The sequence below is a fragment of the Apus apus genome, chromosome 16 (assembly GCF_020740795.1).
Source record: "Apus apus isolate bApuApu2 chromosome 16, bApuApu2.pri.cur, whole genome shotgun sequence".
Taxonomy (NCBI): Eukaryota; Metazoa; Chordata; class Aves; order Apodiformes; family Apodidae; genus Apus; species Apus apus.
This window is the reverse complement of record NC_067297.1, coordinates 5301425-5580724: the sequence shown is the minus strand read 5'-3', so window position 1 is coordinate 5580724 and position 279300 is coordinate 5301425. Positions and strand designations below refer to the sequence as shown.

The following is a 279300-nucleotide window of genomic DNA, read 5'->3' as shown; positions in this document are numbered from 1 at the left end:
TCCCAGGCTGGAGGAGGCTGCAGTGCCAGCCCAGCAGCCCTGCAGGTGCTCACGGGCTGGGCTGGGCTCCATGTGTGTCCCTTGGTTTCCTGAGAGCCACCTCAGGGTGTACACCAGGCAGATCCCAACCTGGGCAGGCTCTGCTCCCCTGGGTTCAACACAGAATTAAGGTCAACAAAGGGTTGTTTGGTTTGTTGGGGTTTTTTAAGGCAAAGCAAAATAAAAGCAAAATAAGTGGTAGTGGATCAAGCAAGGCTTTCTGGAAATTCATAGTGGGACTGTTACTTTGGCCTAGTTAAGCTGAAGTCTGGATAAAATTAAAAATATTTTCCTTTGGTGTGTTCAAGGTGGGCTGTTTGGATCCAGGAATAGTCTGCACAAATCCAGGCATTTTCATTTAAAAGATCTTTAATAGCTAAAAAGGGCTTTGAAACAAAGCATTTTGCTGACTAACAGACATTTTACTTTACATGTTATTTTACCTTTCCAGTTGTGAGTCCAGGCCAAGTTTGCTCTAACTCCATGTTCTCCTCCCAGTGCCCAGGCTTTGGGCTGCCAGCTGAGGAGAAGAACCAAGTAATTCAAGGCCTGTTCAAGAAATACTCCTGATCTCTGGTGTTTTCAAGGGCAGTTCACTGTGCATGACCCCCCAGCCTTGTTTGCACCTACCACCAACTGTACAAACACGCACTTTAAGTGGCCAGGAGAAAACAAGATGCCAGGACCAAAAGAAAAGGGGAATCCCAGAAGTGAGAGGTGAGAACAGAGACTTCCCTGATGTGGATGCATCCCCATTTGTCGCCCACTGAGCAGTGATGCTGGAGGCTCCAATTCATGAGGAATCTACAGAGAGGACAGGAAAGACATTAGAGAAATCAAAGGGTTTTCTCAGACCTGGGGATTTGGTTCCTGGACCCTCCTCCAGCTGCCCAGGGAAATGCCCAGGAGGTGTAAAGCTCCATGCTGACTTTGCAGAGAGCCTAAAATAGGTCTCCATCCCCACAGAATGCAGCTGTGAAAGTCACACCAGGGAGGTGGCAGGAAACAAAGGACTTTGGACAGACAGGCTTAATCCATTTAAATTCAGTTTCTCTCTCTCACTTCCCCCCCTTTCCCCCTTAGCTCTCATCAGAGAACTCTTCCTCCACCTCCTCTCAGTCCAAAGTGTCTTGCAGCAGTTTCACACCCAAGTGGAAAGAGTTATTCCACCTCCTTGCTGCCACAGCAGAGCAGAGTTGGACCTGCTGTTCCCTCCTCCCTTTTGCACAGCCTATTTCCACCAAACACTCTCTGGGAAGGGGGCTACTGAGAGGTCAGTCCTGGTTGGTGGTTCCTGTCAAGACAATGTCATTTCTCTTGCCCAAAGGTTCACAAGGTCCCTCCTTGCTGGAAAGCCTTAGGGGACGGGAAAAAGAACTAATGCTTGTGGCCAGAAGGATTTGGAAAACCTTTCACAGCTCTGCCGCTCAATAGCACTGGAAGGCTTTGAGGCAGGTGCCAAGACAGAAGTGCCATGCGTGGGGATGATCCATCAGCAACATCAGTGACTGGAGGGACTTTCTGACCACAAAGGCTTCCACCAAGCTCGTGCAGCCATCACAAGGTCCTTGAACCCCAAACTTGGCTCCAGTCTGGCAGGAAAACAACCAGACAGTGCCTGCACTGAGAGGTGTCAGGCTGTTGGCTCTCTGGGGCTGGGGTGGGAGCCCTGTGCTCGTCTGCCTCTGTACATCCAGCAAGCTGCAAACTGAGGTGGGGATGAGGGCTGCATGGACAGACAGTGGCTGAGAGAGCTCCAGGCACAGGAATACCAGCATCAATCACTTCTGCAGGCTGTGCTTAGGGCCCTCTGCAGAAGGCAAGCACACAAGCCCCCAAAATGCCCAATGGGCCATTTTCTCACAGCTAAACACCTCCTTGCTGGCTGGGAAATAGCTGTAATCCCAAACACACTATGCACTGCCTTTTGTGTTAAATGCCTTGGCAGGAGCCAGCAGCTCTCACATGCAGTCCCATCTCTGCAAGGACCGTGCTTCCCAGAACACTCCCTTCAAAAATCTCCCTTTATTATTAAGAAGAGCCAAACTGCCTGTCGCTGCCTCACAGGCTGCTCCCACGCCTCTCCCCGCTTCCCCAAGGCACCAACAGGCTCCACAGCCATGGGCTGGAAGGCACCAGGCTCCCAGAGACACCACCATTCAAAGAAAAGACACTAAAGAAATGAGAGACAAAGGCAGGAAAGCTTTTCTCGCTGGGACCCGGCTGTCTGGCTCAGAGCAAGGCAAGAAGGCAGGATCTGCTCTGCATTCCCGGAGCACAGCCAGAAGAGCAGGAGAAGGGTAAATTCTCCAGTGTGAAGTCTGAACCCTGTGAACACCAGCTCCTCACTTCTCTTCCCTTTTGCTTCTTCCCTCCTTCCCTCTTGTCTCTCACGAGGAAAGCCTCGGGGACACAGCAAACACGCTGCTCTGGTGCAGGGACATCCAGCCACTAGCTGAGCACAGCAGCACCTTCCAAGCATGGCCATGACCAGGCTCTTTCTTCTCACATCTGCTCACCGTACCCAGTATTTACATCCTCAATATGGTTCCCATAAAATAAAACATGAACAACTGATCACAGACAAATAAAACAGTAATACAGCCCAGGATGTCAGGAAGCCTGACCCACTCCCTGCACACTAGCCCAGGCAGCTGGAGATCAAAGTTTTCTTATTTGCATACATTTCTTGAAACAATTTGCAGCTGAACTCAGTCTACTGAGGGGATGCTGACACAGTCCAGGTCTTCTTGCATAGAAACAGGAACCAAGAAAGCAGTTCTGTGCATTGCTGCCTTCATCTCCAGGTGACTGGGTGGCTGGAGGCTTTGCCACCTCCAAAATGAGGGGTGTTCCCTTCCTTCTCCCTCCTGAGCATCGCATACAGGGAAAGCCTTCTTGCAAATGATAAGTGCAGGGTCAGGCACACAGCAGAGCACTGCAGGGGCCAAGCAGGGGTGCAGACACATTTAAATCCAGAGAGCAGATATTTCCCCACACTACAAGAAAGACATCGAGGTGTTGGAGCAAGTCCAGAGAAGGGGAACAAAGTTGGTCTGGAGAACAAGGCTTACAAGGAGCATCTGAGGAAACTCGGGTGTTTAGCCTGGAAACAAAGAGGCTGAGAGGAGACCTTATCGATCTCTACAGCTGCCTGAAAGGAGGCTGGAGAGAGGGGCTGGTCGGTCTCTTCTCCCTAGTAACAAGTGATAGGAGGAGAGAAAATGGTCTCAAGTTGCACCAGGGGAGGTTTAGATTGGATATTAGGAAAAATTTCTTCACTGAAAGGGTTGTCAAGCACTGGAAGAGTCTGCCCAGGGAGATGGTTGAGTCACCATCTCTGGAAGTGCTTAAAAACTGTGTAGATGTGGTGCTGAGGGACGTGGTTCAGGAGTGGATTCAGTAGAGTTGGGTTAGTGGCTGGACTCGATGATCTGAAAGGTCTTTTCCAATCACAATGATTCTGTGACTGCACAGTCCTGGTGGGCACTGGGGGTCTAAGAGAATTGCTTTTATTCCTTGGTACCCCCAAGGCAGGAGAGGTGGACGCCACCCGTGACAAGCCATCCCAACCCAGACAGAAACCAGTCGCAGGACTGGAAGGACGGACGTCGGGTTTCGGTGACTCCAGCAGCTGCAAAAGCAGGAGCAGTGTCCGGCTCCAGGGACCTCCACAGAGGCCAGGGGACAGGGACAAGCAGGCGAGGGAGAGGGATCCCGCCCGCACCGCCCCGCTCCGCCCAGCCGCTCCCGGGGCGGAGCGGGGCGGTGCGGGCGGGACCCCCCTCCCGTGATGCCGCCGGGCCCCCGTGTCCCCCCCCGGCCCGTACAGCCGCCACTCGGGGAGAACAAAAGGCAGGAGCGGGAGGAGGCGCGGGGAGGAGGGCAGGCGGCCCCGGGGGGGGGATAAAAGGCTCAGCGGGGACCCCCCCCCCTCCCTCCTCCCTCCTTCGCCCCATGTCCGAGCCCGCTCCGCCGCCCGGCATGGCCCGTCCGCCGCTGCCCGCCGCCGCCTTGTTGGCCGCCGCTTTGCTGCACATCGCCCCGGCCGCCCCCGCCCGCCGACATAAACCGGTGAGTCGGGACCACCCCGCTGCCTCTGTCTGTGTGTGTGTCCTTCTCCCCCGCTCCCCAAACCCGGGCGCCCCTCGCCCCGCGGCTCTCCGGTGCAGCATCCCCCCCAGCCCGCTGCAGCCCCCGGGATGCTGGCACGGGATGCTGGCGCGGGGCCGGGAGTCACCGGCTGCCCCAGCCGTGTCCGCCCCCCTCAGCACCCCTGCTCCGGGGGCACCTCCTGGCGTGTTTGGGGAGTTTTCACAGGAGCGGAAAGGAAACAGGGGCTCTCAGGGCAGGCAGCGGGACAAGGAGGATTCAGGAGAGGACACGGGATCCCCCTGCCTTCAAAAGCAGCGGAGCGGTCCCTGCCTCCGATACCGCCCTGCATGCGCTGGCCATTCCGCCAAGAGTTACGGGGAGACGAGACAGAAGGGGTGAATCCAACGCGCAGGCAGGAGGGGAGCAGCAAAGCTCGTTCTTCCTGCACATGCCTGCCAGATCCCAGCACCTGGGATGGAGCTGGGAGCAGCAGGGAATGCCGCTGCCGGGGAAGAGCGGCGGCGTGCGAGGGATTCGGGGGACGGGAGAGGACAGAGAGCTCCTTGTGCTGGGAATGTGCATGTGTAATTGGGTTATTATACACACGCGCTGTGCCAGTGTGCCATCAAATAATGACAGAGCAAATGCCCGGTAGCAGCCCAAGGGGATTAGTTCAGGTTCTGTCGATGGTTTTATTATCAGCTCTGTCATCTGAGTACTTTCTAACTTGGCTGCTAAATATGCTGTGGGCTGGGACTTGGCACGGAGCAGCCTTGGCCCCCAAAGTGCTCGTATTATTCCAAACAAAATGTCACAGCACTTGGCTCCGCTCTGCCCCTGAGGAAGGTGAGGCCAAGCACCTGGCTGGTGACACCCTGCACCCCCATTATGCCCCTGCCCCGAGGAGTTCATCCCCTTCTGAACAGGGCCAGGGGTGGGATGAGAGGGACCTGCCCAAAGCTGGAGTCTGCTGGTTCCTGCAGGGACACTGGCTGGGCTGGGGTGCCCCACGTGCTGCTGTTTGCCAGCTGAGGAGCTGTCACCCCTGGAGGGACCTGCACAGCCTCTGGTCTTGCTGCTGGCCAGGACTTGTGCAGGCTCCCTGTGGAAGGGAGATTTCACACCATCTGAACCTGGGTCCAGTCCCACTGCCATGTGCATTGTTCCTACTCTTCTGCCAGTGCTCACAGCTGCTGAGTCCAGAGGCTGCTGGGGCTCAGCTGCCTTGATCAGTACCCCTTGGACAGGGGAAACACACCAAACTGCAGGACAAGCACAGAGTTAATGCAGGGGTCCAGGTCTGCTCAGGCTTCTGGCCCATCTGATCCACCACCAAATTCCTGAAGAAGGTCCCCCCAAGCAGTAGTCTGCTGCCCAGAGATGGGTTCTCCTCATCCCAGGCTAATGCTCTGCATCGTGAGTGCTAATCCTTTCCTCATGGCTGGAGTAACTCCAGATTATGCTTCTACAGGTACATCTGGTGCTGGTGTGTTTGACCAGCCATGTAGAGCTCTGGATTTCAAACCACTGTATTTTCCTCAGTCTTTGCAGAGGTGGTGGCTGCATTGGTTTGGGGTTGGAATTGGGCAGATTCAGCATCCTTTCACATAGCAGCTCCCCCATCCCAAATAGCTGTCCTTTTGGGTTCCTTATCTGGTGTCAAGGCTTCTGAAGGTCATTCTAGAGCCTCTGAGGTAAAGACAGCATCACTAGAGAGAGAGCACTGCCACGCCATGGCATGTTCACTTCTCCAGCTACTTCCAGTCTCTCCACACAAAGAGATGTTTCCCTGTGTCTAATAGCAGCTAATTTCCTGTCTGGGCACTTTTTGCTGTTGGGTGATGAATGAGAAAGGAGCCAAGGGGCTGAGCTGGGAAAAGAGACTCACACTCCTACAAGACAGATGATGGTGACTTCCTCCAGTTGTGCTGGTAGATGGGGTGGCCAAGGACCACACGAAGCATCACCTGGTGTTATTTGGTGCCCCAGTAACAACCCACAACAGCAACGCTGAGGTCGGGGCAGGGGGGGGGAGTCAACAGCTGAGGTTCATTTTAAAGCCAGGCTACACAGAGCCAGTTGCAGAAGGAGCTGTGTTCTTTGTAGCAAATCCTGTAGATCTCCTTCGCTTTTGCATTAGCACCTAAAGAAAGGAAGAGAAAACTGAGAGCAGAACACAGGCCGTGTCTGGTGTCCCCTGTAAAACTTGAGAACAAAAGCTCTGCAGTCCTCGGGGCAGTGCACACGCAGAGCCTGAATTCCTGCATTGCTCTCGGCTCCCCTGGGAAATCAAAGTCAGCCCATTTGCTGGGAAACTGTCTCTCATGGAGAAGTGCTGGGCACCCTCCCAGCTGCCAGCGTAATCCCTCGAGAGGCATATCCTGCAGCTCTTGCCCTGAACCCAGCAGGTTCCCCCCAGGAAGCACGGTGCTGCCTTCTCCACCGCCTGGGAGCGGCCGCCGGCCTCGCTCAGGGCTCCCGCAGGAAGGGTTTGATTTGCACTCTTTGGGTTGGCTATTTAAATAAGGCAGTGAGTGCTGGGGTAATTTTAGACATGTTTATCCTCTGCTCTGGGAGAGACTGAAGACACATGTAAGCAGTTATTCTCCAGTGGGTTTGTTGTGTTTGTGCTTTCACATGCAACGCACACCCTGTGGTGTGGCAAGGCTCGGGGTGTGCAGCTGGCACACTCTGCCCTGGCACCATAACTCGGGGTGCACTGTGTGGGTCTTGTTTAAAAAAGGATCTTCTGTGGGAAAATCATCACTTTTCACACCAGAGAGACTGTCGGCTCTTTCCTACTGATCCCAAATACACTGGCAGGTGAACAAAGGGTTCCTGGATATTCTTACACCAGGGACTGCTCAGCTTGTAACGTGAGTGGAAACCCTGCTGAGTCTGCACATACCTGTCCAGCAAAATGAAAAGTTGGAGCACTTTAGAGGTTTACTGAGGGCCACAGATATGTTTTTAGAGGTTCACTGAGATTCTGGTGCAGATGAGACCCACAGGAGGACACGGGTGACCAGACCTCCTCCTCCTAGTGGGATCTGTGCAGGAGAGAGGCATCACTACCTCACAAAAGTGGCTCTGTGAAAATTAGCAGAAGGGGAAACCCCATCCATACACTTCCAAGACACTGGGCAGGTGGGCAGTGGTCGTCTTGTGGGTTTGGAGATCCCAGCCTGCGCATCTGAGCATCATATGCTCCCTGAAGGTAGAGCATTCCCCCATAGCTGTGAAGAGGGCTGCACTGTGCCAGGTGACTGTACCCAGTGGGACATGTCCCAGCTGCTGTCCTTGGGCTGGGCACCAATAGCTCACTGCTCACCTTAACCTGGATGTAGTTGCACAATGAACAAAACATCTCTACACCCTTCCTCCTCTGGCTGGAATGTGCTGCATCCTAGAGCAGTTTCTTGGTTTCAAGGGGATTTCTAGGTCATCAGATTAAGGGCTCTTGAAACCTTTTGCTCTCCTGGCATCCTGGGGCTTGTTTGCTTTGTGAGTACTCCTCTTTCTGACAAACTGTTCCTTGGGTGACACCAGCAGCTTGGTTGTGGTGTTGTTGATGGACTAGACTCACAAACTGTCATGTAATTAAAGTGCCTGATAGTAAAAATAGTCCTGCAGTGTTTATTCATTTGCTTTCTCTTGTTACATCAGAGCCTGGGTCTTCTCATTCTGTCTGTGGGCATAAACATTTGCAGTCCATAATGTTTCATGTCCCACGTTGCTTAGGAAAAATAAACATTTTCCTTTTTTCGTTGCCAACAACAACTACCACCAAATAATCCGGAAATAAACTGTCAGGCCCCAGGAGTTAGTGTTGATGGTGCCACAGAGTATGGGGAGGAACCTCCAACTGCGTATGCATGGCCAGCCACTGTGGCACCTCCAGTTTGGCCTCATTTGGCCAAAGTTTAGCCTCAACCTTTGCATTCCCTTTGGCTCTGTCCACAGTGGGATGGGGCTGCAGCCCAGCACGAAGGAGCCAGTCCTGTAGCAGAAGTATCTTCTGTAAAAAGCACAGTTAGAGGAGTTGGGAGACTCTCCCTTGTTACAGGGGAGGCAGGATCAATATATGTGGTGGCTTTGCCAGGACACTGTTGCCACCAAGTTTCCATTGTTTCCACTAAGAGTGCCTCAGCCAGGAGCACAGCTCAGCTCAGGGTCTGACCAGACCACAATGTTTCTGCCATGAAATGTCAGCTGCAGTGTTAGCACCTTCCAAGGCCAGTCTGCTTTTGGGACACAATCTGACCAGATGGCTCCAGTTTTACCATTAACCATCAGCTATAGCTGCACTTTCAAACCCGACCCCTGCAAACCTATGCTGGGTTGAGAGGCAGGCTGTCCAAAAAAACAGCCGTGGTGCTCTGTGCATCAGGACAACAGGCAGGAACATTGCTGCAGCCTGTTAAGGGGGTGCAGAGCCCCTTGGGGGAACAGCCACCCACCAGTGGACAGAAATGGGGTGAGAGATCTGTCTTATATGGGAACTGTAGGAGAAAGCATCTCTGCTTTCCTTCCCCATGCATTGAAGTGAGGAGCAGGAGTGCTCTGAGGTGCAGGCTCATACTTGAGAGGAAGATAATGCCACTAGCCAAAGAGACAGCAAACAGCAGGGCCTCACCAAACACTGAGTAACAGAAGGAGAAAGGAGAAAGAGATGGAAAAGCAGCAGGAGAAGGCACAGGGAAGTGGGAAGAAAACCCATGAGCCTATCCACTAGCAGAAAAGGAAACAGCCCCCAGTGACAGGGGAAGTATCCGAGACTGATGGGATTCATGTTGTAACTTGTCCAGTCACTCCTGTCTGACAGGGGGGTGGTCTCCTTTCATGTCCCTGCTGCAGAAGCAGGCAGGAGCCCAAGTAATTAGATACATGACAGAGGAGACAAGTTTAAGTTCAGGGCAGGGAGCAGAGGATGGACCCAGGCAGAGCAGAGAACAGGGCTTGTCAGTGCCAGGGACTGGCCTCACTCTTGAAGTTTTTATACCCAGTGTTGCTGATACTCCACTGGAGCTGTGCTGCTTCAACTGTATGTCCTCCCAGGAGGCTCTGGAAGGCAAGTGCTGCCCAACACAATGAGGTTAAAGATGCTCCCAGCTCGCTGGGATGGCTGGGACACTTCCTGGGAAGCTTGGCTGGTGTTCATCTGGCCCCAGCAGACCCAGAAGTGATGGCTGTTGTATCACAGCCCTAGAGGGCTGATAAAGCTGCGAGGAACCAAGTGGGCAGTCTGTATCTTGGCTGTGGTTTTGGCACTCCCGTGGCATCTGTCCATCCTCTCCTGTCCCCCACCTCAGGCTTTTGGCCACAAGGCTGCAAGGAAGAGGCACTTTCTTTGCAAGGGGCTGTGGCCAGCCTGCAGCACAGCCCTCTCCATGTATAACTGTGTTCCTCTGATGTCCTTACTGCCCTCGACCCTTGGTTTCAGGCCTGGCATCCCCTCTGTGCTTGTGTTGTGCAGACATTTTGCTGCTCAGTCTCTACTGCAAAGCCCTTTTCCCTTGGCTGAAAGCTGTTCCCACGCACAGTGGAGGGTCACACTGTGCTGGGCAGTGCAAGTGGCTGCACACAGCTGTAGCCAGAGATGCAGGTCTGTTCTCTCTTAAAGCCTGCCCTTGGTTACAGGGACTCTCCTTTACTTTTGGTCTTATCCTTTCCCCCCTGGCTGTGGGATGGTAGGAGTGGGGATGCTTTGCTAGTTACCTAGCAGCCAGTGCCCTCCTCATCCTCTCTTCACAGCCCTAAGCAAAGCCCTAAGCTACAGTTGGGGCACTATATCACTGCCCAGGAGAACAAAGCAGGGTCTCCCGAAGAGAGGGTGGCTTCAGCACCGGGTGGGAAGGATGCAACCTTAAGCAAGAGGACGTATTATCTAAGCCTTGGGAAGTGCCTGCAGTGAGGTGTGTCCAGCCAAGGAGACCAAAATCTCCAGCCTGACGCGTCTCCTGAGCATTGTTTGGCAAGAGGTTTTTGCCCGTCACATTTCCCCTGGCTGGCTGTGCCTGCAGTGGCATTTTCCAGCCCTTTCCTGCCATGGTGCTAATGTCGGTGCAGTGACGACAGGGAGAGACTCACTGTTTGTCCCGGGGCACAGGGCAGTTCTGCCTCCTGCCGCCACCCAGAGCCCTTTTGCAGGGCCTGTGTCCCCTCCCAGGGCCGGGTCACAGCAGAGGGCAGGCGGGAGCAGGGAGGGTCCTGCCTAAGGCAAAGGTGGGGTTTGGATGGCTGGAAGCTGGGATTCGTGCCAGCGGCCTTGAGCTAACCAAACAAAACCTACTTCTGGTCTGCCTCAGAGCTTGGGATCCCTTGGGGCATGAGGGAAACAGGCAGATCCTCCCCTCTCTGCTCCTGCTTGGAGAAGCGCGATCATCTTCGGTTTATGTCAGTGCCCCAGCTAGGAAGGAAATTATCCCCTTCCTGGGAGACCAGGGGGATGTGCTTAGCATAGCCAAGAAAAAAAGCTCATCTGTGTCAGCCTCAGCCTGCTCACTTATCTGGAAAACTTCTGAGAGTTTCCCAGTGCTCTCAGTTCCACAGTGAGGGCTCTCCCCATGTGCCTCAAGCAGCACCTGCACCACCTCCTGGTCCTGGGAAACCAGACATATTCATCACCCCATGTCCTCAGCAGCAGGACTTGTCTCCTGTGGCCATAGGTGCTCTTGAGCACACCAAGGAGCAAGGAGCTGAGTGACCCTCCAGGCTGGGCTTTGGTGACCCAGCTGCCATTGTGTGCTTGGCAGAGTGTCTCATTGGGGCTGGGAGAAAGACATTGGCCAGGACATGAACATTATCAGCTCCTCCTGCCATCTGTCCTTCACAGGCACCAGCTGCCAGCCCAGGCAGGGTGCCAGGCAGCTCTTAGAAAGCTCCTCTTAGAGACACAGGTACCTCTGACCTGGCAGGGCCCCAGCATTCAGCAGGAGCAGCTGGGTGCAGACTCCCCTGGGACAGGCCAGCCCATACACCCTCCTTCCACTAAAGCACTAGAAGGATTCCCAGTGCCACAGGTGGTTGGTTGGGTAGGCTTTGCTTTTTGGGATGTAAAATGGCTTTCTCTCTTTGTTTGTGTTAATGGTGAGGTTCCCATGGTGTGTGACAGTGCCCTGGGACACCAGGGCTGGGTTGATGGTTTCTAAGGCAAAGGCTGGCAGGTGCCAAGCCACCAAGGGTGTCTGGCTGGGGACAAGCCAGCAAACTGGAGTGGTGACAGACACACCAAGAGCTGGACACTTCAGGTGCACCTTGTGTGACCTCCTCATGTCCTGTGCCCATCCCTGCATGGCTCAGAGGCACAGGGCCACGAGGGAGCTGGGAATTAAAGCCAAGAGCTTCACACTTCATTCCAGCCGCGTGAATGGGCTCATTGTAGGGAGGGGAGCGGCGGCAGCACGCGGGTTATGGGCAGCATGGCAGCCCTGGCATCCTGCCCACCTGACCTTGGTGTCCCCAGCAGGGCAGCCAGGAGAGCTCTGTGCAGGGGAAGGAAGGGGACCTCCAAAACCCAGGTCTCCACTCTGGAGCCCTGTGGGACAGAGCTTGCCTGGCTGGGTGGAGAAGTGTCATCCCTGCACCTCAGCTTCTCCTGCTGCTCGCACACCTTTACATTTGCCTGCACAGAGCCAGGCAAAAATTTCTGTGTTTGGACCTCTGGTTTGTGCAGCACAGTGACTTCTCACCCCACATGCCTCACAGTAGGCTGGGGATTACTCTTGGGTCATGTTTCATGGTGACCCCAAAGTCCTGCTGTCAGGTGGAAGACTGATGGAAGTCAGCTAATTAGCACTAGTTAATGTTGCCAAGAGGAACTGTGCTTTTCCAACCAAGTGTGGGAGAGCCCAAGTGATCTTACACCCAAGCAGAGTCACAGTGAGTCACTCCGAGTGAGTCACAGCCCAGTGAGGCAAGGGGTATAGTCCTGTCTTCTGTAGGATCAATGGCCTCAGGCAGGGATAGGGGCTGCAGGGGTGGTCACTGCTGCTCTCTGCCCCATGGGCTGGGCTCTAAGTCACCCCCCCCAGATCCGTGTGTCCTGCTCTCCAGGTTGCACTGACCCTCAGCCATGCTGAGAGCCTGCCCGCCAGAGCAGGACAGCAAGAGAGCATGGGAGCAACAGCTGGGAGCACAGTGTGTGCTGGGGACTAGAGGCTTCCTCCCATTGATATCACCTCTACCCAGGGCCAAGAGGGAATAAAGGATGTGGGGCAAATGGGGAGAATTTACTCCCTAGTGATTTGCTTCATTCTTGGGTCTGGTTCTCATCCACAGTTTGCAAAAGCATTTCCTGCCTGCCAGCTGCCAAGAGAAAAGGGGCCAGAAATAGCTGAGTGCTTAGGAGGTGCCACAGCAGGGCAGAGTGCCTCCCAGGTGTGACCCAGCCTGGCAGCAGCAGAGCCCAGGAATGGGGGGAGTTTGTGGGGAGCAGTTTGTGCCCTAGCAACAGGGGAACAGCCCCAGGCAGAGGTGGAACTGCTGCTGTGGGGAGTCATCCCCCCCCACTCTGCATCAAGACCTCTGTTCCCAGCCCCTGAAGTCACAGCTTTGCTTTTCCCTTTTAGGACGTGCCTCGAAAGCATCACTCCTGGAAGGAGCAGAGCCCTTGGCTGTCTTCCCTGGGGAGTGCGGCGGGGACTGGCGTGCCCGCCAAGGGCTCCCCGGTGGGTGAGCGGGGGTCCCGCTGGAGCCCCCCCCGCTGCGGTGTGCCCGACCTGCCGGCGCTGCCCGACGGGCAGAACGGGCGGAACCGGCAGAAACGGTTCGTCCTCTCGGGTGGACGCTGGGACAAGACTGATCTCACCTACAAGTAAGAGAGGCCTGAAACCGGAGTCAGGCTGGTTTGTTTCTCCCTCCCCAGGCCCCTCAGCCTGATGCTCCCTGGAGCGCAGCTGTGACTGCTGGGGGGAAGCCCTAAAACGGGGAGGGGAACCACGTGCTGACCCACCAGTGGGGTCTCACCCAGCACCTCCCCATCCCCTCATGCACAGGCTGCCATAAGCACAGCTGCCCACCCCTCGCTCAGCCCCACATCAACACCCCCTTGTCCATAACTTCACTTCCCTGCATCAAACCCCAGACACATGCCAAGCTGAGCCTCTACCCCTGGCCTTCTCCTGCTGTGCCTTTGCTTCCCCTGGCCACCCTGCTGTGGGCTCACTTCACAGTTTATTTTAAAAAGACCTTTTAATTCAGCTGTTATTGATGTTCCCATAAACACGACTTCAGTGTCAAGTTTTGCCCCAGTCACCCCACACGTTCTCAACTGCAAATCTCCTCAACAGGTTTGTGGGAGGGTTGTGCTGCCTCCCCAGTTGCCCAGAGGGGCATGAGTGGAGAGGTGAGCACACTCGTATGGACTTTGACAGCATGTAAATCATCTTTGTTTAATTAAGTGTGGGAGACAGTTCCTCATAGTGTTAGGAGGTGATAACAGAAAGGCTTCTTCCTTTTTTTTTCCTCCCTCTGAAGCAGACCCTACAGTCTGCTGATGTTATAGGAGGGCAGAAGAGGCAGCAGCTACTCTGAGTGAGCCCAGGTTTCCAGGGACAAAAAGTGCAGAGACTGAGGAAGAGAAACCACATCACACCACTCCCAGACACCTTTGTGGGGCTGGACTCAAAGGGGGCCAACCTGGGAAATACTGCATCACTCCAGAAAAACACGCATCCACAAAGCTCTTCAGAGAGCTCACCTCTGGGCCCACCAGCTGCAGGGTTTCAACACTGATGGGATCTATCTGCTGCACATGTTGCTTGGAAGAGGTTGCTGGAGCAGTGCTTGTATGGATTGGAGATGTTCTGGTGCTGAGAGAGAGTGGCAGCCCTAGTGACACTGACCCCACAGCTAGTGTCATCATGACAGCAGCGGCCGTGGGACAAGAGGTGATGCTCTCCTCATCCAGTGTCTGTTGCTTTTCAGAATTATTGGGTTCCCGTGGCAACTTGTAAAAGCTAAAGTGAGAAGGACCATCGAGGAAGCTTTGAAAGTCTGGAGCGACGTGACCCCGCTGACCTTCACCGAGGTGCGGGAGGGCCGGGCTGACATTGTCATTGATTTTACCAGGTGAGCACAGTGGGCAGCAGACAGGGCAGCAGCCTTGCAGCCAAGACCTCTCTAACCAAAGCTGTGAGCTGCCAGCACACAACTTATGCCCTTCAGTGGAGTTTCATATTTCTGCTTTCAGACACTGGGATTTTTTTGTTTTGTTTTTTCTTTGTCAGTCGTGGGCTGCTTGGTGTAAGTGCAGCTGTTCCACGCTGGCTCTGCACAGCACTATTACTGATCATTCATTAATTTTCCTGGTACATTTACATTTCTCTGCCCACAGGCTGTTTTCCTAAGCATTTGTTTTGACTTTTCATCTTCAGGTCCTCCATCCTGTCCCTTGACTGAACGACGTAACTGTCTGCCCAAAGACAAATATAGTTTCTTGGTTAAATGAATCTTGGCTGCCGGCCTGAAATTCACTTTTGGCAAAATACACACAGGGGCAAAGACTTCGCTCTGCACATGTTTGCACAAAGCTATTACAGGCAGTGGAGATCGTCCAAGCAGTGATGTGATTTGCATGCTGTGTACTTGCCTGTGCCTCCCCCAGCTCTCTAAAGTGGCCGCATCTCTCAGGGGTTTCCTTCACTAGTCAACAGCACGCTTGGCTTGAGGGAGGACCTGAGGGCTTGGCTGGGTTTGCTGCCACTGCCCCTCTGCACCCCCCATGGCTCAGCTATGTCAACTTAATCTTGGCTCAAGCAGCCACCTCCTGAATTCCTTAGGCTCCATGGTCAGCTTGGGGCTGGAAGCTGAACAAGGGGAGGAGAGAAACATCCCTGAGAAAACATGAACTCCCCAGGGCTTGGTGTGACTGAGCTCTGCTTCCTCAGTGCCCTGATGCATAACTGAGTTTGTGGCAATTCAAAGGGCTCACAACAAGTCAATCCAGACTGGTGGGATGAACCTGGGGTGGGAGCGAGAGCTGCTGTCTCCTGGCAGTGGCTCCCCACCTTTGGCCAGATGCTGCTGCTCACGGGAGGTACATGGCCGTGTGTCTGAGGTGCAGTCTGTCTTCCCTCCAGGTACTGGCATGGAGATAACTTGCCTTTTGATGGCCCTGGAGGGATCCTGGCACACGCGTTCTTCCCCAAGACACACCGGGAGGGCGACGTCCATTTTGACTATGACGAGACCTGGACGATTGGGAACAACCTGGGTATGGTGTTCTTTCAGGGCAGGGATGCCTATCAGGGCACTTGGAAATGATTCAGTTGTGGTGTGAACAGGAATCCTGTACAGCTGAGAGGCAGCAAGAATTTTTGTGGTGTGCATTGTTGTCTGCCTACTGCTTACAACCCTACTAGTAGTATTCAGGTCTTTTCTGGTCACCCTTCAGCCACAGCAAAGCCTGTGTCCAGCATCAGGACCCTGGTTTCCCAGTGGGCTCCCCCTGTGCAGAGGAACCAAGAAGGACACAGCTGAGATGGCTCCCCTGCTTCTTGGGAATTGCACCCAGCACTGGCTGGAGCTGTTAGAAATAAAGCAGGGAAGGTATGAAGGAAAACTGAGGCTCAAGCACCAGCTGACAGAGTTGTCTTCCAAAGGACAGCCCTGGCCTCAGCCTCTGCACACACTGTTCACCGCCTGCTTGGAAAGTATTTTCTCATTGAACAAGTCCATAAAGGGAAACCACCCAGGATCCAGATCTGCCCCCGTGGCCTGGGAATGCTCTGACCACAAAACGCCACATCAAGTCAAGACTCATTCTCTTTATTTTCCTTTTGCTAATAATAGATCCAAGCTGGTAGCTCTCTGCTTGGGCACTCAGGGCCTGGTGTCACAGTATCTCATGAGATACTGCAGTACTGCCTGGGACCATCTGAATCAGTGCCCAGAGTATCAGTTTCTGCAAGACCTGCCAAAATTAACCCAGGTCTGCCCCTCCTCCTCCTTCCCAGTTTATCTATGGGGACAAAGACACAACTGCAAAGCCCAAGTTAAACCCCTGCCTCTCTGGAGTTTCCCCAGACATTTTGCCCATGACAATGTTCAGTGCTCAGATGAGCTCCTCCAAAGTCCACTTTACTGCCAGCTGTACATCAACTTGAGCCTCTGTGTGGGGCACAGGCCTGCTACATCTCCAACCTTGTTCATGCTGACTCAAAACAAGAATGACAGAGCACCAGATCTTTCTGCAGAGCATTTCTGCTCTTTAGGCAAGGGTGGTCTCTGCCATTTTTCACCCTCTGTTGGGGCTGCTTGTGTTGTTGAACAATTTCCTACATTCTCTCACAAAGACAGTGTTGGAGGCAAACCAGGAACTTAAAAAGGGGGGCAGTTCCCATCAGAATCCAGACCTGTTCCATGGCCTTTTTTCCCTCCATGTCTTCCATAAATAAATGTTGTAAAAGCTCTTTGCAGCTAATTGCCATTTAATATGCTGAAAAGAGCCATATGATATAAACATGGATAAATCCTTGTTCCAGCTCTCAGCAAGACCAGGAAATCCTCGGCCCCATTTTACAGGTGGGAAAGCAGAAGTATGAAGAGAGCTGAGGTGCCCAGGGGTCACCCCAGAGCTGTGCAGAAAGCAGGACTCCCCGTGGAGGACCTTGTGAGGGACCCAGCCATGGTCCCCAGCACAGCTCCTTCAGATGTGCTGTTGTTCACCTCCCCAAGAGAACCGGACAATAGCACAGCCCATCTGCCAACACTGGAAAGCATCGAGTGAGGAGCCTGCCAAACTAAACAGAAGAGTCTGAAAGTTTGTAATAAATCACTGACTTAGAAATCCCACTTTCTCAGCTGACCTAGATGTGTCCGTTTAATTGGGTCAGTGCTGTGCAAATTCATTGCTTCCACCTAAAGCTGACCAGCAGAGGAAGACAGGAGGACCTTCCCCTTCAGCCTTCTGAGGTGTTCCTCCCAGCTGCACCCCCCTGTACTGCCCCATCCCAGTGCTGAGCAGTGACCTGCTTCCCTGGAGCCAGCAGGAAATCCTGCTTGGAGCAGCGAGGCTGCCTGACTCACATCCCTGCCTTTCTCATCACTAGGGCTGCAGCTCAGAGGATTTCTGGCTGAAGGCAAGCGAATGAATATGCTGGGACTTGTCAACAAACAGCCTCACTCACAAGTTTCTCTGATTAATGGGCCTCTTTTCCAGCCTTCCCTGAAATGTACCAACTTCAAAAAGGATCCATTGGAAGCCAAACACCTGCCAAGTGACATATTTTTGCATACTGAAACCCATATCCCCCCCTCCTTTCCTAGACACTCCAAGCTCATGAATTCTTTAACATGATCTCCCATAAATCTGTTTGAATCTGGTGAAGGCTTGACACTAGACCATTTTTAATTGATTTATTTATAAATATCCTCTTCTTGCTACAATCCACACACAAGCAATAAATGAGCTCCCTCTGCCTGTGGGACAATGGCCATTAGCAAGTTTTAATCCTCACTGATGCAGGTACCTTCCACAGCGGATGTGGACCCAATATGCTACAGCTGTAGCCAACAACTGCTGCAAGGCCAGGTAGACAAAGCCCAACCTTACTACCCCAGCAACTCCTTCTATGGGCAAGACTTCTTTCTCCATGTAGACTTCTTCTGTCCAAAAGCAAACAGAAAACCCTTTTCTTCCTGATAGCTAATGGGGTACAGAAGCTGATGACGGGTAGGGAGCCTAGGAGGCAAACAACCCCCACACAAGCAGGCAGAAGCATCTCCCATCTTTTCCCTTTGCAGGCACTGACCTTCTCCAGGTGGCTGCTCATGAGTTTGGCCACGTCCTGGGCCTGCAGCACACAGCTGTCTCCAAGTCACTGATGTCTCCTTTCTACATCTTCCGCTACCCACTGAGCCTGAGTGAGGATGACAAGAAAGGTATCCAGTACCTCTATGGGAAACCCAAACTGGACCCTGACCCAACCCCAACTCAGCCAGCAGAGCTGCCCCAGCCAGACCTTGAAACAAATGAGATCACCAATGTGGAGGTGAGTGAACAGCTTGGCTGTGTCCTCCCCTAACACCACAGCTTGTTCCCAGCTGCTGGGACTGTCCTCGCTGTGGGGCCAGCAGCAGCCTCACCCCTGCTTTGGTGTCTGTGCCTTCCACCCATGCTGCTGAGCCCTGGTCCAGACCCCACAGCTGGCACTGCCAGCCCGGGACATGCAGGGAGGGGATCTTTGGGCAGCACGTGCCCAACTGAAACTGGCTGAAAGCAGGACAGCTCCCTGGACACAGGGATGTCCCCTCAGTGGAGCCCAGCCTGGGCAAGGGGCCCTCCTGGCAGGCCAAGCAGTGACCACCCTGCTCTGGCAGTCTGTGCAGCCCCACGCCTGCGACACGGCTTTCGACGCTGCCTCCACCATTCGAGGGGAGTTGTTCTTCTTCAAGTCCCGCTACGTGTGGCGGCTCCGGGCTGGAAAGCTGCAGGATGGCTACCCAGCTCTGGCCTCCCGCCACTGGCAGGGGATCCCCAGCTCTGTCGATGCCACCTTCGAGGACCCTATGGGCAATATCTGGTTTTTCCGAGGTAAGAACTGGACTGGGATCAGAGAGCTTGGAAACATCTCTTTTTTTACTCAGGTGCATTCAGGACCCAACAAGTTTCTGGCAGTATAGACCTTCTGGGCTTCCTCAGCGAGCCAGTGATCCTTGCTGTTTGTTTCCTTCTCCATTTATTTTAAACTTTTTAGCTGATATTGAGGGGGCAAGAGAGAAGGAGGGGTCACTTTTATTTTAGACACAGTCAATATATCCTACTCTCCTCCTCTGGAACATAAATGTTTGTTTTGAGGCTCTGCCCTGGCAATCCTGCATGAAAAGGAGAGGGAAGGAAACACTTGCTCCATTCCCCAGCTATCCAGGTAAGCACTGTGCCAGGAGAGAGATCAAGACACATTCATAGGCTGTGAAACTCCTGAGCCTGTGCCCCCGAGGCCCTGCTCAGGGGATGGACAGCATCTTCTCCACTCCTCAGAGACCTGGATGCAGAGCTTCTGTAGCACCCCCAGACTGAATGAGCCTCCAGGCAGCCTGCATGCAGAGCCAGGCAATCTGCCACCACAGGGATTAAAAACCAACCACCCACAGCAGGGCCAAACCTCCTCCTGCCCATCTCTGGAATTCAAAACCAGCAACAACCCCTGTTTCAGCTCCACTCTTTTCTTCAACGCTCTTTCCATGTGTGAATTTATTAGTGGGGATGCAGAATGACACTGGCACCCAGCTGCCCTGGGTGTGCATGGCCTGAGTGTGCTCCATGAGGCTGAGAACCAGAAAGCTCAGCGCTGCAGGCTGTGTTCCTGCATAAACAGATTACTGAGCACCTGACCTGCACACAGGGACTTACAGTGCTAAAATTGGCAGGCTTCTACCATGAGTTAAAATGAGATAAGGGGAAAGTATTACATGCCATAGGCTAATTACAGAGATTCCCATTTTAATCTAATCTGCAACTATCCTTCCAGTCTCTATTTCAGTTTGGCAACTTCTTTGCTGGTTTCTGCTGCTTGCTCCCTTACATCCACATGCCCCCTTTATGCCTGTGCATGCCCACAAATGTTCTCCCTGAAGAGCTGATTCTGCAGGGTAGAGACTGGTCCCTCCAGCCAAGTCCTTTAGTATAATTTCCACAAATAGTGAAAAGTCAGTTGCTGAAACAGTCCTCCTCATCCCACCACTGACACCCTCTGGGTTGGACTGAGGTGGGAAGTAAACTCCTGGAGCTGCCAGCACTTTGGGCGCCTGCCAGTGACAGTGTCCATGACACTGGTGGGGTTTCTGCCACTCAGGCACAGCTTTCCCTGGGAGCTCTGCCAAGGCACCAGCTCCAGTTGTGCAGCTCACTGCCAAATTATCAGACACCAAAGAGCTTATGAACCCTTGTCTCTCTTCCCTGTCCCCTCACCAGACTCTCAGTACTGGGTTTATGATGGCGAGAGACGGGTATCTGGTCCCACCCCAATTGTGGAGCTGGGCCTCCCTGCCACTCCTGTGCAGGCAGCTCTGGTGTGGGGGGCTGAGAAGAACAAGATCTACATCTTCAGTGGAGGCAACTACTGGCGCTTCAACCCTCGCACCCGCCAGGTGGACAACATCTACCCCCGGACCATGGGCGACTGGCGCGGCGTCCCTCCGGAGATCGACGCGGCTTTTCAGGATGAGCTGGGTGGGTGCAGCAGGGACATGGCCCGCCCTGGGGTGGGTGCTCATCAGGCTGATGCAACTGTCCAGCTGGAAGAACTGGGCAGATTTAGACATTTGGTAGCAGTGGGCACTTCCCAGCGATAGCACATGCCATACAGTGTGGAGAGAGAGGGGCAGCTCCCTCCGATGGGTAGCGAACTGAGGGTTCTTCCATAAAAGTGAGAAGTTTTATCATTAATAATTGCAACAATCAATAGTTAGGTGTCTGATAGAGAGAAGTGGTCACAGAGTCCTACCCAGCTGTTACTGCTCCTAACAAAGTGATGAGAAGACAGCAGAAATGCTGCCCACACTTCATCATAGGCCCCTGCCCTGACTGAACAGCCTGCTTTTGTTACTGCCTAGTCCTCCCAGGGGTGCTCCAAGCTGAAGACAGCATGGCAGTGCCACAGAAACACTGGGGACAGCCAGGGTGCTTGAGATGACAGGTGAGGTGACTGTTTCTTTCCTCCCAAAGGATGAGATGGAATGGCTCCCTGCTGCTTCCACAGCCTCAATCTCCGGGCAGCTTCCCTGCAGTGACAGTTGCTCTGCAGCAGGTCTGCACAAGTTCCCTGTCAGAGGCCCTGTTCAGGTCCTAGACGTCCTCTGCCCTCTCAGGGCAGAGTCCCTACATAGGTACAACATACCTAAAACCACCAGGAATATAAAATAATATCCATCCTGTTTATCCTCCCATGAACAATAAATCAGTGTGAAACAACAGTGTGAGCCACAAACCTGGGTTCAAGTGAAATGAATCCAGCAGCATCTCCAGTCTCTACCAGGCTCTCTACTGGTATTGCACATGCTGCAGTGAGTTAGCTAGACCATGTAGCAGGAAAGAGCTCAGAGCTGTGCAAACTGTCTCTCCTAACCCTTCCTCTCTCACCCACAGGATTTGCCTATTTCCTGAGAGGCCGAGATTACTGGAAGTTTGATCCAGTCCAGGTGAAAGTGCTGGAAGGCTACCCTCGCCAGATCAGCCAGGACTTCTTCAGCTGTACACCCTCCTCCAACTCCTTCAGATGAGGGGGGTGCTTGTGTCCTCCATGCTCCCCTTCCACCACCCTGACCTCCAGCAGCCACACAAAGGGTTCCCTCTGCCATTCCTGGCTTCCTTTCAGGCTCAGCATCTGACACAACAGGTGTCTGTCACAACAAGTGACAAAGTTTGCTCCTCTACAGTTCCAGCAGCCCCAGCTTCAGTTGCTATCAATATAAAAGCATCTGCCATGTTCTTTGCAGGGAAGAGCAGCCACTAAACCCTTAATGTGGCCACACTCTTCCCGCAATAGCATCCCAAAAGCCATCAAGCCAGCTTGGAACGAGACCACACTCTCCTCATTAACCTGGACCCCATCCCGTAGAACTGATCCCATGGCGTTTCCTATGTTTACATAGCTCACAGCAGCGGCCCTCTGCTGCTCCAGACGCTGGCCTGGGAGAAGAAGGGCTTCCAGAGAGACACCTCCCCAGCCTCAGCCGGGCCTCGGAAGGACACTGCGGGCCGGGGAGCGCAGACGTGCGGCTGCTCCGGGGTCCCCTCCCGCAGGACCCTGCCACAGCCCGACTCCCGGTTTTACGTCGTGTCACTAGTCCGCGTTAGGGTTTTATACTGATTTGTACATAGACAAGGGGCCCCTCGCTCCCGCGGTGCTGGGTGCCAGTGCTGGACACTGCCCCTCGCTCCCTGTGCTCGCACCGAGCCCGGTCCCCGGCTCCGCGCCCGGGCTGCTCGTCACTGCCCTGACCGGCCCCGTCCCTCCGCTCCCAGCCCGCCCGGACACCGGCCCGGGGGCTGACACCCCGCGGCCCCGCTCCAGCTCTTTGCACACCCCTGCACGCTCAAAGCCTTACGCCAAAAACCACACCAAACCAAACCAAACCAAACCCAACCCCCGGCGCTGCCCTGGGCTGCCTCCCCGCTCCCCCGGCGGGACACGTCGCAGCGGGGGGGGGCCGGCCTCTCCTCATCGGCGTGTCCGCAGCACCTCACAGCCCCTACACCTGCCCGTGGGCGCTGTGTATTTATGTACCGCCCCGCCACAATAAACCGCCTCTTTTCTACCCCCTGCCCGTCCGTCCGTCCGTCCGTCCCTCCCCCGCGGGGCGGGCCGCGCCTGCGCAGCGCGGCGGGCGCACTAGGCCGCGGCGCTGCCCGTTGTCGCCCCGCTCGCTCCCCGGGACCCCCGCACGGCCCCGGGCGCCGCCGCCGCCGCCGCCCCCGCTGCCGCGATGATGATGATGGCGCTGAGCAAAACCTTCGGGCAGAAGCCCGTCAAGTTCCAGCTGGAGGAGGACGGCGAGTTCTATATGATCGGCTCCGAGGTGCGGCCCAGCGCGCAACGGCCCGGGCGGGAGCCGGGCCCGGGGGAGATGCCGAGGGGCTGGGGAGGGGTGGGGAGGGGGCTGCGGAGCCTCGGCAGGAGGGGCAGCGGCCTCCCAGCCCCTGCGGGTCCCGTCTGCCCTCGGCTAGGAGCGGCGGGCCGGGCTGTGCTCGGGGGCGGTGGGCTCTGCTGGGCTGTGCCCGGGGCGGTGGGCTCTGCTGGGCTCTGCTGGGCTGTGCCCGAGGGCGGTGGGCTCTGCTGTGCCCTGCCCTGCCCGGGGCGGTGGGCTCTGCTGGGCTCTGCTGGGCTGTGCCCGAGGGCGGTGGGCTCTGCTGTGCCGTGCCCGGGGGCGGTGGGCTCTGCTGGGCTCTGCCCTGCCCGGGGCGGTGGGCTCTGCTGGGACCGGCGCTCCCGGTACCCGCGGCTCTTGGAGACCCGCGCGAGTTCCTGGACGAGGAGAGGAGCGGATCCGCGTTGATCTCAGCCTCAGCCCCCCCCGATTCGAGGCCTCGCTCCCTGATAACTGTTCATCCATTTTTGTAGCGCGCGTATTCAGAAGTTTTGATTGTTTTGCGCGCTGTGAGGTGGTTAAGTCCGCACCCAGGCCTTTGTGCTTAGTAGCACGGCCAGAATCAGCCAGCAAAGCTCCTTTAGCCTTGTACAAAGCAGCCTTGCCAGCCAGCACGGGGTGCAGCGTTTCAGCAGCGTTTCAGCACCCTGGTGTCTGTGCTCTCAGGCTGAGAGAGGCTCTTCTGCCTCGAAGCAAGAGTCACTGGTGCTTCAGCACCAGTGAAATGGTCACAGTTGGAAACAGGAAAACAACGTTTTAGCCCCCTCACTGATGCAAAAAGGAGATGTTGGAAAAGTTACATTGCCCGCTGTATGGGTTAAAGCAGGGACAAAAGGCCTCTTGATTGCTCATGTGAAGTGAGCTTGAAGGAAGAACTGTAACTGCAGTCAACTAATCTGTGAGATTGCTGTGCCAGACACAGGGAGGGGGAAGAAGGGCTGTCTTTTTTATCAACCATTGATTTCTGCCCCTTCATCAGCACAGTGGAGCAACAGATCCGATTAAAATTTACCTGAAAGTAGATGTTAAGATCAAAATGAATCTTGTCAAAGAAGGAATAAAAACTTTATTGTGTGGTGTTCTGCCAGTCTAAAAATGTGATTTTAGAGTTTAGAAATAGTTATCTTGTTCAGCAAGTCCTGCTGAACAGGTGAGGATCTTGTGGCAGGAAGAACAGAACTGCTTTACAGATGGTAAGTACATTTGGAAGAGGATTGTTGGCAGCAATCACATTTTACATGTTCAAAGGATTTAAAACAGAGTACAAGTCTGTGAACATTTGTTGAGTTGGAGCAAGGACTAGATGGCACAGTAAAAGTGATCACTGTTGGAGAGCTGGGTACCTGGTTTGATTTCATTCCTACTGAGCATTGTGCATTGAAACAGAAATTGAAGTAAAGAAAGGTTAGGTTGTTCAAAAATACATGAAAACAAATTGAGTCCGTTCCTATCACATGGATTATTGTCAACAGAGGGGAGTTTTTTCCATATTGGACCAGTGAAATAAGTGCTAATAAAATGTACTTCTCCGTATTGCTGCAAAAATTGCAGTGCTATGGGATGTTGAGCCTAGTGCAGTCTGTCATGGAAAACAACAACAAAAAAATCCCCTCAGGAGGTCCCTCCTGTTACAGAGAGCTGAATTTGTTTCCGCTCCTTCTAACAATCATTTTAAATGGAATACCAGACCATACTGGAACACCAGGCCATGTGTCCACTTTTCTTCTTGCAGGTGGGGAACTACTTGCGTATGTTCCGGGGTTCCCTGTACAAGAGGTATCCCTCACTCTGGAGGAGACTAGCCACAGTGGAAGAGAGGAAGAAGATAGTGGCCTCTTCACATGGTGAGAAGATGAGCAGACATTCCCAGTAACATTTTGTCTGAAATTTAGCCTTTAAAATCTGTCTCCGGCCATTCAGAAGCTTGTGTACCTCTCGGGCTGGGCGAGTCACGTCAGGTTGCTGGAGGGCTCTGCAGTGGTGGCACTGGGAGCTAGCAACAAACAGCAACTGATCGAAAATGTTCTGAAGTTGAAACGTCCATCATGGCTTTCCTGGCATTGGCTGCATTCATCACAAAACAAAAGCCACATCTCAAAATCAATACCATATCCCAGAGGAGACTTTTACAGACAGAGAGGCATTTTTGTCTCTTTTGTCAAATAGGCAGGAATGTAGTAAGGACAGCCCAATGAAAATGTGCATCTTTGCTTAACTTTGCTTCTTGCAGGGCCGGGATATTTATGCCTCCCAGAATTTCTTGTGTGTTGCTACTGATGTAAATGCCACAATGAGAATGTAGCTGCCTTGCTCTTATTTTTGGTGGGAGACTAATAACAAACAGTTAAATTTCTTAGCAGTATGACTTGTTGTACATGCTTTGGACTAAAGTGTAATGAAAATAAATGCTTCATTCTGGACTTAATGTCTCCATCCTCCAAGTATCCTGCTGACCTATTGCTTTCTTTTCTTTCTTATTCCAACAGAAAACCAACGGTCTCACAGTCCCAGAAGATGTAAGTTTTATCTGCCTGTTATTCTGAGTTGTGCTAGAGGAAGAATCTCCACTCTGACCTTTGGTGCTATTACAATGTTTATTAATGTCTAATCCTGTTCCTCTGATCTATTGCTGTGGTTGCTCTAATTGCACATCCTGATCACATGCTTAGCTCCTCTTTCTCAGAATCCCAGTGGGACTCTCAAATGCAGAGGGTCTCTGTAATTCAGCAAGAGCTGTCCTGAGGTTTCTTCTTCTTCCCCAAGTCTTACTAGGTTTTCTATTGACCGTTGCCTCTCTATTTCCAAGCTTTAAGTCCACTGAGGATTTACTGTTTTCTGGGCTTTTCCTCTCAGAAGGCTGTGGAAGAGATTTTATATCATTTTGGCAGATATAGGTATGCAGAGCTAAACCCTGTGATTCCAAAGGGCAACTCAGGGTAGGAAAGAATTGTTTTTCTCTTCCTCTCTTTAAGTAAAAGCACATTAGATTTAAAAATTTATATAATAATTATGAGGATTAAGGACTTTTTTGTGAAAATTTGTTTTTGTAGCCTTCACTTTCATCTTAGGTAAATTTTGTAACAGAAATGAGCAGAGTCTATTAATAAGTTGCACCCTGGAAGAACGAGATTCATCCAGTGGTAGCACCTGAGGGAAGCTCATGTAATTCTGACTCTCCCTGTGTCTTGATTCTTAGTCCAAATGAAAGATGTTTTTCATAGAGTATGAACAGGGTAACTATACAAGGTAGAAACATATTGATGCCTTTTGCAAATCTTGGCTCTTATCACTAGGCACCCATTCTAAGGTGTCATCCTGCCTTTGTCTTTAGAATTACTTCTCTGGGCTTTGTGGTGGGGATTGCCATGTATTAACTGAGACATTCCACCCCTGCTCCCAAGAAAGTCCCGTTTATTCCTGCTGTTCAGATGGATGTCAAAACCTAATTGTATTTCTGTAGTGCCAGGCACTGTGGCTGGGCTTCTGATCACTCCAATGCAAGTAATCAACCCCAGCAGCAGAGCATCCTGGTGTGTGAGGGAGAGTGGAGGCTTCTGGCAACTCAGAAATGACAGTGGAAATCTTTGTCATCTCCATTCATCCCTTGTGTACAAAATGCCATGTCAAAACCTTTCTAACATTAAATGTCTATGAGCAGGTAAATGAAGGCCCAGAGACTTTGGGGGGACACACTTGTACCACTGGGTAACCTATTCTGGTCCTTCCTGTAGGCTCAGGGGGGGCTTTTCACTGTGCAGCCTGTTAATGCTCCATTACTAAATAGGACCTGTCTATATTAATTAGTGGCATCTTTCCCATTACTAGATCATGGCTATACAACATTAGCCACTAGTGTGACACTGTTAAAGGCCTCTGAAGTGGAAGAGATCTTGGATGGAAACGATGAGAAGTATAAGGCAGTGTCCATCAGCACAGAACCTCCCACCTACCTCAGGTAACAGCAGCTTTGAGGGCCAGGATCAGAAGGGAGCTGCTTGGAAGATGTCAGATGGGGCAAGAAGCAGAAGAAACGGGATAAACCCAGGGCATTGTGCAGAGGGTGCTTGTCAGTCTGTGCTAACAGCTGTTTGCAATGTTGGGCAAATGAAGGTCTCCAGAGTGTAAGGATTGGGTTGCTGCCCACATACAACAGGAAGAAAACCAGAAGTGTTTGATGATGCAGCTCTTTTTGCAGTTACTGCATTCCAGCTGTAACAGATGTTTTGCAGAACATACTCTGCACATACTGCCTTCTGGAGACAGTGCATTTATCAGCAGTCCCTTTATAGACAGAAAATCCAAATATGTATTTAGTATTTATAATGGTGCACCTGGATTCATAACTGTGAGCTGGAGAATGGGCTTCCCATGTGGAACAGTATTGTTGAGGGTTCCAGAATAAAACAGCAGGATCTTATAATAGAACCTAACATTTAAAATTCAGCCATTGCCTAGAAGCATTAGTGGTGCTCAGGCCTGCAGCTTAACGTACAGTCTCCTTCTTCAGAGAGCAGAAGGCAAAGAGGAACAACCAGTGGGTGCCCACCCTGCCCAACAGTTCTCATCACCTGGATGCTGTGCCCTGCTCAACAACCATTAACAGAAACCGCATGGGCAGGGATAAGAAGAGGACGTTCCCTCTGTGGTAAGACAGCTTCCTGCTTCCAAAAAAGGGAAAGGAATTGTTACCAGCATGATGTACTGCCAGGGCAGTGCAGACACCTCCATGTAATGTGATTCACCTCTGGCAAAATATCTACAGGTCACTGATTTGAGGTTCTTAAACTGTATGTCTTTGAGGCTGTTCCTTACAGGGGTCAGCCACGGCTCAGAGAGGAGGCTTTCCTTTTGTCAGGAATATGGTTCATTCTTTTCCTGATGAGTTCCTTTTACTTTATGATTTGCTGAGTGGTTGTCATTTGAGGAGCCTGCAAACTTTCTCTGTGAAGGACAGTCTGCCTCTCACTGACATTCCACTAACTTTGGTCTAATTTATTCAATGGAAAATGCTGCTGTGGGTCGTGACTAACTTTTCCATTATACATTTGCAGGAATGTATAATGAGAGATGGAAGTGAAAGGTGATAAAGTGATATTGGTTGCCATAGCCCTGTGAGCTTGTATTGAGTAGTCTTGTCTAAAGACTGACTGGGGAGTTGGAGTGTGGGGATTACCTTTGGCAAACATTGCTTTCTCTGTAGATGCCAGATGTGTCATGTGTTAGTTGCTTATACTGTGTTGTTGCTCTTTGTGTTAGCTTTGATGACCATGACCCAGCAGTGATCCATGAAAATGCATCCCAGCCAGAGGTTCTGGTTCCAATCAGGCTTGATATGGAGATTGATGGGCAGAAACTCAGAGATGCGTTTACGTGGAACATGAATGGTATGTTGGAAGGAGAGTTTCCTGAGGCTGGAGAAAGACAGTTGTATCCATTACCAAATACAAAAAGAGAACAAGCATGAGTGTGCATGTCCCTGCCCCATCTAGACAGAGCTTTGCAGCTCTCAAGTGTCTTAGTGAATGCTCTGCCACTTCCAGGGGTTGCAGTCATTCCTGGACATGTGTACTCTGAAGAGTTTAAGTGGCCTATTCTCCTGATTCAGTTCATCAGCTCAGCAGTCTGAGGCTGGTCCGTTAGCTGAGGTACCTTAAATACAAAACAGTTCCTGTGTGTGGCTCCTTTATGTGTGTGTATTATCAGACCATAGCTACATGTTCTCCATGGAGCAAGAAGAGAAGGCTTGAGGTCCCTGTGTCATTGTGCATGTCCTTATAAGCCTGACACAGAACACCCTTTTAAAAGCAAAAGATGATGCCTTTGGGGTTCCCTCTGACACACTGGGATTAATTGCGTGTATTCTGTACGTGGCAGAGATTGACTTCTAAGAAAGTTAACAGTGTCTCTTCATTCTTGTTCTGTATCAGAAAAGCTAATGACCCCAGAAATGTTCTCTGAGATTCTTTGTGATGACCTGGATTTGAATCCTCTCACCTTTGTCCCTGCCATTGCCTCTGCCATCCGACAGCAGATCGAGTCGTACCCAACTGACAGTATCCTAGAAGATCAGTCAGACCAACGAGTTATTATTAAGGTAATACAGGAAGGCAGTAGGGTAAGAGTGGAACTGTTTGGGTTTCTCTGGTTATGTTATGGGGGAGGAGTACAAAGGCTTCCTCAGAGTGAAGGAGCTCTTAATTCTAGTCCTGTATCCACACTGCATTTTGTCCTTTGTATTAAGAACACAACCACAGTGGCAGATTACTAAATGTTCATGTGCCAGCCCCTGAAATAATAAAATAGTGAGAGCACTGTCAAGTCCTTTTGAAAGAACTGAACCTCAATGAGCAAAGTGGAGTTGTCTTCATGGTACTGGAATTAAGAATTGAGCCAAGTAGCTCTGCAGGTGCAATGAACAGCTCTGCTTCTCCAGCCTCTGCCTCCTCAGTTGAATTACCTTTGACAAGCTATTGCGAGAATGGAAACAAATGACCCGTTTCTTCCCTTGTCTCCAGCTCAACATCCATGTAGGGAACATCTCCCTTGTAGACCAGTTTGAATGGGACATGTCAGAGAAGGAGAATTCACCAGAGAAGTTTGCTTTGAAGCTGTGCTCAGAACTTGGCCTAGGTGGGGAGTTTGTCACTACTATTGCCTACAGCATCCGGGGACAGCTGAGTTGGCATCAGAAGACATACGCCTTCAGGTACAGAATTGTCATCCTCCCAGTAGGGCTGTGGGTGCACATTGATGCTTCATGGGTGTTGGCATCAATGAATCTAAGAGCAGCTGACCTGATGCAGAAAGATTCATTTGGAATTGGTCCTTACAGCTTGCACCCATTCTGTCCTTACAATTTTTTGTGCTTGTGCTCAAGTATCTTTTCCGGTTGGGTGTCATACATTCCAAGACCAAATACTAATGAAGTGTCAGCTTTTGCTGCAGAATGAAAGGCTGTTGTAATTAACAGTGACTGAATACCTTGTGTCTCTCTCTTCTGATCTATGCTAATGATGAGCCCCAGATACGTTTCTGGTGTGTTGGCTTTGCCTGACTTGGGCCATTCACTGTCTCAAGCTTTGGTGTTTTGAACTAAGACTGATTGAAACTGTCGTGCTTTGCTCTGGCTGATGTTACAGTTGGCTTGATCATAGGCCCTTCTCACAGCTGGAATGCAGCAGTGTCAGGTTTGATTAGTCAGCTTTGTAACTTGTCTCCTAATAATAATCATTTCCAGTTGTGCTGTGCAGCATTCTGTGGTGGGTTACTGTGCTGATGTTATCCTCAGCAGGCTGCTGAGTCTGCAGGCTGCAAGATTCCCTTAATGTGTGCTGGGAGGTTTTTTGACCTCAGGTCATGGTGACAGTAGAGGAAGTTTAAGAGTTCAGCAAATGATGTATTTGATGTGTTTGCAGAGATGAGGGAATGGTGCTGTTGATACCAGTTTTGTAGAGGTCAGTTGAGGGAAGCAGGATGACCAGCCTGGGCACCAAAGGGAAACATGCCCAACCGCGTCCTGCCTCAGGGAGAGGGCAGGGAGTAGTTGGTGTGGGGCTAAGTGAGGGGGAACTGGGGCAGTTGCTGCTGCCATGAGCTCTCCTTCCTCTTGCTCTGTCCATAGGTTCTCTGTCTAGTCAGCTTTTGTGGAAAATGGGCACTGATCTGCTCTGGACCAGCTGCTTTTCCACTAGTCTCACTGTGCTTCCTCTGGAGGTTATTTTTATCCTGAAAATCTTCCACAGCAACTACTTGGTTCTAAAGTGATCCCCAGAGTGGTTCATAGTAGAGAATGGAAACGGGACTCTTTACCACATGGGAATGAAACTCTTCTACCAAAACTGTTAGCTTGTGTGTGCATTATTCTTAAGTTCCTTTTCCTTGTTGCTTGAGCATCCCCAGGACTTTGAGCTTTCTTTCTGAAGTAGAGAGGTGGCCCTGCTCACACCATGCTGGCCAGGAAGCCCTCACTTCTCCTTACAATTTACCTCCCTGGTTAATGTAATTTTGGTAACTCCTTAGCATACTGCCTTCCAGCCTGCAGGACATTTGTTCCTAACTCTTGTCACTTGGTGGGTCAGAGGCAGGCTTTCAATGTGGACCTAAATGTTCTCTCTCTTTCTGATGCTTCTCCATGTATTGCAGATACCAGAGTTAAGATCATCTCTGTGTACAGTAATACTTGCAAGGGGGTTCATTTCTCCCTTAGCTTCCTATCAGCCTTTGTAACCCACAGCAAATAAGGTTTTAGTCTTAGATTAATGCCAGTTTCAGGCTGTTCTCTAAAAATGTATATCTGACCCTGGTTACTACAGAGTGCTTCCATGTAGGGGTAGTTCAAACAGGCAGATTTCTGGCCTCCTTTAGGCTTGCAATATTGCAGGGGGCAGACTGAAAAACTAGGAGGGGAACCCCAACAGAACAAAGTATGTAGACATGAGCTGTTCAGGAAGGAAAAAAACATCTAATTTAAACCTTGTTTTGTGTCATAGTACAAACATGCCCTCCTGTTCCCTTTTTCCTTCCAGCAAAGGAGTACTTTTGAAACCTTACAGTGATTAATGATATTTGGGTTCTGTGGTTGGTTAGTTCCTGAATTCCCAAACCACAGGAGTGGTGGTTGCTCCAGAGTAATTCCACTGATGTAAGGAAAGGGTCTGCTTTAGATGTATCAAAAGAACTTTAATATCTCGAGGGACTGGGGGTTTAAGAAGTCATAAGCCTCTTAATCATCCGAGGGAGAGGTGAAACTGTCTTTTTAGTTGATGAAAGCCAGGGTAGTTCTTTCAGCTGGCCTGCTCTGTGCAAAACAAGGAGAGCCTGAAAGCCCCATGGAAGGGGCAGGACTGGAAGCAGAGAGGTAACTGATATTTGTCCTCTTGATCAAAAAATAACAGGGGAGGGGGAGCTGTCTTAGTTGGAGGCTGGGAGATCAGAGAGGATTTTTTCAGTTTATCTCTGATCCTGCCCTACAGAAGTGTGATATCTGAGTTGGCTTGCAATGAAATTATGTGCATGAGGTTGGCTTTCCAACCCCCATTTAATTCTACTGGATCCTCAGTGTTAAGCATAGTAAATGAGGGAGAGACCACACTATCAAATCAAAAAAGCCAGTTAAGATCTATCATTTAGCCTGGAATGTGTAGCAGTCAGGCTGAGATGAAATTCCTGGTTTTGAGTGTTGCTTAGTGGACAATCAGTGGATTTGACTGAAGCTTCCTCCCAAGATCAGATACCAAAGGATTAATTTTTCATTGTAGCATAACTTTGAAGAGTTGTTATTCTAGATGAATAGCTTTGATGGAGACATTATGTGTTCCCATGACAATTACATTTGACTTCCTTCCTGGGGGAACAAGAGGGCTGCCTATGAGGGCTGGATTCCTGTGCAGGGAGGCATGTCCCGGGGGAGGGGGCCGGATGTGTGCACACACCTGCCAGAGGGCTCCTCTCACACACACACTTTGTGCAGCCCAGGCTGAGCCACTTCCTAGAATTCAAAGCAAACATTTACATTCTGAGGCTCCTCTGTATTTATGCTGGGCTTCCGGCTGCACTGTCAATATTTGGGAAGCTGCTCCTGGTCAGTTCCTGTTGACTTTTACTGAAAAGTGGCTTGTGAAGCAGTAAATATTTTTGTGCATGTGATAATACAGCTGGTCAGGGCAGAGAGATCTCTGAGGAACAGATTTGGTGATCTGGGACAGAGCCTGGTGTCTCATTGCTTGTGCAAGGAGTAGCCACAGCCTCTGGTTGCAACAGCAGGTCCTAAAAGACTGCCCTTTCATGGCAACTTCTTCCACTGTCAGGCTCCCATCCCACCAGGCTCCCAGAAAGCCAGGCTTTTGCCAGGAAAGAGCTGTCAGAGGTGTGCTAGGCAGACTGCAGCCAGGAAGGCAGAGTTCAGAATGGCAAAGCTGGGCAAAGATCCCTGTGAACAGTCCCTGCTGCTGCTCTGGGAGGGGTGCTCTCAGCACTAATAAACTGGTATGAATTCTGCCTGTGGTTATTGGGTTTGAACACTGTCAGCCAGCTCCATAATGGGCTGTGTGGGAGGGAACTGTGTCAGTTGCTTTGACAAGCCTCTCTCCTGTGATGACAGGAGATGGTTGTAGTTGGTCTCCCACTTAAGGTTCCCAAGATGGTAACCACCAGCTGTGGGTGTTCTTCTGGGAACCTGACTGTACTAAGCAGGGCTAACAATGAATACTTAAGCCTGAAACACTGTAAATGATGCTCTGTTGTCTTTATGTCTTGTATCTGGGCTGGTAACCCAGAGGAGTGCTCTGGGACCACTGATGGACCTTGCTTTGTTGCCTTCTGCCCTGCCATGCAGCGAGAACCCTTTGCCGACTGTGGAAATCGCTATTCGCAATACGGGGGATGCTGACCAGTGGTGCCCTCTTCTGGAAACCCTCACAGATGCCGAGATGGAGAAGAAGATCAGAGACCAGGACAGAAATACAAGGTGCTGCCATTCGTTCAGACAGTTCTCCTTCTGGCCTGTCCCTAAGACAGAAGTTAAAAGCTTTGCTGTTTTTCTTTCTCTTCTGAGAGCCAACTGGCAGGATTTCAAACTCACACACCAAAACAGGAACTCCTATCCCTTTAGCTTCAGGATATTAAACTCTTATCACCTTGCTCCACACCTTTTTTTATCCTTGTTTCCCTTTTCCCTGGGCTCTCTGCTTGTGCAGGGGGGTTTGTTTCCATAGGAAGGCATTAATAAAAAGTATTGGAGTTTCACACACTCTCACACTACCTAGAGTCCTGCCACAAGGCTTCCTTTTATGTAGGGTAAAGTGCTGTTTGCTGTAGGAATGGGCAAGCTCCCAGTTCCAGCCTGACTGATGCCAACCTGTTTGCCAGCATGGGAGCAGTGTTGTGATTCCAGCAGGAGCTCTGCTCGCCAGAGAGACCCACTGAGCAGTGTTTGACAAGCAGTTGAGAGCACTCACTCCTACTTAGTGAAATTGCTCCTGACATATGAATGAACTGCTTAAATCTCTCCAAAAGATACATTGTGGAAACAGTAAATATGCTGGGTCAGCTTCTTCCAGGATTTTACTGCTGGTTAACATTGTTTCATAATTATTTTGCTTTTCAGCTATGGCTGGCTGAAGTTTTTGATAGTGATCAGTTTAATCCAAGTTAATGAGTAAAAATGCTCTAAAAGCTGTTACTGAAAATAGTGTCTTAGCCTTATCAACAGGGGCACTCTCAGGTGACAAGGGAAGTCAATAAACCTGTCTCTTGAGGTCACAAAGCTGTAGCAGCCCCCCCAGAAGTGTTTGTTTTAGTAAGACTTCACATGACTGTAGCACAGGCCTCACTGTACCTCTTTCTTTCTCTCCTAGGCGCATGAGACGTTTGGCCAACACTGCTCCAGCCTGGTAATCTCTTCCTGTTGTGACACTGGTGCTCTTCCTACAGACTTTATCCCTACTGCTCTCCCCAAATGGATCTAGGATTGGCAGGGGTCTTTCTGTCCCTGAAAGGGACACACATTCCACTTGCCAAGAGTTCCCAGTACTGCTGACTTCTGCCCCCACCCCCTCCACCTGAATGCCATGTAGCAAGAGCGCTGCGTTAGCTCGTGGTCTAGCTGAGACCTGTGGCAGCTGTTGGAGCCCTTACATACCTGTGTGTGGACAGTGGAAAGGTTCTTTTGTATAGGTGCAACATGCACTATTAGTACAACTTTTTAAATAAAAGGAATGCATACTACTTGAGTTGAGTCCAGTAAGTTTGAGTGAACAGTGAATCTCGTCTTGTTCTGTGCTGTTCTGGTGGCTGAGCAATCCCAGCACCTAATACTAATGCTTTTGGGTGCAGTGCTCAACACTCATGTACATTCAGTTTTCCTTCAACAGATTAAACAGCTAAAACCTTTTGCTGCAAGAGAAAGTGAGACTGAGGCTTAAAACTAGAAGAAGCCAACAACTCAAGGGTTGGTCTGTTAGACACTTGGTGTAGTCTCGAACTGGCTGAGCTGTTAAGCTGGCTTACTTGACAAGGGTAGACAGGTTTAACTGAAGTCACAAACTTAATGTTTATTTCTGTCAGATGTCAACCTGGTGTGTGGTGAACCCTTTTTTTGTGAATACTGCATCTGGAAAACAACGAAGTCCCTGAGCTGGTACAAAAGCTGAAGCCTGCTGTCGCTCAGACTGCAGCTTCTCTTCAGCTGCTGGCTTTGCTGTGGTCATTGTCAGCACACACAGCTGCCAATTATAGTGCACCCAAAGCAAAGTGGGTGTCTTCAGCACCCTTAGCACTGCAGTGTCAGGAGTTTGCAACCCTAGAAACAACCTGTCTTTTTTTTGGGACTTAAAAAACCCAAAATCCATTAAAGTGAGATTAAAAAAAATTCAAGCTTGCTTATAAAACTAATTAGAGTCAACCTTGCTGTTGAGGTGCATCAGCTCTTGGATAGTGTTCCTAGCAGGCAGTGCCAGAACTGATGGGTGCTACAAGCAGGGCAGGTTTTGCTGGCAGCCTGATAGTTACATTCAGGCCTTCATGATAAAGCCAGTCAGTTTTATGATCCTTGCTGATCCACCCACACTGCTAGCACAGTCAAAAAATACTTTCTGGCCTTAATTTATCATGTTTAGACTTGAGTAATAGCAGAGGCAGTTCTGATTCCTGGGTGGGAGGGAACTTTTTCCAGATGTTAGTCTGCAGGAATGACAAACTTGCAATTTAGCAATAACACGACTGCAGTCTTAACCTCAGCTCCTGTGCCAGAGTGGGACTCTGATTCCTTGGTAGAGAGGTTGGGAGGTTATTTTAGCATGGAAGACAAAATCTGCCAAGGTTTAGGCTGCATGTTCACCTCCCATGCAGAAAACATTGTGCCTCATGGACATAAAAACTCTTGACTTTCTGAGAATCCTTCATCCTCTCTTTGTTATGATCAGGTACTTCTGCAAGCATCCCCTTCGAGACACTTGACCAAAACAAGCATGAAAGTACTGTAGCCTTAAACCAGCATTTGAGGTGCAATTTTTGAATTGCAGTGAAGCTTGTGGTTACCTAATCCTAAAGTTCACAACAAGGTACAGACACACAGGGACTGCAGCTTCTGTGGAGGGTTTACAAGTACCTCCCTCTGCTGCTGAAGCTCCAGACAGGCTGTGGGAATTATCCCTCCAAGCAGACAGAGCAGTCCAGGGGACCAAGTCCCAGAAAGAAGAGAGCTTCAACCACTTTTCTTCATGTATTAGCACTACTAGCCAGAAGCAACTCTCCTGCCCTATAATCACAACTCCTTAATTTAATCTAGTACCCTAGCTAAAAGTGTAGCCTAGCTTTTGCATTTTGAAGTCCCATCTCAGAAGCAATTTAAAGCAGAACATCTGCAGACTTAAACTCTTTCCAGGGACTGAAACACCAGCTCTGAGTTACTAGGTCATGAGCAAAGCACACAGCAATACTGTCACATCTGAGGCTGCTCAGCCCTAAGTGCTGCTGTCTCCCAGAGCAAGATCACTGCCTATACAGGATTTCCATCCTCATCCTAGGAAGTGCAACAAAATAGCTTGTTCAAATGAAGTCTAATACACTGACTTCATGATAGTCAGAAGGTGTTTTCATGGGAAGCACACTGAGGAGGTGAGAGTGGAGGGCCTGTGTTTCAATCTTCCTTTGTCACAAGGTTTCTACATCATCCTTAACTAAATGCTGGTTACTCAAGTTTCTCTGGCAGTTTCAGTGGTGGTTCACAAGCTCAGCCAGCTGAGCAGACACTACCAAATGAGCTATTGCAAGATACAGTGTTTACAGACTTACTCCAAAGGCTTTGAGCTGTGTACTGCATTAGCAAGAATGATAAAATCCATTTAATCCAGCTGCTCATGGCAGGGACTAGGCTTGTTTAGTTTTCCCCTAAAACTCAGATGCTTAAGTTTCAGGACTAAAAAATTCAGCAACAGTGGAATTACACTGCATGTGCAGGCAGCCTTTATTAACTAGTGTCAAGTGCTACTTGATCCAGTCACTGCCTGGATCAAGTGTCCAGCTATGATCCCTGTCCGTTCCCAGGCATCCCCTTCTCCAACCAGACACCCCAACCCTACCTCATGCTCAGCCATCCTGCTGACAGAAGAGGGGAAAGACATCTTCAGGTAGCCTCAACTTTGCTTTGCCCACCAAAAAAAAGAAAAACCCAAGCAAGCAGCCTGGCAGTTCTGAACAAAGTCCTGATGAGTACTGGTAAATTGCTGCCTCTGCCCCAGGCAGAAATGGACACACAATTGAAAAATAAAGACTTTAATGTAAAGACTCTTTGGAAACCACAACACACAAAAAAAAGTGGGGGTGAGGGACTTAAAGGAAGGGAAGAGGCTGAGCTGCATTCTACCATGGTAGAGTTGGTAGTACTACTTCATTGAAAGCCCATAAAGAGGCCTCACAGCAGTGAGAGCCAAGAGCACTGGTCTTTGTAGAGGCCAAGAGTGACCTGGCACATAGCAAGTCACTAACAGCAAGAGAAGGACCTGGTTTAACACCCCTTTTGATACTTGTTCCCCCACTGGGTAACTGAGGAGCCATCACAGCTTCCAGTTCCAGTCCCTGCAACACCTCCATAATCATTCAGCAGTTCTTCTGTGCAAAGCTCTGTGGAACCTCTTGGTACAGGGGAAGATGGGTTACCCATACAAACAGTGAAACATTATACATTGGAATGGCAACTGGTGTTATTCCAGTAGGATCTCTGAGCCACAGCATAAGTCCAACTGAAGAGAGCAATCTGGCCACATGAAGAAGTCTCCTGTGTTACTGTGGATGCTGCTGGTTCTCGTCTTGGTCTCTAAGTTGATTTTCTGCACGATCCTCAGGGAGAGGGTTATAGTTGGGATCCTCTTCAGGTGTGTCAAATACCATTTTCCTGGTAAGGGACATGCCCATCCCACCAAGCAGGCAGGTTAGGAAAGTGAGCTGAAGACAAATAAAACCCCCAGGCCTTCACAGGGCTTGGCAGGGTGCCACAGCCACCCACCTACTGCACCAGCACTAACTGCTCTTTTGCTCAGCTCTGTAACAATGACAGTACCTGCTTCCTTGATCTCTGGGTCAGCTTTGATCCTCTGCATGAAACAGAACACATTCTGCTTTCTTAAACTACAGAAACGTATCAGAAAAAAATCCTACCTGCATTTAGCACTCCCACAAGCAGTGAGAACAATCCAATTACACAAGCAAACCTTAAGGTACGAGCAACTGCTTTATGGACCCTGTGTACATGTGTATACAACATGCAAAGTGCCAGTGCTTTCTGCAGCAGAGGCATAAACTGTTGAGCTGAGGTGCTACCAGCATGCAACTGTGTCCCATGGACACCCCAGGCTACCACAGACCAGTTTGCTATGGAAGTGACCCAGGCTGGGAAGCAACACAGCAAAGTCCAGAGAGACTTGGCTTTACTTACAGGAAGCCAGGGGTTAACAGCAGCTTCTTTCCTCCAGGCTGGTTGGGGAAAACATCTTCCAAGAAATAATAGATGTGACCCACTGCAATCCCTGGGGAAAGATGTCACCAAGGTAGGGCCAGCTAGGACTCCTTTGCCAGCTAAACCACAGCTGCCAGAAGCTTAAGCGGGATGAATTTCCAAGAATCCCTCAGCTATGTACCCATGCCCAGCTCCTGCTGTGCTGGAGGGCCAGGCAGTTTGCTGTGCCCAGCTTCTGCCCCTGGGGAAGACGTGGCAAAATGTGGGTCACAAGCAGGAGCCCAGGCACGAGGCTGGCCCCACAGCTGTCCCAGCCAGCTCTCTGAGGAAACCCACCATCTTAGGTAAGATGAAACCAAGAGACCATGCCAGCGCCCCAGCAGCATCTCTGAGATTTGAGAGCACCAAAGTGCCTGGTTCCGAGCACCTGTCAGCTTTGGCTTACCCAGCAAGTCGATGATGATGGAGTTGCCCAGGAGCAGAGAGAATCCCATCAAGACCCAGGGCAAGAAGGGGGCCTGGAAGTTAAGAAGCCCAAAGAAGTTCATGCGGATATAAGGGTTCCTGCGGCTCCACACGTAAACCAGCATGATGGTGAAAGCCTGTCCCAGGAAAAACAGGCTGGCAAAGAGTCCAAATAGCTGGGAACTACCGAGTCAAGGAAAAAGACACCCACCCTGTGCCCACCAGGCAGTACAGGGTACCTTATGAATAGGAAACCCAGAGTTGCAGGTAGCTGATCGCAGTAAGACATTGTCCATGCCACCAAAAAATTCCTGGGCTGGATGAGATGTACTGACCCCCCTGACACACACACATGCCCCATTTCCCTCCCTGCCACTCCAGAACAAGACACTCTGGAGAGGCACGTACAGATTGCTCACTCCTTAAGCTGCTGCCTTCAACCACCAGAGACCAGGGAGCTCATATAGTCACCCCTGCAAAAATGACTCAAGGGTGACCTTCAGAGAAGGGCCTTCACACGCTTACAGCCCTTGAGACACAAGGCACGTGTATTAACAACTAGTTCACATCCAGTACCTGCCTTCTACAGAAGGTGAACTTCAGTGGTGAGATGGCTCTTGCAATTCACAGCCCTCTTCTCCAGAGCACAAGGAGACAGTCAGAGGCAGAAAAAAAAAAAAAAAAAGGCCCTGCCCTTGTAGTTGGACTCCAAATGCACCTGCAGCCAAGCATATTCAGCAGAGCTCTCCCAAGCCTCAAGGCACAGGCCTGGGGCACAACATGGCTCCGTCCCATGGCATCAAGGACATTCACAAGCCACCTGTCCTGGGCAGCAAACAGGTACCTGCTACAGACCACACAACACAGCTATGCAAGGCATCTCAGAAGACAAAGAGCCTCAACCAACTCAAAAGGATACTGTCATGAGAAACCCTCCAAAGAGGAACATGAAGACAAAGTCAGCCGTCCTTCCACGGAAGGAGCCTTCTTCTAGCATGCGGCAGTACCTGTACCTGAGAGCAGGAGAGAAGGGAGGAGTTGCAGTATAGGAAATTAACCACTGGCCACCCTGTGTCCAAACAGCACAACTTCACGGGAAATACACCAGCTGTGAGCTATTTCATCACCAAAAGCTGCCATCCAGGTGTCCAAGCCCCAGAGCAGAGAAGTGCAAACTTCACCTCATACCACTGACCCCAGGGAAAGAGGCATCTGCTGTGCTCCAGCCAGAGCTCACCCCAGGAATGGGCACTGCTCCCCAGCATGAGCCACAGTGGCACTGCCAGCTCCTTCAGCCTTTTGGCAGGGGCTGCCCTGCAGCAAGCAGAGATGGAGGTGTAGGAGGTGGCCACAGTTGCTTGGGGATGGCTTCATACTGAAAGAGCCAAGGGAAGAATCCACAGCCCTAGACTGCTGCCAAGTTCAGTCAGCGTGGAGAGGAAGATGGATGGGGCAATCATGTCTAAGCCAAAAAAAGAGCAGAAAGCTTCATTGAGACCAAAGGATACAGAAATATCATGTTGAAAAAGAAACTGAATCCCAGGGGCCCAAAAAAGAGGAAGTTGGTGATCAGCCTCCATATCTGAAAGAGAAGAGAGGAGAGAGAAAAGGAAGTGGACAGACAGGTCTCTCCCCAACACCCCATTCCCTGGGGATGCCCAGTCATGCACATGTCCACTCAGAACTACCCCAGGACACCAGACAGATGCTCCATCCTCACATGGGTCCTCTCTCCATTGCCCACATCAGAGTCTTGTCCTTCCAAGTGTGGGAAAGATTCCTCTACTTTCTCAGAAGGGACAAACAGCCACGATTCAGCACCCAGAGACAAAATAAACCCGTTCATGCCTCTGCAGTAAAGCCTTCCACACCCAGCCTGACACCGGCTGGCCAAACACCTCAGTGTCACAGAAAAGGAAGAGCAGGTTTGGAGTGAAGGAAAAAAGGAAATGCCAAGATGGTGTATGGCAGGGAAAGGCTAGAAGCCACCTCTATCCAGGCATCCGTGGCAAGAGACACGATGTTGCCAACCCAGCTCCCGCCAGTCAGAGAAGGCTGGAGCAGTTGGACGAAGCCCCTGGGGATCACGCAGCCCTCCCTGACCCCCTGGAGAGAGGGGACACCCGGGGCCCCGCCTGTCGCAGCCCCCTCGTCGGGAAGAGGCAAGAGGGGCCGCGGGCGAGGCCTCACCTGGAACTTCCTGAAGATGAGGTCGGGGTTGAAGTACAGCTGGAAGGGGGTGATGAACTCCAGCTGCTGAGAGATGAGACAGGCAGAGCAGCTACCACCCGCGCCGGCACCCGCCGCCGCCCCCAGGCAGCGCCAGCCGCCGCCGCCACCACCACCCCCCTCCCGGATCCCGCGGCCCCTCCCCGCCGCCCCCGGCCCTCACCACGGCGGCGGTGGTGAGCACGCAGGCGGTGGTGTAGGCGCGGGTGACGGCCGGCATGCCCAGGTACTCCTGGGCCAACCCCTGGTAGGCCATGGCGCGCCCTGCCCGCGCGCCGCCGCGCCGCCGCCCCTTTAACGCCCCCCCCGCGCCACCCCCGGCGCGCGCCGCCGCCGCCACGCCCCCGCGGGCCGCGCCCAGCCAATCGCGACGCGACAGGAGGTGCCAGCCGACCAATGGCAGCGCGCCTCATGGCCTCGGCCTCCAGCCGCCGCCAACCCGGGCCGGACCCGCCGCGGCAGGTGACGGGCCGGGCCGGGGGGGGGGAGCGCCCGGGGTCCCGCCCCCCTGGGGGCGGGGCCAGCCCCGCAGCCAATGGTGAACGGGCAGGCCTGGGGCTGAGGGGAACGGCGGGTCACGTGCCTCGCGGGAGGCGGCCAATCAGCGGGAGAGGCTGGGCGCCGGGGCGTGGCTCCCGGGGCGCGCGCTGCACGTGGGGCAGTGTCAGGCCTCAGCCCCGCCGCCCCGCACGCAGCGCTGTGCGCCCCGGGACCCCTGTGCCGCGGGGCTCCGGTGCCGCGGGGCTCCGGTGCCGCGGGACCCCCGTGCCGCGGGGCTCCGGTGCCGCGAGGCTCTGGTGCCGCGGGGCGGGGACCTGGCCGGCAGTGGAAGCCTCCACCCGGTTCCTGCGGCGGCCGAGGGAACTGCGACCCCGCGGCCGGCCCCATGGCGCTGCGGGGGCCGCCAGCCGGTGATTCCCGCGGCCTGAGAGCTCCCGGCTGCTTGGAGGGAAAGGGACGGGCTGCTGAGAGCTGGGCCGAGGGAAGGGGCAGCGGAGTGCGTGCCTTCGCCGCCGGGCCAGGTGCTTTACCGGACAAAGGGTCTCACTTCCGCTAATTCACAGCGAGCTTTGGGTTTTCGATAATTCGTGCTAAAACCTCCACGTCCCCCTGGGGGGAGCAATGAGGCGCTGCCCCGAGCTGTGCGAGATCGCACCGGGCAGCGCCAGATCGCCGGAAGAGGCAGAGACGGGTGGTTCCGCCCGGCGCGGTGGGTCAGGCACCCAGGGACACCCTGGGGGATGGTGACAGCGTTTGCGTTCGGCTCCGAGGGGACAGCGGGGTTGTAGCAGGACAGGGTAAGGCAGGGACAGGGGTGTCTCTGCTCTCCACGTAACTATCAAGGATCCTACAGAACACCCCGTGAAAGGAGGAGCTGGTCAAGGTCTGCATAAATCTGGAAGCCCCTCATACTGGTTGTGCTTTCCAGAGCTGTCTGCAGCGCTCAGGGCTGAACCTGCCACTTGGACTTTAGAGGGAGGAAGGGCCTGGGTGTTGGATTCCTGCAGGAGAAGGTTGAGCTGTCACTGGACCCTTAATGAGCCCTGAGATTTCTCTAAACCCTCAGTTAACGGCAAATGAAATCATCATCAGGGAGGGAGTCTGTGTTTTCATATCAAGGGAGAAGACAAGAGAGAGATGGGCACCTCTGAGACCAGGGGGCAGGTTCCTGAGCACCTGCAGGGCTGCGATGCAAGGAGCTGTCTCTGAGCTGGCTGCTCTGGGGTGAAGGAGAAACCCGGGCCAGAGCTGCATTAGGGATCCTGGGAATGGAATCAAGGGGGTAGCTCAGACCTCAAACTGCAGCAGTGTCAAAAAGCTTGGCTGTGTTGTCATAGGCTTTTGGTGCAAGTTGGGATGGATGTGAGAGCTCTGGGAGGTGAGAAGCATTGGGGAGCTCACCATCTCACACTGGAAGGGGCCAAACAACTCTCAGTGACACCCCAAGGTCCCAAGCTGCTTTCTGCCCATGATCCCACTCCCTCGGGAGCTCAGCCAAGCCCAAAGGCAGCCTCAGTCTTTATTACAATCCTTGTCACATTTTATGGGTCTGGGAGCTACGTCCTTCCGCAAGTTCACATCAGCCCAGCTGCAGGGTTTGCATTGTACACCTTTGTAGTGATGCCAACATGCTGCCTCCTATAAAACCATAGAATCTAACTAAAAGCCCAAAAAAAGCAAACCCAAACTCTTTGTCCCAGCTGCAAGAAGGTACGAGTGACTGCCAAAACAGAAACACAGCTCAGGAGTCTGTTTGCTGAATTCCTCCTGCCTTGTCCTATTGTCTCCCCTGTGCCCAGGGACCCAGAGCAGATGTAAGCACAGGGCTGAGCAGCAAAGATGTACTGTTGGTACTTGCCATCTTCTGGGTTCCCCTTCCCCTTGGAAGCAGTTGAATTCATGGCAATGTGCAGCTTCAAAACCCAAGATATCAGATCAGATGAGTTTCCATTAAAAATGCCTGATGCCCAGACTTTGGTCCATTTTGGGTGAGCTTTGAGAAAGGTTTCTGTCTGGGGGCTCTTGGAGCTGCCCAAGGAACTGGTTAGAAGACCTCCTACCTGTAACCTTTGCTCAAGTCAGTCACAGGAAGAAATGAAGCACAATGGCACCCAAGGCAACTCTCTTTCCCAGACATTATTTACCCATTTTGCATCTGCAGGCTTAGAGATAGGAACCTGTTGCACAGTAAACCTTTACAATCCACAAACCAGCTCACAAGAAGATAATCCTTGAAAAGAAGTAGTGTCTGTTGCAGACTCTCTGCTGTGGATTCTTTTGGCCTTTGATTTAAAAATATATCTATTTCTTGAAGGGGAATGGCTTTGCATATACACAGTGACAGACCACTACTGGACCCTCCTGTAACCTCTGGTTTTAATTTCCCCATTTCTGGGGTGATTTTAAGGAACACGGAGGCATTTGCCTGGGGCTAGAGGTAACCTGAACACTGCAACAGAAACTCAACAGCTTCCTGTCTCAGTTTCACCAAACCAAAATAGCAAGGAGTTAGAAAACAAAGAAAAAAGCCATTAACTCTCTCCACCAGTTAACCAGCACATAAAACTCAAGAAGGCACATGAGCAAAGATAAATGGGCTGTTGCAGTGCTCATCTCTTTTGTTTTGTAGTAAATGATTGTGTGTAATTCATGTTTCCTGCCCATAAATGCCAGAGGAACTCGAAGACATGGAATCCATTCTAATTTAGTAAAGACAAAAACAACTCCTTTTGAGCCCATCTGGAACTTGTTTGTATCGTAATTGTTTTGGGCTCAGTAACGAGTTCAAGATCTAACTGCCCTCACTAATTGTTTCAAGAATAAACAGATGCTTTGTTTAAAGGCAGCAGCTCCCATGCTGCCCAGCACAGCCCTCTCCGGGCCGCAGGATGAAAGGAGCCGTGTGCCATGTCAGCACGGGCTGTAACGAGCACTGGCGCCCCGGCCGGGGGGCTCACCCCGTCAGCAGCCGGGGGGGGGGGCAGGAAACCAGCCCCCACCCCGCACTTGACGAGCCTCCAGCCGGTGACATGTGCTCCCTGCTCTTTCAGAGCATTGGCATTTTGTTTGTAAACTCATCTGATGACCTATTGAGACGTGTCCTGCTGAGACAAGTCATACCTGGTCTGATGGCACACAGGCTCCTCCAGCTGGGCCACAGGGCACACAGCAGAGAGAGTTCACTCCCTGGCCACCTAACCCCCCGTGTCCCTAGGTCGGAGTAATGCTCCATCCCCTGCAATAGAGCCCTGAGTCTTTTCTTCGTTTGAAAACAAATAAACGCCCCCACTGCCCACTCTGAGGGACTCCCCCACCAGCGTGTGAGACTGCAAGGTCTGTACAAGGCCTCACCCACCCCTGGGCACGCCACACCTGAGATCCCCGTTAGCCCCAGGGTGGAAGAGGTGGCTGCAGGACTGATGCATGAGCACTAGGAACAGATTCAGAAAGAGCAGCACTGAGCTCCCCTACACATGAGCCACAACAGCCAGAGGGACCTTACAGGAAGGTATTTCAGCTTCAGTCCCTGGTGTCTCAGACAACAGGTGCCAAGAGCTCCAGACCCACTGCAGAATCACTTAAGAGTTTCTGTTCCAGTTTTGGAAACAAGGCTCCATGAACTTGCTGGGCACAGATAAGCTGTGTAATCACACAAGGCACCTGAAGTGTTTACTTTTCAATGTTTAATGACCAAATATAAATTCTTTCTCCTTCATTGAAGGATTTCCTGAACCAAATCAGCTAACCCTGCAGTGTGATGGCTAAAGTCAGGAGCAAGTGAATCATGCAGAATTTGATTTAAAAAAAAAAAAAAAAAAAAAAAGTTTGTTTGTTAGAAAGAAACTAAAGATAGCACTTGGAACTCAGCCCTCCAAAGACATGTGGCTTGCACAGGGTATGCTGTAAATCAGAGTTTATGTTATTTTCATTTCCTATGTTTTTCAGTTCAAATATACAGCTTTACATCTGACATGTCACAAGAAAGATCTCACCTAAGTCTCCTTGTGCAGAATCTGATCACATATCCAAACAAATCACCTCATCCCATACAGATTCTGATCATGAGTTGAAGACATAAATCAAGAAAACGTCTGTCATTTTGCACAGTGATTTCTTCCCCAGTGATTAATAATTCTTGTTACATTCTTCTGCCTTGTGATCTGTCCTCTACACCATAGGTCACCTCCCACAGCTGTCAGTGAGGAATATCCTTCAAGGGCCTTTATTTTGTAATATCCATTTCATAAGCACTGTGGCCTGATCAACAAGAGAACTGAAAAACAAAGCTTGTTTCTTATAAAAAGAGGTCTATGTTCAGCTCACAATAGCAGCACATGCAGCTGAGTGTGCTGTCAGCTGCTGAAGATCCCTATAAGGAGTCAGAAATGGTGTTTGTGCTTTGGTTTCCACTAGAGGCAGGACCATGTGTCCTAGTCCAGGTGCCTCTCATAAGGCAGGGGGCAGCTCTAATAAAAAGCTCTGTCTGAAGTGAGTTAAGTAAGAAATCAGGATGAGTCTGACACTCCAACACTGCTGTACATATTTTCCTCTCCTCTGATGGGAACTTTCAGCCACATTTACTGCCATTCAGCAGAGTCTAAATGTTCTTCCCTTGCACACAGGAACAGAGATTTTGTTCAGCCAAGCAGTGTGTTCTCTCTGGCCTTCAGCTCACCCAGCTTCAACTAACTGCCTGCATCAGTGTCTGATAAAAGAAGGAAAGAAAAAGAATGTTTCAGCCACAGCATGACCTACAGCTCACAATGGACTGAGAAAAGGGTATTTCAATTATTTGTAGTATTTTGGGCTTTCTCAGTTTTCCCAGAGAAGCTCCACTGCTTATCAGGAGGGTGAAAACTCAGACTACTGATCCAATGCACAGAACATAAAGGCATTCTTCTGACATCCAGACATCCCAGCTGCCAAGGAAAAGCAGCTACTTCCCTTGGCTGTATTAGCCCCTGTGTCCTCAGAGGACTCATCTCCCATGGATCTCTTCTGGTCTGGAAAGCATCCCAGTGATTCTGTGTGGTAGCAGAAGCTCTGTCAGCATTTGGTCCCTGCCCTGAGAATCTTCTGCAATGAAGCCTATTTCCTGAAGTTCTCATAGAGTGTCTTGAACTTAGATAAATTGTGGTTTTTTTCTCAGGAACATCAGTGAACTGCTGGAACTGAGAATAATGGTGTCACAGCAGGGCACTCATTTCCTACAAAGAAAATCCATTTTAACAGCTAATTTCCATAAACATTGTTTTCACCATAAAAACAGGAGACCTGCTGAATGTTTCTTGAGAGAGCTGCTTATTCGTAGATGATGTTATTTGTCTTCTGTATTCCAAGTGAGTCCTGCAAGGGTAAGGACAAGCAGACAGAGGTATTCCATACTTTGCTGTGACGATCCTTACAGGAAAGAGAGAAGGGTTTACAGAAATAGCCAGGCTAGAGCCTGGGGGACAGCCAACAACCAGCCAGGGAGCAGCCCCAAATCTCTTCTGCTATTTACAGTGTAGTATTTTAGGGAGAATTCATCCTGTAGATCCAAGCCTCACCGATGGCAACAGGGCCCCTTTTCTCCTTTTGCCGTGTACTTGCAGGACAGTCCTGGAGTAAAAACACCCTGAAACGTTGGAGCCTCTCAATGCACGGCAGATCAAAGAACGTGTGTTGATGGTCTTTCCTAATGGCAGGATTGCTACTTATTCCTGCAGTCAGATAATTACAGGCAGAGACTGCCATCACATTCTCCAAATAACTACTCTCCTATGCTCATGGCATCAGATTTCACCTTGATTATGACAGGTTTGAGTTCAGTGAAAAAGTATTTGAGGGAAGAGGGTGGTCGGTCCCCGCAGTGGTGCTGGAAACTTGCTGGGGTTATGTGAAGGCTTCCAAAGCCAGGAGTTTGAATAACTGCACTTCAGTGGTTATACCCTGGTGACAGACCCTGAGACCAGAGATTTCTCATCTACAGTAACTGTGACTCTGAAATTGTGAGAACTTTGCCCAACAACTGAACACTGGGGATGCTGGGGTTTTTTAAAGTGCAGCAGGAAGCCAGTTAGAAACACAACCAATGTGAACACCTGTCAGCACCAAAGAGTGAGTCAGATAATAGTTATGTAGGAGAAAAAAAATCTATCCATCCAGTCCTCATCAACATGGCTGTTACTAGAAAAGAAAGAGGACAACCTCCAGGAACTCCCACTGCCAGCTAGCTACGGGCACATACTGATCTAGCCACAGCAACAGCCCACAGAGAGGCTGGTGAACAGCCTGTGCACACCCGCAGGACTTCACTCATTTCTTGGAGCTGTCATAAGCTCACCTGCTCTTTCCCTTCTCTGACCTGAGACTGTCACAGGCAGTTGCTTGACTTCACTGCACAGTGTGCAAGCTCTCTGGTGCAACCCCGACATAATAGCCCTGGGAATGAGTACTGAAGAAGGTGGCTCTGCACAGTTCAGGGAAGGCAGAGGTGAAATAAGGAGCAGCTTGAGGAAAGCCTGTTGGGAGGCCCAGCAAAAGATGCACCTGCCCTTGGGCATTGGTGACCAGTGCCCCCAGGATTTTCTTTGGTCTGTGATGAATACTGCCTTCATCTTCTGTTGAATAGAATGTGCACTTATTTGTCTTGAAAAAGTAAAATAATGCAGTGGTCTAAGCAGGCAGTCCTTGATCAGGTCATTGCAGAAAGATACATTTCTATATCTGACTGCAACAGAAATGAGGGATGGATCAGAGTCATGGTACACAGGCTCAGGGAATGGATGGAGAGCAGACTGCCTGGGTGAGCTGCATTCCTTCTCCTCTTATCCAACTGGACGTGCTTTGACATGCTGGCCTCTGTCTAAGGAGCTAGAAATGGTATCCCCATCTACCTCAAAGGCTGCCATGACACATCTCAGTGATAGAACAGCCAGGGACATTCCACCTGGTATCTGCAGGCTACTCCTGCACACTGTCACTTCAGGGCACAAAGACCTGCACTAGGTAGTCCTTGTTTGTAAGATGCTAGGAAAAAGGAGAAAGCTCTTGTCTAATAGAGAATATGTTTTTCTTTCCGGAAGAGATCGACCCAAACCTGGCCTCTTTCAGAATAGCAGGCACGATGGATTTTGTACTTCTCCTGCCACTTAGTGGCTGCAATTGATGCAGCACCACATCCTTAATTCCACGTTCCTAGGAGAACACTTCTGGGATGTGGAACAGGTTTATTTCTTCATTCAGGTGCAGTAAAACCAAACAAAAGGCATTTTAAAACAAGGTTTCACTTATTTTGAATACTTTTAAATCTGTCAAACTCCTTACAAATTGCAGTCTGCAGGTTGAAAGGATATTAAAATGCCATGATTATTCCTAAAGGCCAGATATTATGTGAAAGCGCAGCTTTGCTATTATTGCTGGCAATGCAATATGCCTCCATCTCCACTGGACCTCATCTCTAGGATTTCTGAGGATACACCATTTCTTACTGCCAGGGATTTTCAATTTTACAGAAAGATGCATGCCTGTCATTGCTGTTACTGCTGCCTTGCTGTCTTCTGCAGCTTACATGGAAAAGAGAACCTTTTCTGGAACTGCTATATGAGTCAAACCCATCACACAAAGCCTGTCAGCTACTCTGTCCTGGTAAAATGATGGGTAGTTAACAAGGGGAGAGTACAAAAATCACACACCAGTGAAAGATAAGCCAAAAGACAGAGATGAAATGTCACTGAAGAAGCCACTCTTACAGTAGGATGAAAAAAATTTCAACTCACTAGAATTTAGCTGGAGCCTCTTGGGGGTAGAGAAGGGATGTCTAGTGCAGAGAGTTATTTAATTTTTAACCAAGATACTGAAAAAATAAGTGGGTTTCAATTTTGTACTCCCAGGGTGTGACATAAATCGAAGGCTCCTCTGCCACACCTCTGTGAACAACTATAGTGAAGCTGTTGATTCCTTGATCAGTATCTCCCAAGCACAAACCCAGTATAACCAACCCCTGTTCCTTCAGAAGGACTCTGCTCTGCCCTCCAAGGCTGAAGGGAGAACAAGGCTTAAAGAGCAGCAGGAAAATCCTGCATGAGAAGGTGTGACAACTCAAAACGAGCTGAGAACAATTTGATCAAATACTCATTCTTTCCCAGCAGCCTGTGCCCACCTCAGCACAAGTTTTACCTGCAATGCTACGTATGAGGTATGTTGCATATTATGTAATATGGGCTTTAATATAATATATCATGGGATATTGAAAGGATTTTAAAGGCGTGGGGTTCTTTCATTCCTGTCACTGACGGGACCAAGGAAAACAGTCTGGTTTGTCCCTCAATCCTAGCCTGGGTTTCAGGACAAATACAGTCAGGAAAAAAGCTGTAGTTTACTACTGCTTTGATCACACTTAATCAGACAAGCACGACTGGGTAACTGTGCCAGATGCTTTGAGAGGGAATTTATACTATAAACCATACTAGCCTTCCAGAGGATTTAGACATCCCTGAATCTTGCAGAATCCTTTTGCCAAACTGTTATGTGCTTGCAACAAAAATAATTGAACTGTCTTGCTAATGAACATGCAGCCCCATTTTGAGAATGTAAATCAGCTTGCAAAACACCTGCCAAGTCAAGTGTCTTATCCTAATGTAATGGGTGACTAAATACACATTCCTATGCTGGAGATTTAAATAATCCTTTAGAGCACTGCTGAGAGTACCAGTGGCTTTGGCAGACAGAGAAAAACCTACCAAAGAGGATGGACAAGCTGCAGAGACTGGTAAAAAACATCTCTTTTACTATTATTGTTGACAGATTATTATTTTTTTTTAGTTTGAATTTTTATAAGACTGTGTAAGAACTATCAGATCCTTGTAGAATTATTTATCCCACTCATCACAGTCCTCAGGATACAGCTGCCAGGCTAATGGCTCTCCTGCCAGCTGCACAGCACCACTGTGGCTGAGACAACTGTGCAGAAGCCGACTGCTAAGGAAGGTTTGGGAAGGTCAACCTGTAAATACAGCTCAGCTCTGAGCACAGAACTGTCTGGTGGTTCCTGGTGGCTGGAAGGGAGAAGGAAGCAAACCACTTTCCTTCAGCTCATGGCCACAAAAGAGCTCTGTGACACAGGACCTGGCAGGGGAAGTACTCTATAATGAAGGCAGGGAAATTAGCAGGAAGAGTTACATTTCTAGACTTTGCAATTAGGACAGAAATGTGCTACTGCAGGGAGAGGAAATCTCTCTCACTTGGAGAACTAGAATAATTGAGAGGAGAAGAGGTATCAGGTGCACAATCCAGAGCTCAGTCTCAGTAACAAGTGTGTAGCCAAGGAAAGTGCAAGTAAAACGTACCCACTTGTAACTGGGACAGGAGAGAGCTTGGGCTCTTCTTGCTGCAGGGTTGGAACAGTTTGACTTCATTTCTGTCCTGGGAGAACACCCTGTCTCAGGCTGCTATGGAAGTTATTTACAAGAAAAGACTTTGAGGAAAGGAAAAATCTAAGATTATTTGAATTTGGGATTTTAGAGCTATTGTGAGACCAGTCACAACTTTTCTTTGATAGATGCCTCTGTAAGAAGAAAATGAGCAAGTAGAGCATAAAGAGCTCCCCAGCTTTGAGTTATTTAAGTTCTCCTCAGGGTCAATGGGATCATATTCATGTTGCAAAACACAATTAGCCTGAGATGCCCTGCATTCACTGGTGAACAGCCAAGCCTGGACATGGTTTTTTCTTCGTGTCACCACAAAGCTGTCCCACTGGGAAGGGTTTGCAGGCAGGGGGTTGGCAAAGGCCATCCTGGCCCTGAGCCACACAGAACTTTGTGCACGAGGTGTCAGGCTAAGGGCCAGGGGCCCCCAGCGAGCTCAGAGTGGTCTTGAAACACAGACAATGCTCTCAGACCATCAGGGCACAGCTTGCCAGTCACAGGATCTCCCTTAGAGATGGGGAAACAAAGGCACAGGTGCAAAGTAGGAGTGAACTGACAAGGCTGGGGGGGTGGCACAGAGACAGACCAACCAACAGGGTGCTCTGGCTGCAATGAGGAGGGGTTGTTCACTGATGGTGAGGTGTGCTGTGCAATCAGCTGTGCTCCTCTACAGAAGCTGTAGGTCAATTTGAAGACAGAGTCACACAGAAAAGCATCCAGGCAATAGTGGCAAGAATGACCTGAAGCTTACAAACGTGATAGAGAAGAAAAGACAACAAAACTGTTTAGAAAGTTTCTATATGGTGTCTTCAGCTCTCCAAAGTTAGCCTTAGTGTTGTTCTGATGTAGAACACTCATTTATACCATAATCATAGAGTCATAGAATCATAGAATCATTAAGGTTGCAAGAGACCTTCAAGATCTGCAATTATAGGCAGCTAAACACAAGAACATGTAGGAACTGTGTAATGAGAAAGTTCAGCAGAGAGTAATTGTCTGCCCTGTACAACACATGAAGCAGCACAGGAGAGCCACTCTATTTTAAACTAAAATACATGTCATTACGATGAAAAGGTAGAAAAAATTGCATGTTAATGGATCAGAAATGCACTGGAAAGAAATGGCCATGAGGAAATTCCCCATTCCATAGAGAAGCTCTCTCCAATAGAGCTTAGCTAGAAATGAAGCAAGAGTCATTAGACTTTGGTAATGCCTCTTCAATAATTAATCATTTGAGTACAGGTTTTTGTAATTAAGTTAATTAATTGAAGCTACAACACCAGTTTCCACCAGTATTTACTGGTTTTGCACTGACTTTTTGTAAGCATACATGTTAAATATTAAACCAAAAGACATTTGCAGGCCTTGGCCCCAAAGCAGTCCCGAATTCTTTGTGAACAGCAATGAATTACTAATACTATTCTGCAGTAGAGGGAGAGAGTTTAAAAATCTGATGAGTTTTTTAATGTCTTTGGCACCTCCCATTTTACAAAAACATTCATAGCCTATTCTAATCTTTACTCCACTCAAAGTGTGACCAGACCAGGTATCTGTTGAGCCACTTTATCCTGTGCAAGGAAGCCATCAATTTTCTATCCATCTTCTTCAGCTTCAGAGCAAAATCCTGATCCTGACAATATGTGCTGCTGGGATTGGAGGCACTTTCCAATATGGTTACAACATCTCCATCATCAATGCTCCAACCTCAGTAAGTATTGCCAGCCTGAGAGTCTCCTCCTGAGCCAGACACTTCCTTAGTGTCCTCAGTCTGGCTGTAAACATCAGCCTGTCACTGAAAAAATGCAGTCTGCTACTACCAACAGTCAGAAGGGAATGATGTGTTGTTCTCTCTTGTGTAATTCACATCTGAGGTACAGGACTTTGTTGTCAAGAGCCACGCTTGAGCAGGACTTAGAGCCACAAGAATTTATTCGAAAGCCTTATTTCAACTGCTTTAGCAAATCTAATTAAAAAAATTTCCAACCTGCATCCTTTGAAATTTACTTTTGCCCTTATATTCAAAGTTGGACCCATTAAATGTGTTTTAAAATTACCCAAGATAGCTACATACAGCTACAAACCTAGTACAACTTTTCAACAGCTACAGTTTTACACTCTCAGACCTCTGGTAAGTACACATCTAAGGCCATTTTCAACCAAAGGTTTGGAGGCATGAGCACAGAATAAACAGATGTTTTAGTTAGGAAGCCTTTAAATTTCTCAGTGTCCTTCTCTATGGATGGGTGATGCAGCACTGTCCTTCCCTCTCAGTACATCCAGATGTTCATGAACAAAACCTGGCTGGAGCGCACAGGAGTCCCTCTTGAGAGCAGGGTGGTCCTGCTGCTGTGGTCTGTCACTGTCTCTGCCTACCCTCTGGGAGGACTCACAGGGGCTGTTGTTGCTGGTCCCATGGCCATCATGTTGGGAAGGTAAGAGAGAGGCTATCTGAGTGAGGACCTCAGGGTGCCTTCAATGTGTCTAAAGCCAGCACTGCAGGGATACCTTGTGGTGGTGCTGGTAGTTGGAGATGATCCTAACTGTATCAGCCCTGCAGTGCTGATAACTGCTTTCATAACAAGACACCAAAACTGCTCATCTGCCATCTGCACACGGATGCCTCATGTAGGGCTCTGGGTAACCAGGATGTCCTGTGGTGGAGCTGAGTAGCCCATCTTGAGCTGCCAGGCATGGCAGGTTGGATCTGCCATGTGAAATATTTTAATTGCTAACTAAACCTGAGTCTCGTGTGGTAGCAAATGCATCTTTTCTCTCTCAAGGAAGATGTCCCTGCTGCTGAACAACATCTTTGTGATCATTGCTGCAGCCTTGTCAGGATCCAGCCGAATGGCAAAGTCCTTTGAACTGATCATGCTCAGCAGATTCTTTACTGGTGTGAATGCAGGTATGGCAATGTGAGGAACATGACAGGACAACCACGATACAAGTGTGAATTAGAAGATATTTAAACAGAAATGATCCAAGACATTAAAGCAATTAGTCCTCTCGTCTGACAACCCACATGTACAGGAATGCAGAAGTAGTATAGACAGATTTTATATACAGGCAGGTTTCTGTGAGTGTGTGTGTAACACACATGTGAGTATTGGTGTGCACTCTGCATGCAGGGAGGGGAGCCCTGAGAGAAACTGAGGTGAAAATCAATCCCCATCAGCTTGTAAGAATGTTATCAGTTATCCACCAGCATGAGCACCAACATTAAAGGTTTACAGAGGTTCATCCAAGGAAATAATGATTGATACAAGTGACGTAAAATATGATCTTCCACCTAAAATGAGGGGCTAGAGGAAAACATCACTTACAGCCTTGGATTTGGTGCTGAAAAGACTGTAGGACTGAGGTCCTGGTAGGTTTCAGTTTCATTATCCACTACTACTGATGAGTATGGAAATGCATGTTTAGTAGCTTATACAAAGAATAAGAGTAAAGTTGAAGGTTTGGGTAAATAATAAGCAGTGATAGATCAGTTGTCACATGGCCCGAACCAAAGAGTCCAGCTGGGAACCTTAAGAGGTGGCTGACTGCGTTTGTCCTCCTCTCCTCTGCCTACAAGCTGAGGTCAGCATTTGTCTGCCTTGCCCAGGTGTGAGCATGAACATTCAGCCCATGTATCTGGCAGAAAGTGCCCCAAAGGATCTCAGAGGAGCTGTGGCCTTGACCTCTGCATCATTCACAGCCCTAGGGCTGGTGCTGGGGCAGGTTGTTGGACTCAGGTAATATAAAGCAAAACCCCAAGTTTATACTTATTAAATCTTTCTTCTTCTTCTTCTTCTTTTTTTTTTTTTCTTTACTATCCCTCTTCCTTCTTTTCCAGTGCCCAAAAGCAGCAGAGGATGCTGGGCTTTTGACAGGTTGTAAAATGTACTGTGCAAATGATGGTTCTGTGTTTGTTTTGTTTGTTTTGTTTTGTTTTTCCTCTAGGGAGCTACTAGGAGGGGAGGAGAGCTGGCCAATCCTTTTAGCTAGCAATGTGGTGCCTGCACTGATCCAGCTCCTGGCTCTGCCTTGGGTGCCTGAAAGTCCCAGATACCTCTTGATTGACCGTGGGGATAAAGAATCCTGCATCTCTGGTGAGTTTAGGGTGTCTTTAATCTCACTGAGCATATGAGATCTATTGACTGGGCAGATAAACAGTGCAAAAGTTCATTGTCTATTCTTAACATAAATTCCAGCATATTCAGTCTAATGTATTCTTGTTTGTAGATTGAAATGTAGACTTCTTCACAGCACAAATATTCTGTTTGGTGACTCTGCCAACCTCCTTAGATGAACATTAAAGCTTTAAGCCCAATACCATGACTGTGTCACTAGTTCCATAGATAATGCTTTTCTAAACCAGAGGACCATATTTAATCTGTACAAAATATGAGGTGCCATCAATGTTTTAAATTGCATTAGCTGTTGCACCCTTAAGCAGTGCCCAGGTGTGGTTGGGTATGTGTTTGTGTGGACAACCACAGTCATTCTGAACATAGATTAATATACACTTTTTTTGCATCCTGCTTTTGTGCACAGACTTGGGCCTCAGTGTTCTGAGAATGGTGCCACAACATTTACATGTAGCAAGTGTCATATCAGGTTCCAAATAAGAATAAGATCTCTTCCTTCTTCCAGACTAAAGGTCATCCTATAATTTAACATATTTCTTGATTTATTGAGGTAATTGAAAGGCATCTTCCCACAACAGACTTTTTTGGTACAATGGTAGGGTCAAAACGTGGGACTTGTGTTCACAGAGGCAAATTTGTTTGGTAACTATGAAGTGAAATAAATGCTGGTTGAAGAGCTCATGACCAAATCTGAAGCCAATTCACATTAAGGGATTTGCTTAGATTTGTAGCATACAAATCCCTGTATACAGAGTGGCTGGAATTAGTTTCTGAGAAATATGTGCTGTGTACTAAGAACATCTTAATTGCCTGCATTTCCCAGGGAGGTCACTTGAGACCTGAGTCAGAAGCATGGCTGCTGAAATGGCAGTGGTTGGAAATACTCTCTTGTCAAAAAATGGTGAAGGATTTGCACTCCCTTTTCCCCAAATCCTTCAAATGGCTGCATCAGAACTGGCCATCTCTGTGAAGGTAACACCATGATCACAGACTCTCTCCTACAGCTTTCTGTAGCCATCACTTGCTGCTTCACCCTGCAGAGCAGGCAAACTGAAGGTAAGGTTGAGGGGGTAAGAGGTTCCCTTGTCCTTGCAGCACTGCAGCAGCTCAGAGGCACCCACGACCTTAGTGCAGAGATGGAAGAGATGCTGGCTGAACAGGCTGCTGTTAAAGGTCAGAAACCGAAGAACCCTTGGGAGCTCTTCCAAAATCCATCTTTGAGGTGGCAGCTGACGAGTCTGGTTGTGCTGAGCAGCGCCATGCAGCTCTGCGGGAACGACTCGGTAAGCAGCCTGGCAGCTGCAGCCAGCTCGCCAGGCAGAGATGCCTGCTCTTGACCTTAACATTCCTGCTGCAGGAGAAGAGAGAATGGTGGTCTGCTCTGCCTCTGGAGATCTCCAGACCTCAGGTGCTTGGTCCCCAAAGTACACCTGTGCATTGTGGCAAGACGCAGAGGGATGCTGTCAAAATAGTCCGTGTGACAGCACATTGGCCATTCTCTGTGTGGTCTTTCAGGAAAAACACTGGCATTTCATTTCAGACATTTTCCCTTACTGCTTTCTCCTCTCTTCTCTCCCCAGATGTATTTTTATGCAGCTTATGTGTTCCAAGAGGCTGGAATTCCTCAGGACAAAATCCCGTATGTTGTAATTGGCACAGGGAGCTGTGAACTGATCGCGTCTGTCACTTGTGTGAGGCTCTTAATGCACTCTGCTGACACATGGACTCTGTTGACAGCGAGGAGGCTGTTAGTTACACATTTTGGATTTATACTCTTTTCATGCCCAGGAAACCCTTTATGCACAGCAGCCGGGCAGTCTCCCAGCACTCATGTCCAGACAAGTTAATGCAGAAGGATTTTGTCAGACACTGCATCGTCATCACTGTCTGAAATCTCTAAAAAGTGTAACTCTGGCTTTGTGTCAATGTGGATAGTGGCAGAGTTTAGGCTGCAGCTGGGACATTCTCACCTCCCCTGGCCACCTTTATTGCCTGACTCCTGCCAGCAGATTCTTTCCTTTGACTTTTTTTTGCTAAGCAGTGGACAACATCCTTAAAGTAGATGTAGCTTGAAGGAGACATAGAGTATTGAAATGGAAAGAGGGAGCAGGAGGGAAATATGACCATAAGTTAAATCTCTGGCTTTATTTAACTGTGTTACTTTCTGCAGAACATTATTATTGACTATGCTGGTCGGAGGCCACTGCTCCTGGGGGGATATATCTTCATGGCAGGATGGGCCATTGTCTTCATGGTTGCTCTGAGCCAGCAGGTAACAACCTTTACTTAATCATTTAGGTGAAATGGGGTTGATCTTTACATTTTATATGACTGGGGTGTTCAGTGGTGGCAAATGAGAGGAAGTGCCCTCACTGGTTTTCTGTTGGTCTCTGTAGACACAGATTAGCTGGATGCCTTATCTCAGCATGGTCTGCATTTTCGCCTATATCCTGAGCTTTGGAATTGGACCAGGTCAGTTCCCTCAGTGATTTCACTGAAACTTTTGGGTACTGCAGGGGCTTGAAAATGTGTGCAAGGAACTTATGGGAAGTCTCAGACCCTCTTCAGCCACAGCACACCCAAAGGAATGAGGCAATATCTGCCAGCAGTTTTCAGCTGTTTCACAGAGGCTTGCATGCCCCCGCTAAGACAGTGCTGTGCAGGGCCAGTCTGTGCTGTTCTCTGTGTCATTTCTCCTTACAGCCATCTTGTGATGGCACTTGGACGTGATCCCTGTCTTAAATGGACAAAAAGGTTTTGCTGCCCAACCCATTAGGGCTGTAGACTAGCATTTCTAATGCTTCACTGTAGCCTTAGAAACTGACAGCTACATCATTTGGTTATTTTCTTGCAGACACCTGGAAGCACAATTTCCATGTCTGTTTGTTAGCCTACTAATGTGCATTTCCTTGGCAGAATCCATTAGTTTCTGTGGCTGTGGGGGCAGTGCACAGGCTGTGCTGACGTTTGTGTAGTGTGTGAGCAGACCTGAGGCTCTGTTCACTTACATGAGTTTGAAGGAAAGCAGGTAAGACAAGAACCAAGGGGGCAGTGCCACATGCCACATGACTTGGCAGTAATTTCTTGTCTCGGTTCCTACAATTCCATAGGGTTGAATTAATTATAAGCCACTCTCACAGTTTGGTCTTGGTGAGAATAATGTGGATTACAAGACCTTTTGAGGCAGTTCATTCTAACATGAGAGTGTTTGAATAATTAGCCAGTCCTTAATATTTAACCTAAAACTTCTCCAGTGCAGTTACTCTCTATTGCCACTTGTTCTGGCATTGTTGTCTACTGAGAATAGTTCACTGCATAATAATTTATTGTTCTCTTACACTTCATGTTGAGTTTGCTTATTAGTATGTGTCCTTTTGCTTTTAATATAATGTCAACATTATTATTAACTCTCTTGCAACTTCTTTTCCCAGCTGGTGTTACAGGAGTTCTGCCCACAGAGGTTTTTGATCAAATGTCCCGGCCAGCTGCTTACATGATCTGTGGCTCTCTGCTGTGGTTCAACCTATTTCTGGTGGGAACAGCCTTTCCATTCATTGTGGTGGGTTCCCAAGGCAAAGCAAACACATGCAGCTTCTTAGTGTTTTGTACAAGAAAGATGCTCTGATAGTGACCAAGAAAAGAGACAGGGTCTGGAGTATCCCGAGCTGGAGACACAGAGCAGGACAGCACTGCCATGAAAAACATCTTTATGAGGAAAGTGAGAACTCCTCCGAACCAAACTTCCTCCATGTTCCCTATAGGGATTTATGATGTGAGGCTGGAAGCAGATTAATTTGGGGCATGGATGCCTGATAATCCTCCTCTGTTCTCAGCTGAGAACAGCTGGGACTAGAGATGTGATGTAATTCCCCTTGGCCAGACGCTGGCACCATTCCCTAAAGTGATTCCTGAAGTGAAAGGGAGCAGAACTCCACATAATTCAATCCTGTTTTATTTCCTACTATGGGCGTGTATTCTATACAATTACATATAGAGAGAAAGACAGAAAAAGACATTTTAAGTTACTCTTCTTGCTATGTCAAATATGAAAAACTGTGCTTGGGAGCTGTTGCATGCACGCCCTCACCATGGTGCACTGAAATACTCCTTGATTATCCCTTCAGGAACAGGGATTAGTGGCCTGTTTGTCCTTGTACAGAATGTCACCAACACTGTCTTGTTTTTTTCCTTCTCCTCAGAAAAGTCTAGCACATTTCTGCTATGTTCCATTCCTTGTGGTCTGTGTCTGCACCGCACTCTACGTTGGGTTTTTCCTTCCTGAGACAAAGGGAAAGTCCTTCCTGGAAATCTCAGAGGAGTTCAAGAAAAAGAACTTCAAAGCTCAGAGCCATGCAGCTTTTTATAAAGGCCCTGAAGAGATCAAATCCACCATATTGTAGTAGAAGAAAGGAGGATGGTAAATGGGGGAAGTTCAATGGCTATGTTCTCTTGCAGGGACACAAGGAGAGAAATAGGTAGGGACAACATATTAGTCTTCGGTGCTTAGGTTCATCTGGAAAATATATACTTGTACTGATAAATCCCAACAACAGTATAATAATCTGTTTTCACTTTCTACTGCTAAATAACACTTGCATATTTTAGAATCCATATTAAAGAGTGAGAGAATGATGCCATATTCTCTTATCATCAAACAACACCATGCAATGCTTCAGCAAATTTATTCAATTTCTTCTATATTTCTCCTCCACTCAAACACTGACTCCCATCTCAGAAGCCTTTCCTTCCTTGCCCCTGAATCCAGGCTCTCTTAACACAGAAATTAACACAATTAAGTTCTGTTTTCAGACACCAGATTAAATTCTCAGTACCTTGTTTTGGTGCTCCCACTGTTTCTGTTATTAAGTGATTTCAAATAGGCCCCTACTTGTTGAGCAATAAGGAGCAGTTAATGATTTTCAGTTATAAAAACATGTGACAGATGGATTAGGAAGAAAGCTTCTAGGCCTTGCTAAGTGGCTTATTGTCCAGCTGACTTTTGGGCATTCTTTTGCAGACTGTGTATTCTGGACTGGTTTTCTTCATGACTTGTTTGTTGTCTTCCAGCCTTAGGTTTTAAAGCACAGGTTTTAAAGGTTGGTGCTGCTCTCACAGTCACTGCTGGTGCATCTTGTAGCTTTCACACTTGCACTCTGCTAAGGTTAGAGTGTGGTGAGGAGCTCTTCTGGCAGCAGCTTATTTTGGATATGGAGATTTAGATCAGAGCAGAACATTCTCTGCAGCATGTTCTTGTCTCCATAGAGCATATTGGAGAAGACCCAGATGTGGTACTGATTCTTTTTAGCTAACCTGGTACAGAACAGGACAGCACTCCTCATTTAATAGTGCCTTTCACAAGCATTGGGTTAACTGGTGAAGTTTCTTTCAGTTTCTTCTCAAAACCATAATCAAGCCACCTCTTTTGTTTTGACTTTGTTTGTATAAACTCACAGCACTGCCGAGGGTTGCAGCAAAGAGGAATATATTTTCAAAATATGTAGTAAAAATTTTCTTTCAGACTGTTTTTTAACTACATTTTAAAACAAACAAACAAAACACAGCATGATTGAATGACAAGACTGTAAACATTTCTGGAGTGCATGACTGTCCTGCTGGGCATGAGTGGAGCAGCAGGTCTATTACTCAGATGAGGAGGCTGTGCAAGAACTCTCTTTCACTACCTAAGGTTTATAACAAAGCAAAATAAAACTAATTTTTTGTTCATTTGTCATTGCTGCTATTTTAAAAGTCATTCATATACATGCAGGGACAAGAGCAGGTATCTCTGCCCTTGAACAGCACTGAGATTTTGAAATATGCAAGATTTTGAAACAAGCCAATCAAGAGCAGGACTCCATGGAGCTGGGAACTGAAGATACATTTCTATAGTTTGGAGAGAGCAGAAAGGGGCAGATGGAAAGAATGAAACACACAGTCAAAGCAAAAAGTACTGGTGCCATCATAATAGTGTGAAAATATTCTGTCATTCCTTTGGTGAGGATCAAAGAAAGGACAGTAGACAGAAGAGAAGCAAAGAAGTGAAGACAGTAGAGAAGATTCAGGCTAGGAAGCAGGGGATGGACTGAAGAGCCTGCCTGGGCAGAGGAGAGGCCTGGCACACACTGCTGGGACATACAGGTCAGAGAAGAGTTGGTTGAACTGGGCAAAGTCCTCCAATGTCCAGAGGTCCTCGCCTTGGCCCCCTCTGTGGCCAGTATTGTTGTGCCATTGTCTGCCATGAGTCAATATGGCTGTACCTTTTCCCAGAAGGATGGGGACCACCTGGATCTGACAGTATGAAACATGCCTGTTCAGAAATTATTCACATTTACTTGACTTCCTGGGTTTCAGAACCAGTCCTGCAAGTTACCTGTGTCAGAAAACACTAATTCCAACTTCCAGTATTTTTTCTGACTATGGGCTGAAAGTGTCTGGAGACTGATTTAGCAAAGACAAACAGTGGTTATATTTTAATTTGTCTAATTGATTACATTTTAATTGAAACATTTAACAGGGTGGTTAATTGTTACTGAATTAAAACACCTTCAACTGAAAAAAATATATGACACTTGTTCAGGTCAATTTTCTTATCACATGAAGTGTTTGGCAAAAATACACCTTGAAAGGTGATCCTGAGAGACTCATAATTCATATCATTGCTTACAAATCAAATCACCGTGCACTATTGGATTGATCAATAACCATCAACACAGAGAAAAACAGTTACTGCTCCTGTTCTCAAACAGTGCTCCTCTGCACAAGCCACCTCTCACTTGCAGCACAGCTGGAGTTGAGATTCATCCAGACACTGAAGACACGCAGCATCCCAGCCTGGGGAGCCACCAAGTGCAGCCACTCACCAGGAGAAGGAATTTCCCCCAAAGTTGTTTGAATCACTTTTCAAAGCTTTTTAACAAAACCATCTTGAAGACTAATGGGTAAAGAAGCTGTCTGAGAACTATGGATAATAGTAAAGACATAACTTATTTCTTTTACAGTCAGGATTTAAAATCACATTCAACTTTCCTAACATCTACCATACATCATAGGGTCACACACTTGAACTTTCAGGCAATGACTATTACTCTTCAGGTGTCAACTGATCCCATAATTCAAGAGTTGAATCCAAAGGCTTAGCCAGGCTTAGTCAAGTCCAGGCTTCATAAGGCTTTGCTGTCCTGAGCCTGAAAAGTAGCAGTCAGGACCTTTTCCTTTAAGTGTAATAACTGATTACACAACCAATGACTTGGGGAATCCAAGCCAGTCTACTCTAGTTTTTGCTGGTTCCTGAATTCCATCAGTGCCTTTTTTTATGGTCCTTTACTCATCTCCTGCAGCTCTGACTCTCAGGCAGCTGCTGCTGGAGCTTCTCTTCCCTAGTGACCTGGCACGAACACACAGCTGCCAAAATTATCCACAGTTTCATCAGTAACCAACACAATAATGACAAACCAAATATCAAGAACATCATAACAAACCAAAAGGAGTGTAAACACTGAGAAAGGATGAAATGACATGTTGAAATATTATCTCAGGCTCCTCCTTCTCTATATATAGAGTGACTTTGTCCTGAGCAACCAAAGAAAGCATCAGGAAAGACCTAGTCTGCAAGTGGAGATGACTACCTTTGCATGCAAGTTGGTATATGTTTATCTTTTTTTATCCCCAAATAGAATTTTTGCAGTACATATTTATTTTTCCTTTCTGCTATTCTAAAAGACCTGTTGCATCAATTAAGTACAGAAAACAATTTTTGGATGAGTAGTAAGTTAACAAACTTCCTGAATTTAAAATCTCTTTGACTGGAAAACTCATCCAAGAGTATACAACAGAAAAATCAGTTAGTAGTGTTATTGTACTGAATAGGGATGAGACCAGGAAATTTGCTGCAAGCACAATATAAAATTTGCACTTGGAATAGGGCTTACTGATTTTCTTACTGACGTGCAGTTTCCTGCTGATGTGTGGCATGTTTTTGTAGCACAAAGGATAGTAGGGATGTCTAGTAGCAGAAGCTGTAAATGTCATGTCTTCCTAGTGCTTTGACAAACAGGCAATTGTTGTCAAGTAATATATGAATGTGCCAAATACCAAATTTATTCAGAGCTGACTCGTTTGAAGCCAACAATGTTGCAACATGGATAAATTTGATGCCTGTTCAAGCAATGCATTCCTCTGACTAGAGATCAGCTTGTAAATGTTTGTAATCATGGTTCAGCATTGCCTTTGAATATGATCTGTTCTGGAGACAGAAATGCAGCCTCATGCCATCATTGCTGGACACAATGTCACCAAGACAGTGACAGAGAGCAGGGGGAGTGGGAGGGATGGGGTATACATGTCTCGCCGTGATATATGGCAGTTATTCCTAAGCCTCCTGTCAGATATAGTTCTAATAAAGAATGAATAAATTGTGAAACCAGGAATTCCCTTCAATCCCCAAATGTTTATCTAGTCTTAGCTAAGTCACTGAACAAAATATTCATTTAGGTGAGATAACAAGTGGGAAAGGAGGAGGAGGAAGAAGGACAAATAGATGGAAACTGTGCACATAATGCTTGCACATTGCACCATGCTCCTGCAACTAGTTACCCTGTGATAGAGCAGGTTAAGATGGCCAAAGCTGAAGACAGAAGCACTGAAGTGTGTAACTGGATTCTGGGAGACAGCTATGAGCTTTGTCTCTCCTCAAATTTCTCACTGTCCTGTGCTTTAGTAGCTATGGTCTTCTCTTGCACTCTGCACTGTCTGCTTGGTCTGGGAGGAGGCAGGTGCCTGGCACTGCTTAAGCTGTTTTGAGTTCCTGGAGGTAAAATGGGCAGCTGGGGCCATGTCTGAATAGCTGTACCAGCTTTGTTTGCTGTTTTTATTTCCTTCCAGAAAATGAGCTACAACCTCTTCCTCCTGGCTTTCGTCCTGGGCATTGGTGGAGCTTTCCAGTATGGGTTGCAGGTTTCCATTATCAATTCTCCTGCTGAGGTAAGGAGGGACATCTCAAAAAACTGAGCTACCAGCATGGATTTCAATGTTCCACTGCCTTTCTGCCTCTATATGCATTCACTAAGTTTTTCAGTTTTGCTCTCCAAACTACACTCACTGTGGCTTCTTGGTTCTAAGAGTAGCTGCTATTGCTCTTGTGTTTCATGGGGTATTAACCTCTGTCTGGTGTGACAGAACTGGGCAGGAGGAGGAGGAGTGATACCTCGAAAGTCAACCATTTCCCCCTTACTGAGTTGGATTGCTCACAGGACACTTTTCTCTTTCCAGTGCTCAGGAAGTCTTTTGTACCATCTGCTTGGCCACATATGCTAGGTCTAGGCATGCCTGCAGGGTGAAATAGGACAGGGAAGGACAGTAGCTCTAGAGCTGAGGTCAGCACTGATAACTGCAGCTGGAAAAGGAAAATTAGGGGAGGTGTTTGTCATCCTGAACGGTGCAAAGGACATTTAGATCATACTAATAACACATTGGAAACCCTCATCAAGAATGAAGGTGCCATGGAGGTTATGAACAGCAGGTCAGAGAGACCCCACAATAAGCCAGGGACAAATCCTGATCTCATTGAAGTTACTGGAAGTCAAACCTGGATTTCACCCAAGGCATCAGACAGGATACAGCAGGTGGGTAAGTGGGAATGGTAAGGAAGATCAGGTAGCAAAACAATCAGTGTTTCGCACATAAACACTCTCTTAATGGCATTCACACTCAGTGTTTAATATTGTTGTATTAATTAATTTATTTTTTCATTGCACCTTGTTGCTAAACCATTAACTCCAGGAATGTTAGTGTCAAAATTCCCTTTGATTTCACTGGGGCTAAGATTTCAACCAAGGTCGTGACAGAATTGTATCAAAAAGACCAGTAAGTAGGTAAGACAAGTAAAAAAGAAGTGCAATTATGCACAAACATGTTGCCCGAGTCCATTGATTTCTGTTTTTCTTTTGAAGCACATCAAAAGTTTCATCCGTGAGACCTGGCTGAAGAGATATGGCTCTTCTCCCAGTGAAGACATGATTACTTTGATGTGGTCCTTCATTGTGTCCATTTACAGCATCGGTGGGCTTCTGGGGTCCTTGTCTGCTGGGTATTTGTCTGTTAGATTTGGAAGGTAGGAATGATTATTACATTAGTCTTTCTGTTTACACCCACAAACTACAAAAACAGGTGGCTGTGTCTCGGGAGAAACATCACATGTGAAGTGGCACTGTGAGCAGCCCAGAGCTGATTCAGATGAAAGATCAGTTCAGTGGAAAAACAGCATGGCAAAATCTGCCAGTGATCACAAAGAAAATCATAACCTGTCCCTTATAAATTCCAAAGTGAATCCAGCCCAGAGAAATCATGGGAGTGCATGCACAAAGCTTGTTTGTCAGTCTAGGTACTGGCTCCACTAGAGGCATCAAAAGCTTCAACTAGTTTACCAGTCCATGACAAAGTTTTCCCATTCCCATTTCTTATTCACTTCACTGTAGCTGCTCTCAGAAGCCAGCACAGACTCTTTAACCATGGTACAATTCATGCCACTTCTGCCAGGCTGTGAATGACACATGGACCATATTTATGCTCACAGTAATTTAAATGAATTTCAGGAAGAAGGCCATGCTGCTTGCCAATATCCCTGCTCTGCTGAGCGCAGCTCTGATGGGACTCAGCCGGCTGTGTGGATCCTTTGAGATGATCATTGCTGGAAGAGTGTTCTCTGGAGTGTGTGGAGGTAAATCAGCAGCCTATGGTATTAAATAGCTGGCAGAGCTGTGACTGGAAGTCACAAGGATTTACCAGACCGAATATACTGATCACAGATTACACTAAACTCTGCAGAGGGCCTGATTGCTGAACTCATTTTTTTACTAAATAAGAAAACACAAATATAATTAAATTAATCATGTGTGACATCTCAATTTCTCCTTCTTTTATATTTACATCCAATCCATACAAAAAGTACTGCCAATTTGTGAAAAACCCAAAACATGCAATGTTTCAGGGGAGCATGCTCACTCCATAGAAAGCTGACCTCTGTGGGTTCTATTGCTGCTCCTTCTGGCTGATACTGCCTTCCATATTACAGAGAAAGGAATGGTTTTTCAGGCTGGGCAATCCTAATTTCCATATGCCTCAGAAGGCATTCTGTCAGTCCTTCTGATCCATCAGCAGTTTGATAAAAATAATATAACCAAAACCACCAACAACAAAAATATTAAAAAGTGGAATAGATATTAATTAATTCACTGAGAAAATGGAATATATAGCATTTGTTAACTTGGTTTCAAGCATGATATGAGGCACATAAGCAGCCTGAGTAGATGCTGAATATATAACCTGAGATTAAAGGGAGCAACAGCAATCCTGTACTGCGAACATGCTTCATGTCAGGCAGACACATACTCAGCGCAGTTAAAAACGTATCTCAGCCCCTAACCCTTTATGCTTTGCATGTAATGGTCCCCTCCAAAGCATCAGGCCTATGGGAGTCTGAATTGCCCTGACAGTCCTTTGTCACTGCAGGTTTAGCTCTGAATATCAATCTCATGTATGCTGGGGAATGTGCCCCACGGAAGCTCCGCGGGCTCGTTGCCATAACAGCTTCTACTGCCATTGCTGTGGGAAAGTTCATAGGATTTGCTTTAGGTCTCAGGTAAGGGGGTATGAGACCTATTTAATTTATTCTGCCACACACATGCAGCAGGGCTGAGGGACAACCCCGTGTCTGCATGTGCTCACCTGGTCTGCACACAGAGCTGCTCAGCTCCTCTTGCTCTGCTGGTTTTGTTTCAGAGAAGTTCTTGGAGTAGATGCTCTCTGGCCTGTTCTCATGGCAGCCAATGCGCTCCCTGCCCTCGTTCAGCTTCTCACCCTCCCCTTCTTCCCAGACTCTCCCCGCTACCTACTCATTGACAAAAAGGACAAGGAGGGGTGCATCAAGGGTAAGGAAATGGGCCACAAAGCATTCATTTTAGCAAAAAGTGGAAAATACAGTAAAGCCCCACAGGAACATGGAAGGGAGGTACAGTTGGGAAAAAGACTCTTGGACTTCTGGCTCTGAAACCACCTTCAGCTTTAATGAAAGTCTTGTCTGTTTTGACATTAGTATGTATTCCCTTACCCCCTGCCAGAATTTTCTGAGGGATGTGATCACACATAGCTTGTATTTTCATCAACACAGACTGTACCCTGAACAGTCAGGGTGTGGATATGGTACCTTCTCTAAAGGAGGGACACTGTTCTTTGCCATCCCATATTCATAAGCATTCCAGTTCTTCAATAAACCTGGCAGAAACTTCTGACATAAGCAGAGGAACAGCCTTTGTGGGTTTTTAACTATCGGAAGAGAGAAATCTTTGGATGTAGACTTATTTTTTAACGTAGGGGTTATTTCTCCTTGTATGTGTTTTGGTGCATGCACTAGAACTACACCTTTAGCAGGAGGATATTTGGGGAAGAATTGGTGAGAATTTAGGTGTGATTTATGTTGAAACACTGTAGACAGCTACTGGCCAAAGGTGAGGTCATGATTAAGATGTATGGGTAAAAACAGATTGCAATGAATTGGATCTGTGTCTACTCTGATGCCAGATCTCAAGGAAATTCATACAAGCAAGGAGCCCAAAGCTCAAATAAGGCACTTTGCAAGGCAGGAAGTAATCTTCTGAATGAATGCCTGTGCTGCTGAGCTGGGATCAGGAGTCATCTTCTCTCTCCCTCTTCTTCCAGCTGTGAAACAGCTCTGGGGAGATGGTGACCATATGGCTGAAATAGATGACATGATGGCAGAGCAGGAAGCCATCTGTGGGGAGAAGTCCAAGAGTGTGTGTGATCTCTTTCATGACCAAGCTGTTCGTTGGCAGCTCATCACTCTCTTCCTTGTCTCCTCATGCACGCAGCTAATTGGTGCCAATGTGGTAGGTGTCCTGCTTCCCTCTGCTTCTGGAATGCCTACACTTTCTAGTAAATTCTGCAACAGGTAGTAAGATGCTGACTGAAACAGTGGTTATAAGGAGGGGACATGAGTACATGAGACACTAAAATATGTGAAAAATGTCAGATAGAATTATAACCTGTAACATAAGACAAAGGCAGTGATAAAAGCAAGGAAAAAGAGAAGAAAAATGCTATATTTGTTACTGACTTCAAGACACAGCAGTTAGTAAAGCTGTTCTGCACAAATAAGCCTTGAGAAATCACTGAGGATTAGTTACTGAAATCCAGAAGATGATTTTCTCTTTTGCTACAGTCTGATCAGTTATTTTCTGTCAAACAGGACAGAAGCCAATGTAAACATGACCGCATGGGTAGACCCTTCACATATTTCTACTCTTTCCAGGTTTACTTTTATGCATACAACGTCTTTATAAAGGCTGGAATTCCCCCTGCTCAAACCCACTATGTCTCCCTGGGAGTTGGGATCACCGAGATCCTCTCCACAGTTCTGTGTGTAAGTGACTCTTCAGCTGAACTTCATCCTGCTGTAATGCATGGTTCCTTTCAATCCTTAGAATTACTCTAATGGAGCTTCAGGAATCAAACTTCTGCAGCAAATATTAGCACTGATCACACAAAATTATCTCCACACACTCTACAAGCATGAGCATTTATATTCAATTTATGGGAGGATAGAGGAGTCATTCTCTCAAAATCACAGCCCAGCCTGAGCCAGCCTTGGGAGTTCCAGTTCCCCTCTGTAAGTAGGGCAGGTGACAGGCCCTGTGTCCTCTTGTCAGCGGGACTCCTGGCTGTAGGATTCATGGCAATTAACAGCGCAAGAGTTTCCATTTTGCTGCCCTCCCTGACTCTCCTTTGCCTGCAGAATGCATCCTCAGAGCCCTGATGCCCTGGCAGTGCTCCCTGCAGCCCTGTACCTCCTTGCCTTCCCTGCTCCCTGCAGCTCCTGGTCCTGCTCAGCCTCCCCAGATGCCTTTACTCACCAGAGGAGGTCCCACATCCCAGTCCCCAGCTCTTCAAAGAGCCTGGCCAGTGAAGGCAGCTACCAGAGCCACTCACCAGCGCCTGCCTTTAAGTTTAGTCCTTTGGAGCTGACAGCGTGTCCTCCTGGTTGCAGGGTTTCCTGATTGAGCATGCAGGGAGGAAGGCACTGCTGTGGAAAAGCTACACTGTTATGGCCTTGGCTTTGGGGCTCCTCACAGTCACACTTTCACTACAGGTAAGACCCCACTTACGCATTAGAGCTGTGCCGCTTCTACATGTTTTATTGTATGGCAGATGCCATTACTATTTCCTGACCCCAAAATCACTTACTAGAAGGAGCAGAAGTATTTTTGAGGCTAACCATCCTACTAACAGAGGTCTGTTCCCAGCCATGTACATGCAGATTGAAGCCAATAGTTTTATATAACCATGATGACTGCCAAGACTATCTCCTTGTGAAGTTTCTGGAAGCAGAGGAAACAGATGTGTGTTTAAACATACATACATAGCAGTGATGAATGTTTCTAATGGAGCTGGTTAAATAAAATTTTAATTCCTGATTTTATTTGCTTTTCATTTCCTTACATAGGATTCCTTTTCCTGGGTACCATACTGCTCTGTTGCACTCATCTTTATTTTCATCATGAGCTTTGGTGCTGGACCAGGTTGGTATTTTCTACTGGAATGGTTTCATAAACTTATTCCTTCCTCACTGCAGCCTTTAGGAAAGGTTCCAGGCATAGCTGTTCCACAGCTAGTATGAATCCCTTCTCCCAGTTCAGCACAGGGGTAGATGTTCCCCTCCATACTCTGGTAGGAGGTAGAACTTCATTTCATATTGCACCCCTTGATGCCTTCCTCTTGACACTTCCAGGTCAGTTAAAACCATTAACTATGTGGCAATAGGAAGTGTGAGTTACAGAAGCATCTTGCAAAACTGCTAAACTTCCTTTTTTCTCCAACATTTTTTCAGCTGCAGTATTATGCCCCTTGCCCACAGAAATATTTATTCAGTCATACAGACCAGCTGCTTATGTTTTTAATGGAATTACAAACTGGATCCAACTCTTCCTCCTTGGACTTTTGTTCCCCTTCATTGTGGTAAGCAAAGCAGGGTGTTTTGTCTCAGTTCAGAGGAGGTTAGACCCTTCTTCAACCCAGAGCATACTTCTCTTTTTCAGCACTTCACACAAAGGACAGAGCCCAAACCAATGGCAGTTCTGGTGGCTCCTTTCTTTTTACCCAGATACCAAGTCAAAGCGTAGAAAACCCACAAAATGCTGCTCACTGCACACACAGTAAGTGTGACACTGGCAGACACACAAGTGGTGACAGAGGCACCAACACTGTCAGATGTCATTTGAATGTCATGAGGGGCTCCCTTCTTTCCCCCTCCTGTCCTGGATGTGCATCCCCTTGGGAGTTAATGTGGAAAATGGGCAGTCCTGAAGATCTCACCCAGCACTAGGAAGTAGGAAGAAACTAAAGCCTTTGCAGTTTTGGACTGAGCAAGGAAGGACAGAGCTTACACACTATGTGCCTTCCCCAGTCTAGCACTGACTGAGAGGGACAAAGCAGAAAGGAAGAGCTCAGCACTTCTCTGAATTGCCAAGCAATGACATTCAATGTCTGCTGAGCAAACAACTTTTTTTCCTTAAAACAGGAAAGGAGAATTAGCTCATCTGATCACTTGGTGTCATTCCCCAGGTGGCAGCAAGGAGGATTTACATCAACTGAGTCCCTGGCCAAGTTTTTTAGTAAACACAAAACCATAAAGAAGAACCATAAGAAAAAGAAATCAAGATGAGTTTATATGAACACATTTTGTCTCTTTCTTTTCCTATAGGAAGCTCTTGGTAGTTTCTGTTTCATAATTTTCCTGACATACTGCCTGTCCATGGCTATCTTTGTCTTCTTCGTGGTGCCAGAGACCAAAGGAAAGACCATGCTGCAGGTCATGGAGGAGTTCAACCGCCTCAACTATCGTGGAAAGAAGGGACAGACAGCCCTACAGCAGAGTTACTGCTCAGTAATGACTGTTACTAGACTTTAATGACAAAATCTCCACTCAGTATGTTGCTCTTTTATAACTGCAGTGCCCAGAAGCCTCACTAAACAAGAGAGAATCCATTGCTCCACGAACAGCAGAAATATGTATTTTAAAAATAATCACCTGCAGTGTTGGGTGCAGGATGGATTTGGTGGTTCTCTACAACTGCTGAAATATGAGCTGAATTAAATCCTCTGCAGAAAAAAAAAATACAGAAATAAGACCTGCAGATTAGCAGCTACATAAATTGAAAAAACAGGATCTACTATTCTTCTTACCGAAACCAGGAGTCTACAGTTATTGGAGAAAGGGAGTGTGAAAGGTTCAGATGTACAACATGCTTGTGAAACTAAGATAAAAAGAAGACAGCTTTAATGTTGAAATTATCTGCTCCAATTAACAAGTTCAGTGCTGCTGAGCCTTCCCAGAGAAGGAGCTTCAGTGCAGATGAATTAAGTGTTTAGCTCTTTAGTCCAGTGGAAGAAGAGTACCTTGCTTATCAGTAGACAGAACTGATATGCAGTGTTTCCCCCTCTTACAATTAGACTTGAGAGCAAGTCTAATTGTGTAAAGGGCAATAGGACTTTCCTGAGAAGCTTATGACCACGCTTCTGTGACCTGCAGCACTGAAGGAAAGCATGAGTGATGAAAGCAGAGCTGCAGCTCCTTCATTAGCTCTGACTATGCAGCATGTCTTGAGCCTAGAGTTCTCTGTCAGAGAGAAGGAACGTTGGGGTTCAATGGGATTGAGTTCCCAGGAGTATCTTCTGGAAGTGTGTTGTTGGGATCAAGGAATACTGTGTCTGTCTTATTCTGGAAATGAGATTTTCACTGCTGACTGCTGCAGGTGCTGCACAGTAGAATTTGCAAAAGCACCTGAATAATAAGTTTCAGTTTCTTTCACAGCCCTAAGGTTCCTGCTGTTTTATCTTCACCCTGTCCTCTAACAGTATTTGTAGCAGAGCCAAGGGCTAATACCAAGAACAGCGGACTTCCCCAACACAGCCATCCTTCCTGTGGCAATCCTCATATTACCAAAAAAAGCCAGACAAAGTTTGGAATTTCAAGGCCAAAGGTGATGGATTGCACAATACCACAGTAAGAACCAACTTACATTCCTTCTCCTGGTCAAATCAAGAATACAGAAAGAAAAAAAGAAAAAAAACCAAGAACATTTAAAGTATTTTGAAAATAAATTATTAGGTAAGACATTGATTAGTTTAAAAGTCTTTATCTGGTCTGGTCTTTCTCAACCTTACTGGTTCCCAGTGAGGAAGTTTTTAGTATCTTACAAGACACTAAAAGCTCATTTCCTTACATGTCTACAGCATGATCTTGTCCAGCATGCCTGACTTCTTCCCTTCTTCCCTTCTACTAGTAAATACTGTCTGCAAGAGGGAAAGCATGGTAAATCATTAATGCTGCCATAAACTAGCATGGATTGGGAATAAAGGTTAAAAAGTACTGGTGAATCTGCTGTGCACGTATTTGATTTCCAGGATCACACAAGTGCAATGAGACACCCAGGCAGAGGGTTTGAAGAGACATCCAGCAGGAGAAAGGTCAAGGTGTGACTCAGCAAACTCACCCTGTGCTGCAGGGCACAGGGCCTAAGAGAGCATGGGGCTGCTGGCAGTCCCTGTAACATGAGAAGCGAACGGTAGGAGGAACGTCAGTGCTTCCACCCTGCTCCTGAGCAAAGTTTCTGGTGCTTTCAGAACCATAACCCAAATTTCCCACCTCCCCTTCCAGCACTCACCATAGGCAATTAAATCTTTGCAGTACAGAGTGATTTTTGTTGTGTTCAGTGTAGTACAGAATGTTACATGTAATATGTAGAAGCCTGAAAGAAGCAAGAACTGACTTACACTCTTTGTAAATAGTCTTTAGCTGATTTCAAGGTGAAAAGTACTTCTTAAAATCAATTCTCAAGGCAGAGCAGAATGAGCATCCCACTCTAGCACACAGTAGGACAACTGCACTGTTATAGGGAGGCAAGAGTGAGGCTTCTGAGCGGTTCTGGAAACAGCCTGACCCTCTATAAAGAACTGGGTGTTAGCAAAGACCCAGTGTGCCAATATTCAGACACTTCATGTCCTGCAACTGGGAAATTGTTCAAATCACTCCAAACAATAGAAAATACAACATGCTAGAAGAGGCACTGCAGCTTAGCTACAACACTAGGTGTCTTATCTCTGCAGTAGAGGGGAGAGGAAGAAAACACACTCTGCCTAAGCTGCTGGTCAGAGAGGTGAGGAGGGACCCTGCTGCCCTGGTGGGAAGCTGGTAGCACTGTCTGCCTCCTCACACAACAGGAACATGCAGCTGTTCTAGCAGTGCGAATAATGGGGAGCGCTCCCACTACAAGAAGGGTAAACATTTACCAATGTTGTAATCAACTTCTCCTATCTGGGTCTTAGAATAATTAAACCAGCAAGAAGAGGCCCTGGCCACTGTTAGAGGAGGACACGATTTACCAAAAGCCACATAGTTAGAATTTAACTTCTGTGCAATGATCCCAAATTCTTGTAATCTAAGTGTAAAAAACATCTCTCATCTGACAGACTTGACAAGGGATTTCAGAGCAGGCAGGTTGTTAAGAGGAAATGGCTGGTTTCCTCTCAGACCTGGTGAGTATCCAACTTCTTGTCTTCTAGCCCTAGTTGCTAACAGCAGCATGATCTTTAAAGATTACAGCAAAAGGAATCAATCTTTCATGTAACAAACTGAGCAACAGAGCACATACTTGAGATAACACTGCTTCAGCAGTAAGACTGACTACATAGCATCTTCAGACAATATATTAGAAGTACAAAAGACTGAGAGGTTTAAAAGAGGACCTGGGAAACCAGGAGAGAATAGGCATTTTGAGGAAGATAGAGAAAATACCAGCAATGAAAAAGTCAAAACAGAAAAAACCCTCCTGCTTTACTTGAGAGCCCTGCGCTCTCAAGGATACTTGAGGATACTCATCTGACCTGACTAAATGCCTGAAAACATATGTGCTTGTGAAGAGTGCTCTGAAGTCCAGTGTACATCATGGAAACACAGCATTTTGTAGGATCGTAGAATCACAGAATATGCTGAGTTGGAAGGGACCCAAACAGGAGTCATTCAAGTAGGGACTCTAAAAATGTAGTTTCCTATGGGGATAATAAAAGTGAAAGAAAGAAAAAAGTTTTAAGAGGACTCAAGAGCTAATAGAATTCAAGGCTGAATCATGTCAGGCTGCTAATAACCAGGAGAGGAATATAAAAGAATGTGCAGGTTTGCATCTTAACAATTTCCCAGCGATTTTGCTTGATTATTGACAAATTTGAAATGGATTTTGTATTTAAAAGCTTCTTAATCATAGAAATGTGGAAATATAAAAGCTCATAAATTGCCTCTGGTATCAGGAACTTAAGATGTGTTTCATCATCTTTGGCAGGTTCAATACCGGAAGGTATTGCTGATGATAATGGTGCTGGGAATTGGTGGAACCCACCTATCTGGTTTTCAAATGTCTGTGATCAATTATACTTCTCCGGTAAGAAAATCCTTCATAAAGTCACATTTGTAACTGCTCTTCATGGGACTAGGCCTTACACTTTGAAGGTGCTCTCAAAAGCCTGTTAGGTGTTGCCATGTGAGTTCATTCCCAGCTCTTTCCAATGCTATACTGTCCATTGTCAAAGGACAAAATGAGTTTGCATGATTGCTAAGAGCTGTGCTCCAAGGACAACTTCCCACAGAACAGTGTGGAAACAACATACTGAAAATACTGAAACACCCTCCTTAAAGACCATGCCCTAGAGAAAAAAGATCAAAAAGAAGCTGATTGAGTTTCAGCCTTCCGTTTAGCCCTTTCTCTTTGTATCTGCTACCTGCAACAAGAACACTTGCACTTCACTAGATTTTTTAAAAGTCCCAATATTTTGGTGTAGGAGAAACAGGATCCAACAGACTAAAGAGTACAATTAATTTTTGAAAGATTCTCTTCCACTGTGAGGCTGTTTGAGTGGAAATATCAGTCAAAATTTGCCAACAAGTGTCCCATAGTCATGATTTTAGTAATTACTATTAATCTAATTTTTTTTTCAAGTTGTAAACATTATGAAGAACTATTGTGATTAGTGCCTCAGTGAAATGAAAATCTCTTTTTCTGTCCCAGTACATTCAGAAGTTTATCAATGAAACTTGGCTGGAGAGATACGGTTCTGTGCTGCATCAGGAGACACTCACATTGTTGTGGTCCTTCATTGTGTCTATGTACTGTGTGGGTGGAATGATAGGGTGTCTGTGTAGTGGGTACCTGGCTGCAAAATATGGAAAGTAAGTATATTTCCCATCAGCTCACTAATCAAGGAGAGCAGCTGACTACTACTCACGTAACACTATGGATGTCAGAATTCTCACTGCCCCCTTCTGGAGCAGAATTAACCCAGCATGTATAACTAACTACACCTGGGTACGTTAGAGAGATAAGAATATACAACTATTTTGGATTCCCTTGTCACAGTTTTTTGTGCCATAAATACTTCCTCTACACATAAGACTTTCTGTATTTTTGCTGAAATTGCAGGAAAGAAATAAGTCTCTGAAATGTCTTTATTGGCAATAATACCCTAGGGAGCCAAACAACACTGCAGTGAGGCACAGGGGGATTGATATTCTGTAGGCAGAACTTTTTTTGCTTGCTCTTTTTTTTAATGAATCACAGCCTGTAAAAAAAAAAAGTGAAGGTTCTGTAACAATAATCAGAGTTTCAGCAAAGATGAGTAGAAGTCCCCTCTGGCCACATTCAGAAACTTTTCTTCCAGGGTGGCCACAAAGGACAAAACCAGAACTCTCTTGCTTGAGGTGGGCAACGAAGGAAGTTCTCAGTGAAGCTGGATTTGCCTTGTTCTGGGGATACATGCAGTGTTTGAGATGGGAGCCTTGCCCATAGGAAAGAAGTGAGAAGATTGCTCCTTATCAGTATTTATCCTGCAGGATTCTTCAGCCTCATGGTGGGCTCACATAGTGTTAGCATGGAAAGAAGGAACCTAGCTTCCCTCTTTCTGCAAAGATATCATGCCTTTTCATGATCTGATATGGTTGTCTTATAAGCAACGGTTTTAAACATGGCCATGGCTTGGTCTGTAAATCCAGAGAACAGGCAATTGTTAGTCAAAGATGAAAAAGTAAAAAATGGATTGTGCCCATATGTCATTTGCTACTGCAGGAAGAAAAGTCTGCTGTTCAACGACGTGGTCCTAATAATAGCCACGCTGCATACTGGCTTCAGCAGGAGAGCCAAGTCTTTTGAGATGATCCTGATTGGGCGCTTCCTCGAAGGCATCGGTGCTGGTAGGACTCCACACTACTCCATGTTAGTGTGACTTCTTTGGGGTGGATACAGAAATCTTCCTGCTGGAAGTACCTGGGCATGCACAGTAACTCCAGTGGAACAAGGAACAGATTGGGAAAAGGTAAGATGAGCTGTCCTTTGCCTTCAAGAGGTCTTTTTGAGAGAGAGATCTGATGGATTAGCTAAACATCTTGCTTAAAGTAAAAGGTACATTTTCAGCCTATCATTGTGAAGGATCTATAGCAAACAGTTCAGAAGAGGGAGGAAAGAGCTACCTTTAGCTGAAGGTAAAATGAAATCTCCTGCTTTCTGCAGCTTTAGCTCTCTCATGTCCCCTTCACTTTAGGAATCCATATGGGTGCCCATGTTCAGTATGCTGGAGAGATCTCACCTAAGAAGTTGCGTGGGTTTGTAAATGTGACCTGCTCTGTGTTTCTTGCACTAGGAAAAGCTGTAGCAAGGATTCTTGGATTAAGGTATTTGTGCTACTCCTTTTCATCCTGTTTGCTATTTATTTGTCTTCTGCATGGCAGGGATGTGTTGTTCTCCCAGTCCTAGAAACAGACATACACTCAGGGTTTTACTTTGCTTAACCACAGTTGTCAAAAAGGATGCACCTACCCCATACCAGTCACTGAGGTTTCCATATCCTACAATGGGGAGAGAAGGGCCTTCTCTTGGGAAAGGATTAATCTACCTCTGGAGGTGCAGTCTCTCTGCTGAAGTTAATGTGAAAATATTGCATGTAAACACTCCTAGTAAACTTTTGAGATCTGAAACCTCTGCTAATTTCTTTATTACCTCCTGCAGAATTGCAGTATTGGTTCAGAGAGCTGTTGTGGGAATATTCAGACTTCACTGATGTTTAGAAAATACTCAAATTACAAGAAAAATCTCAGTCTTGCAGTAGAAATGAAGTATTAGTTTATTTTTCCTTCCCTAACCTAAACATCTCCATTCCAATATATCTTTCCAATGTCTGAATATATATTGTGTCTCTTTAGCTTGCCTAGGATCTAGAAAATACCTAACTAATTATAGATTGTAATTGCAGTGGACTAGAAATACACTCTTGTGTGCTTTCATAGAGATCTTTTAGGAACTGAAGACATGTGGAATGTGCTATTGTCCTTCTCTGGGTTGGTGGCATTGATTCAACTGCTCTTTTTGCCATTCTTTCCTGAGTCCCCTCCCTATCTCTTGCTGCAAAAAGGAGACAAGGCTGGCTGCTTGAAAGGTAAAATAAAATTTGAGGTTTTTATTAAAGAATAACTCTTTCAAAAGTGAAGCTAATAGAGGGAATCAGCTTTTCTTTTAGCCAGCTACAGATTTCTTGATAATTACATAATGGAAGTCCTCCAGAATAAGTGGAGTAATCAGAAATATTTAAGATCTACCCCTAAATGCTACAGCAAATTAGAAGCTGTTTTCCAGGGAAGTTTCAGTCTGTTCCAATAAGTGATGTTCAAGTCCCTTGCTCATTGACATGAATCAAAGCATGGACTGAACTGCAAATGTTTAATATAATTAAAAGTTGAAAACCACAGAACTCTGAGTGAGTCAGATGCTGGGGGATTATACTTCATTCTGTCTCTTCCATAGCCATGAAGCAACTCTGGGGAGAAGGGAATTATCAATCTGAATTTGATGACCTGATGAAGGAAAAGGCTGTAACAAAAGGCACCAAAATCCTGAATGTCCTAGAGGTGCTGAAAGAACCATCCGTGTACCCGCAGCTGAGTACCATGCTCCTCCTTTTACTGAGCCTGCAGCTCTGTGGCCTGAGTGCAGTTGAGTATACGCCAGTTCCATGCTTATATCTACTGTTAGGTAACCAAAGCACCACAATTCCAGCTTGTCACTTTCCTCTGGATCTACATTATTCCTCCTCACGCAGAGCCCATTACTGGTCAACATCAGTGGTATCATCCCTAGTAATCTTCATACCTTTAAGGGATCTGCTCAGGTGGAGATGCAAGAGATCCAACTCAGCATAAGTTCCTGGAAGGAACAGGTGATGCTGAATAAACTCATAGCACATGTATTGGCTATGCTTAATTTTGAAAATGTTTCTTATTTCCCAGATCACCTTTTACACCTCAGAAATTTTTCAGACAGCCAACCTGCAGGAAAGCATAATCCCATATGTATCTCTAGGAGTTGCGGTCTCTGAGCTCACCTCTATCATCCTCTGTGTAAGTCAGACCTTTCTGGGGCTTTAAGACTTAAAGTCCATGTGAGTTGAGTCTATTCTTCCTTAAAGAAAATTAATCTTCTTATGAACTGAAGAATTTTTCTGTGGTACTGCATACATTTGTAAAATGGTTGTTACAATCTGCTCCAAACTTTGTCCCACCTTTTAGATCTTTCTTCTCATCTTCATTCTCCACAATTTCTTATAAAAATCCCTCTCTTGTTCATATAGATATAAATGAAATGTCATTAAAACATAAATATCTATACTTATTTCCACATATTTGTGAATATCTATCCATTCAAATCGAGCCATACCATGCTTGCATTATTACAGCGCTTATGAAGAAGTAGCTGCAATGCTGGGCAGCCATGGTAATTCAGAGCATAGGAAGCTAGAAAAAAATTCAATACAATAACAAAGCTGGTACCAAACAGATTTGTGTTCTCTAAAGTAAACAGATCTCAAAAAAATGCTTGATTTGTTGGACAGCTGGCAGCTGGATGTTGCCATGCTTCCAGTGAGATGCAGTTTTTTTCTACTCTTCAGAGCTCCATTATTGATCGTTTTGGACGTCGGATACTCTTGTGGGGTGGTTATTTGCTGATGGCTCTGATACTGGTGTTGCTGGAAACAAGCCTGCTATTGAGCGTAAGCAAACGTCTCTCTGGGAGTGGACCTGCATCAGAATTCTTTGTGCAGGACAGCAGATAGTCCTACCTTAGCTTTCATGTCCAAAAGAGCAGGTCAGAATATCTTCTTAATACAAACTCATAGCCTCTTTGCAAGGCTTTTTCTTTTTATTTTTGTCCTGCATTGTAGTTCACCTTTTTAAATAAGGCTTTTTCATTGCTTCTCCTGTATGTTTCTATCAGCTGTGATACAGCTATAAAACAATTTTTCATTCTCTTCCCTCCTTTTGCCTTTGTCTAGGATCGTTTCCCCTGGATGCGTTACTGCAGTGTTGTACTCATCTTTTTATTCATCATTGCCTATGGGATTGGACCTGGTGAGTGCAACAATAAAAGCAACAACAGGACACCTTGAACCACATGGATAAGCACAGGCCATGAATGTATGGAAAGAGAACTTCACTGTGTGAATATATCTTTGAAAATCAACAGCTTAGTTTGGACTGAAGCTGTGGAAGCCCCAATTATTTGATTAATTAATGACCCGAGAAACAATTAGTTTAACAAATTACTTGAAATTATTCAGATTTTGATGAATCAGGATCCTGTTTCCCCTCACTGGATTACAGGTTCAAGCAAAAAAAAAATACTTGTTAATCAATTCACTAAGACTTGTTTTGGAGGGTGTGAATGCTCTTCAGTGCCTACAGATCTGCCCCATCTCTGTCTTTGCTTAAGGGCAGAGGCAGCCTCTTCTAGAACATTAGTTTTCTCAACTCACCTGTAACACCCTACTCTATTACAGAATGATACCTGATAGTACACATAGTCTGTCTCTTAGCACAGTTCTGTCCTTTCTCATCCTCTCTTAACGTCACCCTGAATCACCTACATCAATAACACTAGAACCAAACCAACAGCTCTGCATTAGGACCTCACTTGCCTAAGTTCAACTTTAACTCTGAAAGTTTCCTAGCCAAACACCACTTTCAGTTATTACAGTCTCCAAATTGGAGTGGCAGCCTTTATTATTGTGAGAGCTATAGATGAGGACCATGAATGTCTTGAAATGTAACAGAATTCTCACAGTAGCAGAAGCCAGGTGTCTCCTATGCACAGTGGAGATAAAAAGGCCATTGGGACATTCAGGAGTGTCCATCTCTCTCCATGGACCATAAAATAAGTCTGTAAGGGAATTCAGACAGAGATGGCTGTGCTGCTCAAATTTAGATGATCTCACAGTACCCTGATTTACTGGGGCTGTTTGACTTCTGACAACTGTTCACTCACCATTAAGAACATGGTTAACTACAACAATGTTTTTATTGCTTTTTTATGTTTTTTCCTCAGCTGGAGCAGTCACATCTGTCATGAATGAAATCTTCACCCTCTCAACAAGGGCCTCTGCTTTTGTAATTGGCGGAATCGTCATTTGGCTGGGCCTCACTTTCACTGGAATGATTTTCCCCTTTGCTGTCGTATGTAATTTCATTCAAATCTTCTCTTTGACTCTATCAATTTAAACTAGTTTCCTAGGCTGGTCTGGACAGGGAATAGGATGAAATGTATTGTAGATGATCAAACCTGTGAATCCTCTGTTGCTACTGGCATATGAAGGCCATTTACGTAAAATACTTCCCTGGACTTCAGACATCATCTGCTGCCTTAAGAACATATTGAAGATATAAATAAATACTCCTTCTGTAAAATCAACTTGTACTGCATTTCACAAGGATAAATCAATACTTTTCAAGAATCTACAGAGGAAAGTGTTGCCAGGGAAATCACTCATCTTATTCTATTTTTATCTCCAGATGCTTCTTGGGCCTTTTTGTTTCCTCATCTTTATTGCTGTTCTGGTTACTTCAGCAATTCTCATCTACCTGTTCCTCCCGGAAACAAAAGGGAAGTCAACCTCTGAAATCACAGAAGAATTCAAAACACACCAATTTAAGAAGAAACGTCTCCAGAGTGTGGAGAAGAATGCTAATGAAGAAAAGACATTCTGCACCAAGCTCTGATAGGCCACCATAAGCAACTTCCACTGACAAAATGCCCTGTCTCAAAATGGAACTGAAAGCTAAACTTCGACATGGACTGTTCTCAATAAAAGTAATCCAGAAAGTAACCGACAGAGATCTCGTCATTACTCCAAGTAGTCCTGTTTTATATTTGTCTTTGCTTTCCATGGTGACAGACAATGGCTTCTTCCTAGAACAGTTCTGTAGCAGAAAGACATTAGTAACTACAGATCTTTCCCGGAACTGGCACACGGAAAAAAATTTCAGGCATAATACATGTATTTTTTTTCAAGTCTTTCTCCTTTGCTACCATCATAAAGAAGCAGGATATGTCCCTATGTTTGGTACTTTGTAAGAAAGCTCTGCTGAGGATTAAGAGCATGATGAAAAGAAGATTAAACATAAACATAGTTCTTGCTAACAACTTTCTTCTAGTCTCTTTATGATATCACACTGTAAAGGACCTAGTATTGTTCATTTATACTGCACATGAACAAATACCAGATAGAATAAAAAAGATAATTCAATTTTCTTCTGTTTTACTGAGCTGACATCAAGTAAGTGCATGGCCTGATTGTTTCTACAATGACTGTCAATGGCACAAGGTTAACAAACACACAGGCAGTGCTGAGAGCTAAAGGACAAGAGCCCTGGCATGAGACAGGAACAGTGACACTTTGAGAGAGTGCAGAGAGAGCAGACACTTCAGCCCATTTTATGAATAATTAACTGCTAAAAAAATAAAAAAGCACAGAATCTGTGCTAGCCAACTAGCCAATGTCTGCCAGCTGTGTACTGGGCAAGGACACACTGCACTTCAAAAGTGCACATCTGCAGACAATACTACACTTTACCACTGCTGTGCTCCACAGCAGCCATACCCTGCTGCTACAAGAGTTGTCGATCCTATTGACCACTGCAGTGTTTACTCAGTTGTCTCCCCAAACTCTCCTGCCTTCATACAGCATGATCAGTTATGTTTCCATCTTCTGACACAGTTTCAAGTGGTATACCATGCCTCCTGTTTAGTAGGACCGTAAGTCCTATCTTTCTGCAGTTTAACCACTCATGCTGATTTATCAATGCTGAGTTTTTGGGAGTTTTCTATTCAACAGTTTCAAATAATGTATTTGCTACTTCTCAAGGAATAGCCACAAAAGAAGCTCTGATATTAAATATCAAGTGTGTATTCTAGCAACTGAAATCTGGGTTAGATTTTATATTTGATCTGATTTCACGTGCTGTATCAAAACAGGGAGCACTTATGCCACAACATGTTCTCATTCAGAAAGACCTGTCCTGTTGAATTGTTGAAATACTTAATCCATGCATTCTAAGTGCTGCCCAACTGCTGCAAAAACCATCAACAGAAATCACACAAAGTAAACATTAACCTCAGCCTCAGGGTCAGATGGTTACTTAAGCAGAAGGTGCAGAAACAGCATGAGAGAAAACACTTCCTCAGTCTGTCAGAGTCCTGTCTACCTGGGATTAGCCACCCTTGCAATACACGATGGACAAGCTCCTTCCAGATGTGGTGAGTACTGCAGCTGGCAGTACCAGCTGTTCATACTAATCTCTCAGAAGAACTGAGAGGTTGTTGCAATTACTGTTCCTACAAAAACACAGTACATACGTACTAAACTATTTTCAAAATAATAGGGTGGACAGTGAACAATGCTTCTAATTTTGTTGCTGTAAAAATTAGAGCTAACATTAAAATAAAAATTCAAAAAAAACAGAATTGATTTTCTGGACTAAACCATCATGGAAACTTTGAAGTTCCAGCTGGGTAGAGAAATTTATTTTTTTAAAGAAATTTTAATGTCGTCAAGTACTTAAATGGTGAGACATTTCTGTACTGTTTTCACCTGCTCCCACACTTCCCAGGTACAACTGTGATACTCTTCTGCTTTCCTAGCTAGTAACCTGACAGCGATCTGATATTGTTTATTTGAAAATAAAAGGTTTGTGGAATGGTTAATTAATTAATGTGAAGAAGAGCAGCAAAACTGATAAATATAACATTTATCTGGCTGATCTTTGCATTGATGCTTTGCACTTTCTGCTATGATTAGTTAAGCACCATCAAAGAAGGTATCTTAGAAATGCCGGGACTATGATATCACCCATTTCTTTTGTGATGAGCTTGTACAATTCCTTGCAGGTTCAGTACCAGGGGTTGTTTGTAATACTCTTTGTGTTGGGAATTGGTGTATCACTCGCAATTGGCTTTCAAATCTCTATTGATAATTACTCAGGCATGGCAAAAAAGGCTTTAAGCAGATATAACATCTTCAGGAATCATGTAAAGAATGTAAAGAATGTAAATGAATGTAAAATGCAATTTACAAAATGTAAAGAATGCCTCACAAAACAAATTGCAAATTGTTTCCATTGACATTCCATTTCCAGCTCCTTCCACCTGCCCTTTCTCTGCAGAGGAAAAGAATAAGAGCTAGACTATAGCTGCCTTTCCGTGGGGATGCCCAGGTAACAAACACATCAGTCTCTCCACTTAACAAACTTTAACACTGCAGTCAAATTTTTCAAAAGATACCATGTAAGGTAATTTTGAGTGAGTCAATTTGGGTACCACAGCCACCTTGCTGAAATTGCAGACAGCCTAGTGGGAGCTATCTCATCTGGTCAGCAAACTGCATAAATTACCTCATCGATTTACTATGAATTCTTTCCAACAAATCTGCCAGCATGTCTTTGTAATTCTACATGAAAACACACACGCATACAAACACACAGCCCTTTAATGAATCAATATGCTACATCATCAGTGCAAAGAGCTGCCAATGATTGTGACCATAGTTTCTCTGTTCGGGTCCAAGGAAGGCACTTCCAAGGTGCTCTAACAAGAGCCATGTGATCAGACAAGGCAAGAGAGATCAGACACTATATTGATGTGTGTCTGACACCTTAGAGGAATAACTGTTGAATAATTTAAATAAATCTGCATGTACAAATATGCATGTAGTAGTACAGTTGTATCAAGCTATCCTCTTTGTTCTGCACAGCTACGAAGAAACTGTGGGGTGAGGGAGAGCACCAGGCAGAAGTGGACAGTCTGCAAAAACAAAAGGCAGCGATGGAAAACTTCAGCCCCCTGAGTGTGCTGGGAGCACTGGAAGACCAAACTCTGCACAGGTAGCTGTGCATTTTGGTTGTTGTGATCAGAACTCTGCAATTCTCTGGCATGAATGTAATTGGGTATCTCCCCTCTTTATGCACTAAAACAACTCCTAGGTGTCCATACAAAAATTCTGCAGCTGAAGCTATAAAAGAAGCTATATCTTGGTGGGAGTCCAGCAGTCACGAGATTAACTCCTGGCCATCAACTGGCTGCTGATCTGGCTTTGGATGTTTTTGTCTATCCATCTAACACTCTTCATTTGGAAAACTGGTATTTGCTATCTGTCTACCTCACAGAAAAAAAAGAGAGCTGAAATAAGCTAGCAAAGAGGTGTAGAAAGGCACTGTGTTATTTAAGAAGAGAAGTTTTGAATTATGGATCATTTCTTCTGCTGTAACTCTAGGGGCAGACTGTCTTGTGTACATACTCCCAGGATGAAATCTTATGCTGCTTTTTGCCACCACTCTGGCAGTGCTTCTATACAGCTTGCAGCTTCCCTAACAATGTCATAAAGGGGAATTTCTAATGCCTGAGTCACCTGTTTGTAAATAAGAAAAGGATGAGACCAAACAGAACACAAATATGAGGCTTTTCTTCCATGCTGTTCCTTTCCCAGTTGGCACAGATGTGCAAATGTGGTGCAGTTGCAAGTACTAGTACTTCTGAACTGCACTGAACAGACATTAAAGCCATGGAGTAGCTAAATACACACACTTTCATTGGTTGGTTCCTTCTCTCTGATTTTACTCTCCTCTTTCTCTTTTTCATATCTTCTTTTCAGGCATCCCAACATTTCTGCACATAGAGGAGAGAATTCTACAATTCTACAATTGTAATCTTGGTCAGGGTCCATTTGTCTTTGCTGGTCCTTTTAAAATAACTAGTCTCAGCAAAAGCACAGCTGGAACATTGCAGAGGGACTGTTCACCCTTGTCACACAGCACCATGTCAGGTTTAAAAGCATGAGCCTTGGATCCCTCTGTCCCTCTCTTGTGAAGCACCCTCACTACTTCATGGATTAAGGAACCTTCCCATCTAAAGCATTCATCCTCCCAGGATGCACAGATCCAATGTGCTAAAGCTCAGGAGGGCTGTTCTCCCACATGGTTACTATTGCTGCATCTCCTGCAGTTACTGATAAACTAAGCAGTATATGATTAACCCACCAATATTAATGTTTGCGTGTTGTTTTAACCTCATGCCAAGGCCTCTGTTTCTCATACTTCTGCAAGAAACATCTCAAATTATTTTTACTATTCACCTTGCCTATCTTTTACTAAAAAGGAGAGATAAAACAAGTAAGCTGGGATTTTTTCTTTTAGCTCTCTCTGTCCTACTTCATCAGTGTCATTGTTGTGACTGACATCTCAGAGAAGAAGCTGGAAATATAGGTGCCATCCAGCCATCAGGGACAAAATCAGTGTTGTGAGGCTGCAGCTGGATCCAACAGAACTGAATACAAGCAGCAGCATCTCTGTCAGTGTGTCAGGGTTATGCTTGCATCTGTTCAAAGGAGGTTATGTTCTGTAAACATTATGGCTTCAGCAGCTGTTGTAGTTGTTGTCAGGAGAGCTAACAAAGCTGCTTAGAAGGCAGAGCACAGTCTCCTCAAGCTACTGACTGCTGGAGTCTTCTCATCTCATTTTTTTGTCTTTTCTTGGGCCTGCCAGCATGTAGTGGGGCTAGAATAGCTGTACCAATAGTGAAAAGAGAAAGGAAGAAGCTTCATGTGAATTCCCTCATCTTCTTCAGGAAATTCATCCATCATTAACACCTCTCTTGTCATTTCTGTAGGTAGAACATTAAATTATGATGATAGGCGTATCTCTTGTTTTTCTGGATCACAGCTGACTTCCATCAGTGATGACCAGGACTGAAACTAAATTTATAGCAGTTTCTTTGTGTTAAAAGCATGTGATAAGCTTTTCAAATGACACTTTCTATTTCTAAACCACTCTTGAAAAGAAGTATTTTCTCAACAATTGGCAAAAAGGACAGGTTACTGGTGGAAATGTACCTCATTTTCCTGCTTACCAGCCCAAACATTAAACGTGATCACTCATGCAATCCCTTGTTCCCAATGGAAGGTCTTCCTTCCGTTGTGTTTTCTTAGTTTGTTTCTGCACTTTTGAGGTGCTGTGCACAGCTGGGGTTGAGGAAGGCCTTACTCCATATGTATCACTATGCTGGTTGCTGTGTGCTCCTTCCCACTCTGCTGAGTGTAAGGTGCCCTGTATCAGAGTGTTTACTCAGGCTTTAGCTACAAAGGGAAACTTTGCAATCCCTGTCATCATAGTCTAAGTGCTGTAGAAGGAGAAGAAAAAATTATAAAATTCTCTTTCTCTGGTTTTATATCCAGGAAAACTCTGTGTCTTTCTGCTTCCTTATCTTTACTGGGATACTCATCAGCTCGGGCATCTTCATCTACCTATTCTTTCCAGAAACAAGGGGGAATTTGATTATGGAAATAACTGAAGAAATGGTGCTTTACATTTTAGGAAGAGACGTCATTCCCTTACAGGAAATACTTCTCTTGAGGAACATGTCATCTACACCAGCTTCTACCTGGTCAGCAAAAGGACCATATATTAAGTAAGGTCATAAAAGACATTGATGATCGCAGACTGCAAAACAAAACAAAGGCAGAATATTTGTTTTCCATTGTTGGAAAAGATATTAATATTCCTTCATATACACAAGTGGAATCTTCATTAATGATATTTTCTCTCCTATCATCTTAAAAGCCTGAGAGCAGTCAATAATCAATAAGTCATCATAATATAGAATATGTGCTATTCTAAGATTTCACCTGGGAAACGTTCTATGCCTAAATGTGTTCTTTAGTTCCAGTCTCCATGATTTTGCTATTCAGAATTTAATTGTGAGTTTTGGATAACAAAACCAAAATTTAAAATTGAACCTAGAAGAAACCACTGAGTTCCTCTCAGTGTGAAATTAAACTGCAGGTGGCTTCAGTCATCCACAGTGTGCAATATTGTGCAGATCAAGCTGGCTCAGAACCAAGCCCAAGCTTTGATCTCTTTAGACAAATTTATGACACACCTCATGAAAGTGAGTTTCATGTGTTTGTCCATTTCACAGCAAGCGTTTCTTACAGTTCTGTATACAAAAAATTGAAAGATCTCCTTAACTCTGTAACAATTCCTTAAACATGAAACCATGCACAACTTTCATAGTGAAACAGCTTTTTCTAGAATATAGGTGAAATTTTTAACAGAAAGGGTCAATCCCATTAACTTGACAAAAGACAGGTGGTAAACTCTTAGGCTAAAAACCTCCTAGAATTGCTGATAAAGTGAAACATACCATGCTATATAGTCATGGTAGCTCAGAATTACCAGAAATCCTCCAAATTATGAGAGATATTTTTACTGTGAGCTGGTGGAATTTACTGCTTTTTGAAATTCACAGTAATTATTTTAGAGGAGTGTAGGAAACCTTATGACGTAACCCTCTCCCATACTTTGATACAGTTTGAGAAAAAGAATGTAATTAAAAGGAAACATTAAAATTTAAAAGCCATAAATACTCAAAAGCTATGCAACTTGAATTTTGGTACAATCAAAATGTTACAAAAGAAAATACTAACAAAAATGCCAAATCATTCTAAATGCAGTTGCTAGCCAGAATAAACATCATTTGCTTGGCAGTTACATAGGCAATAGTTGGAATTACACAAGTAACCAAGGTTTTATTATTAACATGCATTTTTTCTCATTTCTTTAGACTCACAGTATTTGCAGTAAACTTCTCTGTAAATAATTGCATCCTGTGTGTCATGAAATGACAGTACGAGTCCCGAGGGTGAGCTTGGGCATTTACTGAGGGTTTCAGTACAACCCCACTGCCCCATCGGCTCTGGGGGTGGGGGAAAGGCCCCTGGCATGAGCAAGAGCAAGAGAAACCCTTTGAAAGCAGGAAGACATGAGAGCCCCAGGGAAACCTTGAGTGCTGTCTCTAGCAGAGGCAACTTAGGGGTACTCTTAGGGCTTTACTTCACAAGAGAGGAGCCTCTGGAAACCAAATGTGACTTTTCAAAGGCTGCTACACTGATTTTGGACTTCCGTGTCTGTAACTGTCAAAACTGAGACCTGAGAGATTAAGATCCCAGTTGTCCCACCTGAACTCGTTAGGGAATATTTACCCACTTTAGTTACTCTCATGAGTGAGCCTTCCAGTTACTGGCTGTTTCAAGTGGAGCCTCCACGACCAGATGTTCTCTTCCCAAAGCCTCTGCTGTGGCCCATCTCTTACTGCCTTTTCACCACTCCTGGCCAGCAAACATCCCCATTAACACCAGACAAGAAGTACCCCTCCTCAGAGCAGTCTAACTGACACACAAAGCAGGAACAGCAAAAATAGGCTTTGAAATTTGCTACCTCTACTTCAAGCCCAGTGAAGGGCCATATGCTTCAGAATTTGCCGATTTTTCACCTAATGAACAATATTTATTATACCAAGGAATCTGAAACAGAACACCATATGCTTTACTTACTAATAAATAATAGTGCCTAAACATTGTACCAGCTGCTTTTTGCTTTGTGCAGATTACAGCAGAGATACCCCTCAGTCCATATCATAGGAATGTCTTGCTCTTCCTGGAAAACTGTTTAGATTTTGTCTAAACTATTCTCCTTTCCCTTTCCAAAGCTCTCCCTTACCCTCCAGGTGCAAAAAATTTCTGATTTGAAACTTTCCCCTGCAATTATTTCCTGAAATATTTAATCCAGCAGTGTTAACTTTGGCCAGTTGAAGTAAATATAAGTGAGTGAAGACAAAATAGTAAAAATTTAACTCTGGTGCCTGAAGCCCAATGCCCACTGCCATACCAGCAGGCAGGAGACAGAGACACAGCAACCTGTGATGACAAAGACACATCACACACTGAACAAACAGCCCCCAGCCAGAGATGACCAGCTTCCTATCAGACCTGGTGAGTACTTGGTGGGGTATTTACATCTGTGCCATTTTTGTACACTGCTAGTGTTTCAAAGAAAAGAAAATCAGTATCTCAGTACAAACAACCATGTTGAGATATTACAGATGTTTGTTTCATGTGCTCTGCCATCCTTCTTTGTCCAATTTTTATCAATATATTAATGTTTCTTAAGTGTTTTCATTTACTGGAAAATATCTTCTTACCCTCAAACATAATTTGCTTTGATTATCTGCTGGGGGGGGAAAAAAAAAAAAGTTATATTAAATATATCCCAAATTATTTAGTGTAAGAGATGGCAGGCAGATGTTTTGAAAGGCACTGTGCAAAAGGGAAATTCCTTGCTGTTCCCTCATCTCCATCTAGGTTAAAAAACATGGATTTCCATGGGCTGCCACACTGACAGAAACCTGAGTGAAAAAACATGCTAGAAGCACCATCAGTCTATTTTTTCTTGCTCATTTCAGAGTTCTTTGTTTTTACTTTTTAGCTGCTGTGGGCAATTTCAGGAGGCTTTGACACAAAACTTGAATTGAGTTATCAGTGCCCACTAGCCAAGGGTCTGAAGGGTAGCTAGCTCAGCAGCTCTCTCTCAGGTAAGATAGATCTGGGCACAGAGGGCCTGGTCACTACTGTGGGCACAGGTCTGGGTTGCAGATAGTCTGGCCACTGTCCAGACAGCAGAGAGGCAAATAAGACCTTCCTCCTTGAAACCACTCTCCTGTGCATTAGCCCTGGCGTGGGAATGAGTTTGTTATTCGGTTGACTAATTATCAAGGAGGGGAAGGAATTATATTGGTTTCCATAGATAAAGGCTGCATTTCCTTGAGTTGGATGTAGGGAAATCACAGGAGGAATTACACTTAACACTGGGACAAGTAGAGGGAATATGCCTATCTCCAAATCTCTCAAATATATTAGATGTTTCTGGAGAATGAAAGACACATTCCAAGAACAGCCTGCAGAAGCTACAAGCTTAAGAAGATTTTGTTCTACCTCTGCAGGTCCAGTACCGGGGGCTCTTTCAGATGGTCACAATCCTGGGGATTGGTGGAACATTCCAAATTGGCTTTCAACTTTCTACCATCACCTACATGTCTCAGGTATGTAGAGACACACAAGACACACTGGTTAGTGGTGGCACTGAGTCTACATTCCTGCTTTCTGGCAATCTGCAAGGGTTTAATCACAGTATTCTCCTCTCACAATTCTTTCCCATTACTATGCTATCATGTAAAGCAGAACGTGCCAAAGTGTTGAAAACATAAGAAAACAGAGGGGCCTGCAAACTGTTGTTTGTATAAGTGCTTCTCATAAAACACAGATTGACTGGGTTGGCATTTGTCTCCCCTATAAACCTACAGCACGTGCCTACTTCAGTGGTCTCATTTGACACCATTCTTTACTACAAGCCATGCCTCTGTTCCTCAGATTTCAAAGACAAAAAAACAAGGAATGGCAAAATGAACACAACATATGCTATTACACTGTCTATTAGCTCATTATATGAAATAGTGACTTCAGCTGAAGCAACAAAATTATTATCTAAATATAATAAAATAAATGCACTGGAGTCACAGTTTTTGTTTTTTGTTGTGGTTTTTTTTTCCTGTCTCAGCATGTTAAGGCCTTCATTAATGAAACTTGGCTGGAGCGATATGGCTACCCCATCCATCAGGATAACCTCTTGTTCCTATGGTCTATCACTGTGTCCATCTATGGTATAGGAGGTCTTTTGGGTTCTTCAGCAAGTAGATACCTGACTGTCAAGTATGGCAAGTATGTATGTTTGAAGACAACCTGTCAATTCATCTTAGCTTAAGGAAATGACAGCTGAGGTTTTAAACATGAGACAGACTTTCAGGCTTAGCCATGGCTGTCCCACAGCCAGTTTATCAGTGGTGTCAACAGATGTGGCTGATTTTTGACCTTGTCCTGAGGCACAAGCTAATCAACTGTGCTGCCAGCCAGTCACACCAGAGGCAGTTACTCAAGTTGGGTTAGTCTCAGCCAGGAGGGAAAGCAGCCTTTCCTGTTTGAAGACAGAATGTGTTTCTTGGAGGTGCTACTCAAACTATAGCAGCATTGAGATGCTGCTAAATGCTACATCAATGTGTTTCATTATGGTTTTTCAAATGTGGAAAAACCTTTAAGACTTTTCTCCTCTGCAAAACCCAGAAGTGTTCCCAAACTCCCAGGGCACACTCTGAGTCCAGAGTACTCAGTGCCAACAGTGTGGAAGGGCTTATTTTGTCATGGACCACCTATGTAGAATTTCACAAAACTAGCAAGATAATTTCACCCAGGACATCCTACATGCCAGGATCTTAAATGCCATTTCTGTTCTGATTTAAAAAAAAAAAAAAAAAAAATTATTATTATTTTTACTTTCTTGTGCTTACAGAAAGAAATGTCTCCTGTTCAACAATCTGCTCATGATAGTGGGAGCATCGGTCATGGGCTGCTGTAAAACAGCCCAGTCTTTTGAGATGATTCTAGTTGGACGCTTCATGTGTGGAATAAGCGCAGGTAAGTGATTTCTCCCACAGGTCTGAAGGCTCTCCCAAAATTTTACGTCTTTATTCAATATAAATAATCACCCTCCACTAAGAAAATAAAAGATTAAAGTCAGTGATCCCTTGCCAGATCTTCTACAACACCCAGTAATAAAGAAAACAGTTGCTACTAATTTCACTGATATGAAACGAAATTCAACTTTCCCAAGGGCACAAATACTTAAAGCTGTCAGGAATGTTTTGATACAGTATGAAACAAGTTTGGTTTTTTTCTGGTGGAAAAATATGTATAATGTTATCTTAATTTTGGTTAACAGTACTGGAAATTATCTGATAAATGGTTTAAAGCTAGTCTTCTCATAAGGCTCCAGAGAACTAGGCTGTTGAAGGCCATGGCCATTTAATCTTGACTGAACATATTTCAGGGGTGTTCTAGAAGAATATTCAAACTGTTTGAAAGCAGGAACTCCTTGAGGTTCGTAACAGAGCTGGGCATAACCAAGCAAAATTACTCCTGGCAGGTAGACCATGTGCAGCGGAAACATCCTGCGCTGGTATCAGAGTGCCTTGCATTTTTCTTCTCCACAAAAAGTTGCTTTCCATTCAGTTTGGAAATTCACAGGGATACCTATTTTTACTTATCTCATTAGAAATTAATATTTATTTTTCAAATAACCATATTTTGTACATTGCTTCTTTGACATACACTTGTATTGAAGAACAAGTGGTATTTTGAGAACTACCCACACACTTACCCTGCTCTGATCTAGACCCTGTATCATGTCTCATGCAAAGATCTAGTTTCTGTCAAAGAGATTGCACATTTCCATCGCTTTTCCATCATGTAAAGACAGAAGAAGAAGATGTTGCTTTCAAAACAAATAAAGGGGGCTGTGACTAACATATCAGGAAAAAGCTCGTTTCCAGGCTAGTTTTCAGAATATCTGAGATATTAAGTACTTCATAATAGCTGGAAAACATGAGCTCTGCCTGAAATTATCAAAATTATTGCTGGAAATTAAATACTTGTGTCTCCCTCCAAGTCATGTACAAACCAACATTGAATACAATACTCTATGGTTTAATCTGCTATGGATCTACCATGCAACTCTTCAGTAGCATCAGGTCAGAAAAGGCTGAGATTATGTGGGTTAACTGCAAGCAATTTAAATATTACTACAGGGTGTTCAGTTATTCAGCACTTGCATACTCTGTGCCCTTTAAGGTACATTAAGGCTCACAAGAGACAGTCTGATGAGGTTACACCTACACCCCAAGGAGAAAACTGTACTTTACTGAAGATCATGAAACTGTACAGTGCAAAAAGGACAGGAACCAAATACTTTTGTAGAAAAGCTTAGAAAATCCAATCCTGAAAAATCGCATAAGTGGATTGAGGTATAAGAAATGATTTGGTGCATGAGGTAACCATATTCCATAATGGCTGATTATTTACAGGTAATTAATGAATTAATTCCTTCTTCTCTCCCGTATTTCTCTCCTCACCTCAAGGTCTTTGTGTTCCTCTGCACCACCAATACGTTGGGGAAATTTCCCCTAAGAAGCTACGTGGATTTGCAAATTCCACTTCCGCTTTCTTTTGGTCACTGGGAAAAGCCGTAGGGCAAATTTCAGGACAAAGGTATCACACAATTGATTTCCCACCCAATTCATTTCTGGATCCCCTCTACCTTTTGCTTTTTCCTCTGCTTTTCCATCCGTTCCTTTCTCTCCTCAAAATCAATGCAATGAACATTCTACACACACATTTTATCCCCTCCAGGGAGCTGCTGGGCAGCCAGTCCCTATGGCCCATGCTAATGGCCTCGTGTGGATTTCCAGCACTGGTCCAGCTGGTCACTCTGCCATTCTTCCCTGAGTCCCCCCCATATCTCCTCATGCGTAAAGGAGACCCAGAAGGCTGCAAAAAAGGTAACCTGTTCCTCGCTTGGCTTTCAGTTGGTTTGTGATGTTTGCTCTCCCCATTTGGAAAAAATTTCTCCTTGCTCATTTCTAAGATGTCTCTGTGAATACCTACTAAGTATATTTTCGTTGCATTCCTCAGAACATGAAACTACTCGCTACAGCTCTGTACTACAAAATCTTATACATTCAGCTAACACCACCTGAGCAGCCAGTCTAGTAATAAATGCTAAATGATAAATGCTAAATGATAGATGATAAATGGCTGTTTGCACTGCAGGGCTCCATAGGGCACCCCTCAGCTCTGGTTGTTGTCTGTGTACCCTGAGAGAAAGCAGGAGAAAAGTGGCCCCCTGGGCAGGGAGGGAGTCATTGTTCACCTCACTAGGCCTTTCTGTAAGAACAGGTCCCTCTGTGCCGAAGGATACCAGGGCTCTGGAGCACACTGTAGGATATCTCTGCCTCACACCACAGCCACAGCCCATGCAACCTATGCTGGCAGACACTAGTATTATCTATTCAATAAATTCCTTAGGCAACAAGTAGCAGAGACAAATTAACATGGCAGGTCTCGCTTTCCTTCTCCACAGCCGTAAGGCAGCTTTGGGGTGAAGGCCATCACCAAGCAGAGATTGATGACATCATGAAAGAGAAAGCAACAATGAAAAACACCAAGATCCTGAGTGTCCTGGAGCTAATCAAAGAACCAGCTTTCCGTTGGCAGCTGTATACGATAATTGTTCTGACCTCCACAGTTCAGCTATGTGGCATCAATGCAGTTGAGTGCACTTCCCCCTTAAAGTCTCAAAGACTTATTGACAATGTTAAAGGAGACATCATGGCTCCCAGGAGCTCCCTCCGTTTTTCTCAGGCTTCTCAGCCCACAACTTGTTGCCTGCCAATTTCCCTTACAGGAGCAGCAGCAGCAATCTGCAAGTCTTGGCCAGGCTCTTCATATGACACCCCTTTGCCCAGCTCTTGGTCCTTGCTGGAGTTACCTTCCTTGGTAGTAAGGCTTATTTAACAGCCACCTTTGGAAGCTGCTCCAAGGCCCCAGAACACACACTTACAAATGAGCAAAATCCATCATTAAGTTTTGTGTTACTGTTCCCTGCAACTGTTGCTATTTGGCCCCCTTTCCACCCTCAGGCTGGCAGGGTGCTCACTCAACATTAAAAGCCGACCAACGAGTGTACTCACTGCTCTGGCAGGTTCTGCAGTTCTCTACCTCTTCCTCAAGCAGCGCTCTTCTAGGATCGTTTCGAAGCCACAGCGTTGCAATTGCCTGCATGATTTTTCGACCTCTAACATCACGATGCATCATCTGTAAAGGAAATGCACAGCTGAGTCTAACACAGCTTCAACTGAAATCTTTATCATCCCAGCATATCTCCAAATGGTAGCAGAGATATTTGGGGGGGGGGAAAAAAAAAAAAAAGGTGCTTGTTTTAACTCCCAAGACTCCATAACCCATGTTCTTTCTTGAGAAAGAAGAGTATATCCTATAATGACGTTTTTGGATGGACTCCAGAAGGAATGATATATCTGCCTGTTTCTGAAAGCACTTAAATCAGGACTCTGCAAACCTAACTATATTGCAGCAGCTGGAGATTCTCTGATCACAGCATTTTATCTTTTATCCAATTAATTACTTAATTACATTTTTTTATGGTTTTGCCTACCAATAAAGTGAACACTACCAAAAAGAGTGCAGAATGCTAGCTCGCTCCAAAGCTGAGCTGCATGCTCCTTAGCTAGCAGGTCCTGTCCAGGGCAGTGTCACACAGGTATGGGTAAGAAATCAGTTATTTTCTTCTCTTACTGTTTTATGTGGGTTTTTTTCAGGTTTATTTTTATACTTTTGAAGTCCTGAAGGCAGCTGGTTTTGATGAAAAAATGATCTCCTATATGACACTCTCTCTTGGACTCTCTGAACTTGTAGCTGCTGTAGTCTGTGTAAGTCACATTGCTATGGGAATGGGTCACAATTTGCCCTTCTGGCCCTGGCACCAGTGTGATTTCTGTCCTTCAGAGCTCCATCATCGAGCGACTGGGCAGGAAAGTGCTCCTAAGAGGAGGCTACTGGATCATGGGTTCACTGCTAGCTGGTATCACCGTGACTCTCTCCCTACAGGTAAGGAAACTCTTCTCACTGCAGATTTCTCCGTCTGTTCTGTTGACAACCTCTGCTCACAGGCAGAAGTATGCTGCTGAGAAAGGAAAGTCAGGCTTAAAAGGGCCAAAATAACTTCTGTGTTCACAGTTTATCCTCTGGGAGGTGAACAGCCTAAAGATCAAGCTTGTCTATACACAGGATAGTACTCTCTCTCAGGAACCACTCTTCTACTCCTGTCTTCCTTTCAACACAGTCCCCTGAGCTTAGCCAGGAGCACATAAAACATTGGGAGACCAGGCCTGACTCCTGATTTCATCAGACTGCAAGCACCAAACACTGGCCAGCAGAAACCAAAATAAACTCCTAACAGAATGTCCTTTTCTATTCATGCAGTTTTTAACAAGTAGCAACAAAACCCCAGATTCTCTGCATCATAACTTTGCTGCAGAAGATACCAGGAATGCACATATTTATAGAGGCTGGAGACCAGTTCACCTCTATAATAGTGTGTCATTGCTGTAGCTTCTTCACCAGCAAATCTCTTGGTTTATCAGTATTCATCAAGAGCTGTTCTGTAGACACACTGTATAATTAGCCTTGAAGCCAGGTGGTGGCAGCACACTTCCAGTTTTGTTTCATACATGAAGGATCTCAAACATAGGAGGAAGAAATGTTTTTCCCTAAAGAACTGAGTCTTATACATGACTTCTAAGATGTAGGAAAGTTCCTTTTCAGTATTAGTTATTGAACCTGTCACATAATAAAAGTGAAGAAAGATATGATTTGGCCTTCCCATATCTCTAAGGGTTCCCATATCTCTAAGGGTTGAGGGAAGCACTATGGGGTCAAGAAGAAAAGAGAACAGGATGGAAAAGTACTATGCAGACTTCTTTAATTGAAGGCTTCCAAGCTTGACAGCTGCTCTGCACCAGCAAACCTGCTTCTCTGCTCACCTAACAAAAACCTCACTGCTTCTTCCATGGGAAAAAGCACTCAGAGTTCTCTGCCACTTCCCCTCCACACTTTGTATTTTTTCTTAAGATGACAGTGTTGGAAAATGGGCAGCATTTCTCACCTACAGTTATCAACAGACTTCACCTGGAAGTTCTTAATGTTTCTCTGTGTTTGGGTTGTTGTTTGTTGTTGTTTTTTTTTTCCCAGGACTGGTATTTCTGGATGCCATACTGCAGCCTTTGTCTGATTATCTTGTTTGTAGTGGTCTTTGCAGTTGGGCCAGGTGAGTACTTCATTCAAAAGAAATAAAATACTCAAGTCATGTGAGTTTATTAATATGGCTAGGAAAACACTTCATAATATTGGATTACATTTAGCACAAGTAAATTTGTTTAACCTAATCTTGTAGTCATTTAAACATTGTGGGTCCAATCATTGCCAGAAACTTCAATGCCATCAGGTTTGGATTTTGCTAACAAGAGGAAAGGAAGGGAGCAAGAAGTACTCACTGGAAAAACAAAGCACAAATGGAGCAAAAGCAGATGGGTAAAAGATTTTTTTAAACACTAAGAAAAAATAAAGAAAAAGAAAAGCAAGACTTCTTTTAAATTCAGTGTTGTATAATGTTACATCTTATCCCACATAGACAGCAGTGCAGAAGACCTATTTTGGAATAATTATTTTCCTAGCATATACTATCTGCTTCTCTTTAAATATTTTTTTAAAGCCTATTCATTTTCAAAATATTTGCCTTCGTATATGTCAGGGGTGAATTATTTTCTTCAAGTTGTTGAAGTCCTGTGAGTTTGAAACATAACTGAAATGCCCAGGAAGTGAACTCAGGAAGACCACTCATGGCTAGTCTAGCAGTATCACGCTAGGAATTCTTGTTAGTAATAATATTTGTTATTCCATCCTTACACAGCTTCTTTCATAAGATATCACACTTTATCAAGTGTTAACAACTTAATTCTTGAATGTCCCAGATAAATGTATTTGAATAATTTACCATTTTAAGAAGCTGATGTGTAGCAGTTTATAAGATGCTGTAAACATTTATTTTCTAAAAAGCAGTGATAAACTCAACTATTTTGAATGCCAGTCTCTAACAGTGACATCTGTTTGCTGACTGTGTAATGGTAGTGTTCACTACAAATGTTCAAACCAAGTACATCAACTAGTAATGATTCTCATTCTCCTTTCCTTTCAGCTGGTTCCACAGTTTCTGTTAGGGTTGAAATCTTCACGCTCTCCTGCAGACCACCTGCCTTCGCCATCACTGCTGTTCTCAACTGGGTGGGCATATTTGTGATTGGAATCACCTTCCCCTTCTTTGTGGTGAGTGACTTTCCCTGGGACACTCCCCAGGGGCACGAAGCTCAAGTGGGAGCAGGAAGAAGAACAGAAAGTGATGACACTGCTGTGTCAATCTAGACATGGCATGTCAGTCAGCCTTGCCACCTGCTCTCCCCAGTCCACTTTTGCAACTGAAGGGCCCTGATTTGCCAAAGATACTTATTCAGACTGAAATATTTGTCAAAGCTCAAAATGCAAATAACTTCTTAACAAATTCAAAGTACTTTGGGACCCAAAGACAAGAACTGTGCCAAGAAAGTGGCAAAAGAAAAGATATGCTCATTTTGATCTTTTTACTTTGCTCTTCCCTGCAGGAAAGACTCAAGCACTTCTGCTTCCTCATCTCTATGGGGGTACTTTTCACTTCAGGGACAATTATCCACCTGATCCTTCCAGAAACAAAAGGAAAATCAATTGTGGAAATCACAGAAGAGTTCAATAAGCTAAACTTTAAAAAGAAACGTTTTCCAGCTCCTTCAAACCATGTCACAGAGGATTACACTTTCTGCACCAGGCTTTGACCAGCCATAAAGGAGAGTGAGACTCTCTTAACTGGAAGGAAAAAAATACACTTGTTGTCTTCTGACTGGCAAAGCTGGTCCAAACGGACTGCCAGCTTTTGTATCTGTCACTTAGAAGGTTCCCATTTTGCCAGACTAGCACCTTTCTCAAGCACTCCTCTCTGGGCAGCTTAGAAAAGGGATGATGGCTGATATTAACAGGGTAGACTCATGTGAATCATGAGCATTTTGGCTTAACTTGCCGATGTGTAAATCTAATACACACTGAAACTACATGTCAAATTTATAAACACTCTGCTGACCACAGAGAAATGGAAGACCTGTGATGCCCTCTCTCTCTATGATTTCTGAGTGTGTTTTTACAAACCTGAAATGGGAACAGTGAAGTTCTTGGCTTGCTATGTCTGGCTAGGGTTCAATCCATAACAGATTAAAGAAAAAATTTAGTGGAATGGGAGAGTAATTCTTTGTTTCTCTAGACTCAGCTGAATAATCAAGCCTTGCCAGGTTCCCATGCATAACGTCATGTCGTCCTTGTGTTGTATTTAGTTTGACAGACTTCAACCCTTTTGGATTGAAGTTTTCCATGTCAGCAGGCATCCTTGCTTTGACTTTAATTTTTGCTAACAAATTCAGCCTTTTGATTCTAAGCTCAGGCTTGTTCATTAAAAAGTATGTGGGAAAAGCTCCTATGCAATTCTTCTCAAGGAATAGTATCTTTCAGTGGCAGTGCAGCTAAAGGACAGGACTCATGGGTGGAATTCAGTTGTCATAAGCTACAAGCACATAGAGTCATTTGAGATAATCTGTGCTATCTTGCTCATCACCATCACCATCTCAAGTTGGGAGCTTCTCTTCCAGGATCAGAGTTCCCACAGGTATCTCACAGGCTGTGAATTTGGCTGCTACTTTGCCTTGTGTGACTTTTGGCTACATGGACCAAATTTACCACAGAAGCACAGCCCCAGAGTGGCACTCCTGGCTGTAATAGAGTACTTGTTGCCTTACGGTTTCTCCTAAAGACATATGTCCAGGACCTTGCTGTGTGTACAGCAGACTGCCAGCAAAAGCTCAATCACCTCCTCCAGCTGTTATACGTGCAGGGCTCCTGCCCAGGGTGTATTTCCCTATCATGACTAAGAAGTGATCACATTTTCTCATATTTCAGTGATGTGCAATCAATACAGGCTCTTCAGTTATTGTTCACTGCAAGAGTAGATGCTGATTGACAGCTGTAGGGATGACTAAATACTTTATGCCTTGAGTATTTTGTCAGACTCATAGAGCTACATAAGATTTACAGTAAAAGTAAGAAATAGGATTCTAACCTAGGGAACTTTCAAGGCATTCATTTAAGCATTTCTAACAACAATTTATGGTTTAATTTACAGTCTTTCATAGGAGTTTTGCCAGTTTTTACAAGCATGTGGTGTGCACAGAGACAAGGAAACAAAGTGAGCGAATGTGTTCAAACATCATACGCAAGTTTCCTGTCTTCCAGATTGAATGTGATAAACCATTCCCAGAGATCTCTGTTGTAGGAATGGATGCAACATAATTTTCTACACATCTATAATCAACATCTGTGCTTGAGTTCACTTACTGCAGGCTTTCAAATTGTTAATGATCTTCAAGGCAATCTGAAACTGAGTTCCTAATTCCTGTTCCTGCTGTACACAGTTAGAGGTAAAAAGAGTGTCTGAGCCTTACAGGACAGAGTGATCCTGTAAAGTACCACAGGGATTCATTTCACCAGAAACTTTTTTTGAAATATGCAAAATTATGGAACTTTTCTTTAGAAAGTGCCTAATGTTCTGCACCTTTCCCTCTATTAATGAGAGGCTCACACAGTTCCAGTAGCAAAGAAATACTATTAGGAAGAAATGAAGACAGCTAAGGTTCACAGTGGAGCACTCTATACAAATTAAAATCCAAGCTCTGGACTTACACAGTAAAATAAGTGGCTATATCTCTAATATTGCTTTAACTGGCATATTTACTTCAACTCAAAAAAATGTTATTCAAAATATTAATTTAATTGTTCATCTTAACTGCTGCTTATTTTTAATTGGAAATGTTAAATATAATAAAAATGGCAGATCATCTCATGATAAAACTTCTGGCCTCCAAAATGTTTCTTTCCCAACATCAGGATCTCCATTAGGGGCAGCTGACTCAAAAATAAACTTCTTGGTGAGCATACCCTCCCATGATTGGGGTTTTTAATTATTCTGGTCTTTAGTACAGAGGGGCACTTAAGACTTCTCACTAAAATATAATCTATGAAACCTGAAATTTCCTTAAAATCAGGAAAGCTCAATAATTTTGTAGTGTACCATATACATATAACATGATTGAAAACTATCAAACATTTGGGGACAACTACCAATACAGAAAGGGAATCTCAACATTTTGCAAAACAGAATTCTCTTCTCCTAAGCAGTCATTCTGAAAACATCCTTCATGCCTTTATAACAAAACCTGAAGTCTTTGGAAATGTAAGCAGAGTGGCACCTGGGTGCATTGTTGAAGTGAATCTCTGCTGAGCCACTTCTATGATCTCAGTTATTCATTAGACGTTATTAGGAAAGCCTTCCCCATAAGATCCTCACCAGGAAGCAGGCAGATGCCCTATGGAACATTAATGTGACAACGAAGCAGAACAGCTATTTGGAGCACAAGTCAATCTTTGCCTGCGCTCAGTGGAGCAAGAGCTGTGTTCTGGTAACAGTTTGGTCAAGGGATGAAACAGCAAAATGGTATGGTTCAAATACAGATGACTAGAGGATACCTGTAAGATAGCTGCTAACTACTTGTTAGCACTGATTATGAAACTGCATATCTAGTAATGGGGCCCTCAGCTCAGTGTAAGCAATAAAAGCACAGTAGCAGTACAGTAGCTTGTCAACACAAATGCAAAAGACAGTATGCATTAAAGACATGATGGGACGTAGACCCTTAACCTACCAAAAGTAGGAAGAGTAAAAGTTACAATATGTATAAAATATACTCAGTAGAAGTGGGTCAAGTAGAAAATAAGAAAATATGTGTAACAGGCTGCATTTGAGAAGGAAGGTCCCACCCTGGTAGCTACAAATAATTGCCTGCTTGTTTCCTCCTGCAGTATCATCTAAGCAAGGCAGGTACTTGCAGCTAACATGGCATTTCTTTCCTTTGTCAGATGCACATTATGTTGATTCAATCTTTTATGGCTTTACAGAAAGGAAATTAATTCTAAGCATCAAAGGGACAGTCTCATTTGTGCTCTAACTACAGCTTATCTGCTTGAGAACCTAATCTAGAAAAACACCTGCCTTGAACTCTCAGCACACATCAACAACAAATGTCAGCTTCATGATGGGAACCATGTAACAGGAGAAATGACCTGGTGGTGCCACATTGCAGACAGTAGCTGGAGAATCTGTGAATATTCTTTGCATGTGGTGGATTTTCTAGGAAATATGACTGCTTGTGTCCAATAAGCCCTTTAAGATTTCTTCATCCTCATCTTCTTTAACCGGAGTGTAAATGGCAAATGATAACTAAGCCCTTTACCAACTTTGTACATACAAACCCCTCTCAATTATGAAATAAGTGAAGTTAAAGCCTGAGAACTTTCTCCCTGAAGGAAGAGACATCAAAATAGCCATGGAGGTTACAGGGCAGTTTCATCACAGACACAGAAACAAATATACTGACTAATGGAAATGCCAGACACAACTGTGCATGACATTAAATCTGCCTCTCACACTAAAGGAAAATTGTCGATTATCAAATATTTAGATGCTCAAGCTGGTGTGCTACTGTAGAATTTTTAATTTTGCACCCCATTCCAAAATGATGGATCATTTAAATTCCTTTAAGTAATGATTAAGTTAGGTTGTGCTCCAGTTGCCATCACATGCAGAGAGAATAGCTCTTTCCTGTTATATGTCAAAGTCCTATAGTTCACTGTCCAAGCCACATCTAAGATTCCCAACAGATAACTTTGTCTTTACATTTCTCAGCTTATGCTGAAAACTAAACAAATTATGGCTATTGAAATCCTTTTTAAAACTGATGTCTCAGTTCCCTATTCTTGAGCACAAGACGGAGTTTATGAAGTAGACAGGTTTCCTGCATGGGAGACCATTTTGTTTACTTGGGCTAGATACAATTGCTGGTTGAAATATTTAATCCAACAATTCTAAACTTTGTACAACAGCTGAAATATGTGTAATTAACTCAAAAACCTTTGAAGTAAAATTTAACTTCAATAACATGGGACTAGTTCACTGACAGTGCTGTTGCATAATGTGAGCATTTGGTTCTTTTGGCAGGTAGTAGCTGGTAAGCAACAGGAATCAGCTCTTTCATAGGACATGGCAACCTTCTTCTCTGACCTGGTGAGTACCTGGTCACTTTTTCTCAGGGCTCTGGCTTATACAGGACAAAGCTAATAAAATACTAAAGATCTAAATTCCTTAAAGATTGTAAGCTCTTTTGGGACAGAGACCATCTTTCTCTCCTGCATTTAAACATCACTAAGAACAATGGAGCTTGAGGCCAGGAAAATTGTTTTGCATGGTCTTTTCCATGCAACAAGAAAAAATAAAATAAAACCTAACAAAAGTCCTGGTAGTTCCACCACTGGCAATGCTACTGTACTTTCGTCTTCTGAATTATTGGAAATAATACTAATTAAGCACTCTGATTAATTCCCAAATTAATTAATAGATTAACTGTACAGAAAAAGGCTAAGAAATCACTACACATAAGCTTTAAAATAAATTACTTTCCTCATTTCATTCAAAGATAATTAATACCATTCATCAAGAGTTTCCATAGTCTTAAGCAGGGGAAAAGTGATAACTATTTTTTGCTCTATTTCTCAACTGCTAGCAAGAAGCTTTAGAACTATTAAAATTGTTAATTTTTAAGTCTAGTGGGGGGAAAAAAAAAAAATTAAAAAAAAAGAGTGAGAAGGGGAGTTCTTACTTTGTTTGAATGGTTTTGTCAATTAGCAAAGCCATTGGATTTGAGACAGGATTTTTAAGGAAATTTAGACTCTTCTGGTTCATAGCTTCTTTGTTCTTGTCATATGATGATGGGAAATCCAGCTGTGGACTAATTAAGAAACAAGCTCTTGAAAGATGGACCTAAGAACCATAAAAAGGAGCATTCTTCTAAGCATCTCCCAGTCCAGCTCTATTCACACTTGCATTACTTTGTTCCTGCCTGACTGCATTTTCTACCAGCTCTCTTCATCCAGGCACTGATCTCCAAACAGTTGTGAGCTCACAAAGTTCATATCTGACATGAAAAGAACACAGAGCACAGGGTCCTGTGTACAGAGACAATGTTACTGTCCTGGTCTGTGATGTGCTGAATAAAAAAGATGAGGCAGTTAAACCCCAAAGGACACTGAACAGATTCTGATGGGGCTAAAATCACAGTTGTCCTGGGTTTGGTCTGCTAGGTACAGTCTAAGCTGTTCAAGAATAACTTCATCAGGCCTTGCAGACACTTGGGAACAGGACAGATGACCAGTGGTATCACATATCTCAAAAAGGTCTAAGTAGTTACGTGTTATGTTTTTTCCTTCTTTAAAGTTAAAATTATTTCATTCAGCAAAGCAGACAGTATATCTCAGTTCCTAATCCATGATCAAAGAAATTTTAGAAGGACAGTATCTTCCCAGCCTGTAAGATGCCAAGTCTGTCAATAATCAAGCACATACTTCCATGGTTAAATAAGTAGAAAAAATAAAATATTGAGAAAGAAGAAATTAAATCCCAAGTCAGCCAGGAAGATCTTTGTTTTAATGCAATGACAGAGGCTATTCCAACTTACTCTCTGTTAAAAAGATCTTTTAAAAGATCTTTTCTTCATTATGCTTAAAGATATGACAGTCAGATATGAAAGCAGAGAGTACAATAAAAAGTTGTTGATTTTTACTGCTGTACTTCTGTGGCATAGTATTATGGTTTGATAAACAGCAGATTGCAGACAAGGCAACTGATTCCCTCTTTCCCACATCCAGGACTGTCAGATACTGTAGGCAAACACTGAAAGCTCTACTATCAGGAACATCTTTCAAAATTCTCTCTCATTCCTGCAAGCAAAGTGGTGAATTATTACTCTTACACTAGTACTTTCTCTTGCTATGGCACTGTGACTGATGATTGCACTTTAGCAGTAAATTAGAGGGATATATGAAAAATACTTTGATCCAAGAGGACTGGAAGTAGAAGATGCAGGCTTTGAGAGGGGAAGGGCAAGTGTGGCTAAAAAGACTCTGGCTCTGCACAGATCTAGACTAATGAGAAGCTGATGGAGCATTTTATTCTTGCTTTGCAGGTTCAGTTCCGAGGATTATTTCAAATGATCTTAGTGCTGGGAATTGGTGGTAGTTTTCCATATGGCTTCCACATTTCTGTAATCAACTATCCTTCTGTGGTAAGTAGCCATCTCTCTGAGGCTGAAAACAAAAAATGGATACCCTGAACTCCCCATTCTCCCCAAAATCTCAAATTTACTGATCATTCAGCTGATACATCTGTGCCTTTTCTTTGGCTAACAGTGACATCAAATGTGTAGAGAATTTTTTCTTCTTTAAAGAACAGGATGTCACTTTCTCTCTTAAATAGTTACCACATAGCATACAAGCTTCCAAAGGAAGGCAGAAAATGTGCTTTTAGCATGCTTCATCAGGAAGCTTATTGACTGACACAAACTTGAAGATTTTGAAGTGTGATCTCAGCTAACTTGTTTTATGAAGGAAGTTAGTCTCAAAAGAAGCCTAATACTAGAACCAGAGGCTAGATCTGAAGTACAGCAGCCACATAATATGAATCTCATCGTCTTTTTCAGCACATCAGGAAGTTCATTAATGAAACCTGGATAGAGCGACATGGCTCTCCCCTTCATCCCGAGACAATCATGCTGCTGTGGTCCTTCATTGTGTCTGTTTATGGGATAGGAGGATTCTTGGGAAGCCTCTGCTGTGGCTACCTGACTACAAAATTCAGGAAGTGAGTGTTTCTTGTAACAGCTCAATAATTAGAAAGTACGGGGAAATACCAAGGTGTTTCTTGGTATTCTTGGTATTCTATGGAAGCAGCTTGATTGAACACTAAACAGATCCAGTTTGCTAGCACACCACCTCTTTCAAGTAGCAAGCAAACTTTAATCTTGTTTACCTACCCTCCTCAGTATTTCTGTAAAGGATGCATTCATCACCACATCACTGGATCAGTGTCTCTGGGAGTAGCAGGATTGTGTAACAGCCTCATGTTCTCTTCAAGATCCCCTATGACTCTCATAAAGATCCCCTAATCTCCACAAACGCCAAAAAAGGAGCTGTGTGTCTTGTGTTGTAAAGTTATGTGCAGTTGCTATAACTGCCTGGAAACCACTGTGTGGAAGCTATTCTTAACTGTTAAAGAAAAGCCAGGTTTCCACTTCCATACACTCATTCTGGGGTGATGACATTCATATCTACCCTAGAGAAAATGTGAACAGAATAGAAAAAAATAAATTGCCTGTAATACCATAAAGATACAATCAGCAGCAAAACAAATTATCCAAAAGACATCTCTGTTCTTGGCAATCCATTTTACTGAAAGTCAGTTCCAGTCTGTCTTTTCCACTGGATGGAGAAAGGATTCCTCACCAGTCAGGTCTGTTCTCAGTGCCTTGTGTGTAACACCACTAATTTCATTTGCAGAGAAATTGGCAAACATATCTGCTTGGTGTGACTCACTTACAGACCTGCTCCACAACCCACTGATCCAGAGGCCCCTCATATGGGTCTCAACAAACCATCTTAGCCTGCCTGCAATTGGGTTCTTTCCTACCAGGTAAGTGCCCCCAAGAAATTTCTTGTGGGACACTGCCTCATCCCACACTCAGAGGGTCTCTCAAGACTGGAAGGAAGATCATGCACTTCTCCCATGGGTTATTTAACATGTGATAAACCTGACTGCTGAATCACAATCTTTTAAACACAGGATCTCTGCAAATCCTTAGCGTGTGCAAGAGGACTCTTGTCTAGGCAAGCATAACAACTGAGTGCAAACCCCTTTGATTTGAGCCTTAGACATCAGGGTTATGAACATACCAGCCCACGATTCACACAGAGTGTCTTTTGAAATATGCCTCTAAAACCTCTTTCTGCCATCTCAGATCACATCAACTTAGCCAGGAGTGTCTTTAATATGAGCCATTCTAGAGTGGACTCAGAGTATTTCTGGGGAATAACCTGACATTTTCTGAGTTCTTGCCATTTAAAATTCTTGGTGACAAGCTGAGTCAGTTCTTTGATCTCTTTACCATTTATACTAAGGAAATGCTGATTAACAGTTCCAAGTGTTTAAATTCTAAGTGAAAAATATTACTGAATTTAAACCTGGATTCTGAAATTTTAAAGATTCACTTTGATTATCTAAAGTCACAATTATTTCAAAAAATGGCGGTAACATCCTTCCTGTCGCAAGATTAGTCACTCAAGTAGAAGTTTCTCATTTCACACTAGATTCTTATGGGCTTTTTCTTTGTTTTTTCTTTTCCTTTTCCCAGAAAAAAGTGCCAAATGTGCACCAACCTGATCATGCTGGTAGCTGCACTTTTAATGGCCTTCAGTAAAACAGCCAAGTCCTTTGAGATGATTCTGGCCGGACGCTTTCTCTATGGCATTGGTACAGGTATGCTCTCAAGCCACTGTGAAGCACAAGCATCCTTGCTGTCACCAGATTGTCCATACAGTTATTGCCATTCTTGGGCAATGATTTTTAAGTATAATATACTGGGGCGCTTAATAGAAGTGAGAGACATCATCCCTTATGCAATCAATTTTAAATCGAATACCAGGTGAATGGAAACAATGTATGAAACAGTCAGAAATGTAAACTTTTCTAAATATTTTAACAGTCATTTATCCTCTTCTGTGTTAAAGGTTTTTCTCTCAATATACATCCTCAATATGTAGGAGAGATCTCACCGAAGAAGCTGCGTGGATTTACCAACTCCACAGTTGCTGTTTTTCTGACACTGGGAAAACTCACAGGACAGGTTATTGGCCTACGGTAAAATCTGCAATTCGTGTATCTCTCTAGGTTACACTACTAGTAGAAATCTTCCTATAACTTTACCCTATCACCTAGGGACTGAGAAACCCATTAATCTTCCCCGGAACAGGCTTTCTCTTATGTCAGAAGAAAAGTCTGGATCATACTTGAGGCAAACATATAGTTTTAAATATAGGAGCAATCAAAATTAATTACTCATCATCTCATATCTTCTTATTTCCACACCCTTTCTATTAGGGGATTTCCCTTCAAAGTTGTATATACTTACATGAAAAATCTTAGGCAAGATATTCTGTTCCTAAGTCACACAGTGGTCAAATAATTCTCATCATCTCCCTAGACATTATTTTGGATCCTGCTGATATTCAGAAAGTTTTTCAAAATGCCAAACAATTTTGAGATTGTCTGAAATAAAAATAGCCAAATTTATGAAATTTGCCAAATTACCAATTCAAGTGTTTGCACCACTGCACCCTTGAATGGAATTTGAGCAATCCACATCCCTCTGAAAAACTTTTTGAACATTCATTCCATTATTTCAGCATAATTTTGTTTCACATACACTTTCCAGGGAGATTTTAGGAAGTGAAACTCTGTGGCCGTGGTTGTTAGCATCTAGTGGACTTTCAGCATTGGTTCAACTGGTTACCCTCCCATTTTTCCCTGATTCACCATCCTACCTCCTGATACAGAAGGGTAATGAGGAAGCCTGCAGGAAAGGTAGAGTGTCTGCTTTCCTCACTTCACTTCCTTTGATATGTCAGTGACAGCCTCTGCAGAAGAGAAGAAAGCAGGGCAGAGCTGTATGGCCCAGGACAGTGCCATGGAGTCCTAGCAGAGGCATTTCTAAATAAAACAGCTGAGGTTCCTATGACAACACATCTGCACTAACCTGGGACCTCACTCAGCCTAATTTAATCAGTTAAGACAAGAAAGATAGGCATATGTTAGCATGTCTAACATTTCCCACTTTGGTGAGCACTACTTTCTTTCTTGAACGGAAATGGTTCAGGCAGCTCTTTTTTATTGAGTCAAATGTATTTCAGTGTTTTTTGTATTTTGTTTATAATCAAGTCAACTCAGCATTAGAAAGATGCTATACTGACAAGCAGCAAGACAAAATTCTTCCATTTGCCTGCGGCCCCAGAAGCAGCCAGATGGCAGAAACAGACAGCACCAACACCACCCCCTACACCAATGGACAAGCAGACTAAAGGGTTTAACATAACCTCTGGTGATGGAGCTACCCTGGCAGAATGATCCACTCCTCTCTTCCTCCCCAACAGCCATCAGGAAGCTCTGGGGGGAAGGAGACCATCAAGCAGAAATTGATGACATTATGAAGGAGAAGGCTGCAGTGACAAGTACAAAATCCTTGCGTGTTCTTGAAGTAATAAAAGAACGATCTCTGCGCTGGCAACTGTACATTTTGATGACTGCCATGACCACCTTACAGCTCTGTGGAATCAATGCAGTTGAGTGTTCTCTCTATCCCCAAAACGAGACAGCTCTGGGCAGCATTACAAACCCCTCTCAGTCAGTGTTACTACATGAGCTTACAACTGCAACACAATCATAACACTTTTTTCACAGGTGCATTTCCTCTCTGCATTTTTCAGATATATTTCTATTCTTTTGAAGTATTCCGCACAGCCAAGTTTGAAGAATACCTTATCCCATACGTGTCCCTTGGAGTGGGGTTGTGTGAATGCTTATCCTCTATACTGTGTGTAAGTCTTTTCAGGCTTCAGTTTGAAGGAAAATTTTAATGTGGGCAACAATTGTACTTTTTCTTACTTATAAGTGGGCTTTGGAAAGATTTGCATAACCTAAGACACATCTTCCTGTTTCTGCAAAGCCACAGACAGGATCAAAGGCAGATCTTTTCCCAAATTATTTGCACGACTGTATGTCTTTAGACACACTTTTGTTCTGTAAAATAATTTTCTGATGTTCTGGATTAGATGTGTGTATGCATGTCTGCACTTTTTTGATATATACCAGCAAGTAAGAAAGGGAACTGTCTAACAACAGCCTAGGGTTGACTAATAAAGATAGCTTAATTAATAATGAACAAGCTTTGAAGAAGCTAATAAAATTAATTAGGAATTAAGAGACTCTCAAATGACCTTGACTTCTGGCTATTATTAAGAGACATCTTCTGCAAAAAACACGTGGAAAAGGAAGGAAATCTTTAATTTGAGAACTGGGACTTATGACCTGTGCTTTCTGCTTTTCAGAGCACCCTCATAGACCGATTTGGGAGGAAGGTGCTGCTGTTGGGAGGATACACACTGATGTGTTCTGTGCTGGCACTCCTCACCACAACCCTGTCACTGCAGGTAAAGGGGCAGCAGCCTTCGGGCTACTCACCCAGCATCAGTCCACCTCTCTGGTCCTGCCTCACAGGACACATACAAAAATTTGAGTCGCTGGCAGAAAACACAGAGCTTTGCTATTCTGTCGTGTGTCTAACGGTTTGATATTGCTGGTTTCTTACTTCTAGCATCAGTTTTTCTGGATGCATTACTTCAGTGTTATCTTGATCTTCCTATTTGTTATCTTCTACGGAATTGGACCATGTGAGTACATCAATGACAATACTGGGAGAGGAAGAACTGACTAGTCCCATAGTAAAAATTTCTGGAAAACAAGGAAAGTTGGGAAAATACGTACAAGTGGGAGACAGGAAAAGGATACTGACATCTCAAATTTTATTGCTGATCGCGGAATCTAAATAATTTAAAATTCAGTATAATCTGCTCCAGATGGTTTGAGATAGAAATTCAGAACCATTTTTAAAATGCTGAGCTAAAAACAGGACTCTAGGCATTGACGGGTATATTACAGTCATCACATCAATTAACTTAGCAAGTTAAGCTTTATGCCTACATGCTTCAGGTGGAACTGACCACAGGAGCCAAAAGGAGAGCTGGTTTTATAAATGACTGAGCTAATAATGGCTACCAGTGCAATATGGAACTGCACAGATCCACTGGCACCAGAAAAAGGATTCCAGTATGTAGGAGGGAAATCTAAATTAACAGCGGAAGTCCTAAATGAACAGCTGTATCCCTTTCTGGAATCAAGGTCTTTCACCCTCACAGCAGAGGCCACCTGCCAGCAGATCACCTATTCTGTCTGTCTGTTATTTTCTGCCACTGCCATCGAGAGGATCTTTGGCAGGAACATGGAAACAAGTATACCTGGTTTGTGTTTTGCTTTTCTTTTTTCAGCTGGAGCCACTATATCTATCATGGTTGAAATCTTCAGCCAGTCATACAGACCATCAGCCTTTTTGATTGTTGGCTGCATCAACTGGATGGGACTTTTTGTACTTGGGATGATTTTTCCATTGATTGTTGTAAGTAACTCTTAACAGGATCCTTCCCTCCAGGCTATTCCACTGCCGAATGCTGACAGGAAGCACAGTGATAGCAATACATGGCAATGACATGCAAAGCATAGAGCTCTGTCCAGTACCAAACCTGCTCAGGAATCCTCCAAGCCTGTCAGAGGAGCAGCAATGGACTCAAGTCCAGCAGGGCCAGCAGAAACCCCTAGTTTGATACCCGTGCTGGCTTGTGTATTGAGAACAACTTTGAATTTTAATTACTAAGACACAGACTTGTTCCCAAGGTCAGGGAAACAGAAGTGAGATTCTTATTTTCCTCATGGTGTCTCCTATGTCTGCTTGCAGGATAACCTTGGACCTTTCTGCTTCCTTATCTTTTTGGGAATCCTTGCTTTATCAGCAATTTTCATCTACCTGTATCTACCTGAGACCAAGGGAAAGTCAATCATGGAAATAAAAGCAGAGTTCAACAAGCTGAACTTTGGGAAAAAAGAAACCTCAGTCACTGAAAATAACCTTCCTAAGGAACAGTTTTTCTGCACCAAGCTCTGAACGTCCAGAGGAGAAATTTGCATCTCTTAGAAAAGACAGGAAACATTGTTTCAATGGAACTAAAAAGAAAACATTAAAAACAGACTGCAAGCTTGTGCCTTACTCCTTTTTTCTTTTTTTATTTTCCTTTTTTTTTTTTTTAATATAGAAATGAAATTCATTATGCTAGAGTTTTATTTCTTGCTGATACCTAAAAATTTACAGGAAATTTCACCACTCAGTTTTAATATCTACTGGATATAAAGAGACATTTTTTCCTTAAAAACAACAACAACAAAACAGAAAAAAAAAACCACAAAAAACTCACAAAACAAAGACAAACAAACAAACAAAAAACAACAACCACCACCACTTTTATGCCAGTCTACCTTATGAAATTTTAAAACATTTTGTTAAAAGTGTGTAGGCCCCAAATCCTGTTAGAAGAACAGACATGCAGGCTCTGCTCACAGCCCTGGGCCCACAACCCTGGGCCTCAGTTGGTGTCCCCTGTTCTCAAGAGCCCTGCTCCTTGCTGCAGGTACCTGAACACCTCGTTACTGAGCTTTCCTAGACAAGGCCTCATCAGCTCTAAGCACCTCAGGATCAGGAAGCTGCTGACAAACTGTTCAGAGGACACTATCACAAATATGAAGGAAAAAGCAAAATAATTTAGGAAGACAAACCAAGGGGAGGAAGGATTAAGAAAGCTAAATGATCACCAGCCATGAGGCTGCGTAAACACAGAGGTCTAAAATATTTGACTAGCAGGCTGGCAGAGGAAAAACTAGATAGGGTGACTGGGCAGATATAGATTCAAAACTTAGCACCATCAATTAGGAAAAAAGGTTCTAGTCATAACAACAGAAAAAAATATTGAAAATTAAATTGTACTGTGCAACAATCCTTCTGGAGATGAAATGGAAATCTCTGTGGAGTAACTCCAGGCAGAGAGAAGGACCTGCCAGAGATGTTACTGTATGCAAAAGAAGTGACATGGCTGCTCTAAAGCACAATCCCAAGAGCATCTGTGGTGTCTGAGGATCTGATTTCCAACCTGGTACATCAGCTTCTGGGAATTACATCAGATGTTTTCAGAGAAGTAAGAGTTTGTTTTGGAAATCTTTTTCCTGTTATGTAAGCAAGCTGCAACTAACCAGGGATTATTGTACCCAGCAGGAAAAAGAGGCTGTGGATTTCATTGGAAATACAGTCTAAGTTTTTCCAAATGACCACTAACAAGTATAGGATGAATTCTGACTAAATGCTTCTGATCACGCCACCTGTTTTCAACCAATCACTGAAGATTAATCAATATTACAAACAGCAGCTCCTCACCATAATGATAGACCTGCCACTTGGGTTTGTTTTTAATATTTTTACATAGGAAACATGCCCTGAAAAGGCTGTTTGTACAAAGTAAAATGAAATATTTATGGATTTTTTTTTCAGGATTCTCATTATTTTCAGAATGCCTGGGATACAGGAGACACAATCAACTAACACAGGCTGTAGATTAACATTGGTACATAGTAATTCATCTCCTGACTTTTTATTTGCTGTTTTTTTTACAGCAAGGGTCTACAGTAAATGAACTGACTTAAAATCAACTTACACCATACAACTCATTTAAGCATGTTCATACTGAGGTTTCCACCATTTAAAATTATTTGTTTAAATTACACTGTTACAGTACAAGCTTTTAGCACGAGCTACAGAAAGCTTTCCTTCTCTTCCACAGGCTGGGGAATGCAGTGAGTAGAAAAGCCCTTCACTCACAGAAACTATTGGGCATAAAGACACTTGTCATCTCAAACATGGAGATGAACAAACCATTTATTTTATCCCCATCATAATTTTCAAGCTGGCTTCCCCATACACCTCACTGTGAGCACCTCCATATGACCCCTCTACATCACTTCTCTCATCTAAGACTCTACTAGGCAGCAAAAAGAACTGATCCCAGCTCTGCCACATACTCTGCTCTGGATAAAACTGCTCATTTTGGAAAGCCTGTGGATTTCCTGTCTCTCAGGAGATCCTGTTGACTGTTATGGGACTATTTGCACAACAAAGGAGCACGTTGAAAACAAACCCTTTCTGAGTATGTAGAATCCAGTGTTCACCACAGTAGAAAATCAAAACCCTGATTTTAAGGCATCTTTGTCATGACTTAGTCACAGTTCAGGGAAGGTCTCCACAACATGTGCTATGGGGGGGTTTCTGTTATGGTCTACTCCACAGAAAGAGTCACAGACCTCACAACTGAAGCATCTATCTAAATTTCTTTACAATAATTATAAGACTTGCATTAAGAGGTACATTATAACTCTCCCACTCTCAGTCTCTGAAACACTTGCTTTTTCACTGGTTTTCATGATCAGACTGTATCCAAATACAAAGTGTCATTTTGGATGCCTTCATTTCCCAAGCTCAAAAAGCTCCCTGTCCATCTGTGTAAGCTATACCCTGACCATCTCTATTAGCAGCAGCCTGCAGAGAGCCCAGGCAGCTTCACCTCCCCAGGCACTCCCAACAACCCAGGTGCACCTGCAGGAGGTACCTCTGGCTATTTAAAGGCTCCTGAGATGCTCACCAGCATAGTGAGGTAAGTTGTCTTGCAGGTGAGTTAGAAACAAGGCTGTAAAAAGGGTGAGCTGAAAGAAAACCTTGCAATCTGAAGATGTCTAAATTCATTGTTAATACAAACATAAGCAAGGTGAATGTTCCAGAGTCTTTCACAGAGGAGCTCACCCAGCAGTTATCAAAAGCAATGGGCAAACCAGCACAGGTAAGTCCAGATCCCCAAGTGTTTTCTACATTTATTCAGCTGTGCCTATGCAGTGAACTATTTCTCAGCAATAGCCTCTCTAAACTAATATATCTAATAGTTCATTGGTATTTAGAGTCTTCTCTCTGTACAAATACCAAATACTTGTTTGCTGTGACTTAGCTCTGCTGAGGTCTCAAAATGCTTAAAATACTTAAAGTAGCTTTGTGTGTGATGGTGGACTGAGCTGTGCAGATGACCATAGCTTGTATGCACAGGAGACAGTAAGAATTAAAGAAAGCAAGATCTTCTCAAGTCAAGAGCTGTATTTCAATATCAATAAGATGAACTGCACAGAAGACAAAGAATAATTTATTACAGAGCAAAGGATCTGAGGAGCTATTATGGGTTACCACACAAATAGGAGTCAAGACAATGCTTGGGAGCAGGGGAATTTAACTTCAGCTGTACACAAGTTGCAACCAAGCCTCAGTAGAAGTACTCCCTCCAGCCTTGGGCCCTCTAGTTTGAGAAAGAGGTAGGCAGATGAATAGATGCACCAAAGGAAAAACGCTGAAGAAATAAGAGACTGTAAGGATTAACAGACATTTTGGCTTTTTTAGGAGAGAAAGCTAAAGAGGGAGGCTGTTATGGAAGAGTCAGGAACATCTTTACCATTTTTTCCTTCATCAGTGACATAAGGCAGGAAGCAGCCAGCTTAACTTGCAGCAAGATTTCAGCTAGTTCTTGGAGGGAAATGTTTCAAGTTTCTATGGGATTGTGAATAGCACTGACATTTATTTGACCAATTAGAAATTCTCAGCTCAGCACTCTCTCATAATTAGAGTATTTCTATTTGCTGTAGTATGGCTGTAGGCTTTAGAAGACAGTAGTGTGTGGCTGGATGATCTCATAAAGCTGATTTGATGCATAGTGAAAAAAAACAACAATCTCCCTGGGAAAGCCTGGTTCTACTCTGCCTGTTCCAGGTGATACTGTTTGATGTCTGATGAAAGGGTTGCAGTTTCTCTAGGAACAGTAATGGAGTTCTGTGCAATCAACCAGTCTCATTAAGCATGTAGGAAATCAATCTCTGCCAAGTTTGACTGAAGTTAGTTATCTCCAGGAACAGAAGCATGTTTTAGGCTTGTATAAGCCTTGTTTCCACAAAAAGCAGGCTAAACTGTAAAGGGGAGTAAGATTTATTTTTTTCCAACACATGTGGTAATGAAACAAAATTCTTATGTAAAACTGATGTGTTCTATCCCTCTGCAAAAAAAAATTTTCTTTTAATCATTCTAGCAAAAAAGTACTTGCTGGTTGGGGGGTGGGGGGAATGTCAGCTGGTGGTTCTTGCATAACAGCTCCTGAATATAAAGCTGGAGGCCAGGGCTGGGATGCAGCTGCAGCAGGTTTGTGTGGCATTGATATGTAATGGGACTTAGAAATATACAGGGAACAACAAAGAGCTTTTTTGAAGAAGAACATGCAAACTCTTTGTGACAAAGGAGGCAATAGTAAAGGCAGAGTCTCTTAGTTATAACATAGAAAGAAGGAAAGGATTAAGGATGGGCTGGAATGCAGAGCTTTCCTCTTGCAGGAAATGGTACCATTTGAAAAAAATACTGGTTTTTATTTTTAATCAAATAGTTTTTTTCTATTGCAAAAACTGTTTCAGACACTTTCAATCTGCTCTAAGAAGAAAATAATGCTAATTAACATTTTGGTTTGATTTTTTTATTTAATAATAATCTGCTTTGGGGTAGATGCTAAAGCCATATCTGTACCTACATCTAGCACAAAGCACAGGGTGTCCAGTGAGGGGAGAACAGAGCCAAGCAAGTGATACCTCAGCAGGGTCTCCTTGACTTAGCCTGTACACTGTGGTCTGATGCACCTTGTGCCAAAACAAGCTGTAAATGATGACCAAGACTAATTACCCAGACAGCTCCTGGTACTCAGGCTAGCTTGTTTTACCAAGAGGGTTAATTGCTGCTGAGTTCCAATGATGCGCTGCTAATAAACGTGGGTAAGACCAGAAAACAGATGAATGCCAAAGGAACTGATCCCTGGATTCCCCAGTATGTGGATCTGACACTGTGTATTAGCAGCAGGGAAAATTGCAGGCTCGTCATTAATATTAACATAGATACTTTATTGTATTTTTCCTGCTCTCAAGAACAAAAGCAGGATTAGACTGTATTTTGTTTAATGAGAGGGATGTTGATTTAGGCCTCTGCTGTGTCAGTTCACATTTACCTCAGCAGGGAAGACTGCAGCAGGAGCCAGTGAGGTGCAAAATCTCTCTGGAACGTAGGGCGGCAGCAATGCAACCGCACACCCCCACTCCCGCCCAGCCTTCCCGCACGGGCAGGGAGAGCCTGCTGCCTTGGAGGAGGGTCTGGAAGTATTGCAGGTCACTGAGCTCTTGGAGCATCTGAACTTTCTACCCAAGGTGCAAAGTCAGTAAAGATGATACTGCAGGGTCCTCATTCCAACAGTGTCCCTGGGCTGAGCTTCCAGAACCCACTTTTTAGTAGGGACTTGGGCGCCCTGGGATTGAAGGTTGTGAGGCAGCACGAAGATCTTTGGCCCAGGGTGACTTTGGCACAACAATAAGAGTGAAACTATTTGCCTTTTAGTAAGTGGTAAAAAACATCTCTGAGTGCCTGGGACTGTCTGCTGCTTTTTTTGCTTTTTTAATTTTTTTTAGCTTAGGAATACAGCCATTCTGCAATAGAACAAAGAATTGGCATGGCAGTGCCCATTTCTGAATGGTATGTCATGGGAATGTAATTGTATTTCATGTAATCTTTGTGACTTGCAGGAAAATATTTAGGAAGACTGGAAGTGCAATGAAGCACATGCAGGAGAATTTCAAAAGCGTAATTGTTAGGCATGCACCTATTGTAACTGCAGTTTAGGTATGCTAACACCTTCCTGAAGTTTCAAAACCTTTCCTAACACAGCGAAGGAAAATAATTTTTTATTCTTCCAACAGTACCTAGCAATTCAGATCTCTCCTGATCTGCTGATGTCCTTTGGTGGCTCTGCAGACCCCTGTGCTGTGCTTTCTCTACAGCATTGGCAAGATAGGGGAGCAGAACAAGGTCTACTCCAAATTGTTTTGTGACCTACTGAACAAACAGCTGAAAATACCATCTGACAGGTGAGCTCACAGAGCAACTTGTCTCTCATGACTTCACACAGATTATTGAAACTATGAATCCCAGACTTGTCCCTTGGTGTTCTTCTATTAAGTTTCTGCTTGAAAAAGCTAAATGCTAAGTCAATAGAACAACTCTTCAATTAAAATGAGAAAAGGAGCATCTGCATGAGCTGCAATACCAATGCCCAGAAGCTGTAAGATTTCCTTTAGTTAAAATGATGGGTGCTCAGATACTCCATGTAGTCACAGATCTCATGTGCAATAATAGCCTCAGTACCAACACAATATAATGCTATTAAAGAGATAACTTGAGTGATGTGTACCAACACCTCCCTGCTGCCTGTGGGGTACAAGTGGAGGCCTGAGAAGTGTAAAGTTCTGGGGGACAGTCTGCAGTGTGGCTGTGTACATCCTGCTGCAGGATGGCCAGACTGCAGCACTCAGCCCTCAGCAGCTAACAGTGTCTTTCTTCCCTTTCAGAATCTACATCAGCTTCTTTGACATCAGTGCTGGAAATGTAGGCTGGAACAACACCACCTTTGCTTGAGGTGCCCTTGAGTGGTAACAGGTTCTTCTTGAACCCTCACCATGGTTTCTGAGCACTGCAGTTCTAGGCACATTACTGGTATCTGGCACAAACAGAAATGGCAGTGGTGCCTCACTCATGGCTACGTGCTGCTGCTTAACAATTTGTTTGCTGCTTAAATAAAAGTAAAAATCCAGCAGGAGCCTTATGACTGAGACAGTCTTGTTATTCTAGAAAGGCCTGTGGTTGAGATGGAAGGTGTTTTCTCAAAATACAGAAGCTTTTATTTTTTAAAAAAACCAATTCAGTCTTCTGGGTAAATATGGACACTTCATCTGGATATGCCTTTGCCTGGTTCATGCCAGTGTGCCTGGCCAAATTTAAATACAGCTATCTTGACCTGGTTTCAAAATACACTTTCATTTCAGTCAATAGATGTGGCTGTAATACAGCCCTCTCTTCAAAACAAGAAAATATGGGATTGCAGGGGTGGATTGCAGTACATGGATTAACACTACATGGACCTCTAGATGTTCAGCAGAAAAGTCAGTCTGCTGTAAGAATCTCTCCAGATTCAGGAATAGGCAGAGAAAGTAAATGGAAAAACCCACTGTTCACTGTTCTGCCCTCCCCTTTTCATCCATTGAACAATTTGCAGTGACAGTGGAGATTAGAGCACGGCTCAAAATGAGGCACAGGCACAGTGAGCCATTCCCAGAGGCCAAAGTAATGAATTAATTACAAAAGGAAGTTTTCCATATAAATATTTATTATTCAAGCCCTTGGTCAAAGAACAATTTGCTTCCAAAGTAAAATAGAAAGTCTGAGTACAGATCTGTTTCCTGAATCTCTAAAATTAGGTGTTCTGAGACTTTTTTTTTTTTTTTCTGGAATAACAAACCCATCTCACCTCTGTCCTGAGCTCTACTGTGCACATCCATTTTGTCCCTATCACAGCTTTGCTTTGCAGCCACATTGTTTAAATACAAGCCTGTATCTCAACCTGCAATAATGCTTTGTTGAAATAACAAATGAAAGCTGCTTTAGTGAATCAAAGCAGCACAGCCAATGAAGCAACATGCTATTTAGCATCTAAACACATTATATCTTATTAAATATTTTTCATTCCACTTAATGCATTGCAGAGCTGCCTGAGGAAGCTAGACATGGCACAAAGTAGGTAGACTTTTGGCAGAATTGCCTGTGGAGAACAGCTATGAAGCCCCTAAACAGACAGGATCTTCCATGGGGAGGCAGTCTTCTCCTCTAGAAATCAATCTGCCTTTTCGATAGGGCCACCTGCTCCAAGAGTGCTGCCTCTGCCAGTTCTTGGAGCCACAACACCAGCATTCTCTAAATGCCCAGTTATTCTGTGCCCAGGTTTTGACTGTGATGCAGGTGGATGTGTGCAACTGCAATCCCTGCATGCCCCAGCCCTGCGATTTGCAGGCAGCCTCCAGGCACAACTTCAGCCTGCCCCACATCTTTTCTAAAGCCTTTCTACATTTCAGAGTTATTCTCACAGCATCCAGACCTTGAAATGTGTGTTTGTAACATGCCTCCTGGCACAAGTGTTATTAACATCACTACTACTTGCTATACAATCCTTACAGGGAATATAAAAGCTGCCTTTGCCTCTGGCACATCATTACAATGCTCTTTGGTATATTTCTATAAAGCATTTTACCTTTCAGTTTTTTTGCTCTTGGACACATTTCTTCCTTGTTCTTATTTTAGCCACAAGCAGTTGTGTTTTAAAACAGATGCTGTGCATCCAGGAAATGCATAGTGAATGCATGAGTCTGGAGCAATCACGTGAGAGAGGAGAGCACACATACATGCACACTTGTATTTGGTTAACTTCTAAAAATGCATCTTTAGAAGTTATGAAAATGTAATGCATTGCTTCTTCCTTAGGAAAGGGGACAAAAGATAATGAAATTGTAGCTGTCTTCCTCTTCTGTGGCAATGTGGCCAAGGGCCACAGAGCAAGCACACCAGTGGTGACATGGCTCTTGAGTTTTTCTATCTGGACTGCCAGAATTCCCATCCCATACGACAACTCTGGGAGGCAGGAAGGGGGGAGGCATCAGAGGCACTGGGCAATGGCAAAGAACTGAGGATCTCAGGTCTTAATAGCACTGTTAATCACTAAAAAAATAAGTGCTCCAGTCCTGCCAGTCCTCAGTGTAACAGCCTGTGCCAGCCCAAAGCATTCCCATACAGTGCCATCCCTTATTTTTCGTTCAGGGCTACGTGTGTTCACGTGTGTCCACACATGTAACATGTATGTATGGCCCAGCTTTCTAGCAGCAGCAGTGCTGGGACGTTGTTAAAAAATAACAGGTGCTCAGTTCCTTGTGTGTAAACCGTCTGTGTGGAGCGGGCTCTGGGCCTGATCCCCTTTTAGCCTTCCTGTGAGTCACCTCAGTCGGTGCGGAGGCAGAGGCAGGGCGGGGAGCCGTGCCCTCCGCAGCCTACGTGCGTGGCATCACACAGCAGGCTCAGCTCTCGGGCGGCCTCTCGCCTCCGAACAGACACGCACCATTTCACTGCTAAGCAAAAGATGATCACTTCTGCCTTTCTCCAAAATATAAAAAAATGAGGATGCTGAGGGGTAATAGATCACTTTCACTTTGATTGAAAAGCGTTAGAGATCAGCATGCCAGCAAGTCAGGCGTTTCTGCTTGCACTGTGTTAAAACTATGCACAAAAATTAAAACAAAAAATGTACGAATCTGCCTTTATTTTGCAAAAGGAAAAGAATTCCCTTCGGAGCCAGAGCTAGTGTCCCATTTTGCAACTGCCGAGCTAAGGCCTGATCCTTTATTGCCCCTGATCCTGCCAAAGCCGATGGATAGTGGTACCACATGCGCTGACACCAGGTTACGTATGAACTGCCCAGCGCGGCAGGACTCGCTCGGTTCCAGGGAGGAGCCTACAGCGTATCCTCAAAAAAATGCTCAATAGCAGTAACAAAGCAAGCCAATAACGGCAGGAAGCGGGGGAGAGCTCTGGCCGGCAGGGCACCGTGAGCCAGGCCAGCAGCCTGACCGTCAGTGTCCGTGCCCGTCCCCCCCGCCGCTCCCCCCGCCCCGCCGGGCGCGGCCCCTTTAAGGCCGGCGCGGCCCCACGCACTAAAAGCGCCGCCGCCGCCGCCCGCTCGCACTGCGCCGCCAGCCCCGCCGCGCCCGCCTGCTCCGCTCCCGGCCCCGCCGCCGCCATGCCTATGTTCACCATCCAGACCAACGTCTGCAAGGACGCCGTGCCCGACAGTCTGCTGGGCGACCTCACCCAGCAGTTGGCCAAGGCCACCGGCAAGCCCGCGCAGGTGAGGGCGGGCGGCGGGGCCGGTGCTGCCCGGCGCCGGAGAGGCTGCGGCCCGGTGTGAGCGGCTGCGGCCCGGTGTGAGCGGCTGCGGCCCGGTGTGAGCGGCGGCCGCCCCGGGATGGGGATGGAACCCGGGCGACCACGTGCGCGGGGCCCGCGGAGGGAGAGGAGCCCCCGCAGCGCGGCGGGCTGCGGGCCCCCTGCTCCGGGGAAGGGGCTTATTCCCGGTCCCTCGGCCGACAGCCCTCCGGGGGAGCGGCGGCAGGCCTGCCTCTGCCCGCTCCGGGGCCGAGCGGGCCCCGAGGCTACCGGCCCGGGTGCTGGAGCAGCCGCAGCGGTGGGGGCTTGTCCGTGCCGGGGCCTCAGCCCTGCGGCTGCGCGGCTGGGGATGGGGCCGTGGCTGCCAGGCCAGCCTGGCACAGCGCGGTAGCAGGTACCGGCATTCAGCTCCGGGCCGCCCCTTCCCGCTGAGCTGCTCCGGGACACCCCGGGACCGGCGCAGCCCCGCGGGCCCCGCTGCTTTTGCCGCCCGTGCAGCCAACGCCCGCCAAGGCCGAGTTGCGGAGCAGCCCGTAGACACGCCCGGTGGCTCAGTCCGTGATTTGAGGGTGTGAATTCTGGCACACAAATACCGTTTTAAAGCCTTTATCTCCAGCCACGTGCGCTTTGCTGTGGCGGGCGGCAGAGCCCGCCTCGCCCGGGGCTGTGCAGGAACACAGCCTGCACCCGAGGGCTGGGCTGGGGGATCCCCGGGCTGGGGGGCCTGGCTCTCCACGGGTGCGAGGGGCAGCGCTGCCGGGACACAGCACCTAACTGCCCTGCTTCCTTCGTACCCCGAGCAGGTTTGTATCGGGAGAGGGAAGGGGAGTTACCCTGTATCCATTGGTTCTCTCGCTACAGTACATCGCGGTGCACATCGTACCTGATCAGATGATGTCCTTCGGGGGCTCCACTGATCCCTGCGCGCTCTGCAGCCTGTACAGCATCGGCAAAATTGGAGGGCAGCAGAACAAGACTTACACCAAGCTCCTGTGTGATCTGATGTCCAAGCACCTGCATGTATCTGCAGACAGGTGAGGCTGGGGCCTGATGTTACTCGTCCTGTTTATCTGGCTTTCTGAAACTGATTTGAAAAGTTTATTTAAAAGTACAGAAAAGCCGGGAATAAGTCCATGTGTTTGAGAAAATACAAAGTGATTGTTTGCAGTGTTCTCATGTCCATTGAAGAGCTTGATGCCTAATTCTTCCCCTTCAGAGTCCTCAATTAAATGGCTTCCTGTTCTCAGGGTAGGGAAAAAATCCCAGAGGACTGACAAGCTGTACAGTGTGGGTTTTTTTGCTGCTGAGGTGTGATGTCCTCTGGTGATGGGAGACTGAGAACACAAGGGAGGAGCAGTAACAGCCTGGAACTGAAAGACACAGCAGAAGCCAGCAGGCTGTGAGCAGCTCCCTTGGAGCCTGTGGTGCCTTGGGTGAAGGATGGGAAGAACCTGCTCCCACTGACTTGCTGGAGTTGGAAGGGAGAAGTGTGGAGCCAGCCCTGAGGGCCTGCTTGGCTTTCATAAGGCTGCCTGGCTGTCTGACATGTGTGAAGGACTGCAGTGCTCAGAAACAAAAGGTTTTGATCTCTGGAAATTCTTGACAGGCTGCTGGACAAAAGCTGTGTGTTGTCTGGATGGTCCCTGCCTGGAGAAGAGTAGTTTGTATTTTAAAAAAATGTAAAAGTACAATTCCAGGGACTCTGAGGAATATTGACAGTTTGGAGGCTCTACGAGAGAAGTTAGCTAGATTTCAGTAAAAATTAAGCTTGAAACTTCTGAGGGATGGGAAGCACTGTCCCCCATTCTGTTGTCCTGTTTCACTCATTACTACTATAAATGATTGAAGGTCATTGTGTCTTCCTGTGCCTCTCTGCAGGGTCTACATCAACTACTTTGACATGAACGCTGCCAATGTGGGCTGGAATGGTTCCACCTTTGCGTAGACCTCTCCCATCTGTCTGAAGAGGCTGTTCCCGGATCTGCCCTCACCCTGCCCCTTAGCAGAGACCACTGCACAAATGGCCCCATGTCCCATTTTGTGCTCTCTCACAGATTGATGGCTTCTTGATAGTGTGTTTAAATATTGCTGCTTCAACATTCCTACGTTTTCTGTGTAGAAAACAAATAAAAGATTTAGAATTAAACTGCCTGGTGTACGCTTTGGCCGGTTGGGAACGGAGCTGGGTGATGTTATCCATTTCACTCTGAGTGCTAAACCAAACACACAAACGCTTCGGGTTGCCTCCCTTTTTCAGTCATGGCATTTCACAGCAGGGTTATTTTCAGTAGCAGGTACCTGACGGCCCTCCAGGGTGATTTTGTTTTACCTTGCTGAGCTCCAGAGGATGTAGGTGCCTTCAGGGTTTCTTGTTGCTCTGAGGTTTTGTCTTCACTTTAGCCCTTTGTTTGTTTCTTTTTTTGTTTCCCTGTGCCTCTTAAGCTTTTTTTTTTTTTTTTTGCCTCCCTCCGTTACCACGAGGGAAGGAAGCGCTGCTGAGGCCAGCACCGTGCCTGTCGCTTCAGGAGCCTGCCGGCCGGGCACGGCAGGGGCCCGCCCGTCACCGCCTCGAGGTGCTGCCCTTGCCCCGAGCGGCGGCTGCGGGTCCCCCCGCTCCCCTCAGCGCTTCCCGCCCTTTTCCAGCCGCCCCCTCAGGGAGCGCGCGACGCCTCCCGGAGCCTCCCGCCGCGCGCGCCGCCCGGCGCCGTCCCCGCGTGACGTCAGCCCCGCGCGCCGCCAGCCCCGCGCGCCGCCAGCCCCGCGCGCCGCCAGCCCCGCGCGCCGCCAGCCCCGCGCGCCGCCAGCCCCGCGCGCCGCCAGCCCCGCGCGCCGCCATGGCGCTGTTCTGCGTCCGCAGGTACCGGGCGCCCCGCGCCCCGCTCGGGAGGGCGGCGGGAGCTGCGGCCCCGGGGCTGGAGCGGAGGGGGCCGGGCCCGGCGGGGCGGGCCGGGCCTGAGGAGGTTGTGTCTGGGCCCTTTCAGGTACGGCGGGGAGGAGGAGCAGGAGGGAAGCGGAGCGGAGGAGCGAGCCCGGGCCCTGCTGCAGAGGCTGCGCCAGCAGGCCGAGGCCCGGCGGCTGAGCAGGCAGCGGGAGGGAGGGGAAGGGGCGTCCGGAGGAGCCGGGCCCGGGGGCCAACCCGAGGGAGGACAGAGAGAGAGGGAGAGTGACGAGCCGTCCGGCGCGCGGGGACAGAAGCAGCCGAGGAGGCAGCGGGAGCCTCGCGGCCCTTCCGAAGAGGGGCCGGGCGCTGAGGAGGCAGCAGCGGGCGGCACCGCCTCCAAGAGGAAGAAGGAAAAGAGAAGAAAATCGCAAGTGCGGCAAGAGAGGACTGAAGCAGGTACGGGTAAACGGAGGCTGTGGGGTTTGGGCTCGTTGTGGTTGTCCGTTCTCAACACAAGACGTTTCACTGCCCCTTGAGTAACTTGCTGGATTTACCCAATAGTGAGTTTTGCTTTCTTCTGCTTAATGTGTTCCCAAAGTAATTCCTTTTTTAGGGGGAAGCCCAATATTGCAAACTCTGAGGATCAATTTAGTGTAAGGGAAGGAAGAAAGCCTGTCACCCAATCTTTAGTTTCCTGCATTCCAACGAAGAAATGTTTGGCTTTTGCACTTGGATTTAGAGAAAAAGAGAAGCTTGCAAGTAGTTGCTGAAGTCCTATATTGTAAAATGTTCCTTGCAGCCCTTTCCTGTAGCATATTCCCATCTGTAGCCTTGTATTCCTGTTACCTAATTTCCAGAGTCTGAAGAAGACATCACACCACAGGACAACAGGACTAACCTTAGCAATAAACTTGCTAAAAGGAAGAAGAGGGATGAGGAAACCAGGAGAACTGAAACAAGGGAGGAAGCGAATAGGGAAAGAGCTGAAGGAAATCAAAGCACCAAGGAGGAGCTGACCTTAGCAGCCTCAGAGGAAGAGGCAAAACCTCCACCTTCCAGTTTTGAGGTTCTTGGAGACTATGACATAAAGCCAGTGCAGAAGGTAATTAGCTTGACTGGAACTTGATGACAGTCAGGAAGGAACGTGCCTCTTACCAGCTTATTTCACCTATGGCATTGCCCGTTTGACTGCAGAAACACTGTGTTATTCCTTCCCTCACCTCAGGTTCAGCCCTTCTTACCACACTGGCTTGCCCAACCCAAACTGGTGCAGAAACGGATCAAGGATAATCTGGTTCCAATTGGAGATGTCCCAGGAATTCATCCCCGGCTGTTGAAAAAGCTTCAAATGAATGGGATCGAGTCCTTTTTTCCAGGTACCTTGACAGTGCTTTTGTGTCTTCCTGAACTGCCTTGGGTAGTTCTTGCAGCACATTGTTGGATGTTTTCTGTAGTCAGTGGGGTAAAATATAGGATAAAACCAAGTTTAATGCATCCAGGTGGTTGTACCAGTGTTAACCCTTGACTTGGAAAGCTTTATCTAGGCTGAGTAATTAAATCTGTTATATGGTCATAAATGCAGCTCCACAAAATAAAGTGGGTTGCAGTAATAGCTCCCAGCTGCCAAAAGAGGGAGGCCTTGCTTGTGTCCTCCCACTGCCCCCTTACACCAGGCATGTGCTCTAGTCCCTTCTGCTGTTTCTGCTCTTATCAGACCTCTCTGAGAATCTGTTCAGCTCATTAAAGCAGCAGGAAACTGCTCAAGCAATAAGGCTGTTGGTCTTTTTCTATCTTTTACCAGCTTTGCAGACAAGTCTGATAATTGCCAGCTCCTAAATGAGCAGAAAGCACGGCTGGAAGGAAGGGCAAGGGGAGGGAGGAAGGTGGGATCTCTGACCTTCAGCCAATGACTTGGTCCAGCTGAGCCTGGGGGCTCAGGCTGTGGCAGAGACCCCCCGCAAGGTGAGGCAGGAAAGGCAGCATGTGCCTGTTAAAGTAGGCTGCAGATACATTGGTTTTAGTCCAGTTCATTAATTGTAGTTGATGTTTGTTTCCATTTCTGTTCAGTTCAGGCACAGGTGATTCCTGCTATCCTCCAGAGTGCATCCAATGGGTACCTGGTGGGGCAGGGGGGATACCGCCCCAAGGACATCTGCGTCTCGGCTCCCACGGGCAGTGGGAAAACCCTGTCCTTTGTCATACCCATAGTACAGGTGAGTTTGTCTCCAGGGAAGCATCTGTAGGGAGAATGCTGGGGTTGCTTTTGTTTAAATTTAGAAGCAGATCAAAAAGCCAAGGAATCTGTGGGTGCAAAGCAGCAGTTTTTTAGCTCAGAGCTGTCTTAAGGGAGCTGTGTCAGTTCACTTTGTCTCAGCATCTCGCTCCTCCTAGACACGGTATGAGGAGTTAGGAGGGTGGAGTGGAGTAAAAACTCCATGGGATTGTGTCAAGACCATCTCTTCTCACCACGTTAGACACGAGAACCCCGTTCTCTCCCCACTGCTCTCAGGGACTCACTTGGCCTTTGTTTTGGCAGGTTCTGCTGGACCGAGTCGTGTGCCAAGTACGAGCTCTGGTTGTGCTGCCCACCAAAGAGCTGGCACAGCAGGTAAGTGGCTCTTGACCTTCTCTGGGAGCAGAACTGGACCATGACAAAGGCTGGTGCAGTCAGTGCTGTGCTTAGCTGTTCTGTGAACCAGGTTGAAGACTTGTCAGGGGGGTTGATGTTGTTAGCATCAAGAAAAGTATTGTTTTAACTGATTTTGTGTGGCTAACAAAGCCTGTTTCTTTGCAGGTGAGTAAAGTATTCAACATTTACACTGATGGGACAGGTCTGAAGGTCGTTTTGATTACTGGCCAGAAATCTTTTGCAAAGGAGCAGGAGATGCTTATCCAGAAAAAGTAGGTTAAAAGGTCTTTTGATAAGGTTTATAGAAGTTATAAACCATTTAATCTCAGTAAGCAGGGATCAGAATATAGGCTGTTGCATCACACCATTGTGCAATAATGATTTTGGGCAGTGGGTTTATAGGCTAGACAAGGTTTGTTCTGTCTTTGTCAAAGTGTCTGCTACTACTGTTGCCCCTTTTTCTGGTTGTTATGTTTCACTAGATTTTTGGGGTTCTTGACCAGCTGATGAGAATACAAACTTTTATACCCACAGGTAGAAATTATTGGGATTTTGCTGCAATGAAGCTGTTTTTAAGAGTAATTAAGAGCAATGCTTTCTGTTTAAAATGAGGGAGGACGATGGGCACTAGGGGTTAGTGTCCAGCACTGCCCGTGAATGATCTCCAAAATGAAAGTGCATGTTTGAGTTTTATTATTTCTCAGTTAATTGAATGGTAGGAAAATTTTGAAGGTCTGCTGACTAAGGATCTCTGTTACATGCTTTAAAGTGCAGGGAGACACTCACTGAAGGGTGGCTTGTTGTTTCAGAGTGACAGGCTACTGCAGCCTGGCTGACATCATCGTGGCCACGCCAGGGCGGCTCACGGATCACATCAGCCAGACCCCGGGGTTCAGCCTGGCGCAGCTTCGCTTCCTGGTGAGTCTGTTCCACGGGTCTCCAGGGTCCATTACAGCTGCCAGATCCTTTTTGCCCCTCACATGGTACACAAACACATCTCTGAACTGTTGTATGGGCCGTGCTCCAGCTTGTTCAGGCAGCTGTCTGAAGATGAGATGTTTTATTCCGACTCGTGACACCCAAGCATCCACCACCCACTTCCCCTTCTCTCTGAGCCTCTTGCAAACACAAACTCAGAGTAAAGCCTTATTGGTCAGGGTAAATTTTCAGACTGTAGTAGCTTCCATCTTGTGGGTGTCTGTGCAGAGACATAGTTGCAGTCTTATTTAGGACGTGGAGATTTTTTTGTCTTATTTGAAGACATGGTTTGGATTTACATGCAGATGAACATGTGTGTAGTTTGAACGTCAGGCTTCTGAGTCATTGAAATAAAAGCAAAATTCAGTTCTGGGGTAGAAACTTCTGCTTTCAGTTGATAACAATAATTAAAAGGAAAAGAAAAGGTGCCTGATGTTGGACAGTATTTAATACATAGTGGTTTTCATCCTTGTGAGTTCAGATTGTTGATGAAGCTGACCGTATGATCGACGACATGCACCAGAACTGTCTGAACCAAGTTGTCAAAGCTGCATTCCAAGTAGAAAATTGCTCTGGCTCCAAGATGCTTTTTCAGAGGACTAAGCCAGGGCCTGTAACAGCAGCCAGGTAAGTTGCCAAGTGCATTCCTGATAACAGAGACACCAGCACCTAGATGCCACTGCCCTGCTTCACAGCACTCCCTAAAAAATGTGCAGATGCTGCAGTTCTGTGATTCATTTGCACAGCAGCTATAGTAATGCCTTCTGGCAAGCTGAGTAATAGTTTTGAAGGAAAACTGGAACTATCTGCAGCTACTGTTTTCATACAGCATGGTAGAGATAGGTCAGAAATTGAGACCAGTGACCGATGAAGGAAGCAGCTGGGATGAGGACAGGGGTAACTGGGAGAAAAGGCTGTGTGCAGGGGTGACTAGTGAGGGTTGTCCAGTTGGTTGAGAGCACTGATCAGTTCTGTCTGTGAACTCCACCATAACACAAGGGTGGAAAAGAACCTACAGGAAGGGCTCAGGGCAGGAAGAGCATAAAGAGTTAATTGTTTCCCTCGTAAGATCATCTGAAGGCACTTGTGGAGGAACTCCTTTGCCCTGTCCCCAGAACTGAGTGTCTGTGTGCTATGTGTTTCAGCTCCTGCTATCCTCAGATACCCTTACAGAAACTGCTGTTTTCAGCCACCCTGACCCAGGACCCAGAGAAGCTGCAGCAGCTGGACTTATTCCAGCCTCGCCTCTTCACGTCTGTCTATTCTGAGAAAAAAACTCTTGGAGATGGAACAGAGGCTGAACAAGATACTGATAAGAAATACACACTCCCTGAGGGGCTCTCGGTATGACAGTAATTCTCTTTAATAACTTGTGCTTGAAAATTTGTTCAGCTCCAGAATGAGTTAAGTTCACCAGCAATGGGGAGTGGAGATACAAAGTAATGTAGTAGCACTCACCAGCTGTCCATGTCTCACATGTATTTCAAGGCATGTAGATACATCTCACCCTTGTAGACTAGGAGGCAATACATGTTGTTACTTGTAGTGGAGAAGAGGTAACATCAGAACAGCCCAGATCTGTCTCCACCCTGTGGTGTATCCTTCCAATCTGTAACTGTGACTTGTTCAAAAGGGAGTGGTGGTGTGGGGTCTGGTTTTGCTGCTGTTGGTTGCAAAACATCTAGGCTTGTGTAGGATGGAAGGGTAGTGGGTTTCAGAAATTATAGCCTTGGCAGGAAGTAATTTTTCTCTCTGAACTTCTTCCCTGTTGACTCCAGCAATGTTATGTGCCTTGTGATCTGAATTCCAAGCCTTTGCTCCTCTTGCATTTCATGCTGATAAAGAAATTTACCCGTGTGTTGTGCTTCACCAATTCCAGGGAAGCTTCTCACAGGTGAATATATTAATGAGATCACTATAGTAGTACCTGTTAAGTAATGGTACAGAGATAGTGAAGTGAATGTTTCTACATTTACCTACAGATTGTTCCTGCTGGTTAAAGCCTTTGGTGGAGTCACTGTGGCTGAGTTTTCTTCTCGGTTACCTCCGAATGAGAGACGGAGAACCATGAAGGAATTTGAGCAAGGAAAAATACAACTGTGAGCATCTTTGTTTCCTGCATGTTTTCCAACATAGGCTATTTCCAGTGTGAAAAGCTGGGTAGAACCAAGAGCACAGTTAAGGGAGGTTTTCTGTGAGACAGAGTGTGCAGGGAGCAACTTGCAGAATGGGCATGAGACTTGGAATTGTGACTTTTTAATTGTTTACCCTGAGTGTAGCTTGACCAGCTCTAATCTAACTGTAATCTGAATTTCTGTGTGTTGTATTTTAACAAGCAGTAAATGTAACTACTTCTTCTTCTCCCAAGTAATAAGTGATAGGAGGAGGGAATGGCCCCAGGTTGTGCCAGGGGAGATTTAGATTGGATATTAGGAAAAATTTCTTCCCCAGAAAGGTTGTCGATAATTGGAACAGGCTGCCCAGGGAAGAATTTCATTCACCATCCCTGGAGGTGTTTAAAAGACATGTAGATGTGGTGCTGAGGGACATGGTTTGGTAGTGGACTTGGCAGTGCTGGGTTAACAGTTGGACTGTATGATCTTGAAAGTATTTTCCAACCAAAATGATTCTGTGATTCTATGCAGTTGCCCAGAATACATACAGTTCTGAAAATTGTAAGTTTAATATCCATGCTTGGCATCTAGTATTTAGTGGAAGAAAATGGATGTTGGTGCTGGAATTATATGTAGTATTAGTGCTTCCTACCAAAGAAATCCCTGACAAGACTGGCATACAGATTTACTTCACTCTGTGTATTTGATTTGCTTTGTAATTTTGGTGTCTCCGTGGCATTGCATCTGTGGAATGTCTCTGAGAAGAAAGTAAATATTTATTTTCTGGATTTTCTTTTTATCTCCACCTGGTGCTTAAATTTCTCCTTGACTACTGGAATGTCACACCTCGCTGTCTGTGTTCAGTGCCTTTATGGAATGCTAGTTCCAGTGTGGTGGGAGCAGTCTGGCTTAGTGTCACATTCTTGGAGAACCTGCAAAAACCCAGTAACTTGTCATGCATAACAGTAGGTGAGAAGCCTGTAGTGGTGCTTGGAGCTCTGCAGGCAGCTAATCATGACAGTGACAATAAGGAGTGACTGACAGTGCTGCTGTCACACAGGGACCAGCTGCCTGCTTCAGTTAGCAAGAGTTGTCCTGGCTTCTCTTGTGTTTCACTTGTGTGCATAGTGCTAGAGATGGTACCTGAAGATGACTATGTGTATTTAAAACCAGGTTAATCAGCACAGATGCCACTGCACGAGGGATTGATGTTCAAGAAGTGAATTATGTCATCAACTACGACGCGCCGCAGTTCATCAGGACCTACGTTCACCGGTGAGGCAGCCCAGGGCACAGGGAAGATGCCTGAGCTTGGGTTACTTTGAAATGTACAGCAAAGGTGACATGCACTTAAAAAAAAAAAAAAAGATTTATTTTACTTTAATAGGCAAAGAGCTTTCTAATCAGCATGGAGCACTTAGCATCACCAGAGTCACGCGGTACTGTAACAGAACTAGCAGCCTAGTACAGAAAATGTGTTTCACAGAGGGAGAGATGCTGTCTGAGCAGCATCAAGTATTGGGTTTCTACATGATCAGAAAACTGCAGCTCAGCAGCTGTGAACGAGCCCTTGAAATGTTCATCCTTTGTAACATATGGCTAGTCCTGCTGGCCTCAAAAAACTCAGGCTTTCTTACATATGGAGAGTTTCAGGCTCTTGGAGTTGATTAATGGCAGTGACTGTGAGGCTAAACTGACTCGATTCTACTTTTTTCCATTTCTAGAGTTGGAAGAACAGCTCGTGCAGGAAAAGTGGGTGTTGCTTTCAGCTTGGTCCTTAGAATTCAGGTATGTCACATGTGGGATTGATTTGATAAGGATGCATGCAGAGGCATCAGGAAAATAAGGTTCATAACACTTCCCACTTTTTCCAGTCAGCTGAGCTTGGTGCTTGGAAACCTCAATTATTTCCTGACTGGGCAGCATGTTCCAAAATGTGCTCAGTGTCCAGCTGCTGGCAGTGGGGCCTCATCCTGTGTCTGTCTCGTTCTGCAGGAGCGCAGGTTTCTGCGGATGCTGAGGGATGCTGGCATCCAGGACATAAAAAAGCACCCAGTGAAGGGTAACTCATTAAAGCCATTGCTGCAGCAATATGAGGAAGCTCTGTGTAAGCTTGAGAAGACAGTCAAGGTAATTGAAATGAGGAAGAAAATTAAAAAATCAAACTACTTATTGCACGGTTTGTTGCAACTCATAACTAGCACAAGTATTAATGTCCCTTTCATTTCACTGAGACATTTTTATGTGTGAGGGCAGCATTTGTGGGTGCATCATTATGAAATACTCAGAAAGGGTGGGGAGGGAAGAAGGTTTTTCTGTTAAAAGAAAGGCACTGATCCTGGAGTTGTTTAAAAGAAATGTAGATGTGCTAGGGACATGATCTAGTAGTGGACCTGGCAGCGTTTGGCTTTTGGCTGGATTAAATTATCTTAATGGTCTTTTCCAACCTAAATGATTCAGTTCTATGGTTTGTGATGTTTTCTTTTCTGTTCTGCCTTTCTCTTTACCTCTGGATTTGGGATTTTGGCAGCTATCCAGAGGAAGGCAAACAAAATGCAAAGATTAAACCTTTTGTCATCGCAGAGTTTTAAAACTGTAATTTACAGCTATGCTGACTAGAAGTTGAGTATTCCAAGCTAGGAAAGGATTTTCTGCAGGCCCTCCTTTATACACCAGTAGGATGGTTGAGAGCTTTTAGACAAAAGCAGAGTGGCATTTAATTTGCCAGATGGGTAGAGTAGGGGTCCATAGTAGACTTTGTGATGTGTGATTGGGGGAAGTAGGGCAATGATTGGGGCTGTAGACTAGGAATGTTTGGGAACTGGGGCAGAAAGGGTTATTTACTTGCCCCATTGATCCCTAAAGTCCCTTCTGTGTGACTCTAAGACGGGCATCTTCAGTCACCTTCTCAACTTTTTATTTTGAACAGAATGAGCGAGCACAGAAACGAGCCTGAATGAATGGAAGCAGAGAAGGTTGTGTTTGTGGCACTGCAGCTGCTGAGTGGGATAGGTCATGGATGGTAACAAGGAGACATGGTCCCTGAATGGAGCCAGATGGTTGGCTCCTCAACCTTATTATATCTAAAGTCAACTGTTGCAGACCTCATTCCCTTTTCAAGGACACTCAGAGTTCAATTACTGGTTAAAAAAAAAAAAAAGACAGCAATAATTTTGAGATACAGTTATCTTGAAGAGGACTTTGGATCACATCCTGCTGGCGTGGCTAAAACTACCACCAGTCGCTGCAGCATGGGCCTGATGGAGCTGCTGGTCTCCAAAGGTGAGGGCTGGGCCCTTGCCTCTGAACTGGGACTACTCATGGTTCTGTCTTACTGCACAAGCAGCCTTATCTGCAGTGCATAAACACATTTACAGTGCCTGTAGCAGAAGCTGCCCTAGGCTGAAGTGACTGCAACTTCTAAATAACTATTATATGTATTTTTAAACTGTCTAATAAAGATTCCTGGGTACCAGAAGATCCCGTTGAAGTGATTTTTTCACTTCTCTAGTCTTCTGCTTTTCTTGTCATTTTCCTGACTTGTTGCCTTACTTTGTTCCAGTCCAACATGCAGTACCAGTGGTAACAAGCGGGTATTATTGGGCAATGGGTTGGTATTAATGCAGACCAAGATGTCAGATGTCTAATGTGCTGGAGTCAATTTGTGTCCCTGCAGGCCATAAATCTGTGTTTGACACATGCCACTGGTATTTTTAGCTGCCTCTGGCAGAAGCTGAAGCAACTACCACATAGTTGCAGCCTGCAACTACCCTCCAAGACTGGCTTGTATTGTGGTACAAAATGAACGTGCACCAGCATTAGCAACGTGTTCTTGGAGCAAAATGAAATGCTGGGAGTGTCGGAGGGCTGGGTGTCAGGAAGGGGGTTGCATCTTGTGAAGAGAGAAGGAATGGGAGGTTGTTTTATAGCAGTGAGGTGATGTGTGTCTTCCTACTGTGTGACCCCTCTCTCCCTCAAGCAGGTGTTGCCCAGCATGGGTGCCTGGGCTGGCATCAGAGCAGCCAAAGTGGAAAGTCCTCTGGAGCCGGAGCTGTGGGCTTCTGTGAGTAGAGCAAGGATCTGCTTTGGGCACCTGCATCCCACCAGCCGAGCTTTGGGTTCCCTCTACATGAAGCAAGTAAGGGCAGTTATTAAGCCTGAGTTCAGGTTTGATGTGGCAGAGCCCGGTTGGAGCTTTGCCCTGGACAGCCCCCAGTGCCCCTGGTCTGTGAGACCACCCGGGCCCGAGCAGCCCTACCCGGAGCCCCGGGCCCTGAAAAGGCGGGGAGAAGGGACCCCGGGCCCTCCCCGGGCGGGGCTGCAGCGATCCTCCCCCGCGGGACGCTCCGCCCCGGGGCGCGGGGCTGGCGGGACCGCAGCAGAGGGGAGGCGGTGGCGGTGGCTGCAGGATGGGGCTGGAGCTGTACCTGGATCTGCTCTCGCAGCCCTGCCGGGCGCTCTACATCTTCGCCCGCAGCAACAACATCCCCTTCGAGTTCAAGCAGGTGGAGCTGATGAAGGGTGAGTGGGTCCGGGAGAGGCGGGGGGCTTGTGACGGGGGTGGGAGGTGGGTGTCCATAGCCTCGGGGTTTGCGGGGTGCCCCACCGGGACCCCGGACTCCCCCCGCCGCGTCCGGCCAAGGGGCTGGTTGCCCGCTCGGCTCGGTGCGGGTGGGAGCGGGTGACTCGCCCAGCCCCACCAGTGCGAGGTGCTGCGGGAGGGCGGGGTGGCCCTGAGGGGGACAGGGCTCCGGAAGGTGAGACGAAAACAAGACCTAATTTCTTCAAGAAGCCGTGATTTTGAAGTAGCAGTCTCGGTGCCTCCCCTCTGCGACAAACACAGGCTTGCAAAGGTGCGTGGCAGCTCTGGAATTGACTCTGCCCCAGCAGAAATTTCTGAGAAGTGCTGAGGATGTGCTGGGGCTGTTCCCCATTTGGATAGGAAACAGTAACGGCCGCGGGAGGTTTGCACATGGGCGAGGACAGCTGAGGTGTGCAGTTCTTCCCCTCTGAAGGCGACTTCCTTAGGAAACTTTGCACTCTGGTTAGCAGCAGTCGTTGCTGCAGGGCAGCTTTTCTGCTCTCAGCAGGAGTTAACAGCCCCTTGGGAAGGACCCTCACAGCCAGAGCCCACTGATGTCCCCCCGTGTCAGGCTGGACAGCCAGCCACCCCTTTGGGGGTTTCAGCAGGTCAAGCTGTTTGTGGTCAAGTTCTTTAGAGAGGGTCAAGGAGAGGCTTTGCAAAGGCAGCAAAGTGAGCACAGCCACCAGGGATCTGAACTCAGAGAAATGAAGAAGGGAAGGTGGTTTGGCTTGTATTAAAACCAGCTGATCATCAGTAGGAGCCTGCCCAAAAGGTATCAAGTGTTTTCACCAAAAGATGTCCAAAGATCTGTATCTTCTTTCCTTGTAACTGAAGCTGATAAAAGCTATCAACCTTTCTAGAGCTCAGCTGGATTTGAAACTAAGATAATGTGTTGGGCATAAAACCACCTGAGTAAGTAATGCTTAAGAACAGTGAAAGGTGAGAAGGCTCCTGGGGCTGAAATTGATACAGGAACAAGAGGCTCCAGCTTGTGACTCAAAGAAACCTGTTGTGGTTTAGTCTCTGGGTGTTCCCCTCCATACCTTAGCTGAGCATTGATTGCCCTGTGCTACAGCAGCTGGCCTCCGACCTGCCTCAAGAGGAGATAATTGTTACTCATCTGGTGTCCTTCTTTCCCATTAAACTGTTGTGATGAGGCACTGGGGCAAAGGTGAGGAGAGTGGCAGGTAAGCAATGAGAGCATCAAGTGGAACAACTGAAATACAGGTACTGGGAAACTGAGAGGAAGGAATTAAATCCATTTCCCAGGGCTCTGTGCCCTGTGGCATCAGCATTTGCTTTTGGTCAGTGGGTTTAGGATGGATCATTTGGCTTACAGGAAAGCTGGAGGAAGCACTCCCAGCACCTGCAGCTGGGTTATCTCTGCATCCAGCTGCTGGCAGACAGGGGTAGCACACTGGCCTCAGGGATACAGTCTGAGGACCTGTCACTGCATGGTATGTGAGGACCAGGAAAGGGGACCTAAAAGGCTACATCAGATTTGAGCTGGCAGGTTAAGTGTGCCCCCCTGAAAAGTCTGTGGACCCCTGGTAGGGTGTATCTTAAAGGAAATGGGTGGAAAGAGGGAGAACAAGACACTCCAGGGGGGCCCTGGAATCTGCACATCACATGTAGGAAATCCCCATGTATTTTGGAAAGGGGTTGGTGGAGACAGCTGTGAGCCAAGTGACAGGGGAGTAGTCATGAATCAGGTTTGCCAAGTGTTGGGAAAACAAATACTATTTCCAGAGCATCCCTTCTGGCATAGAGATTCTCGGGTGACTCACATAGTAGGACATGGAATGGAGGTAGATGTTAGAGAAACTTGAATACAGAGACACACACCTATGACTGAAGGCTGGGGAAGTCTGGCATGAAGGAGTCACAAAGATCAAGGCTCCTACCTGGGACTGGGTTCAGTCATAATGGAATGCACTGAGACCTCTGGGGAACAAAGCACCTTCTCCTGTCAGGTCCTCTCTGCCTGCCTTGCAGGGGGGCTGGCAGCTTAAAAGCAAACTCAAATCCATATTTGCTCTGATAAAGGATTTGCAAAACCCACATAAAGAGTTGATTGATAGACCTGTGATAAAGTACCCATGGCTTAACATGAAAGGATAAAAAAATCTAGGTTTATCTGAGGACTAAAAAGAGAGTTGAATATAAAGGACACTATCTTCCAGCCCAAAAAACCCAACCCAATCCCTTGGTTTCTCACTGTCCTTGTGGTTCATGTTTCTGATACAGAAATCCCTTTCCTCTGAGGTGCTCGGTGTTCACTCTGGGTTTGTACCAGACTGATACCTCCAGGCACAAACTTAGAGCTGATGGAGCCCTGAGTTGACAAGCTCTGTTGGTACAAAAGGATTCTTAACCTTTCTGACCTTTGTGGACAGGTTGTTCTGGTGTGCAGGCAACAGGCAACTAAGCTGGCATCACAGGGCTGACCCCCTATTCACCCTGCGACACTTTTTGATTGCTTATAACCTGCAACAAGACTATTTGTGCAATCAAAACCAGGAACTTGAAGCCAGATGGGCCCCATGGTCTCCCCAGGTGTTTACAGACAGGTCCTGAGCATCACTGCTAAGGAAAACTTGTCATTTCCCTCCTCAGGGCAGCACAGGACTGAGGAATTCCGGAAGGTGAACATCTTGATGAAGGTGCCTGCAATGAGGGATGGCTCTTTCACCTTAACAGAGAGGTGAGGCTCAAATAAGCTCAACTCTCCACTGCACTATTGATCCTAATGCTTGGTTTCTGCCAGTGCACTGCTCAGCCTCTACTGGGACTCCAGCCAGGTAGTTGTTTGCCTCCTTCCTATCTGTTCCACTTGTACATAAAACAAGCTGTCTCATGTGAGCAACTCAAACAGCATTGATTGTGGAAAAATCTATGAGCTGCTGCTCAGAGCTACCTTGCATGTATGTTTCTAAGGCAAAATTCCTGTCTGTGTGTCCTCCTGCTCTCTGCCTTCAGCTGGAGGCTGTAAGTCAAGGCAGTAAATCTGACACTGCTGGGTGGCCAGGCAGGACAGAGCTCTGAGCTGGTATGAACTCATTCACTTGCTCAAAAGTGTTGGTGGGGTAACTGTACCCGCAGGCCACCTCTGTCTTGCTGGGCTGATGAATCAGGTAATTGCTGCCCACAGGCAGCACAGGCTGTCCCCTGTGCCATGCCTCGATGGCAGTTTTGTCCTGCAATTCTGCCTGGGTCAGCTCAGGTCTGAGCTGTCTCAGACCAGTGCAAAATATGGGGGAAGGAGAAAGGATGAGGTGCTTTAATCTCAGATGATCAGCTCACTGGTCTGCCTTGCTCCCTGGACAGCATTGCAATCCTCCTGTACCTGGCACGGAAATTCAAGACTCCTGATCACTGGTACCCATCTGACCTGCAGAAAAGGGCCAAGGTTGATGAGTACCTGTCATGGCAGCATGCCAACATTCGTGGGAAGGGGAGCAAGCTCTTCCTAACTAAGGTAAGACCATTATATACCAAAAATTAAGTTCTAAGAGCTGTGAGTCCGATAGCCCAGGGAGGTACCTCCTGTGTGGAGGGCCCTTCTAAGCAAATACCCAGGCCAGGTGACATATAGGAACTAAACTAGAGCTGGAATTGACTTGGCTGCTCAGCTGAAGTGGCCCAAATACTTAATGCTGCAGCCACAGCTCTGTGCATGCACCGAGATCTAGAGCAAATTCATCCTTAGTGAGCAGCTCACACCAGCTGCCCAGCTTCATGGCAAAAGCAAACCTCTCACTGGAAAACAAAATGCAGTTGCTCACAGATGATGCAGTCTTCAAGAGGAGACACTTGTGGTTGAAATTTCAGATTTTCTAGGGCAGAGACAAGGACAGGCAGGAATTAATGTCTGACATTCATGTTAATCTGCCAAAGATTAGCAGTACCAGTTGTTCTCATGTGTGGCTGGTGAGGGATCCCCAGAAGGCAGCAGTGAGAGGGTGTGGGCTAAGTTTGGAGGGAAACACATAAAAAGCAGCTTCTTTCTTCTCCCTCCCAGGTGCTGGTGCCCCTCCTCACAGGCCAGCCACTTCCTCCAGAGAAACTGGAAGGGGTTACTGAAGATCTGAATGTTGTCCTGAAGCAGTTTGAGGAGATGTTCCTGCAGGACAAGCCCTTCATTGCAGGCAGTGAGATCTCCCTGGCAGATCTTGTAGCACTGGTGGAGCTCATGCAGGTGAGCATCAACCCCAACACTGTTAGATGTGGGTTACAGGCAGGCCAGGCCAAGGTGTGGCTGTAGCACCACTACCTCTTTAATGGCAGATCTTTCTCCCTGCAGTTAACTCCTTAGCAGAGTTAAATCCTTTTTGACTTTGACCGTAATGGAGTTTGCCAGGAAACACCTGCTTTGAGACAGATCTTTCTATGGAAGTTTGGACAAAATTCCTCAGGAGAAAAAAAAAAAGATAAATGGCAAACTGGGCAGATATTCAGAAGAGATGTGTTGTGTGCATGGCCCTCTGCCAATTAGCCATGGCAGTACTTTTTGCTGCACATCCCAGGGGACAGCAGCTGCTTCGGATGACAACACTTCCTCCTAGCTAAGAAACAGAGACAAACTCCACCTGATGTGACAGCTGCCTGCTGCCTTGAGCCAAAAGCACATCTGGGCTTCATTCTGGTCTCATCCCTGGCAAAGGCATCGTTTGACTCACTCCTGGGTTCTCTCCCTCCGCAGCCTGTAGGTGCTGGCTACAACCTCTTCGAGGACAGGCCCAAGTTGGCAGAGTGGCGCAGGCGGGTGGAGGAGGCGGTGGGGAAGCAGCTCTTCCAGGAAGCCCATGAAGGGGTCTTGAACATCAAGAATCTGACTGCTGATAAGATTGCACCTGAACTGCTGGAGCATTTCAAGCACCAGATCCTAAAGCAGGCCAGCTAAAATCAGGGGGTTACACTCGAGGTAAAATATATTGTGCAGGCTTTTTGTAGTATTTCAGCATTTCTTCTAAAAAACATACAGATAAAGCATTCCACAAAACACACTCCAATCACAACCTCCTTTCTGCAACTTAGAAGGGAAGGAAACTATACCTTAAGCAGACTGCAATGAGCTGCTTTCCCCTCTTGTCCACTCCAGGTATGTGAGCTGTAGCTCTGTAAGCTTTACTTTCTTGCTCCAGCACCAGTGGATCTACTTGGAGACAGAGGCAATTTGCTCCATGTGGGGGTGGGGGCCAGACAGAGCTGCCCTTTCCATCCCTGTTTTGAGTTTTCCAAGTCACAGCACTAAAAATGGGGCAAAGGTTTCCTGAGAGTATGGCAGAGCAGATTTGTCTGAAGCAAGGAAAAATCAGTGAAAATGGTTTTAATTTTGCAACATCCTCAGTTGGAAGATTTTTGCTGTTCAGTAGAGGGACAGGTCAGGACCCAGCCCTTGGTGGGGATCCTGCCAGAACTTTTGGAGCACCTGGCCACTAGAGACTGCTGTGTCACCTATTGGAAGCAAAGGGACACAGTGTCTGGGAGCAGCAGGGCTGTGCAGGCACCCAAATGAGGCCTCAAGCTTCTGGGAGGGACAGGGTTAGTCCCACAAATGAAGATTCTCAACCATGGACTGGTGAGATACCCTAGAAAGAGGAACCTGCACAGCTGAGGAAAGTTCTCTTGCCAGGTGCAGCTGCTGCCAACCACATGGTGTCCCCCCCAAGCCACCCTGGTGTTCTGTCCTTTCCCTGGAGCAGTTTTGTCAGCTTGATGGAAGCCATTCAAGCCAGGCCCTCTCCACTGATGGGTTCTGCTCTGACTGGGCCAGCCTTGGCAGCAAAAAGAGGGGTGGTGGCCAGCCCTGGGGTGTGGGAGTGCACAGTGTATGAGCTCAGTATTGCCTCAAATACAATTAATATTCCACTGCTCTTCTATCACATCAGATTTACCAGTAAAGTTAATGGTTACACCTGCCACGTGTTGTAGCTGTTTGTAAACAGGATTTGAAGGGAACACCACGGATTCATCCTCCACAGCTGTGCAGCACCCTTCCCAACCTCTTTTGTGTCCCTTTGTAGCCCTCCTGCCTTCCTGTCCTGTCTCTGTGACCTTCCATTTCCAGGCATGAGGAGGGTTCCAGCTTGCAGAACTGTTTTTTCCTTCTTGTTAAAGGCTGGTGGTATCTGAAAGTTCACTTGTCCCTGGTGGCTGGTCACACCACCACGGAGACAGCCACACAGTGTGCTGGGGGTGAGACCTCAGTCATCTTAATGCAAGTCATTACAGTGCTCAGAAAAGAGGCAAGAAGCTGCTCAAATCAGCCTCAAAGATCCCTTCAGCTGGACCTGGTGCTTTGGGGAAATGAGCCAGCTGCCTCTTCTTTGTTTCCTGAGTAAACCTGCCTGTTAGTTCAAAAGGGCACCATGATCCACAGCAGCTTTCTACTCACCCTGGGATGGCTTGCATGGCTGGTGCCTGAGCAGCAACCTCTGCAGACATGCCCTGCTCTGCTGCAGCAACTTGCCTGCAGTGCTGAGCCTACAGAAGATGACCTGTTTACATTGTACCACCAACCACTTCCTTTCCTCTGTAACCTGCAGCTTACCACAGCCACCAGCTGGGCTTCTGCGCATGGCTGGAATTAAACAGGTCCTCTGCTGCCTCACTGCAGCTGCCCAACCTCACCACGTGCTCTGCTGTGTTTATACTTTGCCTAACTTCCAGATTTCTGACCTCCAAATTCTCCCTTTTTTGTAGAGAGCAAAGCTTTTCCTGCCAGCAGAACAAATTCTTCACACAGCCCCTGTTCAAGTAGGAGCAGAGCAGGGAAACCATCAAAACCAAGATCCTAACCTCTAGAGTGCTAATCTTGACAGACCTCAAACTGGGCTGGTAGCAGAGCCCTCCTTGATACACACCTCCCTGCAGAATCTCAAGAGAGGGCTGCTTTGTATGCAAAACCATTGGACCAGCCAAAGCAAATAAAGCATCTTTTTTTTTTTCTTCTTATTTACGATACTTGCAGTGCAAGAGCTCCACATAGAAGAGCCTTGAGCCAATTTTCTGCTTGTTCAAAACAAAGAGCAAGTTCCTTAAATGTCACTCATTACATGCTCCTGCAAGGAAAGCTGCCTTCAAAAGCAAGGTGGGAGTATATCCAGAGCTCATGGGTGCTTCTCCATGGCCAGTGTCACAAAGGATAAACACACTGATCAGCTACTGCCTCGCTCCAGCAGCTGTGGTAACTGGAGGAGATTTTAAGTGGTTTTCCCCATAGTTTTCTGTCTGCTCTAACCTGTCTGAACTGCAGGTTCAGGCTCACAGTGAAGCTGTGTCTGCAGCAACCAGGGGCATTTTGGGCCCCTCTGTGCACACAGGACAGAGCTCTTCCCCAGAGTTAACTCCTTGAATGGCAGTCGAGTTGAACAGATAAATCTGCCTTGCTGGCTTTTTTAACTCTGAATCGTTGAGATAAGGCAACTCGTCCTTGTACTTTGCCTTTTGCTGTCCCTCCACCTCCCCCATTTTGTTCCTGTGTCATTTGATCTTGGCTGGTTCCAGCTCCTAGATCAAGAGCCCCAAGAGCTGCCTGCCAAAACCCATCAGATTGAGCCAGAGTTTTGCCTGCCTCAGTCCAAGGTCTGTTCATTGTCCACTCCCCTTTCACCTGAATATGGAGAGGAGTTACACCTCCAGGGACAGGTTTTTTTGCTGTTCTGATTCAGTTTCTTCAGTTCTTGCCAGGGCTGTTTGGAAATAGGTGAAAGCCTGTGATTTCTAGAATAAAGTGAAGCTGGGATACACAAGAGGGGACTAAATTTTAAAAAAACAGATATACATCCTGAGACATTTTCTAAATTATTAAGAAATAAACTGCCAAAAATTACTGCATTTTCCCATGTTGTTCCTGTTTACAAAAAGCTGATGGAGAAAGTACAAGGAGGAGGAACCTTTGAGCTGATGGAGCCAAATGAAAATACAGTGCTAGAAGCACTAGCCTGGAGCTGGGAATAATGCAATTAAATGCCATATAATGCAACCAGATAAAGAGATCTCTCTGGCTGTGTGGGCTGTGCAGTGCAGAGAGCAAATTGGAGAAAAACTGAAGGAAGGAACATTTTCAGGAGGCACATGAAAAGATCTCTGAAGTCCAGATAGGACTAATGGATCAATTGAACCATAAGTAAAGGAGCAAAGCAAACCCACACTGCTCATCTGTGCTGCCATCTACAAACGGTGGTATCTGAGAGTAGGGGCTGGGAACCATTCTGAAGCACAAAGACCTCCCAGACTATTACCTGTGCAGAGCCACATTCACATTTCTTTGACCTGAACTCAAGGACCTGCTCACTCTATGAGCCTTCATCTCTGGTGTGTTGGTGCTTCATGCAGGAGCTCCAGAGGGCACACTGTGCTGCTGGAGAACTGGGTGGTGTGTGTACAGCAGCTCCTCTTCCCATTCTGGTCAAGAAACTGGAAAAATCTTTTCATGCAGATCTAAACCTGAACAAGACTGAAAATCAGTGCATGGTGCAGCAGATTCAATACTTTATGTTGAGATGCAGGTATTTTCCCAGACACTGGCAGACTGACCAGTCTAACAACAATCCCCATTCCTAAGGGGTTGTCAGAGCAGAAGTCTTGGCAGAGTGATATTAAATGAAGCACCTGAAAGTGTTCCAGTTTGTAATTTACCCAGTCAACAAGCTCAGTCCCTGCTCAGTATCCAAACCTTTTCGTCACCTTTTATAACAATCCTTTATACAAATAAAAGAGCAACTGATCCTCCAGTTCCCTTTCCCGGAGGTTCCTGTGGCCCTTTTCAAGGATCTGAGCGTGACCTACAAGCTGCCTGGCACAGCTCTGATAAAAAGGTGTCAGCTGAACCGAGGTGGGTTTGACTGGGGGTGACTTTGCTCTGAGTGGCTCAGCTGCTCTATCTTCCAGAGTCCCAGAAGTCCCTGTGCTCAACCACACGTCACCTTCCCCAGATCACACAGCTGTGAAATGCTGCAGGCTCCGTGCAAAGGCTTGAACTCAGTCTGAGCTTCTTTAGCTCTCCTCCACTTGTGTGGAAATCTGAAATGACAAATACCAGGGTGAAAGGAAAGTCATGTCACTGTGAGTATGCAGAGGTAATGCCTGCAGAGAAGCCCTGCATGCTTCACTGCCATTCAGGTGTCACCTCACAATGCTGGGCAGACCCTACGTGACCAAAGAATTATCTCCTGAAGACCATGCTGAGATCTAAGGGTGCAATATTAACACTGGCTTAGAGATGTTTTGCAAGTGGCCTCATGTGCAGGGTGACACATTCCTGCAGGGATATGTTATGAAAACAAGCGTTTTCCTTGCAGTGGGATGCCACAGGAGAGCAGGCTCCTGCCTCAGGCAAAGCTTTGGGGGGGAGGGACAGCCCCTGCTCCCTCAGTGCTTGGTACCAGCCTCTCATTTCATAGAATCACAGACTCATTTGGGTTGGAAGAGACCTTAAATGTCATGTAGTTCCAATCCCCCTGCATGGGCAGGGACACCTCCCACTAAACCAGGTTGCTCAGAACCCCATCCAGCCTGCCCTTGAACACTTCCAGGGAGTGGGCACCCTGGGCAAACCTGTTCCAGTGCCTTACTACCCTGATAGCGACGAATTTCTTCCTAACGTCTAAACCTAAATCTCCCCTTTCCCAGTTCAAAGCCGTTACCCCCTTGTCCTATCGGTTGATGCCCTCGTAAAAAGTCCCTCCCGGTTGAGGCTGGTAATTTAGCCTTACCAGTAGGTCACAGCTACTGCTAAATTACCTCCTCCTGGGGCAGGTCCCCAGGCTCAGAGCCAGCCCCAGCCTGGCCGGGGCTGCCCAGCGCTGTGGGACGGGGGATCCCGGCCCCCTCAGGGCGCAGACCCCACTCCCTCCCCTCCGCGGGGCCGTCCCGTCCCGTCCCGCCCGGGGCCGGGGCCGGGGGCGGGCACGTCCCGCCCGCGCAGGGCTGGGCTCGGCCCCCGCCTGCCCGCACAGCCGCGGCTGCCTCCCCCGCGGGCCGGGCCGGGCCGGGCGGCAGGATGGGGCTGGAGCTCTACCTGGACCTGCTCTCGCAACCCTGCCGCTCCATCTACATCTTCGCCCGCAGTAACAACATCCCCTTCGAGTTCAAGCACGTGGAGCTCTTCAAAGGTGGGACGGGCGGGCCCGCCCGGGCTGCCCCGGGGGCGGGCGGCAGGGCCGGGGCGCGGCGGGGCCGCGGGCTCAGCGCCCCTCTCTTGGCTCTTGGCAGACTCGGTGCTCGGGAAGAAGCCGGCGGCGGGGAGCGGCGGGGAGCAGCCCGGGGCAGGTGAGGGGAAGGAGGGGAAGGTCTCCCCGCAGCGGGCACCGGCCCCGCGTCCGTCCGTCCGTCCTGCCGGGCCGGGCCGCGCTGGGTGCGGGAGGAGCCGGGCTGCGGGGGCTGCGGGGGCTGCCAGAGCCCGGCGCTGGAACGCGGTCCCCGGGCGGGGGCTGCGGGGCCGGGCTCAGCCCCCCGGGGCCCGTGGCAGCGCAGCCCCCGGGGGGTGGTTCTCGTGGCCCCGGGGGGTTTTGCTCTCATGGCCCCCAGAGGGGCAGGTCCTTCTGTCCCGCCGTCCCGCCGCAGGCCAGGCTCTCTGAGCAGCATCCCGTGCCTCCTGGCCTGGGCTGCTGCTTCTCCGGGACTTGGGGAGCTGTTGGGCCGGTTCGGACTGTTCCCATAGGGAAGTTCCACTGGGGCCGTTCCCGGTCAGTGGAGGGTCCTCTCCTGCTGAGGCAACATCAGCCCGTGTTTGGGGAGGCTCAGTCTCAAGTGAACTCTTGAACCCTGGAAGTTACCGAAATGCTGGAGCTGGTGGAAGCAGACCACCCGTTTGAGAGAGGGATGCAGAGCTCAGAGGTGGCTTATCTGTGGTCTCACCCTGGTGTCCTCTCAAGACATCCTGCCTGGGGAAGGGTGAGACAGGTCAAGCCTGCCCAGACTTACACTCCAGAGCTGAATCCTCTCCCAGCCCCTGGAAGCTCTGCTTGGCCCATTGGGAGGGAAGGAGTAGCTCCTCAGGTAACCTGGAGCGTGTGGTTTTAAAAGCATGCTCTGCCAGGGGGCCTGAATACAATGGTTTGACCATGCAGCTTGTATTGCCAGAGCAGTCTCATGGCTATGCTGCATCTATTTTTGTGGATCCCCAAGGAATGTTCCTCCAGCCATTTCTAGCCAATTAGTCACCGTGACAGCCGAGGAGTGCTCTGGGAAGGGTGTCCTTAACAGAAACACTCAGCTGTTTGGACTTGTCCAACTGTATAAGATGACTATTGCCCATTTATATATTGCGTTTTCCTAGTAAGTTGCTACTTTTTTCCCTAAGGCAAAGCATAGTACTTGGAAGACCTTGCCTGAGGAGTTGGCCAGGCAGGGACATTATTGGCAAATAGACTGTTGTTTGTTTTTTTTTTTTTCCTTTTTACTTCTATAAAATCTTGTTGACTGCTCTTTTTACTCACCAGTAAATCTTGTCTGCATTATGACCTATGCTTAAGGATTGTCCCTGCTTGCAGCCTGCCCTGCTTTTTGGCAGTGTGTACTCTGCTTGTTAAAGTCGCGCCTCAAAGCCCAGCAAGACACACACTGTGTGTGTATATATATCCTTGGGGAACATGGAGAGCTAATTACACCAGATGCAATTGATGTTAAACAGCCCTGTAAGTCAAGTCAACATCGCAGGAATGATAAAGATGAGCCACCTGATACCACTAGACAAAAAGATTTGCTGTGTTTGCTGGAAGAGGGGTACAGGCTTAAACTCTGCTAAACAGCAAATACAAATATTGGTCTCTATTTTAATACAACAAGCAATTGGTCCTAATGAAACCAGCTGGAGTTAGTGTTCACACCAAGGCTCAGGGGCAGAGTCTCAGCACAGGTCTTTTATGTCTGTATATGAAGACCCTGTATGAACCAAATGATGTAAGTTGCCATCTGTGGGTGTGTTAGTCCCATCAGGGCTCTGCCATGGTCAGTATTCTTGCTAGGACTGGTGCACGAGGAAAGGGCTGAAATCTGATTCAGGCTGCTCTCTCTCACTGCTGGCTTCTCAGGTCCTTGTTTCTCAGTTGCCCTCTACCTTGGGCAATTAACACAGCAAAACAACCAGACAGCTAAGGTCTAAGAGGGGACTGCTCCTTGGTTCTAGCACTATTGACTTGCAACTTGTAGCTACATGTTTCCAAAGACCACCTGAACTCACCAATGTGTCATGACCCCCTGGCCTTTGGAGCCCTTCTAAAAGCACAGGCCTGAGCACCTGCCCGGAGCAACTCCTCGCATGACAAAAGGCTTACACAAATCTTCCTCACTCTTGTTATGAGATAAATTACGGACATGAAGCACCTTGTACTTTGCCTGCTGGCTTGATTTTCCAGGAGGTGTTTTTTTTTGGCTATTCAGATTTCTCAAATAACAGGCTTAACTTGCACTTTCTGCCTGGCTCTCACTCTTAAGCAGCCCTTTCAATATAGGGGAAGTAGCCTGTAATCTGTAGTACAGCAAGCCTCCTTTCTCCCACCCCTTCCCAAAGACAACTGCAAATAAACTTGATAGTCCAAAGGCTGGTTTTATTTCTTGGAGGCTATTTCCTGCTGCACAGTTGTCCAGGAAAGCAGACCCTGCCACCACCTCCTGAATGGGGGCAAATAGCTCTTGGGGATGTAGATCACTGCCTGTTAGCTAAAGGCTCTTGTTTTGTATTAACAAAGGGATTTTTGCACAAGACCTCCTGCTGTTATGTAGGATTTGCACCTGAAATGTTATGTCTCCTTCTAGAGAGCACTTAAAACAAGCAAAGCAAACAAACTCCTCACGCCTTTTCTTACGTAGGTGTTCCTGGACTTTTGCACAATTCCCTGGCATTTAACTGCTGACTGGCAAGCCCAGTGCCTGCAGTGGGAGCCTGAAACCCGGTTAGATAGTCAGTTGTTAGTGCCCCCAGGCTCCCAAGGACTGGGGAGTTTAAACTCTTCTCAAGGACTTTGTCTTCCTGCTGCATTTCCCTGACAGAGGCAGGTTCTCATGGAGTGCCAGGAGTGTTGCAGGGTAGAGGTGTGGGACCTTCCCTGCCTCCAGCCAGTGTCTTTTGTGGCAGAGGGAATTATTTTGTGACCCTACTATTGTATTCCTGGCATTTGTGTTTTCCCCATCCCAGCAAAAACCTCTGGAAAGATCCTCAGCTGCGTGTCTGCTGAGGGATCAGCTCTGTTGACAAGACTTGCTTTCTCTGCAAACTTCCCTTTGCTCTTCAGAGACAAACAGGAAAAAGATTTTGCTCTCTGTGCCTGTCACCCTGCCACGTTCTCCTTGGTGAATTGCCCACTGCAGAGATCTCCATGGGCACAAGGCTTTCCCATTGACTCCATCCTAGCTAGAACCAGCCACACTCACAAACTGCAGGGAAGTTACTTCTTTTTGTTGTCACCTGTGGAAGAACAGGGGCAGGAGCAGCAGCCGCCTGCCCTTGTTAGGACACTCCACATGCAAACTCAACTTTTCCAGATGCTGCTTCCTTGGCAAATATTGAGCATTTTTAGCTGCTCGATTGTCTTCATCCTAACCTCTTTTTCCCTCCTGTCTCTAAAGCTGTAGGACACACTGTTCTCAAGTCAGATGTTCCTGGTTGTCTGCAATAGTCTTTTCAATACCAGAACCTTAATTGTGGTGTCCAAATGCCTCCTATGGAGAGGTTTTTTTAGAAAGTAGAGAAAGTTTTCCAGTCAGTTTTGCAAGTATTACTGGTGCCTTGAGGCCAGCACTGGAATTCCTGTATGGAAAGGTGAACTGCTTGGTGCCACGTGCCCAGGCTGAGCTGACTGCCCTCTGCAGATGGCTTCTGCACTGACTGCTCAGCTTTACTACCTTTTCATTGTGAAATACAACCGTGTAGGGAAAACCTAACACAGTTCACTGATTGTCCAGCTACAGGTATTTCATTGATCATCCACTGCAGATACAGTTCCAACCCTTGACTTGTCTGTTCATGTTCTTAGGGCCATCAAATAGTGAAGGAGCTGGCAAAGTCAGCCTGCTGAAGAAAGTACCAGCACTAAAGGATGGAGACTTCACCTTAGCAGAATGGTAAGAACTCAGTCCTTAGACTTCCTTGGAGATCATTAATCTGTGCAGTATTTAGGAGATGTCATTCCCACTGAATTATTAAGAGCCACAGAATGTATGGACATGTTGGTTCTTTGTAATAGGGTAACCTCATTTGCTCTGTTTTCTTTTTCTGTCTGAATTATCTTTCAGAATGTAAACAAATCATCTGACTTAAGTTCTTGATCATCTCCTGAAAGCACTTACCTCAAAATGGGATTCTAAACATTTCTGGGAAATGTTTAAAGCTTATAAAAAATCCCTTCTACCCTAGGGAAAAAAAAAAACAAAACCACAACAACAAACAAATAAAAAACCACCTCACAACTCTTTTATCCTAGAGAAAAAAAATCTCTTTATCTGAATTAGTCATGAAGGCCAAGTTAACACTTACAGAAGTGAATTTAGGTTTTACATTATAAGACTATTATGGAGACTGGTTAATTGTGTGGGAATACTGAAATAATTGAACTACTGTAGTAACAGCAGAGAAGGAGAGTCTGCAATGCTTCTGCTTTGTCAGCACAGGATTTTCTGTGACATCACTTTCCATAGTAACAATCTACATATTGTTGCAGATGACTAAGATATTTTTCCATTTGGATTCTCCTGCCAGTTAGTGAAAGTATAAACATCTGCACCAACACAGAAAGATTCTGTAGGCTCTCCTTGCTGGGAATTCCACTGACTTCAATGGAAGCTGCAGGCTAGAAAGAGATAAATCAGATGAAAACGCAACATGACTCATTAGGGAGTTTTATTTAGTACAAAAGTCCATAAATATGCAGAGGTCTCGGAGAGATGGGTGAGAACAGTTGAGGAATAAGTGGGATTAACATTGCTGATAGATTATTATGCAAGTTTTTTGATTCTTTACCTTAATATCGTCCAGCAGCACTAACTATGGAACAGTGCTGTGATTTTCCAGCAGGTTAAAGTTTTCAGGGGAACTAAGGTGATCAGGTGCTATCTCTGTTGTCAGCATGAATTAGATTCCTACGCACAGCCCCTGGATTCCATCAGAAATCCTGATCCAAAGGCTTCTGAGTGGAAGCAGCACGTTCAGAAGGGGCGGGAGAGGGAGCTTAGCTGAAAGCTTTCTGCATCCTGACCCCTGGCCCCTTTCTTGTCTCTTTCTGATGTCTGAGCAGCACTGCCATTCTGCTGTACCTGACTCGAAAGTACAACACTCCCGACCACTGGTACCCATCAGACATCCAAAAACGGGCCCAGGTAGATGAGTACCTCTCATGGCACCATGCTAACATCAGGGCTAATGCTCCCAAGACCATGTGGATCAAGGTAAGGAGACCAAATATTAAAATGTGAGTAAAGGAGGTGCTTTCCTGGCAGAATATTGAGCGTTTGAACAGACCCAGTTTGGAGTGTTTGTCACACTGAGATGGCAAACCTGGGCCATTCCCAGCTGAGAGGAGCTGTCAGAGAGGGAGCTGCTCCTGATTGCTCTGTGACAGGATCTGGCAAAAGCAGCTTTGGTAATTTTGGCTTTTTCCTTAAAGCAGGGCTGGTACAGAAGGTCTTGAAGCCCAACAGAATTCCATTGCCTGGATTTGTGGATTCCTATGTAAGAGATTGGGGATGGCCTCCAAGAGCCTCCCCCTGGAAACATTCAAGGAGGCTCTGAGCAGCCTGATCTAGTCAGAAACGTCCCTGTGCACTGCAGAGGGGTTGGACTAGACCTTTAAAGGTCTTTAACAACCCCAAACATTCTATGATTCTAAGATTCCATGATTCAGTAGTGCTAGGGACTGAGGCCTCAGGCCCCTCCCTGCACAGCTGTGCAGAGTGTGCACTTCGAAGTTTTGCTTCTTTGGCCAGCATGTGCTTTGTTGCTGGAAGCAGAAGGGCTTGTGTTCTTCACACAGCAAGTCCCTGCAGTCCCATCAGGGTGGAAATCCAGAAGGAGCCTTCTGCATCCAGCACCCTCCTCTGAAATGGGTTCAGGGATAGACAGAGCAGAGACACAGAGAGAGTGGCAGAATTTCTGTATTCAGTGTGGTCCAGAATCGCCCTGAGGCAGAAGAACATTTACTATCAGATGGTTTTGCTGGACACTTATTCCCAGCCAACCCACCGGGCAGTTCAAGCAAGTATCCTTGAGGAGGCTCAGGTGCAAATGTAGCCCTGCAAGTAGAGCTGTGGTGTGGAATTTCAGATGAAATCAGGGTTGCCAGTAAACAGGTAAGAACTTCACTCTTCCTGTGGAATGTTTGCCATTGTTTGTGCCTAAGAAAGCATATCAGGACTCATTTAGCTTTTTGGCTTATCAACATTTGAATTTTTGGCTAGAGAGCACAGAGAAACAATTCAAATATGAGCCAGATTTATACAAGAAGCAGTTTTTTCCAGTTTCTGCAGGCTGCTACTGCAGTGCTCTGAGGGACTGAAATCCAACTGGCCTATAAGCTAGACATGGGAGAACATAGACTGCCCCGAGATACAGAAATGGAAGGAGATGTTGTTTCAAGGAGCTCTACCCAGAGATCCTATCATGCATAATTGGAACCACTTAGGAAGGGAACTTGCCATGAATTTTCTGGTTAAATAGATTCCACATGTATTTGGCAAAAATTCTGGCTTGGATGAAGCAATCCCAACTTGAATACACTGGCCCTAAGTAGAAATGCAGTCCATTCCCTCTGAAGGAAATTTGTCTCTTTGATTTTGCTTCTGTAAATAGACTGCATTTCTGTAGCTGTGGTAGGTGGAGGCGGAACAGTTGTGAAACACTGAGGGCCCCAACAGTGCCTGCACCTCTGTGAATGCTGACAGATCTCATGGAAAAGCAACTACCCCCTGTGCCAGCAAGTCCCTGAAGACACGGACTGCACTGATATCATTGCTCTGGAAAAAGTTCTAGTGGTTTAAAGAACAACATTTGGGAGGCCACAGAGAGGCTGGTGTAAAAATGGCACTTGCCCACTCCCAGCCTCGCTGGCTGCTGTCACACAGAGGAAGCCATTTCCTGCCTCTCCAGCCAGTGTTGATGCATTCCAGTCCCTCCCAAGCTCCCTGCCACTGCCACCACCATGTCTTCCTCTCCACCAGCCTGCAGGACAGGCAGCTCCAGCACCCACACAAGCAGGGGGGCAGCAGGGGTGGCTGGTGGGCAGGCAGCTTGCTGACCCATCTGGGCAGGCTGTTGAACAGAGGACATTGCAGGGGTGACTGTGGCAGAGAGTTGTCTTCCTTGGAGCTGTTGCCTGTTTCGTAACCCACCAAGGTGTAGTGGGAGGGCACGAGTGCTGGGCTCAAAACGAGCTGAATCCTTGACTTTGTTCTGCACATGCTGCCCAGGAGCTGGAGGTCATTGTCACAGCAGATCTGCCACTTGGGACTGCTTGTGTGTTCTCTGTCCATGAGCTACTTGGAACTGCAGCAGCCCATGAAGCTCTAGCATCATCCTCTCATGTGGCTTTGCTGCAGGATCACTGAAGAGCAGGAGTAGTTCTTGGGGTGTGACTTAAATGACTACCACCAGATCCCTGAGCAGGTGGCCGCTTGTGTTCCTAAGTCCCTTCTCTCCTCAGGTGCTGATTCCCCTCTTCACAGGGCAGCCTCTTCCCTCCGAGAAGCTCCAGGAGGTTATGGAAGGGCTGTCCACTTCCCTGAAGCAATTTGAGGAGAGGTTTCTGCAGGACAAGGCTTTTATCGTTGGGAGCGAGATCTCCCTGGCCGACCTTGTGGCCATTGTGGAGCTGATGCAAGTGAGTGCTGGAGTGTGGTAAGGAAGGCTCAGCACAAGGCAGAACAGATGCTGGGGGCAGCTAGGGGTGCAGCATGTGGTGATACTTCACTAGAAAGAGGAGTGAGGGCACATCTCAGCAGAGCTGGCCTAGGACAATCAGGAGAATATGGGAGTGGGTTCAGAAAACCAGTTTTTTAAAAAAGAAGCTGGTTGCAACAGATCTCTGTTGTTTCTGTCCTCTAACAATACTTCTTATCCTCCTTCATTCTTTATCATTATTTCATTTTTATATGTAAAGATGAGAGGCAGTAGCAGACAGGTCTGATGAAGGATATAGGAATATTTTTATAATACAATAATATTCCTGTTCAGCTGTTACTTGCCCATTGCCATGTCTGAAGGAGGCAGGACTGAACAACAGCCAGGGGCAATCAAATTGAGTCTGTTACAAGCTGCTTGCTCTCTGCCAGATTGTCAGGGCCTGAATCCTGCAGCCCAGAAGTGATTGTTTCTCCCAGTTCAGTGTCACAGAGACTGAAAAGCAGCACTTCAGCTTCTCTCCAGAGAGTGGCACAGGCAGAAGGGAGAAGAGGGGAAGATGAAACCAGTTCAATTAAACACCTAGTGTTTTGTGCTGTGGTTCTGCTATATGATGTGGCACTGCAGACTGTGAGTTGTCCCTGGAACTGTCAGCCCACTGTGATCTTCAATGCTGTGGCTGAAAATCTCTCACAGTAAGTGGCAGTCATCTCTGCTGCTCACTCCAGGACCCAGGAATTGACTTGTAAATGCCCTTTAAAATACAGGCTAGCTTCTGTGTCCCCAGCTAGACACACCAGGGGAGATGCCCCTCCTTCCTGCTGCTCCTGTGAGCTGCTCTTCATTGTTTTGCCTCTATGAGTACCTGCATGTACACTTTTGGTGCCTTTTTTCTTGGCGAAGAAGTGACTGCCCAAGGCCTCACTGTTGCTCTCTCCCCCTTTCTGCAGCCTGTTGGAGTTGGTTGTGACATCTTTGAAGACAGGCCCAGGCTGAGGGAGTGGCGCAGGCGGGTGGAGGATGCTGTGGGGAAAGAGCTTTTCTTCCAAGCTCATGAGATGATCCTCAATATCAAAGAACTGAGCAACATTCAAATTGATCCACAGCTGAAAGAGCAACTGGCACCTGTGTTGATGAAGATGATGAAATGAATTAATCTATCTTACCGTTTTTCCTGCCTTCTTTTTTTTTTTTTTTTTAAATCTTGTCTGACCTCCAGTTCTACATGAAACTGGGCAGAGCACTGTCATTCTTTCTAACACAGAAATTGCAGTGTTTCCCCCAACCAGACCTTTCCTGTTTCTTTGGGGGGTGGAAGCTGGGCAAGGTTTAAGACCCAAAACATTAAATTTATCCAAAAGGCTGAAGCCCTACAGGTCACTCAACACATGCATCTGGGTTTTATTTCAGACTCAGTCTTCTCAGAGATGTTGAGACATGAATGACAAAATCTGAGCCAGCCTGCAAACTGGGAACATTACAGAACTGTATAGGATGAGTGTTGTTTTCATGTATATTTAATATTTGCAGCTCCTTCTCAGGTGGCAAGCACTGGAAAGCCTGTCTGATCCTCACCTTCCTCCCACATGTCTGCACAGACAAGCACGGAGCAAAACTACAGGCAGGCACAAAAGTGAAAAACAACATGGAATTTTATTCCTTTTTATGTTTCTGATTACTGAGGCATCTTGCTTGGCTGTCCATCTACATTCCACACTTCTTCTATTTGTCCTTAGGATCCTGTGAGAAGTTTCTTCATATTAATCTACAACTGTGAATCTCCATAACTCTTCAGGTTAATCACTGCTCTTCGTTTTTTAAAGCCTGGATTTCGTTGGTGCTTGGTCTACCAGCTCACAGGTGGCAGGGGCTGTTCTTGGAGACTTGTGGGCACGGCCTTCAAATAATGGCCTACCTAAAATACTCTGTTGGGATTACATAGGGATACACTGAAAGAATGCAATCACAGGTATTTCTTGAAAGAGAATGTAACAGCAATCAAAGTGTTTTTTCCTGTGGCAATGCTGTAACAGCAATCCACATGTCTCCTAGAAAATGCAAAGGGGGAACAAATCTAGATGTGGTCTTCTGAGACTGTTTTGGATGGAAGTTCACCAAGTAAGTCACCCTGTGCAGCTGAAGCAATAAGAGGTTTTGTGGCATTGAGCAACATATGCAGCACAATAAAAGGGCAGAGAGTTGTTTTGGAGCTTTTGGACTCTTTCTTGGCTGTGTTTGTTTCTGGTTAGCTGTAGCTCAAAGACAACACCCTTTTGTACTGCAGCACGATTCATGAGGTAAAACTGAGAGAATTCGACCAGTTCTAGTTTTCTCAGTTTCAAAAAAGCCAGCTGCCAAGGAAGCAGAAACTGGTGGGATATGAATCTCCACATACTTCCATTCACGAGTAGTTGTTGCCCTTGAACGTTACCCTGAAATCCTTGCCCAAGGACTCTTCCTGTTAGGAATCAGACAAAATGAGTAAATAATCCAGGAATTGCTTCTCCCACTAGTCGAACAGTTTCTTTCCTGTCCAGTATTACCATGCCTTGGCTGGTGATGTTTGTGCTGGTAATTTCTATAAACCCCAATGTGATCTGGTGATGTTTTTCGCTAAGATTTCAGCTCTGGATACTGCTGATTTAGTCTGGAGCACAGGGAGATTTGAAATTCCCCGTCTGCAAGAAGAACTGCTTTATATACTCTGAAAACTCTGGGAGGCTGTGAACCATCTGCCATTCTCATGCTGAACCATCAGGAGTGAAGGACAATGTGTATCGTCAGTGATGTTTCTAACAGCCCCATCTCCTCTTGTAGCTGCTGACATCCATGCTTGAATCTTCTCTTTTCCTTTTGGAGGCCTTCCAGTGTGCTGGTTTCTTATCACACAGAGGTTTTTGGCCTTGGAATTGGAAGAGATTTTTAGTATTTGAAGGAATGAGAGAGCAACAGGAACAGCATCTTATCTGGAGGCAGTGACTTGCAGCAGTGGGGCAATGGTGGGCTTGCACCTGGGTTTGCAAGGCAGCTGAATACCCCACTGCCTTCCTTTTGGTGACAAACTCAGGGTCACATCTTCTATTGACAAGATTTTACCTTGCTGTAAATATACCCTGGAATCTAACAAGCCGTTTTCATGAGTTATTTTGTCTGCTGCTTTTCTGGATTTGAAGGAGTTGTCTGTATTGCTGCTTAACCTCCACCAGCAGCCAGCCCTGCCAGCCTGCTGTGCCCTGTCCCCTCTGCACATGGGTCTCTCTTCACAATCTCTTGCCTAGAAATCTGTTTCCAGCCTGTTTTTTTTCTGGCTGATTTACCCACACTGCTCCTTGAGCCAGTATTGTCTTCATTAGCAGCAGTGGAGGCCAAGCAATTCCTCCAGTGGAAAAAATTAGCAATTCCATCAGTTTTCACTAGGCTTGTCTAGAACTGTAGAAAGCCAAAACATCCTATTATACAGGGCCCATTTTCACAACAGAGCTGTGCCTTGAGCAAGGTGACCTTTGAGTCTAGCTGGTTCCCAAACTTTTGCTGTAAATGTGCAAGATGTTTTATTGTATTTAGATTATGTTGACATATGTTAGATTCTTATTGTATATAACACAATAGTATATGCTCATGGGAGCAGGGAAGCACCCGCAGCCACTGTCAGGAGGGAAGGGGATGGGAGATGTGAGTGCTGCCAAGATGTTTGGTTATCTCATGGGTAGATAAAAACCAAGTCCATCCTGTGTCAGAAACCAAGAAATCACAGTGAGAACAGGAAATGAAAGAAGCTGAGAAACGAACAAATTGTGAAAAAAAAAAAAAAAATCATTTACGGCACAACAGTTTTCAACACCTCTCAGCTGGTGGGCAGGGGCAGGACACTAGACATGAGCAGGCCCCGTGGGGTAGGACAGGGGCTGCTTGTCCAAGGCTGCCTTTCTGCCTTCATCTCGCGGCCCTTCCTTGCGGTGGGCGCTGCTGAGCTGGCTCCAGGGGGGCCGGGTCCTGCCGCGCCCCCTTGTCCCGGGGACGCTGAGCTGCAGCCGCCGCGCCGGCAGCCTGAGGCGGGGTCTGCCCGTGCCGGGGGGCTCAGCCCCGGGGCGCTGCTGCCCGGGCTGGCCTGCCTGTCCCTGTGTCCCCGCACTGGCCTGGCTGCCTCGGCTGCTCCTGCGGGCAGGAAGAGCGGTTAGAGGGGAGGAATTCCCAAGAGGGAAGAAGCTTCCCGGTCCCTTCCTCAAGGACCCCACTCACCCTGTGGCCAGCCCACCAGTATCCCCACTGCTCTGGGTGTTGAGCTCAGACCACGGCTGGGTCAGTGGGATGAGCTGGGGAGAGAGGAGGGGCTGAAACATCTGACATCAGGTCCCCAGAGTCTGTTCTGTGAGGGGACGCAACCAGGGGACCTCTCCCCAGAGGACTTGGGACAGTGCCAAGGGCCATGGGGTGGCCGTGGGATCTGCAGCACCCTGCTGGCATTCACCTGGCCCTGCCCGGGGTGCAGCCTCACCTCCAGCACACCCTGCTCAGCAGCTGCCTTCACCTTGGCCAGAGCGGCCCAGAGCCGCAGGTTCTCCTGCTCCAGCACGCCCATCCGGATGCTGTTGGCTTGGATCTGCTTCTCCATGTCCTCAGTCCAGCTCCCAGTGCCTGCAAACCAGACCATGATGTCCCCTGGGGCAGGAGCTGGAGCTCAGCCTGTGGTGCCAGCCTGCTTGGAGCTGTGGGCAGGTTCCCCAACCAGGGAGCACCAGCACAGCTGGGTCCCCAGACGTGCCAGCTGAACTGCCAGGGCAAACAAAGCTCTGCCCTGGCCCTGCATTACGTCCCGGTGTGGAGGTGGGATGAGCAGGGAAGGCAGGCACTGCTGCCTGCTCCCTTACTCTCAAACTGTGCCTCGATGGGGATGTGGAGCTCGGGGAAGAACACCAGGAGCTTCTCCCTCTCTTTCAGCTCCTGCGCCTGCTTCTCCAGCTTGGAGATGTTGTCCTGCAGCTCCGAGGCAGATCGCTCCAGGCTCAGCTTCTCCTTCTGCAGCATGTCCAGCAGCTCCTGTGAGGCACAGTGGAGCAGCCTGGGGGAGTCCCAGGCTCCTTCCCTTTCCCTACGTGATAAGGATGTCCCATGGCAGTGGGAAGCGGACAGTGATAGTGTGCAGGGTCTCATTGGTGAGGCCTCTGCCAGCTGGAAGCCCCAGCACTGGCCGTGTTCAGGAACAGGCACCCTGGAGCTGTGGGAGCAGCCTGAGGAGCTGCTTCCTGCTGCTCACTTTGGCCTTGGCCATGGGGAAAGACTTAGCTTCCCCTCCTGGGAACACTCTGGCTATGGGTGGGGAGGTGGACAGCTCCTGACCCCCCCCCTCAGGGCATATTATGCCCCCCAGAATCTCCCTCCTGGCTGGGTGCAGGTACTGACCTGCTGCTCCCGGAGCTGCTGCCCGCTGCGCTCCCGGCTCTCCTCCAGCTGCTGCTCCAGCCTGGCCTTGTCCTCCTTGGCCTCTTCCAGCCTGTCCTGCAGCTCCTCACGCTCCTGGTCCAGGCTATCGAGCTGCTGCAGCAGGGCCCTCTGCTTGGCCTGCAGGGACTGCATGGGGCAGGTATGGGGCTCTGCTCCCCACCACCCTCCAGCCCCACCCACCACTCCCACCCCACGCAGAGTGACTGTACCTCCTGATGCCTCAGCACGCTCTTCACCTTGGCCTTCTCCTTGTCCAGCTGGATGGTGGTGGCACTCAGCTCCTCACCCATGCTCTTCTGCTGGCCGATGAGCAGCTGCACCTTCTCCTCCAGCTCCAGCATCTGGCTCTTTGCCACCATCTTGGTCCTCATCTCCTCCAGCAAGGTTGTCTTGGTCACCTCTGGGGAGACACAGCATCTTTGGCGCAGGCTTGGCAGGTGGGGGAGGTGTTTGGAAGGGGCCCAGACCCTCCCCAGGCCCTGGTAAGAGAGCTGTGATCCCCTGAACCCCCAACAGCATCAGCCCACTCTGGTGCTGGGTGACTGAATATGAGCCAGCTTGTGCCCATGTGGCTAAGAAGGCCACCAGCAACCTGGCTTGGATCAGAAATGGTGTGGCCAGCAGGACCTGGGCAGGGATCATCCCCCTGCACTGGGCACTGGCGAGGCTGCTGCACCTTGAATCCTGGAGTCAGTTCTGGGCCCTTCAGGACAAGAAGGACATTGAGGGGCTTGACCGTGTCCAGGGAAGGGCAATGGAGCTGGGGAAGGACCTGCAGCACAAGTCTGACAAGGAGCAGCTGAGGGAGCTGGGGGTGTTCAGCCTGCAGAAAAGGAGGTTGAGGGGAGACCTTCTTGCTCTCTGCAACTGCCTGAGAGGAGGTTGGAGCCAGCAGGGCCTCTTCTCCCAAGGAACAAGTGATGGGACAAGAGGAAATGGCCTCAAGTTGTGCCAGGTTTAGATTGGTTAGATTGTATACTTGGAACAATTTCTTCATGGAAAGGGTTGTCAAGCCCAGCCCCAGACTGCCCAGGGCAGTGGTGGAGTCCCCACCCCTGGAGGTGTTTAAAAGCCATGTAGACGTGGGGGTACCCCAGAGGGACATGGGGTAGCTCTGGACTAGGTGGAGTTGGGTTAATGGCTGGACTCGATCTGAAAGGTCTTTTCCAACCAGGACGATCCTCTGATCCTGTGTTTGGGCATGGCCACCAGGGAGGCTCATCCTCCCCCTGTTCCCACCAGTACCCGACCGATTCTGGGGAAGCCAGGAGATCAGTGGGTGTCAAACCCCTGTGAGATGGGGGGAGGCTGGGTGAGCCCCAGGGGACCTTACCCAGCTCCTGCACAGCTCCTCGCTTTGCAGCCAGCTCGTCTGTCAAGGCAGAGAGTCGCTCTTCCAGCAGAGCAGCTCCTGAATGGGCACAAAAACTCTGCTGCTGAAACCTCAAAACAGGAGGCACCAAAGCACTTCTCCTCCAGTGGTGATGTCATGCTGGGAGCCAGGCTTCTCCTGCACACACCCCAGGGCTGGCAGGGGATGCTGGGAGCAGAACTCTACCTCTCCGCAGGTCGTCCTTGTCCCTCTCCAGCCTGGCTACAGCCTCTAAATGCTCCTTGTTCTTGGCTTCCAGGCGCTGCTCAGCCTCCTCCTTCTGCTGTGCTTGGGTCTCCTTCTCCACCTGAAGCAACTGGGAAAAGTCTTCAACCTGTTTCCGCAGCTCATCCTTCTGCCCCTCCGACTCTTCCAGCTGAGCCTTCAGAGGGTTGACCTGCTGCAGCAGCATCTGGAGGTATTTACTGATCCGGGAGAGGTCCTTGCTCTGCTCTGAGGCCCAGTAGCTCATGTCCGTGGCAGAGAGGGTCCTTCTCCCCATGCTTTCCTCCACTGTCTCCTGGAACTTGCTGAGAGCCGAGGGGATGTTCTGGCTCTGGCAGATGCTGGTGATGGCTCTGCCCACCTCACGTAGGCTGGCCTGGGCACTGCTGCAGCTGTCACAGGGTCCACGAGACCACCCAGCAGTCTGTGTGGCAACACTGGAGCTGCTTTTGGCCATGTTGCAGGCAGCCCTGGGCAGGGAAGGGGCACTGGAGCTGCTCTTGGGTGTGCTGCAGGCAGTCCTGGGCAGGTTGGTGCCTGAGGTGTCACTGTCTGGTGCAGGGACACTGGATGATGGGTGCCAAGAAGCAGACTGGGCAACTTTTGTGGAATTTCTTAACTTCGACGTATTGGGCAAGCAGCATTTCAGAAGCTTCTCAGGTTTCCCAGCCTGGGGAGCGGATGCCAGCGGAGGGATCTCCATCCCACAAGCCGCCTTCTGGTGGAGAGAGCACATAACAGAACCAGGGCCTAGACCAATCCCTTCCCTCTCCCTGCTGCAGGGTATGGGGGAACCGAACTGGAACCAGCTGCCAGACAGCTGTCCAGCCAGCAGGACTGTGGTTTCACAATGGGAAACCTGCTCCCCAGCTCCCCTTCTTGTGACCGTCCCTTCTTCCTGCTTCTGCCAGTTGAATTATTGTGGGACTTTTCCATGAGAAGGATCATTTTGGGGAAAAAAATCTACAAGGCAGGGGAGGGGCACAGTGGTTTTGCCACAAATGGTTTCACTGATCTGAGCCAGCTCAGCCCCACCAGCTGCAGGGTCAGCAGAGCTGCGGGGGGGCACGTTGGCATGAGGAGGATATTTTTTGGAGTGATGGGGGCAGCCAGGCTCACTCATCCTGAGATCCAGGGAGAGGCTGGATCCAGCAGCACAGCTGGGAGTGGTGGCTAGAGGTGGGACTCGGGCCAGAAGGGGACAGTGTGGGAGAGATGTGTCCTGTCTGGCACACAGCTCCGCTGGGAGGGCCATAAGCACATCTGTCAATGTCACCCCGTGTGTCACAGGGCGTCCCAGAGAAGGGTGATGACCAAACCATGGGGAGTGAGGCAGGGGCTGTTTCTGTGACCCCTGCCCTCAACTGATGGGGTGTCAGGGCTCCAGATGTCCCACCTGGTTCAAGAGCTGCTGGTAGAGGGCCCCCAGTCTCAGCAGGCTGGCCCAGGCCCTCCTGGCCGTCAGCCCCACAGACATCCAGGGTGCCACGGCCCGCGGCGGGGGCACAGCTTGCTGGCTCAGCAGGTTTTCTGCATAGCCTGTGAAGCTCTGTAGCAGCAGCAGCAGCCTGTTCCAACAGGAAAAATCACAGCTTAGAGCAACAGAGTGTTTGCCATGGGGAAAGGGCCCATGGCATTTAGCTAAAGACAGAGCTGAGGCAAGGGAGGTTGTCCCCCCCACTCCCCATCCCCTGGTCACAGCAATTTTGGCAGAGAAGGGTGAATATCAGTACTCCTGTGATGCCCCCCCTAGGGCTGGGTCACTCCATGGAGCAGGATTTGGTGGGATGCACCCTGCAGCTGCTGGGATGCAGGGTGAGCATGCTGCTTGCAGCCAGCACCTTCCCAGAGGCTGCCATGAAGCTCTCCTGAAAGCTTTGGGGCAGCCACGCTGCCAATACCAAACCCCAAGTGTTGGGCCACCAGCTCCCTAGGAATGGCTCATCTTTTGAAACACAGTTGTCTTTATTTCACCCAGATTGCAAAAGGTGCTTTTGCCTCCCAGGCCTGCAGATGAAGCTGTGTCCAAGTGTTTCCAAGGCTTCAGGGGGACAATTGAAGGAGCCTGCTCCCCTCTGCCCAGGTGCCTTTGGCTCCTGGGCAGGGCAGGGGCTTGCTCTGCTCCTCTGTGGCTAGTGTTTGTGCTGGTAGCTCTGAGCTCTGTTGGAATTGGGTTTTAAAACTCAGCATAGAGCTGCAGGGCATGAGGCTGAGGTGCTGGCACACTGCTCATCATGGAAATGGGTGGCAAAACCACGTCCAAACTACCTGTCTGCATGGGACAGGCTGTACACACAACCATTCTCTTCTCTCCAGAGGAAGGAGCCACCCTGCCAGCCGTGTTGGGGTGTTTGGGGCTGACTTTGCTTCCTCACCTGTCAGTCACCAGCTCCAGCAGCACCACGTGGGAGTGCTGGGTGAATTCGGGGTCGTTCTCGGTGTATCGGTACCGCTCCAGCAGCATCGCCAGGTCCAGCTCACAGGACACTTTATCAGGGAACTTCCAGGAGGGAAAACGCACGGCTCCAGCCCGTGAGGAGACGTCGGTGATGGCGGCCTGCAGGTCCCTCAGGTCGGCCCGCAGGCTCTCCATGCAGCCGGGGTGGCCCAGGAGGTGCGCCATGCGGCTGAGGTGCTGGGACCAGCCCGTGGGTCACACCGGCTCTGCCCTGTGCGCTGTGACAGGGCCCGGACGGGGTCACAAGCCGCCGGAAAGGGACCAGCACCGTGGCCCCGGGGCTGGGGGACCCCAAGAGGGCCTTGGGACTGAGGGGTGCCGCGTTCGGAACGGGGTCTGCGCGGGGGGCGGCGGGGCAGAGACACGGACCCACCTGCCCGCGTCGCCGCTGCTGCCATGGCAACCGCGCAGGCCGAGCCCCTTCCCACCGCGCATGCGCCGTGCGCAGCCGCCCCGGGCCCGCTCGTTCCGCCGCCCGCTCCGCTGCTCCGGCCGCCGCGGGTCGGGCCCGCCGGGCACGCTCGTCCCGGCCCCGGGAGCGGCTCCGCCGGGGAGGCACTTCCCGCCGCCTCCAGCGAGCGCCATGCCGGCCGGGCCCGTGCAAGCCGTGCCTCCGGCGCAGCCAGTGCCGGGGAACCGAGGGGTTGGCCCGGGTTTCATCGCTGTGTTTGCATTTCTCACCGTTCCTCTTTGTCTCACTGTGAGCTTGTCTAGTAATTGGGAAAAAATAATAATACTTTTCTAACAGTCACGTTACACAAGTGCAGGTCCTGGAAGACGAGGAACAGATTTCTAGGCGAGAGATTGTGAAGAGAGAGACGCGAGTGCAGAGAGCACAGGGCAGAGCGGGCTGGCAGGGCTGGCTGAAACGCTGTAGCTGATTTGGCACAAAAGAAAGGAATTTTGGGAATAAAGGAGTCCCTGTTTCTAATATTTTTGGTTCATGAAAACAGGCCCTTCAGTCAGGTCTCTTGTCTTCACAGGGAACGTAATCACGACACAAAAGGTCCTGGTAATGCCACCTGAAGCCTATAAAGGAGGTCTCTACAGATTCATATCCCAGCAGTTTCTGCTTCCTTGGCAGTTGGCTTTTTTGAAACTGAGGAAACTAGAACTGGTCGAATTCTCTCAGTTTTACCTCATGAATCGTGCTGCAGTACAAAAGGGTGTTGTCTTTGAGCTACAGCTAACCAGAAACAAACACAGCCAAGAAAGAGTCCAAAAGCTCCAAAACAACTCTCTGCCCTTTTATTGTGCTGCATATGTTGCTCAATGCCACAAAACCTCTTATTGCTTCAGCTGTACAGGGTGACTTACTTGGTGAACTTCCATCCAAAACATGCCACAGTGCTGTGCCTTAAACAAGGTGACCTTTTAATCTAGCTGGTTCCTAATCCTTTGCTGTACATGAGCACATATAACCCTCACTGGACAGCAGTTTAGCAGCTGAGGAGCCTCTGATCTCTAGATCAGACATCTCTGACCTGTTGATCAGACTGTCCCTGAGACCCACCCTACCAGGGGCACTTTTACCGAGTTTGGAGCTCAAAGTCCTGATTGCAGAAGCTTGTTTGGTAATGACATATTTTGGATAAAACCATAAACCTTTCTGTTTGCCTTTTAATTCCTTGCAGTGCTGGTTGTTCTGAGAAATCACTGCTTTCCCGTTCTTAGCCCTCCCTGCGGAGACAAATGCCCGTTGCAGTGACCAGAACCGTCTCCCACCAGCAGCAAGGACCACCACAAAGCTCAGCCTGCCATCGGTGAGCCGCGGTTTTTAGCTCTCACACTAACACGCACCCCGGGGGAGCGCACAGGGTCATCAAGCAGACGGCCCGCAAGCCAGTGGACGCAGCTGGGGGACAACCGAGAGAAACCAAAGCCCTGCCTGGGGCTGGCACAGGGCAAGACCCTCAGGGTGTTGGTGCAGGCGCTCCGGGGATCGGCGGGGACGCTGCCAGAGCCCGGGTGCGCGCTCCCGCCCCGCGTTGCGCGGCTGGCCGGGCCCCTGGGGGCGGAGCGGGGCCGGGCCGGAGGCAGTGCGGGAGGCAGTGCGGGAGGCAGTGCGGGAGGCAGTGCGGGGCCGGGGCTCGGGGCCGCCATGCCGTTCGTGGAGCTGGAGACCAGCCTGCCGGCCGGCCGGCTGCCCCCGGGGCTGGCCCAGGGCCTGTGCGCCGCTGCCGCCGACATCTTGGGCAAACCGGCGGAGGTGAGCGCGGGGCCGGGGGGCGGGGCCGGGGCGGCGGGGCCGGGGCCGGGGGGGCGGGGCCGGGGCCGGGGCGGCGGGGCCTGACAGCGCTTGTGTCGGCAGCGGGTGAACGTGACGGTGCGGAGCGGGCTGCCCATGGTGGTGTCGGGCTCGGCCGAGCCCTGTGCCCAGCTTCACGTCTCCTCCATCGGCGTGGTGGGCACGGCGGAGCAGAACCAGCGGCACAGCGCCCGCTTCTTCGACTTCCTGACGGCGCAGCTTGGCCTCGGCCCCGAGCGGTGAGTGCGGGCCCGGGGCCGGGACACCGAGCCTGCCCCCGGGGGGCCGGGACATCGAGCCTGCCCCCGGGGGGCCGGGACGTCGAGCCTGCCCCCGGGGCGGGGAGAGGGAGCGGCTCTTTTGTCAGGGGTGTGCGCTCTATCAATGTATGGGACACAGCGAACAAGGACAAAGTGATGATGATGCTGTAGGTTTCCAGGTCCTCCATGAGATTCAGGTGTAATCTAGATCTAAGATCACAGTTCACAAACGTTAAGTGTTCTTGGATGCCGAACCCCAGACACATGGTTTAGGTCTAGATAAAACTGGTTTGCACTCATTGAACAATCTGGGAACACGTATTCTCTGAAGGTGAGCAGTTCCAGCTGGTGTAGTTGATGCAAAACCCCGCGGGTGTTGGTGGAGCGTCACAGTGGGTCAGTGAGCCAAATGTGGGGACAAGGCTGTTCCTGAAGGTAAATCTTGTCTCTTTCTGCCCATCTTCCCCATCTCCCCAAGCAGAGTAATAGCATTTCCCTGCCTCTTGGGTGCTGTCAGGGTAAACACCCAACAAGCTGATGGGCTGCTTGGGTCCTTCTGAAATGGACAAGTATCTTGGATGAAGTATGTTGAAATCCAGTCTACTTTTCAGCATGTGTGAATGAAGCCTGGCACCTGTTTGTACCCTACTCCTACCCAGCTTATTTTTGCTTCTGTTAAATTAACACCATGAAGTGTGAGCCAGCAAGACCCTAGTGCAGATTTTCTGCCTTGCTGCAAACTGGGCAGGGATAATATTTAATCGTTAGATGATGTTTCCTGACCACTTCATTTTCACTCATACCCAAAAAGGATTGTCATCCGCTTTTACCCGCTGGAGCCTTGGCAGATTGGCAAGAACAGAACAGTCATGACGTTCCTGTGACCCCTGTGATGCCAGCTGGAACAAAGCAATGATGAAGACAACCTAGAGATGACCAGTTCTGGCTGCTTGTTTCTTCTTATGATCATATCTCTGTAGCTCTGTACCCTCACCTGTATGATTCACTTTTGTCTTTCCATCCCCTGCACACAAAGCCAAAGAGTGGGGCAATCGGCTGTACTGATTTCATTAAAATACTTTTAAGGTCTGTGTCTCACTCCCATGTTGTAGCCCAAAGCCTCTCCTGGTGCCTGTGGCTAAGCCACTGCAGGTTGGTGATGGCCATATGTGGGCTGTGAAACTGCTCTCTTGTAGCAGCAGAAACTTAATTCCAGAACACGTTTGGCTTTTCTGAGGACCAGAGAGGTTCTTGGGTTCATCCAGATTTCCTCCTACTTTGCAAGGCAGGAAGATCCTTATTTCTGTTTCTCTGTGGCAGCAGAAGAGTCACAGGCTGGCCAAGAAGAACAAGGAGTCCAATACTCTTTTCAGGCTCCTCAAAAGCTCTTTCTGGAAAGAGATGGGATTACTGGGAGAGAAGTTTATACATTTATATAACTATTTAAGGCTCATGTCAGATCTTGTGCTCTGTGCTCTGCCACTGCTGCTCTTACAAAGTTGTATTTGTCCACAAGCTTTCCATGGCTGAACGTTCAGGTGCCAGTGGCAGCGTGTAGGGGAGGGAGTTGCTTGTGGAGGATTGCACTGTGCCAAGGGGAAATATTTTGAAGGTTCTGCTACTGCCAGCTTCAATTCCTGTTGTCCTCCTAGCTGCTAAAAATCGTTTTCCTTACCCCACTGTTACAGAGGTTTTTGGGTTGATACAGCATCTCACTGTGTTCTGTGGATGGTGTTTTCAGCTCACTGTTCCTGCAGGGAATTTTTTGGGGTTTTTAGGGCCCATATTCTCTCTCAGTCTATAACTGGAATACACATGGCATTTTGTTTTCCCACTTTGTTACTTGGTCTGGTCATAGTCAGGGAGCTCTGAGGATCTGAGAGCATGCCCTTGTGACATGGAAGTCCATGGGAATGCAAGGCTGGAGGGTGCTTCTGCTCTCGTTTTAGTTGTATTTGTTTATGAGTTGAGGTTTCAAGATAGTTGAAATGTTCCTTCTAATTATCCTTTGAAGTTGGTCGTTCCCTATTCAGCATAATTGTCTTCTGTGTTTACAAAATCTGTCAGAAATACAATACTGAACACAAATCTGTGTGTCAGTCTAGAGGGGCTACACCTCATCTGGTTAATAAAATGTTTCAAAGCCTCTTTTGGTAAGTGTGAGTTCATTGGCTTCCAACATTGGGTTTTGTAGCTCTCAGTGCTTGCCAACAGGTATCTTGGCTGCCCAGGTCCCTGCGCTTTCTCAGGAGGTCTCTTCAACTAAAAGTTTTTGGAACTCAGGAAACGAACAGGTAGGTGAGCTGAGTCAGACACACGTGTAACTCAGGTGTTGCAGGGGAAAGGATGGACAGCCCTGGGTTTGCAACGGGCTTGAACAACTTGAGGTGAATACTCTGAAAGGCAGAGAATAATGTTGTTTTGTTTCAGATCTGCCCATGCTACGTTTCCTGGAGGTCCTTCTACCTTGTGAAGGAACAAGCACAAACACTTGGCAAAGCTTTAGATTCCTTTAGGGAAATCCTGCTCTGCCCTATGCCCCAGCTCTCCCGTGCCTTCCCCTCACCCTTGGCTGCTCCCCATGGGGGTTCTGGCCTGGGATTGAATTTTCCAGCAGCTCAGAGCTGAGCAGGAAGAGACACAGGAAGGAAAGCTTAGGAGAGTCCGGTGTGCAAAGGTGGCTGAATAAAATGGTCCTCAGTGTGATTTTCCCACACGTTTCCCAGTTGTGTCTGCATCCTGGTGTTATCTGACAAAATGTCCTAGAATAACACAAGATCACAGTGAAAGTGCTGGGTCAAGGACCATCTTGAGAATGTTATGGTTCATGGACTTTGAGCTTCTTTTGTAAGAGCAGTTAAAGTATTAATCAAAGGATCACTGGTTATGAAGTGATCACCAGCCTGTTTTTCCTCCCCTGAGCTAATGTTCGTGTAGGTTGGGACAGTATTTTAGGGCTCAAGGATACCCTGCAAAGGGCTTATGCAGCCGCCTGGAACCTGCCCTAGGGCACACACACAGAAATCAACAGAAGCAGGAAAAGTTTTATCACACCTCTGTTGCTTCTGTTTCCTAGACACACCACTCTTATCTCAGCAATAATGTTATAAAATCCCTTTCCCTAGAATGCTCAGTGCGGATTGTCCCTCTCCCATAGGATGGTGCCTGGGATTTAATACCCCAGCTACAGATCTTTCTACCCTTGTACTGACTCTGTAACCTCCCAGGCTTAGCCTCCTATGGTGAACTAAAAATTCTGCTCCCAGAAATGGCCTCTCTTGGTTTGTTTGAGAACCCTGTGTAGGCATATTTGCAAAATCAAAGGCAATGACCCAATTTTGAGCACAGTGTAACCATTGCCTAGCTTCAAGGCACTGAAGTGAGGACAACCTTTGTATTTACACAGGAGAGGACAAGTGGGGCCCTGAGCAGCTGCAGGGCACTACTGACAGCTGAGTGCTACAGAACCACGATGGCTTTGAAAGTTACCCTGCAAGCACAACGGGGTGGTAGTGCTGTTCATGGCAACCCTGTTCTTAGTCATGATGAAAAGACACGCATTATTTTCTCCCACAAACAGGACCCTGGAGTTTATATATTCAAGGTGAAGAGGACTTTCAGTGCTAAATGCTGATTCCGTGAAACCCTTGAGCGCTGGCTTAATGTCAGCAGCTTGATGTGACCTGTGGTAACCAGGGGTGGCTTTAAACATATAACTATATCCCACAGATGCAGCAAAGGATATATATATAAATCAAAAGTACAGCCAGCAGGTCAAGGGAGGTGATTCTGCCCCTCTGCTCTGCTCGGGGCACATCTGTAACACTGTACAGCCCTAGAGCCCTCAGCATAGCAAAGATATAGACCTGTTGGAGCGGGTCCAGAGAAGGGCCACAAAGAGGATCAAAGAGCAGGAGCAGCTCTGCAATGGAGACAGGCTGAGGGAGTTGGGGCTGTTCAGCCTGGAGAAGAGAAGGCTCTGGAGACACCTTAGAGCACTTGGCAGCACCTGAAGGGGCTACAGGAAAACTGGAGTGGGGCTTTTCACCAGAGAGGGCAGCGATAGGATGAGGGTTAATGGTTTTAAACTGAAAGAGGGGAGATTTAGATTAGATATCAGGAAGAAATTCTTCACCGTGAGGGCAGTAAGGTGCTGGAACAGGTTGCCCAGGGAGGTTGTGGAAGCTCCATCCCTGGAGGTGTTCAAGGCCAGATTGGATGAGGCTTGTGCAGCCTGGGCTAGTGTGAGGTGTCATAAGCAGGGAGGTTGGAACCTGATGATCTTTGGGGTCCCGTCTAGCTCTAACCATCTATGACTCTGTTCTGTAAGGCCCGAGCGTGCCTTGTCAGTCGGTGCCTGCCCAAAGCCCTCCCAACACGGCTCCCGCCCGGGCAGGGCAGCTGCCGGGCTGCAGAGGGCACATCTTTTCTGTGAGACTCGCGGCCAGATGATCACCTTAAACTTAAATAAAACCATTCCCAGCAGGAGCGGTGTCAGTTACAGGCCGGCTGGATCGCTGCCTCGTGCCGACCTGCCGCCCTCACACACAGACACCTCCCTCGGGGGCACAAAAGCGTGTTCCCACCTCCACCTGGCACCACGGCAAGCTCTGGGGGGAAAGCGTGAGTCTGGGATTATTTCCAAACCCATTGGGAAACGCCTCAGGAATTTATTTAACGTTTCCCACTCAGGGACACCCCCACTCAGGGACACCCCCACTCAGGGACAACCCCAGCCGCCCTCAGCGCCAAGAGAGACGCCCCTTCCCGCCCCTTCCCGCCTCCTTTTCCGCAGCGTTCCCATTGGCTGCCCAAGGACGTGCTGCTGGACCAATGAGCAGCCTGTTTATTGTCGCGTCGGGCGCCGGGGGAGGTTGCCGCGGAGACCGCCGGTGAGGCCGCCGGTCCGGCCGCGTCTCCCGGGCCCCGCCGGCCGCTCCAGGAGCCGCTCCGGGAGCCGCGCCCCGCCGGGGGGAGCAGCGCCGGCGGCCCCGCCAGGTGAGTGTCCCGGGGAGCGGCCTGAGGAGCCTCCGGGGCCCCGCGCTGCCTTCCTGTGGGGGCAGCCGGAGCGCGGCCCGGCGGGGCCTCGCCTGCTGCTTTCCACGGAGCCACGGCCGGGGCCAGGCCTGGGCTCCGGCCCGCCTCCGGGAGGCCCTTGTGCCGGCCCCCTGGGAAGTGGAGCCCGGCAGGCGGTGTGAGGGGCGTCCCCGCTCCTCTTTGCGGAAAGTTACCGGTAAAAACGTGTTCTGTTTTGTTTGTTATTTTCTGAAATGCGGTGGAGGTGATCTCGGCAGTGTTACAGACAAACCCGAAACAAAACAAAAATCAAGTGTTTGGTTTGTTGTTTTGTTTTTTTTTAAACAAATGTGTGTTTTCAGTGTTTGGCTCCCAAATGTAGCAACAACAACAATAGCCAGGAAAGCCCAGGTCACTCCCTTTGCTCCTTGTTGTGAAGTTGAGAATCACACAAGTTTTGGGAACAAGAGCTGACATTTGAAATTTTTGCTTAAGTTTTAAACCGTAAGATAAAAAGGGTTTAAAGAGCTGTTGCTGCCTTTTGAGGGTGTGCTCACCTGTGATAGCCACAGATTGAGAGCTGAGATGCTCTTGTAACTGAAAAATTTAAAACCAGTTTGTAATGATTTATATTAAATACTAATTTTTTTTTCCCCAACTAATTGATATAGCAGTGTTGTTCTGAAGTGCTTGTGATGACGTACCTTGTTACTGGGTGTTATGATGCTGTTGTAACTCAGTCTGCAGTTAGGTTTGCCTCCATGTACAGTGCCTGGTTTAAAAAAATTAATGAAAATAAGCCCCATGTCTGCCAGACACGCCAGTATAAAAGCTGTTCAGAGACAATATCCTTGCCCTGTTTTCCGGACACTACACTTGGTTATGATCTCCCAACTTGTGCACACCAGAGGAAGAGGTGCTAAACATTTGTTACAAACATTCTGTATAAATAAAAAGCAGAATTAAAATTGTTTTCCCAGCATTTCTGTCGCTGCAGTTTAACCACGGAAGTAAATTCCTGATTCTTATCTCTCTTCTGTTGCCTTCCTCTGCCACCTTGAGCAAGATTGTGCATTCAGCAAGATGTGAGCATATTTCTATAGGCATATTTTAAAGTGAACTTAAAAGCCCTCAGTTTAAATATGTAATTGATTTGGGGTCATGCAGTCTGGTGTATTTAGATGCCACGAGCATCAGCACTTTCTATCAAATGCTGGAGTGTTTAATATTTCTGAAAGAGAGAACCATTAATCTCTGTGTGTGTGTTTTCTTCATATGCAAAGTAGGTAAAGAACACTCGTATTGAAAGAGATTTGAGGTTTTATTAATGTTTATTTAGTGACTTAAAGAGAAAAATGCTTTATTGCTGTGCAGTTGTCAATCTGATTTAGCTGCAAGCAAGGAAGTAAGTGGTGCCTGGGCAAGCAAAATATCATTGCTGAGTGAATGAAAATCCTGTCAAAGCATAATTATCTCTACATGTAGAACTAATCATGATGATGTGTTAGTTAATTCAGCTTATAGTTCAAAACTCCCACTGCTTCCTGCTGTGGTTAATTCTGGACTTATCCTTCTATTAATGTGGTCTCCAATATTAAAGACTGTTCTTAGCCTGTCTGTGTCATCTTTTTGTTTGAGTTGATGGGCAGGTTTTATCATGTAGCAGTGAAGCTTTTCTAAAAAAGCAGCATGGAATTCTTTCATTTTTTGCCTTTACTAACATAACATTTCAAGCAGTTAACAGAATATAAATGACTGGTTTAGTTATGAGTGAAAAAGGCTTACAGGTTGTAAATGTGTATTTCCCCCCTTAGCCTTTTTATCAGTGGTAAAAAGATTGGAAATATTAGTGTCCTTCCTTCAGAACATAGAAATACTAGTTAGTAATAAGCTCAGTTTCTTTTGGTTGCCTGAACAGTAGCTGTAACTTGCTTTTGTGCTAGAGGTGGTTTGTAGAAATTGGTCAACACACTCAAAAGAAAGACCTGTGTTATTAATACTGGTTCTGTTCTAGCAGGGACAGCAGCTGTGAAAACATTTTCAATCAGAGGAATTTCCAGGTGCAGACAATAACAGCAATGGGCTAGCTAGCCACTATGGCCTGCTGCAGAGTCTATCTGACACAGACAACCTTCCATTTTTTTCCCCTTTCCTGTTTTGTAAATATCCATGCTAGGCTTTCTAGGCATGAGAGAGCACTCTGGTTTGTGCTGCAGGTAAAAGGTGCAGGAAAACTTCCATAATTTTTTTTAAAAGTAACTAAAGATAAACTCATAAGCTGTAATGATTAATGCTCATAAAATGTCACAATATCGAAGGAGCTGTTTTGGCTTTAGCTTTTGTCATTAAAGGGATTCGTGTTGTATTGTTAATATAAAGGTTGTGGCTGCCCCATCCCTGGAAGTGTTCAAGACCAGGTTGGATGGGGCTCTGAGCAACTTGGTCTAGTGGGGGCTGTCCCTGCCCTGCAGGAACTAGATGATCTTTAATGTCCCTTCCAACCCAAACCGTTCTGTGTGATTCTGTGATTATACAGGAACTGAATAACCTTATAGCTGTGATTATGTTGCCAGTACTTCCACTCTCCCCTCACTGCCAGGACTATAGACTTGAAAGTCTGAAGGAATAAATGTGCTTAACTGTGTATTTTATTCTCTGTCTCTACTTAAAATTCACTGAATGTTATTGTTCCTGTGTGGTGGGGCAATTTATCTCGTGGCATAGGGTGGTGGTGACATAGGTGATTGATTGTTGTCTTGTGGTTAATTGGTTGTTGATTAAAGCATTCCCTGCCTGTCTTTCACTTCTGAATGCTTTCTTTATGGACAGAATAGATATTCTAATCCTGTTTTATTTCTGGATTATTTGTGTTAGGCCCTTCCTTCTAATCCTGGAGAAAGAAGGTGTGTGCAGCTGTAAACATGGTAAGGGCTTATTGAGATAGTTTTTGAGATGTTTTGGTAGAAACAAAGTGGAAAAATCAGCTGATTGGGAGGGGGTAAATTCTTTTGACATATTACTGTTTGTGATGAGTGTTGACTAAATTTAATGAAGTTCTTGTAACTCCGTGTAGAGATCTCTCAATATAGTTCATTTGCCAAGGAAAGTAAGAGAATGAGAACAAACCAGTTTGCATGTTCCATGGAGAGGTAACATTTCTTGTCATGCCTTGGCTGTCACTCTAGATTCGAATCGCAGCCCTGAACGCGAGCTCCACGGTTGAGGATGACTACGAAGGGACCTTCAAAAGTCATAAGACACAGACAAAGGAAGCTCAAGTAAGTAAACCCACAATTTAATTGAGTTTGTCCTCTTGTTGCAGGGATTGTTCAGCCCTCATTTTTGTTTGTAAGAGCCTTGTATGGCTGTCTTATCTCTTGATCCCTCCTTCAGAAAGCTAAACCTCACTCAAATGATTTGCCTTAGGTCAGTAAGGCCAATGTTCTGCTAAACAGTCAGGGTGTGGACTGCTATATAGCAGGAAGTATTAAGTGTGTAACTACTGATGTTCATAATAAATACAATTATGCTGTAGTAAGTATATTTAATAAGGTTGCTCTACAAAATAAGTTCTCATTTTTCAAACCACAGGAAGCAGAAGCTTTTGCCTTGTACCACAAGGCTTTGGATCTTCAGAAACACGACCGATTTGAGGAGTCTGCTAAAGCTTATCATGAGCTGCTTGAGATTCATCTTCTACGAGAGGTCAGTGACCTTTAGAAAATGAAACTCTAAAAACTATCTTGATTATATTTTGTATTATTTAATTTCTTACTTCCTGGCTAATGAGAAATGCCAGGGTTATCAATTGGCAAGTTATTTGCTGCTCTTTTAACTTGTCTAATTCCTAATGCCTGTGTTGCATTTATTGATTGTTTCTAGGCAGTTCTTTCTGGTGATGAGAAAGAAGGGCTGAAACATCCAGGCTTGATGTTGAAATATTCCACCTATAAAAACCTTGCACAACTGGCAGCACAACGGGATGACTTAGAGACAGCCATGGAGTTTTATTTGGAGGTACAGTACAGCTGAAATAGAACACAGGAGCCTCGATGTTGGCAGAAACTTGCCAAAAATACAGATGTGCACCTTTCAGCACACACTCTTTGCACGTGTCTGAATTCTGTGTACTTTCTGATGTAATATGGGGTATAACTGGTCCACCATTCAGTGGCCAAACTAGTAGTGTCCTTCTGAAAACTCAAGTGCCAGTCCCTATAGGCAAGTGGATCTACACATCTGAAAGGTGAATAATATAATGTTTGTTATGCTTTCTAGGCTGTAATGCTAGACTCTACTGATGTCAACCTGTGGTATAAAATTGGTCGTGTGGCAATAAAACTAATCCGCCTACCTTTGGCTCGTCATGCTTTTGAAGAAGGTCTCAGATGTAATCCTGATCACTGGCCTTGTTTAGATAACCTTATCACAATCTTGTACACACTCAGTGACTACACAAGTAAGTACAGCACACCAAAAATCATTCTCGAGATATGTGACATTTTACACATCAATAGAAAGTTGTAATGATGCAATCATAGGGGAGAAGATGCATAAGCAGTGCATGAGGGTGTGAAAGAGATTTTTTTATTTCATGATGAACTGTGATGGTTTCTGTCAAATTCTGATTACCCTTAAAATAAATACTTGTGGTTTCTTAGCTCAGAGTCTCTGTCAGAAGTTTCCCTGTAGGCTGTTCTCTTGCCTTTCAATGTCTGTTGAGTTTGTCTTTCTAGTCCTCTCCAGCTACATAGTTCCAGGATTTGAGTATAAAGCTACAGTCTAGTTCATGGCCTAGGGTGTTTAATTCTTGTTACACTGAGATTTTGCATTTGAGTAGTGTCCAGTCAATGAACTGACCCAAAGGAAGTTTAGGAGAGAGGCAGCGAGATGGCAGAAATGTGAATCTGATCCCTTAGGTTCGTCTTACTGAAATGGTCTTAATTCTCTTCACATAATTGTCCCCACACAAAAACCTGGTGGGATGCATTCCTTGTTGCACGAATGGAATCTGCAGCTGAGACACTGGCTAACATGAGAATGGCAAATGATTGTGATTCTGCTTTATGATTCTAACTTCCTTTGTGCAGGAATGGAGGCTTGGAAGTAAATAAAAGATTGACTTACAGAAATTGTTTAAACAAAACTAATGATATTCTTTTTCAGGTTGTAACACTTGAGAGGACATAATAGGTTATTTTAACCATGTACATGTAATTATTTGATGTGTGACAAAGGTATAGATCTAATTTATGTAAATGTCATATTTAGTTGGAATTCAGGGGTGTATATGAAGCCCAGAAATGGGAGCTTTTGAATGAACCAAAGTGATTGACCATTCAATTTCTTTTCCTCTATCAGCATGTTTGTACTTTATCTGCAAAGCTCTGGAAAAAGACTGTCTCTATAGCAAAGGATTGGTTCTGAAGGAGAGGATCTTTGAGGAGCAGCCTTGCCTCCGGAAAGATTCTCTAAGGATGTTCCTCAAATGGTGAATAACATATTACACTATATACTGCATTTGGAGTGTAGATGTTTGGTTTGGGGTTGTGCAGAAAAGCTGGTGAAATATAAGGCTTTAAGCTATAGCAGTATCTTGCTGACTTGCCTTCTAAATAATAAATCTGTGTTAAATGTTGGTGCTGCTGGAAGAATGTTCTTCAGTAATTTTTTTTGGAGGGAGGTAGAAAGAGGTAAAAATTCCATTTGCTGTTGTTCACTTATTTTCATACCTAGATTTCTTGTCATCACCTTCCTTTGTTTCATTTCACTCATTTGCAGCTGATACCTGCAGAGTCCATTTTAGTTTTCCCAATTAAAAAAACCCTCAAAAAAAACCCCACAAAAAAACCCACCCACACACACCCACACAAAAAAAACCAAAACAAACAAAAAAAGTAAACAGAAAAAAGACCCCCCAAAAAACCAAACCCCCCCACATGCTACTGCTGTTCCAAGCAGTAACAGATTTGGGACTTGTTACAATTTTCTCATATCAGTAGATTTCAGGAAGTCTTACTGATTTTTGTTGGCAGATGAATGCAGTCAGAAGACTTTGTAGGCTTCATTAGTACCTGAGATGCACTTCTGTGTGCATGCTATAAAGTTTGTAAAAATGTGGTTTGGATATTTGTTTTAACACTGTTAAACATTAGAAGATACCAAATTAATCTCCCTAGGCTTTAATAAAAAACAACCACCAACAAAGAAAGACTTCTCTTCCTTTTTTTATTACTTCTTAGTGACATGTCTATCCATGATGTAAATGTGGGTGCAGCTGAATCAGGAAGAATCCTAGATGAAGCACTGGAGCTGCGTAAGAAAAGACAAGCTTTGCTAGTGCGTGACAGAGAACCAGATCTCAGACTGGTCCAGCCAATCCCCTTTCTCACGTATGTCATTTTCTTTTATCTTTTTTAAAGGTTTATCTGAAGCCACCTGTTGTATTTCCAGTTTCTTCAGGGCACCTTTTTTTTTTTTTTTTCTCCTTGTAAAAACAAGCAAACAAACCCCCCAGCCTTTTCATAGTTTGAGTTTGCGGGTTGGTTTGGTGTGCTTCTGATTTTAGCATAAAAACTCCATATCTGTCAGTTTTCAACCTTTTGAATTAAAACCAGTGATGTAAAAAAATAATAAATCTTAACTAAGAATTACTTGGCAGCCATTCCAGCTGTGTGACTGGATTTTTCATGTATGACTAGTTTGTATATGAACTTCAAAGTAAGTTTAGCTTTTTAAAAAATGCTTTTGCTATTGGAATAATGGAAACTTGTAAACAAATTACAGTTCTTTATTTGCAGCAAGATATAAAGACACTAATAAGTTGTTATGTATGTCTTTATTAAGGCATAAAGGATTGGGTTTTGGTTAGGTTTTTTGTTGCACATGTTTTTCTGGACTGTTAAAGGACTCTGCATGTAGGTCCTATTGCAGAGAAGTTGCTTCTACTTGTGGATAAGGGTGAGGGTGTCTTATTTGTGTTGACTGAATGCAGAACCTGAAAATGGTTTCTCTGACACTACTTTTTTTTAGGGTTCATTATAAAGTAATTTCCTCTGCATAGACCTTTATTTGTCAGATGTTTTTAGACGTCAGGCACTTCACTGACTCCCCATTTCCTTCCTACTGCAACCAGCTCACCAGTTTCTTCTGAAAACTTTTGCCTGCTGCCATGTTTTGTTTTTGTTGTTCTAAGTGGTGTATTCTAGAAGGAAAGTTGAGGATCTCCATTCCAGGCCTGAAATTGTCAGTGGTCCATGTGACAAGAACTATAGAAACATATTCTTCAGCTTTCCTAGTTGTGGAGAGGATTTTGACACTCAAATGTGTATTCTTCTCCCACTGAAAACTGCTCTTGCTGCCTCTAAGCTCTTGGAGAAAAACAATGGGGAATGCTGTGAAGTGTGTAAATATAATTTAGAATATAATGTGACAAGAATTACTGCAGTTGTGATGCCATTGTGTTCCCATGTGCAGGTGGAAGTGTTTAGGGGAAGCTTTACTTGCCATGTATCACCACCTCACCACATGTGATCCTCCTCGACCCAGCCTGGGAAAGAGAATTGACCTCTCAGAATACAGAGACCCAGTTCAACCTTTGCTTCTCTCTCCTACCTCTGCTCCTGTCAGCGTTATTCAGCCAACTCCTGTCAGCACTAATCCAGTGGTAACAGTGCCAGAGCCAGTATTACCTTTTACTCCAACAACTCCCAACTTTCCAAGTCACAGTCAGAATTCATTGGAACCAGGAGCTGCTGTAGGTGAGCAAGGTACTTCAGTCCAAGATTCAAGATATCTTTCCTACTTATCTGTGTATTAAAAGCACTGGGAACAGCTGTCCTTAAACTGCATGTTGGTGGATTCAGAACCTTCAGTATACGTGTAACATCTGGTAGAGGAAGTGAAGTTGAGCTTTATAAAACTAAGTTCTGTTAAACCTTCACATTTGAAAAGGAAGGCTGCCTAAACTGCCTGAAAATCAACACTTCCTGACTGAGACACAGGACCAGTGTTCAGGACAGTGCACTTAATTTTCTGTCTCATGGAACTGAGAGTCAAGTTGATTTGTTCTTAGGTGTTACTCCAGTGCAGGAGTATCTGGCCTCTCTTGGTTTTATGCTGTTGACTCACACTTCAGTTTTTCAGTCTCTTAATATTAGAAGAATCATGTATTCCTTACAGTAGTGATACATAGCAAGCTTTTAATGTTCTGAAGAGCCTTGAGCTCCTTAGAATGAATGAACTGTTACAAGAGTTGGTGACTGGGTTATTATTCTGCTCACGTGCAAGTTTAAAAACCTGAGCAAACCAAGATGCCAGCTATATTTGTTTGAAATCTGTAGCAAAAGGTTTGAATATTATATACTCTGTGTATATATATATTTACATATATATTTACATATCTAAACCTATCAAGAAGTTACCAGTATTTTGTTGATATTCATGGGAATTTACAGATATTTCTGGAGTTTAAGACATACTCATCTGATTCCCATTTCAGGAAATTCTTGAAGGCTAAAATAATGAATAAAGAAATGCAGAATTTTCAATAAGTCTGCTTCTTGCCTCAGGCCAGCATTTTTATGCAAAATGCTATAGCCAGTTCATAGTAAAGTGATTTTTTTTAATTATTAAATGTTTGGCATTGTCTTCAGAAGGAAGCCAATGAGCCTCAAGTGTTGCTGTAGAACGAAATAAAGCATCAGCCACAAATAAGATTATCTACTTTTTGTTTGGCAGTATAAGCTGTCAGTATCTTTTTTTCTATTTCTTATAATTCTGTTTCTAGGTGACATATCTGCAGGTGATAAATCTAAGAAGGGCGTGAAACGAAGGAGAATTACAGAAGATAGTGGTGAAATAGCAAAGAGGAGATCTGCTAGAGTCCGGAACACCAAGTGTAAAAAAGAGGAGAAGGTTGATTTTCAAGAACTGTTGGTGAAATTCCTTCCTTCCAGGTACTGTGCAGCAAGAACTTTCATCATAAAAATACCAAGATCTAAGCAGAGGAAGCTATTTGGGATTTTATTTGATATTCCCTAACCATAAACCCACTAGACCCATGTTATTTTTTTATTGAAGCAGATGTGATGCATTGTCTCCTCATAAGTGTAATAAAACTGGTTTTACTGAACATTACTAAGAACTAACTGAAAAATAAGAAAGCTTTTGTTAGTGTGAAACTGGAGGAAGATGCAAAAGTCAAAATGGATAAGATGTCCAAACAAAAATTCTTTTGTCTAAAATTTGGGAACTGGATGTTGAACTCTGAATTTGCTTCAGTTAATGCAGTTTCACTGTTAAAAATGCACAAAGTGCCACGTTTAGGTTTCACTTATTAGCAAAAGAAAGCTTGAGCATTTGTTGATATTACGGGTTTTGCCCCCCTTTCATGCAGATTAAGGAAGATGGATCCAGAAGAGGAGGAGGACCCTTTCAATAATTATGAGGTGCAGTCAGAGATCAAAGAGGAGAATTTCCAGCACGTTGGACCACACAGAATGTCATTTGATTCAACGACGTTTATGGAATCTGGTAAGGATTTTGTTATAACCCTCACTCTTTCTGTGCTGTTTCTTCTGTATTGTACACCTTATTTTCTGTATTTTCCTACCATATCTAGAAAATGCAGTATAATTTTATACCTCAGTTTTTAACAGCTGTGATTTATTTTTTTTTAAGCTTTGGGAACTGCTTAATTACTGTGTACAAGAGCTCTGTTGTGTGGAGTTTCCCATTTAAACAGATTGGAACACAGTCACTTAATGCTATGTGTGTGCAGCACAGGAGAGCTGCTGCAAGATTAGTGCATAAAACACTGTTTAAACTTACTTATTTCAAGTTATGGCCTGTCTGGACCTTAAACATGTATGACTTTGTGTTTATCTGCTTGCTAGAAAAACAGGATGTTCATGAATTCCTGCTGGATAACCTGAACAATGGTGGAATCTTGGAGCTAATGATGAGATATCTAAAAGTCATCAGCCAAAAGTTTCTAGTGAAGTGGCCTCCTGGCTTGTGTGAGGTGGTCCTTAGTATTTATAATAGCTGGAGGAAGCATAGTAGTAGTCTTCCCAATCCATTACTGAGGGACTCAAGTAATCAGCATATCAAGGTAAGGAAATGGTTTTCCTTATACTTCTATTTGCTGCTCTGTTGCTGAAATGCAGCAATTAGAAGCAGGCTTTGTTTGCTCTGTCTGGAGAGCTGCCCAAGTCCTTTCACTCATCACAGACTGTGGTATAACACTGCATCTCATGTAACTGTGTGTTCCTGAGCTCCTGAAAGTAATGCCATATGCAGGTATACCCTAGAGACAGGAAGGTATTTTACTCCTTTGCTCTGTTGTTGCTTTCTTTTTCTTCCCTCCCTTTGCTTCTGGTAAGACACAAAGCTTTGGTTTGTCATCAGGTGAGTAGAGAGGCCGCTCTGTTCACACTGGCTGATTGTGGATCACTATTTCTGCTCTAAATAGAGTCAGTGCAGTTTTGTTTTAAAATAACCTGCAATTCCCAGTAAAAAACAAGCAAACAAACAAAACCAACCCCGCCCCTCCAGCATCGCCATTTTATTACCTGTATACATCTGTAGATGTCACAAATGCAAATAGAAAAAATGATAGGTTCCTTAAATTAATGTTAAACCAGGTTAGTGACACAGGGTGGTACTTCTTGAATTATAAAATCAGTATTAATGCTTCTTGTCCACAGAGCCTGCCTGGGTTATCTTTTCAATATTAGCAAGGTGCATTCATTCGGAAAGTGATTTCCCTTTGGTGTGACTGCAGCTTGAAAGACTTATTTTCATATCAGCAGTGTTTCTGCTTGTTTGCAAACGAAAAATGAATTCTGAAACCTGTGTTCCACTGACTTAGTTTGCAAAACAAACATACAGAAGTGTTGCTATGTAGCAGATGTAAAATTTTTATGCATCCTGTGACTTTGGCATTTCTGTGAATTTTTCAGATATACATACCCTTTCTTAAAGAAATGTAAATATATTTATAAATGTATTCCCCTGGTTCTCATTATGACTGCAGAACTGCTTGCTTGTATGTAAAATTTAAAGAGCCAAGACTTTGTAGCTATACTATTAAAAAGAATCACTGTCCTCATGCTTGTCTATTCTTTTTCATCCTTGAATTAATTTTAAGCTTGATCTGCAAGCTATCCTGAGTGTAATAAATTTGGAATGAAGATTGTAAAGGGCTGTTCTGGTAACGTGTATGGACTTTTGAACCTTTACACCAGCATTAGTTTTTTACAGCTGGATCTGTAGCCCTTGTTCCTATGGATTTAATCAGAAAATAGTATATTCTTCACTGCACAAAACTACCTGGCAGAGCTCCATGGTGATGTGATTTTTAATATACTGCTGAACTTGATACAGCAAGTGTGAATAAACTGATAAAAATAGAGAACATACCAAAAGAGAGAAATACTAAAAAAAAAATAGGATACAGACTTTTTATTTCTCAACTATCAGTATATTCTGGAAACACCATTTTAGCATGATTTAGCAATTGAATATACTTTTATTTCAACCTGATACAAAATAAGGATGCCACTTGTTTCTGTCATCAAGCAGTTCTGTTCTGGCAGAGCTGAGACTTTTTATTTTGTTTGGTGCTTCTTCTAAATATTGTTTTGTGTCTGCTGATTTGTAAATGCTGTTAATGCTCCTTTAGACAGAAGAAGAAGCAGTTCCAGCTTGGGAATCGAAATCCCAAGAGGACAAGTTGGAGGTTTTCTTTGAAGTAAATTGCAAATTTAGTGGTGGCTCTTTTTATTCTTCTTTAAATGTATTTCTTTGTGTGCTCTTTTTTTCGATCTCTCCATACTTTTTCTGAAGGATATGATGTTGATGAGCCTGTCCTGCATGGAACTGCAGCTGGATCAGTGGCTACTTACAAAGAGGAAGAGCTCTACAGGTGAGAGCTGGATGTTGCTTTCTTCAGACTAAATACACTCTAGGTATATGGAGTTAAGTTTCCAGGAATTAATTGGATTTTGGACCTATTTTTTTCTTAATGATTATCTTTCAGATCTGTATTTTATTTATCCAGAAATTGTTTGCCTTGAAGTAGATCAGTCATTTTGAAATACTAGTATGTGGGACTCTTGCTGAGGGCTGCTAGTGACTTCATGATAAACTGTAATTAATTGATTTACAGTTTCTCCACGGAATTGCCCTGCTGCCTCTGTGAATGGAAAGTTTGGTCCTGACTTCCCAGGGACTCATTTCTTGGGAGACCTTTTGCAGCTGTCACTTGCATCCTCACAGAGGGATTTATTTGAGGAGGGCTGGATGGAGTTTGTCACACGGGTGTACTGGCTGAAAGCTCGCTTCCTAGCACTGCAGGTTTGTTTTAATTTTGAATTAACAAATAAAACTTTTCCCAAATTGAAATCAATATTGTTCAGAGAAGCTGCAGCTGATTTGGGAATCTTGGCTCATTTCAGCATGTAGATAAAATCAGCTCAAAACATAGTAATCTAGTTTTCCTTTTTAATATAATTAACTCACATTAAGGGTAGAGGTGGAAATGAAAGTAGGAGGTTTCAAATGCTAAGCTAATGTTTAGATATATTTAATGTTTAAATCTTTGTTTAAATTAGCTCATGTTTAGCTTAAAAAATAGATTTGAACTGAAGTTTTTTGGGGTAGTATTATATATTTTGTAGCTGCAGAACATGGATTTTTTTTGGGACCTGTACTAGTGGATTCTCTCAAAGTCCCAGACAGTCCCAAATGCAGCTTGCATCTGAAGCAGACTGTGTGTTGAATTACTCTCCCCCCTGTTTTTTCAAGGTAGCATGATCCTTCTTTTGGAAACATTTAATGTAATATGCAGATTTTGAGGCAGAGTGTTTAAAACCTATCACTGAGGGAATAAATTGAAGGAAATGTTATTTGATCCCAGACTTTTTTCCCCACCAGGCATTGCTTCCTCAGGACATTAAAGAGTTGGTTTATGCATAAGTTATGTTTTAAGTCAATTGCCAACTAAGAATGTGAGTCAGTTTTGTAAGTGTGAAGTAACCAGTTCCTTCCTTTTTTTGTTGTTGTGTTTTTTTGTTTGTGTTGGGTTTTTTGTGCTTTTTTTTGTTGTTGTTTGTTTTTTTTTTAATATATATAAGGATTCTTTTCTAGTAGACTTCCTTGGGGAAAATGTTCCTATACAGCTACTGCCATTTTTTTCTTTGGATACATAGGGTTACCTGTGCAGCTTACATTGCTCTCCTGACCACTCAGCTCCAGGGTCCACTTTAAGTTGGACAGGGCAAGTAAAATGCATTCACTTTACAGAATATAAATGTTTCTTGACTCAATGTTTTTATTTTCTCAAATGGAAGAATTATTTCTACTGTTTGACTCTTCCATGTTTTTAAAGGGGTTTTAGCAATCTAAGTTGACTTTTCAAGTTTATGCAATCTGAATTCTATTTCTGTGATTTATTTTAGCTGTTATTAAAGTAACTGGCAAGATTTGCTGCCTTTTTTATTATTTGAAGTTGAGATTATCAATTGGATTTGTTTTTTATTTGGCAGGATGTGTAATAATCACACTGGCAGTGCCTGCATTGGATGTAAACATTTTCTACATGCTTTAGTAATCCTTGCTGCAGACAGAACTCCATGGTTTGTTTTTCCTCTGCTGTTTCTGTAGGGAGACATGGAACAAGCACTTGAAAACTATGACATCTGCACTGAGATGCTACAGAGCTCCACCACAATGCAAGCTAAAGCTGGCAATGAAGGCAGCATCGTGATACGGTTACCTAATCTGCATGTGGATTCTGTTGTCTCTTTAGAAGAGGTAAGAATTAATTTGCAGGTGTTTTCTCCCCAGTTTCAAATGTCACCTGTGAAGTAGCTCTTCTGTGATGACAGTTTACTGTGTGTCTGTCCTAGAATTTTTCAAAGAGTGGAAGGACAAGGTTCATGACTCACTGATGCTGGCAAGGCCACCATCTCCTTTTCAAAAAGTCATCTTTTGGATCTCAGTCCTGTGCAATTTAACATTGTTTTTATGCAAAATAAAGATACTAGAGCAGCTGCATGTAGAACAGTAGATGATCAGACTACTGCTTTAGTTTCTGTTCTTAAACATAAATGTCACCTTTGCTTAAGGGAGCTCTTTACTTCAGCAGTCTGTTTTCCACATAAAAATGTGTGTGCACTTTTGAACAAAGGAATGTCTGTCTTATTTTTATTGCTGTTTTGGGGCATGAACTCCAACACAGGAGGTGCCATCTTCCCTTTGAAGTCCACCGGATGGATGTGCTCTTGCAGTGTAGAAACGTGTGATTTTGGCATTTGAGGCAAGAAAGTCTAAAATCATTATAGCACTATGGTCATATACTATGTCATAATTAAAAATCTGTGGAATGGGTGAATTGTTATAAAGTTGGATCAGATGATCCTTGAGGTCCCTTCCAACCTGGTATTCCATGATAGTAAGTGGTTTCTTCCTGGTTTATATTCTTGGATGTTACCCATAGAGTTCAAATGACTTTACAGCTAAACTGCTGGGAGAAATGTCAGTAGGCAAATGTATGTGAAGGAACAATGACAGTTGGATGGTGCCACCTCTGATGTTTGCAGATTGAAAAGAACCTGAAATCTCTGGAGAGATGCCAGTCTTTGGAAGAGATCCAGAGGCTGTATGAGACGGGGGATTATAACGCCGTGGTGCATCTGCTTCGGCCAACCTTGTGTTTTAATGGCTATGGTAGAGCAAAACACCTGGATTTTGTAACATCCATACCAGAGAGACCAGCACAGCTGCTTCTCCTACAGGTTTGTTTTGTTTCTTAAAAAGTCTGTTTAGTAAGGGGTTAAGTTTTATTCCTGAAGACAGGATGAAAAGATTTTTAGAGTGTGTTAATGGCTAACTAGCCTTATTTACAAAGTGAGTTATGGAACCAAATTTGTAAATGGTCTGAACAGCATAGTTTTATTAACATCATTACCAATATGCCAGCTTTAGTAACTAAGAATGTGGCTAAAGATACAAGATGTCTGAGGCCACATGAAATGGCCAGAAAAACTGTAAGTTCAAATAAACTTCAGTCATTTGCAGAGACATCTCATGGAGGGACTCATGCTATGTGCATCTGCTCTGGATATTTCCTGCTTTTGCTGATGTTGACTATATGTGATTTACCACCATTCTGAAACTTTGAAGTTATCTAGCATATTAATAATTTTTATGATGCAGTATATCTGTCCTGCCTGAATGACACTCTTGTGATTGATACATCCAGTGTAATTGCTATAGATGTTTAGTCCATTTGACACGATGAGGATAAGCATACAAAAGAACTCAGCTATAGGAACAATTTGAGCCTATCGGGTTCCCTGGGGGGAAAAAAAAAGGCTGCTCAAAACCAGACTGATGCTTTTTTAACTGGAGTGAACCAAATCCTACATCCACTGTGCCATCTTGTGACCCAGACTTGGCATAGTAGAGAGAAACAGGATTTTGCTGTCATGCTGGCCTTATAGTTGCTCTTTTGCTACTTTTGAATTAATGAAAAGGTAGCACAAGTTCATAAAATGGTTTCTGTAGGACCTCTATTCAGCTGTGTATTATTAGATATGACAACCATCTCTTTCCTGAATATTTATTTAAATTATTAAAGCAGAAAGTTTGTAATTATTTTTTTGAAATTTAGATTCTACTTGTATTTTTGTAATCCAGGGTCCATGCACCTCCTATTGTCCTTTTTAATACCATATTTAAAGGTGTTCTGCTGTCATTTCATTAAAGTAACCACTTCAACTGTATAGAGTGTCTTGCTTTGCCCTGCTGTGCATTCGTGGTTTAAAATAAACCTTTTATCCTTATAATAGATTTTTTTCATATTTACATTCCCTAGGACTCCCTGCTCAAACTGAAAGATTACAAGCAATGCTTTGAACACTCAGAAGTTGCTTTGAATGAAGCAATTCAGCAGATGATTAATATGACAACAACCTCTGCTAAGGAAGAGTGGGTTGCCACAGTAACACAGCTGCTTGCAGGAATAGATACTTCATTATCCTCAGTCAGCAGCATCCTGAAAGACACTTCTGTAACACCAAGCCTCGTTCGATTAACCAACAACCTGATTCAGGTGACCTGTTCACTTGCCCTAGGAAAGGGGCATCGGGTGCTACGGACCTTCAGACATGACACAGCTCTGTCTGAACGGCCTCCTGCTCACAGGGATTGCTCAGGTTACATTTTTGCTGGGAGAAGATGAACGTTACCTTTATAGTCTTCACTTTGGTGTGTTAGAGACACTGAGCACACCTGTTCTGGAATCAATAACAGCAAGTAATCAAAGGATGGCAATAAGATAACCCAAGAAACAAGATTGTTTTCTTACATGATTTGAAATGGTGATAGTGCAGGGACTGGGTGGCTAGGTGCAGTTTGGAAGTTATGGCCTTCATCTTGCCTCTGTGTGCTTTGGTCTGGAAGGCAAGATTCCATAAGCCTTATGAACATGGTGGAGTTGCTGGCAAGTGCTCTAGCAAAGCTAAGGGCTTTTCTAGTAAAAACGGAGAGAATGATGAAAAGAGAGCAGGGAAAAGTCATGTGCAGACTGTGTCTGACATGAATACAGCTAATTTTAGGCTTTTAAAGAAGGTACTTTGAAACATGAAAACTACTGAATGAGTATTTTTCAGTCCAGGTAACAAATAGCAAACTCTCAGTTCAGTTAATGTCAAAATTCCACGTGCTTGCCACTCTCAAATCTCCATTTACTTCAGTAAAAGTCAAGGGCCTTCACAAAATTATACTCTCTTTGTGTAAAGTTGGATGTGTGTCACTCTTATGGAATATAATGAAATTCTGGAGAACACATTATTCATTGTAATATCATAAATGGTTGGTGTAGTAGTAATAAATATGATTCTTTATCTACGTAAATATCAATAGAAGAACTGTTAGATGTGTGAAAGAATGTGAGAATAGTGTAGGTCTTCAGAAATTTCTGGCACTCTGACAATAAAATGGGCAGTTGTATGTGAGAAATGCTAGGACAAAGGTTCCATGACACAGCTTTGTGTTGCTTGAAATTTATTCAGTTACATCATTTATGTAGCATCTGTTAATGATTCTAGTTGTTCTTTAACAGTTCTAAGTCTTGGTAAAGCATTCAGGGATTCTTATAACTTTGTTCCTCTTCCTTGCTAGGTTGTAGATAAATTTCTCATACAGTAATGAGGCCTAAGAATTCATGCTTGTCATTTGCTTATTTTGGGTGGTTTGTGTATGGTATTAACAGAGAAATAACTAGCTGGAAAATGACAATGCAAGAGGAATGTCAGGGTAGGGGAAATAATATACCTTTCCTCATACCAGTTTATCTTATTTGTAGGACTTCAACTGCCACTCATTGTGAGAAGCTGAGACTCAACTGTAGATTATTTCTTTAGGATAAGGAGCATCACCAACTTTGGGTTGTTTGGAAGGGATTCACACTAGACGTTTATTTTGTAATAACATTTGTATAATGTGTGTTTCTCTCTTAGATCATAGACTGCAGTATGGCAGTCCAGGAAGAACCAAAAGAACCATATGTCTCCTCAGTGCTTCCATGGATTATCCTGCACAGGATCATCCAGCATGAGGAAGATGCTTTTCGATCCCTTTGCTGCCAGCAGCAGCAGAACGAGGGAGAAGAAGGTAGGTTAATTATTCAGTTTTATGTATTGGAGCTGAGCTACTTACCATCTAGCTCTGGAATATAAATAAGAAAATAGCTGTTTGTCATCTTATCTTGCTGGCTGAAGGGAGCAGAGGGATATGCAGACATCACTTTCTTATCACAGAGGCAACTTCTTTTTGTCAGGTGAAGCATTGACTAAGTTGGATTTAACTGATTTCTGTGCTACTTAAATATTTGACAACTTCTTTCTTCCAGTGAGTCCTGATACCCCTATGTTGCCTTCTTCACTCATGCTGCTGAACACTGCCCATGAGTATTTGGGAAGGAGATCCTGGTGTTGCAATTCAGATGGTGCTCTTCTCAAGTTCTATGTAAGTGTTAGCATTGTAGAATAATTAAGGTTGGAAGGGACCTCTGAATGTCATCTGGCCAAGCCCCATCTCAAAGCAGGGAACAACTTCAGAGTTACATTGGATTGTTTATTGCCTTGTCTTTATGTTAAAAATACTTTTAAAGCCACTTTTCTCCTTCTCCCAGATAAACCATGAGGTGTTTCAGTCAGTTTAATCTGAATAGCCAAGGCTTTTTGTTGCAGAGACCTGTTAATTGGTATGCTTTCTAAACAGGACTTCTTGTCAGACAAGAGATGCCTTTGGATAACCAACTTTGTACTATAAAAAGATCTTAAATGGGAATTGGTAAATGATTTAACTTGTGCTGAAAGAGAAAGCACTGCAGAACTGTTAAGTGATTATTCTGAGTACTTAGGAGAAAAGTGGGCCTGATCATGATAAAAATTAATTTGAATGACTTTAATTTTGTGGTGCTTAACTTTGAAACGTGCGTCTTCTACTTTTTAAAAATAAACAGAGGTAATGTTTGAAGCTAGTAAAAATTTCTGGTGCTTGTCAACATTCATCCAGATGACTGGTAACATAATGATTTGCCATTGCTCTTTCTTCTTTCCTGTGGTAAAGTCAGATGTTGTTTAGGTTTTTATTTTTGATAATGAACGTACAAAACTGGTTGCAGCTTGTGACTTGTGGAAAGGGGTTACCTGAGTACTGAATCTATATCCAGTTTTATCTTCTCCTTCTGTGTTTGGTAGCTCAGCCACAGCCCTGCCCAAAGCAGCAAAGGTTTACTCTGATTTAAATTCAAAATTTTATTTTAGGTACTCAAATAACCTTTTACTCAGGAATAACTCTTAATTTTCAGCTGCTCTCTAAGAGAGTGAACAATCACACCAAATCTACTAGTGAGAGAGAGAAAGAGAGAGGAGGAAAGAGGGAGCATGAGGAATGTCAGGAAAAATAACAAACAAAACAGAAAATACCATCTTTCCTGCTTATGTCTTAAATGTCTTGCTGAAAGGTGAGCTGTCTGTATGGATGGAGCATGCTTCCTGCTCCAATATTCCAGCAGTGACCATGGCTTTTGTCCTCCAACCAGGAGGTAAGTTAGGCAGGACAGAAATGGCAAACTTTGGGCAAGAGGTGTGTTCCATCTGAGCAGTGTGTTCTGGTGGGTGTGCACAGGAACAAAAGCAAGTGTGTTTAGCAGAGTTTGCTGTAGGAGCAGATAATCCTGGTTCCTCCCACGGAGCGTGATGCCAGAAAGGAACCAAACCATAGCATGGAGAATGAGCCATTTAATTCCCCAGAAATGAGTACCACATATCTTGAGTGGCAAAATCCTGTTAAAATGATTGCCAGTAATGTTGCATAGCTGCTGGTCCTGAGAGACCAGTTTTCTTGCCTTTATTTCCTCAGAGTTCAAATATTTTATAAGAATTTTGCAGCTAAGTAGATTTAACACTCATAATTGATGGTGTTGGAAACAAAATTCTGCTCAATTATGCATAGATGAGACAGGCATGATGTGACAAGACAAACGTTTGTTTTGTCCCATGTGCTGTCCATCAGCCTCAATTATATTCGGATCTACTTTTCTTTTTTCTCACAGTCCAGTAACACAAGGATAAAAGGGATTTAAAATAACGGATTGAAAAAGGAAAGGGAGATACCTAGTGTCATATGTAGCCACTGTAGATGTCTTCTGCTGAGCAATGCTGAGTTCATAATGAATTCATTATAATGTATAGTACCTCTGAAGATATGCAGAATGTAGATACTGCTAAAGACAGCCATCTTGTGCTTTGAAGGATCATCTAATCATTCATATGAAGTAAAAATGCAGAAAATACTTTTTTCAAAGCTTTTTTAAAGCATTGCATAGTTTTTTTCATTGTAGGGTTTTTCATAGGTTTTGATTTTAGTTTTGATGGTCTCCAGGATGCAAATGTTGCTAGTTCAAGATATAAAAAGAACTTGGATGAAAATCTTACTTGTGCTGAAAGGAGTGATTATCCTTGATGTACCTTATGTTGGCAAAGATATTAAATGTAAAAATGCAGAGATGTGGGTAGTTGGTAACAGGGATGTGGACAGCCAACAGCAAAGCTGAGCAACTCAGTTAATAGACTTTTTAACTGTTGCTTTCAGATGAAGCTTGAAATGTTTTACATTTGTATAAAGCAAAATTAATTTTTTTAAGACACTTTTTCTGTCATCTTAGACTGTGAGACCAAGTTTCAAGTATTAGTGGAAGAATGGGCGTATTCTTTGCTTTTAAAAATATGTTGAAGGGTGGTTTCTTCTCAGAAAGAATTGTGATCATTTATATTCAGTAATCAAAATTATATTTGAAAGTCTTAGTTGTGTGAACTCTTAGGTTAGAGAAAGAGAAGTATAATGAATGTAGGAAGAATGACAGCACACCTAAGTATTAGAATAAAAAAGTTATGTCTTCTGTTTGGAAGTCAGTTTTCTAAAGTTTGGCGAGTAATAGGAATGAACTCTTAGGTGTTGTGATATCAAATTGAAAAAGAATCTGAGAACACTTTATTTTCTGTCATTATACCCAGTGTTCTGTGGACTTACCTCACAGAGAAGAGTAATTGTTTTCTCCTGATTCTCCTGATTTTTCTCTTCTGTTTTTCTCTTGCACTGGTATTTTACTTGGTTCCCAGGATGTGAAAGAGAAATAGGAATAACTGTCTGATCACTCACAAGCTGAGAAAAACTGTAGTGTTACTTCTTTAAAATTGCTGCTAAAATAACCCAGTGGGATTCCATATTCACGTTGTCTTAATAGTAAATTGCTCACTTCACAGAACTGAATTTGTCAAGTGTTATGTAAAGTTTGCACACATTTTTATCATAGGTAAATACTATTTAACATGTAAAAAAGAACATATTTACCTGTCAACCTGGAGCTTATTAGCCACAGCTCAGTGCCAGACCCCATCTTCTTCTGAGTTTGAGCAGCAGTGTGTCTGGGACAGGAATTTGGACTGCAAGGAAGCATGGGGTGGGAGAGCCTGAGGAGTTCTGCAGGAGCTGGGTCACCCTGGTAGAGCTGGAGTGAAAGAAGAGTGTTTGAACTGAGGCTGATTCAGTGTAGGACTATTAGATTATCTCTGCATCCTACTCTCCTCAGTCTCCCTGGTATTAGAAGTATAATGCTGATCCACCTGAGTTGCCTGCATGAATCTGCTCAGTGCTCCATGGAAACAGCCTGTTCCAGACCCACGCTGCCCTTGATGCAGCTCTCCTAAATGATGAATCAAAATTGTCTGTAGACTGTGCTTGTATCCACAGCCTCAGGAGCCTGATAATGTGCCCTGGGAGCCTGGATAAGCTACAGATAATTGAGAGCTGTGGATGTATTTAAATGTATTTACAGCTAGATCTTTGCAAATGTCATCAGGTGCTTTCAGCAGAATCTTCAAATTACAGTCAGAAAATTGCCCCCTTCTTAAACTAAAATATGATATTATTAAGCACAAGGATTTAGTTTTCAGAGACAAGAAGGTGTTGGAAGGAAAGGCAAAGAAAAAATGGAATGAATTATTGCAAGAATGTTAAGAAAAAGTATGTCTTACAGACTAGTGTTAAGTGATCACCTTCTGTGGATGAACCCTGTGCTGTTGTGGATGCAGGTGATGTGCAGAGGAGGATGTTAAAATGTAGTCAAGTCCTCTAGAAATAGTCTGAATTACCAAGAAAATTGTGGGCTATTGCCAAAAATGTAAAAGCTGAATAAGAACACGAGAGATTGCTTTGAAAACTGTTCAGGTGAGAGTTCTGTTACTGGTGTTTGATGTCACCTTGTTTGCAGCAGTAGGAATGTCATGCTTGGGTTGCAGTATCCTGTGATGTTTACATCTTCCTTTCAACTTACTTACCTACGCTTTTCCTAATCTCAAACGTTGCTCACAAATTCTTACAGGAAAAGTAGCAGAAATAAGGTGTCTGCTGTGACTCAAAGATGATTGCTATGACTCAAAATTTCATTGAGATTCCTTCTAAGAATTGTCTTTATTCTTATTTTTCAGGGTTTTGGCTCTTAATAAATAGTACCTTGTTCTTAACACTGATCTTTTAAGCAGAAGAGAATTACCATCTTATAGTTAAGCTCAGCACTTACAAATGAGCTTCTTACATGTAAGACTGGCAGAATTTTGCCTTGTGATGATGGAGAACTTGGTATTTTTCTGTACCCAGCATTCCCCCAAGTGCTGATTACAGCAGAAGCATTTGTCTTCTGTCACCTCAAATTAGTTTTCTTTAGACATATTGCTGCTGTATGTGTAAGATAATATGAGAGTAATTTCTACTTACACATTTCATTTTTTAATTTAAATTTCATAGTGGAACAGGTTGGAATAGATTCTTAAACTTCACAGATTAAGTGTGGGTTTTCTTTTGATTTTGAAATAAAGATCCAAAATCCCACTATGCAGATTATTCTTGGTGAACATTTTTTATTAGGTTGGAAATGCCTTCCTGGAATGTGTTCATTTTTAGTTTGTTTTCTAAGGAAGCTTAGTGAAAATTTGCAAAAAACTACCTTTTGGCATCCAGTTACAGTTTTCTTCAGTGTGTGTTACAGAGAAATAAAATCTTCCAGAATATGGTGTTGATGGGTGATTTTTCTTGTAGTGTTGAAATTGAAGATAGCAACTTGATACAGTGTTTAGTCATTTGGGATCAGTCCAGCCACTTTCCTCAGTGTGGAGCCATCTGTATAATACTATTTGTGTTGTGCAATTCTGTATTCCTTTTAGCCAATTTTTCCTTAGCCATCCCTTCTTTTGCTTCAAAGTCTTCTCCGTCCCCCTTTTCCAGGCAAAGGAAATTGATGTTTGTGAGTTAGAGCAGAAATTCTTCTGTGCCTTTTCCTTATTCACAAGGTTGACAAACTGTCGTGTTCATATTCAGAGGAACAACTTGGTGTGTAGTGGACACCTTTGAATGATCTGAAGTCTGAAACATTAAGCTAATATCTAATCTTCATGATTGAAGACAAGACTTCATGAATTAACACAGGAAAAAATATAAAAGCACTTGATTGCAGTTACAGTGCCATTGAAATTACTTGTGTGAGACTAGTTTACAGAAGCATGGGTAAAATTTGGTTGGAATTGGGGAAAAATGTGTGTAGTTCCTTCATGTTGTTTTCATCATCTGCCTTCAAAAAAAACCAAGGAAACTTGATGCAATCTTCAGCCTCCAGCTGACTTTCTCATTAACATTTGGGATGTTGTAGGTTCAGGTACTACAAAAAGAACTTGCAGCATCTACTTCTGAAGATACTCATCCATACAAAGAAGAGTTGGAAACAGCCTTGGAGCAGTGTTTTTATTGTTTATATGGTTTCCCTAGCAAAAAAAGCAAAGCAAGGTACCTAGAAGAGCATTCAGTACAGCAGGTAAGATGTGTATTTATTTAATGTCAGTGGAATATCCTCAAGTGATGAAAGATACTCAGGTGTTTGGTTTTAATGCACCTTAATATATTTTTGTAAAGGGTTACTTTTATTTCCTTATAAAATGTATGTATTTTACTTATTGTGGAAAATAAACTCATTAAAAATAATGGAAGCCTTTATGAACATAGAGGGGCAGAAACTTGAAACCAAATGCTAGTATAGTCTTAATCACAGTAGTCTGCCATTGTGAAACTCAACAAATTGATTTTATTAAGCCATGATTTTCCTGTTTCCAACAGAGAAGAAGTTCGAGTTTGAGGAAAATTAGAAAGGAAAGAGGTCAGCTTGAGAGAAGAGAACTTTAGCAGCCAGCCTTGCAGTTTATGAAAGTGAAAAATGTCTCTGTTAAAAATTATGCAAGTAAAATATAGCTTATTTTGAAATCCATGATGGTAAATATCTGGTAACTGTTTATGAGAAACATGAATTTAAGTTGATTTTGGGAGAACAACAACTTCAAAGTCCTGTGGGAAGAGGGGTGTAGAAAGAAGGTGTAGAAGAAAGGGACAGAAAAAGCAGGGCAGCAGTCCTTGAAAGATGACTGATTTTGTTCAAAAGCCTGAGACGAATTTTGTATTTACCAAATACAAGTGATCATAGAGTTATAAATGCAGAACAGTTTCAACCAAACAAAACAGTTGTCTGGCTCCTTTGAACAGACTTTTTAAAATGCACAAATACTGTTATGTTATTACTCACTGAGTATTTGTGAATTCTGTTTCCTAAACTTACCTGTTAAAAAGTTAAGATAATGGTAAGATGGGAATAACTAAGAAAAAGGAGATTACCCTCTGCCCCGCCCCCCCATGTTACATTGGAGCAATTCTTGGTGAAAAACTTTGTCTTGAAATCACTGACAAATTCATTTTTAGCAGAATGGAAAATAAGGAATAAATTCTGAAAGTTCCTTTCTGCAGGGAGTTTGTAGATTGAGTCTCAGAATTTTGTCTGATTCCCATTTCATTTGTTCTTAAGTTTGAAATTAAAGATGCAGAGCTTTTCCCCTCTGTGTCTTACCCATGTCATTATCACTCAGGATGCTTGTAGTTGATTCTTGCTTGTAAACAACTTTGCTGAGCAACTCTTCTAAGCAAGTACAATGACTTTATTTTTCAATGACATACGTTAAGTTACGGCCCAAAACCTGAGTCTCATAAATCAGTGAGCAGTATGTGAGCAGCATAAATCAATGATGCCTTTAGTTGTTCTCTTCATGGGAGGTTTAATTTGTTCCCTACTACAACAATATTTATATTTTTACAACCTAGAAAAGCCACAGAAAAACTCTGTGTTAGTAGACTTTTGAATTTTGGAGTTTGAGTTAATTTTGTCCTCTGTCATCTACCTTCCTCTTCAGGTCGATCTAACATGGGAAGATGCTTTGTTCATGTTTGAATATTTTAAGCCTAAAACTCTTCCAGAATTTGACAGTTACAAAACCAGTACTGTCTCTGCTGATTTGGCCAACCTTCTGAAGAAGACTGCTACAATTGTTCCCCGAACAGACAAGCCCATGCTGAGCCTGGATACTGTATCTGCCTACATTGAAGGAACATGCAGCAAGGTAAAATTAATTCCTTTAAAAAATAAATTAATTGAAAGGAGTAAAAATTGCTACTGTTATTTTTATGTTGACTGTGACATAGGGGAATGATTTATTCCATGAGGTGGTATTTCCTTAGGTAATTGCATTGAAATGAAGTAAGAAGGACACCACCAAAGCTTTTAGTCTCGAAGTGGCAAGATGTAATCTTGTTGAATGTGGAGTCAGTATGAGATGTTCATTAGTGTTTGTAAGTGCTCTGTGTGTCTGTGTAATGCTTTCACTGTCTTCATATTCAATACCTTCATATTCTGTGATGAAAAGACTACTTTTATTACAAGGAAGAAGCAAGCGTGCTGCTCACTTATTATGAACATTTTATTTAATTTGAACCTGTACTTTTTTTATTTTCAGGCACCATCTCTCCCAGATGGTGCAGACTATTCTCCACCAGTGGTGACCGAGTTGTACTATCTTCTGGCAGACTATCATTTCAAGAATAAAGAACAGTCTAAGGCCATTAAATTTTACATGCATGACATTTGTATTTGTCCAAACAGGTCAGTATTATTGAATCCTGCTGCACATCATTCATTCTTCTCACTTCTTTCCATACTTTCGTTATCTGCTTTTCAAAAAGATATATTTGTTTTGGTTTCAGGAGTTAAAAAACCCAACAAACTAAAAACCTGCTTGCAATCTGTCAGCATAGGTGGTTTGTATAATAAAGGGCATCTCTAAAATAGTCCAAGAAACAAAATAAAAAACAAAGCCTAGTGATTAATCTTTTGATAGTTTTGAAATAAAACAAAAAAAAATAAAGTGGGAGGGGGGAAGCTAAATTAAAATAAACAACTGGGAGGGTCAAGGATCAAATCAGTATTTCTCTTTTGCACCTTTTGTTCTTTGTTTTGGCATGTTTATACCTGTTTCATAGCATAGCTATAGCACAACTAGCATTCTTTAGAGGATTAACTGTTTAGGCTGACCTTTTTCTAAAATTATTGATCTTGCTGCTAGAGAACTACTCAGAGAACACAAACTTAGGGTAAAATAGCAAAGTGATATTTAAACTAAACCATTTTGTTTCTTGATAATTTACAATTTACTGAAATACCATCAAATAAAGCATGTTTTGAGTAAGTGTTTAGCTGTTAACTATAATTTCAATTCTCCTTGAAGCTGATAGATCAGGGTCAATGACAAAACCCCTAGTTTGATAGATTTGAGACAAGAAAACTATTTCTAAACCCAGTCACATACCGGAGACAAGAGGGAAGATGAAGGCACAGAACAATTTTGTATGCGAAATCTACTGAGGAAAGAGCTGTAGTTTAATGTTATTGCATCTTCTAGTCTGGGAACTGCAATTAGCACATTGCTACAACTTGTGTTTGAAGCCTGGTAAAGAAACTACCACTCCTCCCATTTTTCTGTAGCATTGATACTTGAAAAGCTAAATTAATAAATGGAGGAATGGAATACATTTCTACTGTAAAGGTTTGTTGCTCAGAAGATGCTTTATGTGGTAGCATAGTATTTTTACCCCAGTTGTATGAGATATTACCACTTCAAATGTCTGTGTTACAGTTCTCCTTCCATTCCCCTCAGGAATCTGACTATTGAGGTCACTTCACCCAGAAATGGGTTTTCAATTGAAATTGGCAAGAAGTGATGAGAAAAATGTGAGAACATGAGTATTCCTTTGGTGTTAGAGTTGTGGTAAAATGGAAAAATTCCAGTTCCACCAACCCCCAGATCTTAATGTGAGATTAAGGAATATGGAAACTACTCTTTATACTTTTATTGTCAATCATATGATGAACACAAGACTAGATCTTGAACAATCCCCTCAGAAAATCTTTGTTGTTCATCAGAATTTTCCTACATCAATGCATTTTCGTTTTAGGGATTTTTCTGTTGGAAAATGATGATGATAAAGACCATTCACAGTTCAGTCCAACAATAAAAAATGTCATAATGGCTGTCTGCTGGCCTACAGAAATAAAGGGTGACAATGCTTGGACAGGACAGTGTGGTTGCTGAGAAAAGAAATCGATGAGAGTGCTGCCATTAGGAAAATAGATGTGCTGTTTTTTTATATGGCAAACAAGCCTTGTTGTTTCATTTGTTTTTCATTTGTGACAATTACTGTGCATGGTGCTTTACCAGGAAACTGTTTTTAATAAAATCAGTATGATTTAGGCTATACAGTCTGTGTTCTATTATGAGGGGAGAAGATGCAGAAATTCGTTTTGGGAGAGCATATGATGAAAGGAGGAGAAAGCTGTGGATGTGAAATGACCCTTGTCAGGGCCATTCAGTGAGGTCTAGGGGGAAATTGTTCACGTGTTGTGTTCTTGCTTACCTAGGTTTGATTCATGGGCTGGCATGGCTCTGGCTCGAGCTAGTCGTATTCAGGACAAGTTGAACTCTAATGAATTGAAAAGTGATGGCCCCATCTGGAAGCACTCCACTCCTGTCCTGAATTGCTTCAAGAGAGCCCTAGAGATTGACAGCTCAAATCTCTCCTTGTGGATAGAATATGGCACCATTTCCTATGCCCTGCATTCTTTTGCATCCCGACAGCTTAAGCAGTGGAAATCAGAACTCCCTCCTGAAGTTGTGCAGCAGGTGGGATCTAACTGAGAACAGTATGAAATGTTAAATATTTTAAAGAATCTTTTCTAATGTAGCAGCTTTTAAAATTCAGTATTTATATGGTACGTACCACGTGTTAGGCTGTATGGTTATTAATTAATATTGGAAATTCCAATATTCAGTCATATAAGTAGTATTTAAATGTGTTTTTCCCATTCTATTTCCTATGTAAAATTAGTTGAGCCTGATCTTTGAATTGTCTTTCAAAGGTGACACACAATTATTATAACCTTCTGGAAAGGGAAATTATATTTACCTTACCTTTCTGTAAATGTTGTACAATGAAAATGATGTTATTACATTTCATGCCTTTGATCTATCAAAAGTTTAGTCTTACTGTCTTGTGGCCTCTTGGCTGTGAAGGACTTGCTGAAGAATTCCAGGGAATAATGCTGGAGTTATTTCATATTATCCGATAAAAGGTACAATACAGAGCAGCCAGCTTAAGTTGTGGATTAAATCAGAATGTTTGTTTAGGACTAGCTGAATCTTCCTTTTTTAAGTGAATGTATTAAAATGGCATAATTTACTAAGGGAAGCTCTATTATAATAGAAGATACATTGGAACAATATATTATCCCTTCCAGAGTTGTATCTCTTCAGGAATGTGTTTCTCATACATGAAAACCTTATTGTTCTCCTTACAAAATATTTAGGAAATTAAAGGCTCTGTTACAGTTTTTGAAGTGTAACAAGTACTTGGGATACTGCTATAGCCCAACAATTTAAACTTATAAACTTCTTTTTAAAAGAGAGAAAATTATATTAATGCATCTTTTGACCTAGTTTTTTTATGTGACTTTATTGGCAGCTAACCTTATTTTATGCTGCTGGTTTTAATTTTTGGGGGGAAGGGAAAAAAGTATTCTTGTCATATTGAGCTCAAAATTAGGTGCATTGCAAGCAAGATAAAATACATTTCTTCACCAAAGATCATGGTCCATAGTGGCTGTAGCAGACTTTAGTTGCAGAACAAAATATAGTTAAGAGTTAAGATAATTACAGCTCTGAAACAGATTTTTGTAGACATGTATATGGGTTTGTGGTGTTTTAGATTTATATTTTTATATACATATTCTATTCTTGTTACTGCTTTGTTTTGGTTATTTGTGTCAGCAGTTACTGGAATGAACAACAACCAATCCATAAGCACACACTGTCAGCGCTCAGGATGTGTCTGATCACTTGGGTTTGTTCTGTGTCTTTTAGGTTGAAAATGTTTTCAATTACATACTTAGTTGATACTCCTTTATGCGCAGGAGTGTATTTGTAGAATTTTTCATCCCAGCCACAGTGAATTCATGTATTCTCCACCCTTGGTTTGATCACAGATGGAAGAGCGTCGAGACAGTATGTTGGAGACAGCCAAGTTGTGCTTTACCTCAGCATCTCGCTGTGAGGGAGATGGTGATGAGGAGGAGTGGCTTATTCACTACATGCTGGGGAAGATTGCAGAGAAGCAGAAGCAGCCTCCTGTTGTCTATCTGCTTCATTACAAACAAGCAGGTCATTACTTGCATGAGGAGGCTGCCCGATATCCAAAGAAGATTCACTACCATAATCCACCTGAGCTTGCCATGGAAGCCTTGGAGGTAAAAGCAAGTTAAAGATGTAGGCTTGAAAACCTTGTTCTCTACAGTTAATGAAATACCAGCTATTGTTCATATTATTAGGTATATGTACATGGTGCTCTGCACCTGGGGACATTTACAAGACTGCCTGACTTGGAGAACAAAATGGAACCAATTATTCAGGCTGGTTTTGCTTTAAAGGCTGTTTATGTGGACAGTGTCAGTATTGGACAGACAGGCAGAATTTCCACTTCTGGGTTTTGCTTCACACAGTTCATGATTCAGTTTTTTATCAAAATCATACATGGGTAGGTTTCACAAGCATACCTATGAAAGGATAAGCTCATGCACCAGTTGGAATGGTAGTCAAAACATCTTTACTTTCACTGTGTTGTTTGGTAAACATAGTGAAAATACCTGGTGATGACCTGGTTCCAAGCAGACCAGGCCTGCTTTCCTCATTATGTGCCATAGGATGCAGTTGTAAAGTTTTTACAATGTTGAGATCTTGTAATTTACAAGAAGCTTTGAAAGGCAGGAGAAGTCCTATTCAGGTACATCTAGGTAACAAATGACTGTCCTTACTAATTCCTGCAGTTTCTACAGAGGAGAGCTATGAATTCTTTACTGATCAAGTGGACTTTGGTGTTTTCTAGGTGTACTTTCGTCTTCATGCTTCTATTTTGAAACTTGTGGGGAAACCAGACTCTGGAGTAGATGCAGAGATACTAGTTAGTTTCATGAAAGAAGCTTCTGAGGGACCATTTGCCAGGGGTGAGGAGAAGAACACCCCAAAAGTTGCAGAAAAGTGAGTGCTAATTTCTAGGAGTATCCTCTGGAAGCATACTTGGAAATGACTGTATAATATACTGTTAAAGTGAAGCTGAATGAAATACAAACCAAACAAGGTGACTAGAATTAGTTCTAATGTTTGCAGTTTTCAGGTTTCAGTAAGATACAGTAAGATTATATGCTGCTGACATCTTCTCAATAATTGGCACAGTATAGATGGGAGGGGAACAAAACAGAATAATGTTCATTTTATGATCCATTTTGAAGCCACTGGTTTTATTTATTAATAAAACAATTTTTTTAATCAACTATTAACTAATTCAAAAGCAAAGGACCTTTATTTTAAAGGATAAGGGGCTTTAGTCCTCATTTGTTTCATGAACAACTACAAAATAAAGAATGTTTTACTATTGACAAGGGAGGAATAGAACCTGTACTAGAAATCCATCCTTCAGAATTTATTAGGAAGATGTGATTAGTGTGTTGGAAACCTCCTAGGAAGGTGAAGTCTCCTGTTCTTTGAGTAGGTCCCCAGTGTGTTAACATGATTTTTTCCTTGCCCCTCCTAGGGAAAAAACTTGCATGATTGATGAAGATTCTCACTCTTCAGCCGGAACAGTGCCAGGCCCTGGGACTTCCCTCCCCTCCTCCTCTGGTCCAGGTCTGACATCCCCACCTTACACAGCCACTCCAGTTGACCACGATTACGTCAAATGTAAAAAACCCCGTCAGCAGGCAACGCCGGATGGTACAGTCCCTGTTCTCAATACTGGCAGCACAGGGAGGTGCTTTAATCATGGGGGGTTTGACCAGGAATGATCAAACTGCTCATTTCCAGGAGGGTGATGGGTCTGTGGTAACACGGGCAATATTGAAGCTCATTACTTTGATAAATTTGGTGCTTTAAATAGAATCAATGTACAGTCAGAGCTTTAAATACAGAATTCAACGTTGTCACCTGCCACCAGTGACACCTGTCACTTAGTCAAAATGGGAATATGAGTAGGAGGAGTATATCACTGACTGAATTCTCAGTGATTTTGTTTAATTTATTTTTCCTCCAGACCTAAGTATCTATCTGACCTGATTAGGAAAGATGTGGATCCAGTCTTCAGAAGACTGGACACTGTTTCGATGCCTCTGTGACATAACCAGGTGAAAATTTGAACTGTGGCTGAAATAAGACAAATTGTTAAAAAGTCAAAATAGTATTATCCTTTTTTGAAGGAGGCAGGTGGCAACTACTTTTGAGTATATTGTGTATCAGCACGAAGTGATTTGCATGACAGTCTAGTAGACTTCATTTTTTAATTTTTCTTTATCATTTACAGTGACTGGTTAGCAGCTCATCTCTATAGAATATAAAGTGATGTAATAAATAATTGGCTTATAGATGCAGAAGGTAGGGTGGGATCACAGTGTTATTGAAGAGTTTGCAATATACAGACATGGCAGCAATTAAGTTACTATTTAAGTAACCAGATATTATCATTTGGCTAGGAATTTTGTTCTGATTCTACTCTTCTGGCCATTTGTTTATCCACCTGGATCTATATGTATCAGCACTCAGGTTGGAATAAAATATCTGCAGTGTGTAGCTTAGAGCTGGTAGAATGTGGTAGACCCAACAAAAATGCTGTGCTTGATGGGATTTTCTTTCCAGAGGGTGGGCTGCTTCCTTATGTGGTTTTCTGAAGAACAGTAATTTGTAAATAACTTCGTTGACACAAATGTTCATATGCCTGGAAACTCTGCAAGGTGAATTTACTCCTTTCCCCCCACAAATAATTCTTGGTGAAACTGACAGAAGATCATTCATCTCTGTCACTAAATTGAATAGAGGAATGTTCGTTTTTTCCATGCTTACATTTCAATAAGGAGTAATTCGTTGGACTGTTTTGATATATGTAGTGCTAGTGTGAATGGGTTACACAGTGATCAGGCTCTTAAATTAGCCTTTTGATGCCTTTTGACACAGCAAACACAAAAGGGAGCAAATATTTACATATTTCCTAAATAATATTCCCTGTGAGATGCAGTTCTGCCTAAGACTACATCTGCTTAGGTCCTAAAGACTGTTGAAATATTCCCAGGAGATAGATAAGTTAGGTAAATACTCCAATATGTGTTGTTAGTACATTCAGTCAAAGAATGTGGTGTGCTAATTGCCAATGGGAGCAAAGCTGGCTGCTTAGCAAAGCCTGGAGGTGCAAGCCAAGGAATGTCTACCTCTGCCAGGGCTGAGGGAGCAGTTCTTGGTCTGCTTAGCCTGGTTAGGACTGAGCTGTGCTGCTGTCAAAGCAATTCAGAATGTCAGGTGCTGAAAGGAGCAGAGTTAGGGTGATCTTTGGGAAGGCAGTGTGTAACCATGAGAAGTAGCATTGCAAAGTACTGCCTCATTCATGATGTTTTGTAAATTGCTGTAAAGATTAAACTCTGGATACAGCATATTGAAGAGCCCTGGGAAACTGCAGTATTTGCCTTGGGGCTGTTACAGATGGAAGGAGAGCTGACAGGCTGAACAATCCTCAGAAGTCTCCCACTCACGTATTATTACATACACTGTGCTCCTCTGTGTGCATTTGCATTTTACTAGTATTAAAATATGTACTTTTGAAGTAAAATGCTCTTGACATCTTACACGTAACCGCATCACTGAAGAAAACTTCTGCCTGCATTTCCATCATACCATTCCTAAAAATAGCAAGAAAATATCCATCATTTGGTTACTCTTTAGATTTTTCCATCATTCTGGCAGCAAACAAAACTGTCTAGATCATTGTTCACAGAATGAGTAAGTAGGCCTAAACACTCTTATTTACTCTTACTCTTGTATTGATATTGATGTTCATCTATGACATAGAATAAGAGCATTCTACAGAGTCTTGCACACAGAGTTCTCTTCATATGGCACCACAAGCAGCCCTGCTCATTGGGATGCCTGTCATTGCTGACCTCTGAGACCTCTTGACCATTTTGGGGTGTTACACTTCAAGAAAACAACCCATGAGGAAAGAGAAGGAATTGGAATGATTCATCTAGGGATGAGAAGACTAAGGGGAGACATGACAGCAATGTAACCTAAATAGTGTTGAAAGCTTTACAAAGAGAGGACAACAAGATTTTCATGCCTGTGGGGAGACAGAGCAGACTATTAAACTTAAATTGCATTTTCAATCTCAACATTAAAAAACAGTGATAGAGGAAATACTACTTGGCAAAAAAAAAAAGTGAAACACTAGAATATATTCCTGGGGCTAGCATAACACTGCAACACTTCAGCACTGAAAGTCTTTGAAAAGTGGCAATACAGCCAGCTTCTAGGAATTATGGAGATGTAATTTATCCTGATGGAGAAAGAAATGGACTAGCTGAACTCTTGCAGTTCCTTTTGAGCTCTATTTTTTTCTATTAATGTTATGGTTTTTTTCTGGCTTTTATTTATCTTTTTTTTTTTTTAACAAGACATCCAGCAATGTGCCTTCTAGTGCAGCAAATTATCTCATTACAAGCAGGAGATAATTACTTTACAGCCAGACATCTCTTCTTGAAAATATTTGGACTCCAACATCAAACATTCATCCATAGATAGGTAAAGCTGTGAGAGCAGATTTCAGTTAGATGCATTATGTTTAAATGTGTCTTTATATTTCTGTAGCTCTCCAACAGGTTTTGCTCATGGAAAAAGATGAACAGAAATCACTGTTAAAGTTGAGACTATTGAAAAGCTTTATATCCAATGAATGCTGATGATACTACTTTTAAGTCATATATTTAATGGAAATGGGTGAAAGGAACCAGTAAATACAGCTTGTCAAGTAACTAAACTTTTTCCTCATGGCAGCTGCTAGCATGTATCTCCTTCAAGGAGACAGAAGTATTGCTGAGTGGCAGCTGTTATTTGCTGGCTGACAAGCTGCTGCTGTGTGTAAAATGGGCAGCTTCCTTTCTCTTTTCTTGTCCTTCAATTCAGCAACATCTTTTCCTTCCTTCTGTTACTCTCATCTTTCCTGTCATCACCCCTGCCTGTTGCTGTTTTATAATCCTCCAAAATGAAAACTTGGGTTTCATAGTAGAAGCCTGAGCCTTTTTTATTTTCCAAAAGCAAAGGAACTCAGGAGGGATCAGGACTGTCATTCCTCAGATGTCATCATATTTACACAGATAAATGGCCAGTGTTTTATATACCAAAATAGACATGTTCATTGTCTTCCTTTGTACAGGCTGAGTGTATGTAGTCAGTATAAAACAAACTCAGTACAGACTTCAGGCAGTTTAAGTTTACCTAAATTTTGTGCTAAGCATTGTAGTTAGTTCAAAAAGCACTAAAAGTATTAAGGTTAAAAAAAAAAAAAAGAGAAATCTGTTTCCTAAAAAGTGGACTGGGAGATTGTTGTGAAGTCTTTTTTGCCTTTGTTGTGTTGCTATTCAGTTCCATATTACTGTGGTGGTATGCAGATGGTGTGTTCAGCATCCATTGCTATTGCAGTGGTAAAATGTCTTATTGTTTAAACCTTCATCCATGTCATGTAGTATGTTCTGTGTGGTTAGATGTAACGGTCCTTTTTTGTGTTTGTCTTTGCCTGTTTGCTTTTGCAACCAATATTGCCCGTGCTGCCTCTAACCTTTACACAAATCTCTGTTCCCCAGGCATTCTCTTCCTGCTTTTACCTGTCACGGCTTGCTTTTAATAATTGGCAAAACCTGCATGATAAACTCACTGGGAAAGGCTACTTGCTTCATGCTGTGGGAGAAGTCTCACTTCATAGTTTGCTGGTCTGTAATTCTGCAAATATTATGAAGGTTTTTTTGTGTGAAGGGGGGTTCTCAACATCCTGATGAGACAAAGGTGATCTCTGAGAAACTTTTTGTGGCAGGTTGTCGCTCACGCCAAAGCGAATAAGCTCCTAAGATGGAGTGTATGTTTCTGTGCATAAAAAGAATGTCCACGTTGCATTTTGGAACATGAAAATCCTACCCTTCAAAACTCTCCAGCAGTTCAAAATGAAATCTTTCAGACTGCAGTGCATGCCCTGTTCTGCACGTGATTCTGGATGCTCAAGGGGACTGTGTGATGGACTACAGGAATAATGAATTGGATCCAGTTTATTGCAGTATGCTCCAGTTTCACCTTTCCCCAATTTAGCCTCTTTCTGATTAGTAAAAGTATCACCCTGACATTTAGTATGAGGTGATGTAAGAAGGATTTGACTGAATAACTAGAACATTGATGAGATCCTCTGTTGCTCTGCACTCACAGACAGAAGAAAAGCAATACAGGACTGCAAGTTACCTAAACACACTCAGTGTTCAGTGCAGCTGGAAAAAACAGGGACTCTCATCTTTGACTCATGTTAAAAGAGAACTCCCTTTACCCATTAAGAGGACTAGCAATCCTCAAGAAATTAACCTGCTCCCATGCAAATCTTTGCAATTCTTTTGTTTTTAATAATGTGCAAGTGCCTTTTGATACAGAGCTGAATGTTGTCTGCTGTTATGGGTGGAATCTGTTTCAAGAATGAGAATTGTGTGATACATCATGTTTCTGACTACAGACCAAAAAAAGCTAAATGCTCATACACACAAGTAAGGAGAAAAGGGGAGACAGGGTGCCAGGCAGGCAGGACAAAGAGAGTCTGTACACCCACTGCCTGTGAACAACTCACTTTTATTGCATGAGACAAGATAATTTTAAAAACAACATGTAGTTAGTTATTCATAAGCTCTGAACTGTGCAGCAGGGTTTTTCTTTACTGTAAATTGAGTTAGCATGTGCATATAGGTCTTTAGAAAAGCTTTTTGTGCCCCTCATTTCTGACTTTAGACTTGCAACTGATTCTTTATCACATTTCAGATACTTTCTTGTAATAACTGAGGATACATTTTCCTTCAAGTATTTAAGACAGAAAAAGTTATTATTCAGAAAAAGTGAGCCTGTTACCTACCCCCCCAGACAGATGTTTCAGAGGTGTTCTCCCTCCTCTTAATTTTCTAAGAAGTTTGAAAGGCTGGAGGGCAGACAACATGATTACTGAGCTGCATAAGTAATTACTAGACAAAGGCAGGCTACCTCATTCATATTGGCACCATGAAGCTGAACTTCAGCTCCTCTGAGAATAAATTATATAAGCTTGTACAGTGAGAGATGTTACCTGGTCAGCATGCTTAGCAGTAAGGGCTCTTCTCTGCCACTGGGATTGTGTGTCTGCTGGTTCAGGTCACTAACCCATCCCTGTCTCTCCCTGTGACTGGACACATGTTGGTAGCAAGGTCTGTGGTGTGTGGCCCACAGGGCTCATGGTGTCTCTGCGGAGTGCTGGCACAGGGTGGGGCCTGGTGAAGTGAGAAACCTTTGTCTTCTTGCATTTTGAAACTAAGTAGTCGTTTAGATTCCCCAAAGTTTAACACAACTTTTTGCTGTTGATTGGCAGGGTTGCAGGTGCTGAGTGCTAGTGGAGCAGTGACATGCTAATGGCTTTCTTTGGCATGGAGGAATAGCATGGAATAGGGATTTTTGAAGTCAAGCCAGTAAAGCTATTTCATTCAGGATAAGATTAATTTGAAAATGCTGTTAAGCACAGAATTAAGTCAAATGGACTACAGATATTTTTCTAGTATCTAAGATAAATGTGTTTCAGTAATTATAATTACTTAATTATCTAAGTGACTGACAGGATCCCACTGTAATAGAAAAAAGGTCTTTGCAGTGCAGATGAACATACAAGTTCTTCCTTCCCAGTGACATCTTCCTGATGATAATTAGTATTTTTTTTACTTGTATCTTGAAATGTTACCAAGATTCTTCCTTTTGTCCTTTTTACATCTTCTGTCCAGAGCTACTCTTTTTCACCTGTTGACAGAGTAGGTGATATAATCTGACACAGAAATCCCTGAAATGGCAGGAGTCGAGTGTTCCTCATTGAGGAATGAGTTACAATAAATAAATAAATAAATAGCTCTCAAGTGCCATTACCTTAATCTTTTGAAAGACACATTAAATACTTAATTTTACATTACAGACTTCAGCTTTTCAAATTGGTTGAAATCTACCTAAAACTTAGGAGTAATGCAACAAAGTAATGAAACAAAATAAAATAATACCACAGAGAGGATTTGGTATCAGGACATATTTTTAATAATTGTTTTGGGTTTTTTTTGCAGTTGATTATGCACAGTTTAGTAGACCTTTTTCCCTGCATTTCCTCTACAGATAATAATTTTGGGACATTAATACCCAGTTGTATTTTTATCTTAGCTTTCGAAATAATAGGAAACTTTACAGAAGGAGGCCTCAAAAGAATATTTAGTCCTTGATTTATAATTTACTTATAAGTAAGGGATCATTTTAGCTTTTTGGAAAAGCTTGCCTGATTGTTATTGTCAGATGGAGGAACTAGGAGAATACCTAAGGCAAACAAAATATTAAACCAAATAATTTTTTTTCACTCTGAAATTACGCTGCGTTGCACTAAGTTGTCTTTAATTATAGCAGAAATTATTAAAAAGCACTGATGTTCTCCCTGGATTTGCATCTTACAAGAGGACAGGTATCAACAGCAGTTGGGAATTTGGAGTGAATTCTTATGTCTCACAGACTGCAGCGCTCTGTGGCATATAGGCTGAGTAATGCTGACTGTCTCAACTACAGTCAGCTCTTACCAGATGAAGGAAAAGCTTTATAACACAGTGAATGTAAACATATATGCTGTGTGTCTGTCTATATCTGTAAGGTATATTGGTGAATTAGGCTAGAAGAGCATAGAAGTTCCATGTATGAAAAATATGTAGATTTTTTTAAAGCAGAGTTAGGAGGTGACTTGGTGCCATGAGTTCTCCATTACATACTGCAGCATTTAGTATCCAAAGAGCTTTTTTATTATATTAAGGTACACTTTGGGTAACTTAACAAATGGTAGCTCTTTGTCTACCCCTCCTTGAAAACCTGTAGTGATTCTGTAGGTTCTCTATAAAATTTTTAAAGCTGCAACAGTTAAGCTAGAGATTAGGGAAAAGAAAAAGCCATTTTCTTGCAGCAATTAAAACCTATTGCCTCTTGCTCTGTACTTAGTGAATATGAAGAGCAATTATTGTATTTTAAATTTGGCTAATTGTATGTATTTGGAAATTCTCCCTCATCTTTTTGAAGATTAATATGCCATCTCATTAATCCCTCACCATTTTTTCTCCTCTATTCTGAATTCATTCCAGCTATTCAGTGTATTTTTTTAAAAGTGGATCCCAAATACAGGCACCATAATTAAGCTTAATTTTCATTAGTGCTCAGTAGAAAGGAAGATTCTTACTTTTTTTTTTCTATGAAGCTACTGATTATACATTCAAGTATGCCAGTTTGCTGCATTGCTTTTACAATAGGATGACATTTTGGCCATTTCTGGTTTGAGAATCACTAATTCTTTTCTGGCATATGTGAATACATGTGCTGGGATATACACACATTTTCTACTCGTGATCTTGTTATATTTTAGGTGCCTGAAGGCAGATTTATTAATTTATTTATGCTCAGATAGTTCTGTGGAAAATGGAGGGTGGCTGGCTAATAGCTTTGACCTTTTATCCTTTGATAGGCACTAGAGTTTGTATTCCATTCCCTGGAACTTTACCCATCCTCTGTGACTTCTGAGAAATTAATTAGTGTCTGCTGCTAATTTCTGAAATACTCCAGTGTTTTTCATCAGGCCCACTTGGTTTTAAAGCATCTAGTGCATTCAAGGTATATCTATAATAATAAATTCTCATAGTAGCCAGCTTTGTTTTTTCAGTCATTAAGGAGCCCATTATTGATATCATTAAGATTTTTTTTGTATATAGTTAACTTACTGAAGAAAAGAAGGAACATACATACTTGGACCTACACTCATTTTAGTGGATGTTTCAAATCAAAATAGCTAGCTAATTGTAAGGGGGTATTTACATTTGTTCCCCATAGGGAGAAGCATCCTTGCCATGCATACATTTGATATTTAATGTGCTAAATCCTTGTCTGTCTTTGCATGCTGAGAAGTCAGTGTCATTTCCTAGTGATCTGATACCACTCTTGCTTATTGGTCCAGCAGTTCTTGGCTTACATTCTAATGCTTCATCTGTCATAACCCACACATCAGAACTGACCTCCAGGCTTATGGCAACATTTGGAAATTTGCATATTTTTTTCTTCCACTGATGAGTAATTCAACCTTTTTGCCATAGATGCAGAAACTTCCTTTAAAAAAACAAACAACAAAGGGAGTGACTGAGTGTTTTTTCCTGATGCCAACTGGGAGTTCAACAGTATCCACTTGTACCACAGAAGGTTATTAAAGCTTTATAAATGAGTCTTTTAAAGCTTGACTGACCTCTCTTCAGATTTTTTCTCTTCCCATTCTTTATAATTATATTCTTTCTGTATAAAACTTGTAATCATTAACCAACTATATAACTTCCAATTAGGAAGCAAATGCTGTTCCCCCATTCTTTTTCAAGTTACAGTTTTATTAAGATCTCTTCACTGAAAGGAAGGGTTTTCTTTGTGTGGTAGTGAAGAGCCTGCAGAGGGCATCGAATTTGGTTTAAATGTCTTGGAATCCTAATAAGAAGAACCTCATCTGCAAGCTGAAGGTCTGCAGAGGGATTTATCTTGATAAAATAAATTCATAGGAGGCTCTTAGCTCTCTTCTGAACAAGTGCAATTCAGATGGAACAGAAGAAACTTAATTAAATTATCAGCTCATCTCAGCACAAGGGCTTTTGCTTTTTAAAATTTTCTTTCTTGATCTTATCAAGAAAATTAATGAATAAGAATGCAGTGGAACTACCTAGACAACAGATGTAGCATGATGCCTCTTGGTTAAGATATTCCTGTGCCTCAGGCAGAAACTGGAAATTAATATTTTGGGCTACAGACTTAGAGGATTGCTTCTATTGGAATTTTGTGTTGGACACAGAATTATGTTGGCACAATATTACAGAAAAATGCCAATTTCTCATCTCAGTGGGAATATACTTACATCTTTCTGTTGGAGATATTAAGCTGCATTTTTCAGTCACGCAGGATTGCCTCTGGTAACCCTTAATGTAGAAGAGCTTGGGTTATATCAGGCAGGTTTCAGACATGGGTGGAAAGTTTTCACTTGCCTGTTTGTTCTGAGTGTGAATTTTATCCCCCATAATAAAGCTGTGATCCTGTACAACTTTTCCTGTGCTGTAACAGCCATCAGCAAATTAACAGCTTAGTTGTGACTGTAATGTAGTCAGCAGCCAATGCACACTACTCCATTCTGTCAAGGCAAAGTCACTTCTATTCTTCTGTTTACTGCCTTGAAGTCCTAGAGTTTTTCTGTCTATCTTAGACCTAGTTCTTTGCTGGATTGTTTATTTGCCATCACCTTTCAGAACATTTGGTGAATGGCATCTAACACCTGCAGGATAGATGGCCTCAGTGATCACTCCTGTAAGTCTTTGCCCTCTAATGGGACTGATTGTTTTCTGTCCTTCATGAGTAACTTTTACCAGTATTGTTGTTCATGGTTTTCTCTTGTTGATTGAGCTTTGCTTGTGTCAGACTCAAAATCATACTGGGTGCATTTCAAGGTAAATAGCACAGTAAACTCAGGAAAATTTATAGGATTGTACTAGCTGAAATAGTGCATCCTCAGCCTAACTGCTTTTGAAAGTTAAGCATCATTGCTTCTTTTGAATCTGATTCCAGGATTATATTCTAGAAAGAAATGTGGTGGGGCAGGGAATTCTCTTACATTAGTTAAATAATAGCTAGTGAAAGAAGTCTGGGGGTCTAATTTCTTAGCACAAAGAGGCAAGATGAAAATTATAAGTAGACAACTTAAAAGGAAAATAAATACCTTTTAGACAACAGAATTGGTGGTTGTTACTGGGCTTGTAAGAGCTTTGCGGGGTGGCTGCAGCTTTGTGGTGCTGTTACCAAGACACAGCAGCTTGATTTGTTGGAAATGGTGCATTCCTTCTTTATCTCTTTTGCAGAGAGGAGTCAGGATAGCACTGCAGCAGTGCTGTCTGACTCCAGTTCCACACAGGATATGTTTAATGAGCCTGCCAGTTCTCAAGACAGCCTGAGGAAGACTTACCCAGAGAAGAGGATTTCTACTACCTGTGCTGATACACTAATGCCCAGCAAAGAGACCCCGGGATCTACAGAGGAAAAGAGTATGCCTAATTTAATAGATCATGTCAGCTGTTATATTCTCATTAAAATGTTTCTCTTGGCATGCAGAGGCACTGAGATATGCTGCACTGTGATGGGGAATTTTAACTAGGTGTTATTGCTGCATGTGTTTGTGTAGCTTGAAATTGGAACTCTGCTTTGCTTATGTGGCTGTCATCCCAATTTGTACTGCCTGTTAAACCTTGCAAAGAAAAGAACAATGATAAAGCATTGTCTGTGATGGCCCTTTGGCTGGCTTCTTTTAGGTTGGTATTTATTCTTTCTTCAGTGTTTCAAATCTCTAGATGATTTAAAGAGTAGTTATTTGAAGATAATCTCAAACCAAAAATTTTCTTTTCCCCAGGTATAGATGCCCTCTTTGTTCTGGCCCAGTAGCAGCTTGATACTCAGTACATAGAAGAGCACAAGCAGTGGAATGAAAGGTTTTATTCCACTGGATACTTTATTTCAGTAGAGAAGTGGAATTGCTCTTTACCAAACTTTTCCATATATAATAGTACTAAGTGTTCTGTGTTCCACTGGAAAAAAATGTTTCAAAATCCATTAGCTGGAATTTCCCTTTGTCTGATGTTTGTACAGTTGCATGTGGCAGTAGATAGAGAAACTAGACTTCAGTAGGGAAAGACAAACAAGACCAATGTATAAATGTTGTTCACCTTTCTGGGTTGTGGAACCAGAATGTTGTACATGCTGACATTTGTTAGAACATATGCTGTACTTTTCCATAAAGTGATCTGTAGAGTAAAACTATAATGCTGAAGCAAATTTTGAAATATTTCTGTTCTGGAAAACATACTGACTCAAAGTCCAGTCTTATCATCAGAGTAAAAGTTAAGGAGTAGCTTCACACGTGAGGCTGAAGTATACTTCAGTTTATCTCTAGTCTGCTAGGAGATAAGATCTAAAGTAAGAGTCTCTTTATTCTAGCAAAGACAAAGACACAGTAAACTTCTGTGACTAAAAGTCAAAGTTAAAAAATTAATCTGCAAGTATCATGCATGTTTTCAGCAATAACAACTAGCTAACAGGAAACATGGAAGCTCTTACTATCACAGATGTTTTCTGATGTAAGATTTGGTATCCTACAAGAAAAAATGAGTCAATTGAGCTATGAGTTACCAAGTTAATTTAAAAAATGCTTGGATGGAACTGTAGGTCCTGCATTATCCAGAAGGCCAGGTTAGGTGCTGCTAATCATTCTGTCTGAGCCTAAGTTGTATTTTGGAATTGTGTTCTTCTAGGTAGATTATTACAAATAATACATTTTGCCTGGCAGGATGGATTTAATTTTGTTCTTTCTTCCTTTCTTTGTAATAGAATTTTACTGGATTTACACTTTCATTTTGTTGTGTCCCTCCCCCCACCATCTTCCAACAGTACCTAATCCTGCATTGTGTAAGGTGTGCTGAATAATTACTATTGCTCAAGGAGAAACCCACAGGGAGAGAGATTAGTATGTGGCTCTGTTTGTTAATGATGCAAAGATTACTTACTCATTAAAAACCAGGCATAGTCCTAACTTTTCAGGAACCACTCAGTAATTCTGTCTGTGCTTTAATGAAGGATTATCATTTGTTGTATTTAATAGTTGTCGTTTTATATATTTCATTTGCCATTTTGTAATTTTCCTTGTCACTTTAGTCTCCTTTTAATGTTCCAGTTGCAGGAAAGTCAGAAGAGCTGCTGGAAAGCTCAGAGTCTTACCATCCTGCTGAGCCTACAGGCCAGAAAATTCTGGTGGATCCTCAATCTGCTTCTGGCAATCCCCTGAAAGCTGCAATCCTCCCACCCTCGCAGTGGGACTGCAAAAAGAGAGCTGAGCCTTGTGGAGATGCATCTGAATTTCCTCATGGTCTCCCAACAGACCTGGAGGAGCAGCGGAAGTTCCTGACCGAGCAGTGCATCGCCTCCTTCTGCCTGTGCCTCAGCCGCTTTCCCCAGCACTACAAGAGCCTCTACAGGCTGGCATACCTCTACGCATACAGCAGGACACACAAGGTGAGCACATCACTGGAACAGTAGCTGATTACCTCTCTTTGTTGCTCATGATTGTGCTTTCTGCTCATTCGAAAGTCTCTCTGTTAAAATGCAGCAGGTCGGTTTGTTGAATGCAGTTTGGATTGGAGCTGAGCTTTGGGGTGTCTGCAGCTCCTGGATTGTCTGATTCATGTGTTTGAGGCCAATTGAGTTGAACATTTATTATGAACTAAGTAATTTTTTTTGTCATTCAGCAGATTATTACCTTTTACATATGTTACATAAATTAAGATGTTATTGTAAAAATGACAAATTATTTATTTTACTGATAAGTGGACTGAAGAGTGGCTGGGAAGCAGCATTACATCAGTATTGGTGTAAACACATCCTGTGACACAATTTCTGGGTATCATGAATCTCTGTAGAATGAAGGTTTTCCTACTGTCAAAGCACAGAGGTCATCTTGAGTAACAAATCACTGAGTGAAAGTCAAAGATCCTACTGCTTACAGACTGATGATTTTAGATTCAACAAGATTATCTATGTCTTGGTGACTGCGGTAGTATCAGTTCCTGATTGAGCTGAGGGCAAAATAACTTGCCCTCTCCAACATTACCCATGCATATTCTTCATAATCAAATTCATTTGAAAAGCTTTCTACTATGAATTATCATTGGTTTAGTTTTAAAATTGCCATTCTTTGTTTTACTTCTTCATACTTCTGTTATTATAATCCTTTGACTTTCAGCAGTAGCAGTTAATAAAATGTGCATGAATAGCAGCTTGAAATTATCAGATTTATTTCACTAATTGTCATAATCAAGATTTGAATTCACAGATTTTCTATTTGGAAGTCTTGTGTTGTGTCACCTGCTGCACTGTATGGCTTCCTGAATTCTCTTCCCCAGCAGTACTGAAGCTTGTGTGAATAAGAGGGAAGGCAGTGGAAACAAATCACAGCCTTGCCTCAGACATACCTACAGGACTGCTGCAAACTGAGCTGCAGCATGTCTTACCAGTCTGCTGAAAGGGGATGAACATTCCATTTGGCTGTACAGTGATTATCCAGAAAAACATTATCCTTTTTTTAAAAGATAGCTTGTTTTGAAAACATTCTTAGGCTGTTTGTATGTGACAGTTGTTAATTCTTCCATGGAGCTAATGATTAATAGGAGCTTTAGATGACTGCAATCTGTCATTACTGTTGCTGACAAAAGATTTTGTATCAACATTCAACAAAAAATGCTGCTTGTTTTCAATTTATTGGTTCAAATAGCATGTCTTTGCCTGAGGAATGAACTACACATAAAATATTTTCTTTTTTTTTTTTTTGTGATGGAGCCTACTATTTTGTTTTTTATATCTTTTTCCCTATATAAAGATCAACTTAGAGATCTGTAATGTTTTTCTGTATGACATACACATCGTTGTCTAACTCTTGAAACTCAAAAAAGTTGAACTCTGTTTCAGCCTAGTAGTTACCAGCTTGGCTTCAACTGCTATTGTTGGGTTTTGCTGTCCTATTTTGTTACTTCTCTGCATAACAATTACTTAACACTGCAAAAAAAATCTTCCCACTACTATACTTTCATGAGGTTGTAATTTTCTTTTTTTCAGGTTATTTTGTATAGAAATGTCAAATGTCTGTTTTAATGGGACACTGATATGTGTTTAGTTGGCATTATACTTCTGAACAGACTTAAAACACAAAATGCATCTATGCATTTTTAGCAGTAAGTGGAATAAGAAGTATGTTTAGATATTCTGGTGATAAGCCTGATTTGTAAAAATGAGATTAATCTCATCAGGCTGAGTTGCTCTGGGGGCAGAGTGGATTGCTGGTAAATTTTAGAAGGATGAAATTAATTTCTAAATGAATATAACCATCTTGGAAAATTCAGCATTTAAGTACCAGTGCCAGGAAATTGTATGAAGAATTTAAACTGATGGCCAAAATTCATGGTTGGCTGGGAAAGGAGAGGATTGGCAGGTCTCCACCGTGCACAGAAAAATAAGTTTTCCATATACAGTGTTTTCTTCCATTTTACCATATTACTGCTTTTGCTGTTGCAAGATTAGTAAACATAGTTGTTGAGTAGTTTTAACATCCTTTTCAAAATCTTTCAACATTTTGTTTGGCTGCATGTTCTGGTTTTGGGTTGGTTTGTTGTTTTTGTTTGTTTTGTTGTTTTTTTTTCTCCTGCAAATTCCTGCTTACTATTTGGAGGCTATTTCTCTTTGTTTTATTCTGTTATCAGAGCAAATTTGTACATAGCTGTTTTTTGTTGGAATAAATGTGCAGGAAAGTGAGGCTGAATTTTCATAAGTTACTTTGTTGCCAGTTTGGGCAGTAGTTTTAGTTTCCCATTCACCTTTTCTTCTGTCTTGAAGTCTTGGCACAGTTTGGAAGAAGATAGGACTTGGCAAGATGCTGTTTGTTAGTACAAATACAAAGTTTTGTGGCTCCTATAGATCAGTACATAGATATGGTCTGATACTCTGCAACCAGTTAAGAAATTAAAATATTTACTTACATGCTTTTTAGATCCCAAAATAAAAAATACTCTGTAAAACCTGGAAGAACGTGCTCACAGATACCGTTTAGATGACATAGGTTTTTTAAGTTTGTATATTCTATTATGTCCATTATTAACAGAGCTGTAATGGGGAAGATAATGTCAGGTATAACAATGTCAGTAGCATGACATTTTAGTCAAACTAGATGTAATACATTAATAATTACAGGATTATATATATGTAGTTTTTATATATGTTTAGAGATAGGCATAATCTCTAAGCTTAACAGATGTAAGCATTTGAAGTAGCAACAGTAGAGTAATAAAAGCTTATTCAAGAGGCGGCTCTTCAGGGTCAATAGACTTTTTAGTTTGCGTTTATTTGTTGCAGTAGGACGAGGGGGTTTTGAGACAAAACCTTCCAACAGGCTGTAAAAGAAAAGAGAAGGAAGGATGTTTTGTACACCTCGCAGCAATGCTCCATGGAGTTTCCGAGTTAGGTACAGGTGGCTTCTGACACGTTGAGTTATGGGGTATCCATCTCAGGTGACTCAGATTTCCGCTTGGTTGACTGTAAGAAATTTTAGCTTTTCACTTTTAACAGTGCTGGAGAACTTTTTTGCAAGTTATTGTACCCTGTCAGTCATCTTATCTTTGAACCTTGGGGTGATGAAGATGTGGGAGGCAATAGCTGAACTGGAAAGAGTACTTCATAATTGCCCTGAGTCAGAGAGCTAAATCCAGCATTTCAGACTGGCAAGCACTGTGCCAAGAGGAATAAATCCTTTTTGCTATGTCCTGGATCCCTTCACCCACTCCTAATAACTTCATCAGCTAAAAACTAAGCAGAGCAGACTCTCTGAAACCTAATGAGTTGAGACCTGCTCAGGCGTATTTACTGATCATGCTGATTTAAGGAGAAGGGTTGTGGAAAATCTGTAGCTACATCTTTTATTCCTGTTAGTTTTGATTGTGTGAAGTTACCGTGTAATTGGCCCATTTGTCTGAATGATCTTTTTTCCTCCTAGCTAGGTTACTGTCATCATCTTGTTCAATAAAAGCCTATGAATTATATGTATCTAATACATGCCAGTGGATGGTCAGTCTAATGTGCACAGCAAATCACCAGAGTATGATGCTACACTTAATGATATCTTAACATTTTAATCGTAAAACTTAGATTCAGAAATACATCCATAGCTAAAAATTCTTTAAAGTGGGTTTTTATATTTAAGTGTTGTGGTAGTAGCTTTTGTAGGGGTTTTGTTTTCCTTTAAATTTTATGTGATGTTTTTATCTATCAGATTTGGGTTGCCACACTTCAGGAATGTTTTCTTACTTTGGTTTTACACTTTTCAAACTTATGTTTCTGATGATGATGATTGGCATAAAATAAAGCATTTATGTGCCTGGATGCTGGACATTATGCTAGGCTTATTTTCTTGGATTCTGATTTTAATCAAAACAGGATCATTTTCACAAAGACCAGATTTTTGTAGGTTCTTTTCTGTGTTGTATTTTCTTCTATATGTATGTCAAAGTGTTTTGCAGGCTTAGGTTAACAGGATTACAGAACTACCATGGCAAAAAGTTAGTATACAGTTAAGTTTATGTACATTGCTTTCTTCAGTCTTAATTAAATTTGACACTCAGTGATCATAATTAAATTTACTGGTTCCCCTGACTAGCCAGAAAGTACCATGTGATGTTTATGAGTGAACGTGCATTTGCTCTATACCAAAAGATAGCTGTCCACATTCCCTCAACTGTCATGCACAATAATCATGAAGATCCTATGTAAGTACTTATATCAGCTTTCTGAATGAAGGATTTTTGACATCTGTAAATATCTGGTTAGTGTTTCCAGTGCTCAGCTCTCTTGCCTGTGAATCTGTAATCAGCATTTTGCTAGAGGGGATGCTCTAATTCTGGTAAGACGCTGGAGATTTCTGCATGATTACTGTCATTAGGACAAAAGCATTTATGATCTTACTGTCTACTGCTGTCTTGCAAAGAAAATAATCTGGAAAACAGGATAACTCGCTAATGTGCCTCCCCCTACCAAAAAAATAATAAAAAATTACAACTGGAATATACTTCTTGGATGGACATGATTTAATCAGATTTATGATTCACAGGCATGTATTTCAAGTCCACAGAACACAAATCAGAATTTAACATTCTCATGATCCAAACATCTTCCTCTTTCTTTTATCTGCTCTGTAGTGAAGTTTTCTCTAAAAAAGTCAGTCTAATGCAACTCGCATGCTACTTTCTAATACTGAAAAATAGTAAAGCAAAGCTCCTGTTGGTGAAACCTCACAATTAAAAATTGTCCCATCTGTTAGTAATGTTTTGCCTGGAGCCAGCAGCTGTCCCTAGTTCTCAATTACACAAGAGGTGTTCATGTATTGAACTCTTGGAGGGGAAGCACTTTTATGAATTTTTGATTGTTGTCTAACGTTTAGTGCTCTACCAATACTTTCTTGTTAACTCACTGAGTGCTATTAACCCAATTTCATGACCAGTGTGGAATTTTCCAGAGAGGTTAAGTGAAATTATATGGAGGGGAGTGGCTGGATAGAAGAAGTAAAAGGCCTAAATTTACCACCCCACTAAAAGAAGGCTGCAGTTTAAGGCTGGAGGCTGCAGTTTAAGGCTGGAGGCTGCAGTTTAAGGCTGGAGGCTGCAGTTTAAGGCTGGAGGCTGCCTCGGGAGGCCTGGGTGCTCAGGTAGGAGCCCCAGGGAAGAGCTGAGGAGCCGCTGCCGGAGCGTTTGTGGCGGGAAAATGGGAGGGACTGAGAGGCCGGCAGCGCCAGGGGGCAGTGAGGGGCCTGCTGTGTGGAGGGACAGTTGCAGCGTAGCCAGGGCAGGGAGTCCCACTGCTCGCTGAGCAGCTTTATATATTTATATAGAAATAATTTCGAGCATTGGGTTTCAGCTGGTGCTGATGATCAGCTGGATCTGGATGCTTGCTCTGAGCAGCCAAGATGGCGTCTCTCCTCAGGGATGTCTTCTCCAAGCCACAGGCCTCTACAAATCCTGTCTGGAACAGCTGTGTGGAAAACCAGAAATGACAAGGCAGATTAATCAATAAAAAGAAGTGAGAGCTTCGTCCTTCTACCTGTGGGGGGCATTTCCACTCCCTGGCTGCAACTCACCTGCCCTGTTTCTGTCCACAGAACCTGCAGTGGGCCCGCGATGTGCTGCTGGGCAGCGGGGTCCCCTGGCAGCAGCTGAAGCACATGCCTGCACAGGGCCTCTTCTGCGAGAGGAACAAGACTAATTTCTTCAACGTAAGTTTATGCAGCTGATAAACACACCCGTTCTTTCTCAGCCTTCTTTTTAACACCTGTTTCTCATTTGAAAGTTTTGCAGAGGGAGGGGTGGTAATGTGGAATTCAGCAAAGGTGCATTAAACACACCACACAAAGGGCTAAAGGAAAGGCAGAACTGTATTAATAGAGATATTTGTTAGGATTTTCCTCTCTTAAAGGGAACCATATTAGAGGGATTATTTCTGATGAGCTTGAAAATACAGGGAGAGAAGCACCAGCATTTCTCAGTTATGCAGCATTTTCCATATACTTGATGGTCGAGTCCTCTGTAAAAATTCTAATTCTGTTGATCATAATTATCCTCTTGTTTACTGTTTCTGAACTGGACTTGCACTTTTTGTGACAAAAAGAAGTAGTGCTAGTTGCCCTAAGAAATCTCTGGAGTTGGAAGGCACTTTCTTGCATTCAGCTTTTGTAGTGTGGTTCAGCAGAGAGAGTATTTCCATGTCTTAGTGTAGTAGCAGCATTGTCACATAGACTGTCCCTGTGTCTGATCTTCGAGTTTGCAGGAATGTCTGTGCCTTGCAGTGACATGAGACATAGAACACTTCAGAGACTTACATGAGCATTTATCTATTGCAACTTAACATGTTGCTGTTGTCTGTAGTATCTCTGACTGTGGTCTGTTCTACGTTTCTGTACTTTCTCCACTTTTGTGACAGGATTCTGTAGCTGATTTGTGGCTTGCAGTGTGTGGTAAGAACGTGAAGATGTTCTGGTTTTCTGGACTATGTATCTGTTATGGTTGTCTGTGATCGCAGTGACAATTTTATGTCTCTGCTTTCCAATGCAGTGCTTCTGTTTTAATATTTTAATTGTTGTGAAATATCTGTTAACAGCTATCTTAATCTTTGCTGTATGTTGTGTTAATTAGCACCTTTATGCAAGCTTCTATTAAGTATAAGGTAAGTGCTCTTCTCTGATTGTAAGCCCTCAGCTAGATTGAAAACTGAGGAATACTGACAGTGGTTATAATGGATCAGTTTGCAAAAAGAGCTTCTATGTCATTCTGTCTTTCTGGATAGAAGTTTTGATTAACAAATACTGTCAGTCTGATGGGATATAGACCAAAGAGTTCTGACCTGGTTGATGACTACATGGCTTTGTTTTGGTTATTCCCTTCAATAGCTGCCTGCTTTCCCTACAAGAATCCTGCAGTGTCATTAACTCTTCAAGCTGGTGAATACTTTGACACAGATACAGCTAATGCAGGTATTCTTGTTGAAGATAATGAAATTATTCAGTATGCTTCAAATCAAGTGTGAACTTTGCATGATCATGGCCAAATTGTTCATCTTGCAGGGTTAAGTGTCAGGAGTGTCCTGTATTTTCATGTATGAGGAAGATGAGTAGTAGGGAACTGAGCAGTATAGGGGAGTTTTTCTACTTGAAAATATGAATTATCACATGAAGAGCGATCAGTGGCTGACCAAAATAATGTCTAGTTTTTGAATGCTAATGCTAGATAATTTAAGATAGATTCCATTATATCACTAGGTGGATGTTTCCAACATTATTTAAAAATAATTCCTTATTCTGCATATTGACCTTTTTATACTCTGAAGGATGAAGAGAGCTAGTATAGGTACTAGACAGCTGTGTAATAATTCTGTTTTGTAAATCAACAAAAACTTAATTCCAGTAATTTAATGTAATTAATTTTATTTAATAATAAATTAAATACACTTTGAAATAAAATATAACCTTCAACAAAAGGTGTATGCTAGCCCAGGGCAATATATCAACAATTCTGTTAGAAAAGAGAGATGTATGAAAATTATGTTCTCAGTTTGAACTTGCATCTGCCAACAGATGAAAGCATTGTTAATCTAGAGTTCTCCATGTAAACTGCTGCCTCTAGGCTGGAGAAATTTCACTTTGAGGCCTTTGTGAATCAGTGCTAGTGTCTTGAGTTATTCCTGCAAACATGTGGGTCAGTCTTGCTGTTAACTGGTACATTGTACCTTCAAGTTTAGTATGACAAAATATTTTGGTGGTCTCATTTTCTACCCAGCTATATTTTCAAAATCCTCTTCAAGTATCACTGTGTGGAACATGTGGCAGTGATCCAGGACAAATGACACAGACATAGCACAGTGAGAAAATCCAGATCTGAGAGAGAAATGGTTGCAAGTGCCCATGAAAAAAAACCAAGTTGTTAGTGTCCTCTGACACTCCAGAATTGGACAGACCTAAATCTGTGAGCAACTTGGAAAGAAAAATCTCTCAACAACTCGTTGACCTTGTCTGGGTTAAACCTCAACTAGTTTGTTCTCCTGCAAAGCTCCTAGCTAGGCAGTGGGTGAGCAAATGTACTGCACCATCTGGGTCAGTGCTTGGAATAAAGACTTGTGTGTCATCCGTTGCATACAGATGGTGGCACAGCCCACTGTCCCAGCTAGTGCCTTCACATACAGAGTTGGGTGATAAAACAGAATTCTGCAAAAGTAAGTAGTTGCATCTAATCTTAGAAATGAAACGGTCAGCCTTCTCCAGGGTTATTTTCAATTGAAGCACTTTGCTTAAAGTGTTTATTTGCTTCCATGTAATGCATTTGGTTTTATTTTTGGGAACTCTGGCTGTCGTGATACAGAAGAGTTAAATTAATGTTTAAGTGGCTTTCTGTGGATACTTGGCTATTGAAATACCTTTTTCTGCTGCAGCAAGTAGCACTGGTGTTTTTTAGTCTCTTGTACAGAATATTCAGGGTTGTTGAAATTATAGCTGACTCAATTTTACAAGTACAAACAACACTGTGCAAGAGAGAAAGCCAGCAGCTCAAAGACAAGTAGGGACTGTGCCAGGCTGCTCCTCCCAGACATTTTATAAATCATGCATACTCCTAGTAGAATTATTTATGAAATGTTTATGACAGCACTGTATGAAAAGAAATAAACTTGGGTAAAGCTGTCTCCTATTCAATTTTACTGCAGAACTGTTCGTCTGTATCTGTGTGTCATGGTCTGTTTTCTAATTTGTTAGCTGTCACTCAGCTCTGACTGAAATCTCTTTGAATTCATTTTTTACTGTTTTGAGAATGAGCAGAAAAGGCATGTTCACTTGGCCCTGCTTTCTTCTCATTTGACATATTAGAATAATGCCAGGATGCGTGGAACTTCCCTTTTTCTGTTCTAAGAAGAAAAATACTTACTGCACTATTTGTTTCCTGAACAGAAAGAATAGCCCTGATTTTCTTGGACCCGAGGTGTTTGCACATTCATGACCCTACTAGTGATGGCAATCATTGTATGAGTGGTTGTTGCTGTTAGACTTGCAGGAGTCTTAGCTGTGTTCCTGCAAATTAATACCAAGTGTTTTTTGTCTGGCCACTTATGAATTTCTGTATAACCTGCTGTACACTCTACCAGTTCTCCTTTATCTCCATGTGTGTGTAAATATATAGACTTTTTTTAAAAAAAAATAGAGGGCTCCAGGATTGTTTCTATGGCAACTAAATTAGAAATTAATACACTGGAAGAAAAAAAAAGTCCCCAAACATTGCTTTACATAGTAGGGCAGTTTTTTAATATATTCAGATTTCATGCCACTATTAATAATACAAAGTTACACTTTGTGCCCACATGATGGGTATTCATTAGTCTGTGGGGGGCTGGTGATTGTGAAAGAAGCATTTTGATGGTTGAGCTCAGAGTATCAGTAACTTCTCCGTGTGGTTTAATATACAGTATTTGTATTTTCCTGGCACATCTTTTGTGGTAATGATAATCTGTTGTAATGAAGATCTTGATGTCCATCTTTGGTAACTGTTCCCCACATCTGAAAGCTGTGCATGCACACAATATACTGTAATGCAGACATTCATGTGAATTAAGTCTTGCTGCAAACTGTTAAGGATAATAGTTCTATTTTTAATTCCAAAAGAAATGAAGCATGTTTATTCTCTGCTGTATCCCTGAAGTTCTTCATTCTGTGGTTTGAGTAAGCAGGGTCAAATTAAGGTAGCAGCATCCACTGGGAGCCAGAAGCTGAGGGACAGAAGGGATTTCACTTTAATTTGCCATTGTCCATATCATGTGTGACTGGGCACTGGCAGGAGATGGCTGCTGTGCAGAACTGTGATTTCTGGACACTGAGTAGTTGAAGAATAAAGTCTCAGTTTGGTGCTGCAGGCTTCTACATGTAGTTGTTTCTATAATATGGTGATAACCAATGGGTGCTTTCTCTGTTACTCTTTGCATAGCAGGTTCTTTCCCTACTTGTGTTTCAGGTTGAGGGTTAGGTGTCTCTGTCTCACCAGAGGAAAACTGATTTTGAAAAGGTGCAAAAAATAAATCATGGACGTTAAGTTCATTGGGACTGTCAAGGGGAGGAAGAAAAGGCAACATGCCTCAGCTTTCCTGCAAGCTGGGCAGTTATATCAAGGAAGTTTTATTATTTGCCTTAATAGTTTTTATACCTTCTCTTAGACATGTATTAGTGGGCACTACCAGAAACAGAGCACTGAGATGGGATTTTCTTTTGATCTGGTACAGCCTTCTTTGGGTTTTCTCCCAGCTCTTGAGATGTAACCTCAGCATTAATGATAACTGTCACCTGAATTAAAATGAAACACTTGTTACAGAATTTAATGTCTCTGTTGGAGATAACTGGCTATATATTATCCAAGGGAAGAGGGATAATCCATTGGAGTAATCTGAAACTTTTCTAGACATTTGTTCTGCCGAGTCTGAGGTCACTACTAATGTTGACCTGAAGAGCCCCAAATATCACAAAGGGCCAAGAGCAGTTCTCCAAGGCTGATAATGGCAACTTGACTGAAGCCTCAGGTTCACTGTTTCATACTATATACTGGAAAAGCCTGAAACGGAAGGCAAAAGCAGACTAAAATCACTTTCCTAGAACTCTTACTGCTCTGCTTTCCTTCCTGTCCTTGGCTGGTGATAGATCTGGGTTACTCTACTCCTTCCCATAGTTAGTGTGTGCCTTTTCAGTTGGCAAGTGTGCTTCCAGCTCTGAGACATCTGCTATGTGGAACATGAGTCTTCTGAGAAAACTAGTGCCATTTGAATGAGATTGGGGAAAAGAGAAAGAACTTGAAGAAACTTGCTGTGCATCCAGGTGAATTAAGATGATGTCTCAGTGTAGTGAGAATTCAAGTTTATTAATGTATGGGAGCTCAAAGAAAATGAATTATTGTTTTGCTTGATTACAATTGGTTGTCAGGCATGGGGGATAAAGTCAGGCTGCCTGGCTTGCTTCCTCCATAATTTTAACATTTCATCACTTTTCCTACGTTCTTGAATAATGTGGTTATAAAGCTATTGTTCTTCATCTCTGTGAGGAAACCATTTCTGGTGTGGTGAAGAGATACTTGTGTGGAAAGCTGCTGAGGAATAAATAAAAAACAGTCCCTTCTGAGCCAAATGATTGTATAATCCTATGCCTTAATTTGTAAATGCAGTCAGCTGTATAAATGGCAGTTAATTTATAGCTACAGTATAAGATAAAGTTTGGAAAATTAAAGAGTGAACCAAACTGGTGTCTTCCCATGCTCTGTCCCTTGTTTTTCTTCCTTTTTAGTCTTAGTGAATTCTCCCAGTTTACCTTTACTGTATCTTCTGTGGAGCAGCACCAACTCATAGGTGCAGTGCTCCTGGCACCCATCATGGAATGTCCAATGAGCCACAGGATAGAAGAACTCATACAGAAAGAATTATTGCCTGCAGATTCAGGAAGGCATCTTTGCATCGATTAAATATAATTAATATATACAAGGTTATTTTTGCATCAAGGCAAGAAACTTTTTTTTAATGAACCCTTAAATTTTTGATAAGTTGGTTCATTAAAATGCATTATGAGGCAACATTCTGGCCCTTCTCTCCAGCCATGGTTGAAATCAATTTTATAAAAGTGAATGTATGGAAGAGAATTACTGTTTTCTCTGACTCCTTTAAATTTACTGATATTAATGACCATGTTTGAAATAGGCAGACATTTTTTCTGTAAAAATGGTAGCTTCTTGAGAATCCACCGGTTTTCCCCTTCCACTTTGGAAAGGCGAAGCAGGAAGTTGTGATCCTAGTTGCCTCTACAGTAAGAGTTAAATGCCATTATTTCTTTTCTAACTTTACCTGTGATGGCTGTTGGTTTTTTTTATTGCCAGTAGCAAGCTGTTTTCCTTCTCCAGTTTTTTTTTCACTTGTTAATGTAGTTCTACCCATACATCTGCCCAGATTTTCTAAAATTTTAATTGGAAGAATGCTTTTAGTAGGTACAGAGGAGTTTGTTCTCTCATTCCCTCCCACTTGGTCTTACGTGCTCACTCTATTTTGCAATCTTAATATCAACTCTGAAAACAAAGGTAAGCAAGGAGTTAACTGTGCAAGTGAAACTTTCATAGTGATTGGATTAAGACCAGGAACCTAGTAAGCAATGAAGTCTTAAAGTTGCCTATAAAAAGCTAGATAACTTTTTCAACCCCTGCCCAACATGTTATTTACAGTTCTTCACTCCATCCTCTTGGAAAAACAGAACTCATCAGTGAAAAATGTCCGTCGTTCACAGAGTTTTCTGTCTCAATATATACACACTGTTCTTTCTGGCTAACTTTGCAGGCTTCCAAGACCCAGCTAGTAAAGATGCCAATAAATATAAATCCCTGGAGATACAAGCAGGGGGTTTTAAACTGTTGTTTGTGGCAGTGGATATTAAACAGATTTTTTTTTTGTTTCCCTAGGAAAAGTTTCTTCTTTTCTTGAGTACATGAATCTCTAGACAAAGGTAAGCTAGGGAACAAACAACTGCAATAATGAAGATTGGCTTTGAAGAAGGCTTTGTAGAAGAGAGATGGCCATGGAGGTTGTACTGTGTTACAGGCCATAAAGCAGTTACGTTTAGTTGTATTTTAAGAGGATTCTGTAACATTGATCAAGGCAGTTTCCTCTTATATATTTTATTTTGTAGTTATTTCCAGGACTGCTTTTGAGGTAGATATCAGCCTAAATCTGGTCTTGATGAGTACAGCACTTGTCTGTTCCCCATCCAGGTATGACAGGATTTTTCATTCCCCTATCCTGTCTGTGTAAAAATACCAATCTCACTCTGAAGTGTAAGGACCTGAATGGCAGTAAGTGAACACAAAACCAGCTACCATCAGATAAGCACCTTATACTACTTTTCTGAAACCCTGTGACAATTTAATTCTGTACTGTGGTGGTTTCCATTTACCTGGCATTATTGTGATTTATAATAACTTTCATCCTTATAGAAAGAAGAAAATTAACAGTAAAATTAACTTTATTCTATTGAAGCAGCATATTTAATGAGAAATATTTCTGGAATTACAGTTCCCAGCAGAAGGATCTAAGTATTCTTTGTGAATATACATTGTCTTAGTGTAAAACTGAATACAGAGGAATGTGGGATGAGAGCAGTGGGATACAAGTCTGTGTGTACATCTGTGCAAGTGGGTAGCATTTATAGATACACATTTTAAGTGTAGTGGCTACAGTAGGATATAATTGTCCAAGTTAAAAAAGGTTAAGATGGAGAAGGTAAGGATGATAGGTGATGATAGGTGAGAACATGTTTAGTTCTTGTGCAGTAGCTCCTGTATGATGAACAGTTCACTTGCTGACTGCTCTGTCACTGTGCAGAGCTTAGATGAAGGTACTGAAGCAGGAGTTCTCTGAGTAGTAGTACTCCATCTTTGGCAAAATTCCTAAAGTCAGAGGAATAAAAACGTTGAATACTGTATAGTGTGTTATTGTTCTAGACAGTTTGGCTCCTGTGGAGGTGGTAGGATTTCCTGGCATGATAGGAACACTTTTGGAGTTTGGTGATATCTACTTATGTGAAACAGCAAGGGTTGGCCACTTAACCAAGGTGACTTTCTCAGTCTCCTGAAAGGAATTAAAATATAATTGGGAGTGAAAGTAATGAAGTCCATAGTGGTCAGTATTTTATCTTGCTCCTTTGAACACTCAGATGTATTATTGTGATCCAACAAGGGATTTAAGTAAGAGCTTTGGTGAAAAATGGCTTATTCCCAGGAGCTTTGTGACCTTTGCTCATTTCAGTTGCTTACACTTCCTCTCCACCAGTTTACTTACCTCCTGATAACAGTTTCACAAATTTGGCTTTTCTGAAGTTGTTTAATTTTTCTATAGGTTAGAGGAAGCAAAATCAGAAAAGAAACACCAACCTTTCACTTGAAGCATTTCCTAACAGTTACTCAGAATGAATTATGAATTCTGCTGGCTATTTTGTTTGCTGTCACGGAATGAAAGTCAGAATTAAAAACTCCTACCAGGTCGCTTTCTATTTAAATCTTTATCACCTCAGAGATGGTCCCTGTGCGTATATTCAAAGTGTATCAGCATTTACACTATGATCTCCTGCTTAGAGATTGGAACTAGTGTGAGTCATTAATATAATGGCGTTTTCTTAAGTATTCACATGTTTAAGATGTTTAATGAGATTGAAGTAACAGCTAAAATGGTGTCTGTGTACACATACCTAGTTTGTTCTTCCTGACAGGCTGCACTAAAGGTTTAAGAGTATGTGTTGGAGTTTATTGCTTGTTTTTTCTTAATGGGACGTACAACTATCAATTACAATATTTAAGGGTCACTGAGCTCCACTTATTCCAGTGACACTGACTCTGAAGTGACTAAAATACTTCCAGTGGGGAAAAATTGGGCAGACCTGAAGGTAGGCCAGTGTCTGTGTAGCTCTTCATCCATGAAGAAGTGTGCAGCCATCCCAGACTCTCTGAGACTTTAACACAATCTCCTTTCATGACTGCTTTGCTTAATCTAGCATATATATTTCATTGTTACAATCCATGTGTAGAATCACAGCTAGTGGCAGGTTCAGTGTTTAAAAACTTGAATAGAATCACAAATCATATTTTAAAAAGAAGTAGGGATTACAGGCCAATGTGGCTGTATAATGAAGGTGGGACTTTTGGTGTGAATGCAGTACAATGATTTCAAAAGCATTTTCTTTATAGTGTAAGAGAAAACACTCATAATAGGAATGTAAGTGTGGAAATAAAATGCACTTTCCAATTACTTTGTAAGCAGAAATACTGACAATGGGTTGAACTTAATCTTTAAAAATTGTTTGGTGACACATAAAGGTGATAATTTCATGCCTGTAATGAAGTAGCTATTCCAGCAGGCTCAAAAGAAAAAACCATCTGGCTTTGTTTGTTTGCCCTTAGTCTGACAGCTCTGTACTAAAGGTCTTGCTGAAAATTACTTCCCAACTGGTTTTATGTTAGGATATTTTTGTTTTCTTTCCAATGAACAAGAAAACAAAAGTGTTTTTCTGAATTAACTACACTAAAATTAATGTTTATTTTGGGACCCAGAAAAGAGGAGATTTTTTAGTATTTCAAGTAAAATGAGCAACTACATATACAGACTAACTTTTTTAAACTTAAGTGAATTCAAAACAAAGACTGAGATTTTGGAAGCTTAAACTTTTACCAAATGTAAATTGGTAAGCAAATTTTACCAAATACAAATTGGTATGCAGCAAGTAAGCAATATTCCATATAGTTTGTAAATAGAACACTAAGATACAGAAGTAGTAGAAACTGATGAAAATTGAAATTAACAGTAGCTAGTCTGTTTCTTTGTATCAAGTTGACAAAAATGAAAACTAAACAATTAATGTTTGGCACGTTTAATCCTTATTGGTTATTCCTTTGCACAAATCTTGAAGTAAACATACTGCATCTCCTCCATGCGTTTTAGAATTAGATGTTCTTGCTGCTCTGCAGGAACAGTAAAGCAAGAACAATTTTTTGTGAGTAATTTTTTAACTTTTAATGAGCATTCACCAGTTAGTACCATACACAGGAGGACTGACTCTTCAGCTTTTCTCCCCAGCATAGTTCTTGTTGCTCAAAGTGTTTTTTTTGTTGTTTCTTTCATCTTAACCATGCAACAGTAACTTCCCCCCCAACAATAGTATGGAAAGAAACACGATATTTTTCCCACTTTCAGAATTGGTCCTCAGTCTTTGAAGCATAATGAATCCATATATGTATCCCAGAAAGGAAGTATAGTTTTCTGTGTTGCAGTGGGGGGGGAGCACATCAGAAAATGCATCCTGAATACATTATCATCAGTCTTGTCTTGCAAGGATTAAACAGGTGCAAGAGTAAAAGGACTTTCTTGAGTTTTCCTCTGTGTACACATGTGTGTTTGTGTATTTTAGGTGAAAGAACAGTTACAATGTTGAGTAACAAAGATTTTTTTTTAAGTCAGGGAAAGAATGAAAGAAATACTAGTTTAATATATATTAGGCAATAAAACTAATCTTAATAGCAAAGAGATGGTCTCTTTAATAGTAGCTACGTAGCTAGAGGACTTAGTCCTACTCCTGCAACTGGCAGAATTTCAAAACTAAGACTTTGGTGAGATGGTAGTAGCACAAGGAGATACTACTGCACTTCTTCAAGTGTATTGTTAGTTTATTCAAATGTCTTGTAGAAGTATGAAAGCTAGAAAGAATGAAATAATACTTCTGAGCCCAGTTGCAGCTGTTTCCAGTCACAAGAAAAAGAGTGGAAATTAGCTTAAAGTTGCTGTACTTGAAGATTCACTGTACTTGACTGATGAGGGTCTGTGCAGTGTGTGTGTTTGAACTGGAGGCAGTGTAACATGGCTCTTGATCAGGAAATGTGCTTGGGTTCTCAGCATTGCTGGGTTACATTTAAGAATTTCAAGTGAAGAAATTTCCAAGAAACAGTCTTCACTGCTCTGGATGAGAAATTTTGGAAAGTTGGTTCCCTTGCTGAAATTCAGACATGTCAACTGCCATGTCATAAACATTGTGATTTCAGCTTGTGCCACTTGGCACCTGGGCACTTAGAAAGCAAAAAGATTTGAATTAGGGAAGAAAGGAGGATCAAGACAGACAGGACTTAATTGCCTTGCACATCTCATGCCCAGAGCATTCTCAGCCTAGGATTTAGACAATCAATTGATGTAACCCTGCTGACAAAGCGTGGGTGAAAAGGGAAGAATAATTTTTAAGCAGAAGGGTGGTTTTCTTCTTTGTAAATTAGTAATCAGTGAGTATTGCTTTCTTTCTGAAATCTTAGTTAGAAATAATAGACAGTGTATTCTGGGCACAGCATTACTGTGACAATGTAGGCAGCTAAACCATTCACATGTAGGCCTATTTTCTGGGTTATTTTGTCACTGTCTTTTCAATATGTCACTTCTCTCCCTTCAAAATCTGACAAGTCTTTGCTTGCTTTTCATGAATAATTGAGCCAGAATAAAATTTCCTGCCTCTGTATGTTCTCAAATCAATAAGGTAAAGCAAAGCAAAGTGTCTTTCTTCCTGAAAACTTCCGTCAGAGAGCTGTCGCCAGTGGCAGACTGAAGCTGACAAAATGAAAGTCCCACCAGGAGATGAGTTTGAATCTGAAGTCTTTTAAGTATGTGGGCAGCAAGGTGAAGACAGTAAGATGATACACCAGATTTCTGTTCCAAATCCCCTTTCAGTTTCTCTTATTCCTGTTGCTACCTTTTGGCATATTCCTGTTTTTCTGTTTGCACCTCTTTTATTCACTTATTTCTTTTTTCTTCCATTTGCCCTTTTAAGAGCAGCAGTTTAAATGTAGTGTGTGGACAAATAATTAGATATTATGTTACATTTGTTTATTTCTAGACAAAGACAACATGTGGTCCATATGAAATTTGCAAGATAATAGCTGTTCTTTAAGGGGAGTAAGTTTGTCAGGTATGAAATGTTATTGAATTAGTTAACATATTATTTTACAATCTAAGTTGTGGTTTTGAAGCAAGATAGTGATTCTCAGAAAGGACTGAATTACCTGTACTTGTTGAATACTGAAAACAGGTTTTGAAAAAGTGTAAGTCCTCTAGAGGTCCAGATTTGACACTTGCTAGTTTATGATTCTTGATGAAATGTAAAGGGAATAAACCTACCCCTTAATAAATAGGAAACAGAAAGAGGATAGCATCTTTGCATAACAAAATTGGTGCATATATGAAATGTGAAATTAAATTACCTTCCCTCCTCTTCATTCTCCTTAACCTGTATCTTTTTGTTACCTACTGACCACTGTGTGGGTTTACCTTTAGTGCGGGTATGTTGCTTTTGGTGATAGCAGCCAATGCTGCTACTCAGTGTTAGAGATCTTACAGTAGTTTCCACCACTGGTGGAAAAGAGAAATTCACCTGGAAAATACTTACATAAGACCACAAAATTTGCTACTCTGGATTAGCCTGGGTCTTCTAGGGGAGGTTTAGGTTAGGTATCAGAAGGTGGTTGAGCACTGGAACTAGCTCCCCAGGGCAGTGGTCACAGCACCAAGCCTGCCTGAGTTCAAGAAGTCTGGATGCTGCTTTCAGGCACATGGAGTGATTCTTCAGGCACCCTACACAGGGAGAGGAGTTGGACTTGATGATCCTGATGAGTGCCTTCCAACTCAGCATATTCTATGATTCTAGGCAAATATTCCAATTTAGTAGTTATTGTAACGTGACTGTCTGCAAGAAGATTAAAAATATCTGAGTTAAATGAAGCAAATACTGCTGCTGAAGGAATAATGCTTTCTAGTTCCTATAGGACTTCCATTGCACTGCAAACTTGAGATTACTTTTATCTTTACAAGAAAAAAAAGCCGTCTCTAAATGAAAACAATATCCTACTTCCTTAAAAACAGGAGATGAAATCTACTCTTCCTCAGTGGAGCTAGAATTCATGCTAGGGTTTCCAATGCATATCTTCTGAACTGAAGAAGATAATTTGAAAGTGGAGCAGAATTTCAAATATATTGACCTTAACAAACTCGTGCTATGTTTGCAAGGAAAGCTATCACCGTTATCTCAGCAGTGCAGAGAGGGCTGGAATATTTGTGAACATTTCTTATTCACCCTAGAATATTTCATTGAGAAAACCCAGTGTGCAAAGTTAAAAATGCTTGAAAATGTAAAATCACTTCCATCTGGCTCCCAGTATTACAGCACAGGAGCATTTCTGCTAGAGCTCACATCCTGCAGGGCATTCTGGCTGGGATGTTCCTCAAATGTTCTTCCGTTGTTACTGATTTGAAGATACAGAAAATATAAAAAATAACCAGAAAGTCAAACAAACAAACCAACAACAAACAAGGTCCAAACCCAAAGCAATTCCTTAAAGAAGGAAACAAACTTGCCTCTTCTTATGGTCTGGAATAGTGCTTTACCCTTCTCCTTTCCCATCATAACTAGCTAGAGGACAAGTATAGGACATGGTTGTTGAGAATTGACAGTTGCAACTAAGATAACTGTTCTTTCTCAGAGATGGTTTGCTGAACAGAAGTATTCATTTTGAGTATTTATTTTTAAACAGACAAATGTTAGGTCATCTTGTTGACACTGGGCATGTTTCAAGTTCTCTGTAGTTGCTCTGTCAGTCTTTTTCCCATCCATCCTTCCTTGCCAAAATGCACAGAGTCTTATTGTTCCATTCCTGTATCACCCAAATTAAGCTTAAAAAGCAGTAGACATTAGCTCTTTCTGCAGCCCTCATTTGCACAGTTTCTCCAAGTAATTAAACAATTTAAAAAATACTATGTAATCTTTTACCCCTAATCAGCCAGAAAATTTGAATAGAATGTCCCAAATACTGCAGTGCACTGCGGAAAGATTTTTAATAAAAAGGCTTTTGCTGTTGCACAGTGTTATGCTTGAACTAAGAAGCTGGGTGTAACTGTGCCAGCCATCTTCTGCAGGAGCTGTTTCACCAGGGAGCCTGGAACAGGCAGCAATGGAATGGAACTACCTGAGGTGCAGCTTAGAGGACTATTCAGAGGTGTGTGTGAATAATGAGATTATTTCTGACATGAGCAGCAAACGTTTACTCACTTTTCGTGAACACTAAGTAGTTTTATCCACTTTTTGTCACAGTACTACTGGATGTAGGGCATCTCTGTAATGTATCTCCTATATCCAGAATATGCAAGTCCCATGATACTTTTCTGGTTCCCAGACGTATAGGGCATGTCAATAGCACTTTACTGAGCCTCTTTATTTTTTTAGCTTAGATGACTAAACCTGAATTTTCTTGCTCAGTGGCACCATCAATTACCAACACCTGCATATGCAAATAGTGCAAAATTCATTCTGCTTGTGATGTTTCCAACTATTGAATATGTGGTGTAGAATTCCACAGTGCAAACCTGGGAAAAGTCTTGATGATTAAGAACATGGCTGATTGGAAGAGAACATAACTTTTGGCATTAGACAGAGTCAAGGATAATCAGTGGTGAAAATCTTGTGTCTTTTTAGAGTTTAAAAGGATATTTTTTTCCTTGCTTTAAGTTTGTAATGGACCTTTACCAAATAATATATCTGTACAAAAGCAATAATGGATCAGAAGTGTAGTAATATTTCCATTAGTGTTTTTTAAAAAAATTGCCTGTTTGTAAGGCAGTTTGAAATCCAGGATTTAAATATTATTATCATTCTTGTTTACCTTCTATTATCATTTAAAGATGCCTCTACTCTTGCTGCTTTTTGTGGTACTATGCTTGTTCATTGTAACATCTAAAAGGCATTAATTAGAAAATGAAATACTTACAGTGCCATACTTAGGGCTTAAAGGTATTTAGTCATGCAGAACCTTTATATGACATAATTGCCAATGTAGTGAACACCCAGTCCTTGGGCTATTAACTTTTAGCATTTTACAATGTGTTTAATTCCAGGTACAACAACTACTTAATTTGCATAAATAAATGACAATACATAGGGAAAAACTGCAGTGCAGTAGAAGAGATGAGCTCTGCTGTTAACAGTGACTAAATGAGCAGATGAAAAAGGGCAGGTCAAAAAGAAGCCTATTTGCATGAACATACAGAAAGTAAGTATTCATTTCTCTTCACATAAATCCATGTTACAAAGTCAGAAGATTAAAGGCTAATGGATTTTTGAAGTAGTAGTGCCAAAACTGCAGTGTTAATCAGTATGGAATGGATTATTGCCTTTGGTAGCAAGATGTAAGAGGTGATGAAGACATGGGTTATTTTAAAGAGTGGTAATGCCCAGAGTTAAATCTTAGCTTTAAAACAAACAAAGCTGACTCTTAAAGTTTAGGTGGAGAGATACACACAGGATACTGTTGATTTATGTAATTTTAAAAATATGAGATAGCTATGTTATTCTTTAGGGTTTTTTTCCAAAATGCTCTTAAGCATAAATGTGTATCTGTAAAACACGCAAATAAATAGGAAGGGGTAAGGATTTTGGGGCTTTCAGTGTGCAAAGCCCCAAATTGGTGTTATAAGAGGAACACGAGGAAATGTAAAGAAGGGTAAAAACTGGCTAAAATGATGGGAAAGAAAGATGGTTTTAGCAAATGACTTCTTCATAGCATGCAGGGACTGTGTCAGTTGTGGAGCAGGCTATTAAATCTGAGGTGTTAGTAAACAGGATAGATTTTGAGCACTTCAAAAAAATCCTAATAAACAGGAGGGTAAAAAACAAGTCAAGCCAAACCCCTGCAAATGCTTTGGCAGGCAAGGAGGAAGTCAATGCAATTACCCTGCTTGCCAAAGTCAGAGAAGGAACAAGTAAAGATAAAATGTTTAAATGTTTGTGATGGAGGTAATCAGGAGCAGAGCTGGGGTGAGTGGCTTGGAAAAAGAGAAGTTTAACTGTGCTAAGCTCAGTGTAGAAAGTGGTATCAGGCAGTTTGTGAGGCAGGATGGGATGGACTGAGGTTGGCAGTGGCCTGACACGTTTTGGGCCTCTTGATAAGGGATTGACTGAATGCCTATAAAGTATGGAGGGAAGTATGGGAGGAGGGAAAAAGAGAAGGGTAGACCTTCGTTTTGCCATTCAGATTTCCCATTCCCATAGTCTGAGAAAGCGAGAAGGATATTATGAAAGAGAAGGCAAAGGACTGGGGAAAGAAATGCCACTAGCACCCCCTGGTATTGTAGGAGCTGGAGATGAGTTGAAAAACCCTGGGGAATGGGGGAGGGGATGATCTGACAGTATAAAATCCAGGAAACGGAGCAAGAGGCTCGTCCTGCTGTTTGGCGAAGGGTTTTTGGGTGGCAGGCAGGGGAGCTGCGGGGTAGCGACTTGCGGGGGCGACCCCCGCCCGTGCCGGCTGCGGGCGCCAGAGGCCCCGCGAGCACCCAGCGGCCATGGCGGCGGCTGCGGGCGGGGAGGGCGCCGGGGGCCGGGGGCTGCCTCCCTCCTCTGCTGCGGGCATCCCGCTGGGCTCGGCCGGCTCCGCGCTGTGGGGAGAGCAGGGAACCAGCCACGCGTGAGGAAAAACCGGTCACGAAAGGGCCTTCGGTGACTGCGAGGTGAAGGGCGATGAAGCGGCAGCAGTGGGGTTAAACTGGGTCAGGGAATATTTTGGGAAGGTTTGGCGGACAGGTGGGAGCAGTTAACTGTTTTTTATTAATGCTTGCAAACCGACAGGAGCAGCTGTTTACTTACTTGCCCTAAGTGGGATGGCTCCCAGCCAGGCTCGGCAGTAATTGGGACCAACATCCTATGTCAAACAAGACCGTCCTCCGGCGGGAGAGGGAGCGAGCAGCTCCAGCCCTGCGCGCCGCCCCCGTCCTCCCGTCCTCCCCCCCCCCCCTTTACAAAGAAAAAGAGGGGGGCAAAATAATAAATAGTCGCGGAGGCAGGAAATCTAAGGTATGCGGCTCCTAGAGGCCAGGCAAACTCCGGTGCGAGAGGAAGTGTGAGCCGAGCCGAGCGGGGCCCGGTCAGGTGGGGGCGCGGGGGCGGCGCGGAGCGAGTGGGGGCCCGGGCGGGGGCGGGCGCGCTCGGGCCCCGGGGCTGCCGGGGAGCTCCGGCCGAGCCAGCCCCGCCGCCTCCTCGGGAATGGTGAGTGCGGGGGGCGGGCAGCGGCGGCAGCTGGAGCGAAACTTCTCCTCCGCCCCGCCACCGCCCCGAGGGGGGCCGGGGACGGAGCGAAACGCGCCTCTTGCTCGGCGGAGAAACGTGCCGGGGCTGCTGGGCTGGGGGGGTGATGCCCCTGGGGGAGCCGGTGGTTGTGGCGAGAGCAGACGCGGGGCCAGATGCGGTGTTGAAATAAGTTTGCATTCTCTCTGCCACTACAAGCACAAATAGCTGCCGGCTTCCTCAGATTGCAAGGCGTTTCTCGGAGCGGCGTGCCTGTGCCCCTTCCCATTTGGCTTGCCCGAGGGTGTTGGAACAGCTGGTTTTTACGTGGGGAATCCCTTCCCCGGGGCTGGGCTGGGCGGGCTCCGGGCGCCCACAGGCTTCACCCACAGCGCCGGGCAGCTTGAGATCTGCTCTGATGACATTTGCTGTCGTGGTTGGGAAATAACTGATTTCGTTAGGTCGGTTCGCCTTCGCTTAGAGGCTGTAACAGATCTGCTTTACTGCGCAGAGGAGAATCCTGAGAGCAATGGGAAACGGAGAAGCCGAGAGAAGTTTGGATGGGGGGACGAAAGGGTGAGGGATTTTTGTTTTCTTCTTTCTGCATTGTTTGGGATTTCTCGGTCTCCTTCTTCCACCTCCTCAGTGGAATGAATTATTTAGCACCCTCATGTTCGATTCAGCCCTAAAGCTTGGAAGGGGAGGCTTTCATGTCTAGAAATAAAAAAAGAAGACGGTAGGTATGTAAAAATCATGTCTGGCACAGAGCAGCCCAGCTGTGATCTCTGATGTGCTCTCTCTGCTGTTCAGCCTACGACAGCCAGGCTCACCCCGGAGATTCCCCTTCTTAACGGTGACCTAACAGAAAAGCCTGTTGTTCAGTATCTATTTTGCATGAGCTACTGTGCTGTAGCAGTTGATGCTTCATTCAGCTAAAGAGACAAGAGGATAAGAGGATTCGAATTTGATTAGCAGTTTGTTAAAACCAGTCAGTGCTGTCTGGTCACATGTTTATAATTTTAGAACGTATGTCTTAATTGCAGTAAATTCTGGGTTTGTGCATAAAGCAAGTGCCACATGCTGTTTGCAGCATTGGCTGTGGCAGCTTCATGTTTCTATTTTTTTAATTTACTGCAGCATGTGTTTGTTTGTGCAATGGCAGATTTTTTGTGTGTGCTATGGATGTTTTGCATGAAGCAGATCAAGGAATTAAAGCATATGCTGTGGAGGTTTTTATTACCCAGGAAGCTGCAGGATGTGTCTTTTTTTATTGGAGCATATTCAGGTTGACATCTTGAATACCGAGATACTGTTCTAGTTGTTTTTATTAATAGGACTTTTGTATGTTTTTAGCGTCTTTATTGAGGTCTGAAATACTGTAAATGTTGAGGCCTTCCTCACTCCTTGTTCCCCTCAATAATTACTCTAGTTGTTCTCAAACAATTCCTGTGTCACAATATCCCTGAAATCAAACACCAGCAGAGTGTACCCTGCCTAGCTAACTGAGTCACTGCCGTGCCTTGTGCTAGATTAAGCTGTGTAGTATTGCTGCTAGGTGAATATTGAAGATCCCCTGTGTATACTGTGATTTACGTTACTGTAAATAGGGTAACTGAATTATAGCTTCTCTGCAATGTCTTGTTCCTCTGGTGTATCAAAGATCAGCCAACTTCAGTTGGGGTGCTAGGCAGGCTGCTGTCTACCTGTTTACTTGAATTAGACATTTCCACTGACTGTTACAGTCGGATGAAGTGCTGCTTTTGTTTCTTTGCTTTTAAACCCTGTACTGCTGAGGAAGCCTTGAAGTCTCTGAAAGGAAGACAACATTAGATGTTTACACGTTCCTTCCAGCCCCTCAAAAAAGAAAAAAGTAAAATACTTTAATAACTGAGTTAATGAAATTCTTTTTATTTGCATTAATTCCTTTATCAGTGGAGAAAAGATATTCTGAGGTTAGCTATGGGGTGTATAACACTTAAGAGATTTTTTTGCCTTTTATAGCAGTCAGGACTCGTTCAGGGCCTCCACTTGCTGGACAGAGAAGGGAAGTGTTCTATGGACACTGCTGTAGTGAGGGGAGAAGAGGTAATGAAGTTATCTGTCAGCTCCTAATAACTTATAATCTTAATTGGTGAGGATGAAATGTGCAAACTCATGCAGAGCTTTAGTTGTTTGAGAGGAATATGTCTTCTCCAAGGCATGGCTCCTTTTTGCGACTGCATAGATCTTTTTCTCATTCATAACTCCTAATACAGAGTATTGTTTCTTATTACCTATTTCAAATAAACTGCTTTCTGCCCTCAACTTCAGCTGACAAATAGTTTGAAATCCAGGATATGTACTTCTGTCATTCCAAACACGGTATGAAACCCCAGACAGAACTGTGACCTTCAAATATGAACTAAGTCATGTATTTGCAAACACATACGTTTATAGAACTGGCATTAAGAAAAAGAGTAGGGAACCCTTGCCAGATCTCACAGGATTCTGATTTGAGGTAAAAGGCTTTTCCACTAGCTCTTGCTGTTGTTTTACCTCTTTCAGAACAGTAGAGGAGTTATTTCAGCTCTCCTTTGCTTTTATTCTTCTCAACATTGATGAAAAATGCAAGTATTTCTCTGTGCTTCCAGATTGTGTGCACATAATAAAATTCTGGCTGGTGATGAAACATGCCATTCTTGTTGCTCTCCAAAAGGCTTTTAGAATTTGATGGCTAATAGCAAACAGTTGAGTATAATTTTTTTAATACTGTTGCTCGTATGTATGGCATTTTATATTTTCTCCAGATTGGTAATACTTGTGTATACTCATGCTATTAAAATATTGTCAGTTCCTCATTACATACTGATATGCGACTCTCTTAATTTTTGTAAATAACGTCAGAGCTTATTCAGTGAAATTTACTAGCTTTTTCTGTAATATCAATTTGTTTCTTTATCAGCTGCAAAAACCCTACTTAGATATACATTGAAGGCTGTGGCTCCTAAGCTACTAAACCTGAGTCTGAAGTCATAATGACTCTAATGAAAATTTGATGAAACATTGCCAGTTCCCAACCAGGGGCAGTCATTACAACTACATATTGATCATACCACCTTCTCATGACAACATGGCTTTTTGCTGATCAAGTTGCAGTAGGTACAGTCCACAAATCTCTCTGGTTTTGTGTTGCATCACCTTGAACCTGCTTACTTTTTCATACTTAGGTCAGTTGAGAAGCTGTGCCAACAGGTTGCTGAGGAAGAATGTTCTCTTTTGAAAGGTTCATTATTTTTGGGTATTACCAGGCGCTGGCAAAGATCATAACTGATAATTCTGTGCTCTGAAGCCATTTTTTATTTTCTTAAAATTAGGCTGAGTTAACCCTCCCTGTGCCAAATAGAATCTAATACAACTTTAAGTGCATGTACTCTACTAGAAATTTACTTTGTAATGTCTGGGGAGATGGGGTCAGTTAGTCTACTTACAGAAGCGTACGGGTCTAGGTGAAATATCTCACTACTCTGAAATTTGCCCTTCTCTCTGGAGCTCACAGCTTCTCCCAGGCTTGTGTTAGCCCCAGTTCTCTGGTTCTGCAGCACCTCCTTTAGAGTTGAGTACTGGTAGAGACCAGAACTGCCTGCAGATTTGCCAGTTGGCATTTGTCTCCCCTAACATTCATTGTCTTTTATGACTTATTTGTCATACTTTGCATTCAAGGGAGACAGTCTTCTCTAGTGCGTAGCTCATTTCATCATAAGGTAGATTCCATAATAGCTCAGGGTGAGCCACATCCCCTAAATGCCTTTTTCTCTCTGTAAGAGGTTTCTAGCTGATAAAATTAAATGTGTGTGTCTATACTATAGACATGTGGAGTTCGATTTAAATTAATCCCACGTGTTGTTGAAAAATGAGAGTTTGCTAATGCCTGCAGGGGGCTAATGCAAGAGCCTGCCCACTTCCAGGCAGATTCATGGGCTGTATGAAGCTTCTCTCATTAGCTTTGAGTACCATTTGCATCTGATGCCAGGCAGTCTGGTTGTAGCAGATACACAGAAAAGATCTAAGCAGAAGAATCCTCTTAAAACAACTAAAGGCTGGCTGTTAGGCAAAACCAGAACCCCTGTCACTCTCTAGATGTGGCCTGATAACCATTTATTTTGGTGGTAAAGAGATCTTCCTGCATCTGGCCCCTGAGAATGCCTAAAGAAATGCAAAATCCTGGTTAGGTTTTCCTGTCAGGGATTTCATATTCTTTCATTGGGTTTCTGCATCATGTTATTTGCTTATTAAATGGTCTAGAAGCTTTCTGTATTCTTGGAGTATCTGTGCTTTCTAACATCGCAAAGAAAGAATTCCAGACTCTTTCAGGCAGGGACAGGACGTAAACCAAAATGCACCCCCAAAAAAGATACTGAAGTAACAAGGTTGTAATCAGAAATTCCACCATGGGTGGGCAAACACCTTTCTCAGTGTTTTCTTCTGAGCAGGTATAAATGCTTGACTAAATCTTTTGATGACTTCTCTTCTGCATCCCTGTGGCAAACCTCCTTCTTAAACCCTAGATTGGCTACAAGACACAGTGAACGAAACCTGCTGGTAATTTAATTCCTTTGCTAGCCAATCTTGTTTTCTCTCTTTCCTAAAATACAGCTGGTAAAAGGGAACAACTTCTGGAGGAAAGACAATAAATGTATATAATTATCTTGTCCAGAACTGTGTTTATCAAAGCAGGCCTTCCAGCTTGAAGAGCTGTCCAGCTGTCCTAAGGGAACTTTTTTTTTATGTTGGCAAAAGAAGAAAAAAATCATTAGTGTTCCACACCTGTCTTTTCAGTTCACCTTTGCTTTACCATCCTGGATCTTAAGGATTGTTTCTTAGAGTACTCTGAGGAAGGATACTCAACCAGCATGGTTGGTGTTAACCAGGAAGAGTAGCATAGTAGTTGTCTTAATCCAGGGAATGTTGTGTTTACTCCTCCTGTGTTTCCTGGATTTTCAAGTGGGTGATGTCTGCCTGAGGCACGTTGAGCTCTGGGGGAGCACAGCTGTGTTGCTGCTGGAACAGGAATGCACCTTCAAAACAGGCTTTAAGAGAAAAGCCTGTCACTCTTTTTCGCTTTCTTCTTTCTATTGCAGCCATGGAGTAAAATGGATTCTTTCTTTTGTTTTAATAGTCTAGTTAGCTGTTTCCCTTTAAAAAGAAGTGATGTGACTTTCTGTTGACATGGTTGTGAAATCAGATGGTACATGGGAACCATCTGAGTAAAAAAAAAATCCTCAAGCCTCCTTAGTGAACAAAACCCTCTAGATTCTGCCTGGAAAATGGCCAAACCCAATGTTTTGCAAAGGTTATCTGTAGAATTCAGTTTCTGTTTCACTCATTCCACCTGAACTTGTAACTCATAATCTTAACAAGGCATTTCTGGTTTTACATAATTGCTTATGCAGCAAGGAAATTACTCCCTTTCCCTGCCTCGTGTGTGTATGTCTCTGACTCAGGCTCACACGCAGTAGTCTCTCCAAGTGGGTATGGCTTGGGTGTTTTTTTCATAGAGTTAAAAGCAATTTAATGTCAAGTCAACTGTAAAATGATTGTTGTTGATATGGAAAAATCTGAAATTTAAGACTGGAAATATGTTATACATTGAAGAGAGAAATAAGAGGTGAAAATTGTCCATTATGTTTTGTTATCAGCATATGATAATTGGAGCATGTGGAGCATTTTCATTTGTCAATATTTTTTATGCTGCTCTCTTGCTAAAATAACGCTGCAAAGTTCCACAGTTCTTCCAGAAAGCATGTGTGCTGCTCCACTTCTAGGTGTGTGTGCATTTAAAAAAGAAGAAAGTGGCATAGACAGTATTTACCTTGTAGACCAGGAATTGTAATTCTGCTTGGTTCTGACTTATTAAAAAGAAGTTGCTGCAGTTTTGCTTGTTTCCTTTTCCAGGCTGATAACATGTCATTTATTATCATTCTGTTTTTTGATATTGTGTTACTGTAAAACATGAACAAGACTAATAGCAGACAAGAGGAGTTCTGCTTAAATACCTAAAAGAATTAGTAAGGTTTTTCTGAAATTGGCTGTTACAGAAAGCAAGGGCTGCTTTTTTTTTTCTCCTTGATGACACAAGTCCCTGCAGCTAATAATTTTAATATTCTGAATGCAGCTGGTTTCATTTCTTAATACTTTTGTACCCACTTGCATTCCTGTTCACAGAGGTGGAATTGTTCCATTACATCCTTGAATAGCAGTGTGGATGAAATGAGGAATTGAGGAAGAAAACCAATAGAATTATCTGGAGAAAAGAAGAGAAGCCAGAATCAGGTGACAGAGTAAAACAATAAAAAAGATGGGAGCATGTTAAGATAGGATGAGAGAAGGTGATTTGGTAATTTGCTAAATGGAGGAGGGAGCAGTGGTTTTAATGGTTATCCTCAGAATTAGCAGGAAGTCATGAGTCAAGCTTGCTGAGTTCAACACTAAGTGGAGCGGTGCTTGCAGGGAGGAGGAGCTGGGACATTCAGGGGTCTGTGCTGTACTCTTTTTTGTTGAAAAGAATGTGGTTTCGAATCCTGTGTGTTGAAACCATTCAGCTTGAACCATATTCCTTTCCTTTTCAGGTTCCCACTGCAAGGTCTTTTGTTGACCTAGATAATTGTGAAGAGAGAACATGAGTAAAGCTAGTACTATTGCAGTAGGTTGTGCTTGGCCCTGTATTAAAACACAGACTAAAAAAAATAAGTGTTTAGGAAAATATGAGCTTTCCAGGGATTATGTAATTGTGCTGATTTCAACTTCTGATTTTAAAATACTAGGTAGGTTCTTGGAGTATTAATCCGTGGCTTCCCTGCATCACTGTAGTAGTTGCTTTGTTAGCTTTGTAATATTTTGTAATAATCTTTAAACAATATTTAAATTAGATTTGTTTTTAGCAAAGGCTCTGCTTAATAGGACATTACTGAGATTGACAAACATTGCTGGAAGTGTTTGGTTTTGCTTTGGTCACTTGAAGGCAGCAGTGGAATTTTGTTTATTGTGTGTGGTGCAACTTGCACTTCTGGGGACCTTGGAAAAAAGAAAAAAAAGAGGGAATTGCGTCATAAGTGATTGGAGATCTTTAGCTGTAGCAGTAGTTGTTTTCTGTGTTTACTTGTTACACATGAATTGGACCATCTGAAGTCTGACTGCCATTTCTTTGTTTCCTTAAGAGAAGTCACAGAGCATTGAGAGAGTGTAACTTTGATCTCTGCTGAGAAAATGGCTTACTTGGAATCTCTGCAGTGTCAGCAGCAGCCATCCCCAGAGAAGTTTGGATTTTGTTGAGAACTGTCAGCCTTTCCTCCTCAGAGAGGCATTCCTAAACCCTAGGGAATCCCCTCACGTAAAGTTCTGGAGTAAGCAGCATGGAGGAACAATAATAAGCACTTCCTTCCTTTCTATTTTCAGTGACTGAACTAAAAGTAACCACTATTGCTGTAGCTCATGCTTACAGAGCCCTGTGCAGCATGGGCCTCTTCTCCTCACTCTCCTCCCTGAGTCTGGGATTCTTCTGCAAGGGAAGGTTGTGCAGCAGGTTTCAAGCTGAAAAAAATTACTGACTTAATTGTTCACTTTCATATTTAATTTAAAATTCAGTATTAAATTATCCATAGAATTTTCTGATACTCCTATATTTATTTTTTTCTGTAAGTGCCTGTCAGGTTTGATTCCCTTGCCCCAGCTCTTAAAGAGTGTTTGCTTAGCCAGGAAGGCATGGAGAGCAGCTTGATGATTTGGATCTTGAGAGGCATTTTGGAGTTGTTGGAAGTGTCTTACTCCTTCCTCTGGTTTCATGTAAACAGCTTCTCTGGCTGTTGCAGAAGGGAGGAGAACTTTTCAGCTGCAGTCGCGGTGGCCAGCAAACAGCAGTGAAGTGTTGGATGCGAAATCCTTTCGGTAGCCAGAGCTGGAGACATTTTGTCAAGTGGCCCGCGTGGTGATGATCAGTAACAAAACCTTTCAAAGAACTGCAAATGTTTGTCACAAGGATCTGCACTCCTGTGTGTGTATTTTCAAGGAAGGTACTTTGCTAACAAATTGAATTTTTAATTATATGAAAACTTTAGTTTTAGCTAAACCAAATAACATTTTCCAGACTCCTCCCCAGTGATTTCATTACAAGCTTTGCATTTGCATCTTTCTTAAGTATTGTTTAAAAAGCTGAACATTAGGCTTTTTAAAAAAAATTCCATTATATGATCTGAATTCAGAAGTGTTCTTTTTGAAGGTTATTGATACGTAGAAATGGAAAAATTCATGCCTCATGGGCCTAAGCCTCTCTTTGGGAGAGGTTTGAATGAGACTGTTTGCAATTTGAGTTGGCGACTAAAGAAGCAATCTTAAAAAGATTTAACCACTCATGAAATACATTTTGATAAACTCACTTTAATGTACATGTTTTTGCATATTGCTTAATAAAATTGCAGTGGGTGGAATGAAGATTATTCTGACTCCTGATGGCAGGTAACTGCTTTTGGCTTGAGGCTGCTCGTGAAACAGGCAGGTATATAACATAGGACAGTAATCTTGATATTGCTGTTTTTCATTGGTAAAACTGCAAGTCAACACATGAAAAGTTGGTAATGTTCCTTTTAAAATCAGACCCTCTTTTGTAATTGCAACGGTAAAGTAAACTTAGACACTTCTGGTGCCCGTTTTAATTTAAGCTCTTTCAATGTGCTCTGTCGTAGAAAGAGAAAAGAGCAGCATTCCCCCAAATACACAACTTTTGTTTCCATCAGATGGACTTTGTTACTTTCATGGCTTTCTGGCTGCAATTAGCATATTCTGACATTGCAAATGGTTTTACTACAGTGTTGAAATTTCCGGGGTAGCATTAAAATGTATACACAGGATTTGTGAGAAATTATTTGCGACTGAGTCCAGATATGGTGTCTGAAAGCTGAGTGAGCTGCCTAATTCAAATGAAGGATGAGATAATGCTGAAAAAGACCAGGAACCTCCCCTGGCTGCCCACTCTTCCTACAGTATGCATATAAGTTAACCATAAATTGTTTTGTATAGTTAAATTGGCTACAGAGGTTGTTCAGTGTGCTGCCATTATGAGGCATTCACTTGTTTTAGGATTTGGCAGAAACCCAGTTTACATTCGTGCAGAGAAGCAAAAAATACCAGCTCCAGAATGTGTGTATGTGTGTTTCCACTGTAGCCTGAAAGGAAAGTCATTGTGTAGTTTGGGGGAAGAAAAAGCTGCTCTATTTAAATAAAGTATATGCAGTTTTACAGAACTGGTGCCTACAAGATCTGTACAGGCTTGAGAGCTACTGAGCTGCACTAGCAGATAAGATCTTTGTCATCAAGCCACAGAAGGTGCTTGTACAAAAGGTACTTGTGAACTTGGGTAGTTGGGGATAGGAGGAAGTGATGGTTGTGCCTCAGGAGTCAGTCATAGTACAGTTTTAGGTACTTTCTGGGAAAGGGAAGCTATAAAAAATTGAAAGAAAACTTCAGGGATTAAAGAGGAAAAAATGGCTTTCTCTGTGATCACTAGGGAGTAAGAATAGAGAGCATGAGGAAAGGCAAGAGTAAGAAATTTGGCAGACCAGCCTGTGCATTATATCTGGTTGAAGTAATTGTTTTCTATTGAAAAAAACTGATACTTGTGTGTTGTTTTTCCCAAGCTCCTGTACATGCCATGGTGTAGAACTGCAGGTTCTCTGAAGACGTGTAGGGGGAGGGTCTGTTGTAGACAGGCCAGTTACATATCTGCTTCTTGTGTGGCAAAATGTCATTTATGATTGCAGTAATCATCATCTTTGCTTCCACCTTGCATTAAGCTCTGAAGAATTTTGCTCACACTGAAAGTAAAGCTAAAAATATCAAAGCAAGACCTTTAAACAAGGATAAAAGAGTAAATATTTGTATATCCTGCTCTCTGAACCAGTTTCTGTCAGATACTCCTGCTAATGAGACTTTTCTTTCCTGCATTGTCACAAAATGGTATACATGACCAGAGGATTTTCATCTTATAAAGGGAAAGTTTCAGAAGTGAATAAAACATAAAGGGAGGGTTTGCACTGATGTAACAGCAGTTTTTTTGAAATGTCATAGTGTAAGTTCCATACTAACATGCAAGCACAGTAGTAATTGCATTGCGTTTTTTTCAAATATGCTTGACTAATGCCCGGCTCCCCAAAGATTCCCTTGTCCCAGAAATTTAATTAGAAGGCTCAGGATGTATGCGCAACTATTTGAATCTGCTACTGAAAAATGGATACTGCTGCGGAATCTGATTCTTTCTATCAGGCTTGTTAGTGCCATGGTGAACACTGATGATATCAAGGCACAAACCGAATTCCTGAAACGTTTAGTAATAGATTATTTGAAGATAGAAACTTGCTGTGGCTGTACAAGCATAAGCAGCTTTCAGGCCAGGAAAACTTTTTTAAGTTACTTCTAGTTTTTTATGGTAGTTGTGCTTTGGCTTAGGAAGCCAAGTGTCTGTTCACAGACATTGAAGAAAAATGAATGATATGATTTAGGCTTTGCTTGCTTTTCTCTGGGAATAGTTCAGAAGCGTATTTAGAAGGTGTGCTGTGCTCCTGCAAGCCTCCCTTTTCTGCTGCTGGCAGGAATCAGCTGCCTTTGAATCTCCTTGTGTGAAGAACCACAGCATTTGTCTGTCCGTTATTCACCTTACCTTCAGTGAAATTCAGTGTGCTGCAGAATCTGACCCATATTTTAAGATTCCTGTCCTTTTCAGTTGTATTCCTCTTTAGAACTTTCCCCTTTTCCTTTCTCTGCAGGGAATCTGGCGCATCCCCGTGGATGAGATCGACCGCCCGGGCAGTTTTGCATCTCATATGAACCGCTCTATTGTCTTACTGCTAAATGTGCTGGCACAACTAAAGGATTACAACACCTTGCTGAAAGTGTCGTCTATGCTGCAGAGGACCCCTGATCAGGGAAAGTATGATATATTTCTTTTAATCTCTTCCTTTGTAAAGCTTCGAATATGTTTGTTTACTCTGTAGCTATTTTATTTAAAGACATTCTCAGTTTAGGTAAAAGGTCTTCAGATTTGCTATTGTTGAAATAGTGGTTAATTTTTCTCAAGATTACGTTTCCATAATACAGTCTAGAATTTCTCTGCATTTCTTTTGAAACTCAGAGCAGCCATATGGCTGCCTTAGCAGAGTTGCAGAGGTTTTCTGTCATGTGGAGGGACTGACTGGTGGAACAGAGCATCGTGACTTCTGCACCTCTCTGCTGGCCTCTTGCTCCAGAGCTGTGTCCAGTGGGGAGGTCACAGCCCCGGCATCCTGCCTTCCTGTAAGCCTTGATGGGCTGAACAATGCTTATGTGCCTATTGGCAGCTGATGCTATTTTAAAAAATTGTGCTATTCAGGGGTGATCTAATTTTAATTGCATCAACTTATTTAAGAAAAAAGAACCTATTTAATGTGAGTTAAATACAGATTCATATCAATGGGAGGACCAAAATAAACAGCTAAGGAAAATGCTGAAGCAATTGAGGTAGAATTCTAGTGGCTTGCTGAGTGGGAAATGTCAAAATTAGTCTCTGGCAAACACCTAAGAAATGGAACTGAATGATTGATGGCAGTAAGTTGAAGTCATTGAAGGTTTCTTCATGTGTGTTTGAGTGTCAGTGCATATGAATCTGCATTGAGCATAGCATGTCTGGGAATATGTCACTACATGTTTAGCAAAGTTGAAGCCAAAAATACTTTGACTTTTAGCATATCAGAAGTTCTGGACCATAGAAGGTTTAAATTCTGTCCTAGCCAAGCCCACAGTTGTACTAAAAATATTATGTTATTTATAAGTCTAGACTGATTTTAACAAACAAGTAATTTGACATGTTGAATCAGCCAGTGCCAGCCATGGTGAACTGCAGTTGTTACAGGAACTTAAACATACAGATATTCTGGGTGTGTCTGGTATATGCCTGTAACAACCCTATTTTCAAAAACAGGGCATTTTAACCTGAACTTTAGTTATTATGGAACTAATGAGGAGTGAGGTTTTTTTATCTTTTGTCTGAAAAGCAAACCATATAGTTACCAATTTAATGTAATACAATGGAGAGAAAATATGTATATTAAAAATGTTGGCTTTTTTACTTAAATAGTACCCTTCAAAGTGAGTTTTAGCCCTCATTAAAACTAGCCAATTCTGAAAAAGAAACTTACTTTTCCATCAAACTCAATTAGGTGGAATTGATGGCTGGGAACATTTTCCTTTGAAGTGGACTAAAGCATTGTGTCACAATATACAAGCTAAAGCATTGTGTTACAAGCTACAATGGTCTAGTAAATTAAATGGAGCTATAGAGTTAGTAAGTTATATACATACATTATTTTTTTAGAATACTAAATAAAAAAAAATGTATTAACGCATCACGTGTTTTAGCTTTAAAAACCTAGATTCAAAGGCAAATGATACGACCAGTGAGAGAGGATTTCCTGGTATCCTTAATCTCAAATGCACTGTTTTTCCAGAACATGAAAATCACCTGACAGTTCAAGATAGCTTTGGGTGAATAATACTATTTTTCAAGAAAAGGTTTGAATAAAAAGCTGGTATTTGAAGGGCACAGAAGGCTTGAGATAAGAGAACTAATTCTAGTGGCTGTTCTGCTCTGGGTTTGGGTTTTTGGTGGTTTGGGTTTTTGGTGGTTTGGGTTTTGTTCACTTCTCCCCTTCCCTCTCTGTGTAGATGGTGTTCTCTTTTGCTTTGTGCGTGCCATGCGTGAGTGTTGTGGGGAGGGGAGAAGTAGAAGGAAACATAGCTAAAGTGTTATATTTCAATAGGCAACTGTGTTTTGTTTGCTTTCTTCTGATTTGTTTTAAAGTCGTGTTATTTGGGGTTGTTTTGTTTTGTTTTGTGAATGTCCTGGTTTTTGCTTTTAAAGTCCTTTAAAGCTTTAGGCATGCAGCTTAATTTCTTTTATCTCACTGTGGCACAGGAAGTACTTGCGTGATGCAGATCGCCAGGTTCTGGCCCAACAGGCCTTTGTGCTTACAGTGAAAGTGTTGGAGGACACTCTCAACGACCTAACCCAGGTAAGACAGCAGTGTGTTTAATGGTCATTGATTTAGGAATTAGATTTTTCTAGGTTTATTTCATTTATTCTTTAGATCTTCTGAGGTTGAAGACCTACATTATTATCACTTATTTCCTATACATTTTGTGCGACTACACAGACAGCTTTTTCCACTGTAGTTTTTGGGTTTGAAATCCAGTAATAAATGCAGTTGTTGAGAATGGGTTGCAGTAAGTTTGGTTTGACTGTCCCTTGAATTTCAAATGATGGGGGTTACATGAAGTATAAGAAGAGCTATGTTTTCAGGTGAGGTCTGTGGGGAATTTCCTTTTGAGAGTTAACTAAGAGTCCTCTTGCAGAACAAAACCAGGCAAGTAGATATTTCATCCCTAGCCATTTTTATCTGCTAAACCATGACAGCTGTTGATCTGCAGCTGCCAGTACATCAGAAAAAAATTTTGTGCAATTAAAACCTTGGATTTTATGTAGTTGAATCCCATAGCATGCACTGAAGTTAAGGGGGAGCAGAATTTTTCAGCTTTGGTTCAGTATTTGCTATTGATTTCTCTGTGGTGTTTTCACTTATTAAAATACTTTAATTGTAAGACTTGTGGCATGAATTAATTAATACTGAGGAACAACGAGGATGAACATAGAAAAAATGCCCTTTTTTCAGCACATGCACTAATGTGAAGGTGCAATGTCAGTATTCCTGGTAGTCATAGCTGTGCTCAAATGCCTTCTGATTTCAGTAGTAACAAAGAAGAATGACTTCTTTTGTTAAGGTTTCAGAAGATCAGAGTTCCAAGTCTTCTAACCTTGCTTCAGGAAGGATGACAACAGACGTCTCTAATAAAACTAGTGCTGAAGAGGGGAAAGATGTCCTTCCCAAGAAGCCAGTTTTATCAGATGGAGTAGTACATAGTACTGAAAATGGAGTAAAGGATGTGACCCAAGGACAAATTCCCAATGCTATGGATATATTGGAACAAGACGACAAGAATGACAAGGAAATTAAGGAGCTCCCCAGGCCTGGTTCAGTTGAGCCTATGGATCTTGATGGATATTCCAATGATCCCGAAAAAATTGATTCTTCATGTAAACGCAGTGAGCCAGACCGTCTTCAGCCTGGCAGGAACTCAAAGGAGAGAGCTCCAGAGAACCGAACTGCTGAGCTTTCCTTGGAAGAGCTGAGTATCAGCTCAAAACATCAGCAGGCAGCTAAAGGAATAGTTCAAGCATTACCTACAGAAGAACCTGTCCAGAGATCAAGCAGGAAGAGGAAATTACTTGAGGACGTGGAGTCTGGGAAAACTCTCCTGCTTGATGCTTATCGCGTATGGCAGCAAGGTCAGAAAGTTATGGCCTATGACCTGGGTAAAATTGAGAAGATCATGTCTGAAACATACATGCTGATTAAACAGGTGAAGTATTATATCATTAATTTATCATCATTTCTTTGTGTGACCTCAGACATGATTCTAGAATAACAATAATTGCCAAACCAAGCAGTATAAAATTAGCTCTATATCTGTTCAGAAGTTGGGAGTTATTTATCTCCCCAACTTGACAAGACTGCTTCCAAAAGTGGGGGGAACTAGGACTTTCCATGTTTTGATCTAGTTTTCTGAAATCAGTTAAGAGTTACAATACCAATTATGTGGGGTTTGAATTAAGAGAGTGGTGTGTATTTGAACATACGCTCCTGAATAACTTAAGATTACTGTTTTGCCTTTATTCCCCTTTACTCTGTGCTCTGCCTCTCCATTTCATCTGAGTTTAATTAGATATAGAGATGAGCTAAGTAACTGTGACTTTATTAATTGTGATTCTGTCTTCAGGTGGACGAAGAAGCAGCACTTGAACAGGCAGTCAAGTTTTGCCAGGTACATATGGGAACATCAGCACAGAAACAGGTAAGCTCTGAAATTCCTGGCTGCTTGTAAGAAACTTGTGTTACTTAGTTTGTACCATCAAGTCTGTTGCTGAGTGTTTGCAGCAATTAGAAATACCTGTTTTCCTTGTATTGTTCTCATCTAAGATTAGTTGGGCCACGTTAGTGTAGGAAGCACGTTCATTTTGTTAGGGTCATTGCTACTGTTTATGTCAGGCTTGAAGGACAGTTTGTGTGTCCAAAAGCTTTTGGGGAAACCCCAAACAATCTTCAAACTGAAATATTTATGGCACACTACAATTTTCTTAATGTCCACATCATTCCTCAACATTTCACAGATGGTAATTACTTCTCTCTCCTCCCTAAGGGCTAATAATCTCATCAACTCTCCCTTCCTGACATTGCATGCTGCTCCAGAGATACCAAATACCTTTTCTTTCAACTTGCATGGTTGAGAATCTGATTTTATCTCAGTTTTATTGCTCAGTTTGTTTTTAGCTTGTAGTTTCTGGATTTATCCAGCAAACCATTACAGAACTTTAAAAGGATTGTTATTTATTAGTCCTTAACATGAAATCAAAGTGAAGAAGTGAGCTGGATGAATGACATCTTTAGTGGTCATTCCTTTTGCCAGCAAACCATCAGTTGAAAGCCCCAAAGGATTTTCTAGTTTTATACTTTGTGTATTTTTTTTTTCCGCCAGCACATAATGAAGCAGTTATTCAGCAGATTTTGACAATACATTTTGAAGAAAAATCTATGTTGTTAGTTAATAGTCTGCTTGGGGCTTTGTGCATTTTTTATGCTATGAAAACAGTCTGTGTTACTGATTGCTAGCTCTTCAAAAAGTAATTAAAACAGTATTTGTCTAAAAATGCTTGAAAATAATCTGCTGGAGTGCAGCTTAGAAACCTTCTGTTGTCTTTGAGTGTTTCACAAGTGGTTGTCTGTATCATGCTTATGTATGTAAAACAGGAAGCATCTCTAAGGTTTTCTGCACAAGAAAGGTAGGTAACTACAAGAGAATGTTGAATCCTGTTTGGTACTGATTTAAAGTAGAGCTTTTTCAGAGATGTCTTGGAACAAACTTGTTTGATAAGCTGCAGAAATTTATCCTGATTTTCTGTAGTTTGTCTCTTCTGTCCCTCAAGTATCTCTTATATTATTTCATCTTCCCATCATCTCCTGTAACTTCATCTTTCTGTCATGTGTCTTGCCCAGTAGCAGTGTACCAGAAGTACATGCTGTGACTGAGTAGTAGGATTGTAAGGAGAGGGAGAATTGCTTTCTTCTTCGTCACTTGATTCTTTCCCTTTTGTCTGTGCTCTAAATTTTCATAAAAATGAAAGGACAACTAAAGCTATTCACAATTTCTTTTCATCCTTCAAATTTGGATGAAGCTTTTCTTCTGTAAATTAGGTCCATCTCTGCTTTCCAAAAACACAAGCTGTTGAGGAGGTACATCTGATGTTAGCAAGGTAAATACTGTCTTAATGTGAAATGGATTTGAATACCTATTTCACCTATTTTTCAAAATAAATACGTTTCTTAAACCTTCAGATAATTCTTCCACTTTCTGAAGCAAATTTCATACCTATCACCAGAACACTGTCTCTGTTCTTCAGATCTTTTCAACCTAACCCCAAACAATGCACATTGCCTGGGCCTTCCTTTAGTGTGTTAACATACATGACAGATGCTTCTCAGAACTACAGCACAACCGTGTTAGAGATGCTGGTGAATAGAGAAAGGAGCATACAAGGTGAATCTTCTGTGTTATATAAAGTTAAGATGTCTTCCTTTAAGGTTTTTCTGCCTAGTGGAGCTGAAGAAAATTGAGGCCGTAGGTCAGCTCCCGTAACACAGTTTAGTGCTGTCTACTCTGCAACATCAGGAAAAATAGGGATTTCAGTGTCTTTTGTGGAAGTTTCAAGATAATTTTTGTTTCTTTATTATGTGCCTTCTAAGGGAGTTTGGACCTTGTGTTTTCATGCACTGTTCTCTTCAATCTATAGGTACTTGTTCTCTAAATCTCATTTTCTTGAATATTGTTTTATTGGTGATTGTTGCCTTCTTCAGGAGGGTAGAGGAGGTTCAAACCCTCAGGGCAGACTGTTACACTGCACTTGTTATAGACAAGATTACCTCAGTGCTAAATTTCTCCCTGAAATGGTGTTGGTTTTAGTTGTGAGGGGGCATGCCAGCCTGTGTTTTTCCATGTGCTGTGTAGAAAGTTTGAGTCTTGAATATCCATAAAGGTTTCCAGTTGTTAATACTGAGATAAACATTATCTAACAGTGCGTCTAGTTACAATGTGCATTTGTGCAGTGCATCTTCTAGCAGAATAACAGGAGAAAATGTAAGAGTGAAGGGAGTTTTTCTTTATTAGATTTCCATGGAAGTAACTTTCTCCAATATGTGTCTCATAGGAAGTTAGTAACATTTTTCCACTGAACTATAGAAATGAACAGAAATGTCAAGAGAAGTATTCTAGTAGAAGAGTTTCTTTGCTCATGGATTTTTATTTTTTAATAAAGAAATCTTGGCTCAGAACGTGAAGACTTTTTTAGTTTACCTTGGGGAAAAAATAGGAGTCATCACACTGTGATTTATGGCTTCAAAATAAAAAGAATTTGCTAATAAATGTCTTTTAAAAGTAATGTTACTGTTTGCTTTTGGGATGTAGTCACCTTTTTTAAAAACCACTCAGCAAACTTGCATGTATTGGCCCAGTTCCTTGCTGGACTTTCTTGGCCATTCTATGTTTGCTGCGCCAGCTCTTCCAGCAAAGTCAACAGTTGCTCAGGCACGTGGCAAAGCATTAGAATGGTGAAAAATCTGCACACAAACTAAACTTGCAAGTGGGTACAAGAGGTGAGCTTGCGTTTAACTGCTCTGTAAGTGATGAGATTTCCTGTTAAATCACTTGAAATAAAAAAATACCTCTTAACATGATGCACTTTGAAGCTTGTAAGCATTCTCTTCTAGGAAGCAGGTTGTCACATACTGCAGTCTTATTTTCCTCTTATTTCTAGCAGGATGTTTTGAGCTGTGTGAAGCTGAGAGCTGCTGCTAGTGTAATGCTATGAATTAGTGTTTAGACACAGGAATAGCCACTCGTGTAGACATCTCTCTGTTTTCAACAGGCTGAATCCTGTTTTATTTAAAATTGGCAAGTATTTGCCTTCTGTAAACAAATTACATCACCTGTAGAGCTGCTGCAGCCAGATAAGTGCTTTGTTGTTGGATAGTTTGAGTAGGTTTACAAGGCCTGTGGTTCTTCACTCACCTCAAGAAATTGACAGTTAAAAAAGTTAACACAAAACCCACCTTGATATATGATCTTTCTCTGCTGACTTTTGTATTTTATGGTTCCAGGCAGTGTATCGTTTCTTTATTAAGGTTTTCACTTGACACTAAAATTAGGACTTGCTTGAATTATGGCATTTCAACTTTCTTCCAGATCAGTCAGAGTTTTTAACCTAAATATTTAACAACTCCATTGAAATCTTTTTATATGCCTCTTCAGGCATAAGCAGGAAACAATAAGCAATCAGTAAACGGAATCTGACAAAGTAGGTCATTATACTTTTGTGATGAGATCTAATCTTCTTAATAACTTGGCAATACTGTGACCCTTTCACTTGGTTTCAGAAATCCTCTAGTCCCTGTGACTGATGCAATAGTACCACGTACTGAAGCAATGAGACTCCAGCATCTTCTACAAAATCAACTAAATAACATGGGCAAGTGGCTTAGAAAGGTCAGCTCCTGGCTTTGAAGAAGGCAGAAAAATGTGATGGTATAAAAACTTAACACAATAATTTCCATCAACACAGAAATTAATAGATACTCTGCCTTGAGATCTTGCCTAGGGTGGCAACATACCCTGCTCATGCCAGGGACAGAAGATTGTGTTTGCTACTTGCATCTGAAGTTGCTGAGTTGATTATACTATTAAATTAATGTATGCTGAGGATTTAAGATAATATCTTCTCAAATATTCACATTTTCTAGTATTGCCTATTGACCCTTTAGCCAGTTGTGCTGCTTTAAAAAATAAGAGTCTAAAGTTCCAGAGGCTAATTACATTTAGTTCAGATTATGGCAGCTTGCAAAGAAGTGTGTATGACCACTGGTAGTGATCCATCAGGACTGAGGTTGTGACTCCAAAGTCATTTAAATGCTTACGTTAGTATTTAAAGTCATGAAGTGATTAGTCCTGCAGCTGGAAGAGGTGGGAGAGCCGGAGGCCACTTCATCTGATGTGCTTTTTGCAACTGAGGGAGGAAATCAAATAGATTTGGTTGAACTTCGAGTTGTGATGGCAGTGGAGTTCTTATTTTTCCTCTTTTAGTCCTTTCCTGTTTAAGTTCTTAATTGTGAGCAAGATTTGCATGTATCCAACAGGCTGAAATTGCTGTCCCGTGGTGGTCACGGTGTCATTATTAGTTAAGGTACTAAAGTTGCACTAGAGATTAATTCACTTTGTGGTCAAGCCACATTTTGAAGGATGCTTGTTCTTTTCTTTGATGTTCTCAGTCTGAGAGTGTTACCAAAAAGATTTGCAGAGATCCTGAAAGCAGTCGGCTATTGCTCTGAGTTATTAGATGTATTTTTAGTCTTGCCAACTATGATTTTCATATTAAATTAATGGCCCCAGGAAATGGAATACCAAGGAGACCTCGTTGAGGGAGAATGAATGATTAAGAGGCAGAGTAGTTTGACCTTGACATGGCATTACAGTTCAATGTGTCGTCTTAAAGACTAAGGAGGGGGACATGCTGGCAGAAAGCAGTTGTGAGGCTTCCAGATAATTAGGGAATTTCTAACAAGCCTTTCTGCTGTCTGCCTAAAATTAGTCATATTAGAGATCTTCATTTTATATATAATGATGGTGTCTGTGATACTGTTAAGGATGTGTCAGCATGGGCAAGTTACTGCAGCACAAGGTAGGATGAAGCCTAAGAACACATCTGTCTTTTTTCTTGACTTTCGAGTTGAAAAGATATTTTTATTACTGTTGACTTAATATTGAATGCCTTAATACTAAAATTACAGCTTTCACCGCTGTTGAAACTGTCATGACAGGTAGCCAGAAGAGGACAGGTAAAACTTTGTGGTTGTGTGTTAGGGTATGCTGTGTATTGCCACTTCTGAGAACTGAATGTGTATGAGACAGCTTAAAACATGGCAGACAAACAACGATGCACACAGGGCTGGATTTAACATCTGTAAAAATACAAGAGTGGTCAAAGGCAAAATTCCAAAATGCTGCTAAGTCTCTAGACCTGTGCTGTGACCCTTGAGAATATGGGACTGTATGTAGACAGCCCTAGTAATGGGTAGTGTCGTAGAGGCTGAAATTTCTGTTGGCTCCTCAAAGTGTAGTAGATCATCTAAATGTCATGAGAAGGGACTATTTCAACATTGCTGAGCTATTTAAGACTCACTGCTGCCTTAGCCAAAAAATCCTTGCTCTGGGACCAACTCCATCCCTGAAGAGTGAGGAAGGGAAAAGAAAATTTCAACCACCCTTTCCTGCTCCAGCTGCCAAATCTTGAGCTCTCCCTGCACCATTAAGCCTGATCAAATCGTCCCTTTCACCCTTGGCTTCACTCACCTCTTCCAAATAACCACCATCCGTGACCACCTTCTCGTGCTGGTTGATGGCAAACTCTTGAGTGTTCTCCTCATTTTCCTTTCTAAACCTGCAGTCAAAACTCTTCAGCAGCTTTCAGTGTTAGATCTACTTAAACCTGATGCTTCATGAAGAAGCTGCCACCAGAATCAAAACAAGTAAATTTTATTAGAAACACAAAGGCACAATCAGGTTATGCAAATCAGCTCTGCGTTTCAGGCTCCTGGCAGGCTGCCAGCATGATCCCTGGTTTTATGAAGTTTTGCTGCTTTTGTAATATAGAAGCAGTGGTTAAGGGAAGGTAGTGTTTCAGGGCTGCTGTTGCTGCTCTTCTCTAGTTCCAAAACAGGTAACTGAGGTCTTGTTTTCTCCTTTCACCAGTGTTTTAACTTTTACTGGTGCTGGTGCTGAGTTGTCTTAAGCCACAGCTTCATACTGAAGACTTTTAGGGGATCCTAGGTGGTGGTTTGCTGTAGGGGGTCTGGATCTGGAGCCACACACACAACCTCCAAAGTGCTCAGATTAACTCGGAGGCATTAGTCTGTTGCTGTTACAAACTCTGTTGGACCTGACAGTGAATGTGACATTTTATTTGGAACCAGAAAAAATTGTCTTCTGTGAGTGAAGCTAGAGGGCACTTCAGTGGATTATTCCCCTTGTGCTGTGGAATGCAGTCAGCACTGCAGTGATATGGTCTTTTGACTTTTTTCTTCAAGGAGAAAACTTGAGCATGAGTTGTTTGAACTGCCTTTATGCTGGAGCATCTTCTCAAATTCTCTCTTAAAAGCCACCAAAATATAAAACAACCAACCACCAAGCTGTTTTATTCAAGAAACAGCAAAAAGTCTTCTGTAAAGGTGCTTTGCTGGGGATGGGAGAATAAAAGTAAAATGTTAAATAATTAGAAAATAATAATCTTAAGTTCTACCTCATGTGTTTCCCCCCCCCCCCCCCTTTTTGTTCCACCCACATGCTGCTAATTTTCATCTTTTCTTCCTGCACATCAAGACGTCAGAGAGTGCTTACAGAGCAAGTTGTTTTTCCTAAGTTGTCTGTGTGCTTTGTTAATGCAGCACAGATGACAGGGAAGGAGGAGGTGGGGATGGGGGGGACAAAAGGACAAGCTCTTTCATGGTCTCACTCCTACCAAAGGGTGACCATTTTGTTCACTGTTGCATTTGCCAGTTGCCATGGCATCCCCCTCTCACTCTATCCTGGAGGTGTATTCTTGATATAATTAACAGCTCTCCTCCTTCTGTCTCCTGCAGAAAGCAATCATTAAGTGAACATGAAGGAAAGATAAGTCACATTTTACATTTTACTTTGTCTATCAATGTTTTTCATCCTACTACCTTATCTCTCTTGGCCCAACCATGATGGTTTTGTGTATGGAAGCATTGCTGGACCATGGCTGCCTGTGTAGGGCAGGATATCAAGCCTCTGCATGTGCTTGTGTAAGTGGAGGATTTTGGTAGGCTAGAGTGCAGTTCAGTCATATGTATATTAAACCTTCATTATTTTTTATATGTAAAACTGTAATCTTAGGAAATAAAAGGTTCTTCAGAATTAGAAACATAGATGTTGCTGCTAGTTCTACTGTGCCTTGAAGAAAACTTTCAAAGGAGATTTCTTTCAAATATTGCTGCAGAGAGATGCAGAGAACAAATATGAATAGATAGTTTAATTAAAACACAACATTGAACAGAAGTTGGAGTGTTAATATTGTGGAACGTAGCCAGCATATTGTTCAGCCTGTCTGAAAGCTTCCAGGCTTTGTAGTGATGTGCTGATACTCTTTTACAAAGCATATCTCTCTTAGTAGGTGGTTTCAGAGCACTAAGGTGCTAAATTCAGACATGGGATTAATTTTTAAAAATCAACCAGAAAATGTTATGAAACAGTTGCAGTGCCAGCATCTTTCATTTGGAAACTTCTGTTGGGAAGACTGTCACTTTCCCTTTCTTTGGAACATTTGATCATTTCTTTTTCCCACAGCCCCAGGGCAGTGAACCATTCCAGAAGTAGTATCAGAAAGGTTCCTGTAGGATTTCTTTGTCTTAGAAAATGTATTTTGAAAACAAGAATAAACAAGGTAAAAATAAACTCATGGTCAGCTTGTATGGCTTACGACTTTGCAGATAGCCTATGAAGTAAAATTTTCTCATGTTTACTTTTTTTTTATGTAACCTTTTTCAATGGGAAGGGTTTATCCATAGCCTCCATGAAGCTGAATGATCTCTTTGAGGAGTATAATGAAATAGCCAAGGTTTTAGCAGATAAAGAGACTGATTTGGACCCCTGTATAAGTCAGAAATACTCAGAATTCCCACAAGCATGCATGCTGGTTATTCATGTAAATTTTAGCTTTGCACACACTTCATAACAAAGAACATTTCCAGGAAGTAATTTTTAAAAGAACAAATAAGATAGTGAATACTTACTGAAGTAATGGACTTCTTTTTAACGGGCTCTGTCGTATTGCTTGGATAGTAACAAGCCTTAAATATTTCTTCCATCTGCTTTGACAGCACAGTAGTGAAGACAAAAGTGGTTCTGCACACTCTTCAGTGCCTCATTTTGTTTTTAAAAGTCCAAAAGGAATTCTAAACTCGACTAGATGAATCTGCAGTTACAATGAAAGGCAGGAGGAAGGCAGAGAAACGGGTTTTCATCTTATTTCAGTTATATGATCTTGTTCTATGAGTAGCATCCTCATTGTTTCCTCTTGGTGACTAAAACCACTCTATAATAAAGCAACAGTCTTTCAAGTGCAGTGGTGGTGATATGAACACTTGGCACCATGAGGGGGAAGCAGAATTTCTGTAGTTTCGACTTTGTGCCACAACAAAGTAAAAACTGAAAAAAATCTAATGAGTAACCACATAAAACACTGGTAAAGGATTGTCAGTGCTTCTCAGTTTCCTGCTGTGTGTTTGTGGAAAATGATCTTTATTGTACCTTACTGCTGGTATAGCAGCAGCAGCAGATGAATGTAAAGTGCTTCTGGCAAATGCAAGACTTCCTGTCATTAGTTTTTTCTGGGTTTATTTTTCAAATGTGGTGTTATGAAATAGTGGTTTCCTGAAGGCAGTCACCTGCAGCAGGATGAAGTGTGGCCCCAGAGGTCGTGAGCAGTATGGTTAGTGACCTTGCCCTGACCTGGGTTTTGTGAGTCGCATCACTTACTGGTCGGAGGTGTTGAAATTCTTGCCCTTACACTAAAAACTAAGTATTTTAGAGAAAAGAACATATGCCTCACCATAGTGCTTCTCTTAGCTTTCTGCTTACAGCTTTTGGGTTTTCTTCAGTTTCTGGGTCCAGTAAAACATACAAAGCAGGTTTAAATCCCTTTTCTTGGGCCATATGAGTGGCAGAATGCACAGTAGCCAACAGGTGGGCTTTCTTGTCATGCTTTGACTCTTATCTGAAAGACAGGTTTCTTCTCCTTCTTCTACCCCCACTTCTTCTTTTGAGAAAATAAAGTAATTGAGAAATGTTTTTCCTATTCAGTTTTTTCTGTTTCATTGGGTTGAAAAGAACCTGTCTCTTTGTACAAATCTTAAGTCTTTACCAGGTCACATCTGGGAGGTTCTCTTTAAAGCCATAAATATTCAACTATTTTTTGGTATAAGGCTGCACTTTTTGACTGCACGTTAGAATTTTTAGTCATGGTTCTACTGAGGCAGAAACATCATATTTGTTTCAGTTTTATTCTTTTGTGCAAATCAAATATTATTATCTTTATGAGGCAAGTTTATTCTCTGGAAAAAATAAAATACGAAAACCAAATCTTGCCCAAATCACAACTTCACCCTGAGGAACAAATTCAAAATAAAAATGGATTTTTCTTGTCCCTAGTACAGCATCTTCATTTTGAGAGAAATTACATTTTAGTCTGGTTCCATCTATGTAAACCCCTGAGGGTTGTGTCAGTGTCAGCCTTTTCTCTCTGTGTGTTTGATCATCTACAACTTCTAAGGCAGCCTTTGTCTTTTCCACATTGGTCGCTGCCTCCATTGCCTAGTTAAATTTGCTGTGGCCAACCAGTGGGATTCTGCCTGGCAGCCAGTTTCCAGTGATGTTCCTCAAAGACTCATACCAGGGCATCGTAATGCCTTGGATGGTGGGATGCAGTGAGCTCTTGGTCAGTTTGAGTAATACCACCAACTTGAAGGGCATGATTTGTATGCTGAAGAGCAGAGTTGCTGTTGAAAGAAGCTTGAGTAGACTGGAGGATTGCTTTAACAGGAACTACCTGAACATTCATTAAAGAGAAATTTGAAGTCCTGTAGCTGAGGCAGAGTGAACCCTGTGCAACATCACTGGCTGGGAAATAGCTCTGCCAAAATTGATTGGGGCCCTGGAAAAGAGGTTGAATGCAGGTCAACAGTATGCCCTTATGGCAATGAAATCAAAGAGCTGGGTTGCTTCATCCTGGAGAGGAGACTGATGGAGGGTGGGGATTAGGAGTTACCCTCTTCAGCAGAGAGGAACGAACTTCAGCAAGAAAAACTTGGATGAAGTGATAGGAAAAACATGTTCACTATGAAGGTGGTAAAGTACTAGAACAGGGCCCCACAGGCTGAGGAATCTCCATTCTTGGCAGTATTTGGAACTGGGCTGGACATGGGCCCCCAGTGAGCTGATCTACTTTGAGCAGGAGGCTGAACTAGAGACCTCCTGAGGTCCTTTCCAGCAGGAGATACTCCATTATGTTGTGGTCCTTCTTTCACTAATAATTTATCTTCTGATCACCATCCAAATATTGCTGAGTTACTTTCCAAATCTCCTCCTCCTGCCTGTGGAAATAGCTGTGCATTTTTATAGAAACACAGTTTTGAAGTGCAGGTATGTTTTTAACAGATAGATACCTAACTACTAGTACCTTCATGTGTTTCTGCTGAAAAAAAAAATGGGTACAATACAAGCACAGAAATTTCATGTTCTACATAATCTATTATGTAAGTTAATGAAGTGCATGGGTGTGAAGGGTTTTCCTTTTAAGTCACAGCTGAAAACATTTCCTCTGGTGATCTCACTTCTGGCTTGAGGCTTTCCTTGCTGTTTTGTTTCCCTCAGGTTTGTGTGATCCCATTTGTGCATCTTGAGACCTTTAAACATCAGAAACTTGCTGCTTTCAGAAGCAGAATAGACCATTTTTGATCCAATGTGGTAATTGTTGCAAATATAGCTGCTACTTTTTTGTGTGTGTGCACATACAATCTGGCAGGTTTTAATTGTATGCTTTTTAGAGATTGATTAATCAAGTTCAGGAACTTCAAAAATACATTCCACTAATTATTAAAAAAAAACAAACAGCCTACTTGTGTGCTTTCTATCTTTGAATTTTAAATATGTCTGCTAAAACTTACTCTGTTCTCTGAGTGAAATTCTTCTGACTTTTCTGACATTGTAATAAATCTTTGGTTATCTAGGACATTAGGGTCCAATTTAATTTTACAATTGGCACCAGAATTCTTTTCTTTCGGTTTCAAACACTCATACTCTATCACTGTGGTTAAAATGAGTTTTTCTTCATGGTAGAGGTATGAGAGGTAGAGGTTTCAGACAGAGAATTGAACAGTTAGGGGTTCTATTCAACCGTATCTCTTACGGTCCGATAAGTCTCCATTAAATGAAGACTGTAAAGAGCATGAAATAAATGCATTCCCTGGCCTTACAGGGAAGAATACTTTGTGATTGCTGATAAAAGTTATAGAGAAGATACTTGTTTTATGGGTACTTTTGTTCCCTTGTTTGATTAATTTATGTCACCCTTCTACATTCTCTCTATATAATTAATGACACTGCATTAAATTCTTGGGTCTGGCTGTGGAGAAAAGTGTCACGTCTAGTGCCACTTCTGCAAAGGCACACATCTTCCAGAGCAATGCTCCAAGTTGGCCACAAGTCTTAACTCAATTTTCCAATTATTGGAAATTTATTATTTGGTGTTAGGTTGATCACTTATTGTGCAAGCAGATACATTTTTCTGCTTTCTCTATTTCGTCTCACATCAATCACTAAGAAAAATTTATTTTAATAATATGCAAGTTCGCTCAAATCACTGCAGATCTGTTTGTTCAGGTTGAGGGTTTGTAAACTTATTTTTAAATGAAAGAAATGTGTCTATTCACAAGGATTTGTAATTCATGCTTAATAATTGGGTTCAAGAAAGTATGTTATGTTGTGAGGGATTTGTTAAATAAAGCATTGTAGATACGGATATAAATAAATGTTCAAGTGCTAGTTTGAGAAATAAACCACAAAGAACAAAAATAATCTGTAAAGGAGAAAGATTTCTTTTTAATAGTGATTTATTTTTATATTTAGAGGGAGTGTTTTCTGTCTGCAAAAAGTTGTACTGCCTGCAGTTGTCACTGAAGCAGGTAGCATATGCAGAATTACTGGCACAGATTTTCTCACTGTCTCTGCCTGCCCTTGTTTTTCTGCAGTCCACAGGAGAAACACCCACAACCCCAAAGCATACAAAGGACAACAGAGAAAGCTTCTTCCCAGTAGTGCCAGCCACACTGCATCCTACCCCAGTGAATCCAGACACTGTCACTCCTGAAAATCTCCTGAGACTGAACGATCTACATTCCAAATCCAAACCAGCCTCTTCCTCTTCATCCTCGTCCTCCTCAGCATCTTCAGTACCTCCATCACAGGAGTCACACAGGGACACTGAGCATCTCCGGAGTCAACATGGAGAGGCTGCTCCCAGTGATCTTGCACGTGGTAAGTCTCAGGGAGGCAGAATGTTTTGGCCCTCTGATCTGTTTGCCAAGGCCTCCTGGTGAGTCAGTGCCTGAGTTCTGATTCTGGCTCATTTTCTGATCACTAGAACACATTCAGAAGGCTACAGAAACAAAGTTTGTCTTGGTCCTGAGTCGGACACATCTACATAATTAATACATATTTTAATTGCTGGGACAGATTAAAAGAGGGACCACTGTCTTTGTAACTTGCATCTGAAATAATGGAGTAACAGCCTAAAAATAGTCATGTGATTTAAATAGAGAATTTAAGTCTCTAGTAGCATAAAAACACTTACTTTCTTCCGAGTGCTAAGGATCTAGTTTTTTAAAAACTCCTTAGATCTTTAAAACAGTTAGAAGTTACTGCAATTGAAATAAACTGGTGGTGATCAACATCATTAGATGCATAGCTGTCACTGCCCTGTGGAGATACATGACACTGTGACAATTCCAAGCTTCTACATGGTTTATAAAGTTAGTGTATCATTGCTATTACTTTTTGCATTGAGAGAAGAAGCATCTGGTGGGACTGGAAAATTGGAATGTATTCTTCATAGCCCCAGTATAGCTTATATGCAAGGTTAGAGCACAGAAGAGGATTGAAGAAACAGAACAAATGTTATTTATTCTATAGTACGATTCTGTGATTTGTTTAGAACTGTGCTATGTACTGGGTCGTATAGGGTTTGTCTAGAAGAGAAAGAATTACATGAGAGTGTTGTCTTTACTGCTGTCATGGCAGGCTAGCTTGTTAGCAGTAGTCAAAATCCCTGTGCAATGCAGTACTGATCCACTTTGGGGAATGAAGTAAGATTAGACCAAATTTGAGTCTTGTGTTGGGTGTCCAGAAGAGATGATAATGCTTCTTTGTGGGGTGCTGTGCATGCTATCACCTGTACTTCTTGCAGCCTGAACAGCAGCACTGTCTGAAAAAGAACCTGCTGCTGGTTTTGCTCACTCATCTGTTAACAACTTTGGGCCCTAACACTGCTGACATAGGCAAATGGGTAGGAGCCCAGGTACAGTTATGAATGAACCCTATAGATATGGGTGTTGTGAGATGTGACAGATGAGGATACAGTAGAAATAATGCCCAGACTTGTCAGACTTAATGGTGCTTCATATTAATTGTGAATAGACTCTGGTCTAGTCTGGATGTTTTGTTAACCTGCTATTGTGACTTCCTAAAATTTTGACCTGAATACTTCTGGTATTTTGGGTTTTTTCACATATAGTCAGCCTTGGTGTCTGAATGCTTGTAATCTTCTGAATTTGTCAGCAGTGAAGAGCAAATTAGGGAGAAATAAGGTTTCCCAAATTGCTAATCTCTGAGTACAGGAAAAAATTGAAATTTAACATCCAATATTGGCAGTTGCATTATAATAATCTAATTTTCCTTTTTCACAAATCCAGGGTGAGATTGTCTTGGGAGGGGATTAAAGGAAAGGGGAATGATAATGGTGTCATAAGATATCTTGGCAGGCTTGTTCAACAGGGAGTAATTCAGGTTTGTGCCTAGACAGCAGGGGAGAAAAAAAATGAATCCTCTGTGAAGTTGCTGTACATGTACTAAGGAAACTGGTAGGAATGACAATGCAGATGAGAACTCGCACGTTCTTTTGGTTTTCAAACAGAACTCACAAGCATTTCGGATGTGCTTTCCTCTCTGCCATCTCCCAGGCCACTTTGTAGTGATTGGAACCTTTATTTTAATCTTTTCCTAGGTTTTGTTAGGGTTGTAAAGTTATGAATTGTTCTTTATTCTTTCATGCTTTCTATACATCATCTTGGTTGAGAGAGATGGGTTAGCTGCCAGAATTACACCTCTGAAACTGTCTGAAGATCAAGAGGCTCTCTCTGCAGAGCTCTCATTCCAGTGCTGAATGCACACATGGTATCTGGCTTTCTGGCTCTCAGACCTACCTGACAGGTCATTTCTCTAGCTGAGAGACACCAATTACTGCTGTGTCCTTTATTTTTCTTTTTGTTTTAATTCAGCTACCTCTGCATCCACCTCCTCTAAAAATATTTATTTGTAATTCTGTTATAATCCTTTTCATCTGCCTTCCATTAGTTCTGTTTCTGTAAACACTCCTCCCTTTTTTGGAATAATCTGTTTTCATCATTTTTGCCTCTTGTAACCTCCTCCTGTATCTCTTCCACATCACAGAGAATTAGCTGCTATCGTTTTTGGTGATTTCATCCAGAAAAATGAATGCTTTTCCAAGCAATGCTGGTGCTATGCCACTCATTTCTTACATAAATATTGTAGTGAGATTCTGTGAGGTACATGACTAACTGGTACAGAATACAGCATGAAGTCCAGCAGCAGTGAAGATAGTGGTAGTTTTAGCCTGACAGTTTCCTACATTTAGGCATAAATGTCCCTGGGTCTATTAGCCTTTCTGGCTCAGCCTAAAATTTTCTTGGGGGAAACTAAAATAGGGCAAGATAAACCCTCTCCAGCCTGTCACACTGTTCCAGTATTACGCTGTTCTAAATTGCTGAAAAATCTTGACATTTTCTTCTTCTGCACTGTCCTTATTCTAATGATGATTCTTAGAGGGAATGAAGAGGAAAGCATTCACATCTGAGTTTTATCCAAGAGAAGGTTTTTATACTTGGAATCATTTAAAGTTATATGGTATGCTTAAAGCCATTTACTTACTGAACTGGAAAATAAAATCAGAGTACAAGAGTAACACCCTCCCCCCCCCATTAAATTATTGTATGTTTAAGGCCTAAACATTTCAATATGAAAACAAGCCTTGTGATACAGCTGTCAAGATATAAGCTATCCAAGCTTAGAAATTCAAAGCTAAGGAGGATAGTTCTTTTTGTGTTGTGCAGGGCAGTTACCATGTGAATATACTGTTGTAATTTCAGATGCTTACTACTTAGGCACAACAGGGCAAGTAGAGGTGTAAATGTGTTTCATCCTGTAGAACTTTCAGACTTTCAGGAGCACAAGTGAGGACAGTTACATGTAAAGGTAAGTAGCACTATTGTATTAGTGAGCAAGAAATTAAATTGTTTAAGTGTGTGTAGGTGGTAGCAGACTCTGTAAAAGTCAGAAGCTCAAAATAAGAGGGTTTTGAAGTGAGAAAAGTCCTAAGAAGTCAGCAATGATGTTCATCCTATAGGCTTTTAACTGGCTGTCAGAGTCATAAGTGTAAAGAACATCTTTTCCCAGAAATCTGAAGCTTAGTTTAACAACAGATACATGACCTTAGGTTGATCCTGAATTCTCAGAAGACTGAGGCAGTTCATGTTAGGGAGAGGGAAATAGTGCAAAGAATTTGTTAACTCTTTGCATTGACATAATTTGTCTTCATATTAAAACACTGCATGGCACAAGGGTTCCCTTTGATTTCTTACAGCTTCTAGATACCCAAGCATCAGTGGACATCTACAATCCCTGTTGTTATCTGAGGGAAATATTGGAGATTGGAGGTTGTTGCCTTCAGTTAAGTTCAGCCACGTATTGATCTCAGTGTCTTCTCTGTTTGCTTCTCATAAATTCTGAAGACAAAACACTGATTTTAAGAGCCTGTAATTCAATGTACTGGAAGCTTTATGCTTGCCCAAAACGCCCGAAGTACTTGGCCCTGTTGGCTGTGTGTTTAACTATGGATTTAAGTTCAAACCTTCAGGTAATTTTGAAGTAACTGGATTTAGTAACATTCAACCCTCTTAATTGCAGTCAGCATCTACCATGTTTTTTCTGCTGAATTCGAAATTGTACTTTAGAGCATGGAGTTGTTCTCAACAGATGGCTCAAAAAAAGCTGAAACACAGAAAAAGTGAGACTGACCAAGGACCTGTGGCCTCTTCATATTGCAATTACCTGCCATGAGGGTTCTCTTTTAAAAGCATATGTTCTTATCCTCTGTTTCCTGGTGTCACTTTTATTCGCCTTACTTGCACTGCTTTCTCCTTTATTTCCCATGTTGACTTACCCTAGTTCTCGGCAGCTCTCTTCTCACTTCCCAAGGCTTATTTCCTCCAGGGCTTCAATAACTTATCTTTAAAAACCTGTAATCCCCATGTCTTTTTTACCACCCTAGGGAAGAAGCTCCTATCCACCTGTTAGTGACTGCAGAGTCACTCTCAGAAATCAGTCAGGCTGCCTTCTGCTAGCTCTGCGTTTGCTTTCTCTGATCTCTTGCAGCTTCAGCCTCCCCAACGTTGATGTTTTCACTTCCCCTTGTCTGATCCTTGCTTTTCATGATGCCATTTATGTTTCGCAGTGGGTGCTCTCTGAGAACAACTTCTCTGCTGAATGTCAGCAGGAGGGTTCCTGTTTATGAATTACTTCTTAATTCCCTTTTGTCTACTGCTCAGACAGTTCCAGTCAGTGGTGTCTTTCCTCTTCCTTTTGGAAGTACAGTAATTTGCTTTGCTATCACAACAAATTCATTCCAGAAGAGTTTTTCAATACACTTAATGTCTGTTTCTGATCTTTACCCTTCAGATTTCTTAAGTTTTATTTATTCAATTCAATGCTGTGCAGAAAATCCTTTGAAATTAAAACTGTTGTTGTTTTTATGTACCCATGTTAGATCAGTAAGAAAAATAGGGCAAGAACAGCAGCCAGGGCTTGGGCCCAGGCTGGGCAGGTTTGTAGTCCAAGAGGCTCTTGTAGCCCCATGCACCCTTAAATCCTGCTGAACATCCTGGGGAGTTGCTGACCTGTGGTTATCTTACACTAATGGAACACATCTTCTGGAGACCTTTTGTAAAAAGTCTTGTAAAAATCCACAGTAATAATGCTAGATTGTTACAGGATGGTTCAGTTGCACTGGTTTTAGATTACTGTCAGCAGCATAAAATCTTCATATATTCCTGCCCAAAGGAAAACCAAAGAGAGATGTAGTAGTAGGCCTGATGCACAGGTACTACATAACTTACAAAGGTTTTAGGAAATTGTGGGGTGTCGTATTCTTTTAAGAGAATTTTCTAGCACCTGCTTTTGCATTCTGCTTAGCTGGCTGTCTGGTCAAAGAAGGATGGAATACTGACAGAGAAAGGGTAGTCATGTGGCTCTCATGAGATAACCAGTCCATAAAATTCAGAAGCAGTAGACCTCAAATGAGTGACCATTACTGTCCACAGATGCTGCTCTGTGATGCTCTCCAAATAATGTGCACTTGCTGAGCCAGATATTAAAACACAAATATCAATTAGCTGTATTTTTATAATATTGTTTGAAGATTCATGTGGTTGAATATCAAACTGTTGTCTTTTTTACTGCTCCCAGCATGGGGGTTACAGGGACCTGGTAGTTTGGGAATTAGTGTGGGCCAGGGACTATTTCCAGGAAGCACTTTCAGAGCAGCCTCCTGCTTGAAGTTTTACTCTCATTAAAGTTGTTCTTTGACAGCTGACCTAGGCATTAGGAAGCAGTTTGGGATACGTCTCACATAATAGTACAGTAGACTCTGTGTTCAGGACCCTAGAGATAAATATAGCAGCATGCCATGCTATTACAGTGCAAATTCTGTTCACGAGACTGCTTGAAATTCTTTCATTTCAGGGTGCAGCAGAACTTGTGTGCTGCAGCTTTTTGCCTCCATAATTCCTCTGACGCTTAATTTTTAACACATGGCTTTGTGTGTGTCAGCTTTGAATGTAATTTCCTGAATTTGGCATTTCAAGTCAAACACTTATTTCTACAGCTATGACTTCAGAGGTATTTTTTTTTTAGAAATAAATTTCATGGCAGAATATTTGGAATGAATTTAGAGAAAGAAAATTGGTAAGGAAAAAGGGTACCAAGTAAACTTTGGTATTAGATAGTCCCTGTGCCTGCTGCAGTGTGGTACATCATGGCAGATACAATTTGAGGGCTTGATACCCCATTATTTCTGTAGGTCAGCATCCCTACTGAACTGTGTTCAGCTGAAGCAACCTACATTCCAGTGCAGTCTTTCTGTTGACTTGGTAGCACAGTGTATGAGGAAACTCTGAGCTCCTTCAAATTCAAGCTTTCCATGGCCTTTGCAACTGCTATTTGGGGAAAAAAGCTGTATTAATTTCCTAGCACTCTGGAGGGCAAGGCAGATGGAATACAGAAATTTAATTGTTTTTACGTTAACACTGTTATTTGGAAATGTGGTGAGGTATTTACTATGTCAGGGAGCAAAAGGTCAGATGCATTTCTATCTCAGTGAAAAAAAACAGCAGAATAATACTGTCTACCTTGTGTGGTAAATAAGTAGCCGTTCTGTGAACAGCTGCACGTGCTGTGACTGGAAGGTGTTCTGCAGAGGGATGAAGGCAACTGGTGCAAATGCTTTATTTAAGCACTTGAAGCTGTTGTCTGTTCATTTCTCCAAACATTCGCTTGTGAAATCGTGTTGGTGTTCTTTCCTAGAGTTCAAAGCTCAGCTCTTTCCTATACTTAAATAATGTTTTGTGCATTCACTGTAAGTTGCTTATATCCTTTAACATATCTATGCTATAATATTTCTAACTGCTTCCATCAGAAACTGGAAAAAAAATGTTTCCAGGTGCTAGTCAGATTTACTGGGCTTGTCTTTGGTTGTCGTGTAATAGGTTTAGTGCATGACTAAAGGGTTTTCTTAATTCCATGCAAAATGTTTAATAACACTGTAATGTTAATGTCTCATACCTGACAGCATGACAAAAGCAAATGATTACTTATGCAGTGCAGAGAGACCAGAGCAGCTGTTGGCTGGTGACAGTACTACTGCTTTTAAACTTTCTCCACATCTGCAAATTGCAAAGTGAATATTTTTGACGGTCTGATTTTTCATTTTAAACACATAAGAACAGAGAAATTGTCTCAGTCTAAAAAAGGTTGCAGGAATTGTATAATCTTGATGTTTCTAGTGTGTGGATATATGTATATAGTGTATTCTCTGTATAAAGAGAGACTGAGAGAGAGAACATTAACTGTGATGAAGTCATGAACCCAGGCGCCCGCTATAGGCATCTGCAAACACTGGTTGCCCTGGCAACAAGTGGAAAGAGGTTGGAGAGGAAAGCTGGAGTAGGTTGTTGCATTGAATTGTTTTCAGCTTGTTTCTTCCTCACTAAAGCAGGGAGATGTTGAAAGGTATGATGTCCCTCTTTCTATGTGTGTGCTATTTGATGGCTATTTAGGCAGTTGTTGGGAAAGGGAAGGCTAAGAAAAAAATACTTGTAATTCAGCTCGATTGGAGATGAACTTTTCAATACAAATAACGTGCAATTCAAATCTGTGCTTTTCCTATGTGCTTAATTTTTGTGTGCTGTGTTGTGAGAGTGCTAAATGGATCTCCAGAGTGCAGCACCTGTCCCATCTTCAGCCTGGAGACAGGTGACTGTTGCATATTACATCTTCAGAAGCTAATTTTATTTTGAACTAGGTTTGCAGAGCTAATGTTTGAAAATGTGCCAGGAAAGTGCAAGTACTGGGTATCACCAAAAAATTTGTTAACTGATAATAAATCTGAGCTTCTGAACACCTTCAGAATGTGCTGTACTTATATGCTTTTGCTCTTGCACTTGTGCAGAATATTGTGGCTCATGAGTTTGTGGAGTCTTTACCTCCCTGGGGAAAGTTTTTATTAGAAAAACTAGGACATTATGTTCAGGGCTACAACAGCATCTTCCACAAGACAAATATCAAGATAGTCTCTTCAGAATTCTGCTTTAGACAAATAATTTGAGATCCAATGTTGTGTTTCTTCTTGATTGTGCTTCTCTCTTTTGCCCTTTTCATCTGTAATGAAAAAAGATGTAGTAAATATCTGTGCACTGTAATAAAGTATAAATAGTAGAAATTAATATATATGCACCTAAAACAACCAATTTGTGTCATTTTCAATAATTTAAAAACCCCATTTTTTCATTAAATTTATTTTTAACTTAGAAATAATGCCCCTCAAGTGACTATTAGAAAAAAAAAATTAAAATTGTTCAGTTCTAAAAGAATAAAGTGTATGACCCAATCAGAGGATAGAATTCTGTGTTTAACACACCTGACAGCAAGGGACTGATTAACAGACAGTGGTTCTTGATTTCTCCTGTACTGAAAAATGCAGCCTAATGGAATATTAATAAGTGTTGCTTCCAGAAGTACAATGGTAGAAATACATACTTTGTGTGCCAGACTCCTGCCCTTTCATTTCTATTTACTTCTACTTGAAAAAGGGCTGACACATAATTTTATTCAAATTAAATCTATTTTTACTACACTATAAAACTGGATCTTCAAACCTAACAAAAATAAATATGATATGGAAGATGGAGATGCCTGTGAATATGCTGATAAAGAGCACAGACTGATAGCAGTCTTATAGCATCTTCCTAGATACAGGCTGTTCAAAAGAGCTTTTGTCAGTGGGGCATAATCTAGTTAAAGTAAAGCACAGCAAATCAACTTAAGCAATGATATATCTGATAATTAAGCAAAGATTATAATCAGCATAAGCGGTAGAGTTTTGTCATTAAACAATAATGCAAATCAGAGCTCTTACTCTGAATGGTGAGCTAATAAGTCCCTGATGTAATTTAGCAGTTGAATACATACAAAACTGTTCTCAGTTAGCAGTGTAGTTGAGGCTGTAGGGTTTGCTGTTTATTTGTATGTAGTATTGGATCTGCTAATTAAGTAATGGTTTTGTATTCTTAGTTACTAAGTGGATAAGAAAGATTCTGTTCATACTTACCCTAAATACATAAGACTCTGGAGTGTTGAATAAGTTAAAAAGGAGGTGATTTCTTAGCTGTCTTGTAGGGTAATCTTCTGAAATAATAATTTTAATCCTTCTTTTCTTCACATGTTGGTAGAATGTTTCTTTATATCTTTTGATAAAGAGTCCTATAGCCATTTCAGTGTGGGAGTCTTCTGGGTTTTCCTGCAGCTTATCCTCAGCACCAGAAGTGCAGTGGGATCTGTCTGTGTTGGCTTCAGGCCACGTTAGGGCTGATCCTTCTTCCTACAGTCTCTTGCACTGTGTCAGCATGTGGTTAAATCATACGTGGCTCTGGTAGAAAGGGCAGGCAAATACACAAAACAATCCTTCAGATATCCTCTGCTGCTTTAACAGGGAAACAAGGAATTAGGGTTTTCTTAGTCAAGATTCCTGTAGTTTAAGTACTTCTTTCTGTGTTGTTTTTAAGCTGATTTGGTCTGTTATTACAATATATGTATAGATGCAGATATGATTTTCCTACTTCCAATGCTGGATTTGTAAGTATCTATAGAGAAATGTGCAGGAGAGTGCTGAGGTTGAGAACTGCATTCTTCTGCATTAGATCTTTCCATTTTGTGCTCGATAGTGAGTGGAACATCACAGAACAGAAGCTGCCTGTGATTTGTGCTGTAGTGTGTGACTTCTTTTGGGGAACTATTGAAGAATTCTCTGCAAGCAAACTCATTTATCCTAAGCCTTATATTGTCTGTCAGCTACAAGTTTAGATAATGGGTTCTTTTTTTTGCCAATGAAAATTAGTAGGTGAGAGAACTTACAGCCTACTTTGGTAAGCCCTTTTTTTTTTTTTTCTTACAAATCAGTAAACGACCCTAGAAAATGTTATTAATTTAGAAAGTTGCATCTTTCTAACTGCATTGATCTGACTTTTACCAAGCTGTTAAGCTGTAATACTGACTTATGCATTTTTTGCAAAGGGAACTCTCATACAGGAGAATATTACCATGGTAAATTCCAAGTTCTTATCTACATTGATGGAGAAGTGTTTTCGACTCTTGAGGGGGTGGGAGTATTTTTCCAATGAGGAAAAGTGGAAATACATATTCCTTTTTAAGACATCATACTGTCAAAATCCTACATTAATTTAGAGCATGAACATATGAAGGATTTTTTACAGCAAGATTAGACTGTGAATGTACATTGCATCTGCTGGTTTGTGATAGCTGCCTGTGCAGACCTTAGCCTGTGTAAATATAAGGTGATTTAAATTAGGCTAAGCAGCCTTTTTGAAGGATGTCTTCATTTTTATCAGAGACTAAGAGTTGTTTGTTTGTCAATAGCCTGGAAAGGCTAGCTGCTGTTTTCAGCCTGCCCTTCCCAGAAAGGGCATGAGTAGTTCTCATTAGTTCAGTGAAAATTGCTCCTGTTATGTATAATATGCAGCTCAGTGTGTAAGAAAACTGGTTTTAAACTGTGTTCATTTAAAACCACATGTACAGCTGGTACGTAATAAAGAGATTGTACACACAGATTCTGACTTAGAAATGTCCCAAGTCTGGAATAGCAGAAGGTGGGAATTTTAATGTATTTACAGAGGTACAGCAGACACATCAGTGAAAAGAGGGCATTTAGTATAGCTTGATATTGGTTTCAGAAAACCCAGACTTGGCCCTGTTGCTGGATGTTCACAGTAATTAATCTCCCTTACCAGTGTCCATGTGGCTGCAGATCCGAGAGGGACGCATTGATTATGGCTGGCTCCTCATTAAGGGTGATGGATTTTGCTCTGCACGTGACAGGTGCTGCAACCTTCACATCTCCAAAGGAGAGTGGCCAGTTTGATGTGTTTTCCATGCAGAGATGACAACATACCATGTGCAAAACTTTTTAAAGAGTTTCACTTGATGGCACCAAGTATGAAAAAGTTGGTATTGCCACCTTAGCTTGCCAAAAGTTAATTTCACTCAGTCATGTTACAGTTTAAAAATAGAGCAAAGGTTAAAAAAATATTTCTTCAAGTTGGTTAAATAGCAAGAAGATTGAGACTTAGGAGAGAGATCAGGATGTCTCTTAATCTGTGAATTATTTTTTATTAATAAAGAGGAAGAAGAGCTTGAAGTGCCTTTGGAGGGGCTTGGATTTCAGCAACAGGAGTCACGACTTTGTCAACAGATGAAAATGGCTACTGTGGCACCATCACCAGAGCCTGTTTGCTGGCAAGTAGAATCAGTGACCAGCACAAATTCAGGACATGTTTGTACCCAAGGTAGGAGCTTTCTGTATTTCAGAGAATTCTGAAAGTAGGTAGTTAGCTGTGGATCAGTCTGTAGGGATTGATTGATTGATTGATTGATTGATTGATTGAATAGTTGTGATGCACATTCCTTGGTTTCTCTGCCTGCCTTCCAGTCAAGTATTCCAAAGCTTGGTGGCATTCCTGGCAATGTTCCGGCTTCCTGGGAAAATGCCTTGTTGTCCCTAATGGTTATACTTTTTGGTGCATGACTCACATGCTAAATACCATGAGTGCAAAGCCAATTAAAAAACCTCCCAATACTAGACTTACCATGCTGTATAGTTTGTGCATCCTTTGAAGCAGAATTTTTCTTTAAATTGAAATCTTACATTGGGCAATATGACAACATTTTGGATTACACTATGGGAATATTTAGCAGAAGGAAACGATTTTTCACAAAACCTGACTCACTCTGTCTGAGTAAACATAAAAAACAGCATTACAGCATCCCTCCTCTGCCCCTTTCCCAAGAGAAGTAGGAATTAGTGTTTTAATTGAAAAAATTTAAAATTTGGTCTTTCAGGCAGGCATAATCTAGATATTCATGTGTGGGATATCTTGCTTTTCTTTACAATAGAGAGACAGATTATCCTTTGTCTGATAATTGCAACATTTCTGGTTCTTTGCCCTGAAATGAGTGGCTGCCCATGGAGATGGGTCACTGACCTTGATGGAAAGCCATGCCTCACCTCTTGTGGCACTTCTTACCTTCTTGTGTGCAGTTGAGAGCATACAATTCAATGTTACATCCCTTAGTAGTTAGTTCTGCAGCTGATTGTTTTCAGGATAGCATCAGGAAGCTGTGTCAGTTCCAGAAAACTGCAAGAGATGGATTTGACTGGACTGAATCTAAAAAAGTATATGTGAACACCTGCCATTATTATCAGTCTGAGATGTAGACTCTGATGTTTTCATTCCTATAACTTCGAAACAGGTAGTTTTGACTCCATGTGAAGCAGCTTTATTAGTAAGAAGTCAAGAAATCTCTTTTAACATAGTCTGGTTTTTATGCAAAAGGAGTGTCTTCTACTGGTTATTGTTGTGTATGTTACTGTGTAATGGGATCATGCCTTGGGAGGAGCCAGATCCTTTTTGTGAGATGAGCCCTGTCTGACCAAGTTCATATTGTAAAGACCACAAGCTGAGTCACTTGGGAAGTAAGGAAAATTGGAGTGGAAATTATGCTCACTGGTGTGGCAGGCAGTGCATGAGAACACCGAGGAGGATTTTATGGCAGGATTTGAAGAGAGTAATGGGGTAATTTTGATGGGTGTTGCCTTACATTTTTTTAAATTGTTGAGGAGTTGCTATCTCAATAGTTAGAGGCAATGCTGTGATGGAGGAAATTAAGACTCATAACTAAAGCCGAGTAGTTTTATTTGTTGTGTTACAGAATGGAGATGCTGTTAAAGATTGCAAAGATAAGATGATTGCATCTGAAATAACAGGTGGGGAAGTGGTGTTTGTAGCAGCGACCTAGCTACGTGTAGATGGGTTAGTGCTACATTGCCACATGTCATGCTTGGTCAGACTGAGTTTCTGCTGTCCAGTAAGATTTTTTAATTATTTCTGGTTTCCAGTTATCATAGAGTCTCATGGTGCTTCTTAATTAAAGCAAGGCTTGAAGAAAGGCCTTTTGAGCCAGCCATATGTCTAGCAATGAATTGTTCCCTCTTTGACATCTGAAATCCTAGGTAGCTTCCTAACATGCTTTTCTTATTATTTTCTATTTAGCCTCCAGTTCCAAGCCTGAACTCAGCTCCAGTTCACAGACTTTGGGAACTCAGCAGAACAAGACAGATGGCACCCGAGTAAAAACTCGCATTCTGCCCAACATGCCAAAGCTTTTCATACCTTCATCTGTCACCAAATTTCCACCTGAGATCACTGTCACTCCACCCACTCCCACCCTCCTTTCTCCAAAGGGCAGCATTTCAGAAGAGACCAAGCAAAAATTAAAGGTAATAAAAGGGAAACAGTAATTTTTTAGATTATTGTTTTTATCTTACTTCTCCCCTCAGTAAAAAACTTGTATGAAAGGAGCAACAGTTCCTGTCCCTAGTTCATAACCAGACAGAATAAGTAGTAGAAGAAGATGCTAGCTGTTACCAGCAGGAGTCAGTTCTAAAGGACTGGTGAAATAATGGCCATGGGTGAAATCATAGCTATTTTAGTCCTTATCCCTTTTCTGAGGCAAGTAGAGTTATAAAAATGGGTGAAGGAGCTAGTGCAGACATTGCAATGCTTAGGTTACTGGAAGCTACCAGAATATTTACAGTAGGGAAACCCACTGGTAAATGCTACATTCTTTCACATTAGGATGCCATATCTTTTATAGAAGAGAGCTACTGAATGTCAAGGAATAGCAACCAGTTGGCTTTTATCCCTTTGATCATGGGTTTATCCTGACTATTTGGCAATATATTCTCTCTCTCTCTTTTTGGGATCAGTCTGCTATTTTGTCTGCTCAGTCTGCAGCGAATGTAAAGAAGGAGAGCCTTTGTCAGCCAGCTTTGGAAATCTTAGAGACCTCAAGCCAGGAGTCCTCACTGGAAAGTGATACTGATGAAGATGATGACTACATGGACATATGAATGAATTCTGGCCATCACCAACACCAACCATATAACCATTCTTCTTGTTGCCAGCATCTCTGGTAGTTGAAACATCTTCCTTGGCATTGCTCTCCATTTAATCTGCATCATTGTGTTCTTCACTTTCATTACCTTTATCACCACTACCACGTGTATTGCCTTCAAAATCTTCACCATTCTCTCCATCATGGTGCTTGACAGAAAGAATGATTGTTGACCAGGCAGTCAATTAATTTGGACTGTCACCTTTAACTTCAGTAAACACAAAGGATGTTCTGAGCTGCAATTCGTATTTCTCTACTGTTGCTGCTTCTTCAAACCAGAGCCTTGGGAGTCACCCTGATAGCTCTTTTCTATAGCATTTTCTTCCTTTTAGTTGTCTTTTTGCATTTTCCCCACTGATTAAGTTTTTCAACCAGGAATTCAACAGCCTACTGTCTGTCTAACCATGCCATGATTAGTCCAACAGCTCCTCTTAAGGTGTTTGGAGTAGGAAGAATTGGCTGAGCTGGTAGAGGTTTTAATTGCATCAAGAAAATCTGTGGTTTTGCTGAGGGGGAAAAGAGGGGTGAGCTGGGAGTCTGTCAGCTTTGTGGCACTGCTGGATGCTTTGTTGGAATTTCTCTCAGTGACAACAAGAACAGTGACAAAGAACCAGCTTTTCCAGGCAGACAGAGAGGTTGGCCTCCTGTTTGTGCTCATTTCACACCAACGTATGAGGTCCAGCAAAAATGATCTACCTGAATGTTGGCTTACAGAACTGATCTCTCCAGAATTGTCTTACAGTCCTTTCTCTTCTAATGCCTTGGACAAGCATTTTGAATTGGGGACTAGATGATATTTTTATGGTGGTATTGAAAAAACTTGAAAGATTTCAATACCATTTCAGTAATGTCTGTTTTTTACAGAATGACACGAAAGGTGTTTTTTATCTATCTGCAGAGGGACTGCTCACAGTTATTTATATGAGAAAATAATGGTAACAAAGATCCTTTTTTTTTTTTTCTACTAAATGGTAACTTTGTAAAATAATGAATGCAAACCTTGCAAAAAAATACATCACACACTATATATACACACGCGTGCGCCCACACACATATATATGTGTATGTACATATATATATGTATGTATATGAAAAATGAAAATGCATACAGCTTGTGATGTCAGATTTCTTTGTGTTTAGGAGAGGTGGTTTTCTGTAAAATGCAGAGCTTTGTATAAACTTTTGGGTTTTTTTTCTAATAAAGCTGAAATGTACTGTTGTGTCTATTTGTCTGAGAGGGCATGATGCCATGGTTCTGGAAAAAGTACTACTTCTGCCTTCCTTTTATTTGTTGGGTAAGAAGCTTGTGGATGAAGAGGGCTGGGGAAAGCCTCTTCCTTTTCTGAAAACTGCCAGAATTGCTCTTTGAATGGGTTTGGTCCTGTGTGACTCAGAACCCAGGTCAGCTGGTGCTGCCAGGATTGTCTGCAAAAGGCTGGGAGATCTCACCGTTGAGTCATGATCTGAATTCTTTTTGACCTATCTGAGTGTCTTTGAATGCTGGTGAACAACCTAAGGGGTAAGAAAACACATGGTGAAGAGGATCACATAGAATATTTAACTGTACAAATTAGCACTTAATCCACTATTAGGGTGATCACTCTCATTCAGCATAAGAATGGTGACATGTTTTCAGTGTTTGCTTTTTAATTTTCTCTAAGTTCTAAATATAGTGTATAGCATGCTGTATAGTCATTGGCAGTAGGCTGAGGTAGCTTTAGGTAATCAGGCATGATCTTTATTTTTTTTTGGGTGGGAGCACAAGAAAAAAGAAATGGGCTTATTATGAGAAATGGAACATAGCGTGGAGGATGTTGTTCTTAATACTGCCCTTTCCGCCAGAAAGAGTAGGCTACATAGATTTTTTGGCTAATGTGTATTCTTAACTGTATGGCTAACTTTAAGATCACATTCAAATTACTAGGTCTGTGCTTCTAGCATGGACTTGATGTATGAAGACAAAGCGTTTGATTTTCTTAATTGAATTTGGTCACTGAAAAAGACAGTTTTTCTTTATTATTATTAAGTATACCTTGGCAATAGGCATTTTGCTTTTCTTTTCCTCCAGAGCTTGCTAACATGCCTGATCCTGAGTTTTCTTTTGACTTCTATTTCTTTTTTATTTTGTTTTTTGTTGGCTAAGGAAAGCTAGAACAGTAAGTGCAACTGTTCTGTCAGCAAAGAGAGAAGCTGAACTTTGCTCATCTGCTTTAAACTCATTTTAATCTTTGAAGAACAGAACTGTGCAACTTGTTTTATCCTATATTCAAAACTCTTACCTGTTCTTTAATTTTATTGGTTAATCTATGACCTTTTATTTCCATTATGCTCTTGGGTAGCTCAAGGACCTTTTCTCAAGAAGTTTCTGAGACTAAACTCAAGGCAACCTTCTTCAAATCCTACCCTTCTGCTAGTGACTCAGTAGTGTTGCTCAGCTGTGGGTATTTCTGCTGGTGTGCACTGAAGGAGACTTTCTTCTATATGTGTGAAATCAGCTCTCTGTAAGTACAGCTTATGTAGTTCTTCAGTTCAAGGAACTGGATTCGGGAATGACGATGCCAAGATCACTGGATGCATTTGCATATAATGTTTGTCTGAATCACCATCCCTAAAGGTATTTGGAGGAAGAACTTCAAATCCTTATAAACAGAATTATTCACTTAATACTGCATCTTCTGAAGCCTGGCAATGTAATTTTGTGGGATTTCGAAGGCAATAAGCATTATGGTAAAACTGCAGTTAGCTGTGAGTTTACTTGAAGTAATTTCTTTTATTTCAGTCTAATCCTTGTTGTAATAGCTTGAAATCTGAGTACAGGCAAAGCCCAGTGTACCAGTTGTGTATCAAATGGAAGCACTTCAGGATTTGCTGAGTTGCTTCTGAAACCTCTGTGTTCCCAGGCATCTTCCTGGTGTGCCAGATGAATAAATGGCAGCTGCTGAAGGACATTGCTTTTGTATTTTTTGGCTTGTTTTTTCCCTGTGAAGCTAGAGGAACAGGAATATCTGGTGCCTAAAG

At 43.7% G+C, this 279300-nt stretch overlaps 16 protein-coding genes across 28 annotated transcripts; 13 read left to right on the top strand and 3 right to left on the bottom strand.

The window, feature by feature from the left end:
* The first annotated feature begins 4023 nt into the window (after positions 1-4023).
* MMP11 (matrix metallopeptidase 11) lies at positions 4024-21702 on the top strand. The gene is made up of 8 exons (XM_051634073.1): positions 4024-4113; positions 12705-12949; positions 14062-14205; positions 15216-15349; positions 17881-18128; positions 18457-18670; positions 20051-20308; positions 21224-21702. The coding sequence occupies exons 1-8, from the start codon at positions 4024-4026 to the stop codon at positions 21355-21357; spliced, it is 1467 nt and encodes a 488-aa protein (XP_051490033.1). The 3' UTR covers positions 21358-21702.
* A 760-nt stretch (positions 21703-22462) lies between these two features.
* On the top strand, positions 22463-34450 carry SMARCB1 (SWI/SNF related, matrix associated, actin dependent regulator of chromatin, subfamily b, member 1). Its single transcript, XM_051634105.1, has 10 exons — positions 22463-22656; positions 24458-24569; positions 25212-25241; positions 26551-26680; positions 27233-27370; positions 27982-28109; positions 28653-28819; positions 29241-29431; positions 33059-33190; positions 34080-34450. Exons 1-10 carry the CDS (start codon positions 22564-22566, stop codon positions 34117-34119), a joined length of 1161 nt encoding a protein of 386 aa, XP_051490065.1. The 5' UTR covers positions 22463-22563; the 3' UTR covers positions 34120-34450.
* Positions 34451-36980: 2530 nt separating this feature from the next.
* On the bottom strand, positions 36981-41154 carry LOC127391487 (derlin-2-like). Of its 4 annotated transcripts, none has more exons than XM_051634284.1 (7): positions 41034-41154; positions 40832-40897; positions 40150-40223; positions 39561-39654; positions 38622-38817; positions 38156-38246; positions 36981-37615 (listed from the first exon to the last, which is right to left on the bottom strand). In XM_051634284.1, exons 1-7 carry the CDS (start codon positions 41124-41126, stop codon positions 37504-37506), a joined length of 726 nt encoding a protein of 241 aa, XP_051490244.1. In that variant the 5' UTR covers positions 41127-41154; the 3' UTR covers positions 36981-37503. The 4 variants fall into 4 exon arrangements, with proteins under 4 accessions (XP_051490244.1, XP_051490245.1, XP_051490247.1 ...); XM_051634285.1 differs by having other exon boundaries at positions 40832-40894; positions 41034-41149; XM_051634286.1 differs by having other exon boundaries at positions 37524-37814; positions 41034-41149.
* An 8939-nt stretch (positions 41155-50093) lies between these two features.
* LOC127391239 (solute carrier family 2, facilitated glucose transporter member 11-like) lies at positions 50094-60632 on the top strand. The gene is made up of 12 exons (XM_051633717.1): positions 50094-50123; positions 52388-52486; positions 53050-53210; positions 53559-53683; positions 54383-54512; positions 54721-54869; positions 56004-56191; positions 56489-56599; positions 57079-57180; positions 57305-57380; positions 58340-58467; positions 59108-60632. The coding sequence occupies exons 1-12, from the start codon at positions 50103-50105 to the stop codon at positions 59306-59308; spliced, it is 1491 nt and encodes a 496-aa protein (XP_051489677.1). The 5' UTR covers positions 50094-50102; the 3' UTR covers positions 59309-60632.
* A 1873-nt stretch (positions 60633-62505) lies between these two features.
* On the top strand, positions 62506-81167 carry LOC127391482 (uncharacterized). Its single transcript, XM_051634282.1, has 24 exons — positions 62506-62545; positions 63789-63887; positions 64856-65016; positions 65498-65622; positions 66414-66543; positions 66684-66832; positions 67620-67807; positions 68230-68340; positions 68965-69066; positions 69421-69496; positions 69805-69932; positions 70678-70869; positions 73485-73511; positions 74312-74410; positions 75035-75195; positions 76088-76212; positions 76560-76689; positions 77302-77450; positions 77816-78003; positions 78298-78408; positions 78957-79058; positions 79341-79416; positions 80390-80517; positions 80854-81167. Exons 1-24 carry the CDS (start codon positions 62540-62542, stop codon positions 81058-81060), a joined length of 2970 nt encoding a protein of 989 aa, XP_051490242.1. The 5' UTR covers positions 62506-62539; the 3' UTR covers positions 81061-81167.
* A 7796-nt stretch (positions 81168-88963) lies between these two features.
* Positions 88964-100664, top strand: LOC127391238 (solute carrier family 2, facilitated glucose transporter member 11-like). Its single transcript, XM_051633716.1, has 12 exons — positions 88964-89159; positions 90167-90265; positions 90781-90941; positions 91567-91691; positions 93191-93320; positions 93462-93610; positions 94192-94379; positions 95447-95557; positions 95634-95735; positions 96879-96954; positions 97882-98009; positions 98342-100664. The coding sequence occupies exons 1-12, from the start codon at positions 89136-89138 to the stop codon at positions 98546-98548; spliced, it is 1500 nt and encodes a 499-aa protein (XP_051489676.1). The 5' UTR covers positions 88964-89135; the 3' UTR covers positions 98549-100664.
* Positions 100665-100749: 85 nt separating this feature from the next.
* On the top strand, positions 100750-111618 carry LOC127391237 (solute carrier family 2, facilitated glucose transporter member 11-like). 3 transcript variants are annotated; one of them, XM_051633714.1, is made up of 12 exons: positions 100750-102933; positions 104888-104986; positions 105401-105561; positions 107108-107232; positions 107484-107613; positions 108188-108336; positions 108903-109090; positions 109236-109346; positions 109857-109958; positions 110123-110198; positions 110853-110980; positions 111317-111618. In XM_051633714.1, exons 1-12 carry the CDS (start codon positions 102910-102912, stop codon positions 111521-111523), a joined length of 1500 nt encoding a protein of 499 aa, XP_051489674.1. In that variant the 5' UTR covers positions 100750-102909; the 3' UTR covers positions 111524-111618. The 3 variants fall into 3 exon arrangements, with proteins under 3 accessions (XP_051489674.1, XP_051489673.1, XP_051489675.1); XM_051633713.1 differs by lacking the exon at positions 100750-102933 and having other exon boundaries at positions 104861-104986; XM_051633715.1 differs by lacking the exons at positions 100750-102933; positions 104888-104986 and adding an exon at positions 106257-106389 and having other exon boundaries at positions 105472-105561.
* A 2567-nt stretch (positions 111619-114185) lies between these two features.
* On the top strand, positions 114186-117988 carry LOC127391508 (macrophage migration inhibitory factor-like). The gene is given in 4 exon segments (XM_051634332.1): positions 114186-114293; positions 117274-117335; positions 117337-117441; positions 117922-117988. Coding segments are annotated over 4 exon segments (342 nt in total).
* A 3109-nt stretch (positions 117989-121097) lies between these two features.
* LOC127391507 (macrophage migration inhibitory factor) lies at positions 121098-123482 on the top strand. The gene is made up of 3 exons (XM_051634331.1): positions 121098-121298; positions 122198-122370; positions 123215-123482. Exons 1-3 carry the CDS (start codon positions 121191-121193, stop codon positions 123279-123281), a joined length of 348 nt encoding a protein of 115 aa, XP_051490291.1. The 5' UTR covers positions 121098-121190; the 3' UTR covers positions 123282-123482.
* Positions 123483-124170: 688 nt separating this feature from the next.
* Positions 124171-134177, top strand: DDX51 (DEAD-box helicase 51). Of its 2 annotated transcripts, XR_007891034.1 has the most exons (17): positions 124171-124193; positions 124318-124673; positions 125075-125319; positions 125443-125593; positions 126285-126430; positions 126754-126825; positions 127012-127118; positions 127656-127764; positions 128306-128451; positions 128970-129168; positions 129603-129718; positions 129807-129923; positions 131112-131213; positions 131663-131726; positions 131934-132068; positions 132868-133220; positions 133921-134177. XR_007891034.1 is itself a non-coding variant. In XM_051634033.1 (16 exons), the coding sequence occupies exons 1-16, from the start codon at positions 124171-124173 to the stop codon at positions 132892-132894; spliced, it is 2115 nt and encodes a 704-aa protein (XP_051489993.1). In that variant the 3' UTR covers positions 132895-133468. The 2 variants fall into 2 exon arrangements, 1 of the variants encoding a protein (XP_051489993.1); XM_051634033.1 differs by lacking the exon at positions 133921-134177 and having other exon boundaries at positions 132868-133468.
* Positions 134178-134275: 98 nt separating this feature from the next.
* On the top strand, positions 134276-141470 carry GSTT2B (glutathione S-transferase theta 2B). Of its 3 annotated transcripts, none has more exons than XM_051634037.1 (6): positions 134276-134459; positions 137140-137227; positions 137851-138001; positions 138545-138721; positions 139226-139447; positions 141229-141470. In XM_051634037.1, exons 1-5 carry the CDS (start codon positions 134348-134350, stop codon positions 139424-139426), a joined length of 729 nt encoding a protein of 242 aa, XP_051489997.1. In that variant the 5' UTR covers positions 134276-134347; the 3' UTR covers positions 139427-139447; positions 141229-141470. The 3 variants fall into 3 exon arrangements, with proteins under 3 accessions (XP_051489997.1, XP_051489994.1, XP_051489995.1); XM_051634035.1 differs by lacking the exon at positions 141229-141470 and adding an exon at positions 140159-140445 and having other exon boundaries at positions 134277-134459; XM_051634034.1 differs by lacking the exon at positions 141229-141470 and having other exon boundaries at positions 139226-140445.
* Positions 141471-144311: 2841 nt separating this feature from the next.
* On the top strand, positions 144312-154565 carry LOC127391247 (glutathione S-transferase theta-1). Of its 2 annotated transcripts, XM_051633752.1 has the most exons (6): positions 144313-144641; positions 144742-144798; positions 148503-148590; positions 149760-149910; positions 152160-152336; positions 153307-154565. In XM_051633752.1, the coding sequence occupies exons 1-6, from the start codon at positions 144530-144532 to the stop codon at positions 153505-153507; spliced, it is 786 nt and encodes a 261-aa protein (XP_051489712.1). In that variant the 5' UTR covers positions 144313-144529; the 3' UTR covers positions 153508-154565. The 2 variants fall into 2 exon arrangements, with proteins under 2 accessions (XP_051489713.1, XP_051489712.1); XM_051633753.1 differs by lacking the exon at positions 144742-144798 and having other exon boundaries at positions 144312-144641.
* A 1660-nt stretch (positions 154566-156225) lies between these two features.
* LOC127391481 (coiled-coil domain-containing protein 157-like) lies at positions 156226-159852 on the bottom strand. The gene is made up of 8 exons (XM_051634281.1): positions 159357-159852; positions 159132-159209; positions 158008-158198; positions 157757-157924; positions 157225-157393; positions 156852-156991; positions 156596-156669; positions 156226-156511 (listed from the first exon to the last, which is right to left on the bottom strand). The coding sequence occupies exons 1-8, from the start codon at positions 159850-159852 to the stop codon at positions 156226-156228; spliced, it is 1602 nt and encodes a 533-aa protein (XP_051490241.1).
* A 1914-nt stretch (positions 159853-161766) lies between these two features.
* On the bottom strand, positions 161767-162018 carry CCDC157 (coiled-coil domain containing 157). The gene has a single exon (XM_051633756.1). The coding sequence runs from the start codon at positions 162016-162018 to the stop codon at positions 161767-161769; it is 252 nt and encodes an 83-aa protein (XP_051489716.1).
* A 1843-nt stretch (positions 162019-163861) lies between these two features.
* Positions 163862-166507, top strand: DDT (D-dopachrome tautomerase). The gene is made up of 3 exons (XM_051633754.1): positions 163862-164062; positions 164165-164340; positions 165173-166507. Exons 1-3 carry the CDS (start codon positions 163955-163957, stop codon positions 165243-165245), a joined length of 357 nt encoding a protein of 118 aa, XP_051489714.1. The 5' UTR covers positions 163862-163954; the 3' UTR covers positions 165246-166507.
* A 2730-nt stretch (positions 166508-169237) lies between these two features.
* On the top strand, positions 169238-277496 carry CABIN1 (calcineurin binding protein 1). 4 transcript variants are annotated; one of them, XM_051633912.1, is made up of 37 exons: positions 169238-169359; positions 172252-172301; positions 172563-172655; positions 172969-173082; positions 173260-173394; positions 173656-173836; positions 174739-174868; positions 175620-175769; positions 176854-177137; positions 178166-178334; positions 178775-178911; positions 179274-179491; positions 181228-181306; positions 181550-181737; positions 183046-183195; positions 183984-184178; positions 185261-185497; positions 186906-187059; positions 187298-187413; positions 192656-192817; positions 194235-194441; positions 194835-194980; positions 196793-197054; positions 198413-198673; positions 199309-199460; positions 200014-200105; positions 210440-210622; positions 212302-212639; positions 218317-218430; positions 246129-246292; positions 248312-248408; positions 249175-249813; positions 250231-250305; positions 262380-262665; positions 273450-273614; positions 275379-275605; positions 276095-277496. In XM_051633912.1, exons 2-37 carry the CDS (start codon positions 172299-172301, stop codon positions 276236-276238), a joined length of 6447 nt encoding a protein of 2148 aa, XP_051489872.1. In that variant the 5' UTR covers positions 169238-169359; positions 172252-172298; the 3' UTR covers positions 276239-277496. The 4 variants fall into 4 exon arrangements, with proteins under 4 accessions (XP_051489872.1, XP_051489870.1, XP_051489871.1 ...); XM_051633910.1 differs by having other exon boundaries at positions 200014-200192; XM_051633911.1 differs by having other exon boundaries at positions 176854-177146.
* Positions 277497-279300: the final 1804 nt, after the last annotated feature.

What these genes read in the sequence shown, in the direction of transcription:
- MMP11 (XM_051634073.1), top strand. Translation starts at nt 4,024, where the DNA reads ATGGCCCGTCCGCCGCTGCCCGCCGCCGCCTTGTTGGCCGCCGCTTTG. An exon ending in CCGCCCGCCGACATAAACCG is followed by an intron (nt 4,114 to 12,704) that starts GTGAGTCGGGAC and finishes TTTCCCTTTTAG; the next exon opens with GACGTGCCTCGAAAGCATCA. An exon ending in AAGACTGATCTCACCTACAA is followed by an intron (nt 12,950 to 14,061) that starts GTAAGAGAGGCC and finishes GTTGCTTTTCAG; the next exon opens with AATTATTGGGTTCCCGTGGC.
- SMARCB1 (XM_051634105.1), top strand. Translation starts at nt 22,564, where the DNA reads ATGATGATGATGGCGCTGAGCAAAACCTTCGGGCAGAAGCCCGTCAAG. An exon ending in GATAGTGGCCTCTTCACATG is followed by an intron (nt 24,570 to 25,211) that starts GTGAGAAGATGA and finishes TTATTCCAACAG; the next exon opens with AAAACCAACGGTCTCACAGT. An exon ending in GTTTACGTGGAACATGAATG is followed by an intron (nt 28,110 to 28,652) that starts GTATGTTGGAAG and finishes GTTCTGTATCAG; the next exon opens with AAAAGCTAATGACCCCAGAA.
- LOC127391487 (XM_051634284.1), bottom strand. Translation starts at nt 41,126, where the DNA reads ATGGCCTACCAGGGGTTGGCCCAGGAGTACCTGGGCATGCCGGCCGTC. An exon ending in TCATCTTCAGGAAGTTCCAG is followed by an intron (nt 40,224 to 40,831) that starts GTGAGGCCTCGC and finishes CTTCTCTTTCAG; the next exon opens with ATATGGAGGCTGATCACCAA. An exon ending in CTGTTAACCCCTGGCTTCCT is followed by an intron (nt 37,616 to 38,155) that starts GTAAGTAAAGCC and finishes GTCCCTTACCAG; the next exon opens with GAAAATGGTATTTGACACAC.
- LOC127391239 (XM_051633717.1), top strand. Translation starts at nt 50,103, where the DNA reads ATGGACAAGCTGCAGAGACTG. An exon ending in TAAAGAATCCTGCATCTCTG is followed by an intron (nt 54,870 to 56,003) that starts GTGAGTTTAGGG and finishes TTGTCCTTGCAG; the next exon opens with CACTGCAGCAGCTCAGAGGC. An exon ending in GAGCTTTGGAATTGGACCAG is followed by an intron (nt 57,381 to 58,339) that starts GTCAGTTCCCTC and finishes TTCTTTTCCCAG; the next exon opens with CTGGTGTTACAGGAGTTCTG.
- LOC127391482 (XM_051634282.1), top strand. An exon ending in GTTACTGCTCAGTAATGACT is followed by an intron (nt 70,870 to 73,484) that starts GTTACTAGACTT and finishes GGTTGTTAAGAG; the next exon opens with GAAATGGCTGGTTTCCTCTC. An exon ending in GCAAGGATTCTTGGATTAAG is followed by an intron (nt 76,690 to 77,301) that starts GTATTTGTGCTA and finishes GTGCTTTCATAG; the next exon opens with AGATCTTTTAGGAACTGAAG.
- LOC127391238 (XM_051633716.1), top strand. Translation starts at nt 89,136, where the DNA reads ATGACCAGCTTCCTATCAGACCTG. An exon ending in CTGACTGTCAAGTATGGCAA is followed by an intron (nt 90,942 to 91,566) that starts GTATGTATGTTT and finishes TTGTGCTTACAG; the next exon opens with AAAGAAATGTCTCCTGTTCA. An exon ending in CATGTGTGGAATAAGCGCAG is followed by an intron (nt 91,692 to 93,190) that starts GTAAGTGATTTC and finishes CCTCACCTCAAG; the next exon opens with GTCTTTGTGTTCCTCTGCAC.
- LOC127391237 (XM_051633713.1), top strand. Translation starts at nt 104,861, where the DNA reads ATGGAGCATTTTATTCTTGCTTTGCAGGTTCAGTTCCGAGGATTATTT. An exon ending in CCACAACCCTGTCACTGCAG is followed by an intron (nt 109,959 to 110,122) that starts GTAAAGGGGCAG and finishes TCTTACTTCTAG; the next exon opens with CATCAGTTTTTCTGGATGCA. An exon ending in CTTCTACGGAATTGGACCAT is followed by an intron (nt 110,199 to 110,852) that starts GTGAGTACATCA and finishes TTCTTTTTTCAG; the next exon opens with CTGGAGCCACTATATCTATC.
- LOC127391507 (XM_051634331.1), top strand. Translation starts at nt 121,191, where the DNA reads ATGCCTATGTTCACCATCCAGACCAACGTCTGCAAGGACGCCGTGCCC. An exon ending in CCACCGGCAAGCCCGCGCAG is followed by an intron (nt 121,299 to 122,197) that starts GTGAGGGCGGGC and finishes CTCTCGCTACAG; the next exon opens with TACATCGCGGTGCACATCGT. An exon ending in CTGCATGTATCTGCAGACAG is followed by an intron (nt 122,371 to 123,214) that starts GTGAGGCTGGGG and finishes GCCTCTCTGCAG; the next exon opens with GGTCTACATCAACTACTTTG.
- DDX51 (XM_051634033.1), top strand. Translation starts at nt 124,171, where the DNA reads ATGGCGCTGTTCTGCGTCCGCAG. An exon ending in CCAAAGAGCTGGCACAGCAG is followed by an intron (nt 126,826 to 127,011) that starts GTAAGTGGCTCT and finishes GTTTCTTTGCAG; the next exon opens with GTGAGTAAAGTATTCAACAT. An exon ending in GGGCCTGTAACAGCAGCCAG is followed by an intron (nt 128,452 to 128,969) that starts GTAAGTTGCCAA and finishes TATGTGTTTCAG; the next exon opens with CTCCTGCTATCCTCAGATAC.
- GSTT2B (XM_051634037.1), top strand. Translation starts at nt 134,348, where the DNA reads ATGGGGCTGGAGCTGTACCTGGATCTGCTCTCGCAGCCCTGCCGGGCG. An exon ending in GCAGGTGGAGCTGATGAAGG is followed by an intron (nt 134,460 to 137,139) that starts GTGAGTGGGTCC and finishes TTCCCTCCTCAG; the next exon opens with GGCAGCACAGGACTGAGGAA. An exon ending in CACTGGTGGAGCTCATGCAG is followed by an intron (nt 138,722 to 139,225) that starts GTGAGCATCAAC and finishes CTCCCTCCGCAG; the next exon opens with CCTGTAGGTGCTGGCTACAA.
- LOC127391247 (XM_051633752.1), top strand. Translation starts at nt 144,530, where the DNA reads ATGGGGCTGGAGCTCTACCTGGACCTGCTCTCGCAACCCTGCCGCTCC. An exon ending in CCAAGACCATGTGGATCAAG is followed by an intron (nt 149,911 to 152,159) that starts GTAAGGAGACCA and finishes TTCTCTCCTCAG; the next exon opens with GTGCTGATTCCCCTCTTCAC. An exon ending in CCATTGTGGAGCTGATGCAA is followed by an intron (nt 152,337 to 153,306) that starts GTGAGTGCTGGA and finishes CCCTTTCTGCAG; the next exon opens with CCTGTTGGAGTTGGTTGTGA.
- LOC127391481 (XM_051634281.1), bottom strand. Translation starts at nt 159,852, where the DNA reads ATGGCCAAAAGCAGCTCCAGTGTTGCCACACAGACTGCTGGGTGGTCT. An exon ending in AGGAGCTGTGCAGGAGCTGG is followed by an intron (nt 158,199 to 159,131) that starts GTAAGGTCCCCT and finishes GTGTCTCCCCAG; the next exon opens with AGGTGACCAAGACAACCTTG. An exon ending in AGCAGCTCCGGGAGCAGCAG is followed by an intron (nt 157,394 to 157,756) that starts GTCAGTACCTGC and finishes TGTGCCTCACAG; the next exon opens with GAGCTGCTGGACATGCTGCA.
- CCDC157 (XM_051633756.1), bottom strand. Translation starts at nt 162,018, where the DNA reads ATGGCGCACCTCCTGGGCCACCCCGGCTGCATGGAGAGCCTGCGGGCC.
- DDT (XM_051633754.1), top strand. Translation starts at nt 163,955, where the DNA reads ATGCCGTTCGTGGAGCTGGAGACCAGCCTGCCGGCCGGCCGGCTGCCC. An exon ending in TCTTGGGCAAACCGGCGGAG is followed by an intron (nt 164,063 to 164,164) that starts GTGAGCGCGGGG and finishes TTGTGTCGGCAG; the next exon opens with CGGGTGAACGTGACGGTGCG. An exon ending in CTTGGCCTCGGCCCCGAGCG is followed by an intron (nt 164,341 to 165,172) that starts GTGAGTGCGGGC and finishes ATACCCAAAAAG; the next exon opens with GATTGTCATCCGCTTTTACC.
- CABIN1 (XM_051633908.1), top strand. An exon ending in CTAAGGATGTTCCTCAAATG is followed by an intron (nt 174,869 to 175,619) that starts GTGAATAACATA and finishes ATTACTTCTTAG; the next exon opens with TGACATGTCTATCCATGATG. An exon ending in ACAAGACTAATTTCTTCAAC is followed by an intron (nt 218,431 to 246,128) that starts GTAAGTTTATGC and finishes CTTTCTCTGCAG; the next exon opens with GGAATCTGGCGCATCCCCGT.